We start from the raw sequence: 288358 nt of genomic DNA on the forward strand, positions 1-288358 counted from the left end.
TGTCATAACATACTCTATTTAATTTAATGAAGACGCAAGGAGCAGAATTATTGAAACCATATTGACGATTGGGCGAGCAAGGGCCCCAGTTGTTCACCTCAACTGCGCAAACGTGTCCTGGTTTAACCGGTGTGTTATAATTACAAATTTGTTGATTTCTACCACCGTTTGGTAACAACGATGAATTAATATATTCTAGAAAAAAAACAGATAACATTGACACGTAAAGACACTTTTTCTTCAACCAATGTTTAATTCATAAATACATATCATAACAATTTACCTTCTAAAAATGTATCCAACAAGCCTGTCCATTTTTGTACAGAGCTGGGATCCGATGAACTGTACCAAATTAACGATCGTTCATCGGCATTATTGGATATAGGTCGAAATCCTAAACCTATTGAGCAAACAAAAAAATATTCCGTTGATTAATAATTGTCATTCACCGATCACGTGCTATTTTATTTTTTATATTAGCAAAATAAATGATTTATTATCACTATCTTCAAACATTATTTTTACGAATGTGCTTTTTGCTTAGTTTCATTTATATTTTCATCTATCTTAGATATAAATTATATATACAGTTAATGTCACATTGATAGATGCACATCGATGAATCAATCGATTCATAATCATTCATCATAAAGATCGTGCTTTTGTTTGATCGTTTCTTAAATGAGCAATAATATATTACATTTATTAAATAGATTTAATTCTTATTTCGTTTGTATTCATACTTACTATTTTCGCTTATATTCTGAAGTCAGGTTTTCATTTGGTTTTCATGAGCAGCATGATTTAAGAGTTAATTTTCGTTTCGTATAAATTAAATTGTTCGTTTAATTTATTTTATTTTATTTTTTTAATATAATTTGTCACATTAATGCAAGTTTACCTGGATTGGTTCCTATTAAACTTTCTTCAAGAATCCATCTTGGTTTTTCGTAATTTAGCGTAGCTAACAATCCTTTCATGCAAACAGCAAAGAGCAAGGCCAACGCGCTGAAGAAGCAAGTATAGAATGCTCCAGTGATGGCTGGAATAAAAGTAAAAAAAAAAAAAAAAAAAAATACAAAAAATTAAATCTATTTAATTAATAAAATGATCGTTTTTTTATACCATTACAATCGAGGATAAAGAAATTTTATCCGCTTCGAGTTTACATTTTATAAAATAAATTCGCTATAATTTAATGCGTCTGTGATGACGTGTGAGCGACACGATTGGTGTAACTCGTACAAAATGGAAAAATAATTTTAATTTTCCATTTTGTATAATTTTACGTAAAACGGGCCTTAATTCGCATATGCTAATTATAAAATCATATACGGCCTCGAAAATTTTCTCCATTTCAACGATTGAAAGGAAAATATTTAAAGCGTGGGCATTATGCCAAAGTCCGATCTAAATATAGTTCCTTTTTTAAGAGTGGTATACGCTACGATTCTGCTTCTGCTTCTTGATCGCGATCAATTTTTCGACCGATATTCATTTTTCACGTAACGCGACGGAAAGTTTTCCAACTTTTCCTTCCAATCCAATAACGTAACAATTTGCTAATAATAATTGTTACGATGAAATGTTTAATCAATATATTAATCGTGATAATTCAAAATTACGTGTTACAAATATTTTAGAATTTTTGTTTCAAGAGAAAAATTTTCAATCAAAATATAACGAGATTAATTCATGTATTATTGTGCAATATATATATATATATATACTTGAGAATTTCATATTTATCGCAGTGGTTTAACCTGTTCTACAGGAAACTATACGGATTATACGATGTACGTTATACGTGTAACGAAACATTTATGTACAATTCGAAACATATCTGTGTCTTAGTGTTAAGTGAAACGAAATAAGTAAAATCTGATAGCAACAATTTATTAATCGTTAAAAATATTTATATATGTAAAATATACTTCGTGTTTAATATTCTATATTTCAATATTGCGTTAATATTGATAATAAATTTTATACAGTACCAATCTTATATCGCAGTCACAAGTAATATTATCTAGTTTCGAAATCGAAATCCCTCTCGAATAGGCAATTTTTAATTTTTCTTTTTTTTTTTTTTTTTTTTGAACGAGAAAGAATAAAAAAATTTCTCCATTAATATATTCGATTAGCAATATTAGTTACATAGATTTATAGCAATTTAAACTTAATTAAAATGACTTTTTTTTTTTTTGCTTTTCATAAACTCGTTTTATTATTATTCATCGACCGAATTTAGCGACATCGACACTCGTGCGACCATTTACACATTCAGTATTGTAAATGTGCTAATGTGTAAATTATATACGTTCAAGAAATACAAAATTTTCCTTATCTTTTATATATTCTCATTTATTTACGTATACATGTTAAATTGTAAAAATGTAAGTAAAGAATCTTTTCTTCAAAGTAATTCATGTAATTGTTGTAATTACAAAATCTTCTTTCTTTTTCGCGTTTTGAAAAAACCTTTGAATGTATACATTTTTTCTTATCATATCATATTTATAAATATATATATATAATAATCTAATAATAGAAAAATGCATAAATGGTATGATAATATTTATGATATAATATTTTAAATGGACTTCACAAGTGTGTCACAAACTCTTACTATTATTAGAAGACATTAGAAGCATTAATATCAATAAATCCTAAGAGAAGATACTTCCGTTCTAATCTTATTCTTTCTCTTTCTTGCATCCTTATTCGTTCACTTTCTCTCTCTCTCTCTCTCTCTCTCTCTCTCTCTTCTTCGCTTTCTTTTTTATTCACAAAAAAAATTTGATCAAAGTGAAATGTTTTAAACATCGTTTTCAAGGCTAAGATTGTTTCGTCATTGAAAGTTAAAGAAATAGAAAGTGTATATTTTGTAATGTATTACATTTTCTATAGATTTCGTGTATAGGTTAAGGAATACATCGTTAATATAATATAAAAGGTAAAGAAAATAAAGACAAAAATTAATAATCAAAATAGAGATAATTATTTACGTGTTCACGTGAATCTATATAATTGAAACAATGATAATATTAAACATTCAAATATTTATGGAATGTATGTTGTCTTATTTCGCATATCTCTCGATGAAATAACACATGAAACGATACGATTTGATTTCGTATCGTTATTTCCTGTACAAAAATAGAAACAAATAAATCGTATGCATATCATTTATAAACGTAACGAGTAAACGGTCTTAATTCGATTTTAATACATCAATATTTTTCTTTTGTATTTTCCTTACGAGTGTATCGTATCATTATTAATTTTTTTCCTCTAATTCCTTAAAAGCAATTTTTTCGTTTCAAATTTTATTTATACAAAATGTTTTGTGAATTTTATTACAAAATTGATTAATTATGTAATACGAGATATTGATCGTTGATCGATTGAAAATTTTTTTAGAATTTTCCTCAAAATTACGCACAAATAATACGAAAGAATGATTTTAGGATCACTGTTTGATATGAATGATATGATCTTTTCGTTAATTCTCGCGAGATTCGGGATGCATTTTCTTAAATCAACGAAACTTTGTAAAATTATCATTATTAAAGATTTATTGCGCGAATTGTCGCTCGGATCAAAATTCTCGAGAATAAATTTTTCTAATTTTAACACGTATATTTGCTTATCGTATTACTATCAAATTATTTACACGTTGAACGAATAAATTCCATCTTGGCTGTCGAGTGATAAATAATACAGCTACTTTTGTTATGGTACGGGCTTCTACGATATATTTTAAGCAATCCTTCACTTCCTGCGATTCTTATACATCTGCATTCATAATATTTACTTCATTTTCTTAATTCTCATATAACATAACATGATTATCATTCCGCGAATAAAATAAAATAAAATAAAATACGTTGTTATTATTCTTATAATTATATTCGTTTCAATGATTGTATTACATTTTATTAAAACAGAATTAAAGTGAAACATAAAAAAAAAAAACAAAAGCAAAAATTCTTTACGAAAATATTTTTTGCGTCGCTATATTTGAATTTGCCATTATTCGAATATCAATTGAAATTTATAAAATGTAAATACCAGGAAAAATTAAACACTGTAAACATTCAATTATTTTGAACGTGTGCCAATATTTATCTTCAATTTCATTGACTATTAAACTGCAGACCGTGATATCAACAATATATAACAACTATATATTCACATAGTTTAGATATTTACAATATCGTTATAAATAGTTTGAATCTTTCAGATTTCTCGAAACTATATAAATATATACAGAAGTTCGGTTAATGTAATTCCTAATTTCTTATCGTAACTTATATAGAACACTCGACGGTTTCAATGCCATTGATAACAATTAAACACTGCTAGAAACAGACTGTGTCTTTCAATTTTTCATGCAACATATCCCATCTCGATCTTTATTTAATCATTTTTATCGTTATCAAACCATGATCCTTGGATGTAAATTTATAATTGTCACATACATATTATCTGTATATATATATATATATTTATATTTCAGATAATAATATGAGATCGGAAATATTTCGGACAATAATTCAATTTTTCAGATAAACATAAAAAAGACAAAAGGAAATTGCAATTCTCGATCCTTGATCTGCGCATTCAATTCGATTGCATCAATGACAAGGAGGGCAGAAATTTGAAAAATTGTTCGTAATTCGAGTTGAAATTAAAAAACGCGGGTATTGCAGGCCGAAGCACATGCTATCCATGCGCCTATACAAACAATATCATTCGTAGAATGGCCACTTAATTATTCAATTATAAGGAAATATAATTACCCCATTTCTTTCCCGTGTGACCGCAGTAAGTGCCTTCGACTGGATCGTGAATAAAATCTCGCAGAACTTTCCAATGCGTCTTTTTCTCGGGTACTCGCTTGTAATCGAACTCGTAAGTACCATTCTGCAATTGCTTGCCCGGCACGCTCATTTCTCTCCGACTATATCTCACAACACTCGTGAAACTCTCTCGTTCGACCTTTGGACAACAATTTCCCGACTTCCAACTTGACTTTTCGTCCAAACCGAAACTGTCTCTGTGTGAGAAAAACAAATCGGTCGAGCGGCCGTTCGAGCAGCGAAGTAATTGTACGCCGCTCGAGCTGAATCAGCTCACTGCTCTCTGTCTCTGGAAGAGAGACTAAGCGATACTTGGGCCGCTCGAAGTTCTACGTCTACCGATCGAGTAGTAGTAGTGGGAAACGCCAAGATATGTCAGACACTCGTCGCCTTATGGCGCACTGACTCACAGCTAACTATCAACTAAAACTCATTCCCACGGATATTGTTTCGTATCAATCGATTAGTTAGAACACCACGTGTCGATCGTATCTTATCTAAATTACGTTAGATCTGATACTCTTTAAGTGCGAATAAAGCATCGATATCTCGTTCTTCTTTTCTTTTTTACCGTGACAATCAAATTCTAAAGTTTTCCTAAACTTTAAAACGAGCGTATACACGCGTATTTAAATGTGGATCGGGCATTGAAAGTCGTAACGAAGAGAATTATCGACGCACATTCATATCGATTCAACATGTCCTCGTTTTATGGAAAACGAAAAATACCGTTTGAAAATTCTTTATAGACGTATTTATATTTTCTTCGTGTCACGCATATCCATCCAATATATTCTTAAATTTATAAGAGATTACCGATTGAACTTATATATCGCTTCGTGTGATTTGTCAATGACGAGATGTTGCCCCGAGTGACAAGATTTTTAAATTTACGTTTCAACTTTTTCTCGATAGACAAAATTGTAATTTTTATCGTCATTTAAAAATTAATATTAATAAATTAATAAAGTATATATAATTTTATCCGATTTCAAGATAAAGTATGTATTTGCAATTTGAGAATATATATATATATAATATATACAATACTTTTGATAATCCATAATACTTTCTCTCTTATTCTCATCTACAAATATTCATAATATATTTTCGAATCATAATTTATTTATTTTAATTTTTACTTAAATAATATAAAATCACGAGATCTTGATATATTTAATCGTAACATGTATAAATCTTAAGATATTAGATTTTATCTATAGGATTATGCAATGATGTATAAATCAGAAGCATTCAAGGTCACATTATTTCGCGCATGTTTCTTGTCATGAAATATATCGTAAATCGCGTTTTACTGTAAATTGAATTTCACACACATCGAGGAAAGATTCTTGTCAAAAGGCCACGAGAGGAAAAAGGTGGCCTGAATTAGATTCGAATTAAATGATAAAAATTAAATTATTTCTTCTATATACAATAATTCAGTAATAAATCTCAATTATCCTTCCATAATTTTCGAAACGATTATTATTTTCTTCTTCGTAACAATGGCTCGTTATATAAGAATACACAACAACAAAAGAGATTTATTCTTGATGTTCTTGTCATTTTATTTATTTATTTTTTATATTTAAATTAAATTAATCTCCTGTTTAAAATCAATCTTAATCAATGTTTCTCCTCAAGTGACGAGTGATCTTTGATACTCTATTAAAAAAAAAAACTACAGAAACAAACTGTTTAAAAATAATTATTTCACGTACCTATTATTATTTGAAAATCCAACGAGTATTGAGATTGCTGCTCGATATTCTGAGCCCACAAGTAGCACTCCACTGTCACTAATCTATTTACTGGAATGAATTCACAGGCGTAATTATTTTTCACATACTTCGATCGACCAAAAGAAAAATAAAGTCAACTTACGTGTTAAACTATTGAATTTCAACGCGACAATAGGAGACATGTAATCTAGTTGTCCGGTAAATGGAAAATATTCAACTGGAAATCCAGGAGTCGGAATGTATTCTATTTCTCCGATATGGTCTTTATCGACGTTATTCGCTCCGTTGCACGACAACCAAATGTAAGGCTGAAACGAGATATATATTTTAAATATGTTTTTCGAAAATGTGTTACTTATCGATTGTTCAATACGAAAACGTTACAGCATATTGCTGTTTTTTCTTTTTTTTTTTTTTTTTTTTTTTTTTTTTTACAGAAATTTTACCACAAAATGTACAAAATTAAACCTTGTGAGATTTTTGCACTACTTTCTTCAATTTGGCTGGCATATTCTGCGGTAAATGCGACGAATAATTATAATATTCTGGGATCCAATCGAACCTCTGCAACAATGTGCGCGTTTATCTTATGATAACGATTATTAAAATTCAAATCAAATGTAAAGATATACCTTATTAAATTTAATAAGGACACAAGGTTTTAAAGGTTTCGTATAACCATATGGAGGCGTGCTACATATTCCAAGATTGTGTATGTTGAAAAAGCAAGATTTTCTATGATGGCTTGATATCGAATGTTTTTTATAACAGTCTAAATCATAGTTTGATTTATTTTTATAATATTCTAAAATATAACAAGTGTTCTATCAGTAATGTTATATTATATGTTATAAATATATTAGAAATAGGATTATTTTGTAAAATACCTTGTAAAAAATCATTTATCGCTTGAACGTATCTTTCCGATTTGGTATTGTCAGTTAAGTTACTCACCGAAATAATAGGTGATGCAGTTGACACGCTGTTTGGTTTAAAAACTATTCCTTTAGAAAAATTTTACTTAATATTTGCGTCCATATCAATTACATTATTATTAATTAATGCGATATTGATTTTGCGACACATCTTATGATATAAAGTTATAAGAATAAGACAAGAATTACTTAATTTGAAAATTTTTGTACAAGGATTAGCAATGAAGATTACCTGGACTGCCGAAAGTTGATCGGCTAAAACGTGAAGCTTTCCCAGATTTTGGAAGGTATTGAAAAAATGGTTTATCCAGTTGAGAAACGTAATCTATACTGACCTTCATTTGTACCGCAAATATTGTTCCCAAAATAGTAAAAAAGCACAAATAAAATAATCCTAGTTGACCTAAATTTCAAATACATATATACATATACATTTTGTATTAACAAATTATAACGATGGAAGACCATATTTCTCTACGTAGAGTAGAGTAACAAAGTATACGAAAAACAGGATGCAGTTAAATTAATACAATGCATCAACCATTTCATTAATTTTCAGGGTCATTTCATCAAGTTTTATCTTTTCCATTTTATTGAATATCTTTTAGGAATAATGATATTTGCAGAGACTATTGTATACAACTATTTAACTATTACATAGAACAAAAATGAAATAGTGAATATTAAATTTAATCACATTAATGTTGCCATTAATTATTTGAATATTAAATTTAATATATGTATTGTGAAACATTACCCCAATCTTTTGCCGTTCTGTCGAGAAATGCTTTTCTTTCTTTATCCCAAAGAAACCGCAAAAAATTTCTAAAAGGTCCTAAATCGGGTTGCGGTATTCGACTTTTATAATATGCTTCATCATGTAATATGATTACCATATTAAGAATTGATCTTGATATTTTCAATCCCAACTTAGAAAAAAGAAATGAATAAAGGTATTCTAGTTCTTGAAGCTAGTTATTTCTTGATTATCTTTATTGTGCATTTATTTTTTCTTTTTTTTTTTTTTTTTTTTAACCAACTTCAATAAGTTAATCACTATTGATGATAATAATAATTTTAATGATTATAAAATTATTTTTTAATTTATATTTTGATATAAAATAATATAATAATTTTTTTCAAAATACTTTCAGTTTTTTGATTAAATGTTTCTTAAATATGTTCGATTTTAATCCGATTGAATTTATTGAGAAAAGTAGTTATATTAATAGATGCGTAAATTTAGATAATTAAAATATATTCGACGTATCTTATAGAATAAGTAGAGTAATATTGAGGAAAAAATATTATAACTCTTAAAAGTCTCGTGTAAATCTTTGATTATTAAAAAATGAGACTTTTTGTTAACAAAAATTTGGTAAAAATATTTTGAGATACATTTAAGTCTATATTTTTCTAAATTGGAAACTAATAATAAATTAAGTAATAAAATTATATGAATAAAAAGTTTTAAATACAATTCAATATCATAATATCATAATATAATTTAATATGATAATAAATATAAATTATGAAGATATAAAACTGTTTATTGGGTTATTGATCACGTTTATGTGATTGATCGCAAATTGTTTTTAGAAAAAGTTTGGATTTTATATTGTGTGATCTTATTAAAAATTTTTAAATATTAAATTAATTTAAATATTTTAAAAAATTGGTAACGATGTTTCGCTTATTTGTTTTATACGTATTATATATACACGCATATTATTAAATATCATTTTTTAACAGTTAAAATTGTGAATTAATAATGAATTATATTGCATTCTTGAATAATTTTTTTAAAAATATTTAGCGTATCCTTTCCTTAATTTTAATAATATTAATATATTTATATAATACAAAATGAATACAAATTATAATAAAGAAGATATGATATACATATATAGTAATATATATACATAGTAAATGTATAGTTGTGTCAAATATAATAATTTCATGGAAATATGCCTTTAAGTGCAAAGTGGCTTATATTTTCGGTTTCATGAATCGCGTCAGTTTCGGGTAGTTACATTGTTACGGTATGGCTGATGTGGGCCTAAGTTTAGATGACATAATTAAAAAATCAAAATCATCAGGAATGAGAAGCAGAGGTGGAGGGTAAGAAAATTTAAACAATCAGTGATAAATTTAACTATACTGTGATTGTCGTGTTATTGATTTCTTTATAACCTTAAAAAAATAAGATCTCCAATTATCAAAAAGAACATTTCTTTTTTTTTTTTTTATATCATCTACCAATATTTTTAAACATTTTTCATTTCATTCGAAAGATAAACGACATTCTTTTTATAAATTATTTTATTATTATATCAATTCGATGATTTTATCTCATAATCTCAGATTAATAAAAAAATTTGTTTTAAATTGCAAGTTGTTCTTAACAGTGTTAAGTTATTATGAATAATTTGAAATTTTGAATTTTTTTTCTTAGAAATATTTTTTATACCATTATGAATCATTATTTATATGTATTTTTTTATTATTTTATTTCAAATATATATTTTATTTGCAATAGAAAAGAATGATTATGATCCAATTGGTATATGTTTAGTGATATTTAACTGTAATCTGTATAATTGTTAGTATTTCGATTATATATAATATTATATTTCATTAAGTCAAAATTAATAAAAAAATATAAAAAATAATAATATAAATAATAAAAATATAAAATAAATTATAATACTCTTTATTACTTCTTATATAGCGTTCGAAGAGGTATTAATAGAGGTGCAAGAGCTAATGGTTCGCTAGCTCGAGGACGTGGTTCACAAGTAATTACTGATGCAAGATTTAAAATTATACAAAAAAATCGAGAAAAACTCACAGATGCAAGAGATAAACTTGCTGAAATTGCTAAACAAAGCGATGCTAGATTAAAATTAGATAAGATTCGTGCATCACAGTTTAAAAAAATAGAGACACAGATACCTGGAATATCTCAGAAAACAGGTCGTAATGGAAGACTATCTTTATCTACTAATAAAATGCCACCAATCATGCCACATAACGTTCCACCAAGTATTTCAAACAATTATATGCCACCACCTTCAAGAGCAGTAGGTTATAGGCCACCTCCACTCGCAGAATCTCATTACATGGGAAACATGAATATGGATTTTATCGATGGTACATAAAAAATTGATTTGATAAATACAATCTATCTATCTCTATAAAATTATTTAATATCTTTATACGTTTCAGATTATATGATGGAAACAGCACCTTTAAGAAGAACTGTGAGTAACGAATATGCTCCTACACCACCTCCTCCACCCCCAGCTTTCAGTATTAAACCTGCATCATCTTATACATGGGTAAAACCAACAAGCAGTAATGTAATAAGAATCGTACCCTCTCACAAACCTGATGATGATAGAGAACGCGAGAGAGCAAGAGATTATAAAGTTATTGCACGTTTTCCAATGGCAAGTGTTAGATATATCGTATAATTTGTTATTATATAGTTTCTTCAATTTTCAACTTTCAGATTATTCGTAATTAATGATTTCAGACAAAATCTGCATCTCCCTCGTATAAAGAAGATTGGAGTTTTGGCACGAAATCACGGTACTTAAGTTTTTTATCGATTTTTATAAAAATTTATTATTTATTTTATTATATAAATTTTATCATATGTAATATTTAAATTTAATATTATTTTTATAGGACTATATTAGCAGAAGACACGGTAGATTCCAAATATTACGATTCAAGAAGTCATAGAGACATTGGAGTGAAGTCAAGATTAGATTCAGTTCCAAGTAAATCGCGAACTATGGATGTTTTATCTCGATCTAAAACAAGTTCCAGTTCATCGTCACAATCTACTGGTTATCGAATTGTCGTATCAAATTTACAAGCAAATGTTACTCAAGAAGATATCAAGGTAAAATGGTGTAATAAAGTATTATAATGCATATGTAGTTTATCGGTCTTAACAATTTGTATATTGTAGGAATTATTCGAGGATGTAGGAGAATTGTTAGTATCTCGCTTAGTACGGCCGGGTACAGCGGAAGTAATTTATAAAACGTTAAAGGATGCTACTAAAGCTGTTGAAACTTATCACAATAGACAATTAGATGGACATCCTATGAAATGTCTCCTTGTAAATCCACGACCAAAAAATAATCCAACTGGACCAGCTGTCAGATCTCTTACGGAGTATGATTTTTATTTTTTAATTATAATACATTATCTTATCGCATTTTTCTTTTATTAATTATGATTATTCTTCACTTTATTGCTTAATAATTATGAAATTTAAATATATCATTTACAGATCAAGGAGAAGTGTTAATTCAAGTTATGTACAACCAAGTTTAGGAGCAGTACATCGTGCGTTATTCGATGATTCTTAATCAAATATATCAATTTTGATGAAATTGCCATATACACTGGCAAAATTTTATTCCAAATATTTTTAAAACTGAAATAAGAAAAATAGAAAAAAAAAAAGGATTAAGAGATGATCAAATGACAGTAATGCATTAAAGAAAAGAAGTTTTGAATGGAATTTGTATTTATGGAACATCACATGTATCTTATTTTTAATTTATATATTGCAATTGAATGGAATTAACGTAATAGCAAGTGAATTGAATGTTATTATGAATAGCAGATACAAGAATGCTTAAATGTACATTTAAATGTAGTCAATAAAAGAAAAAGCATTTAGGAATTTGTATAACATTTCGTTGTTTTGGATTCGCGCTTATGCGAAGTTTTAAAAATTACAAAAAAAAGGAGAAAAAAAAAATGTGTATATTACACTACACTGTTGTTACACTGCAAATGTAAAAAATATATGCCAATTCTTTAAAGTCTTTTATAGTGTAATGTTCAATAAATAAAAAAGAGTTATATGGCTTTTTATAGGATACCGAATAGAAAGGAATTAAGTGTTACTACGAGATAGAATGTACCGACTAAGATAAAGATATTTTATTTACTCGACATAAGATGATCATAATATTATCGTAATTTATAATTATGAGATATAAAAGCTAATATACTGTACATGTTATTAATGAAATGCACTAATCGTGAGTTCTCCTTGGAAATAGGTATTACGTATGTCATGGAAGGAAATTCGAGTAAGTATTTGGAATAGTTGACGATTATAATTCGACATAATAAATGGCACATAAATAATTTTATTTCTGATCACAACTACAATTTCTAAAGAAAAACAAACTCGCGAGGCACGACTCGATTTATACCGTTCATAAATCTCCGGTAGATGCTATTAATAATATATGTATATTAACGTTGTATACCTTTGTTGCCCACGCACATTCACATGAAAAAACCTATACAATTAAGATATACAAAATACAATAAAAAAATTAATTTCAAATAATTTAGTATCTAGTAGACATTACACGCAATCGCTTCCCTTAAAAAATATTCACAAAATTTGTTCAATTAGCACTGATCATCAATACTGTGAATCTTACTTCTGTGAAATAATTTAATTCCGTCCTAAGTATTTCGTTTTACGAGGTTAAACTTAACAAATTTTGAACTTAACCTTTCACTTGACTATATCTTACGTATAAAAGTCTCCTTTTTTTTTTTCCTCCTTCAAGGTATCGTGATAATATATCAAAGAAGATTTTAGCTTCTACGATGATTGTTCATTTTAGATTTATTTGGCAACCGAAGAACTTCCGCGTAAGACATTTCTAAACGTTTTAGCCGGGCTACTTCTACCGACGCTGTGCTCGGTTTATAGTCTCTATACTCGAAACTGTTGTTGTGTTGAGCGTTGTTGTTCGAGCCTGCGTTATTCGAAGATTTTGCGGTCGAATTAGGCGATTCCTTCGTTTTGTTTGGATAAGCGTACCCGTTGCACGTGCTACCATTTTGATCGGCGATCGTGAAAGGTCTGAATTTCTTCTTCCCCCCGCTGTTCGATTTCGGCGGAACGAACTTTGGATTCGTGGTTGGAATCACATCGGGTGTCGTTGGTCTATCGTTATACGTTAATTTTTTACTAGCGGAGGAATGTTTTTTCGACTTCTTTTTACTGTTAAGCATTAAATAATCCGATCGATTTACGTTTCGAATGATATTCTTCCCATTCTTCGCGACACTCACTTCACCGTTTTGTTGTTCGTTCACTCCATTCGGCGAGATTTGTACTATGTACGGTGGTTCGGATACGGCGGATGAAAATATAGAAGAGGAAACGCTTTGATTATCGTCGGTTGTCTCGCTAGGAACATCATCTTGAAGCGCGGATTGTTGCTGAGAATTGATCGTGCTCGTGGAATCGTCCAACAAGGGTAATTTTTCACCTTCGTCCTTGGCTTCCGCGGCTCGTTTCAAGACTCGGAATATTTCACTGAACAATTGTCTGTACTCGGGCGTTTTCCTGAATCTACTCTCGAACGGGCTATTGTCGTCGTAAATGCTGAACTTGCAATCCTCGCCGTCCGCAAACGAGAATAGGAACGAGCCGGGCCTTCCCTCGGTTTGCGTCGCTTTGTTACTCGTCTCGTCCAAAAAACCGGACGATGAAGTCTCCGCCTCGGAGAAATCTGTCGGAGTGGCGGAAAACACTTTTTTACCGCACATCTCCGTTTTGGCACGTGTCGCGTTACCAACCGCCGATTTAGCCGGCTCCTGTTGGATCTCCGCCTCCAACGTCGGGCTCTGAAAACTGTTGAACTCCCCCGACATCTCTAACTCTTCTTGCAACGACATAGGCGTTGGCACGCTATCTTTCCGCCTAAGCGCGGATCGTCTTTGAACTTCTAACAACGCTTGATATTTCTCCACTAGCACTCTATAAGGATTCTTCATGTCGTTCGACACTTCGTTTTGATCGTTCGATTCCTGAAAATATTTATACACGATAATTCTCTCTATTTTTTTAAAGCCAATAAAAGAATAAAAGAAATTAGAAATAAAAAAAAAAATTAAAGAAATATAGAACAGAAGATAAAATAACTTAATGTTATTATATAGTTTTCGTCGTGTTATATTATATCGTGAAAAAAAACATCGGTTTTATATATTTTTTATACAAATAAAGAATTAATTAATTAAAATTTAATTCCGATCTGTCGGCGAACACGAGCGTCGATTTTAACGATTTTTTAAATAATAATTCGTCTTTTTGAAAAATAATTTCTGACAAATCTGGAAATTTAATTCGCTAAGAAAGAATCGACCAATTGTTTCTCGTCAATGTTTAGAAATCAAGGGTTAACGGATGAAAGGTAAAGGCCAGATTTATAGGATATTAAATAAAAAAAAGCAATATTTGTTGTATAAAAATATATTTTATTTAAAATCATATAAATCTGGCACTTACATTGTACAACAATTTTAACAAATACTTCGACTAGATATACTAACAATATTCCATCATGCTGAAAATGAAACGAAACAAAGTTCGACTATCGACGAAGAAAACTTAATTCTAAAAAAAAAAAAAAAAAAAAAAAAAATCAGCATCACCAAAAATCCAATTATCTATTAAAATTTTATACATACATGAATAATTAATTATTTATATATGAAAATAACTTATTCGTCAATTCGTTAATTTAAAACAGTCTTTTTGTTCTTTGGAAATCAAACTTTTCTTCTCTATTTCCTTTTTTTTTTTTTTTTCAACGACACACAATATCTACAAGATCACTATTCATTCTATCCTATTAAATTACTCAGAAAATTAATTGCGGTGTTTGACAGACTTTTTTTTTTTTTTATAGTCCCAATAATTTTTTTCAATTTATCTGTGTGGATATTCGATTCAAGGTTTCTTCGTATTAATGTTTGGAAGAAAATTTGTTTCATTTTCATTGGATTAAATGAAAAGAATAAAAGGATATTAAACGGTAGTGCAAATCTACGTATAATAAGCATGAATCGAAATTCTCAACGTGTAAATTTCCGCAATTTATTTAAGGAGTAATTTAATATTAATATAAACATGCAAACAAGATTTTATTGCACGCGAATTTGTGCACGGCATTTTTCTGGCATACGAACGATATATTTATATCGAATAATTATTTGAAGAATCGATTTTATATTTATATGTTCTCGTTAATAATCGAATTTCTTACGATTACGCTCCTAATAATGTAAGTGCTCAGTTATAATTTTCGTTGTGCTTTACCTACACCATTTTTTTTTTTTTTTTTTAAATTTATCAGCTTTATCAAGAATCTTCGACAACGCGCGTCTTTTAATTTTCTGCCACTTGCAAATTTTTCTATAATAATGTAATAACCTCCCTTTGATAACTTTCTAAAAAAAAATCTGTTAAATTAAACTAATTATAGAAATTGTAATTTGTAATCGTAAGCCCAGAATGCCAGAACGAAAATAAATCTAACAAAATAATATGTATAAGGATGAAAAAAATATATATATATATATATAATATTGGAATTAAACGAAATTTGATCAAAATTTTTCATTCGTTCGCTTCTCATTACGCGACGAAATTTTTCTTTTTATCAAAGACTTTTCCAATTACTTATTTCGTAAAGATAAAGTTAAAAAATATTCAGTCTTTATACGTCAAGTGAATTTCAAAAACAGATATTTCTCGATAATATATAATAAGCGAATACATTATGCTCGATTAATTCGACTATTCGCTCGATTAAATAATTTCTAATTTAAAAAGAGAACTAGTTCGATTTATTTTTCTTACGCGTTAAAGATTAAAGCAATTTCTGACTATTCTTCACCGGTAGAACTCTTTTCAATATAAAAATTGGTATTCGAAATGGTTTCAGCAACAATGGTACGACACATTCGTTTTTTATATACCATATCGTATGAAAGAAAATGAATATCAACGATGGCGATTTCAATATACACGTAAAAGTTGTCCATAACAGGGATCGAAATTCTCTATTCTCTTTTTTTGCCTTGGATTTCTTAATCTTTGTTGCGAATATCTCCTAAAGCAAAGAAAATTAAATTATTTTTATCTATCTACTACAACTTTAATGCCCTTATAAATATATAAATGCACGAAATAATACATATTCATCGTTGTTTATCACAAATAAATATTGTGTACGACAAACGCAAAAAAAAAAAAAAAAAAAAAAAAAAATATAGGAAACAAACATCGATCGAAGAATAATAAAACGTTATGTAAATAATTGAGTGAAAAGTGAAAGAGTAAAAAGAGGAAACGCTTCATGCATATAACAATATTGCCCGATAGAACGAACGTTGCAGAGAAGAATATAATAAAAAAATAATTACCTGAGTAAGAGACTCAGTGTCACGTTGACTATCGTTTATGAGCGATTCAGCCATGCTAATATCATCGTATTCCTCTTGATTCAACATTACAGAGAGTTCGTCGTGCGTTTTAGAGTCCAGTCCTCGTAAACATCGTCCGCATAATTGACCCCGTCTATAAAAATTTCAATGTCTCGTTATCGAAAAAGTGTCATCGGCCGATTAAATTAACACAAAGTCAGCAAAAATTTTCCTAAATAAACAACTTTTAAACGACTGTATTTTTATACACTTTTATATATATATATATAAAGAAATATCATAAAAGATCTCGTAATAATACTCGAGAAGATATTATTCTCTGAATTGTTATTACATTTCGAATAAATTGAAAAAAAAAGTAAATATCTGTTTGACACGATATCTACCTTACTTCTTCCAAAGTGTTTATCTCCTCTTGAAGATTTTTCACGTCTTGTGCTTTATTACGCCAAACGTTCAACTGTTCTTCCAACGCGTTGTTTTCTTGCAACAAAGATGCCAATTGTTGTCGAAGCTCGGCAACCTTTTGCTGCTCTCTTGCCCTCTGGCTTCGCGCTTCCTGCAATTGTCTCAACAATTCGGTAACTTCTTCGTCGTTCGTTGGAATTGTCGGTAATTGCCGTACGTTCGTATCCGCGTTTGCCTCTTGGAAAGATTTCTGACCAGACGGAGCAGCGTTCTGAAACATTATTTTCCGCGTTTCGGAATAATAATAATAATAATAATAATAATAATACGATCGATCGTTTTACATTAACGTTAAAAAAGCACCTATTCGAAGTATCGTAAATATTATCAAGTCTCAATCGTAAAGAAAAAAGAAAAAAAAAAAAACTGGGAGCGAAAACGAATGCACGAACTGTATGCGAGAGACACAGGTAATAAAAATGGTTACGACGACCGCATTGTTGGACAAGAAGCCGTACAAGATAACTCCATTTATCTATCGAAATTTTGTTAGTGCCGGAATTCTTGCGAGTAAATTCGCTTATCTGAAAGTAAACTTGTATATAACGCACTTGTGTATTCCTTATTACTTATTTCTTACTAGTCGAGAAAAATGAAAGAATATTATCGAGAGTTTATTCAGTTAAATGGTAATAGAAATTTTCTAAGGAAAATTTGTACGATGAGATTTTTTTTTACCTTATTAGAGTTTAATAGCAAAACGGAATAATTATCGAAGTTGGAAAACGAATTCTATGAATATTAATTACCTGTTGTGTGCTGCTACCCTGCGTGACCGATACTTTCCAATGAATGGTGTGTGTTTGTGTGATATTGTTCGCCGATTGACTCGTAGATTGTTGCCGGAGCAGACTTTCATGCTGTTCGTTTATCTCGTCGATTTTCTTCTGAAGTTCCTCGCACCTCGCTTCTAGACTCTCGATCGTTAAACATTGACTGTCAACAAATTACGAAGAATTACGTATGTCAATTTAATTTTCCCTCCTCCTCCTCCTCCCCCCCCCGCCCCTCTTTTTTTGGCGTTAAATGGCCAATTTAAAAACCGAGTTTCGATTCGATCGATTCTCGTAACATTGATCGATGGATGGAGAAATTTTTTTATCCAAGTTTGCGTTTACAATGAATTTGCGATAAAATTGAATAACAGTACCACAGATGATCAATCCTCATACATACCTCTTGATCAGTTTTTTGTCGCTGGTGTTCTCAATTACCAGACGATGATTCGCACGTTCCAAATCTTGAATACTGACTTCGAGTTGCTCGTAAATTTTCAACCGCGAATCGTTCACTTCTCTAAGGGCAGCGGTTTGTTTTTTCATATACTGGAAAAAAAAAAAATATTATTACTTCAATCAAAAACAGACGCGAATATGTTTCAAAACGTTCAAAAAATCACCTCTATTTCTTGTGCTTGTTCCTCCACGGTCGATTGATGCGCTTTAATAATGTTCTCCAATTCCTTGTTCCGTTCCAAAAGCGTTTTTCCAAGTTCTGCCGCTAATTGTAAATCTGAAATAAAAAAATTTCCAATTTTAAAATTCTCTAATTTTCGCACTTCCTTCGTAAGAAAACGAAGTTAAGAGTGAGACGTAATTAAAAAACATCATTTATTCTTTCTCCCTCTATTCTCATTTCGAGATGGGATAAATAAATATTTTAATCTCTGTCTCGTTAAACAAATTTCCCATCATTGAATGATAATAATACGAGGGAAAGAAAAAAGGAAACGAGATATGTAAACAGAGTCAGAGAGAATGATACGCAATACAGGTATCCGCGGTGGTTAATTTGCGCGTGGTTTGATTATTCTTAGGACTAAACGAGATCCGATCTATGGTCAACGTCCGATGCTTTCTCTCTCTCTCTCTCTCTCTCGTTAACGACGACGAGACAGAACGAGCGATTCGAAACGATGTACGGTAAGCGGTTGTTTGTTTGGTTCGTTGTATTTCCTCGTGCGTCCGAAATCGACCTTTCCACCTTGAGACGCGAGGATGAGGCGTGGATCTAGGGCCAAGGACCTTGGGAGTCGCGAGGAAACGACCCAACTACCGTTTTCTCCTTCCCATCCCCCGCTCTCATTAATGCTTCCCGACTCGCTTCATAGCGCCACCACGAATCCCACTCTCTTTCTCTTCTCCTGATTCGCACAATATTCGCATTTCTCATACATCAAAATATCTCACCACGATTATAATTTTCACCACGCGACATGCATGCACTTGTATTTCATCCTGCCTTCTCACCCTTCCTCCCTGTCTCTCCACGTTTTCCCATGTTTCGTAAAAAAAATATAATTGCATAGGAACTAGATTAAGATTTACATACGATTCGAATATCTCGTAAAAATTCACGTCACGCTTCGAGCTCTTGTTTTAGAATAAATTGCACACATATTTTGCGAATGCAACATAATAGTGGGATCACGTTTTTGCAAAAAGATACGCGTTTTCTTGCATTCTTCTCGCGTTGTCACGTTCAATCGAGATATCTTATATGCTCTTTCCTATATTGTTATTTACACGTAACGTTTGCAATTTGGAAACGTTATATAAATAAGAAATTGGCATCTCTGCGAAGATCAAGTTAACACTTGTCCGAAAATACGACGAAATCACTGGAAATCTCTCGTGTATACATATTTTATCCGTCGACCGCACATTTTCAAGCGCACCGAATCACCGTTCGCCACCGTTCGAACGAAAGAGATCGCGTATATACCTTCCGGGCCTTGAAGACAAGAGAGCTCGATCGAGTAATCCCAACAATCCAAGGAATTCATCTGAGCCTGCGGGTCCCAGACCACGTCCACGCTAGGACCGCTCATCTTTCCAAGATCCGCAATTCCAACTCGATCGACTCGAACTCGCGCTTTTTCTTCGTTTCCCGGTTCTTCCGTGAACACGAGCGTGTATGTATGCGTGTGTGTGTGTGTCTCTCTCTCTCTCTCTCTCTCTCTACACTTGATATCGTTTTTCACTTTCGAAGGGACGAATCTCCTCTCTCTCTCTCCACCGATCGATCAACCGCTTCGAATGAAAATAAAATTGGTCCATCCAGATGATATTCAGATTCGAGGGTTACTCTCGGATTTATCTCGAGCACAACCGGTTCCAACGAAGGTAGCCGGTCTTCTGTGAATCGGTTACAGGTTACTTAGGTACCCGTGGAACGTGCTTAGCCAAGGCCCAAACGTCCAATGCCCATCCACCGCTAACCCACGACCACCGTCGCTCGTTCCCTCTCTTCGCGCCAAGCCTTCCACTCCCCCCTTCCCCATCCCTTCCCCGCCGACCGTTCTCCCCCCCTCCCCTCCCTCGCCCCCCTCCCCTACCTGTGTCCACGCTCCGCGTCTCGGTGTAATTCCCTTCTGGCGACCACACTGACCATCTTTCCTCGGCTCTACTCTCACTCCCAGCGTGCCCACCTCTTTTTCCTTTCCCTTCTTCCAATTCCGTATCTCTTTCTTTACACCGGGTATACACACGTGCAAAACTTGTCGTCCCACTTGTGCTACTTTTATTTCAAAATCGGAATCTTTGATTAAACCAGCATGGGAAAACGCGCTAATCACCTTGATTACGCGTGACAAACGATCGAATTTACGGGGAGGAACGGTGCGATTTTTTTTTTTCTTTTAAATTAATCGATCTTTAAAAAAAAAAAACAGTCTCGTTCAAATCAATATTTAAAGACTTTTGCCTTTTGCAAAGTAACAACGTTCGAATAAAGCCATCAATTGTCACGTCTGGTAATTTTCCGTTAATTTTCTCTTTTGCTTGTTGTCCGTTGATTTGTAATGTAAAGTGGGATACCTATATGAGATATTGAATATTTATAGACTCGACTTACGCAGTAACTGTATAGCACTCGGTATTTTCATACGCATAATAATAATAATAATAATAATAATAATAATAATAATAATAATATTCATCGAAGTTGGTTAAAACTTTTCCAACGAATGTTTATTCGTTTGCATTGTATTAATTTTATCGATACGATATTTTTGCGATAAATGGAATCGAATCGTATTATAATAAATAATACACTCATCGAACGAAAACGAATTAACTATCGGTTATTTTTACGCGACGGATCGATCGAACGATTATATCGACGACGTACAGAAATATTGGAAAACGAGGCGATGATCGGAGGGGCTCTCGTCGATCGCGAAAGAGAAGCGAGATCTCGTTCTCGGGAATCGCGATAAACGACTTCCTCGTGGTATTTTCGATCGAAATAACCTCTGGCGACCTCGAGTCCTTTGGCGAATCGAATACTTTCTCCTGGGAATGGCTCGCGAAACGTTATTAATCTCTCGATCGGTCGAAATAAAAGAGAGAAGGCTATTGTTGGCGTGGACCGAGAGCGCGCACAGCCGCATACCCTCTCCTCCTCCTCCCCACCCGGCCACCGCCACAGGTGCACCTATACGCGAGAACGCCGACCTTTCCAGACCACCAAACGCCACCATGCGGTGTGAAACCTACCTCATCTAACTGGACCATTATCGCGCCAACACCACACCCTTCATCCATTATTATCTTTTACAAACTAACTGAATTTCACGCTTTGCTTTTGCGCCGTATCGATCGCATTCGATTTATTGCCGCCGGATGCGGCTCCCAATCCTATCTCCATACTTTCTACCCTTCTTGCCCAAGATCTCCTCCAAGATTTTCACCTCTAATAATCGATTTTTTCTTCCGTCCCGAGCTTTCGGAATCGATATCGCCTCAACATCCACACTTATCCCGTAACAACCTAAGGAAATTGGCCGTGAAATTTTTTTTTACGTGCCGTAAAAAAAGAAACGCAAAAACAGTGGAACGAACGCGTATCTGTTTTAACAAGTGGTTGCGCGTGTTCGCAAACCTTTCTATTCCTTAAATAAGGCGACGCGCAAAAAGTTTGCCATTGACTCGAACTCGAATCCGATCCTACGTAGAATAAATACGTGGTTCTCATCATTGTACCATCATTGTACGAGGCGCACGCGACATTCTACGAGTTTATTTCTCTTCCAAAGATGTTCGCGCCATAAATTTCACGGATCTAGAATCTCTTCTCTTGCTGTTTATTTTTCAAATACATACATGCGTTACGCACGTAACGAGTCAATGTGAAAAAGCGAGGAAAACGCTCTTCTTCGTAGCGGAATTTCTTCGAGCATTTCGTGAGCATCCTTGCCTATATTTCCTTTCCTCTAATTTTATTTCGAACAGAGAATATTACGATAGAGACCATTTTATTTCGTAATCGTGATTTTTGTTACCGATATTTTATTAAAAAAAAAAAAAAAATAAGCGAAGAGTATCTACCGAAATAATATCAATGAAACGACAGGAATTCGAAATCCTGTTTCGAATATTTACTTTACAATGGGAGACTAAGGAGAGAAGGTAGGCTTGGTTCATAAACGAGGCGCGAGAGCATTGTACCTTAAACCCCGAGAAATCTGCTCTTTCTCACGAGCCAGAAATTATAAAAACAATACGTAATAACGCTTCATCTTATCCGATCCGATCCGTTCCTTGAAAATTCAACGGAATGGATAGGTATCGTGGAGGAAGAAAGCACGGTCGAAGGGAAAGGATGAAAGCCAAGAGAGGAGTTTGGTCCTTCCCCCTCCACGCGACGCGCGACAATTCTTCGAGTCGCGTGTTAATCGCGTTCGTTTCTAAATTGTGGATTCGGCAACACGGCAATGCGACTCGAGCGCTACTTGGATCGATACGACGACGCGAACAACCATGCCTCGTTGGCATAGGACAAACGCGTGTTAATCGAAATCGATTGCAAGACACTGTGTTGAAACACGATGCGTAAATTTATAAGAGTATTTCGAGATGATTTCGTCCACGTTTCTAATCGTTATTTGACGTTAATATCGTCCAACGTTTTCGAAGTGGTAAAAAATGATGGATAACGCGCAATATAACGGATGGTGCAACAGCGAAGATGTCGTTGGAAAAAATGTCGTTCCATTTACTGTTTAGAAATATATTCGAATTCGATATCGCCTTGTTCCAATTACCTTATAGGGAAAGCAAACAAAAAAAAAAAATCATTTTATCGAGGATATTTCACGGATTAGTCGTATAAGGATATAATCGTGATATCTTGAAATGATGATCGACATACCGTAGTTACCTAACTTAATATCGGTGGAGGGACGAGGCAAATGGTAAAAAGATTGTTTTCTAATGGTTTACGACGATGTAATTACACCTTCGAAAGTACACGTTCGACGTTCACACGCGGTTGATAATTTAGGAAGAAGCCGTGTCCGTGCACCCAACGAACGTTACGTGAAAATTACCGTGTTGACGATAAATACCGAATCGCTAGTTTCACATCCTTAGGGCTCGGCTGTCGCGAAACGGGCATCTTCCTCGTCAATATGGATATTAAGCGAATTCAATTAAAGCGAATTTCTATCGAATTCCACTTACCAACTGTCGATCGTAACTGTATTATTTTATCACAAATGTTTAACAGTTTGGCGAAGAGATACGTGTAAAAAGAAAAAGAAAAAAAAAACGCACTTTCACCGTGGCAACGTTTAACGTTAACGTTTCGAACGCGAAACATCGAATCCATATTAGGCGTGGGTCTTTGTTACTGACGTTTAAGGAGATGGAGCAAGAAGGAGAACCGCGTTCGAAAACAACAGGATGGAACAATGCGATCCGGGGGAAAATACTCGCGTTGTTTTAGAAAAGGAAATAAATAAATAATTATACGAAACGATTCTTGCTTTAGCGGTTTCGTTAATTGAACGAGTATTTCTTTTCGAGCGAAGGGGAACGGATGTCGCGATTTTCCACCATTTCTTTCCATTTACTTCTTTCCACCGCAACTCACGCCAACGATTTCAACAATTTTTTTTTTCTTTTACAAACAAAGATGGCGTAGTATACGTATCCATGTAAGTAGCGTGGAAAGAAGGATCAGAGAAGAAGAAACGTTTCGAGAATATTTCGATGTTTCACATTCGTTTTACATCGATAGATGTAAGTGCGTTGTACTATGCGTCGGTGAGCGGAATACGAGACGAACTTGTCGTCTTATTCGGCGCGCGTAACGAATTTTTAACGTCGTGCTTATCCTAATAAGAAAGAATGTCCGTTTACTTTCAATCAAATTTACTTTTTCATCAAATTTTGAAATATCATCGGAACGGTTTAATTGATTATAAATCGCGCGCGTCATTTCCTGTAAAGTGAAGCGTTGCAAAACGGTGTGCACACGAATCGGGAAAACAAATATAAAGGAACGAAATAAATCCAAGGCCTCGGAAGTGACTTTCCCAATAACAATCCGGAAACACGGGGGAATAATTATTATAAAACTGTTTTGGAATTTTGTTGCGAGCGTGAAGAAATCGGCCAAAAATTCCAAACGCCTCGTGCTGCGTGACAAATCGTTTCATAGACGTCTTTTATTGGCCAATACCCGATGCTATAGCGTGACGCGTTGTAAATCTATTTAACGTAAACCGTGTAACAGATGGTAAAGATTATAAAATACAAATACTTTTGCCATCTTTCGATAGGTGTTTTCGTTGTCGAATTGCTTCCAACCAATTCCCAATCCTTATCGAATACGAGAAAGGGAGATAATGACTTGTTTTCGATTATACAATTACGATCATCCCACCATAATAATTGCAAATTTTCTTTGCACGATTTTCACTCGTTTCCTCTCTCCTTCGAAAGATTTTAATCCCGTTATCATCGCGGTTAATCGATCGAAGAGACGAACGTTGCATCGAGATGGACATTTCTCGCCGCGATGAAATGGACTCGGATTCCGATACACGTTGGAAACACATTACAGCGTCGCAAAATCGAGGGCAAGCGTGATCGTTGACTGGTTAAAGTTATTCGCGCAGCCTATTAGAACGTCGTGACGACAGTGACCTCGAAGCAAAGAAATTGAGAATTATGGGTATCAACGTGGTTGGAACCCGTGTCCTTTCCTTCGCTCGCTCCGTTTCATCGCCGTGAAGACACGCCGCTATTAATTAGAAAACGAACAACGCGCCGATTAATCTTTCCTTTGTCTCTCTCTCTCTCTCTCTCTCTCTCTCTCTCTCTCTCTCTCTCTCTCTCTCCCTCTCCCTCTCTCTCTCCCCCCCCCCCTCTCTCTCTGTTGACAAGCGCGTTTAACTACACGCATCGTTATAGCGATATTTATCCTTATCGTTTCGTTCACACCTAAATCCTTCAAACGGCGATATGAATCGGGGAGGAGGCGATAATTTATTCGGTTTCAGGGATTGGCCGTCCGTTTGAAAGGAAAGTGTAAACGATCGGAAACAGCAAAGTTGAAGATATAGATTTAGAAGATTTGGACGTTTTAAAATGGTAACGTTTTATTTTAAAAATGGTATTGCGTTCGAAGAAAAAAGATTGATAATATTTTTTTTTTTTTGCTTTCCATCTTGTCGTTGTATTACACGCGAATAATATCGTTTATACATTTGGAATTCTACGATATAAGTGAAAGTATAAATCGCGCATGGAGTTGACGCGATAATTAACACACAGACCGTTACACTCGTAAACGATGGTTAAACGCGATAAGAATGACGAGCGATCGATTTGCTCGACGAGGCCTATCCGACCATTTTATTATAACAAGATATTATTATACAACCTTGACGCGAATCGTTAATAAGTCGAGGGCCTCTTCTCTTTCTTCGATTCGATTTAATTTTAATCGCCCCGTTTTACTCGCCTCTTTTCTTCTTTCTCCTCTCGTTCGCGCTTGTTGTTCGTCTACTTTGCAACAACGTACATCTCTAACAAACGAGTATATATATATATATATATATATATATATATATACTTCTTGATACACGTGTCCTCCCTGCGGCGAGAATAATCGTTCGAAACGGAGAAATGGTTAAGAATAATGGTTAAACTTGACTCGTCATAAATACAATAAATAAAAACCGTGGATTCGAAGGCGTCGAAACTGCTCCGTCGATAACATTTTATCGATTCGTAGACGCGCTACATTTTATCTTATCGATCGGGCAGACCGTACAACTTGACGAAAAATAAAAATTCAATTTGCATCGAATAATCGCGTTCAACGAGTGCGAAAGAGGTATCGATATCTCATGGTTTCCCTTCCACATCGCCAGTTTACCATCCGGATCGTTTCGAAACGATCGATGATGATTGATTTTATTTCAATTTTTCCTCCCTTTCTCTCTTTTTTCCCCGCTCGCTCGCCCGCAATATCAAAGTCGGTCGGCAACCCTACCCACACGCGAGAAGGTGGATGACTCACGGCTCTTGTTCAGAAGTCAAGAGAGCGCCTTGCTCACTTCCGTCACACCAATTTATTGCATCACCGCTGCTGTTTGATAGAAAATTGTCCTCCCCGACGACGAGTATCTGGACGAGCGGCTCTCCCACTCCTTCCCCCGTCCCCCGTAAAAGTCGACGAGGCGAGTTATTCCTCGTCGAGGACGAAACGCAAGCTCGAAACGAATACCGCAACTGCACGAGCACGATTGGTCGAAGGAAACGGAAGTTGGAAGAGAGCCGGGGAACCGTCTGCGTTCGAACGAGGAGGAAACTCTATCGGCGAGAGTTTATCCATCGGTTGCCTTTTAACCACAACACTTTCCACCCCCCACTCCCTCCACTACTTGTATTTCAGACAAAACAAATCGATCGTCGACCACGCGAAAATTCTTCCATCGGGTATTCTCCACTTTAAAATGGATACGAAAGGAAGAAAGGAGATGATTATTCGGCAAAGAAACTGATGGAGAACGCGTTTCATCTGTTGAGGGAGAATGGTTTATTTGCTTCCCGAATAAATTTATGTTGTAATTATTCCCCCCCCCCTCCCCGATCCCCTCTCGACGATGATTCGATGATTTTTTATGATCCTCCGTTTCTTAAATAAAAACAAACAAATGAAATAATTGCAACAAAACTATCGAGTGCAAACTCTTTGCAACTCGCGTGGATAAACATCGAACGTTGTTATATATTGAAAAGGAAAAAAGGATCAAAAAAAGGAAACGCGACCTTAACTTTCTCGCGAATTCTAGGGAAGGAAAGGTCGCCGTGGAGATCGTTTCAAACTTTCCTCCGTATTCTAATTAGGGAAAAGTTGCGAACGCTCGATTATCTTTTCTATGGAGAGGAGAGGAAAAGGCGACAAAAAAGGCGATATTCGGCGCGACATTCCGGTTTAGGTATCCGGCTCTGGCTCGTCTATCCGTGTCTAGAGATAAAAAAAAAAAAAAAAGGAAAGAAAAAAAGAAAAAACAGGATTAAGACGAGCGATGGTGGTATAATTAGCGAGAGAATCCTATCCATTATCCCGTGAGAACTATAAGTTTCGTTCTAAATTTATGAATAAATCGGTTGCCACGGTTGGAACACCGGTTACACACGCTGGAAATTGTTACACGCTTCACACGCGTGTCTTCGCTAATATGACACGGAAATATCTTCCGTTCCAATTTTCAAACCGAGCATATCGCGAAAAGATACACACGGTAGAGATTTTCAATTGTATTTCGTATTTATCATAATCGGCATGTGAATGGAAGTACAGTTATCCTTTCATAAATAAGATATTTCGAATATATTTGTATTATTTTTCCTATTTCCTATTCGTTGAAATTTATCCGTATCGTATTATTGCACGTGTTAACACGTTTCCAACATATTTGCACGTTTCGATTCTTTCCCTATTTTCTATTTCCTTGATATTTATCTATATTAGGGGATCCGCGACATTCGATAATGGTGAACTAATTTTTTGAAAGGTGAAAGGTCTTTCACGCGTTACGTAAAATTTGTTGCGTAAAACATTGCGATCCGATATCAACTTTACTATAGTTTCGATGAAATTTTTCTTCCTTGACTCGTGTCGACTCGGTCGGTATCGATGGTTCAATTTTTAACCAAAAAGAAGAGAAATATACCACGTCAATATCCGTAACAATATTCTTTCAGAGAAAGAAGATACCGCTGCGCATCCGTTGCGTGAATTTCCACTTGAATTTCCAAACGTAACACGCAGAATTCGAACGCGTGTTGTTATTACGATAGACGAAGAAAAATTTCACGTTGTTATATCGCACGCGATGAACGATCAACACGCGTAGGAGAGGAGAAAGGCTTTCGTTCCCTCGATTTCGACACATATTCGACCGTGGAATTATCGCCCAGCTCTTCCTGTTCCCTCGACCGTAATAATTTATCGCAATTCCGAGAGATAACGCTTCGCTCGCTCTTTATCTCTCCCCCCTCCTCCTCCTCCTCCGTTCGAAAACAATTTTACTCCTTCGACTAGCTGAAAATTACAAATAATAAAAAACGTTTATTCGTTTCGTCGGGACAAGAAACACGAGTACCAACCTAATCGCAGCGTTTAAGGCATTATCGATTTTTACTGGACGAACGTTGCGTTAAGCATCCATCGTGCCGTGAATCTTATCGTTTCGAGAGCAGCTCGATTTTTGCTTATTTTCGCTACGATCGAAGAAAGGATTTCCCGACACCGGGTCGCGTTGATGCCATTATTGCGCGTAAAACCGAGTGTGCCAAACGCGTTTTCCACGCGTGCCAACTTCTAACCGTTTCCCATTTGAAAATCCTTACGATTTCGATTTCGACGAGAAACGAAATCTAAATGTTTTCGTCTACGTAACATCTTTACCGATGTGATAACGCGAATGGTGCAAAAATGAAAAAAAAAAAAAAAAAAAAGTACAAATACAGGAAAAACTTGGGAATGGAGAAAAAACGGACACGAGGCTATGAATCCAAGGCAGTGTGTCGAATACATTTTCGCAAGCCGTTCTTCTCTCACGATCGACTACGGAATCGATAAAATATAGGATAGCAAGCGGTGCGAAGAGATATTCAATTCGCACGAAACCGATGAAATTTCGGATGAATTTGGCCGACGAAACGAATCGAAATTATTATGAATTATTATTATTATTATTATTATTATTATTATTCGCGAGCTCTGACCTTTTATGCTCCTTGCTTTCCAACAATTTTCACGGGCAAAACGTTTAATAGTTGAAGCTACGAATGAAGTTATAATTTATCGTTTCAAAACCGTAATAATAATCGGAAATAACTGTAATGGCAAACTAAGGAAATTACACGAAAAGCGGACTATAATAGATACGAATGAACGTTACTCGAGCATGTTAACGAGTAATTACTTCAAGTAACTTTATTCGAAATTTTTTAACTAGTTATTTTTTTTTTCAACCGATTAATTCCCTAATCCTGGTTACGGATAATTATCGAGCAGGAAAATTAATAACTCATTTTCTTCGTACAATTATTATTAAAAAGTGATTTCAAATATCATCAAATGATAATTCATTGCATCAAATTTGTCCAACAGCGACGGGCAAAATTTAATAGTCCAAGTTTCTTCGATAATTTTCAAAACGTAACAATAATTATTACGAATAAACGTTGTTCAAGCATTTTCAATTGCTTTGTTCGAAATTTTTGACTAGTTACTTTTTTACAACGGATTAATTCCCTAACCCTGATGGATAATTATCGAGTAGGAAAAAATTTCGTGAAAATTAATAATCCATGTTCTTCGTATGACATAACCTATTAAGATTTAATAGCCAAAGTTACTTCGATAATTTATCGTTCAAAACGTAACAATAATTATTTTACGAATAAACATTGTTCAACGAGTAATTTTGCTTTTCAAATCGAAACTCGCGATTCGAATTGATGGACGTTGCACATATCGTGGATTCAATCCTTAAATATTTATATTTTAGACGATTTCCACGAAAATCTATCTATCAAGCGGTTTCATGTTACGCGTGTAACATCGATTTCATACGAACGAAGGAAAAGAAATTTAAATATTCGCATAACGCGTACCTATATATATATACACCTATATATTTACATCATATCCTATATATAGCAGAAAATGAGTTTAAACCAATACCGTACTGTTTTCTTTTTTTTTTTCATCTTGCTCTCTCTTTGTCACAGAGACAAGTAATTTCCATCCTCGTGTCGCGATAATTGACGCGTACGAATGTGCTAAACGAGCGTTAAACAATGCATTTAGGTCATAATCTTGCTTACAAAGCGTCTCCAACATATATTTCCATCGTGTGTTTATCCTTTTTTCGAAAACGAAAAAAAAGAAAACGTGTCGATCGAATTTGGTCGAGGAGAGATCGAGGAGATGTAAATAAGCGTTATGAGAATGTAATTTCCCATTTCCCAGTGTAGAGATAATAGCGTACATTATACACGTATCCACATCAACGTAATACTTTTGATGAAAACGTCATAATAATAAATTTATTGACTCGTACATCATCGTGACTCGAGAATATCGTGGAAATGCTAATTTGAACGCGCATCGTCCATTGCCTATATTTTCTTTCACCGAATTGAATCCACGTTTCTAATTCTTATTAGAATCGCATTTTCTCTTTCCTTTTTTTTCTTCTTTTTTTTTTTTCGAGCTCAAGAACGAGTATCTCTTCTTCCGTCCATCTTTCATTTTCAATCGCGTAAATATGGTAATCGAAACGGGTTCCCGTTTAACAGTACTCGTTTCTTTTTTCCTTTTATCCTCATTCCTTAATAGCGGAATAAAGACACCGATTTCGATATTTACTAGGTATCTAAATATACCTAGCTATATTTCCATTAAAACGCGTTTTAAAATCGTTTCGACTTTCTTCGGTCTTCTCGCAAAAAAAAAAAAAAAAATTTAATCGAACGTTTGTTCGAGATTAAAGTTGAAAGAAGAAAGATGTTAAAAACGGTCGGTGAAAGAAAGGCTATGGATTTGTTCGACGATACGAATCGTCTGGTAATACAGTTTTATTCTCACGATAATGATCACCATTGAAGCATCTACGGGAAACCGAAAAACGAGGACGCTCGATTCGTTCGACCGAGTTGTGCTCTCCGCTTCATGGTACGCGTCGCGAACACGCCAAAACTTCATCCGCACGAAATTCAATGCCTATCTTTATCCTCGAACAACGACAACGAGAAAGAAAAATTCCCTATTTTTCACGATTAGATTCGTAGTCAATTCGATCGAACAAAGTCGAAGAAGAAGAAGAAAGCTTTACTTCTCTCTAAATTTTAATCAAATTATTTTCTTATCTCGCTCGAAATCTTCGTATCTGGCGTGGTGAATTTTTTTTGCAGTTGAAACGGGTTGAGTTTAAAAATTTAACTCAACGTGAGATTGCAAACGTGTCAAAAGTGAAATATAAAGAAGCTTGGTGCGAGGAATTTGCATTCGTATAGGAGCGCGCGTACGTAGGAAGGAATACGGTATAAACACGGTACGAGGATATTTTTCGAGTGACAGGTGAGCGAATGGGGTGCGTTGTATCCTCCCGGCCGCGCGCTTTGCATTCCCGCTTTGCGAAAAAACGCAGAGGATAAGGATGCGCATCAACGCGTAATTTACAACGTCGTACGACCCATATCCTTCTCGGGAATTTCGAGAAAAATTCTCAAAACGACTTATCGCGTTACCGTGCTCGACGATATTTGTACTTCAACCGTTCAATTATATTTTAAATTCTATCTGTAAAAAGCTATCTAATCAATTACGATGGATACCTTTTGGTTTTTCGAGGAACGGACGGATGAAATATAGGGAAGGATGGAAATAAATTCTGTTTAAATATCAAGAGGCGAGTTTAATTTTTTAATTTTCGCGCGATTTATCGACCAACATTGTTATTTTAAACGTCGAGAGGCGAGAATTTTTTAGCTTTCGCGTGATTTGCCGACAATCTATTTGACTATCGTGTCACGATACTCGTAAGTAGTCGATATGACAGGTTCACGGGAGTGACCGATAAAAATGGAAATGCAACGCGTTCGTATTCTACGTGCCGTATACACGAGCCGCTCCACCCTAAACGCATACCAGGCTCATTATACGCGATCAAGTGGGTTTCGAACACGGAAGTGTTTGCCTTTGCCTCTTAGGCGTGTGCGACTAAGAGCGTTGCGTGTAACTCGCGTAATATTTTTTCCTAACGAGAAGAAAGAAAAAGAGGGGGGAGGAAGATTCGAATGGAAGTCGATAGAAGGAAAATAAAAGAGCGACGTAAGAGGTTATACCCTTTCTGCGTGTGAGCATACCGCTCTTATTACCGCTCTATTCGAGTAACCGAGACGAACGTGAACGTACACCATAGACGACGCCTTCCTTCCACCAATTTTTCTTCTTCCTCTGTAATCTCATCTACCGTGCACTCGAATACATTCTTACGTCTCTACGTCGCGATGAGAATTCCTTCGCATCCTAATATCGATATATTCGTACGAATCTTATATTCCTCTACTTTTCAAATCTAATCCAAGAGTCAACGAACTCGATCGTTGGAATTATTCGAATAAACGGATGACACGATCTCGTCGAAAGCATGGAATGGAAATGGGATGCGCTCTTCCGTTGAAAAATGAAATTTCCCCACAATCGGTAAATTGGCCGGCGCTCCGGTGTCCAGTGTCGTGACACGGCGCAACAGCGAGGCGCAGATAGATACGCATGTGCACACGTAGTAGGTAGACACAAGAGCGACGTGTCGTTCCGTTCCAGGTCGCATAGTCTCGGCTCTATCTCCACTTGGATAGCCATCTACGAAGCCACTGCTACGCCATAGCCGCGCGCTTGCTTATCGTAAATGCACCATGCGCGCATTGCACTTTGTACCGTTATTGGGCATATAATCGTTCGTTGCCGAGCTTAGCGAGAAAGCTTCGGGGACGACCAGTGATCGAATTCGTCCTGGTTTAACCATCGGATTAACGGTATATACGTGTACTATATATACATACACACTCACACATACGCGCGTGCGCATTATGATTTCACGAAATCATCGCGAATTTTATTCCTGCTTCTTCGTATAGTATGCGAAATAATCTTCGAATATACGATAAAACTTTTAAGGATCGCCGTTATCCGGCAAAAACAATGGCCTTGTACATCCGCCGGAAACGTGCGTCGCCAACGGTGAAATAGAGAGTCGAGGATATCAAAAGACACGATTGCGGAATATCGTTTCCTCCTGTATCCGAGCAGTGCAACAACCTACTTTGCGTAGCGGTAACGTAAAGATTCGTATTAATTCGAAATTATTACGATTTTCTTTTTTTTTTTTTTTTTTTTAAACGATCGCGATCTCACGATTCGTTTAGAGAGAGAGAGAGAGAGAGAGAGAGAATAAAGGATAATAAAGGATCGATTCTTTTCGCGATAAATCGGAACGTAATTCCACATCTCGAACAAACAGCTATAAATAATCGTAGTGACGGATCAAACAGCGTTTCGATATTTCCTGTTTTACATTCACACGAGAGAAATATCGTATAATGGGATAAAACGGATGAAAAAAAAAATCATCATATAGCACGCGCGCGTATAAATAAATTTTACGATAAATTGAAATTATATCGAAAGTAACGTTCGATAAATTGTGGACGATGTATATGTATATATTGAAAATTTTCGATTTCCTTGAAATTATTAAATAAATTACACGAGTAAACTGATCAAGTAGAAATTAATCTATATACGTGTATACACACATATATATATATATGTCGAAAAATAAAGCATAGGCCGATAATTTTAATTGACGTTCGATACATGGTTAATCGATAAAGAGCGTTTGCACGTGGGCCGATGAATCGATGCTTCTTAAGGTAAGAGTTAAATCAAGCTAAAAAACTTTTGAATCATGCTTGAAAGGTTGTCCATTCTAATTACTATCCTGCGTACAACGAGGGAGACACGAACTTGGAAAGTTAGTGATCCATTTGCCGAAGGTGATACACGGTGGATATACGCGTTAAATATACTGGAAGCGATCGCTTTTCGAAATGGAACTCTCTCTGATTTTATTAACATACCGCGCATCGGTATTCCGGTTCGACTAGTTTCGTATTTTCACTCACAATTAATTAATCGATCAAACGTTCGTTCATTTTTCAAATAAACATGTCCATATACACGAGAGATTTTTACATCTTTTTATAAATATAAATTTATCCACGATTCTTAAAGTTGAAACTTTTCTTGCTGAAAATAATATTTAAAAATAAATATTGTCTCGATGATTGTATGTATACGATCTTCGCGTTAAATGAATAAGCAAATTTATCTTCCAACGTTCTCTTCTCGTTAGAATACGTAACGTTTCGTGTGTCTATTTTTTGCGATAATATTCACGACCTCGACTTATGAACCTCTGGTCTTACCATGTACTTACGGTTTTCGTTATTCAACAGCATTTTGTCCTCTTCTATCTTTTTTTTTTTTTTTTTATATCACGAAATACTTGAATAACGCAAAGAAAAAACTAAGCTGATTGATGATTAGCGACACGAAACCGTAAAAAAAAAAAAAAAAAAGGAAAAAAAAGAAACTGTTCATTGCGATTTACGATCTTTTTCTCCTTCGAATTTGTATTTTACGCGTGTATTTTTTAAAAATTCAAATTTTATCGTTATACACGGTATATTTATCCAAGTTAAGAAAAATTAAAACGGTTATAATTATAACCCGATAATGTGTCACATTTATATATAGATATATAAATATAATATGTTGTTCTGCAAAAGAAAGAAAAAACAACAGGATACGAGAAACGAGTTAAGCAAGGTTAATTACCTTGTACAAATGATAAAAAAAATTAATTGAAAATAAAGCGATGATGGCGTCCCATTCGAAAATTCTAATTCGCCAATTAAAAGATTCTCACATTTTCGTTCGAGTAGTGGTGGCATAACTACCTAGCTGAATTACGAGATTGTTACGCAACGCGCAACACTAAAAGGCAAGTGAGAAAAAGCGCACAATACCATGTTCACGTTGCATCTTCTCATGCTTCCAAAGCGAATTTCCATAATTTATTGCGCGTACATGACCAATGATGATTTTTGCCCGTCGTCACGAGATAAACGCGTTACTAATCCTTGTTATATTGCTACGTTAATTGATCGATAATATATAATTAAAATATACAATTAAATGACATATATATATATATAATAGATTTTTCTATTCGAAAAACGTTCAATTCTCGTAATATTTAAAATCAATATAAATATAATTATCTATACGTTATTTTATTATTAACTGGTATCTATATCTTTCTTCTCTCTCTCTCTCTCTCTCCCTCTCCCTCTTTTTTCCGTTAATAACTTTCAAATACTTTTCGTATAATGACAAATAATCGCGCGCGTTTTACGGCATCGTATAAAAAAAAAAAAAAAAAAAGAAAAAAACCAGTAAATATCTAAATACGGAAACAAATTATCGCGGGTTAACTTTCTAAGAGAATAAATCTTTTTCAAATTGATTAAATTCGCATTGATTCGTCGAATTAAAACGATTCGAGGATATCTAAGACGTTTTTTTTCAATAAACGCGATGGAAAAATATCCTTTCCCCTTTCCTAACGCTTGCTCATCCCCGTGTAAAAACTGGTTGTAACTATGTAATTCGCAGTAGTATCGTGTAACAAAAGCCCCTGGAACACGACTCGTGCAGAAAATGCTTTTAAGCCGGCTCTACTATCGCCCCGACTACAATGAGACGCTGCTATTCAGCGAAACCGTGATGCGTTCAACTAAAACCTCGTCCGAGTATGGAAAATGAGATACGTTATATATATATACGCGTTTAGAAGACGTCCGTGTTGGCAAGCGGGTAAAACGTAGCTAGATGTCGATACACGGAGGGATTGCGTTACTGGTGCATTGCGGTTGGAAACGAGCATGTATAATATTTTGATTATACGTCGTGTTCTCTCGAGAAAGTTTCATTTCCTTTCTCCCTTCCGAAACAACCATTTGGGCCGAGCAACCACTTTTTCCGATCTTCTAATATGATAAATCTTAATATTAATTTTGAAGAAAAATATTTAAAACTTTGTTAAGCACAACGTGTTATTATAAGTGTAATTGTTATAACAAGTTTTTGCGCGGAGAATGGATGAACAAACCGAGCGCTGTCACTTTAACGAACGGTTTGAAACGCTTATCGATCTTAAGGTGTAATTGTACTTTCTTATTACGTGAAAACAATTGTTTATTTAATTTACGATAGAAATTATTTATTTACGCTTAAAATCGAACGAATAATGCGCGTCTGGTTTTTCATTTTACGCGAATGAACACAGAATTGAATTAATCTGTCAAATATAAAATGAAATAACGTCACATCGATATCGAAACGGTAATCGATCAAAGATAATTTGTTTTCAAGGATTAATAAGATAAATGTATATTATGTACTGTTTCGATTATTATGGTTGTTAATTTTTCTTCGAGATTCTATTATTATCTATCATTATTTCTATCGATTTGGAATAAATAACCGTACAAACTTGTTTTTCCCAAGTATTTAAATGGATAGAATGTATCCATTATTTCGCATACTTTCATTTTTCTAATAAAAATTGTCTACAGGTATGCCAACAGCCTGAAGGAAAAATCATAAATATGCACAGCCACTTCCCTTGAACGCGAAGTGACGTTAGGTATGCCACATCTTAAAAGGAAACAGCGAAACGTGACCGGTAATGGTACGATTTATTTGCATAAACCACGCAATGCTTTTATTTATTTTCCCGTACTTGTTGTGTATTCTACGTGCTACAACGAGACAGTTATATATCGAAAGAATAAAAAAAATAAATAAATTTAAGAAAAAAACGAGTCAAATTCGAACGGTAATTAAATTTCAGATTGCATTGTAAAAATTCTCTTCTATAAAAATATAACGAAAATAATACAACGATATCGTAAATTATTTTAAACCATTTAATGATATAAAAAAATTACGAAAACTTTGTTACGAAATAATATTTTAAATCGATATTATAAAAAATATCGTATAATGGAAAAAAATATTGTTTTTATTAGTTATACAATTAATAACTAATTAATGAATGATTAATTCGATTGCTCTAATATTTTTCGTTTTATTTTATTTTGTATATTAAATTTCTGTTTCATTAATAATAAGAAAAACTGTGTATTTTATCAAACACATAACATAATTTTAATATTAAGTATAATAAATAATAATTTTGATATTACATTCGATTAAAAAGATCAATGTTCGCTACTGATATTTTTTAACGTGCAGACTTTTGACCTGTCTTGGTCAAAATATTTTATTCCATTAATTCGCAAATGCGAGAAAAAAACTAATCCTTTTCATTCGTAGAAACCGCATCTTTGCGATAACGACATTGGATTCTTCGTTAAAAATGAGCTTATTATCATCCATGAACGAATATATCGCGCAAGTCTGTAAACAATTTATACTACGCAACCGTTCAAAGGTTGAACAGCCAATTATAAGTAGTTGATATACGATATTTACTTTGTATCGTGCGTGACGTATTAAAAACATTTCAAAAAAAAAAAATTGAATTTTTTTAAAAATTGTTGAATTTTACTTTGAATTTTCCCACGGATAATCGAAAGATTGCGATATTAGTTGTATTAATATTAAAAAAAAAGACACGTAGCATAATATGCAACACTTAAGGTTCCGATGCAGCTGCAGTAACTATTAGATTCATGCCGTGTCGATGAGTCATCACTTTGGAGCGTCAAAGTCGTTCGTAAGGTATTGGTTAAAAAGAATAGGAATCGCTTGTTTCGAAAGATCGATTTATATTTTGCTTCCAAACGAAAACAAACAAAACGGAAGCTTGATACGATATAAATATACATAGAACACGATGTGATCGATCGCGTCTCGAACGTTAGCCAATGCGATAATTGCGAGAACAAATCCGCGATTGTAGCTGCACCGACCTTGAGCGTGAACCTGAAATTAATCTATCGAGAAAAATGCCATAGCGACATTTACCCTGAAGCATATTGTGATCGGCCTCCTCGTCCGCGAGGCAGCGAACGTTGCCGATGGAAGAAGACAGCAGACTCATGTTTCCTTGTTAGAGACGTCGTCCTCAAGTTTCACGAGCGGCTCACGGCTCGCCGTAACGAAATCGATCGGCGCCGGAATCGCGGAAAAGCCGCCTAGTCCGTACGCGTACGCGATTGGTCGAACTGTGGTAGAAGCTCGCGTTCGAACCAATCGTTATAGAGTATCGGTTGCTCGGTACACCGAGCGAGCCTCTACGAACGCACCTGTCGGCCAAGCATCCGGCCAACTCCTCGAGAACGCTTCACCGCCGATCACTTTCACTCGACGTAGAAAGGACGATCGCGATATCGTTCGAGAACCACCTGCCAACGGTGGAAACTTTCCGATTCTCGATACGTTTTCGCCGACAGGGGACAAGGAATCCCGTTTTCCAGCGGCTGGACCAGGCGGCAGTTTAATTCACGTTAGAATCGCCGCGTTTCTCGATCGCATCTTGTTAATCGTTGCGATCTATAAACCCATCCAACGAACTACGCGCACTACCAAATCGAAAATACACACGTCTGCTGTCACTGGCACCGTTTTTTATCGGCTACCTCGAACTGGACGAGACGGAACACGAGTATAACTTACTGCCCGGCACCGTCGCTACGTCGCGAAAGACGACGACGCATGACGCGTGCAGGGACACCGAGCACCACAGAGCCACGATCAATAAGCGTTGCCACGGCGTCTGCGCCGACAATGCGATGCTTCGACGGACGAGAGGAAAGAGACAGGGATTACGTGCATGTATTAACGTGTCTGTGTGCTCGCGCTATCGACGCGACCAGTATCGACGATTTATAGTGCACCTCCGTTTACACGCTTCTATCTCCATACTCTTTGCATTAATTGCTTCTTCGATTTTAACATTTTATTTTCTCTCTAATCGAAATCTAAACTAAATTTTTATTTTCACAAATTAAAATTCCTATTCTAATAGCTATTTGATATTTAATTAAACTAACTATTTGTACTTAATTATCCTGTAATTGATTAACTTGAAAGTAAATAAACAAATAGAAATTTATGCATATCTTTATAATTCTTTAATTAATATATAAATTTCCTTAATTTATATGTAAATTATTTAAAATATTTCATACAATTAATGAAAAAAATTTACATCATCGATAGTTATTAAACTATCGATAAATAGTTATTAAATGTTATTAGACAAAAATTAACTACGCATATATTTATAATTCTTTGCATAAAATATATGTTATTGTTTGCTTAATACATATACATTCTCTTTCTCCTTCTCGCACTTTAAGAAAAAGTTTTAATTACATAGCATATACGATTTGCAATTTAATCTCACTCAAAATAGTCATCACTTTCGCGTCTAAAGTAGCTCATTCGGCAAATTTTAATATGAAGTGAGTTTGATCGATTTTGTAAAATATACAAAATGTTATATTAAATATTCGATTTTTGCTAGTTTGTTAAAAATTTAACTTTATCAACGTTCGAATTAATAGGGAAATATGATCGTTTGAATTTTTAAATATTTTAACATTTTTGAATAATTTTTGTCTTTTATCGTTGTATTGTCATGAAACATATTATAAAAAATATTATACGAACATTTTAAATAAATTTCTAATAATTCGTCTTTGTAAACGATTTGTAAAAATTTATCGATTCATAAAAAAAAAATGAAAGAAAGTTACATTTTATTTACATATATATTTCCATTTTATTAATGTATTGTAAATTGATTAAGATATCATTAACAACGTTAAATATATGTTATGGTATTAAATAATCAACGTGTTAGATCGAAGATAAGATTCGGTTGCACAAACGTTAAATGTCTACCGCAAATATACAATATTACCTTCATTGGTTAGAACGGAAATTTTAATAAAACGTGGCTATCCAATAATATATATTATGACATGATGTCTTAGAAAACGAGATAAATTTATTTTAAAATATGTACCACATCTCATGATTTTTTATATTTATTTATTTATTTTTTTAAATTCTTTCTTCCTATAATAACTTAGAAGAAGAGGAAGTTAGATAGAAAAAAATGTATGACGTTTCCACCAGGTGTCATCGCACAAGTTGTCTTTACTTTTTACAACGCATTTAATATATGCAAGGAGGAAAGAAGGAAAGAAAGCCATATAAGAGACTCTTCCTTCCTGCGGACAGCATATACAACATATTGATCATATCTTAAAAACGTCCTTTTTTTTTTTATTTATGCTTTTGAAAAAAGAATCGATAGAATCAATTTTTTTTTTTTTTTATATATATTGATTGCGTATGTAATGAAAGAAGAATCGAAGAATTCCTTGTAACTTGAAAACAAGATTAAATTGTATTATCGACTTTCCTTTTTTTTTTTTTTTTTTTTTAATATCATTAGTACATATGAAAAATACATGTCGTTTGAAATGAATTGATCTTTTTCTTCATCATATCCGAATGTATACTTGATTTCCACGCAAATATGAGTGCGGATAGGAATGCAGAGGAGCAGCGTGAAAGTAGGTGACACATGAGATCACCTCACGAATTATCATACGTAATTTCCTCGATCTGATTATATCTTTCGCGTATAATCACATTAAGTTTTAAATGGAGCGAAAGTACACGGCATCAGATACTTTCGTCGTATCGTCAATAACTTCTTCATGTATCATAGTTTACAAATAGAATCGAAAGGTTTTCATTCCTTCCACAGCCTACTACGGTGAAGTTCCGTAAATTTTGCGTGGTCGTTCAATAAATCTTCCGCAGACGTGACTCCACGGATCATGCTTGAAGAGTTTTCTCATCTCGATCGATGGTTTGTCCCGTTTACAAAAGATTTACCACAACAACTAGTAGCGCTGGTAAAACTTGCTTTTCCTTTTTTTCTCTTTCTTTATTCGAAAAAACATAACGGGTCCGATGAATGGAAAATATCAAACGATTGTTATATTTAAATTAACTACGCGGTAACAAAGTAGACCGCGAAGATCCATAGCCAAGAAAAGAAATGAAATATTCGTCGATTATAATGGAATTTTTCAATTTAACGTCACTAATCACAATATGTGCAATATCCCGTAATACGACTGTATTATTTAAATAGAAAATTAATATCTATAATACGTTGTACAGTATCAACGTTCTTTTTCCTTTTTGCCTTCTTCCTTGGATATATGTCATTTTACCAAACGCGTTTCTATGTTTCGTCGAGCGAAATACACGTTTCCTAACAGTGAATTTCTAGAAACTAGGTTATTAGTAAAAAGAATCGCGTCATTAGTAAAAGAAAATCAATTTCTTTGGGCTACTTTCGCATGTACATTTTCTATGTTGTAGGTGACCATAAATACGTTAATGTATTGTATTTATGCATATTTTAGTATACGCAATATATTTAACTCAATTAGATATACTTTTTAAACTTGATTTTTACGTTATTAATGACGAACTAATGGTGGTATTTTAATTTCTCATTTTCAATTTCCAAGAAATTGTAATATAAAATAGTAATATTTAATATTCTAAATATTGATATAAAAACATCTTTATAGATAAATTCAAATAAAAAAGAAAAATGTAGCAATATTCGTGGAATATAATACATGGAATTATCGCATATTAAATTAATAATATTTAGATATTAGAACGTTCGATTAAAGTTTCGATTGTAAAATAAATCGTTTATAACTTTTAAGATGCGAGAAAGTTAAAAAAGTGATCGAATAAGATGAAAGGTGGGATGAAAGGTCAGCCTGAGATGAGTTTGCGCGACCTCAAAGGTAAAAGTTTAATAAGTATTAGATGATAGATCGAATCGGTTGCAGCGTGAAATCGAGGCAATTGATGTTCGTAGAAACGGAAGAGGCAATCAGTTTTGCAACTCTCCCCAGCTGTATTTATTAATTTTTTTTCTTTTTATCGTACTTTACAATGAAATCAGTGTACACCCTAATGAACAACGAAATACATTGAAATACATTTAAATGTTATCAAATAAGAAATAAATCGCTCGTGCGCTTGTTTCATTTCAAATATTCCCAATATTCATCTTTTCTTAACTTTTTAAATAATATTTTAATTAAATATTTAACAAATATATAATTGACGAATTTATTTTAAATATTTTAAATACAAGAATAAGAAATTTTAAGAAAATCGATGCATTTAATAATCGAAGAAACATATCGAATATAATATCAAATATAATTTTTCGTTAAAGGTAACAATAACGTCCCATATCATTCGTTACGATGTACTACTTGATTTATCGTCGATTTATCGTCAAATGGAAAAAGAAAATGCTAAGAAGCTCACAACTAATTTCTTCTCCAATTAAAGACAGCCTCGAGAAAATCACAACAACGCTACACATTGGATATGGTGTACTTAGTTGGATCAAATCGTATGGATCGTATCGATTCAAGGATCGACTTAAAAGAGAGAGCAAGCTTCTAGTGCTGAACGCGTAATTGAATAAATATACGAAACGTTATGTCGATCAAATTCTTTTCTTTTTTTTTTTTTTGCAATTATCGGTTGCAATCGAATACATCAATGTAAGTCACGCGTGTACGCCCAGAGCAATTGGATTAAATGCTTTAAATCTAGAAAATGTGAGAAAGAATTAAAACAAAAAAAACATTTGTCCAACAATCTTGATAATAACATGAGCATTGCTTTTATATTAAATAAAAAAAAAATATATATAATTGTATAATAATATTATATTTTAAAAATTATTATTATTAAAAAAATGAATTCTCGATGCAAAAATTAAATTGTTGATAATATATTTATTTGAACAACAATTAGAATTATATATGTATGTTAAACGTTCTATTTTTTTACAAATCTCTTACACGTTCCTGATAAATTTACCGTAGAAACCGTGCAAATCTTCTATCATTTATAATTGGCAGGTTTTACAATTTGTAATTGGCAGTGGTCTGAAATATCGAATCGCGATTGTGCTTCGTCGATGTATCATTAATGACGCGGGAATAGTGGCGTGAAACTGTTACATCGTAACTTAATCAAAATGGGCATTTAATTGATACTTTTTAATCAACTAGTATCACCTTTTACGAATTGATACCATTGATCATAGAAACATTGTTTCGTTGAAATTGATCCTTGGCTTTCGAAAGGATTGTTCTACTTATTGTTAGAAAGGTTGTACGAGATACGAGACAGATCTTGTGTAAAAGTAATTCTTGACTCTTGAAGAAAAAATAATTCCATATTGTAATGTGTCATCGATAATTCAGAGAATTGAGAATATATATGTATGTTCATATTATTCTTATATATAATGTACTTATTTAACAATGGAAAACGAATACGAATCTTAAGAATTCATGATTTAACCAAAATTTATATGATTCTAGATTTTTCTAATACTCAAATTTAAATTTTAAATTTTAAATTGTTGCATTATTCATTTTAATTACATCAATAAGTTTCGCATACTATTATCTGAACAAAACATAACCTGTAAATGAGAAATAGAGAAAGTCGTAACGTACCATTTTTTTTTAAACTATTTTTATAGGTTTTCTATGAATAATGCATAATATTATATGTAATGTTTTATTTCACTTTTAATTAAATATATTAGTATGTATAATTGTTGCTAATATTATAAAATATATGCTCAATTATTGTCTGCTTCAATTTATAGTTTTTGCTTTATTCAATTATAATTTTTCTTCTCTTATTATTTATAATATATAGATAGTGCAATATTTGTAAATGATATTTAATAAATCATATAAATCGATACGAAAAATTTGTGTAATGTTATTGAGGATTTCTTGTCTATTATTACGTCACAAGTAAGTAATATGTGCACATATATTTGTATTTATTCGATCAAATTAATTCGTTTGATAAAATATTGTAACACAACGATTACATTTAAAAATATCTTGATTTACTCGCATAATATCATACCTCGATATTCTATTATTTAATTTATCACTAATGTTCCTGTTGAAATTGAATTTTCGAAAATGAAAACTAGGTTAGGTTAGACAATTTAATTAAAATATCGCTTAAAGTTGAATTTTAATTTAATGAACGATTTTTCAAAATATCATGTTTAAATAAGAAATCGACTGAGAATAATCACAAATGATTATAATTTTTAGTGCGTAAAATAAAAACTGCCTGTCATGTTGATAAGAAATTCTTTCGTAACACGAAAATTTATGCGATATTCCCACGTAGCACGTAGTCGAAATAACTCAAGATATTATAAATTATTATTTATATGAATTATAATTCAAATATAAAAATTCAGAATTTTTTTTCATCTTTAAAGAAATGCACCAAGAAATCTCAATTTTTTTTCATAAAAAAGCTAAATGCAAATATTTTTAATATATTATTCTTAAATAAATTTAGGTTAAATTTTTTTCATAACCTGTATCGAAACTTGGCTATCACTTAGAAAAAGTCACTTCAAAAAAAAAAAAATTTAATTTTCTTAAATGGGAAAAGAATTTTTTAAACTAAAAATCTATTAGTAAAAATCAGACATATTGAATGATTAGGAATGTAGATTGATAAAATTTCATTCGATCGATCAAATTTTATTAGAGAACGCGTTAATGATAGTTATGCATATATATATACGCATGCGCATACGTAACGTGACATACGAAATTTCACTCGTTACATGAATTCGCACATCCGTGAATTTTTTTCAAATGGTTTTTACTATACACATATATAAACATATTCCATGGATTTTTGTCTCAATCTCCTTAATTGATCGTTTACTTTTCAACTTTCGATTTTTAAATTAAATTAATCATTATATGATTAATTTATATGTAATAATATTGGTTTTATATATGTAAAGAGAAATATAATCCGCGTTTCAAAAATTCCGCGTCAATAACAATAAGTCGATGAGACTTAAAATAAAAAATTGTATAAAATTATTGTTCTTTTATATGGACATCATTAATAAAACAACTTAAATAAATATCATTTTTAGTCAGACTTTCACTCGCGTGAAAATTTTCTTGACAGAACAATTTTGTTAATCGAAAACTTGCAGGGAGGAAAAAACTGTGCTCTTTACCGCGGGAAGCGGTATCTCATCGCTTTCTCGTATAATGTTGCATAGAATTGCGAATTGCTGATGCGAGAAAGTATTCGCATAACTAATACACCTTATTTTGTTACATAATCACGCGTTAGACAGCAACATAAAATACAAAATACTTGTGAACTCTACGTATTGAACATAGTTCAAGTTTCATTACTTCATCGAAATTAAATACCATTGCATCATGCTATGATTTAATACTATTTCAAATAAAAGATAAAAACTCTATTATTAAAAAATTAAGCATTTATTCTTATGTTTCATTTAATTGTTTTCATTTCGATATGTTATAACATACAATAAATAGGAAGATAAATATTAATTATTAATCTTTTTCTGTTGCAGTTATATACATTAAAAGAATTATCAAACAATCTTTATATCATTTTTTTTATAGTTATTTTATATGTCTTCTGAATATCATCGAAAGAATATAGTATTACACTAATATTCAAATGTTTGCGAATTTTTATTTATAATGTACTTCAGCTGAATTATTATTTATATTGAAATTACGAATTAGAAAAATAGATATTACGAAATAAAAATTTGTGAAATATATTTGTACAATGAATTTAGAGTTTAATTGAAAACTTATCATAATTTTCATTGATAATAATCATGGAATATTATATTAGATTAGAAATGTAATATAAGATTGTATACATTACCGCTACTTAACCAATTAATTGCAGATTGTAGTTGATATAGAAAATATTTAACCGCGAATATTTATCTATAGATAAGTATTTCATGATTTTATTATGTATTGATATCTCATATAAATTGTGTAGAAAAATTTTATGTGAGAATTAATGAATAATCAATAGAGTAATATTCATATATTATTTTTACACTATTAATCGAAATAATATAAAATCATAGATTCTAATAGTATATCTATGTGCACATGTATGTATGTATGTATGTATATATATATATATATTTTTATCGAAATTTTTATTTATAAAAAAAACATATTATTTATGAAATATCTTTTACATGAAATAAATTAAAAAATTTAATTAAATAAATTAAAAAATTTAAGATAACTTTCATTTTCTTTTTTTCTTAACTTTATGATGTATATATATATATATATATATATATATAAATCATGTAAAGATAAATATAACAACATTTTATTACTCAAACTTTAAATTAGATCAAAGAAAAGAATTTCTATGTAAAAAATATATTCAATCGGAAATGTAAAAATATTTAAAAATTGAAAAATATTTGAACATTTTGATAATGTTAATCATGGTAAATAATATCGGTAATATTTGCTTATATTAATTATCGTTTTTATAATAATTCCATTAATATGAAATAAATTTTGCCAGTCAAGGTCAAATTGAAAACTTTTGTAAATATTTTGGAAACGATTTCCTTTTTGTTATTTATTTTAAAGTTATTCGAGATATATTTTTAATTCGAAATTAATAATCATGATAAATTTAAAAAAAAGTAGACTTACCGGAAGGTGTCCAGCAATCAGTACAATCCTGACATAATGTCAACCAATCATCCTTTAAATCTTTAAAACTCGCCATAATGATTGGCAGGACCTATGCCTTCGTCGGCGGTTATTTTGATAGATCCACAACAAAAATATAGATTCACTTTGTCACAATATTTTTTTATGTTTTCCTTATCACGATAAAAACACAATCACATTTCCCGCGTAACGTTGAGTGAAACACATGATCAACGTGGAACTTCGCATAATATATGCATTCTTGAGAGAAGATGAGAACCGAAGTCAGAACACACACGAATACTCAAAGCATTCAACGATTACCTTACGACACCCAGTTCTGGTTTGCCGTTCGTTCCACCCGGTGTTCTCTCTATCCTTGTCTTATCTTTTGCTACCACGAGCATATCTCTCGCTCTCCCATGCGTCTCACATGTGTATAGCTATCTTTCTTTCTCTAAGTTTCTTACACGACAACGTTACCTTTTCACTTCAGTTACCACGTCTTTCGCACTGTTTATTTTTATGATCAGTTCACTACCAGGTCGTCTGTCATCTATCATATTTGTAACTTGTCTGCGTATATAGACATAAACTTACGATGACATACTTGTTTTCGGTTACACTCTTATTAAGCAACATATCTTTACTACATATTTTTATTATAAATATTCATTCAATTCTTGATTAACGGATATTGTTGCAATATTGTTAACATCAATTAAACTATTTTTTTTTGATGACTAATAATTTTTACAAAAGATTGAAAAAAATTGTAAATGTGTTAATTACGCTTTAAAAAAGTTATCCACATAGTAATATGAAGTTTTTCTAATCACATTATGCTTGGATAAATATAGTCAGTTTTATTTTTAATATTAAAAGCAGAGAAATATATATATATATATATATATATATATATATATATATATATTTTATAATTTTTTAAAATATTTTTTATTACATTAAAAAAATTAATTTGTAATAGAGTTAATACTAATGCATATTATAATAATTATAATTTCATTATTATTTCAATGATATAAGAATACATTAATATATATAAATAAAACGTGTATAACTTTTATAAAAGCAAATATATATATATATAGTTAAAATTTACTTAATTAATGATATATTATACTTTACATTATGTACAATTTTATCATGTTTTTTTCACTTTTAAGAATCCAGCTGTATTTGAAAAATATTTAGCATTAGCTTCATTTACTTTCTTTTCTGCTGCTTGTGGATTTACAATTTCTAAGCCCTATAAGATAAGAAAAAAGAAAATATGTATAAATATAAATATGTATTTCATTTAATGTCAAAAATCTATTAATTGCGACAATTTCATTATATTACAATTAATTTTTTTACCTGTAATGGAGTGAATGCAACACTTGATGCTGTACCAGAAACTTGTTTTTTAACTGTTGTACTACCACCCCATTGTTGCTGTTTTTGTAAATTTTTTTGAAGTGTTTTTGATATTCGTACTTTTGTTTTTTCATCAATTTGCGGTAATCGGATACGACCCGTTCCTGCTTTGCCAATTGTTCCTCGCGAATAACCAAGATCTTCTTGATAGGCATCATTTTCAATCTAAAAAACCATTAGAATCTCAATAGATATTATATATATAAATATGAAATGCGATTAACAAAAAAATTAAAGTGCTTACATCAGCAAAATTCATTCTATTTGCATGTTTTCTAAATTCAGTAATAGCATAACGTTCTTTCATTTTTCTTACACGTTTACCACCACGTTTCTTACGTCCTGGATCGATAGGTTTTGGTAAAGGTTTCACAAATTTTACAGGAGGTGGTTCTTGAAGCTTATCAAGCTTTTTTTCAATCTCTTCGCGGAACATTTGACCGATATGGCCGTCTGTACTTTCATGACACGCATCAACTCGAGCAGCTAACATACTTTTCGCTGCTACAAGTCTTGCCGCCTTTCTTCGTAAATCCTAAAAGAATAAATATACAACAATAAAAAATATTTTAAAAATTTTTAATAAATAATTTATTATTATTTTTAATATCAACTTACTGGTGGTGTTTCTTGTACGATATCAGAATAGTATATAAATCCAGTATGAGGAAGAGTTGCTACTTGAGAAAATCCAGATAATGTGGTTTTTTGAGATCCCAAAACTAGAACGTTGCAAGCTGGCATTTTTGAAAGTTTCGTTAATCCTCCTGCAACACCTAGAATAAAAGATAATATTAATACAAGTTTAATGCAATTTTTCACTACTGAAAAAAGTATATTTATTCAATAATATAATACCCATAATTTTTGCCGCTGTAGATGCACCCACTATTATTGAAAGATTTGGTGCAATAAATGCCATTCTACTTTCAACATATTCAAATATTTTTAATTTGCAATTATTCAATTCTACTGCCATATCACAAGCCTCACAAATAGCCTCCTTTTCTTCTTCTGTTAATAATTGTCTAAAGTAAAATAATTTTGTAATTTAAAATATTGGAAACTTTTATTCAGTTACTTATATCATTTATATATTATATTAAATTTATCATATTCCTCTTATATAAATCTTACCCCTGTGTTGTTGAAGCAGTAACTGAAACAACCATAATTGTTGCTTGAGTAAGAAATTGTTGTAATGTTTCATTGTTCTTTGCTCTATCTAAATCATTTCCCAGTTCTCTAACTGTCATTACATATTCCAATGGACCAACAACTAAAGATTCCAATTCTGGAAATCTTTTAGAATATTTATCTCTTGTAAATCGATGTATAGTAGCTAAAAAATATAAATTTTATATATATATATATATTATATTACATTAAATAATCATAAAAAAATTACTTTTATTATACCTATTTCATCATCAATATCTACAGCCATATTATTAGCTTCAACAATAAGTTGATATTCTGGATCGGATTCAACAGGTCCAATGATATCTGCTGATTTTCTAGGAATTTTGCTGTATTTTTCTATTTGAGACATTACTTTTTGTAATTGAATAGAATCACGAAGTTTTGCTAATTCTCTTACAGATGCTACTTTTATTTCTGCAATTGAATTAAAAAATAATAAAAATAAATAATGTTTAACATTTAACTATTTTTATTAGTTAACTATATTATTATAGAAAATAATAAATAACTGTATTATTGTAAAATATAGTTATTGAAAAAGATTAACCTTCTTCGATAGTTTTAGAAACAGAAGTCGGAATAAAATCCGGTTCTGGTTCTTCTGCAATACGGTCGCTATCATTTTCTTCAAGATCTGCTAGTAATTCATCTGCTAATGACATGTTTATTTCATAAACATTTACTTAAAGTTTAAAATAAGTATATATCTTTTGTACTGTTTAATAACTTTGATTATCTACTATTACGCCATCTGCATATGACAACAGTTTGAATATATTTACAAAATATACATATATATATTTGTAAAGTCAAAAATGTAATATTTATATTTTTTAAAAATTAAGATAATCTTAAAAAAAGGATGAAAATGTATTTAATTGGAATTCCGTATCTCATCTGTAATCATGTGAGCAATTATAAAAGTGTGAGAAGAATAGGAATAGGAAAAAAATTATTGTCATTTTAGAAATATCATCAAAGACATTTTAAAATTGTTCGAAAAATGAAGCTGATTTACAATTCTTATTCTATGTCTATTCTTTTTCCAGGACAGAAATAGGAAATATTGAAATAAGAATATTGAAATCCGCACTATCTCCAGAATACTGAAAATGAAATATATAAAGAAAAGACAAAAATAGTAAGAGAATACAATAAGAATTGATCACTAGTGCCATCTTTTGAGATATCTTTCGTACCAAAGACATTCTTTAAAAAATAATGGAGTAAGAATTGAAGATCAATGTCATCTCTTGAATGTTTTGGAAAAGATATCTTTGTAGCAAAATTAATTCTAATTCTATTTCTATCTTTGTTCTATTATTTTATATCTTTGAAGATGGCACTAAATATTTTTATTTTATCTTCGTTCTTTTATTTTTCATATTTATACTTATTCTATTAATCAAATTTTTTTTTTAAAAATGATTATTTGATTAACAATCGAAAGTTGATAAAAAAAAATAAATATTTACAATTTGCAATATTATGATTTTAATATTAAAGTGATTTTAATCAATTTTTAATTCATTAATAATTTATTTATATATGAATTTATTATTCATAGTGGTTAAAAGATCTATGAATATAATTTAATATATGTACATATACATATATATTTAAAATCTTTGATTTTATCAATTTTTTATGATTTTAAATTAAATATAATTTTTACATTTATAAGTCGACATATCAAATATTCTGATTTTTTGCACGATCGGTATTTCAGAACATAGGACACAAAGTCTCATTAAATATTAAATCTATTCTATACCTCATCTGTGCTCAAACATAAATTGCTGGGATTGGTTAGTAATTTATATCGATATTTATCATATTCATTAATCTATCACCTTATTATCATTTCCTACATTATTGAAAAACCGGCTTACAGTAACAGAAGATAAAACTTAGTAATACAAGGTAAAAAGATTTGTTAACTGACGATAGTAAGGATAAATGAAAAAAATGAATACTTTCTTGATCATCACATAACCAAAACTGTGTAATCCTTGACGCACGATGTTCAAGAGGAATCGTCATCGTAGTGCATTACAGTATCGACAAGAATAAAGAAAAAAAGGAAAGCCTTCCGACGAATGACAGCGCGCAAAACCGATCACGCGGTCGAACCGGGAGGTGTGCTTTCGGTCGGTGTCAGAAACCGTGTGTATACCGTATATGTGTATGTGTGAGGCAGTATCTCTCTCTCACAACAAATATGTCGTGGTGGGGAGTACATTTTCCCGTTCGCTGTTTCGCATATTTCTTCCCCCGCATTATTATTATGTAGTTTGGCATAGGTGAACCCTTGCACATTTGTCTTGATATTAAAGAATACAAGTGTGTGTATGTGGTGATATAATTATTAATAAAAAAGAAAGTTTACATGAAAGGTGACAAGGGTCGCCTCGTAGTCAAGAATAAAGCGCGATGAGAATGATACGCCAGTTAGCTCTTTTACTCGGTAATTAGAACGATTATTTAATCATGTTCAATCCGCAAGGAACCAGAGACGATCGTAGGCAGGCAGCGGTGTGAGTCTCGTGATTAACGGTAGGTGTGGAGTATCGTGTAGAGTTGAACAACGAGGTGTATTGACGTTGATTTGGTGGTTGCGTTCCCCGGCTACGCCTAGGTGAAAAATGCGGTTCTGAATCGCGACGTGCGCCGATCCCGTGCAATTACGAACAGGTTGTTCACGGGTGGCTCGTTTAATACGCACATTACGTTACGATACTTCTTCGCGAATACAGACTCGTGTACGGGTCTGTGACTTGCGTGTGTATGTGTGGTGTTTGGACAATCAAGGATATATTCCTTCGGAAGGACAGCCTGACACGGAAGAAACGCCGGAAGGAAGGAAGAGGAGGGTAGCAGGGTAGCAAGATGGCGGGATCCTTAACGTGGTCGTGTACTTGTTGCCTACGGTTCAAGTTCAGCCCCGAGGAGATTGAGCAGCGTTACAAAAGTCAAGAAATCGATCGAATGCTGGAGAAAGATCGTCAAACTTTTCGACGACAAGTTAAGCTGCTGCTCCTCGGGGCAGGCGAGAGCGGAAAATCAACATTCCTCAAACAGATGCGAATTATTCACGGAATTAAATTCGAGGTAAGACATTCTTGATTTCGTTGCAAGACAATTTCGTTTCCAATTTCACTTTTTCCTAAAATATCAGATTGTATGTTTTCATTCGTTTCTTTAATCTTTTTACATTGGATTGTATATAATTTATTTATTAAAAAAACAAATTTTCTAAACTTCTTTCAATGTTATTGTAGTTATTTAAATATCTATAATTATAAATTATTATTTTTTAAAATATGTAATTTAGATAATTAAATTTGAATAAAGAAATTAAATTTAAAATAAAAATAAATATATATTTATATTTTTCTTTAAAATCTAATTATTGAATATGAAGATTTAGTTGTTTTTGTTATCATGTTTTCATTAACAAAGATATTTAATAAATTTGTACTTCTGTTTATTTATTTACATTGTTCAATAATTATAAATTTATTTACAAATATTATTAAAATTTATTAAATATAGACAATTAAATTCATATCATTTTGTTTATTTTATTATTTATAGCAATTTTAATCATTGAACTTAGTTATTATAGTATATGAAATGAAAATAATTATTTATAAAAGATAAGCTTGAAAATATAACTTTTTTTAGATTATTTTTCATACTTTTGAATGAGTGATAAATACAAACAAAAAATTTATTTAAATTTAACATTTATTATAATCATTTGTTTCAGCCTGAATTAATTAAGGAATATCAACATGTAATTTATCAAAATATAATTAAAGGAATGAAGGTATTAGTAGATGCTCGTGATAAATTGAATATTCCATGGGAAAATGCTAAAAATTATGATATTGGTTATCAATTATTGAAATTTGAAAATACTATGGTATTGGATGCTAGATTATTTCTCCATTATGTACCAGCTTTACAAAGTTTGTGGAAAGATGCATCAATCAAGAAAGCTTTTGATAGGAGAAGAGAATTTCAATTAGTAAGATATATTTTTCTGATAACTAATAAATATATTTTTATATTATGATAATGGTTATTTTAATATTTATTGTAATGCATAATAATTAAATATATAAATTTAAATTCATTAAATAAAAAATGATGAAATTATAAAAAATTTACTTTTATATTTTATTATATTATTTATTCTAAAGAGAATCTTTCTTTTTCTTTTTCAGAGTGATTCAGTTCAATATTTCTTAGATAATCTTGACAGAATTGCAAGAGTGGTAATGTTATTTACTCTTATTATTTAACTTTTTTTTTAATTTATTAAATTATTATTATATAAATGATTTATTCATTATAAATATTTTTTGTAGGATTATGTACCTACCCATCAAGATATTTTACATTGTAGAAAAGCTACTAAAGGAATTTCAGAATTTGTCATACAAATTAATAATATTCCATTTCTGTTTGTTGATGTTGGAGGACAACGATCTCAAAGACAGAAGTGGTATCAATGTTTTGATTGTGTTACTTCTATACTTTTCCTTGTTTCATCATCTGAATTTGATCAAGTATTGTTAGAAGATAGGTATGTTTAGTTGAAATATATCATTTAGAAAATGAGAATGATAAGAAAATCAAATCATTATATAATATATTTATTAATGTTATAGAAGAACTAATCGACTGGAAGAATCAAGAAATATATTTGATACAATAGTAAATAATATGATATTTTGTGGAGTATCTATCATTTTATTTTTAAATAAAACTGATTTGTTAGACAAAAAAGTAAGATCACCTGATACAAATGTTCGTTGGTACTTTCCACAATTCACAGGAGATTCACATTCCATGAAGGATGTGCAGAATTTTATACTTGAAATGTTTATATCAGTTAAAAGGGATCCAAGAAAACCACTTTTTCATCACTTTACCACTGCTGTAGATACAGAAAACATAAAAGTTGTATTTAATGCTGTTAAAGATACAATTTTACATAGAAATTTGGAATCATTAATGCTCCAATAATGATAAATGTATATAAAAAAAGTGAAATGACTTTTGATTCAAAAATATACATTCAACATTTAGTGTTTGATACATAGTGAAGTGAAATTGTAATCAAAGAAGTATTAAAGTGTCGATTACGAAAGAATATTCTGGTAAGACAATATATACTATATATATATTGTATTAATGTAAATCTTATAGTTATTTCCGTTTATAACGGCAAATTAAACAGTTTCGTATAGTTTCGTAATAGTTTTATACAACAGAAAAAGTAAAAACTGCCTAATGAAAACATGTATCGAAAATTTTTTAATGTTCTATACATTATATATATATATATATACATACGCATATAAATATTGATAATATATTTCCATCTTTTTGATAAATATTGATTACTAAAGGGTTGTAAGAAGACTATTATATACAATATATTGTACATAGTATCTTGTATTCTATACATTGTCGATAATAATGGTTTTACATGTTTGTATAAAAAAGATCAGTTTGCTAATAGTTTAGCTAAGATTTTTCTATTTTGTACAGATATTTAATCCAGTGCTTCTTTTTTATATTAAATCATATAATATTAATACTGGTTAAATAACCAGTATTTATAAACATAAAAGTAATTTATTATATACTTAGGATTAATTATTAATTAATTATTAATTAATCTATCTTTGAAAATATATCTTTGTTAACACTGAACATTAATAACAAGAAAACCAAATACTAGATCCAAGCCATATAAACCAAATGAAACTAACCAGTTTGTGTTCAAATTACTGTTTGCAAAATTTGTTAATATTTTTATATATTTTTTTTCTTTTAATTTGATTAAAAAATTATATACAGTATTCTAACATTTCAATAACTTTTTGTACTTTTATATTTTTGATTTTTTATCTTGTATTTTGCAAAATTAAAGTTTTGTTCTGTTATCACAAATTGAGAAAAAAAAAAACAAAGAGCAATCATATAAATTAATGTAGTTCTATTCGTTCATTATTTTTTTGTATAAATTTTTCAATTTGTATTGTAAACTTTCAGTATTTTCTATAATAAATTGTGTACAAATTTTACACAGAAAAATCATAATAATTGATGTTTTAGTTCTCGTTGAATAATTAAACAATATTTTGTTTTCTTCTTCTTTGGTTCTAATAGTGATGATATTCAATATTTTCTTTTCAAGAAAAAATTATTCTAATCAGTATTATTTTTCACGTATAAAGATTGAAATAAAATTGATTTTTTAATTGGATGACAAATTTCAAGAATTATGTTTAATAAATTTATGTTTAATAACATATAGCTTAATATTATGCCTTTTTCTTTCGTAAAAACAAATACTTGATTCTTGATATATTTTGTAAATTATATGACATTGTATTAGTATTATTTAAAATAATTAGAAAGAAATAATTAAACCAAAAATGAAGATAAACAATTGATTAAAATGTTCCATTATAAAAATTAGGTAATTAAAATATTTCTAATAATAGAGAATAACATTTTCAATTGGAAAAACAATTACAAGCAGTACTATAACCAAGGATTTTATGTAATAATTATTATAGTGAAACCAAAGAGTTTTAAAACTAATTAATGTCTATATAATTTATTTTCACTAGTTTAATATAACATCTAACTTTATATATCCATTTTTAAAAACATACATATGTATACAATTATTTCATATTTTTTTTTTATTACATAAAATCTTTGTTTTGATCATTTTTTATAAAAAGAAAAAAAAACTGGAAGTTCAAGATATTAAGAAGATTACATGAATCATTTATTTCTGAAGTTAGTCAAAATTAATATTTTGTTATGTTTGTATATATATATAAAAAAAAAAAAAAGAATTTAGATGTAGTATAGCAATACAAATTATTAAGAAATGAAATTATCGTATAATTTGTATTATGCGAAATTAATATAAAATTTGATTGGTATATTTTCGTAACTAACAATTTTACATTCCTATAAAGATAATCAGGTGTTTTAATTAATATTAGAGTATTTTTAAATTATATTACATTTTTATAATATAGAAATATAATTATTGCTCGATTACAAATGAGCATTGTTTTAACAAATTTAAAATATGGTTTTACACAGGTTAATTGTCTCTTTGTATGTAGAACTTATCGATTGATATTCATTGAGAGCAATTATTTATAGAAATATTTTATAGGAGAATATACTCTTGATACTTCATCAATTAAAAATTTATCTGTGAATCTATATAATTATGATATATAAAATTTTATGGAAAATTTTCATGATACTTGAACTTCTCATAATATGCACAATTTGCAATAATATACATTTAATTAAATAATAAAAACTTTAATATATTTCTTTATAAATTCATTTGAAATATAAAAATAATATTAACAACAAATTTTGTATTTTATATCAATTATTTTGCATTTATGTATCATGTAAGTTTTCTTCTAAATTATTGTATAATAATAAAAAAAAAATGACAAAATACCGCGAATCATACATGTATGTGACATGTTTAATAAAACATAATGCGGACTGAGAAAAATATAATAATTAACTTTGTGATAGAATTTCGTAAGAACTAAATAGAAAATGATTTTTATAATCTTAGAAATGCAGAGATATTATTTTAATCTATTCAAATGAATTAATTTTATACATTTCAATTTATATGAAAAAAATGAAATTTACATTTTCTATAATTTTTATATTGTTAATAATAATACAATAATGTTTTACACATGCGCGCGTGTATAAAACAATCTATTATGATTTATAATTATATTTACATTAGGTACTTTTACATGCATACCTACATTCTCAAATCATGAAAATGCATTCGTATAATAAATAGTAATTACAACGACAAAAAATTATAAGATAACTTTGTGTGTAGTTTATGAAATTATTTGTTTACATATTTATCTTTTTAATTAAATTATTCATAATATTATTCATAATAATACGCTAAAATAATAGCAATCTAATGGAAATTATTAAAATGTTTATTACTAGAAATTACGCTCAAAAAGAAAAAAAGCATTTAATCGCATTTTCAACTATGATGATTTATAAAGAAACGGTATGCATAAATTTTATCGTAGATAAAAAATTTATTTAAATAGAAATTGCAGGTATATATCATAAATGTTGATTAAAGTAGAACAATTTTTAATAAATTGATAAAGTAAACATGTATGTTGCAAAATATTTGCCGATGATATTTAAATTACTTTATATACGAAGCGCAATATTTCTGAAAAATTAAAATTTTATTTTTACTTTATAATGAACGACAATGGAACTGTTTTATTGTTATTGATAATTATTTGTATATTAAAATTTTATTTGTATTTTTTGTACATGATCTAAAGAATGTAGATATATTGTGCCTTTTGTATATTGTATATTTGTATATAAACATATTTTACATAAAATATTGTAATAATGTAGTCTATTAATATAAACAATAAATAAAACTTCAGAGAGTGTTTATTTTATTTAATAAATTTTTCACACCTCGTTATTTCTTTTGACATTGTTTAAATTATTTTAATATTTTAGTATTAATAAAATTATATTGTTTTTTACAAATAAAAATTTTATGTAGTATTAATTAAGCAAAATGGCACATAAATATGAAAAAAAATTGTATCTATATATACATATATGCGTATTTATATAATACATTGGTATATTTATTTGTAATATAAATTTTATACAAAGTAAAGCACAATGCACATACCTATTTCGTATAACTTACTTAATAAAATGCACAGTATTTACATTTTTGCAAAAAAATATATAAGATAAATTTTTCTTATTGCAAATGTTTGAAATTTTGCAGTTCAGTGTAATAAATGATACATTACGATATTTATAACACATAAATGTTACACTTATTTAAACATCACATTGGAAATTTACCTATTAATTATATTTTTTATAACTATTATATTTAAATTACATTTCTTTATAACTATTAGCATACTTCATATATTACAGTAATATTTACATATATTTTTCATTGATAATGTATAATATCAAAAACGTACAAAAGTGAAAATATAATTATATATTTTTCAAAAAACTTGAGATATGTAATCACCCAAACGAAGGGGCATAGAAAATTTCTATATAATTTTTACCAAAATTTTGTATCAAATACATCGAAATATCAATTCGAAAAATAAATTACATAACTAGTTAGTTTTATATCTATTTTGCTTTTGTATTGCATGGCAATAATACAAAGTGAAAAATCGCTTTTACAGTCGAATCAACTATAACGCATTATTAATTTTATTGTAATCAAGAATTTACATTAATATTATAATGATATACATATAATAATCATAGTAGATATTTAATACTCTAATTTTTTGAAATTTTATATTGAATTAATAAATATATTATATATATTTTTTATTAACTAAATGTTCAATTTATATTTTTAATTATTTTTTTATACGTCATGAATATTAAATTATATATGCGTTATAGTAAAAACGATTGTATTAAACGATACTAAATATTTATTTGTAATATTGAGCGCATTTTGGGATTTTGGCGGAATGTAACAAGTTGTTTTACTTGTAGATATTATGCATAATAGAATAAAATATTTTCTCAGAATATATATATATATATATACATATATATATATATATATATATATATATATATATATATATATATAAACCATTGTGCGCGCTTGCTACTTATGTTTTTAATGATCAAAAAATTGACCATCAGACTTTAAGAAAAATATATTGTAATATTTATATTTAAAAAATTTCTAAATGTATTATTTTCATAATTATCTCAAAATAGTTGTTGTTATTCTTGAAAACTTAATTAAAATTTTTTGGATCTTTACATCCATGGAATGTTATAGTTTAATTGGAAACTGTACCTTGCCAAAAATCTTAAAAAATATTCAAAAGTATACTTAAATTTTTTATATGAATTTATATTGACATTATTACTATTATTGAATCTATATCATTTTTTATCTTCTTATTTTCTTAAAAACTTTTTCAAATAAACAGCTAACATATATGAATTAAATTGGAATTATAAATATTTCAAATGCATATAACAATCAACAATAATTAATTAAATGGAAACAATTTTTTTTAATTAGTTAAAAATAGTATTTATAAAAAAACAATGAAAAAATAATCATACAATTTGTGCACACAAACGCATTTCTTTACTATAATATTCTTTAGTAAACGTATCTCATAGTTACATTTACTAAATTTGTACAACACAAAGAATACGTATTCAACAAACAGAAGAATATTAATGTATTGCTACTGTTTGTTAATAATGTGAAAATAATTGATATTTTAAATTTAATTTTGGTTTGGATCTTGATATTATATCTTGAATTTATAGCACCGTATAAATGACTTATATGTAAAAATTTAATCCAATTCAATATTTGTTTTAAATTATCATCATTTATCTACATTTCTATCGTGCTACAGTAATATCCTGTTAATATCAATTTTATCATAATGTCTTCTAATTGTTCCTAGAAATCCAAGAAAATTTTATAAATACATATTTAAGAAAAACAAAGATATCGCTACTTAAAACAAACAGGCGATAAATCATTTCAGTAAAAAATCAATAATTTTTTTTTTTCAATATTGACAGGATATTATTGTATATCTATTATTTATAAATTTGGCTCAATACGACTCTTTCATTTTTAGTAATTTATAATAATTTATCACATGAAATTTCAATTTTTGAATATTTTAAATAATTTTTTAAATATTGTGATATATGAACATTTTTTCGAACGTTCAAGTCACATTATGTTTTAACTTTAGTGTATAAAGTTATAAATATTGAATTAAAATAAACAAAAAATGTTTCTTTCTGAAAGAGTTTTACGAATATTGCGTATATTAACGCGAAAATGCAGTAAAATTTATTTCTTCAAAAAAAAAAAATAAATAAATAAACAAAACTGCTTTTCCTTTTAAAATAAAAAACACTGAGTAGAAACATAATTTAGAGTTCTAGTTCTTCGGCAGTGCGAGAAAGTCTATGATTATCAATACGTCTGCGTTGACTGCGTCTAACTGCATCTGCTCGTCGGTATGGTTCCGATCTAAGCCCAAGAAGAATATCTTCTAGAGCACCATTATAAACTTCATCCTGCTGCAGCAATTTCTTCTCTTGAACCAGTCTTGTTTTATTTTTCAATTCATTTATCACAGCGTCCTATTGTCAAATTAGCAATTATTCATTAGATTTGTTGATCAATAATATATTTCACTAAAAGATAAAGATGAATTATCTTATGTTTAAAACATTTATATATTAAATCTCCTTTTTCTGTTATTATCCAATATTTTTATTATGTCTTAAATAATTTTATACCTGAAAATCTTTGTTCAATAATATTATAATTCAAAAAACATATTATATATATTTAATTTAAAATTTATTCTTATGTTATTTATATATTTTATGTTGTATGATTTTTTCACTAATGTAATTTTATATATTCAAATATTATAAATTATTATTCATATTATTCCTTTAAAATGTATTTTAATAATACAAAGATATACATACAATTTCCATTAAAATATTTAAAAAGATATTTGTTATATGTATAATTTTTTATGTAAAAAATTGTATAATTAAATATTTAAATTTTAAATCTGTAACTGAGTATAAAATAGATTAGAATAATTAGAAAAAAATTATAGTTCTTAATTCTCTCTTTAAAAATTTTAAATTGCTGAAATGAAAAATTTTTTAAATTAATAAACATTTCACAATTATGATTGATATTTAAATTTTTTCTACAAATATTAAAATTTAATGTTTTGTTACATCATTAATTTGTATATTTAATCCGAAACTCTCTTAGCAGTAGCATAGGAAAGTGATAACAGAGGATTTCTCTCTCAAGCAACATCAATGCAAGCTAGAATACATGCCAATGCATTTTTTAATTTTTTGTTAATGATATGAATCGAGTAAACGTACCACGAGATTTGAAAGACAGTTCTTTAACAATATAATGATATAAAAAAATAAGAGTTAATTATAATTTTATATTGTTCATTTAATTATAATTTTAATTGTTTTATATAAAATTTGTATTTAATAATATTAATGAAAATAATATTAGTAATTTAAATAAAATAATGATAAAAAAATAGAAATTAAATTAAATATAACTTTTAATAGATAAAAATAAAAAAGGAAAATTAAAATAAAGCGGATAAGAAGATTTTTAATTATTTAATTAAAAAACATAAAAAACTGTTCTCAAATTGTGGTTTTATGATGTTTCAATATGTGTATTTCGAATGAAAAGCTAAACTTACATGTGTGTTGTTTAACAATAAGCAATTGGTGTTTGTGCAAATGCGATAGATTAAAGTATGTCATTAGAAGGAAGTGAGTAAGGAGAGAGACTTACATGTTGTGAATTGTTTCTATATTGTTACGTTCTGAGCTCCAGTTCATTAAGATGCCGATGTAACAGACTCTTGTTTGTGTTACAGCAAAATTTCGGTGACTTTAAATCCAAATAAATATGTAACAAATAAGAAAAATAGACTTTCGTGAGATACCTTAATAGATATCATGTCTGTTCTTAAAACGGAAAAATATGCTAAAAGAGCACTCTCGAAATAATTAAAATTATTATGCTCATCTGATAATCCCTGAAAAATATCATGCTATTTCACAACATGCAGCAAAAAGAAATGGCTTGTAAATTCATTTTCGCTCGAGCATTATAATTTACAAAAATTTTCAAAAAATAATCTTTTTTTCTTAATTGATACATAATAAAATTGAATAGTATCTCCATACAAAATTTATTTTGAAATTTGTTGTTTGTTTAACTTAGAATATTACTTTGAAAGATCTAACAATAAGACAAATGAATATTGAAAAGTATTGTATTGTGATAGTGGGTGATTTTAGATTAAATTGTATTGGATTGAATGAAAAAAATGAAATTTTAAATACGTATAAAGTGTCATAAGTAAGTTTCTTTTAGAATATGAATAATCATGCCTACTTATTAAAAATATTAATATGAAGAATAAAGAAGCAATTAGAAAGCAAAAGCATTAAAAATCTTATGAAATTAATTATGAAACATTGCACACATATTCCGTTTGAATAAGAAGCTTTTAACAAAAAAACAAATATAAAAAAAGACTTTCAATAACATCGTAAATTTTACGATTTTAACATTATATTAGAATTTGAAAAGAAAATATTTATTTGTAAATAAGTAATTTGTAAGTAAAAATTTATTTAATACTTTCTCTTTCTCTATCTTTCATATATAAAATATTTTTCAATTAATAAAACAATATTATTTTTTTTTAAATAAAATATATTAATATTAGTATGTATATACACATGCGTGTTTAATATTCATTTATAAAAAATATTAATAATTAAAGATGAAAATAATTAAATCTTGCAATATTGATGTTGAGAGAGAGAGAGAGAGAGAGAGAGAGAGAGAGAGAGAGAGAGAGAGAGAGAGAGAGAGAGAGAGAGAGAGAGAGAGAGAGAGAGAGAGAGAGAGAGAGAGAATTTAATTGAAGATATAAATATTTATTTAATTTGTAAAACTTTATATATATAACTATTATAATTTTTAATCTTTTTTAGAATTTTATTTAAAAAAAAAAAATAAGCCAAAATTTAACTTATAAATTTAAATAATATAAAATAAAATTTTAAGAAGATAATATGAAGCATTCATATTTATATGTATATAATATTTTATATTTTTTATAATTTAAAAAAAAAATAAATAGATTATAAGCTGTCAAGTATATAACGTGCAACATGATAAGGAATACAACTTTCTGTGGTATATATTTTGAAATAAATAATAGAAAAAATAACAATAGATAATTAATAAAATGTACCTGTTGCTTTTTTTGATTTAATTTGTTACGTTTAATAACATCTTCTGAGGCGTTTAAAGCTTCTGCAGCAGCAGCTTCTAATCGACGACGCTGTTCATTTTCTTGATCCGCAGCCTGTAAAAAATATTTTACTTATTATTTTAATATTTATTTTGCTGTTTTTTTTATTAAATATTCTACTGTTCTATTTTCTATAACTTTTTAATTAAGAATAAGAACTTTTTTTTATAAATCTATATATAACAATACCTTAAATGCCCTTGCGAATCTAACAAGGAGAGAGAAGAATGTATTAGCATCAGCTTGTCTAGGACTTTCTCCAAAAAATTCAACGCATTCACGGAATGCTTCACCGGCAGCACGAGCATCAGATTTTAAACGACGCAATTTTTCTTCGGAATTATTTAAGAAATCTCGCAAGACAGTGTTATGTTTTTCTTTACCACGAAGTTCGAATTCTTTTCTTACAAGATCCATTCCTTTTTCTAATTCGTGTACATCGGTAGTTATATTTTCCAATGAAACTAAAAGAATAAAATAAAGAAAATATTTAGAAATATAATATGAAAATGTTATACAACAAAAAATTATTTAAATTAATTAAAATATTAATGTCGCATACCGGTCGCAGCTTTATCAATGTACATAAGTTCCGATTCGAAATTAATTAATTCTGGAAACTTGACTCGTATTGTTGCTACAATATAATGTAAAAGGCACATTCTCTTGTCCGTTGATTTCGTATCGAGTAATGTGTCTAAACTTTGAAGTTTAAACCCGTACGCTGGGCCTCGTTTGCTACTATTTAAATAATTTCCAAAAGCAAGAATAATTTCTAATACTGCTCTTAGTTTCTTTGAACTTTTAACTGAACTTGAAGCAGATATCACAGCATGTATTTGTGGTGTAATAAGATGTAAATTGTCAAAAAAGTTTCCAATATAATTCATAATAGATAATTTCGTTGATATCCTTTCTACTTTACCGAGTTGCATCAAAAACTTATCTTCTTCAGTTAGAAGATTAACATTTTTCTTTTCTATAATATATTCCCTGTATGCTTTTATCTGTAATACGATAAATTTTTATTTTATTATAATTATCAATATTTCTATATATTATTTTTTATAAATAGAATAAACAAAAAGTTGTAGAATAAATCATACTTCTTGATCTGTAGGCACCATACGTTGTAATAATTCTACGTTTTCCAATGAAAGTACTTTTAAATCCAAAGCATTTACTGCCATAATAACTTTTTCTACTGGCATTTCCATTTTTCTTCGCGATATAGCTAAAAATATGTAAAAATAAAAATACATTTTTATTTTGTTTAAAATCTTTAAAAATTTTTAAAATTTAATTTGAAATTTTCATTACACATACCGATATTTCGCAATCTGGTATGTTCTAAAAGCGATACATTTTCTGGTTTCTTAAATCTTTTACTAGGAAAACTTTGAAGACCATCGATTTCATTATTGCCATTAGCAACATGACTTCCCATTCCAATTTTAAATCTTTCTTCGAAATCGGAAAAATCTATATAATTGTGTAGTCGATCATCATCCAGTTCATTAAAAATAGTACCTCGTACTTGATTAGGTTTCAATGCAATCCAATTAAGCGTGGGAAGTTTATATTTTGTTTGAACCTGCAATTTAAGAATCAATTTAAGAATATTAGCGAGCAAAAGATTTTTTTTATTCAAATATTGCTTTATTGATATAAAATATGTACATTTAATAAAGTTTAATTATGCAATAAATGTATATTAAAAATTTTTATATAAAAAAGAAAGAAAGAAAGAAAGAAAGAAAACATACCTTTCGTTTAATAGTCATTGCTCCATCTGGTGCTTGCATCATTCCAGCAGGTGGTGGAGGTATAGGCGCAGGTGGCGGTAATTTTTGATCTCCGGGAGAAAGAGGTGCCATAGGAGGTGGTGGTGGACACGGAGGAGGAGGTGGTGGAGGTGGTGCTGGAGCGGATGGTGGAGATTCTTCTAATGTCGGAGACGGAGTCGAATTAAGCGTAGAGCATGTAACATTATCTGAATTACTGACAGGACTCGTAGCACATCCATTCCGAAGATTGGCTGCTTAAATTTCAAAATAAAGTACATTACGTTAGATGGTAAAAATTTTTTGTTAAGCTATTTAAGATACAGAAAAATCTTTGACATACTTGATGAACCCTTCGTGAGGGTTCCAGTAAGTGTTTCCAATTCGATTATTTTGTTCTCTAAAACGCTTTGTCTTCGAGCAGAATCTTGTTTTTGCCTTTTCAAAGCTGTCAATTCTTCTTCGGCCAATCGACGAGCTTCTATAGCATCAGCGTATTCTACTTTTAACGCACCTAATTCAGTCTCTAATTCCGCTAATTTTGCAAGCGATTCTCTTTCTAATTCTGTCATCCTATCATGTGCCTATTTTTGAAACGTTCAACAAATAATTGTTTGTGTAAAAAAAAAAAAATAATACAAAAAATAGATAGAAATTTTTAAATTTAACTAACATGACCAAGCTCATCTTCTAATTCAGCTACTTTTTCTAACGCAGCAGTCTTGGTTTCACTGTCTTCCATTAAGGCAGCTACATCAAATACATTATCTAGATACGCAGAGATTTGAACCTGGAAAAAAATTAAAATAACATGTTGAATATTGCTTTAGAGATTAGAGTAAGCAAAAAAATGATATCATCAAAATATCATCAAAATGTAAAAATATCAACTACATCGAATACAATTTTTCATTAAAAAATATTTAAAATTCTATGTATTACACGAAAATGAAAATATAAAGAAAATTGTAATTATAAATATAAGAATAAAACTTTTACAAATATAAACACGGATAAAATGATTTTAATATATGTATATATTTAGATAAAACTTTATCTTTATTTATATATCTTTATCTCTTTTTTGCAAAGCAAATTTGAAACTTTCTACCAAAAGTTTTTTTATAAATAAAAGTTTCGTATACGAGGCCTCGATCGAAGTTTAAATTTAACACGACAATATTTAAAATATTAAAAAAAAATCTACCAACCTGCAAATCCTCGCTCTCGGTATGCCTCAGTTTCTCAAGATACTCGTCCAAACCAAGTTTGGTAAATTCATATTGCAAATGAACCCTGAAATTCATATCTTCTACCGAATGAACAACGATATTCACGAATTGCATACAGGCAACCATGAATTCTATGTGGAAACTATCATATTGGGTGAAGTATGCCATAAGCGTAGTAAATCGTCGTCTCTCCGAGCAAACTTCCTTGAAGTTGTCGAACGCGGAGAGAATAATTTCATGACCACCCTTTACCAAACAGATAGCAGCAAGAAGTTCCAAAACTAGAGCTTTTGTTCTGAAAACAAAATTTCAGTTTTTTCCAATTTTACAACGAAATTTAATTAATACTATTTATATATTAAATTGGGGGAGGGGCGAAAAAATATTTTTACCTCAAACTCTTGTGCATCAAACTGAGCGCGATGCAGTTGATTGCTTCACGATGCTGAATGACCATGTTGAAACCATACTGTAAAATATTCATTACAAATCTGAGATCTGATTCAAACTTAATACGTGCTTATACGTGCTTCTTTTTTAGCAAAAATTTTCAACAAGATATTTTACAATTATAAACTTAAAATATTTGCGTTATTTAGGTAAAAAAAAAAAAAAGTTTGCACGATCGAACGTAATTTTTTGTACCTTGTTATTCATGATAGCACGCATGCATAATATGCAAACGTGAATGTCATCTTTCGCTTCGCCCATGTTCAATCGTGCCACGTGTCGAGATCTTCTTTTAACGCCGGGACTATCTTTAAGTTCGTGGAGCGGCGGTCTAAGACAACCGTTATTTAAGGGCGAAGTATCCCCGGAACCAACTGAAAAATATCGTCCATTGTTTACGTTTACCAATTTAACCTCTTTCAGGATGTCGTTACAATAAAGACAAACGATGATGGCGTGCATGTGAAACTCTTACCGGTTTGTAATTTTTCTTCAGAACTCGCATGAGATTCCAAGAGACGTTGTTCGTGCCTCATCATGAGCAGTCTGAAGCTGAGGTAGTCTATAAGGGCGTCTAAACCCTGGTTTTCTTCGTCTAGGAACTCCCTCACCCATCTAAACCAATCAAATTAGAGTATTTATAACTATTTATTATTGTTAAGCCACTGAAAAATTATTTTTACACCTTCTAGAAAGAACTTTTATTTCAATCCAATCTTGGTCAATACATTTTTTATCGCAATATTGTTGCTTCACTTTAACGATACTCTAATAATAATAAATAATTTTGTTTCATAATGAACAAAATTAACTTGCAATATAAAATATAATACGTGCATGTAATGTTAAGATAGCTTACTCTATATGATTCGTGCGCAAGGAAATTTCCAAATCCCGTAATACTTGAGTCGACGTTGACTCTCCAACCATTTTCCTCTTCTGGAAGAATGCGAGAAAACGATACGACTGTATAATCATTAGTATCCGTCGTTCAAGTTTTTTTGGACGCGAAAAACGAACAAAAAATAAACGATCTTTTTGTACACGAAAACTAAACGTGTGTCAGACGAATACGTATACCAAGTACGTATACATCAGGATGGCAAATATTATAATTCACGAAGAGATAATGTCAATGTGCAATAGGAAAGCCTTCAATATTACTATCTCTCAATTGATAAAAAATCCAATTAGCACAATTTTTATCATCACTTTGCAATCACTTATTCGATTGGAACAAATTACAGTTCATTTAAAAAAATGAACAAATAGATTACGATCAAATCGATCGATTAAATTTATATTAAAGATATTAATCACTTGTAACATCCTAATGTATAGTACAAGCTGATCAAATTAAGAGAATCACCACTTCTTTACTTTTATACAATGATCGATTAAATTTTTTTGAAATTGAATTCCAAAATGTGATTCTCCCGTTGTTTAACATCCCGAAATAGGTTAGGTTATATTTTAATTCGCGCCGCAACATAAAAAGGACGAAAACACGAAAAAAAAATATATAACACAAGAAAAATAAATAAAATGGAACATACTCGATGGCTTCGCGAAGCTTTTGGATCCAGATAGGTACGTAATTTTGCTAAATAATGGGATGGTGGATCCTTAGCTTGCACTCTTTCCTGAAAATATCATTTATGCGTTATTCAAATTTCGTGACAATTTCGTAAAACTTTTTTTACAATCGCTTCATTCCATTCTATCTAATCGCGACATTATTTTTAAAAATATTCCAACATCTATCTATTGTATAAAGAACGACATAAAATTCCAAATATAAATGAGATATCAGAGTCATAATATGACAATTATTCGAATTTTTTCTTTTTATATCTCGATACTCGTTTCGACTTATTCGATTCTATTTTCGAGAAAGTTTAGCATTTTTGGAATTTGATTCGAGGCGTTGTATTTTCAAAAATGCATCGGTCGAAGAGAAGTTTACAGACTGTTGTTAAGTATCAGGAGACGAGCGCGCACGTGTGTACATCGAACGCCGATGAAACGAGGGATGCTGTACACTTTTTTGCAGCCCGCTTTCTTGTATCGTATAATAGCACGGCTTGCATTACATCCGTGTCGTGTTACCCACATGCCCTACAGGCCCGTTAAAAAATTGAGACGGGCCATCGATGACCCCGAACAGCCAACTCTGTCGCCCTAAAAGAATATTTCATCAAACAGATTCTATGCAACATCTTATCACATATCGTATCACATAATGCTCTACTCGTTTTCTCTGCTTAATTTTTCTTTATTTTTTTCTTTTTTTTTTCCCCCCCAAGATAAAGATAACTGATACAATGTTCGTTCAATGCCAATGTTTCATCAGGATAGATAAATTTAATGCTCGAACTACTTATATGTCATTATTTATTTATCTATCACCACTCAATAATTCATCGAAACGTGTACAAGTTGGCCTTGCTTTATTTAACGCTGCAGGAAAAATTGTCATTCAATTCTTTCTTACTTACAAAAACGAAAGAAAGAAACGGAAATAAATAGCAGAGTGGGAAAAGTGGGAAATGATTATATCTGAAAATTGATTTGAATTTAAAGGGTGTTTTAACCTCGTCTCGTGCACCTCTTCGATCCAGACGAGTCGTGAAATCCATTTTGTGTTTTCTACTGTGCTCTAGCAGAGCTCACGATGAGAAAAGGGAGTAATTTCCACTCGAGACGAGTTCCACCCTACTCTGCTAACTGCTTGCCTCTTCTCGGTTTAACGAGGCAAGTAGTCAACCTAAACCGCAAAAACCTTCCCTCAACTCTTTACAGAAATCCTTTGTAACTTTTTTTTTCCCCTCCCCGCTTTTTTTCGAAACCAATGTATTCCTTAAAATTTCGTTACACGTTGCTCCTTTCGCGTAACGAAACATTTTTGCAACAATTTTTGTTAAACGCTTTTTAAATTTTGTTATTGATTAAAATATCTTGAGAATAAATTTACCAAGTGTTCAACTTGCCTATCATAATCCACGCCCTTCTCTGGATCAGAAGAGGTGTCTCGTTCGACGACACTTTTGCCCACCCTCGATTAAACTCGAGATTAAACCCACTTAAGCATAGCCTCACAGAGAAGAGACGTACAAGCAACAAGATTACATACACACGCCTGCCCGACGATACGTCGCGTATTCGCTTATTAAACATGTCTGCTCTCCTCTCTGTATATATAGAGAATCGTAAAACGAGTTACTTAATTTTTACAAAAATTTAAACATTTGTATATAATTTGGTATCGAGATATCAGAAAAAATAAATTTCGAGACGAACAATTTTCCAATTATCTTTTCATAATATTTATTCCCAATAATTATTTATCAGAATCGAAGGAATCCCGTTTTCGATACTTGATTTTTCTATTTTTAAAATATCCGTCTAATAATTGAACGAAGAAGAAGAAATAAATAAAAGGAAAGAAGATCGTGGGACAATACACGAAGCAAGGGTCGTGGACCCGCATTCATTGGCCAATGTGGAATTAAACGAGTACGAAGCGGGCAAAGATCTCGGAGCGCGTTGATTAACAATAAGTTCGTCAACTTAAAGATTGATTACGTCATTTCTCATAACGGCAGCAGCGTGACGATATCAGTTTCGCCAACGGCATTTATCGTGAATTCGACAATTCAAAAATTCGATACACTTGTCGAGCGTATTCGTAAACGACATAAAATGTACAGATAGAAAATATTTCTTTCTTGTAACAATGTAATGAAATTTTAACAAAATCGATGCCCGATTCAATCGTAAACTGATTCATTCATCCTTGTTACTCACTTGATCGCATATGATGTCCCATTTTTTCTCGTTGTCGTACTGCTTTAAAAGCTTCGCTTTGTCCGGAGGCAAATCCATCGAAGCCTAAAACAGAAGAAGAAAAAAAAAAAAAACGAAATTTCAATGTTTCACTTCAACGGCCGATACTCAAAGAGTTGTGGCTTTCCATCTTTTCTTTTTTTCTTTATGTCACGCAAAGAAAAAAAAAAAAAAAAGAAAAAACGAAATCACAACGACTCAATAATTCATGCGAAGAAATAATTTACTTCGGTTACGCAACGTTGAAAACAATGAAAACTATCTATACAATTATCTGGTCAGAATTATTATATATGCTTGTTAGCATAAAAGTATGACTTATACGATGCAAATTTTTTTTTTTTTACGTTGAAAATATAATTCAAGTTACGTAAGCTACCTTGAAATAATTTTCAGATAAGAATTAAATGGTACGTAATTATTAAGACATTTCGTTTCTACGTTGTATTTTTATGGATGACGACAATTCCAACGATATTATTTTAACTATAAAAGAAAAAAAAAAAATGTTTTATCTCACATTTTAATTAAGTAAATTTATTCGAAAACATACTATACATATATCTCATATAACATTATCGATTAATCAACTTATTCAAATGTTCCCTAAGATTTTAATTAAGAATCATACCAGCTAAACGTTCAAACATTTATATACAGTCTCCCCTTATGTTTGAATTGCTCTCGTTAAGGTAATGAAGTTGCCTAATTATTAGGGAAAAGAAGGGAGAAACCAACTAAGACAACATCGAGTATCCTTTCAAATTACACGAATATAAAACGACGGTGAAATCTCTACGAAATTTTTAAATTTTATCCTCAATACGAAAAGATAAAAATGAATAAAGAAACGTTTGAATTAATATTAGGATATACGCGTATAAAAACGTGTAAGTATGTAAGTTATATACGTACACTATATACAGTAAGCGTAAAGCGTACGTCATCGTGGCTAGCGACGAACATAGTCGGCGAATAATTATCGAAGAGCGGATGCGGAAGCCACGAGTGCATGACATCACTATTCGCGATACATATACGTTGCATATATGGTGGTTCTTCAACGTTAGATCGTGCGATAACGCGTTCCAGGCCACGAATTGCCATAAATCGTGTAAGGCTAGCGTAAGTACGCGATCGTCATCTTTCTTGCGAGCAAACTAGATACAATAGTATAATCTTATTTCCGATTGTTCACGATCAATTTAAAATATACAACGCGTAACAAATGACTAACAAATTTTTGTTTTCTATATGAATTGATAGAAAATGTAGAATTCACGAATAAACGGAAGAAAATTGTGACGATGAGACGCGAGTGAAAATATATCGCGTTTCGCAACAGACGTTTTATTCGATACGGAATAGGGAAAAGCTATAATTTCCCGCGGCCAAGACGATATTTGTACAGTTATGGTTGTTGCTCATTTGGAGCAACTCTACTTTCGATTCGGTTTCCGGAACCGTTGCTTTATTCCGCGTTAAAAAAAGAAAAAAAAAAAAACTTTTACCCGCTCGTTTGCCCGTGTTTCCCTCTAAAAACAGTTTATTCCTATCTATTTATTTTTTTTACGCGGAAAAGATTTTTTATCGCTTTATTCTCTTCGGCGAATATGTATTTTCGCTCGAGAAATAATATTTTTCTTCCCATAAAAAAAAAAAAAAAAAAAGAAAATAATTTCCAAGATTTATTTTTAGAAAAGAAACGAACCATTACATATAATATTCAATTACCTTAGAAGGATAAATTTTAATTTCGTATTTAATAAAATACCAGAGGCAAAATAACCAGTCCCAGTCCCAGTGTTCCTGGTATTACACGCAATGCTGCGTCGGAATAATGAAGCGCGTGTTTTCAGGCCAAGGGTCACCGGAAATGGAGATTAGAAAGGGTTGATTTTTTTTACTCGAAAAATAGTATTCCAACCTTGCTCGCAGCATCGCAGCATCAAATTGTTTCGATCAACTCAATTTTCTTCTTCTTCTTCTTTTTCTTTGTATCCGTTTATTCTATCTTTTTCTTAATAAACAAACAATATTTTTCACGCGAGATTTAACAGAGCACGATAAAATGTAAATAATTCAATTGAAACAACAAGTATTTGAACAAGTATTATTTATACATACAACTTGAATCCTATCATCACGGTGGAGCAATATATTCGGAGAGTAAGACGGTGATCGAGAAACGAAAGAACAATCGAAAATCGAGGGAATGGTTGGAAACGTTGCACGAGTTAGCGTCGACATCGATGGGTCGAGGATAGATGCCGCGATCGATTAAGGTCGAGAGCGTAAAAAAGGATTCGATCAATCGCGGAAAGTCCCCTTGAAAAGACTCATACGATTACTCGGGGTTCCATGTTTCTCTCTCGTCGGTTGTTCCCATCCAACAATCGATACCAGCTAGGAGCGTAGAGAGGGTTTCAGTCTCCCTTTCGTGAACTTTATATATATTCCAGCATGTGCAAATGCAACATCGCGATTTCGAATCGGTTAGAGCACTTGGACCAATTATAGAAACTCCGTAGAGTTTCTAAGCGGACGGCCCACTCTCTACTTCTCGTCTCGATTCTACCCTCCCTTCGTCTTTCTTTTCTCCTCCGCCAATCGAAGCGATAACGCGCGATCGTAAATATTTTTAAACGATCTAGACGATCAATGGCGCCTAATTATCGACACGTTTCCTCTCCTTCTTATCGAAACGTGTTATATTATATATTTATTTCGTTTTTTTTTTTTTCTAAACACGACGTTTCCAAGCGAAATGAAATTTGAACGACGCGTAAGAAAAATAATTGAATTGATTCGAGGTAATGAACGAGTAAAATAAAAATTTATTTTGTTTCTTCTGGAATGGAACGAGGATTCGATTAATTCAACGAAAAAAATTTTATTTTTAAGAGGTACGAACGTTTCTTCGAAAAATGTTTCTGCATTTCTTTGATTTCCAAAGAAATATCGGGCGATAATTTCGTCTGAAAGGAAAAATTCATTTTTTTTTAGAAATCGTGATAAATTTATCACGATTTATTTATTTTATTTTAAATTTCTTTAAAATGATTTCAGGAATACATTTTTTTTTTTTTAACAAATCGGACGAAATCTTAAATCTTCGTTCTTATCTTTATATTTAATCGCGATATAAATATATATATATATATATATATATATATATATATATTTAATATTAATGATTTATCTCTGTTTCGATGTAGATAAAATGTTTCATATCAAATATCTGTTTTAATATGTACAGTGTGAATCATTAATATCGAATAGTATAAATCTATTTGATCAAATAGTTAGATAGCATAATATTCGAATTATAATCCGCTAATAATTCCGAGTTATTCTTACATTATATATCCATTATAACATTGTTATAATGTTATAAATTTGCGTTGGCGCGACTGTTCCGACCGAGCTTTGCGGACAATGCACACACGTTTAACTATACGCGCGAATTATAAGACACTTTCGCGCTCGTGTCAGATTTCCTTGTTACCAACAAGATGACGTAAAAAATCCCACACGTTCATGAATCTATTCTTCTGCATTTTCATAGTACACCTTATATCTTTTATAAACTTTATATTTTTCTCGTTCAAATTACGTTAAAATTAGAACGTTATATCAACACGAACATTGTTAATTTATTTATACATGATTATTAAACGATATTACAAAATTAAGGAAATTAATGATGCTATCGTTAAATACAATATTAAAATCGATCGGAATATTAATAAAATCGTGTTTATATTTTCTTTATTCTCCGTTTCTTTTTAATCGTTTCAAATTTATACATTTCCTGTGAACGGTAAACGATAAAATATATATAATATAAACAAAAGAAAGACAAAAATAAAACAATTTAATTTATTTAAGTAAAACAAAATGAAAAAAAAAAAAAAAAAAAAAAGATAATTTACGCGTATATTCATTTTCGTCACTTTCACCCGACTCTCTCTTATTTCAACGTATAGATATATAGCTATCAACTTCTCTCACTGCGTAAATCAACATTACAAAATTGAAAGTGGAAACAAGAACATTTTGAATGTATTTTCGTTCAACACTTTTCATCGATTACGTTATTATTACCAATTGAAGTAAATTATAACGAATTCATCCCGCTATATCATATTTCTTGTTGGAAAATAAATAAAAATCGATATTTTATACGGATACGATTATACTTACGATACGATAATTTTCGACGCAACATTAAAATTATGACTCGTATTACGGTATAACGAAATCGCATGAACGGTATTAGTTACTATACGAAACGTGATCCGTATTGGCAACTAACGGAGGAAAACTAAGAATGAAATAATTCCACGACAAATTATTCTTGGAAGTTGGATCACTATTAAGGAAATGCCGCTTCCGTACATTCCGGATGCACGTTTTCACCAAGAATAGAAATGTTCCTTTCATCCTTCGTCGATGGTCCTTCCGGAACAATACCAAATATTCTCCGCACGAAAATTTTAACAATCTTTAGCGTCCTTTCAATTCTCTATTATCCACGATAATTGTTATAAATTTGTATACAACGGTACAAAGATAAACGTCGTAAAACGTAGATATTTTATAAAATAAAAACGTTAACTATAATTAATTTTAAATAATACGCGAGAGAAAAGTTTCGTTTTGACATGGATCAAATAATGTTGATAAAATAATCAATCGACGCGAGGTTATGAATCCAACGAACGTCCATTTTAAAATGTTCCACCAACGGGTGAACAGACATACCAATACAACGAAACTTTCCAAATGAAATTTATATTTTGAACGAAAATATATTATATAAATTTGCGAATCTAATTTTCAAAGAAAAAGTTTTTTCAATAAAAATAATAATAATCCAGTAGAACGCGCTCGAACGTATATACGAAATTATTAGAAAATTTTCGCGAAGCGATACTTGACGCGAACTGACATCTGATTCCTAGGATCAGATAAGATTCTCACGAGGCAGAAAGATTGGAGAAAGTTGGTTGGCAGCCATGCTAAAGCAAGCCGGATTGCAATCCGACGATCAACAACAATAAATATATATGTATTAGAATAAATAGGGCAATGTTTATACGAGTATATACGAGTTGGGTAATGTAAAACGAAAAGTCGTTACGTTAGAGGTAACCACGCAACTTAATTAACTCTTTTAAGGCGGGAATGTTAATTCAGAGGGCGGTAACGATCTTAACTTTTGACGAGTACGCGTGTATGATATTTTTGCAAACGGTGAGAGATTTAAAATGAATTTCGTTCGACAAAATTAATAATACGAATAATTCGAATAATAAATACGTATTTAGAATAGAGATTAATAATTACAAATAGCAATATTTAATGAGAGAGAGAGAGAGAGAGAGAGAGAGAGAGAGAAAATGGATTATATATTTCAATGTAAAAGCGTGCAAAATATTAAAGTAAAATTAAACGAGAGAGCATTGTCTAAAATTAAGCGATAACGTCACATGCGGTCGTGCCGAAGGCATATACTCAATGACATCATCTTGCGAATTTACGCGTGATTACGTGTTTCTTTTCTTCTTATTCGCTGTTAACCCTTCTTACTTCATCCGCTCTTCTCTCTCTCTCTCTCTCTCTCTCTCTCTCTCTCTCTCTCTCTCTCTCTCTCTCTCTCTCATTTTCTTCGTCACTTTTATTTTTATTTCCATTTATCAGCTAATATTTTCCCCTGTAATCAATGAAATAAAACTTCAATTTTACAACGATTAACGCGATAATAATTGATTAATCGTAATAAAATAAAATAAAAAAAGATATTAAAAATTATATATATATGCAAATATATTATTTATTACATCGTTTGAGAAATGCTCGTTCATTTATTAATTTTAATCATCTTTCCGATCAAATTTTTCGTCCCTTTTATCGATACAACAATGTTAATGTTAATTCGATCAATGAAATTAATTCCTGTTTTTCTCATTTAAACGAAACGTATAAAACTTTATATTTATACGGTGCGCGTACAAGTGTGCGCGCGTTGCGTTAAAAGCATAAAAGTACGCGATGATAGCCGACTTTCACGGGACTAATGATCCGGTCAGATGCGATAATTAGAGACTTAACGCGTGTTAACCGACCATTGCAGAAACACTCAGCTGAGTCATTGCAACTTAGTACGAAAGACGTGCCAACAGATTTGTCAATTCGCGCTTATTCTCGATCGATTTCGCGGTAAAAATAAATGTCTATTCTTTTCTCCGCTAAATTTAAACCAAAGAAAAAAAAAAAATGCGAAAAACCACTTGTCCTCCTGTATTTTTTTATGATAATTTGAAACAGGTCCCGGAAACGCGAGAAGATTGACGAGTATAAAATGGACGGATTTTGAACATCGCCTGTTGGAATCGCTGAACTTGAAAGAGAGTCGAAAGTTAGGGGAGGTTATGGCCCTTGACGACGACGACCGATAGATAGAAGGGAAGGAACATGGAAACGCATATGCGCAGCCGAACATGGCCAGACAAGGGTGAAACGAGGGTAAAAGAAGGGTGCATAGACTGTGTGGAGCCTCGTTACTAGGGATGCACCCTTGGATACAAAACATTGCCTTCGTTCTGGTCCATGAGCCGTGAAAATGATTCAATCTTTTTCTAACCAAAATATACCATATTATTATACCATTTTCTTTTTCTTTTCCCCTTAAATTTACCTTCGTCATGTTTATTCTCGATCCTCGTACATCTTGAATTTTCTCTCCAGCCCAACAACATCATCCAACGACACTCGATTCGAAAGAAAAGTAATAAAGGAAAAGAAAAGTTGTATTTAAAAACGAAAGGGCAATAACGCGGCCCATAAAAAGCGACGCGTAACGCCACGCGGCGAACGAGGAAAATACATAGGACGCGTGTATTAGTAGTCATAATTTATAGGTCTAGAACCAGTTTCGAGCACGCGGAGAATCGATAAAGGGATAACGTTTCAATGATTATGAAGCGTTTTGTTGAACTCTCGTGGATACGTTAGAGAGTTAATCGATTATTCTCTTATTATTTTGTCGAAATGTAACGTGAAAAAGGATCGCGCGAATACATTCTTTGAACGCAAAACTAGCGAACGGAACGATAAATATATACGTGAGACAATACGCGATAGTAGGATTGCGTCGCGCACACCAGTTAGCGACACACCTAGGATTCTCTGTTGTGGCAGTCATCCAACTACCAACCCGACACCCTCACCCACCGCGTTTACCGTTGAATAAACCTATATATATACATATATACGTGTATGTACACATCGTACGTATATGGCTGGATGAAGAAGCTAGAGAAAGATGGAAAACGACGATAAAGGGAAGGGTGGAGGAGACGAAGGGAAAAAGTGAAAGGGGACTTCGAACGAGGAAAAAAGGGAGACGGCAAGCAGGAGAGGCTTTATGTAGAAAAGATGAGCCTACTGACAGTTCGGCAAACGAGTAAATTACGAAGGAAACGCTTCGTTGGAGGAAAAATAAAGGAACAGGTTGAAAAAGATTGCTTGTATAATTACGTGTACAAGGATGTATATGTTGTACATCTCATTCGATTTCGATGATTTTTAAACATGTCGTAAAAATCAACATTTCGAGTAACTTTTTCTCACGCGAGTGTACAAGATAAACAATTTATTGCTCGGCTTCGGTTTTCGAGATATTCGCGAAAGAACATTGTTGTTACTTATTACGTAGAATATTTGTGTCCGTGGCAGTGGTGGTAGTGTGCCAGTAGTAGGTAAGCATGTGATCGCTACTTATCTTTTGTTAATATAAACACATTATGGCAGACAGATAACTAATACGGGTGTAACGGGTGAATCGTTCGAAAAGTTATTTCCTCGCGAATCGTAATAGGCTCGCAATATCTCAACCCCAATCGATATCGAGCTTGGGCATTTCGCAGAAATCATGATGCAGTATCGTTCTTGCTACGAAAGTTCATTATTATTACTTCGATGAATTATTACGTATTATACGAATCTAATATATATATATAGATTAATATTAACCAATATAATATATACGTAGAAATATTTCTAACTTCATTTTCCTCTTTTTCTTTACGTAATATCTTACATTATATTATCGAGTTATTTGTAACATTTATTTGAGTAATGAATGCCATCATCGCTATCGCTATACACGATGAATCATAGAAGATTCAAGAGAGAAATAATCGAACGAATTGGATGCAAAAATATATTAGAACCTATTACCTACGCGCGAAACACGTGCATCTTTCGATTATACGTTACGATTTTCTTCTATCTTCTTCTGTTTCCATATATACTCTTCTCTATTTGATTTTTTTTTTTCTTACTTTCAATAAATAATTTTTTAAACTATCAAATTGTTAACGCAATGACATTAAAACAGTGTCAGAAAAGATAAGCGCGCTTACACGACGTTTCTAGGGTTCAAAGAGGGATTCAAAGAGCAATTGTTCTTCGTCAAGATCGCAAATGCACAGAGCACGTTTCTAGCAACGGACGATCGTCTTCCTGCGATTACCATGCACATCTGCCGTTTTGCCATATTCTTTATATCATCCCGTACCGAGCTCGCAATAATAACATCTACATGTGTTGACCAATCGACCGGGTCATCTCGATAAAATTTGTTTTCATAGTAAATATTTTCAGACATCGCTGGACGTAGAAGATTGAAAATCTTCTGTTATCTCTTCGAACAATTTAATTTATCGAGATTAATAAATATTTTCCGTTTCATCAATTTTTTTCTTTTCCTCAACTCGAACAAACTCGCTTTTCACACATTCGACAAAACGTGGAAAAGGATGGTGGAAAGGAGAAACGAAAACGTGACCCTTTTTCGAATTGATAACTGGTAAGTTCACGGTCACAAACGAGAGAGCGTTTAGGCGCCACCGAGAGCGACGTGTCTCATATACGTGCGTAGGTGCGGAGGCTTTATTTATGCTGCAGAAATAGCTCTATTCGCACGTGCACGCCATTTGGCCATGGGCCATTTCATGCTGCGTGCTACCCCGTTACTCTCTCTCCTTTGTCAACTTTGGCAACGATGCTAAATGAAGAACACCCATCACTCTTGTCCGACAATCGGTACGGGTCATCTTATGTGCAACGATACTTCGCACGTTACTTCGCATTTTCCATTTATTTTCCACTCGAGTTGTTTGTTCGAAAATCGAACGATGGACAAATAGAAGAATAAAGGAAAAAAGTGAACGGTATCGTTGGAACATCCTGTTTTCGTAGTCGGAATCACGATTCGAAGGACATTTGGTCCGCTATGCGAGACACGGTAGCGGGTGTCACGGAACAGGCGCGAACGTTTCCATTCCCGTGACTAGAGACCCCTATATAACAGTATACGTGCGCATAACGCGGCGCACGGACACGAGCGGCGCACACCGCCGACCAGCAGTCGGCTTAATTCACCCGTACAAATTGCACAAAGCTGTCTGCCGACGATTCCTGTTAAAAATACGTCGTTGCGTTTACCACAGTCTGTCGATAGGGAAAAACATCTCTACGTTGCCTTTGTATCTTCCGACATGACCCGACGAAATGTTGAAAACGTTTCTCTCTCCATTAAATACGATCCACCATTTTATCTACTATTTTAATATTCATCGCGTTTTAAACTTTATCGCCGCAAGTGAGTCACTCTTGCACTTTTTTTTTTTTTTACAATTTTTCTTACAAATCTATATATGCGCGCTATAATGATATGCTATATAATAACACTGATAACCGATAACCATTGAAGAAAACACTTGGTAAAAAAAAAAAAAAAAAAAAAAATGACGGTAAAAAGACAAAGTTGAATTTGTGGGTGATGATTCCAATTTATCGTCGAAAATGAATCCACATGAGAAGCACTGCTCCAAGACCCCTCTATATATAGAAACGCCGGTTTTATCTTTTCCTGTGGATATTTTCAGACAGACCACGGCCCTTGGACAGTATTGTTTGGCTCCAGAGAATCGTAGTAGTATCGATACTACTGCTTTTTTTCACTCTCTTCATTCGATTCTTTGGCAATCACGTTTAAAGCGTGATTAGAAGCGTATTACAAGATTATCGATACCAAAGACGAACCAGAACCGCATCATCGCATCTCACGAAATAGCATCAAATTATCTATTCGTCGTAATTAAACGAGACGTGGCTCGATAATTTTCTCGTATAATTTTATTCTCTTTTATATCTTTGGTTTAAATTTAATAAATCGCCACGTTTAACCTTCAATCTTACGTTTCTACAAGTTTTAATAAATTCGTGCTTCAACGCGAAACAAAACGTTCGAAAAATCATGGATAATCGATCGAACGAATAATCTAACTCGCTTGTCTTAAATTAATCGATCGATTTTGATGAATAACAATGCGACAAAAAGATCTCGATCGTATCTCTCGAAACATTTTTACATTTCGATCTGAACTGTGTCGGAAGGAAGAAAATATTGGGTTCGCGCAATTGTCCATTTTGTTTGGCAAAGTTCCAGACATACTGTCACAGAGAGACGTAGAAAGGAAAAGAAAAAGAGAGAGAGAGAGATATGCTGCAGTTGCGAACAGCGTAAAAGGAAGAAAAAGATGGGAAAAGAGTGGGCGTCGGTCAGCGAGGTTTCAACTTGGTTGTGCTAATGTTGAAGATTCTCGTGTTCAGAAACAACTTCTCAAGATCGTGATTCTGTTATTAAACGAGCAGGTACGACTACGTATCTTTTTTTATAATTCAATTGTCTATCGAACCATTTTTTCCACAAAGTTTTTATGCAGAATTGCGAAATACATACTTGAAATTTAAACTGATAAGTTGATAAATTATTCGAAGAATCATCTTTTCGTCGTAATATCGAGTTTATACTTTTCACTTTTTAAATTTTCAGAAATAAAAATTTCTTTCTGTCGATCGATCGAAATAGAAAATATATTTTGTTCGATTGATGCACGTAATCGCACGGATTGATTCCGTCCATTATTTTGATCATTGACAGGCATTGGATAAACACGAATAAAAATATCCCCGCGATTTGTACATTATGATACTTAAATTTCCCTTTCACTTTACAGCTGGTTCCCAACTCTAAACGTCCGATAGATCGATATTATCGAAATGACTTTGAAATATCTAACGGGAATATACACACAGTAACGTGCATTTATCGCGTTAATCTTTTAGATATTTTTATTTTCGCGTTTCGTCGCGTTTGTCCGCTCCTAGAACGAGAGAGACCTCGAATAGGCCAAAGAAAACTTTCGCATGGCCCTGGAACGATTCTCCATGAGTCAAACCGCGGTTTCTACACGATGCACGACCAACTATCGATGAGTCATGAACAAGCATCTATGATGGAACGAAATCCTACGATTATTGCGAGCAACCGTATCAAATGATCAAAAGATCGTTAACAAATCGCTAGACTGGATTAGAAATATGTTTTATGTTTTATACGAAATCAGAGTTGAAACACGTGTTATTCCGAATAAAATTATATAACGCGTTTTAAATTTATCGTCTCGTTAAAAAAATAGATTTAAAGAGAAATAACGCTATTCCAGAAATAACCTTAATTTAATTTTAATCGCAAACTTTATTCCGCACGATAATCGATGTTTTTCCGGTTGGGTGAAGGGACCACAATTACGTGTCGATTCGTTATAAATAAAGATAGAATAAAAATAAAGTAAGAAAATTTTTGTTTGAAAAAATAAAATGTAGCGTATGAATTTGCTTCTACTATTCTGAGAATTATCACAATTCGAATTAAAACAACTTATAGCAATTATTATATTTAAAAAAAAAAAATAAATAAATAATGCGAAGAAACATAAGAGGAGGAAGGGAGAGGATAATAGAGAAAAAATAATTGCAACTAAACACGTTATTAAACATATACGTACGTATCATTGGCTAACGATAATTAGACGAGTATAAGAAGATGCGTTTATAATACCAAACTCTTGGAAATTATCGATGCTAAGAAGTAAAATCTCGGAGGTTAAATGCCAAATGACGAGAAAGATAGTAAGTTGGATGATCGCGAGCCATAAAGGGGCCTCTTTGTTTATGGTATGTTCGTAGTCGTTTCGATGCACAATCGAATCTTATTTGGAGAGAGCCGCCTCTACGTAGGCGTGCATCCTTCTCATTTGTGGATCTCTCTTTCACGTCGTATAAACTCGCGCGCCTTCGTTTTAAGAAAGAAAGGAAAAGAGAAGAAAAAAATCAACAACATCGAGTAAACGTTAAATCGACGACGATTACCGATCAAAGTTTAAAATTGCGGCAATCGAATTTTTGTTAAAACAAAATTAACGAAAAATAAAATTTCGTAATATCTCGACTTGACAACAATGCAGATAAATCTTGATAGCTGAAAGAACTTATTATCACTATTGTAAGTTTACTCGAGTTCAAATATATATTATTAATTGCATAATAGCTACACATACGCATCGCTATCCGATACTGATCGCAGTTTGTTATGTTTTACCTGGAAGATATTATAGATAATCTTATATCAACATTTTATCAACAGTTTCAACATGACATCGCAAACAAACTCATTATTGCAAATTACGCGTATATATATTTTGTCAAATTTGTCGAATCTCGTGTCTTTACGAGACAAATTTCAAAACTTGTATTATCATAAACTGAATTGTTCTATCTAGATGAACCATATGATTTACAGTCGATCGAAGTAATTCGATTAATATCCTATTACTCTTAGCGTTCACGCACGTCGGCGCAAATGGAACCTGTGCAGCGTTCAAAAGATAGCTGTGCAAGCATCGTTTGTATGCACATCGATGCATATTTCTCTGAATTATCGTACACATTAGTGCATTTTAACGAAGTCACATAATAGTAGAAATAAACCTATATCGCATTTAATTTTTATAAATTAAAAAAAGCCGTGTTTTTTATATAAATAGCATAATTAATTTAAGAAAAATATATCGTAAGAAGTTAGAAATTAAAATTAAAATTAAATTCTATTTGTGTTTGCGTCGATAGAAATTTATTTTCGTCGATAGTATTTTATTTTTTATCACGGAATGATTTTTCTTGAGTAAACTTTTGAATTTAATTCACAGAATATATGGAATATACGAATTAAGAGCTCTAAGCATATTCAAGAAACCTCGAGTACAGTCAGTTACAAAAAAAAAAAAACATTTGGATATCGGAATAGATTTGATTGTTATGTCAATTACAAAAATTTAGAAGCGCAGAAAACAGATATTATTATATTAAAATATAATTTGGAAATAACAAATTTATAAAAATTATTATATTACACAGTTTATTATAAAATTGTTAGTAATTAATTTTTATGTTACGAAAATATTTAGATTTCTTTCCTATTTTGATCCAAATTGGTCATTCGTTCTATCTTTTCAATACGTTATAAACTAGAAAATTATGATATATTGGTATTTCTAAAACATATGTCCATCGATACAACGAAGATTCTTGCAATCTTTATTATTTATTTCTATTATGAATATCATCGGCTGTTTTATTCTATGACTCGAAATTGCATATTCATATTGTCGCCGATCTACTATTATGTTAAATGAAAATACATGTTTTGGATTTAAATAATATGATGAATTTGCGTTTTAATATTTAGTATTATTATGAACATTAAAACACTTATTCGTATTTCTTTCTTAATATTTGTAATAATATCACGTTTATCTTTAATGCTAAAAATCTAGAGAATCAAGTATCAATCATAATTTAAAATTACTTATCGGCATTCGTATATTTCTATATGATTCTACTTTTATATATTTTACATAAATTTGAAATACAATTAATGAATGCTTGATCATTAACATCTATTACGTTTTATTTTTTTTTTTATGAATTTCTAAAAATAAGAAAGCTATGACATTTAATAAAATATCACAATAACGGTATAAGAATTAGCTATTTTTTTTTATCCTTTATTTATATATACATACGTAATAAATAATTATTTTCGCAGTTCTATTATTTGAAAATTATATCCCAAAACAACACGATGTATTTTTATCCTTTTATCGTATTTACGATAAAATATAAAGTTATAAAAATGAAATCTATGCCGGTGTTGAAATAATTTTGTGATCGACTGTATATGTAGATATATCGAGTATTTCACTCACCAACACTTTGGTGAAGCGCCTTTCGAGTTCCACAGCGTCGGGCATTGGTTGCCTTGGCGCGCCACGGACGCTGCCACTCCGTGCGTGTGGTCCACCCAAACTTCCCATGCCAAGGCTAGGTTGATAGGATTGAAGAGGCGTGCCGCCCTTGATACCACCAATGAATACTTCACGCACACCGCCATCGCTTTCGCCGGCACGGCTCTGCACGATCCCCATTGTTTCAATCGTGGCAAATATATCCTGCGCTGTATTTGCACACGAAAATCGTGACGCACGGCAACGATGGTAGCCTGTACTGTCACACCACGAGAAACGTCAACAATGATGATCACGACAATTCATCGTCACTGGAATATAAATCACTCTTCTATCTACGACAAACGTCGATACGTGAATGACTCGAACCGGTCCGCGCCGGGTCGTGCAACAGGTATCAAGCCGTCCATTGCGGACATAAACTCTGACGAACGTGCGCGAACCAAAGCACGATCTACACTCCTCTACCTACACTAGACGAAGCATTCGCTGCATCTGTAGCAATCTCGCTACTCCCTGACCAGCATCAGCGCCATTACACATGCGTCGTATTTCGCATTAGCGCCATCTACATCGTCGCGATAATTACGTTGTATAGTTGGTAACCATGCAATTCTTAATTATTTTCTCATAGATGGAAGCACATACTACATGATGCTGAAATGAAATGATAATTTAAAATTTTTCAATTTTAAAATATATATTTTTTTTTACACAATATTTATTATTAACAATAACACATTTTATACGTAATTTTATATCAAATTGTAATTATTACTATTATGACTACATGCTTATATCGTGATTAATCGAATTAAAGAAAAGAAATTATTTATATGCATAAAGTTTAAAAAATTAATTTTTCATTAAAAAATATTAACGATAAAACGATAAAACATTAATATCGTAATGTATAAAACTTAAAAGAATATATCAAAAAAATTTGTATTTAAAATTATCGATAGATCGACATTTAAAGTACGATGTGCTTTATATCGAGATATCGATTGATCATTTAGCGTCTCGTAACATAAATAATATGGCGTCGTTTTAATACATCGTTTTGTAGAAAATATTATTTGTAAATATTTGTAGACTCTATGAAACAGCAGTATAGCGTAAATAACAATTTCAAAATGAAAAAGTCTCCTTTAAGTACACCAAGTGGTAGTAAAGGAAAAAAAAGTTACAATTGGAAGTCGCACGAGCATAAAAATAGAACAGGTTATAGTTATGTTAAAAGTGATAGTTATCAGTGTACTTCACCAAATGGTGGTCAAAGACAGTCTGGAAATGACTTTATTCCTTTAAATATTAGTACACCAATGCCAGAACAGAATAGAAGACACAGTAGTAATTGGCATGGTTCTGGAGGTCGTAATCATCGTAATTCAGGTAGTGGTGGATTTAACCATTACAGGAACAATTATCATGCAAGCCCAAAATCAAATTTCAATAATTTATACTCTCCTTACAAGCTCCTCAGCAAGCAATTTTATAATCACAAAAAGGTAATTTTAAAATAAAATATCATCGATATTTATATAAATATTTGGCTGTTAATGCAAGAGAATACTGAATATCTTTTTATATTATATAGGGATACCAAAAGGATTCGCGTAAACAGATTGACATATCATGCTATTTAGATATGAAATCTTTTTTAGAAGATCCTTGGGCAGAATTAACGAAAAAGTTAAACGAATCGACAGAAACGAATGAAGATGAATTCCCTAAACTTGAACAGTTTTCACCACAATCGATTTATGTAGATTCAGAACCAAATTCTGAATGTAAATCTGTAACAAATGTTGATAATTCTTGTTTTAGCCCGGAATCCAAAACTGAATCTTCCGTAGATGTAAATTTGGGATTGAACGATACAAATATTAGTAATGTATCGAGAACAGAGAGCTCGATAGATATAAAATTTGAAAATGTAAGATTTAGCGAAGAATCCAAAAATAATAGTATTTGCAATAACAATGATAATAGTAGTGAAAATATTCGAGATGAAAATAATGTTAATAACATTTGTATTTCAAAGACAGATATGGTTCAGAATTTTACATAACAGTAACAAAAGATAAAGTGCACTTTTAAGGAGAATAATTACTCTTTAATTTAGTGCAAGATAATATTAAATTTTGTATATACGAATATCCATTGTATATAGATATTGCAAAATCTATGAAACAATTGTTTCAGATTTTTGAAATAATATTCTAGCATATGGATAAAAAAAATGAAGAATTTTTTTTAGTAATGTAAATTTTTTTTTCTCTCTCTATTATAAAGTAGTTGTATGACAAAAGCATATCTAATATATATGCTAAATATGATGTATTAAAATTACATTTTAAATTATATTTTCACAAGAAGGCTGTGAAAAAGATGAATGTAGTTTACAAAAATGAAAAAATAATACATGTGCAATTCTTTAGTATGTACTAAAAAAAAGAAGTACATATGGAATATGAGGGAACATTGAACACCAATTTCTTAATAATAGATTAAGTCTTTAAAAACAGTTGAAAATATAGCTCAAATGCTATGATATAAATTCAATTCATAATCAATTCTATTTTCTATTTGCTTAAGCTATCGATTTTTTGAACGAAAATTTATAAACTTATAAAACTAAAATCCGTTGAATATCGATTATTAATTTTAATTTAATCTAATCTATATATCTCTATATGTACTCTTTTTCATAATAATACAAAAATATATAAAGAATTGACAGTGTATATTGTAACATGCATGTAGCAAATGCAATGCATTATACACAGATGTAGAATTAAGTAATCATAAATCATGTGCAAACTTATGCGAGATTAACTTTAAATCTTTTGTTAACAGTACCATTATTATGCAGGATGAGTCACAAGAATATCTAAATATCTTATTTATTTGTCATTGTGCCAAAAAATTCGGAATAATGTTGTATCGTTTGGAGGTATACATGGAATGATGAAAAAAATTCTTCTCAATTCTCATAAACGTTTTCTTGCGTTTAAACTTTCATAAAAAAAAAAGGTAGTATGCTTATTACACATACCTTCAAATATTGTAACATTGTTTTTAGAACTTCTTTAGTACAATAATAAATGGAAGAGATATTTATGTTTTCTTTCTAATAATGTCTCATCCTGTATACATGTAATTTTTTATTTATAAATCATGACATAAAATTTGTCGTAAAATATATTTTATTTGTACATATTGAAAATAACATAAAAGCATGAAATATAAAATATTAAATTTATAAAATTAATAATAAAAATTAGAATATTAGATTTATATGATCGTTAATGTAGATAAAGTAATACGTGAAAAAATTGTTTATTTCTGAACTTTACACACTTTTATAGTATGTCTAAATGAGTGATGGACTATAGAAAGTGATAAAAATGTCCAATATGTTCGATTAATATGCTAACTTAATGTACAAAATGATCTGGTACAAAATTTACATAATTTAAGATATTCCAGTTTATTTCAAAATTGTGATTTTACATGATTGTGCAAAAGATGTAATTGATGTCTAAAACATTAATTGTATAAATAATGTGTACAAGAAAAAATAGTAAAAATATATCTAAAAAAAATATATATATATATACATATATATATATATATATATATATATATATACCATATATATGTATGTATATGATAGTATTAATTTCAATATCCTTTTAAATAATATATACGAATAATCCATCATTTTTTTATATATATATTTTTATCGATTGTTAAAATTTGAAGAATTAATTTTCCAATAGTAAAAAATAAAAAGAATCGAATTGCTTAGTTTATGGGCTAAATTTTTTAACATATCGAATTAAAAAAGTTTAAATTCTTAGAAATAATTTAAGACTAATTTTTCTCGAATATTTTCTTTCGTCTATAATAGTTACAAACATTATTTTGAGAAAAATAATTATGTATATATACGCTACATCGTCTATTTAAATAAACGGGAATATTATTTGTTCAAAAATATTAGTCTCAAATTATTTATAAGAATCTAAATTAAAATTTAAATCGTTAAATTTAAAAAAAAAAAAGAAACGAAAATGTGCTCAATTGACATCCCGTACCTCGTCTGTTGTCACGCTACAGGAAATTATAGACAAGGAAACGAGATTGTGAGACAAGGACGGAAATAAGGTAAAAATATTGAAGTCAACGCCATCTTCAGAGTGCCGCAAATGAAACATAAAAAAAAAGGATAGAACAATTGACTATGAATCATTAGCACCATCTCGCGTATACTTTTAAAAAGATGATTGAAGAAATGCTTTTGATACTCGAGAGATGGCGCCTATGATTAATTCTTACCTTATCTCTATCCTTCTCTTATTATTTTCGGTCTTTACTTTTTGCGTTTTATTTGTGGCATTCACAAGATGGCGCTGACTTCAATATTTTTACCCAATCTCTGTTTTTCTCCCATTATTCGTTCTTGTTCGTTCGTTGATCATTCTATAAAATTTATGCGTTCAAAAAGTAATTTCAACGTTTAATTAATTTTATGCCTCTTTGATTCATATAGAGAATTATTTCTTAAAATTGTGCATTAATTTTAAGTATAACGTACAGCTATATTTGCATATATACGTCTTATTCACTGATCAAAGTTACATCGCTCGATTGCTATATCGAGCGAATTGCATTTGAAATCGATATTCTGATACCAATTGACAATTTGTAGCATGAAACTTAAGAATCGATACATATTTGATCATTTTAGTATCAATGTGTAAACTTGTACGTACTTGATGTTATTTCTTGCATTTGTAGTACATAACCTTACATAGGACAAATATACAAGTTTATATCGTATAATTTGTAAAAATCAAACATGATGAAATTTCACAAATCCGAAAATTGTATATTTTTCCTTTTTCTTCGATTAATATTTAGAACGATAATATAATCTATGAAAAAATAAACGTATATAACAAAATAAACATTTATTATAACATGTTGTCTACATTTCAAGTACGTTATTTATAATTCAGATATGGTAGAGAGATTTAAAGGGCATTAAAATAATATCGAGCATAATAAATATCTATAAATATTGTATTTTACTTTTCAGTTTGATTGAAATAAAATCGATACAGTATGAATAACGGAATTAATCCGATGAAAAAAGTAGTCTCGCACGTTTATCTAGAAGGAGGGAAATTGATTACAAAAGTTTAAGGATAGGATCTATTTTTCCATTTTTTTCATTTACATTTAGTATTCCATTGATATTCCATTGATGGTATTTCTTCATCTATTTATCGAATATTTCGTATCGACAATATAATAATGATATTGTCAAGAAAAAGGAGAACGGAATTGATGACCGTTAAAAGACGGTATAATTATTCGATATACGATATGAAAAATATTGAAATTGGAGTGATATATATATATATGTAGCGAAAAGGATTTAGTATATTTGAATTTAGTTAGGATCAACAGATCATGTTTCTCGTTCGCGTATTTATACGCTATAAATTATATAACTTGCGTGATTCTTAGATGTACTATACAAAATTATCGATATAAAAAAAATATCAACGTTAATAGTATTTTAATACAAATTACATTTTTTTATCGGATATGCTCGTTTCAGAGATCATATAAAAATCACGATTTCTATTTTATTTATCGTTTAAATAAATAAAGACTTATTTATTAACGTAATTAAATAAAAGTATCGTTCTTTCTTTCCTTCCTTGTTTAAAATTAACATTTAATCTATAAATTTTGTTAATTATATTGTAACCGAACGTAACGATATAATATATAATGTCTTTTTTTATATTTTTATTACAAATCTAACTTTTAGAATTATTTATCAAAAAATGAAAAATCGTCGAATCAAATTTAATCGTATCTTTTTCGTTTTGTGATATTTTAATAATAATAAGTGATAACAAATGATATATTTTCATGCAGTTTTTATATATATATATATATATATGTTAAACTAATAAACTGGAAACTTTATTGGCGATAAATATTAATATTGGTCATCGTCGTAGACACGAACTTTTTCGTTAGATAACAATTTTTATACAATTATTTTCATTCTCACTCATTTCCCATATCAATTTGCAATAACAATAAATAGGAAAGTTGCGTCAAAGCTTCAAGTCGATCAAATGATCGTTCAATATAGCACTGATCCGCTTTAGATCAACATGATCAGAATTCTAACCTAAGTAAGTACATACATATATGTATATATATATACAGAGATACTACATTCGCTTGAAAACACGCGTCTGCTACTGATATTTTCTTTTTCTTTCTTTCTTTCTTTCTTTTTTTTTTTCCTTTTTTTTTTCTCAAAAATTGCTTAATTCGGGAATTTCTTAAAACTTCCTACCTTCGTAAGAGAATATTTTAACTTTTCTTCACATATTTGGTCTCTTTTTTTAAAGCTATAGTTTTATTAAACATCGGAGGTAATCGATTCTTCTTTCTTTCCTTCTTTCTTTCTTTTCTTTTCTCGAAACAGGTCTCATGCCCGTTACGTAACCTTATTTTTACGAATACTCGAATAATAATCCATCGTTATTTCGTATATCCAATATTTTCTCCTATATATACACGTATATATTTTTCGTTGTATATGTCATTCTCGATATTTTCCCCCTTTACATTTCGAGAACGATCAATTTTCGAATAAATATCTTTATATAGCGGGAAAATAATTCAGGATCGAAGAAATATCAACGCGTTGCGTAACGTATGTATGTATGTTGTGTGTGTGTATGTGTGTGTGTGTGTGTGTGTGCATTATTCGTTCGTTGTCTCTACACGCGTACAGCTCGGATAATTAAATCAATTTTTTAATCGATAAATGAATTTCAGCATGAGTCCCCCCCCCCACTTATACGTATATATACACGATTCGTATATTAAAACAATTTTTGTTTACGGCAAAAGTGGCGCGTTCTTCTTCTCGCGCGTACTTACTTCGCAATAAAAATAATATCATCACCTATTAAACCATCGATTATATCTTTCGCTACAAGGTACGTACGATTATAAGAGATATTTATAGATACATACAATATATATATATATATATATATATATATATATATACACATATATAAATCTTCGTTCGTTATATCATATAGAATTCGGTGATTCTGAAATTTTCTTATATCTATGTATATATATATATATATATATCGCTTGATTCTTCGTTCGATCTCAATTCATCTTCTTCGTTTCGTACAAAATAATAATTGTTATTATTATTATTATTATTTTTTTATCATTCGTCGGCCAATCTTTCCTCGTCGAACGAAGAATCAAGAAATTATAATTATCCTATTCAATGTAAACGAGTTAAAAATATCGTATCATTATATCCGATTGTGTGAAAAAAACACGATTATATTTACACAGAATATTTTTGAAGAAGAAGAAGGAAGGTGGATAGGTAGGTAGGTAGGTAGGTAGGTAGACGAGGGTGGTACTCGATCGCGATTGAATAAAAAAAAAAAGAGAAAAATTAGAAGGTAGGAGAATCGTGTCGATCGTAAGAGTTAAGGTTGCACTATCGATTCGCTTTTATAACTGGTATATAATAATATTATCTATATGTGACACGCGACACATCGCGTATTTAGTCGTCCACACACAGGTTGGATTGATACGTGCGACAGTATTCACAGTTGGTCACACTCGCGACCAAATCCTTCTTTATCCTCTGTTCTATCGAAAATAGATGAATATAGATGAAATTACAAACGAAACGATCATTCCAATTATCCAATGTATAGTAATATATTCAATTTCAATTTTCACGAATTGCGGATTTTTTTTTTCAAAAAAAAAAAAAAAAAAAAAAAAAAAAAGAATAAAACATTTCTCTACGATATATATCACATATTATTTTTTTTTTTTTTTTTTCATCTTTCTACATTTGTATGTATAAATATATACACACGTGTTCAACTTTATACAGTAGGTAATTGTCCGTTTAAAATTGATTCGCAATTCGATTGGTCGGTTTTTATCTTCATCGTTGGAGGATACTTAACCTCGCACGACAGACAATACATGATATGCAATTTATGAAAGAGACGTTGTTAGGTTGGTTGGAAAAAAATTCCGAGATTTTTGAGATGATATTTTATCTCATCATTCGCGCTCGGCAAAACTGCTTTATTTATTTTTCGATTCAAAGAATATTACACGCTCGCGTGAGAAATGAAAAGAAAAAAAAAAAAAAAAAAAAGAAAGAAAAGAAAGATGTTGGAAATTGAAACTAAGCCGCGATTCGTCGTTTTTTCCCATCAACCTTGATTCAATATTCTCCTTTCGTCCTCGTCCGATTCGATGCGTATTTCGAACGATAAATTAAATTAGAAATGCAAAATAGAAACGTAAATAGCGACGTGGAAAGAAAGGGAGAATATAAAGATAAGAAAAAGAAAAATTAATTGATTCGTCGGTATTACGTTTACAACTATTTATTTGGTCCCCGAATTTGACGATATTCTACCTCGGTCGTCTCCTACCGGTATGATTCAAACAAAGCAAAGCGATTACGATCTCTTTCCAAACGAAAATTTTCCCTTTTCCCAAGTGTGCGATCGCAAAACGTAACACGGAAACAGGAAATTATGGCCCCCTTTGTATCGCACCGATTGGTCCGAGTTTAAACAGGCGATAAAAATACTCGAATTAAAATTTCGATCTAATCGATAAGCTCTCATCGATGATTCGATGTTCAAGATGCGCGCGATATACGAATAAAAGTAAGCGTAATTGAACTCTGTCGCACATATTTTTAATCTAATCGCAAGTGACGGATAAATTTCAAACTTTCGACGATAAAAGGAAAATTTGAGAAGAAAAGAAGAAACGCAGGGTATAATATCGTTCGTTCTCGCCTATATATATATATAATATGTATATATAAGATCGTAAGTTGGACGTAAAATTCTCGAAGCTCTTGTAGAACAATTATCATTGATCGTTCATAAAAATTATTTAAAATTTTATTTACTCGTTTATACACCCCATTGTTTAAAATAGCGCTATACCCTCCATAATAGGATAGCTCGCGACAACGATCGATACTATTGCTCGATTATCGTATCGATGAAAGGAGAGAAAAGCAAAGGAGAGAAATCGAAATATATCACCGAGTTGGACACGATTAATACGATTCTCGCTTCGTTATTTAAATATCTATCGGAATTTCGAGCTTTTTTATCACGATGATCGTGCCGTGTTATATATTATCGGATATGTGGACATTCGTCAACGCTTGATACATCGCATCTTGATACTCGATCGAATATTCAAAAAAATTAATCGAATTCAAATTTTCCTTTCTTTCTTTCGAAACCAGAGGACACGCTATTGACACGAGCGTGAAGACACGAGGGGCGGTCGAAACGAAGATAGTAGAGTCACACGAAACATCTATTACGCGATATCTTGGAAACGAATATCGATCTATCACACGGCGAATCGAGGAAAAAAAAAATATATATATATGTATATCATCGAAATTGACATTGTACGATCATCTGGAATCGGAATAACACTCTCGATTGTGTCGGGCGCGAATTCGAATTGGAAATATCCAACTTCTTCCTCTCTTTATTTTTCACGGTTGGAATTTTCGCGAGGAAGGAGTGGTGGGGGACTCGGGGAGATTAGGGGACGGTCATACGAGGAGCTCCTTGAGGAAGTCCTCGGCAAGCAAGTCCTACAAATAATCGTCGACGCGGTCGTTCTCGTCCGGCGGGCTGGGCTCGCTCACGCTCAGTATAGGAAGGCCGAAGTGCTGAACCTCGATGCTCGATTCGGCCGTCGTTCGTTTCGTCGCGTAGTCGCAGCTCTTCGAGTGTCGCTCGATCCCTCCCCTCCGATGATAATGATGATAGCGGCCGATCGTCGGCCGACCCTCCGTTTCCCCGGAACGCCGACAATACCTGCCGATTTTATCCTCCCCTTTCATTCATCCATCTCGAGGAGATCTTTCTCCATCGTTGTCACCTCCATATATATATATATCGATCGAAGAGTTGTCGACGAAGGAGATATCTCTCTTCTCTTACCTCTCGTCCATGGAAGCCGGTTGTCGCACGGGACATCGAACGTACTCGTGACTCCCGCCTGCTCGCCATCCACCGAAACGTCGGCCGACCAACGACGACGAACACGTGATCGGGGAATCCCTGAAACGTTCGCGCCAAATTCTTCTTTTTTTTCTTTTTTTTTTTTACATCCTCGTTTCGCGATCGAAATAATATAAAACGAAGGGGCGGTACGCCTTTTACGTTGCAACGTTTTATCCTTGTTGTTATTATTACGTATCGATCGCGAAAAGAATATTGCGTAAGTAAGATCGCAACGTTTTACGTAATCATCGAACAGATACACGTAACCGTGTATCGTTTTTTTGGGTTTAATACGCTTACGTAAGTTGAAAAAAAAAAAAAAAAAAAAAAAGAATTCGTAAGAAAAGTGGAACGCATCATCGATAACGATGGATCTATCCCGCTTCTTATCGTTAGTCGGGAAATTCGTATTATTCGATTAGCACGATTCGCGCGCCATCTGTGCACAGTTTCGTTCGAGAAGCAACACGTTCGTGTTTTATTCCCTTTCGCGAATATTCGCACGTTTCTTTCCGCGCGGAAAGGAATTGGAAAGAAGGGACTTCGAAGAGAAAAAGGAATACGAAAGATTTATACGAGCGATGCGTCTACGATGGAGAGAAATTTTTGCGACGAGAAAAATTCTACAAGCTTCGTTATTCTTAATAACAAGCTCGTTATAAAATTATCAATCGTTTCGATAATCTTGGATAACCGGGGAGAGAGAGAGAGAGAGATTTAAAAGATTCTCGTTAACTCTATTAATTATCCGATATCTAATTAACTTTCGGTCGGATATTAAGATAGTCGAAAGAGAAATTTTCCCCGTGAATTTTCCAACTTGAACTTTTCCACCTCCCAGATTTAAAAGTTTCACTCGATGGAAAATAAACTTTGATGCGTAATTCAACTTGCGAAAATTCTTATTTACAAAAAAAAAAAAAATAATAATCTTTCAAGAAAGACAACAACGATTCTTCCCCCTCCCCTTTTCGTTTTCCACGCTGAAGCTACTGCAAGATGTAAAACTTTATCGATTTACATCCCCGTGAACTGCGTGATAATCGTGATTACAAAAACTCTATACCGATCGAGCGTTCGTTCGATCGATAAGATCGCAGAAGAACACTTTTCCCTTCCCGCTCGCGAACCTGAAAATTACCTGGAAGATTGTTGTTGATGATTGGGATCGAGCAACGAGATGTCCGGATTGTCCTTCGGACAACTCTCCAAACTGCTGTGCCTCTTCGATTCCAAATCCTCGGATTTCTCCTCTTGGGTCGATCTCAGGAAAGACTCTTTGTCTCCGTCCATCCCCTCCTCCTTCGAATTCCGTTGATCTTGTCGATTCGAGGACGCCAGGGGTAAATTATCCGCACTGCGAACCTTCCGGCACAATTTCGACGTGGAACCGTGTCGTCTTAAAAATTCCTGAAAATTCCAGCGAAACCGCATTGCGGGCAGAGTCGGTAACGTCGTTCCCCGTGCGTTCGTAAAACCGTTATTTCGAACCCGATCGGAACGGAAGAACGCCCTTCTTCTCTTTTTTTTTTTTTCCTTTTCTCACTCGCGAAAATAAAAAATTGGAGTTCGATACTCGAAGAAAAACGTAAATTTTCTTTCTTCTTTTTCCCCGTTTCGTTCCTTTCTTCCTTCCTTCCTTCCTTCCTTCCTCCTCTCGTTCGCTCTCGACGAAAGAGACGAATTTATCACGCCGAATGCGTATTTATCGACCGATACGGATCCAACGAGCGAGTGCATGCGGGCACGTCGCGCGTGAAAAATTCGCGGTTATAAAAACGGAAAAATTGCGCGTGGCGATTATCGCGAGGGGAAAAAACGAATTCGAAGCATCGGTACGTTCGGTACGTAGAAGCGAAACGAACAGGCTTATCGATCAACCCGTGAACTACACCTCGCCTCCGACTACCTTGAACTTTAACGTTTCTGACGTGTCTATCTATTTTGTACACCGCTCTCTTTCGCGCTTCGCGCTTACATATTTCAATATCTTGACTCGCATGCTCCCAAACGCCTCGAATATCGTCCTCGAAATTTCCAAAGATTCGAGATCTCCGTTCTTTCATCCCGAACGAAAGAAAATCGAAAATACCTTTTCCATCGATTCTATCCTATTTCGAATAGGTTTGAAAATTTTTCCAAGAATCCCTGGTTCGCGACTGTGGGTACGCGAAAGGGAAGGTGGAACGGTTGGAAGTTCGAGCCTCGGATCGAATACCTGGGATAGGAAGCCGGCTACGTCGATGGCGCTGTTCACCCGCGGCCTCGATGTTCTCGCCCATCCGAAACCGCCTCCGCTGTCCAACGAGTCCACGTGATGGCTCGACCAGTGCAGATGCTGCAAAACAACGCCACCCTTCATCACCCTTCGTCACCCTTTTTTCGTCCCCCACCACCGGATCCAAATAATAATAATTGCATTTTCAACATTTGTGACTTTCATTTTTCACAAGCGTGATCTCGACCGAGACAAGGCAGACAAGGGACGAACCATGTACATCTACCCGCTAAGAATAGAATCTCGATCCTCCTCTTCTACGATATCGCGTATGCTAATTTCATTTTAAAATTTGTATTATATTTCCGTGACATGTCTTTCTTTATAAATAAATAATAACAAATTGCCCGTCATATTTACGACGTGGAACGACGAGAAACAATTCTCTACCTTTTCCTATATTCCTGTCGAGGACATGCAAGCAAATCTCACGAATAAAGATATACTATTTTTAGCGGGTAAGAGTGAAAATATTAGGAGAATATCAACGATTTTTCCAGAAACCTGATTTCTATCCATCTCCGGACTGGAGGATCCGTTTCTCAAACTTTTTCGTGTATTTCTTTTACATTTAACGCTCGTCGATTATTCCTTATATTTCTTTACGCTTTACACAACATTCTTCTCCTCTTTTACATAGTAAAACAAACAAACGATCGTAAACGTGATTTGCAACGCGAAAATTACGGTGCATTACACACATTTCCTCGGATGAAAAGCGTAATATTTTTTTTCCCTTCCTTTTCAAAATTCGAAACAATCCGCGGAATTCGATGATACAAATTTATCATCGAATAATTATTTCACAGCAAGAGATCGACACGCGTAATTTCATCCGAGTAGAAAATATTTCGTATCATCGCTTACATACGAGTTACATAACATCGTGCTTCATTCGGTGTGTCGATCGTGATTTCATTCTCCAAACTTAACCCTTCGCGCTCGTTACATTTATATTCGATCTGCCCCCTCTCAACTCACGCACAACTGATATACACACGTATAATAAAATAATAAATAATAAAACGTAGGATGGCACGAGTGCAAAGGGTTAAATTGTACATAAATCTATACCTATAATTAATTGCACCAAGGATTGTAGAGTAAGAAGCGTTCTCAAGCGTTTTTTTTCCCCCCTCACAGTGTGTCAAAAAAGCTGCGGTGTGTCAAAACCGTTGCGCGTGCGTTTTCCTTTTCGATTCGTTCGATCCGTGTCCACACGTTGTGATGTACCTGCGTGCGGAAGGATCGGTTTGCCAAACGTGCCAAAGTGCTCGTCCCTCGATTGCGATTGAACGATACGTGGAATCGAAGCATCGTGCACAGATTAATTCCAAGCGGATCAAAAACGTGTATTATTTGCGATAAAAGAACGATCGAAGGTAGGGAGAGTAGAAACAATATCCTGCAATTATTCTTTTGACAAACTTACGATTATTAGCATTGTTAGAACTTTTTAAAACTCCTCGGTAAACTTTCTAATAAAACTTCTTACGAACGAAGAAACGAGATCGACGATGAGTCGAAGCGTTTCAAGTTGAAAGATTCGAGATAATTTTTATGTGTTGTCAAACGATACGAATCGAAGGAGATTCGAGAGAGAGAGAGAGAGAGACGATAATTGGTCGTGTTATTTATTTAATCGTTATTTTATTCGGTACATCCCGATCTCCTCTCTACCAGAGATTTGGGTCAGGAAGCTATTACCCTCCCCTCTGCGCTAACTTCGAGACGAGATATATTTAGCCGTCGTTCTTCCAATCTTCTTTCGTATAAACGTCGCATCACCAACACACGTACGCGAACTTTTCATCACCTAACCTCCCTCTTGACATCTCTCCCCTCGTATCGAAACGCTACATCCACGAGCGGACAACATCGATACGAACGGGCTCGAAACTTTCTCTCGTTCGTCTCGTATTCGATTAATTCGAAACAAAAGAGATGAAAAATTCGGGAATAAAAAAAAAAACGAACGAAGGAATCGGTCGAAATGATATCATCGAAGCGGTATCAAGCGATATTACGAAGGTGGCGCTACTTGTCGTGGCGAGTGCGATCGAACTGGAGGATCGGTCGAAATAAGTCGAGCGTGGTCTCGTGCCGAGTGGACATTTCTCCATTTCCTTTGCACGTAACGAACCGACTGTTCCCCACTTTCCAAAACCTTTTTTACTCGTAATAAACGTGTACACGTACGACGAATCGACACGTATCGATCGATCGATCGAAGGAAATAAAGGGGAGAGGTGATGGATCGTTGAGGTTCTCTTCTCTCTCTTTTAAAGGAATTTTTAAAGGAGATGGATAAAAGGACGGGGCGTTTTTGTATCAAACGATCGTCGACGAGCGCAAATCAAGGTTGAGAGGAGCGAGCGCGAAAGCAAGAACCTTTTTCTGTATATGCACAACATACACGAAAGATTTCGCGTCACGTTCGAATTTTAGATGAGAATTTTAGGAAGAGAATCGAGAGACGCGACGTTCCTCCAAATTGTCCCGCGAATATTTTCTTCCGGTTGAAAAGAGTAATAGTTGGTAAAATTTGAGAAAGTTTGAGAAAGAAAATTTTCCCCCGTATCGTGAAATTTGACTCTACATCTCTCTTATACTGTTTCTCGAAACGATATTTTTACGAACGCTATGAATAAAAGAGAGAGAGAGAGAGAGAGAGAAAATATTTTTAAGAGTCGGAAATCCATTTATACGTACGAAGAAAGGATGGAAACGAGATGGAAAGGAGATGAAGAATTAATGAAAATTCACGGAAGCGTAAGTAAGTAAATTTGTAACGATAACGACTTTTTCCTCCATTCGCGATAAACTTTTAATCTTTTCCCTCGAGTCGAAGAACATTTGCTTTCTTTCTGCGTTCGACAATTTTATTTCTATTCTTTTCTCTCTCTCTCTTTTCTTCTGCAAGAATTCGCGTTTTAATCGAAAATAATTTTTTTTTTAAAATTGCTTCATAGCAATGGAAAAATATCGGAAAAATAATATTTCGGCTTGCCAACCTCAAAGCGAATGCAAATTTTTCTATATTGGACGATGTACGAGATATCGTACGTGTAAATTATTACAAGCCGTTCCCTTCGAAATCGCCGCGGTTATATATTCGGAATCATTTTTCATCGCGAGAAGAATCGAATCGGAAAAACCGTCAAAGCGAATTTACATTCGATGAAAAATAATATACGTGCACTGGCGAAGAAAGAAATCATTTATATATAAAAAGGTAACGAGAGTAGCGTTTAGGCGGTTACAAATTGCATGCATCGCAAAAAGCGTTTGATCCAAAAGCGTTTCTACGTTCGTACGTGAGATATGCGCGCGAAATAATACTCGAAAGCTGACCGCAAAACACAAACTTTTACCACGTATCCAACCATGTATCGAAATGTAATCCTGCGACAAACTATTCTTTCAACGAACCGTCGTAATTTTCTATTTTACTTCTCTTCTTCCACTTACCTGATCTTTCTCATCAATTACATCGAAACGATATCTCGATAACGCGATTCGTTAGAAATTTCAGACACGCCATTTCTCCCCCATATCGCCCATGTTTACTTTAATTCGTTTGGATTCGTTTCTTCCCTTACAAACAATCGTGAAAGCGATGAAAGTTGGCAAGCCTGAAAAATTTCCCCGATCACCTCGATTCTTGGTTTCCGCTCTTTTCTTATCTCGAGGAGAATCGTTGTCGTGTATATATATATACATACAATTTTTACGTATCGATTTTCGTCGTACTTGGTCCGTGAAAGGTATTCGCGTCGTCTCGATCGAAAATCAACGAATAAGAATTTCGATACGATCGCTGCAAATCCGAATCACCTCGTCGGTCGATTCTTAATCGGAGACAAAAACTCGATTATACTCGATGTATCCTCGTGTTCGAAGATCGCGAAAAGTGGAGTCAGTCGGGCGGAATAAAGAGGCGCGTGAAGCACACATCGTAAAAGCAGAACACGAAAGGCATATCGTGACAGTAGTTGAGAAGAGAAAACGAGAAAGAGAGAGACAGCTGAATAAGGATACGTGAAGAAGATGAAGAAGAAGAAGAAGAAGAAGAAGAAGTGGAAAGAGGATGTAACGGTAGTAATAGTAGTGGTAATGGTAGAATAAGAAGAGGAGGAGGAAGAAGAAGAAGAAGAAGAAGAAGAAAAAGAAGAAGAGGCAATAGTAGAAATAGAGATTGTTAGCAAGTACCGATGGTCACGCGATGTCGGCCCTGTGGAGTAGAGCGAATTGGCAGCCGCAGTCCCGGGGCTCTCGAGCTCTCCTCGGGTACTGAAAGCACTGCTCCAACACGCAACAGCCCCCGCCCCCACACTGCATCACCATATCCGACAATGTGGTCATTACCTTCGAGATTTTATGCGGGCGATACGTTCGGTGGCCCGTCATTTTTCGATTATTCGTTACCGGAACGCAACAGACACGACCACACGGTTGGCAGAGGCACAAACAGATCGATTCCATTAGAATTCGTGCTCCGACCATCGATCCACCAATTACGCTAGAGACTCCAGTATCCTCCCAGTATTATATACCCAATAATACCTAATACACCTTCTATTATCCCTATGTTTTCTCACCCGCGCACAACGTTTCGCGTAGCAATGTTTGCGTATATACGACTTGGATATTTACAACGCAAATACAACGTAAATACGACGTATTTAGATGTAATAAATGGCGAGCAAACGAAAACGCGTTTAGTTTCAACCAGTTTGAAGAGAGATACAAAAAGTAGTTAAAGATCTCCAAGGTGAAACGAACGTAGCAAAAAATTAGCGATTCTACGCAGCTGCCTGCGTAATAAAAAAATTTACGCGACTTAGCGGCAATAAAGATACGGGACGGGCTTGGACGTGGAAAGAAACTGTCGATTTTGTTCGTTTCTTCTCGAGTAAACGAAGTTCAACGCGAAAAAAGTAATCGTTCTACTCGTTCGAAAATTTCCGTTATCCGTTAGCTCGGATACGGGAGTCTCTACTGTAACGTTTGTCTACAACGTCTATCGCCGCCGATAAAAATCCGAAATTTTCACGCGCGATTCCTTTCGATCGATCTCGACAAAAAAATAGAAATAACGATAAATTTTCCATCGAATTTCGGATTTTGTTATCGCGAAAAAGTGGATCTTTCGCGTTCGATGGATTGATTCTTCTCGTTGCGATACAAAAATTCTTTCCTCCACGTTTTTAATTCCACGAGTTTCAAATTCACATTGACAATTTCGTATCCTGTCCTTCCACGCCGTGTCGATTACATCCTTTCTCGGACACCAACCATTCCGTCTATCCGAATTTCCACCGACCTAAATTTCCACCGTGGCCAGATACCACCGATGACCATTGGACCCGATAGCGGAAATTGCCGTGGCCGCTGCTGTTCCGCCAAAATCTATATATCGATCGATAATAATTTTCCATCCGAGAATTTACGATTAGATTCGATTTTTCTTTCCCATTTATCAACGGATCGAAAAATTACGTAAAATTTTTCCCCTCGATCGCGTAAGCGTTTGCTCGCTCGTGACACGCGACGCGTTATATATCGGATATATAAATTATGAATTTAATCGATCAATCGAGGGGGGGCAAAGCAGCCTCGAGTTTTCGATATTTACATTTACATAGAAAAACTAGTCGAAACGAACGTAGGACGTATGGAAAATTTACGAGATCGTATCCCTCGTAGCCCGAAATGAAAGTTTTAGACGTAGACAAATGGGCCACCCCGTTCGATATACGTCTTTTTTGATATACGTATAGCCTTCGGTGACGATCCTTCCGTTGCTACGTACGCCCGGATTAAACTCCACCGGAATCTGATTAAATCGATATCTTTCGCCCGATGTCGAATACGAATATTTCACACCGCATTTACATTTCCTCGAACCAACGAAATAATATTTCATTCCCCCGATATTTTATCCTTCTCGTAATTATTATTTCTCGAAAATTGCTCGAAAATTGAAATGCGCGTCGAGGAAAGAGAGATTTCACCCCAATTTTGATTCCATAAAGTTTATATTTTTGTCTCTCTCGATTATCGTTGGTCGCGTTCGAACGGTATCTACGATCGAAATATATAAATCGTTCGGAGGCGATTAGAAAGAGATTCGGAAAAAAAAAAAAAAAAAAAATGGAAAACGGAGGATTACGAATAAATCGAATCGCGCCAAGTTAGCCGGTGTGAAATCGTAATAACGTTGCGTCGCTCGTCAGGCTGCATCACAGGCTCGAGAGAATACCTCGCGTGACGTTTATTATTAATTTAACTTCCATGAAATGTCAAATGGTGATACAAGTAAATTTAGTATACTTTTTTTTTTTTTTCCTATATATTTCATTTTCGTGGAAATTACGCGTTTCGCCCCCACCCACCCGATAATTTAAACACACGGCAAAAATATATAAAATTTATAATACCAATTTCAATTATTCGATCGTCGCTCTTACAAAACGATACTTCCTTCCCTCCGACCAAAGATAAAAAATTCGCTCAAACGGAAATCCTTTAAACGCCCTTTTATAATTACATTTAATAACCAATTTTCGAAAATTCCAGAAATTTTCAACCAGATATTCTCTTGGCGAGTCGCTCGAACGGATCGAATAATTGAATCGAGACGCGAGCGAGCGTACGAAACGAGACATTCGTGACGGGGATGATGTCGTGACAGTGTTCTATAAACAATCGGAAAGAAATCGATCGGCTGTTTTTCTTCTCCTGGAAAAGTAAGCTCGCAACTCCATTTCCGATAGATCGAATCGCGTATCGAAAATTATTATTATTATTATTATTATCATTATTATTATCATCATCATCATCATCATCATTATCATCATCGGAAGGATAAAACGATGGAAAACGGTGGAAAAGATAAAAAGACGTATACAATTGTGCGTATTACCTGAGAACAGGTGTGCTGAGTGGGATGTTGCGTGTACGCGGCGTTCGCCGCTGCGCACACCCCAGTCCCAGGAACTTTCAATTGTTCCTTGTAATCGGGTTGATACGGCAACAACATACGAATCTTGCCCCAACGATTGAAGAACAACGCTATCGCGCCCGCCCAAAAGATCAACACCAACACGACTATCCCCACTTCCACGCCACGGACCTGCAACAAAGAAACGAAGGAGAGAAAAGAAGAAAAAAAAAGGAAGAGAAGAAGAAGAAGAAGAAGAAGAAGAAGAAGAAGAAGAAGAAGAAGAAGAAGAAGAAGAAGAAGAAGAAGATTCGTGGAGAACGAGGAGGCTCGTCGTACTCGTGTACTACCTGTATGTAAGCTTGGGGTTGCTGAGAAGAGGGTGGAGGGGGCGGAAGAGGGCCACCGGTTACCGCTGCGTCCTGTTGCGGGGATGTTCGCGGCGGTTCTAAACATTCGAGCGTCAAATAGTTGGACAGATTTGGAGAGAATGGTTAACGGAAAACTTACCAAGCGTACGGAAGACGATCGGCCGGCTTCGAAATTTTTTCCCACCTCTGACGGCGGTGACGACCAGCTGGTATTGCGTGTCGGCCCTCAGACCGCTCAACGTGACCGCCTCGCTATTTCCCGCGACCACCGCCACCACCCTGTAACTAACCACCTTGCTGTTGTGTCTTCCTTCCTTCATCTATCTTTTTTTCTTTTTTTTTCCTCTATCTCTTCTAAACGCGTCGACTTTTTTTCTTCGATAAACTACGTTTTGCGAAGGTCCCCCTCCTCCTCCCCCCCCAAAGAATTGCGAGCAAATTATCGTAACGATTATCGTACGACGGGCACTCAAGGTTTTCTCCTTCCTTTTCATTATTCTCACGGCATTAACGGTAACTTTTAATCATCGTCGTAAAAAATCGATAGACGGAGAGGAGAGAAATTATTATCTATCTTTTTTTCGAGGGGAAAAAAAAGGCTGAGTTGATAAATTCTTCTTATTAATTCGGTAATTATTGTTTACTTGATGCAATTTTCGAGTCGCGTTACAAATAGTTTGTTACGCGCCACCATTGCCATTCAACGTCTCGCTATCGTCTCCCTTCGATAAATTATCCTCGTGAAATTACGTGATCGATTTCGCTCGGGGGAAAAGGCTTCGTCGTATTTTCCGCTGCCTTCCGCGTATTTGATTCGCGTATCGAAAATCGTTTTCGCCCTGAATAAAACTACGGTTAATTTTTAAAAAAGTTAAAAAGTTTCGTCAAAAATATACCAATTTTTCGAACGTTTAAACAACTTCCTCGACACGAGTTATTTTTAATGGAAAATGTGAACACGAAGCGAATTAAATCTACGGGGAGATGTTTTTCTCAGGATCATTAAAGATAACGAGGAAACTTCTTTTTCGTAAGTTCTTTCGAAACTTCTTAGAACAGATAAGATAACGTGCTCGGTCGAGAAATAAAGATAGAGAGAGAGAGAGAGACAGACTCTGGTTTTAAATTTCTTTCCACCGTGTTTCTTCCATAATTAGACTTTTCTAATTCTCCTGGCAAAATTTTTAATAATAATTACGTTTCATTTCGAAGAAGTAGGATATTTTTCCAAAATTCTTTTATAAATTATCATTCTCGACCAGCGGAATGTAAACCGCGTTGACGAAAATATTGTTAAAAGAATACGTTACGTTTCTATGCTCGCAATTCTCTCTAGGAACACCTTAAAAGAGGTATGTACCTGTCATTGTATTTCCTGTGCCGCAGTAGAAGTAAAAGCATCAATTAATATCGAGTCCCTTTCTTCTAAACAATTTCACATCGAAAGACTGATACCAATTGATAAATGAATTCGTCTTCGAGATATTGTAAAATATGTACATTGTGAAATCTAAATCCTTTTTTCATCGCGCTACGTGTGTGAAAAAATAATTCCATATTAGATGGAGTTGTGAGAAAAAAATTACTATATTACTGCACGTATTTGCGTGCGAGCTTCATTTTCTCACGGTAATCGATGGATGCGATGTCGTCGAAATGTTTAGAATTACAGAGCACCGCTGTGAAACGAATAATAGGCGTATCTAAAAGTGTGAAATAAACGAGGGTGCCAGAGTGATTGATTCCAGATAATTTCCAGAAATCGTAACCAGGTGCGTCTTGGACGATCGTCTACGATATGATAGAGTACAATAGGCCACGAAATAATTTTCTATTTTCTATCATACGAGTAATCGACGATTTTTAACGATGGATATTTATATATATATATGGATATAGTCGTCTTTTAGATTCAAAAGGAACGTCGATACGATAAAAAAGAAAAAAAAATACGATGATGCAAATTAATAGGATAATAAGAAAAGTAACGAGAGTAAGTTGTCAACAAATTCCTTCCAACTATAGCTATGGATTATAAATTAAAAATACAGCGAAAATAAAAAGTTTAAACAAAGATGATTCGAAACTACAATTTTAAAACTTCGTTACATTCATTCTCTTACTTGCGAATTCAAGTTGGATAGATGTACTACGTAAAAGAACGTGTCGATTTAACGTGTGGATAGATGATTTTGTTAGATACATTGTACATGCAAAGAAAAGAAAGAAAGAAAAAAAGTTAAAAGTGGAACATGTGGAACATCGAAATCTCCAGAACGCACCTGGCATCCGTTGGCTTGTACGTGACGTCGTATTTTTCAACTTGTTCGACCTGACTGGTGCTCCAAGATACGCGCACAGAGGTTGGATTCAGGAACATCACCGTTATATTTTCCGGAACACCAGGAATACCTGTTACCGAGCCTGCACAAAGGAAACGCGTGTCTGTGAGTAAAAAAGAATTATCGATCAAGTCGAAGGATAAGGTGAATACGCGACACGTGATAAACGAATCCGTTGATTAATTAATTTTTAAAAAGTTTAGAGTTAAAGAATATTGAGATACAGAATCGCTAAAAATCAGATCTAAAAAGTGGAATGCACGAGTGTGATAATATCGAGCAAGTTGTAAATAAGTAAGTTGTTACCGATAGAGCACCAATTTCTTCGTCGAACATCTATATACTATTTTCTCACCGCGTTGAATCGGTCGCAGCGGTGTCGTAAACCGGCCATCTTGACCCCGATCCTCGCTCTTAATAATATTTTTTCACTCGCATCGAAAGAAGTTTACAAGGTTTACGCAAACGTTACAAGTAGAGCGCGGATTTTTCCGATTAAAAGCAACGTTTTTACACGAACGAATACACGCTTATTTTCGTCCATAACTGTTCAAAGAGATTAATCGTAATAATTGACTCGATTCCGAATAGTCCGAACCGATCGATCGAGGAATTTACCTTGAAATCAGAATTGAATTCTATGCCTATTAAAATTAGGAAAATTTTAAATCGCTACAACTCCGAAGATAATGATTTTTGACCGACGAACGAGGGATCGTTAGAAGCGCGGAACCTTGCCCTTTAAAACGGTTTTTCATTTATCCCGATACGACTTCCGGTTGCCGAGATATCGTCGCGTAAAGAAAAGGATAATTTTTTAATCGTCGACTTACCCTCAAACTCGAGACTTGTTTCCCAATCTCTGCGCGATAACGTTTTTCGAATATTTCGAATCTCGATCGAGATATATCGGCGTAAAAAAACGAAAAAGAATTTCAACGATCAACAGTTTTGCTCTTTTTCCATTTCCTGAATTTCCCGATAAAATTTTTCCTTTTCTTCAATCACACTTTTCGCACGAGGAGTTTTCGTACGTGACTTTGCGCGAACCTAATGGTTTATTGTCGCGATATAATGTATTATACGATTTAGCATATGTTTAGCGTGTGTTACGTAGCAACGTGACATACCTACGTAAAAATCCGCAGTCTAGTTATAAGATATGCACGCCGATGAATTTACGTCTAACTGTAACGCGAGAATCGTAGCTCGTAAATTTTTATCGATCGAGCAATTTATCGACGATAAATTCCGAACGAAACGAATTTTTCGTCGTTGCTGGTTAATAACAATTGCGTGAATGAAAAAAAACTTACCTACGAAACCAGCTCCTTGTAGGAATAGTATAGTGGCCCAAAGGACCATGCCGCCCAAATGGCGGGCCAGGTATGGACCGCGTATTCTTTCGCACACGTGTTTATCGCTTTTCTTTCCTTGCACAGACGCGCCCTCTTGTTTTTTGGCTACACTCGTGGACGTTGTTTCGCGTATGATACACCTCTCTGAAAATTCGTGCTCATCTAGCCTCCTCTACAAGGTGCTGCATTCTTTTTCTTTCATTCCACCACACTCGCTACAACAAAAAACATACGCATGCACGTAATGCTAATTAACTAGAAAGAGAAAGAAACCTACGAATCCATTTATTATTCCATTCAAAATTATTTATCAATATTTTTTCTTCATATCTTTCTACGAGAAATCTTTTTTTTTTTTTTTACATGTATATTGAAAAAACAAAAAAAAAAAAACAAGGAAGAACAAAGAACGATAAAAGTTTGGACACGATAATATTTCGATTATGTCGTATCGAGATAATACGAAAATAATAAATTCGAATAATAAATTCGATACCGTTATTGCGGGGCCACTTCTTCGAAGAACTTCTTCCACACGAAACATACTTGCATCTCTCCGCCGACGGGGTAACGCGTCGACGAATTCATTCGAATCGTGATCTACAACACAATCGATGGAACTTTGTGCATTATCGCATCGCGTCGATCGAGCAACATTTCGACTCGATGATACAATTGGAATTTCTTCTTTTTTTCCTTTTTTTCTCTTTCTTTCTTTTTTTTTTTTTTTTTTCTCTCCGCGGAAAAAGGGAATCAAGGTGGCCCGAGTTGAATGGAATTTTTTTTCTCGTATCAACGGTTATTGACGCGTAAAAAAAGAAAAACGATATGGACGGTAAATAAAGAGGGTTATAATACGAGAGCGGTAAGTAGGTGGTGACCTTTCCGGATTGTTCGGTGCGGCGCACGGTTGCGAACACAGCACCGGTCGGTGGCAACGAAAATACTGCGAGTGGACTGGTCGGTGTTAGCTTGCCTGCCTGCCTGCCAGCCAGCCAGCCGCAAGCGTTCGAGCAACAAATGAAGCTTGCGGTTTATATTGGCACGCCTTTATACGCAGTCTCCTAGAACTTGTACACCGAGTACCCGCAACTTTCCTCGTTTATCGTTCTCGTAACCAAGTTTCCCAAACATTTGATCGGCCGTATTCGCATTTATTAATAAGCGGTCGCGAACCATTGCCACATATTCTCACTGTTTCGTAACCACGCTTCTCCCCTCCTCTCCCTTTCGATCCTCCTTTGTCTTTCGCCAAGCGTTCGTTCCAAATTTTTCGTTCGAATTTAGATTTCAATTTGTTGAGAATAGAAGATATCGACGAGACCCGCTTGCCTAAAATCATTTACAAATCTAAACGATCGTGATCGTGATAGAGAAATGGATCGATTTGCTCTTCGAAATCTCGATAATTTAAACGTGGGATTAAAACGTGGAATGGAAAATATATATCCGACCCGAAACAAAGTTCGATTTATAAAAATAACTTTCCGATTCGACGTGGTCCACGTCAATGAACCTTGCGGGTCGTGAGTCATCCGTGAAATTAGCTAACGTATGGAAATGTAAAAATATCATTGTTATCGAAAGTAAATCGAGATTATCTTTCACCAACAATCGATCCTTCTTTCGCGATTATTCTTGCACGTATTTTCGAAAAATAATATATTTTTATTTAATTTAATTTTGGAATAATCGAAATTATAATACGATTATGTCATATTCTCGTGAATTAGGAATCTTTATAACACGATTAATCGTTCAATAATTATCTCGTAAGATTATTCGTATATAAATAAAGAGAAAGATAAAGATCGAAACGGTATTTTTAACTTTCGAACAAACGAAGCGTGTGAGCAAGCATAAATAAAATTCTTAAATAAAAGAATCGAACGATTTGTTCGCGCGAGCATAAGTGATACACGCTGCGAACAACGAAAACAGTTACGGATTCTCCGCATTGCGGTGAAGTTCCGATTCATCTATCTTTCCGATCTGAGAAATTCAATTATCGAGAGAGATTCAGCTATTATTAAAACCATCGTCCGTTAAATATTTCGTTAATAACCGTGTATCAATTGTGATATAAAACCGTCTAAAACTCTCGTTATATTTAAATTATTTTCTAAAACGAAAAATCATCGAAACGATTAACGACTCGTTAATTGAGTAATAAGCGTGTTTTAAACTTAGAGGACGAAACACGTGCCAAGAGACTACTTAATAAGTAGTCACCGGTCACTGGAAGGAAGTGGAGTGTTAAGATTTTTTTTCAAGATTTTGAAAAAGATTTCGATCGATTAATGGATTTTACGAGATACCCGTCTGATAAATTAAAACAGCGCAAAGAAATTTGCCATTTTCGTCTTCGTTTCAACGATTAGTTGGACAACAACAACGACATCTATAACGCGTAACGATACCCATCGCACGACTCGACTCGATTCAACTTCGTAAGATTTAAATTTGCGATATTTCTTATCCAGATTCCTATTTCTAAAGTTTATTCTTTTCAAAATTAATCAGGATGATGATCGATTCGTCAAATTTCGTTATTTCATACAGTGTTTTCCAACGTGTCGATATTCGCGAGGAACGACACTTTCTTTCACAGTTCATAAATCGAAGAGGAATTTTATGGATGTGTTATAATCTCGATTGATTACGCTTTCGACATTTATCTCTGGATGGATCTCTCATCGAACAAATTTCTACATATTTCTAGACCTTTCTCTTTTATTTACCGTACAACAGATTTTCCCTTATATACGTATCTTTACATCCTACGAAAATATATAGCGGCAACACGATAACGAGATGATTAATCTTTCGGAATACGGATCGAAAATACGCGAGGTTTTTACCTTTGATATACGATGCATTTGAAATCGATCGACACGGATAATGGTGGTCACAGATGGTTGGCGATACAGATGGTATAAGAAATCGTTCCAAATAAAGTAACCGTACACAGGGAATAATTTATAATATCCAAGTCTTCTCTTTTCTTTACTTTTCTTTTTTTCCACGTCGATCGTGTTTCTCATCTCGGCCAACGATCGTGTGCCGTTTTTATATCTCGCGATTAGCCACTATTACCGGAAACGGGAACAAAGTTCAAGGCTGAAATCTCTTTAACGTTAAATTTTCTGTCCAACTAAATCGACCACAGATTGAATGATGAAAAAAAAAAAAAAAAAAAAAAAAAGAAAAGAAAAAAGTAAGACAAAGAGAATGCATCGAAAGTAAAAACAGGATGTGTTTTCCAGTTGGCTTGAAACCGCTTCGACTTCACTTTCTACGCCAAGTTGTCCAGGATTTCGTTGAAATTTCCGTTTCTGTTTCCTTTTCTTTTCTTTTTTTTTCTTTTTTTTTTTTTTTTTTTTCCGATAAAACCAAGCGAAACTAGCAGCAAACGGTCGACTTTCGCTTTTTCGTCCAACGAGTACGATCACGAATAAATAGCCACAGTCACGAAAACTCAGGATACGCGTTGTTTCGTTGCGGACCAATGTTCTCCGCAAAGTAAATTCCACTGGATACACAGGATAAACAGGATGGATCGAAATTAATACTCGGCGAGTTACGATCAATTTTTCTAAAGATAAAAAAAGAATCGTCCCGCGATTTAAATTTTGGGTAAAAAATCGGAAGCGATTCGACGGGTTTCCGAATTTCGGTAGCACCCTGTGTACCGGCCGAGCCTCGAAATTTTCAGTCGCCAAGGAGATGGCACGCGCCGCCACTTATCCACGATACACGCGGTAGGAAAGCCTCGTTTCGTCATCGCGATGAAGATTAATTTTCAACCAGCGCGAACATATTCTCGTCTCGAACGATGCACAAGTATATAATTGTTTCGACACTTCATCGTACACTTGCACCACTTACGCGTGCCACGACCGATACGAGATCGGGAACGTGCCCGTGTACGAAAGACGAACGAATGATATCTCGCGTGGTTACATCGCGTAGGAAGAATTAGACACGGCACACACAACACACGTTCGCTAGGCCCGCCTCTCTCACTTTCCCCCTCCCTTTACGCTCACTTTTTTTCACTCGACAGAGAAGAAAGTGCTATTTCTGCTGCGGGGAAAACCTCTTCCCCGCAGCAAATATGCAGACGAATGGTAATGGAAGCTCGCGCGTCCCAAAAGCGGGCCTAGGAAATAATAACCTAGGAAACCTTTTAACTTTTTTACCTAGGAAATAATATGAGAAAAAAGTAACTAAATTACTAGGGAAAATTACTAGCAACTAGCAATATATGTTACACAGAATTAATTCAAATTGTATCTTTGTCGCGTTAAATAATAATAAACGATGTTATCAAGTCAAGTTTAAAATTGAGAAGGAAGAAAAAGTGAGCTCGTTTCGTGATAAAATTGGAAAATTTCGAGAGAATTATCGGCACGACCTTTCAACTTCTTTTCTCGTTTCGGATATTCCCTTCTAACGTTGGGAAACGTTATCTCTAAGACAGTAATGATAGTTATTCTTCGAACATGAGAACGAAATTTTCGTGTTTCGAGAGATGAATAAAATTGTTGCAAGAGCGTAAATATGGATGGAAGAAAGAGAAAATGATAAGAAAAAAATTTAGAGCGATTCGTCGATATATCGATCGATACGTAACGATATATAAAACGATTATCGAGAATGTAGACGAGAATTAACGAGATCCCACTCCCCGTTTCGATTCTTCGATGTTTCGTACGTCTTTATCTCGTTTAACGCAATTATGCTGATGCGTGCAATAATATTAGCATAATTGACCGTAACTCGACTAGTCGCTCCGTAAACGACTGTAGCTCTATCTAAATTTAACACCACGTTAGCCGGCAGGGATTGAATTAATTATGGTAAAGCTCGACAAACGATGAAACGATATAGATTTTCACCATCGATTAAGAATATCATCGCGTAACGTAATTATCATCTTTTTTCGATCTTTTCTCGTTCTAAAAAAGATGGAACGATTGGATTAAATTTATTTTCTCTCCTTTACTTTCGCAAAATTAAAATCATTCAATAAAAATTATAAAAATTCTATATGATTTTTTTTTTCAGGTAAAAAAAAGAAAAAAAACAAATTTCGAGAAATCCCTCTCGAAATTCGGAACGAAAATCGCTCTAGATTTCAATTGAAAGAAAGAAAGTAAAACGAAACAAAAAACAAATCGAAAGATAACGAACAACGAAGAACAAAGAATCCCTTTGGGATTTCGATTTTTTCCCCCCTCCCTCCCTTTACCCACGGATACGGTCTTGGAAAGGGAAGAGACGTGGAAAGAAAGAAAATAGGTATTGGAAACGCGAAAAAAGAAGGAAAAAACGTAGTTAACGAATTTCGGGTCGAGACGCAAAAGGGACGGAGGGTGTTCGATCCAGGTCGTTTCGAGGCGCGTCTATATCGTATATTCAGCTTTTGTTTCCGGTCGGATAAGCTCGATATTCGGGAAGAGAAGAAAGATTTTCGCAGACACGGAGGGGTTCGGTATCGATCGTGAGCGGGCCAAGCCGGAAAATGGCGCGATGTAGAGGCGATGTTCCAGAAACGATCGCACGGCTATTAATAATTGAAGAGGAAGAAGGAAGGAAGGAAGGAAGAAGGATGAAGGAATTTGCAAACGCGTTTCCATGACACGGATTGCCGCTCGTTCGGAACGGTCGATAATATCGATCGAGGTAAAGGGAAACAAGCGGCCGCTAATGCCGCCGCACTGCTGCCTACATGCGCGCGTTCACACACGTATCGAAAGTGCACGGCTTCGAACCCCCCTCCCACCTCTCCCGCCCATTACGCGTTGGATAACGCGTGTCCCACGCGACAACTAGGCCGATTGTCTCCACGCCGGATTCCCATTTCCAACGTTGCCGAACGAGTAAACGTGGAAACGAGGCTATCTTCCGATTTCCCTCTTCCCCGTCCCATCCATTCGAACGCGTATTCTCTATTCCGCACGAGACAAAGAAATATCGCCGAATTAACGCGATGGCACGATGAAACGATGAAGACGAAAGAAGAATTTGAAACGAACGTTCGTCTTTCGAAAGCCACTTGCGCGCGTACAGGCAAGAGATCCCCCTTTGAATAGAGCGCAAGGTCTCACGTGCTCGACCTATCGTACGTACGCTACGGATTATATTTATATCCGCGTAATAAGGACGGAATAGCGAGTTTCTTCGATATATCGATTTCGAATTTTCGTTTTACCAAGCGATGAACAGGAAGAAGAAGAAAGAAGAGAAATTTGTATCGGATGGGGTTGACCGAAATCGAGCCGGAGGAGCTCGATAAATGAAATACAGGCCGGTTATACGTGCAAATTACAGGAACAACGCGCGACTCGAACGCTTATTCGTCAATTATCCGTGAAAAAAGTGAATCGAATATTCGTTCGTTTAAAAAGCGAATAAAAGCGATAACTAAAAACAAAGAAAGAAAGAAAGGAAGAAAAAGAAAACGTTATTTCGATAATCCGATAGAATCTTCTTTCTTTAGGAATCTTTTTTTTTTTTTTTTTTTAATTTTTGTCGCGTCAAAATACACGAAGAATATTTTCGAGTTAATTTAAATATCGACGCCAATCGAACGATACGAATTGTATCGAACAAATTAATTTACTTTGTCCGCATGAACTATTCAAATTACCATCGTCACGCTTTCCTACTAATCGTTATACAAGTTTGATAACTGCATCAACTAAAAGCGATACTTTTTTTTTTTTTTTAATAAATGAACTATTCGTTAAACTATTTCAATTTTATTTTGCAGTTTAATTGTTTCTTTTCTTTTCTTTTTTAATGAAAAGAACGATGTATTTTTTGATATCGTATATTCTTTGAAATAAATATACAAGTAGATAAACTTTTATCAGAAAACTTTCTTTCGTTCGCGTTACTTTTTTCATTATCAATCCGACGAAAATAACTTTATCATTATTATGGAAGTTATATAGTAAAATAATTCGTATGGAAAAGAAATGCGAAATATCATTTTTACGATACGTCCGTTCTTCGATACGAAACATTTTTCACAAAAGAAGGAAAAAAAGGAAGGAAAGAAGGAAGGAAGAATTTCTTCACAATTATCGTAAGAAAACTTACCATGGATGAACGAAGATAGATACCTCTTCTCGTGTAATATTTGTCGTAAAAATCCAAGAAACGAAGAGAATAAAAGTTTCGACGAGTCGAGATTTATTCCGTTGCGTTGCGTCGCCTTGCGTTCACGATATTCCCCTATTCTAGCTAGAAACTGTATCTCGTTACGAGGGCGACGAGTCCGTTAAAACGATCGAATTCTAGCGGAGAAGGGGCTGGAATAAGAGGAAATTTTTCGATAAATACCTTCGCCCATAATTTGAAACGAAATTTGCGAGGGAGCAATAATTGGGAATAAACGCGAATAATAATCCAAGTTAAACGATAAAGCGTTAAACGTTGGCGCGACGAACGAACGACGAATCCGTTTCCCAATTTTCCGTTCGAATTCGCGCGTTCGTTCGGGAAACGTTCGAAGAGTATATATAATATATATATAGAGCGAGTAAAGCGAAACGGATAAAGATCGAACCGCCTATTTTCTCTTCGATCCATCCATCCGCGTTTCGTACGTACGCGATCTCGCTCCTTCTCGGATAAATCCCAAAGGAAGAATGACAGCCCTTTCGAGGAAGAAAAATTGATCTATCGCTCGTAGACGAGAGGAACGAGAGGGCATAGATATCGTTCGACGATCCGACGAAACGCATTGCACCAACGATCTCCGAGACGGATTCGCGGAGAGCGATACGGTGCGTGGACACGATCAACTCGGCTCGCCAACATCTCTCATGTTTCACGAAGGTCGAAACGGTCGATTCGCGTCAACAACAAACGTGGAACGAGAAATAACCGCGAGAGAGGAGGAGGGAGGTGGGGGGAAGGAGGGAGGGGGGGACGAAAAACGGACGAAACGTTGACGGAGAACGGAATAGCGAACGGTTGGGCGAACAATCGAGAGAGAAAGAGAAAGAGAGAGAGAGAGGAAGAGAGAAGGAAACGGAGAGATGAGATAGCGACGAGGGAACGAAATTCAGAGGAGGATCGAGGATAAAAGATTAGACTTTCTTTTTTGGGAAGATAGAAAAGTATACGATGAAAATTCTCGGACGGAATGCAAAGGTACGCGCGCGCGTAACGCCTGCTACGAAGGAAGCGGTACCACTGAACGACGAGGGGTTGCCGCTTCGTAGGCGCTTTCCACTCGCTAGGGGCTAGCCAGGGTTCGTAGGGTGGTGGTGGAACCAAGTGTCGAGAAATCACACCGCGCGGAGCCACTTGTCGACCTCTGACGTTCCCCAAATTTTCCTCCCCTCCCGCCTTTCAAAGAATATTCTCTCTTTAAAAATTCCTATTCCGTAAAATTGAATCGTCCAAAGCCCGAGCAAAGATCGAACGAACGGATTTGGAGCATCGATCGTGTATTCGATGTATATCGTTGCTCTATCCTCTCTATCAGAATCGTGCGCGAAATAATTTTTTTTTTAAATAGAAAACAAAATTTCGAACCGAATCTTTCTTTTTTTTTTTTTTTTTCTCTTTTTTGGAAAAATCTTTTAAAAACCGTGCGTCGATCATCGCGTTTCCGATATTAAACATCTATTCTCCCTTACGTTTTGGAAGATGTGATCGACGAAGAAGAAAATCGTTCGATAACGATCGAAAAAGTTGGCATCGATTATTTAGAAAATAAATAATTATAATCTCGCGTTCCGTTAACACGTTATAAGAGATAGGTAAAGGCGAATCGTACTCATGAGATTTTGTCTAAACGATTACCGAGCATAAAGTCCCTTTGGCGCAGAGGATAGCGCGTTGGACTTCTAATCCAAAGGTCGCGGGTTCGATCCCCGCAAGGGATGATGTGTTTTGCATTCAGCGATGTCTGTCTTTCTCCACCGTGCGGAACCGTTATTATTTTTGAAAAAAGTAATTACGCGCAATATTGTAAAGGAAACGAGAAAAACATCTCTACTTTTTCTTTCTTTTATCGTTGTCGAGAAATATCATCGGTTTGAAAATATTAATCGATAATATCCATTCCATACATTTCGACGTTCAAGTTTCTCTTTTTTTCCTCCTTCTTTTTTCTTCTTTACGAAAAATTCATTTTATCGGAGAAGAAATATCACGTTTGTACAATATTCGTATCGTATTTCCTTCGAATAATTACGATTCGCAATAGAGAAAATTTGTATCGTATCTGTCTCGTAGCTAAAAGGACTGGGACTGGGAGAAAGAAAGGAATTTAGGACACAGAATCTTTTCTATCTTCTCGTATTCTTTGTACATCGGCATTGAGCAGAATCGAAAGGGAAAATGTATGGATGGAAGAACTGGAGTAGAGAGGTTTTCAGGTCAGGTTAAGAAGCACTCGGTATTGGACCGAAATACGTAAACGTGTACAAGAAAGGAGTCGCATTTTATTCTCTCGAATAGCTCTAGTAGATCGATCCTTGTTATTATTAAAACTCGAACGTTTATTATCATTTATTGTCTCTTAATACGAACTCGAACTCTATCTATAAGCAATTAAAATAATTATATAAATCTTTATCTCAAAAATTTTAACGTAATTAACATCGGTAGAGAGAGAATTTCTTTCCAATTTTAAGAAATAATTATATATCTATGAAAAATTCGATTTCGAACAACCGTCAATTATATTCGTTTCTCCTCTACAGGTTTCTGTGGAGGAACACCTGTTCCTTCCAAACATCTTGAAATTCGCCTACTCCAGATGCTCCCGCAAATTGCGGGAACCTACGAAATGAAAATCAAGCTTAAAACGTTTAACGAAAATATTCTTGCGGAATTGAAAACGGAAATGAATCGTGCACGTAAACAAATTTAGCCAAAAAAAAAAAAAGAGAGAGAAAAAAAATAAAACGACAAATACTTCGAGCAAGTTACGTTACGAAACGTTACGAATAATTGAGACGTAATTCGAACGACCGGGTGGTGTGAGAATTTGCGCGCGTGGTGAAAGCGTTTCCTCGTTGGAGGGAAAGAAAAAGGAAAGGAAAGAGAAAGAAAGAAAAAAAAAGGAAGAAAAGAGAAAAAAAGGACGCGACGTTACACACGTACGGTTTTATTTGGGAAAGGCGGCGTGGATGATGGTACGCGGCGGCGAGTGTGTACGCGGTTGGAAGGCAGGGTCGTAGGAAGTTACCTGGTGGGTTCGAGCACGAGCCTATCGGAGGGATGGGTTTAAAGAGGCCGCGCAGCCGAGCCTCGTAGCTTCGGCTAGCGTGTGCCTCGGAAAGCCGGTTAGTCGGTCTCGATCCTGCGTGTCGTTCGTGCGCCTGTCCCGAACGTTTGTTTGTTTCTTTCTTTCTTTCTTTCTTTCCTCCCATCTAATTTCGTTTCGTTTCGTTTCGCGATCCAAATTCCATCCATCTCGCGTTACATTTTTCGTCCAACTGAAGGAGAATACCGCGCAATACTCTTTCCACCAATTGTGAATTTTTCTCCACGAAATTTTCAGTGTGCACGCACGTGGATAGGATTTATAACCTTCCGGTTCGAGTCTGTCTGTCAAAGGGTATGTCTTTCAATGCGAATTATAACGCGCACGCATTTTACGTATCTCACTCGTTCAATCCAAAACGTGCAACTCGTCCAATTTCGATAAACGAATTTTTACTTTACTTTGCGCGAAATAAAGTGTGTGTGTGTATGGGTGGATGTGTGCAAGGTTAATGGAAATAAATCGAAGTGGAAAAATCAACGTGTACGAATCGGCGCGAATCGAACGCCAACCGTAACGTGACTCTGGATCGTGTTATCCTTCGCGTTCTCAACAACGCCGTGTATACGTACGCCGTTATACGCGCGTAAAAGACGTCGATAATGCGAATATTGAAAGGATAACGAGCGTAACGAATGGAGAAAGGAAGTAAGGAAGGAAGAAAGGAAATTCGAGGGAATTTCGCTTAATGTCTCGTCTTGTGCGCAATCGTCGAGTCCCTAATTGCGAAACGTACATACACACAGTCGATCGTTTCTAAACGATAATATTATTATACGATACGGATAAAGGTTGTTCGAAGGAAAGAGCGTGTTTTCGATCGATTCGTGTTATATCGACGAAAACATCTTCGAAATTTCTTCGATGCGAATTTATTTTTCCCATGGTGCGCAGATACACACACACACACATGCGCGCGTGCGCGCTGTTAATACGGTAACAACACGAGCTCGTTTATCTTTACACCCGTATCTTGGGAATTTTGATATTTCGATCGAACAACATAGCAACGCTATGTCAGATAGAATTTCCGTATCGATAACGAAGATAGAAGGAGAGATAGAGCGGGATGGAGAGAGAGAGAGAAAGAGAGAGAGAATAGAATCGATTTACCACGAGAAGTGTAGCCGGGTCGCGCGAATAAATTTAAACTGACCCAAATTATCCGTGCGAAGATTCCCAAAGTGTAATCAAGTCCCGTAAGGAAAAGCGAATGAAATATACCGTTAATTCGAGAGATTTTAATTTTATCCCGTGCTCGCTCGCGAGCGTTTAACGTTAAAATGCAAATGTCAGCTTTCTCGCATAGCTGAATTAGCTTAGAATTTTTTGTTACAGAATTCACTAGACGTTACTCTATGCGACATTATCCGTAACATCGTAAATCGAATCGATCGCTTCGACTCGATCGGAAGGAACGGTTGTCCGATTATCGTTGAAAGTACACACATATATATATATACAAACTCTAATCTCGTCTCGCGTTCGACACGTCACATCATTTCTCTCCGAGAAATAATTTAACAGTGCGTGGTTCGTATCGCGGTGAAACATCTTTATACTACTATATAAAATATAATATCCAAGTTGAAAGAGGCTGTGCGAGAAGAATTTGAAGATTATTATCAGAGATTATTATCAGCGATGGAGAAGACGGAAGCGGAGGCGAGAAGGTGCGTGGCGAGATTGAGACGAAGCGGTCGAAATCGGGAGTCGTACGACGAGGTGATGGAGTTGGAGGCGAGATTGCGGGCGGCGTACGTGGCCAAGGAGTTGGAGGTGCAACTGTTGGAAAGGGAGACGGAGCGTTACGTCGCCGAGACGAGGGAACGACGACGAGCCGCGGAATCGATCCGATCCGAGCAAAGGGCTATTCTGGAGGACGAGGCGCGGAAAAGGTGGAAGGACACGAAGGATCGGGAACGTTACAGGGAAGAGTTGATGGATCAGATGGGTGGGAAGGAGGTGGAGAGGAGGGAGAGGATGGAGGAAGCGAGGCGAGAGAGGGAGGTTTTGAGGGAGGTGGACAGGGCGAGGGAGGAGCGCGAGAGGTCGGAGCGGTTGGGGAGGAGGGGCGAGATGGGGGAGATCGCGAGCCGGCAGCGCTTCGTGTTTTCGGAGATGAAGCGGCTGCGGGGGGAGGAGGAGAGGGAGGCGGAGGCGGGGAGGCGTAGGGAGGAGGACGAGTATTGGAGGGAGGTGGGGGAGAGGAGGAGGGCGGGGGAGGAGGGGCGGGCGAGGGAGGCGCGCGAGAGGGAGGACAGGTGGAGGAGAATCGCGGGCGCGTTGATGGATAGGGAGGGGGAGAGGAGGGAGAGGGAGAGGTTGCTGGCCGAGCTGATAACCGAGGACGTGAGGTCGGAGTTGGCGACGAAGGTGGAGGAGGAGGAGGTGGAGAGGGTGAGGAGGAGGGAGGAGTTGGCGGCCGATTTGAAGGAGCAAATGGTTTTCACGGAGCGGTGCAAATTACGATTCGTGGAGCGGGAAAGGGAATTGGCGGAAGGATTGATGAGGAGGATGAAGGAGGACGAGAGGATCGGGAGGTTGAGCGCGGAGGCCAGGCGAAGGGCGGAACTGCGTCATCGAGAAGAGTTGGATCGATTGATCGAGATTCGGCGGCAAATTCGAGAGGAGGAAATTGGGAGGAGGGAGCGAGCCGTGGAGGAGGAGAAGGAGCGTGAAAAGATGAGATCGGATCGCGATAAGGAAGAGAGGAGACGATTGTTGGAGGAACACGCGTCCAACGTCGCTAATTTTATCGATAAAATCCCCCTTTCCGAGGAGGAACGAGAGACGGTCGAACGAATGCGAAGGAACGCATCACCCGCATGTCAATAAATACGCATGTAATAAACGCGAATATTTTCGCAAACTTTTTGCAAAACTTTTTATTCCCGTACTAATTCTCGTATTACGCGTGCCTATGCGAAAAGAGCATCGCGATCATCCTTGGAATTTTCCCTCGATTCGCTCGAAAAAAAATAAATAAACAACGAATCTTTTACGAACGTCCGTACGACGTTCCTCGCTATCTACTATCTCTATCCTTCTTCGAAAGGTTCGATTCCGATTCGATCGATAACGAAACGCAACGACTCGAGTAACGACAGAAGCCGAGACGCGTTCTCTCCGTTCTCTCGATTAATTCCCTCCGATAAATCCGAGACACGAGTGTAACTCGTCAAACTCCACGTCCAGAGAGGAAGCCGGTTTAATACACGGTTTTATCTAATTCTATCGATCGTGGTATTTTCTTCTTATTTTCTTCGAAACTCGATTCCCCATCGATCGAATCTTATTAATCTTGTTAATCTTGTTAATCGCCCACGTGCGATTTTCGACTCTTGCTCGAATTCCAATTTTCACGATACCAAAAATTGAAAGAAAAGGATCGCGCTCGATCGAATGGTCGCAACTCGTCCCTCGTATCATCCGCTCGATCGATTCACCACAAATTATAATACGTAGCGCTCATCCATCGTAACGCGTCTCGGCGTTATCTCGTTTCATCTAGCTGTGAAATACTCGAGAACTGCTACCGTGTAACCTACGCACAGTTATTCGTTACACACGGCACGAAACACCGGTGTTTCGATACCGTAAGTCGCTTGCTCCCGTGTTTTTTCGACTTTTTTCTCTCGTCTATTTATATTAACCATTTTAAACGCGTCATCTCGCATTCGAGAATCGTCCCATTATTCTTCCCTAAACGTACAACGCGAGGCGAAAACACGCTCGAGATCACAAAAGACGAAATAGGGTAAGAATAACGATGCACACCTGACAACCATCTGTGCTCGTCATCCTTTGGGGAGGGGAGACGTTACACCGTACCGTATCAACCCATGCGTATCGTTCGCAGAGGTTCAAATTCAACCGACACCACTGTTGAAAGCGCCCTCTTCGATTTCAAACTCATATATATACGTACGTACGTACGTACGTGTGTATACATCGTTCGGAATGAAAATGAAATGAATGAAAATAGCGAGTTGCGCATCGCGCGTAGGCGAGTAGCGTATCGAGATAGATTGATCTGAAAAATATATTATATATATATATATATATATATATATATATATATATACGTATTAATTGCATCATGGTTGGATTTCTTCCATCTTATCGATCTATTCCTCCGCCTAGACGTACGTACACTTACGCTCCCCGCTATCTCAGTAGGCGAAGGAATGAACTTTCTCGCGCATAATATATACGGAGATCGAGCAACCATTACGGAACGTTACTTAACACATTTACGAATATTACTCGCGTCGCGTTTCTTCGATCGATCGCGACGCGTGGGTTCGTCGAAACCGGCCTGGCGCCTCTCCATTCATATCCACTCGTGTAACTTGCGATTTCTTCTTTTTCCTTTTTTTTTTTTTTTTTTTTTTTCATTCCCGACTAATGAGCGATAATAAAAAAAACAAATCCACTTTCGTGATTATTATCCACGCTTTCCGTTATTTATATCGCGACGAGTGGATCACTGACACGATGAATAATTGACTCGCGCAATAAAACTAGGAGATATTCGCATCTTTTTTTCTTTTTTTTTTTTTTCTCATAACGATCGACCGGTGATACGCGCGCGATTTTTGAAATAAACGTCGACGAGTTATCGAGGTTCCGTGGTGTAGTGGTTATCACGTCTGCTTTACACGCAGAAGATCACCGGTTCGATTCCGGTCGGAACCATATTTAACTTTTACTTATTTTTCCATACGAAACTCGTCTACGTGCAAATATTTTTCGTGCATAGTTGAAAAGTGGGGAGAGAGAGAGAGAGAGAGAGAGAGAGAGAAAACGAAAGAGATAATAAGAAAAACAACGAGAGACATTGTTTCCTCTTTTTGTTTCAGATGTCAACGCAGCGAGGAAATTAACGTAGGTTGAAATGTTGGTGTTGACATCGCTATGAACGAGAGCCGGTGCTACGTCGATTCGGCCGTGCTCGCTGAACATCAACCGTTCAACCGGAATGGGAAGGCGCTCAGGTGTGATTATCCTAAACGCGCCCTATACCATATCCTGCTTACATTGTACGCGTTTAATCGCTCCGCGCGACAACGTTTCTTATTCCTCGACATCTTTTGCGACGATTTCTTCTATATTCGGATTCAAAATATGTATAGAAAAACGAATTTCGATTTTTCACTTTTTTTCGTTTCTCTAAAATAACGAAATAACGACGAGAAAAGGAGGCAGGTGTAGCGGAACGTACAACTCGGGACAAAATTGCGTTATCGCGATGCGAATCACCCTCCTCTTTCCTTCCTGTACACGCTTCGTCGTTTTTCGCTCGCGCTAAAAATCTCCCCCCGTTTCCTAAAATTACGAAAATATAAACGATATCCTGTTCCTTTCTACTAAAAAAAAAAAAAAAATTAGGGGGGGAGGGGAAATTTCGAGAGATTAATCGGAGTTTTTCGTTCCGTTCAAGGGGATCGAAGAAGAGCGTATTGTTCTACACGACCGATTGCGGAGACGGGAAGGAAGATCTCGGAGTGAAGCTTCAGCAACGATCCGTCTCTCTGGTAAGTGGAATGAAAAGGATCCGCGAGCACACCCTCGATCGACGAACGCGAGCTTCGAAATTCGAGAAACGAGAGGGGGAAGGGAGAGCGAACGACGAAGCGAGAAGAATTCGATGTAGCGAGGCGTTGTAGCGGCGAGAATCGGCGAGCAAACCGTGAAATAGTAATTCTCGCGAGTCCTACGATCGACCCTTTCGCGTCGTTTCTCGGCTTGGGTCGTTAGACGCGCATGCGCACGTGCACACACACGCGCGACACCTAGCGCGTTCGCCTGGGGGCCCCTCGGCCGACTAGAAAACCGTCGGACACGCGTCTCTTTCTAAATTTGTTATATTTGAAATCGCTTCGTTCCTCTTCTCGGCATCGAATACGCGTTAACCACGCTTTCGTAACTTTCTATCGTGTTTCGACGTTTCTTCTCGACCCGAGAGAACCGCTCGCTTACCCGTCATCCCGTAATATCTGTATCGACCCGCAATACACACGTTTTGTACCGACCGATAATCGTCGCGAAACCCAAACGCTTGTTACTACGTATGGGGCGAGGAGGGGGAAAAGAAGGACAATTGAACGAACGAAGAAGAATATACGTTGTTGACGAGAGACAACTATTGGCCGTGTTGCGCATAGCGGTGAGAACTCGTCGTGCGTAAAAAAATGTGCCGAGTACCACGGGTATTATTTTACCGCGAAGACTCACGAAGGACACACGAATGCCGAACAGGAAAACCACGATCCCCTATATACGCGATACCTGACGAATCGACGACGACTCGTCTCGCGAAAACGTTCGAAAAATAATAACGAATTTTACTTGGTTTTCTAGACTGCTCTGCACACGGGAAATGGGACGCAACAGCAATTTCTAGAGCCAAGAATGGCGCAATTGGAGACGTTGGAGGCGAAGGTAAATCCGTATATAATAAAAATTACGAATTAATCGCGTAATGAACGCGCGTTAATTTCCGAAATCTTTTTAAAACGGATTTTTATTTCGCCCGTTCGATGGTTGGTTTAGAATTCGATTGTACGGCCGCGATTATTCTTCTCTCTCGGGAAGGTTTTGTTTTCGAAGGGTTCGTGTAAAAAGATACGGTGTAGTTTCAACCGTAGCATCCCGACACGACGGAAGAAACCAAAGTCGATGTTTCGCGGTTATTGGCGGGTTCGCAATAGCCCCCCAGCTTTTTAAGCCTGTCCAACCAGTGATTTATATGCAGATGCATGAACCGAACTGTGTTTCGTTCAGGGCCCTTCACTCGCCAGTTTCGGCCCCGGAGAGACCGTGCGCGCGTGCGCCTCCCATTAAAACTGCCCCAAGTCCGCACACAGACACACACGCAGTGGCGCAGCATTCTCCAAAATTACTTTTTTCTTCCTTCGTCGTCCACCATCCGGTAGCAGTGGTGATTACACCGATTCGAAAAATATCAACGTAAAATAATAAAGGCGCGTTTTTAATCGCTACGTTTTTTTCTTTCATCTCGCATCGAACGAAATGGTAGGCATTTTCGCGCACCTTTTCATCGTCCTCTCGTCTCTCAACAGCTATATTTTCTTAATCCCGTCTCGACGATTCGCGCGGTGTCAGTCTCATCGACTTTCTCGACCATTCGGGTGTTTACGCCCGAGCGGGCCAGCGGCCGAGTCCTGTTTTGCCATTCGACTCGAAGGGAAAAGCAAAACTAAAGAAAGAAAGAAAGGAAAAAAGAAGAAGGAGCGCGCTACACGAACGAATCTACCTATCTCTCGTCTCGACGCACTTCGAAAAGAAAATAATGACTCGAAATAGAAATAGAATTTTCCATTTTTATAAACACGAATAACGGTTAAAAATCGGTTTTTTGGTATTTTCGCCTTCTCACCGTGAGATTATTCCAATCGAAAACGTAGCTGCTCGAAAAGGTAGAGTACGGTACGCCCTTGGCTCGAAACGCTCGCAGACAGATCTGGTCAGCGAGATTGCGGATCCAGGAGTCAGTGCCCTTTACGCCGCCGATACTCCAACGAGATTTCGTCCTCTCAACATTCCGCGACATCGCGAACTTCCCGTTTTTTTAAAAAACAGAAGAATAATAATCCTTTTGACGGATATAGAAAAAGGTGAAAAATCTGAAACGTGCGAGTAAGCAAAATGAATGGAAACACGAAGGAAGAGGGTGGCCAGGATCTTCTTCGCGCAAATTCGCGCGATAAGCTCGAAAAAAATTGACGTTGTGGAACGTAGGAGACGGGGATCGCCATCCACGCTTTTAAAGGAGGTAAGAGGAGGAGGGGAGAGGAAAGTGTTTGCGGCGTTCCCTTCTTATTTCACCCCCTCTTGCGCGCGTGTCCGCCTCGAGTTCCATTTTTTTTCTCCCTCCATCGAGAGATAAAAATAACCCCTTCTTTTGCCAATATTATCCTTCCATTATCGTTACGCGGATAACCGTTCTAATTATTTTCACGCTCCTCCTTCTCCTTCTTCTTCCTTTTATATATTTTATATAATTATATATATATATATAATTCAAATAAAAAGAACAAACAGGTTGGTCGATATACATAAGATTTCGTGTTAAACGTATCGTTTGAAACTGTGCCGTTGTCGGAAAGTCACGCGTTCATGGAAAAAAAGGTGTTTCACGGTACTCGAACCGAAAGCCTTGAACTCGGATTGCCTTTTGTTTTCTATTACCGTGTATATACGTACGCGTACGTGCAACAATAAAACCCGTACTTTCCACGATTTTGCTTAAACTTTGCTTGGAGAAATTTCATCCTCGGCGATCAAATCAAATTTTATTTATATCGTCGAATAATTATTCCTACCTACGTTTAATTACGTCCGTAATTACGAACGATTCGAACAAGATTTCGATGACCCCCGCGAGAAATTTCGTTTATTATTATTTTCCACTTCTTTTATCCACAATTTTATCCTTTCTCCCGAGAAAATGATTTTTAATCTCGATACCGCTCGTTCCTCTGCAGACAATGAGACGAGAGAACCAAGGTATCGTAGTTGTCAAAGTTAATCCGCTCTTCTCGAAAGCGCATATTATATACGTACGTTCGAGTTTTTTGGAGAGAAAAAAAGGGAAAAAACAAAAACGAAAAGAATTGTTTTCAATTCCTGTTCGTGGAAGCTTGGATTCTCGAACGAAATAATAGGAGTTTCGTACGTTTCGTCGGGATCCTTAATAACCTCGGTTCGAAGATAATCGGTTTCGGTGCGAAAAAAGGCGAGACGTGGAAAGAAGGAAGACGTTAAACGCGGATGAAAACGAATCCAAATTAAGCCTTTTCTTTTTTTCTCGAATATTTCTCGAGGAGGCTATTTTGAATTTAATCACGGAGAAGGATAGGCGAGAGGGAATGGAAAGAAAGATCGGTTTGGGAGGATATATATTTCGTGGTGGGTCGGTGGGACACACTGCAGCGAGGTCTCTCGCATCCTTCTTTCCACCGCGCAGTCAAGGCCGACATTGACCTTCTCCGCGTCGTGTGCACGACGAGGGAGCAAGCGCTGCTTTCTCAAGGACCATCGAGTGGCCCCTCCCCCCCCCCCCCCCCCGAGTCGTGTGCACTACCGATGCGCCACTCCATTAAGATCCGCGCATTCCTTCCACTATCGTCCGATATCCATTTTTTTCGTATTTTTCTTTTGTCTCTGTACTCCAGATGGCCAGTATAGAAGTATCGTTATCGACCACGCCGAGAAGGAAGAAAGGTGGAAGTATTTCCGGCGGGTTAACGTCCCCGCCCGGTCCCCATCGGAACACCAGGGACCATTACAAGGAATTGGATGCCCTTAGAATAGCGTTGCGGGACAAGGAGAATATCATTCAAACGTGAGAAAAAACCGTTTTGTAGAAAGGAGGTCGCGGGTCGAGATCGAGATGACGGATAACGAGGTTTCAGGTTGAAAGGGCAACTGTGCAACACGCTGACCAACAGATTGGCGTTGCGAAACGGTGGCCCGCCTCTGACCGAAGCGGACAGAAAAGCGACCGAGGAACGGCTTCAAAGGTTGCGCCGGGACGCGGACAACAAACGATTGGCGATCAAAAATTTGAAATTGGCCCTCGAACGATTGGACATCACCGAGTAAGTGACCGACGTACCGAACAACGAGATCGAGACATGTCGAAATTTCTCTTCTTCTTTTTTGCCCTTCCTTTTATCCGCAGCAATATCGACGTACGGATTCAACAAGCCGAGTTGGAGTACAGACTTGGACGGGAGGAACTCGAACTTTTGACGCTTCGAGAGGAGAGCAGAGCTCTCCAAGCCGCTTTGGAATTGGCGGAGACCCAGGAAAAGCAGAAAAACGACACGATATTCAGGTACTATATCGTAACGCTTATCCGGTTAAACGGTTAAGTTTCTCTTAAGTTATACGCGATATATGTTACGTTCTCTGATCGCAGTTGCATCTCTGGCTCCGCTCAAGTGACGATCCACGCGGTGGAAGTGAGCGCTGATCCGAAAAGTCCCCGTTTCGGAGCCGGGCCGAGGGAGGACACGCCTGGCTTGTACGTCGATTGGGCGGTCGAGGATTCCGGATTGTGCAAGGGGGATAGGTTTCGTATACGCCATCTATTTCCTCCTCGAGTGAAAAAAAAAAAAACGTTCAAAAAAAAAAAAAAATTAACGGCGAAACGACAAAACGTTACTCGTCCCCGCTTTTCCGTAACGGTACGTCATCTCCCGAACCGAGACTCTTTCTCCGCCGATAAACTCCTCCCTCTCTCCCTTCTCCTTCCCTCCGTACGACCGTAAGCGAACGAAACGATTATCGCGGAGAAAAAAAAGGGATCGTGTTTCTTTCTCTGGCGCGGAGAGGAGGAGGAGGAGGAGGAGGAGAAGGATTTTACGACGAGGAGGAAAAGAAGGAGCGTTTCTCCTCGAAACGAGGAGGAAACGAGGAGGAAACGAGGAGGAAATTTGTTTGCCTCGGGGAAGAACAAAGACGGGAAGGAAGAGAGCGGAGACAGGGAAATAGAAATGGGAAGGAAGGCGAAGGAAGAGGCGCGTTTGCGCGCGTCGCAACGCTGCGTAACATGGCTAGCTATCGGTGTAGAACAATAGCGCGATCTTGGCATTTGGTTCCCAACGGGTCATCGTAGCGTGAACGAGGGCCGGAAGTCCGCCGAGTACCCTCGCTAATTGCACCTACGACTTCGCATGACCCTCCCCACGCTCCTCCCTTCCACCTTTCATCCGCCGCGATTTCATATTCCTCCTTTTATTTTTCCATCTTGACTGCGCGTAACTTAAAAATATACAACATAACGCACAGTATGCAAGCGTGAGTTTTACTCTTTTCTTTTCAGTCTGCAATTGGAAGAGCAAACGTTTTCTTATTTCCGAGAAATAATATAAACTTGAGTTGCTTAAAGTTGCTCGGCCTTAACGTGCGAAACGATTGTGTTTAGAATCTTGGAAGTGAACGGAAAACTTGTGGTGGGAGCGGGGAGAAGCGATTTGGCAAGGCTGTTGGCGGTTGCACCCGACGCGGCGCAAATCGTCGTCCTTCGAAAAGGCGAATCCCTCACGGCGCTTCGCACACTTCGATCCGATAATCTTAGACTGACCCATAGGATCGGTTATCTGGAGGAGCAGGTCAGGGATCTTCTCGCGCCGAGCAGATCCGAAGTCCCCGCCGATCCTCCGCCGACCCGTCAAGAACAAGTTCAGGTAGGTCGTATCGGGGATAAGAGAAGAAAAATTATTAAAATCGCGACATAACAACAACAAAGTTGATCTCTCTCTCTCTCTCATTTTCACGTTTATTCTTTTTTTCGTTTAGGTTTTTCAAAAAGGGCCACAGGTAACTGCGCTAGTCGCAAATCTACCTGGTCTCAATATAAGAAATTCGATGGAATTGCGGCAGAGTTTACCAACGGTAAGAAATAGGCATAGCGATCATTCGAAACGTTCGATAGACGTGAAAATTTCGAACGAACTTGTTGATTCCTCGTTGGTTAGCGTTTCCAACGGTCATCACAAATCGCGAACTAAACAAAAACATCAAGGATCTTCGGTAACTGGATCAACGGCGAGTTTAGATTGCAAGGAGGCGCAAATTTCGTCGCAACTGCAACGCAGGAGACCACCGCGCGTCGAATCAGCTATGGAACATTTGTCCAACAATCGGAAAAATTCGTCTCGAGTGCAACCGTTGGACTTTGATTCCGAACCGACCTATTATCGATTGCAGGTATTCCCTTCGTAATTTTCGATCCGTTTGATCGAAAATGTATTTCTCTTTTTTCCCATCAACGTTGCCCAACGTTCGTTCATTCGTTGCGGAATTAAATTATCCCCTCTTCTTCTTTAACATCTCGTTTCGTTTTCGTTTCAGGATTCTCAATCGCGAACGTCGGAGAATTCTGACGTATCGACGCCGTATAATTCTCAAGAATCGAAATCTCGTCCGGCACCACCGAAAAAACCGCTTCGATTATCGTTACATCGTGCAGCTAGTCTTCAATCTGTAGAAAGTGCGCCGCCAGCTACGCTTCATGACGTGGTGAAAAAATCGATGAAGAGAAATCACAAAAGTGACCCATCACCGTTGGAAAAAAGTATTCGAGCGGAATCGAACGGAGATGCGAATAATCAAACGGGAGAATCGTTCTCTAACGCGTCTCAACCCCCACCGAGGACACCTTCCAGAGCGGAATCTTGTCAGAGCGCGTTACGATGGCCTTCCCCCAAGCCGAGGCCTCATTTAACATCTGTCACCATGGAAAAGTGGTGTTAGACGAGAAGATAAAAAACGATCGATCTTTTTTCATCAACGTCATCTTCGATCTTATTCGATGATGGATTACGACAATTTTTACGATACGACGTGTAAATAATATTTTTAAACTTTTTTCTAACGCGACTTTTTAACGAAAAGACTGAACTTACATTTTGAATTTACCATTGTTCGTACGTTTTTTTTTTTTTTTTTTTTTTTATATAATATTTCCTTTTTTTTTTTTAAATTTCACGTTTTTAACTACTAATTGAACGATAATTCAACGCCTAAAGTATTTCATTGTACATCTCATTATTATTATCAAAATACGTTTAAATCGATCGATTAATGTTGAACAAACGTATTTCGTACAAAATACGCGAAGCGTAAACTTATATAACTTCGTTCGATTTAATAGATTGTTTTTTCTAGAATTCTAGAATTTTTTTCTTATTTCTAATATATTTCTTTCTCGATTGTAATAGCTCTAGCTCTTACATACACATACACACACACACACATACACATATATATATACGTGTATTAACAATATCAAATCTATAATATCTTTTTTCAATTGCTAGTCCAAATATGTATTTTATAATTATTAATTCAAATATGATGAAATGATCGTTGTTTCTGAAAAAAAAAAAAAAAACAAAGGCATTTTAAAATAAAAAATTATGTAATACAAACGTATAAATAAATTTTTTTCTCTAAATTATCGATTTCTACATCTTGTTATTGTACATTTCTTTTTTTCTTTTTTTTCTTCTTTTTTTTTTCACTGCAATGCTCTTTTACAAAGTCTGGCAAGAAGACTGTTCATTTGTAACAAGCTGTTAACTCCATCCACTATTCCCAAATGAGTTATCCCAATTTCCTGAAACGAAAAAAATTTTAAATTTATACCATCTTGTATATGAATATTTATTATAATATAAACATCATTGCATACAAAGTTGATGTAAATTTTTAAACTCACTTTTACGAAATCTAATTTTAACGTTTCATCGATGAGTAGATTTTTTGCAACTTTGAATATATTATTAATTATATCTTCCGCTGAATAACCCATTTTCCATAAATGTTCCATTACCTGTATTAATATAACATTACGAAAAATCGTTTTATATTCATGTATCGGATTAGATAGATATTTTAGATGGTAAGATAGTAAAATATCACACCCCGTATGCCTTGGAAATATTGCCCTCTTTACAAAATTCAAGCATTTCTTTAACGAGTAATGGATGTGGTTCGTCGCAAACTTTAAAAACATTTTCACTATTTACGTGATTAAAACCATTATGCGTCGATTGTAAATTATTTAGGGCTTGTCTCATATCACCTTGCGCGGTAAACACTATTGCTTCCAATCCATCATCCGTATGCGAAACCTGGTTAAATATAATAAAATAAAAAATTAAAAAATATATCACGATAACATTTTTCCACGCAAATAGAGAGATAATAGAATAAAAAATTTAAGAAAATATATACCTACATCTTCCTTCTTACAAATATCGATAATCTTTGCTAAAATTTGTGCATCCGATAATTTTCCATATCTTAACATAGCACAGCGTGATTGTATTGGTTCGATAATTTTATCGCTAGAATTACAAGCTAACGCAAATCTAGTCGTGTTGCTGTATATTTCCATCGTTCTCCTTAATGCTTGTTGAGCACCGCTAGTCATGCTATCAGCTTCGTCTAGAATTATTATCTTGTGTTTTCCTTTTGGCAGATTTACCTTTAAAAATTTGAATCGATACAATTAACTAACTTAAAAAAATGGAGTGAGCATAGAAGTAGAGTAGAGTGGAAGAAATAAAAGAAAAAAGATTTTTACCCTCTTTTGAGCAAACATTTTAATTTTATTCCTTACTACGTCTATTCCTCGATCGTTCGAAGCGTTTAACTCTAATACTGCCTCTTTAAATATTGGTCCTAATAAAATACGAGCTAAACACAATATAGTCGTAGTTTTACCAACTCCTGGTGGACCAGCAATGATGATATTGGGACAATTGCCTTGTTGAGCAAAAACCGATAATCTGGAAACCGTATCCTCGTTACCAACGATGTCGGAAAATATTTGCGGTCGATATTTTTCGATCCTTAAAACAAAAATTTATTTTAATTCTTTATCCTTTTCTTTTCTTTTATCTTATATAAATACATATTAAATTAACGAACGAATATAACCTAAAAAAGAAAATATTCGATTTAACGACGAGAAAACGAATATTCCACGAATATTATGAAAAACATACCATGGCAAGTGATCCAACTTTCCATCTTTCTGCTTGTTATTTTTTACGTTATAACCACTCGTTGACGGTAAAATTTCAATATCCATAGATTCATCGATATCATTCTCACCTCCCATCTTTGAACATTCAATTTAAAACGCGGGAAAAACTCACTACCACTTCCAGATGTCCAATACATTGTTGAAACATAGATTACGTAGTAATAAAGAAGAGAAACCAGTCTTCGTTTACTCGTCGTTCTTGCTTACGATTTAATATGTCAATAAGCAAACATAAATTGCATTACCGATTAATAATAATTTTTCACGAAAGATACAATATCGTTAAAAATAAATTCTTGAAAAATTAATATTCAAAATATTTTATTATACACGTTTTTACTATACAAATAAGTCTCATAATTAAAAAGTTGTAAAGTACATAGATGAAATAAAAAAAAAAAGAAGGAGAATAATGAATATTTATCTCGTGATAACGTGAAATAAATAATAATTAATGTTTATTAACATAAATAATTTTATATTTATTTTATCATTTTTGTTATTTAAACCGTTAAGACATAGATAAAACTAATACAATTAATTCATAATTATAAATTATATATCAAATTTTTATCATTATTGCTATTATTTATAAGATATTATATATTTGCAAAAAAATTGTATTTAATATTAATTAAAATAAAAAATTATATAAAAATTATATCATCGTTATTGTATTGATTATTTTTTAAATTTTACCAGATCAGATAAAATAATTTTATCGATACAAAAATACAAGATATAATTATCATATATTTGATAGCGAGTACATATATATATATATATATATATTTTTTTTTTATTTTAAATTCAATATTATTTAACTAAATAAATAAATAACGGTTGATGATTTATATTATTTCTTAAGGGGTCGCCGGTATCGATTAAATTTTTCGCATCTAGTAAAATCTTGCGAGATCGTCTCTCTTTTATAAGCATTGCGTTGGTGGCTTATGGAATGAGATTTCAATATGGCAGCCGTCGTGATATCTGCACAAGTCGGTATCGCGGAAATGTTTTGAAGTCGTTGAGTAATCGCGACAACCGGTTGACGTACAACGCATAGGTTAGTAAGACGAAATGACGTTTCGTTTTTGTATTAGCTTCTCTGATTGAATCGATCAGTTTGTGTCAGGAAACCGGGTTTTCGTGAAAATTATTTTCCTCATCACGGTTGAGCCGCTAAAGTATATAGTTGAAGCCGCAGTATTGTTCGAATGCAGACATAGGTTACCTTGATTTTTCATTCTTAAATCATGCTCAAAAGCGTATCACGTTAAATGGGAATCCGACGCTCGTTTCGTTCAATCGACCAATGTATATGCATGTGACATCACGTATGTTTTGCGATTGTATGTATGCTTGATGTGTGTACGTTTTTCTCAGCTAGGCTATACGTGTGCGTGTACGTGTCAGGTGTGTGGATGCTGTATCGATGCGTGTATATTCATAAAATGTTTAGAATCGTCGCTTATCTTTTATTTTCGAACGGAACATTGTTCGAGTGTCGCGCGTGTTCAAACGTCAAGAAAGAAGAAGACACGTCGTCGTGTATGTTTTTGACACATCTCGCCATGCCGAATGAACAGCATGGCCCGCTACATACCGAACGATACATTTGGGAACAACGTTTGGTAAGTTGATGATATTTCTTCTTTACGATTCTTTTATTCTTTATCCGACTAATTAATTCGATCGTCACAATTTTCACAATACAAATATTTTTTCCGTTACTTTATCCTTCAATATCATTTAAAAATTCCACTTTGAATATTTTGAATATCAATGCCGCGCAAACTTTCGATTATTTTATTCGCGGATGAACGTGTCATTCTAATTACGTTATAGATTAGCTAATTATGTAAAGTGCCTGTTGCTATAAATACATATAGTTATGCTTATCATTTTGGCTTATATTAATAATTACTTCCGGTTGTTCTTGATATTCGAGATACACATACGAGAAGGAAAGAAAGGACACGATTCATTAATTTCTGCTTAGTTTGCACTTTTCTTCTAAATACATTTTGTTTCCGATTTTATTTGAAACTTTTACATTTTGTACGCAACTCGATATTCCATATAACCGATAACTATTGATTTTATATAAAATAGATAAGATTGTTTATATAAATATATCGACCAGGTTATTTAAATTATGCGTTAATAAATTGTTACGAGTGAATAAAGTCTGCTATATATTATATTATATAGATATTAGACATCTAATTTCTATTTTCAATTAATATTTACATTCAATTTATGATTAATATTTAAATCGTAGTAGTCGATTGTAACAATAACATCGTTTAACACGTTTAAATTTTTATCACGATTCATGTTTCACGAATAAAAGAATATCAAGCGTTATTTAATCATTTCAATGATTCTTCTCGACGAAAAAATATTTTAGAAATGTTTAGAACAAATTTCAATAGTTATTTATATAAATAAAAAAATTATATTTTTCGTAATACGCGAAAGTACAATTACCGATTGATTTTATATTATTATCATTAAAATATGGTTCAAAGTATACGATGTATATCTTGAAAATATCTATTTTCTTCTTTTTCCCCTCATATATTTATAATTCGTTAAATTTATATCGAATAATTGTAAAATTCTCAAGAGTCTATAGTTTCTGATTTGAATACACTACTACTTCTCTTCGAATCCGTAAGAAACCGTAGAAATGTGACGGTAACACTTTGACATCTAAAATCACATTCAAAACACTAAGTTCTCGTTCTAGTTTGGCCCATCAAATGGCCCATCTGCAAACCAATCGAATCATCCGATTCACGTATAAGACATTACATTATCGTTTTATCGTTAGATACACTATAACGGCAGATGGATTGGAACACTTTTCAACTCGTGTGAATTATTATCGCTATAATTGTCGAAAAATGATACACCATATCTCTATTATGTTTCTAGATGCTTACTGTAGCAGATTGACGATATCGGTTCGTAGAAACTAACGACTGTGAGCACTGACGAGTGCGCTTGGGAAAACATCAATTGTAATCGGATCATTTTAAATGTTCGAGTAGTGTAATAACAAGATAGCGTAATTCTAACAAGGAAAATGATCGAAGTAAAAAAATTGATAGGTTGATTCTATTCGTTTATCGAATTATGATTTTAAAAAATTACGAAATTATTAGTACATTTTGAACGAATTATTTTCTAAAAAGCAATCTTGGCGCAAAAAAAAAAAAAAAAAAAAATCACTTTTCAAACAAATATAATTTTTTCGCGATATATTCATATGATCGCGCAAATAATATTAGAAATTGAATATTAAATAATAAAAATCCACACGACTCGGATAAAACTGACTCGAGATGAAACGATTGATGCGTAGGTGTATCGTCGTGTGTATTTCTTTTCTGTCCAAATTTATTTATCCGTTGTTCCTCGTTTGAAAACGAGAATATTCCACGAATTAAAGTGAATATACATATTTATCCATTCCGTTTCGGTAATTATAAAATATATTATAAAACGATGTTATAAAAGATTATTCGAACGAAGCGAGAAGTAAATAATAATTGACGAAAGGAAACAGCGAACGATCAATTTTAATGATTGACCGTACGATACGTATATACTTTTTAACAGAATTTTATCGAGTTTATTGGAAATTGTAATTATTCGATGTTAAAATTTCGGAAAGATGCATTAGAATAGCCACAGAAACGAAGAATTTCTTCGGTCTATAAATAACAATTTATTGCGATTGCACTGTCTTTAGCGTGTCTAGACCTGTATCTAAAAGAGGAAGCATGTGTTGTACGCTGTTCTAAGAAGGGAGAATATTCAATAAATTTGGATCTCTTTGTATGCTAATTTTGCGAGTCGAATATTAAGCATTTATTATTATATCCACACAAGTCACATTTCAAAGTCACTTTATACTGTTTATTAATTTCACATATGTTTATATTATTCTATTCTATATTATATTCATATATATATATATATATTTTCTATATTGAAAATATTTGACGTATTTATTCTAATTTAACGAAGAAGTGATATTGAAATAATATAATAATTTTCGATCAAAAAAAGGAAAAAAAAAAGAGGTAATAGAAATAAAAGAATAAAATAAGAGCGTGACCTAATCTAACCTAACCTAACCGAAAACAACGAAATAGTCGAAATAAGCGTTTTCGCGAGAACTGTTGACAAGAAGGCTAGTAATTAACAGGAAAGCTTTTCAAGGATCGCTCCTCTAGATCTGACGCATTTTAAAAGCGCAAGGAATGAAAAGATGGTAACGAGCCAAGTGACGATATACATCGTATGATTACTAGTTACACAATCCCCTCGAAATCTATGGATCAAGCACTATTTCGCACTATTTCGCACTGCACCCTGTCTTTATATCTAATCCTTATTCTCATTGTTCTATCGTTTTAAAATTCAACATTTTTCATCTCGTCCATATCTTTTTTTTTTTAAATATATTATAATTCAAACACGTGTAAGCTTATCTTTTTTTCTTTCCTGAAAACTTTCCTAATTCACCTAAACTTCCCTTCGTTTTTCAATTTTTTATTTCTCAAAATCTATTAGTTCCAACTTTCGAGATCGATATTTTTCATCAAAATGCCATCAACTAAAAAAAAAAAAAAAATGACGAATAATCGTTTCATCGTTCAAAACCAATATACGTATAATTTCAAGGATATTTCGAATAATTTGTCGCGCGATTAAAAAATTGATACGGAACGATTCTTTATTTCCGTTAATTTTTGCAAAAAAAGAAAAAAAAAAGAAAAGATCGAAAGCATATATCGTGGGATAGGATAATATTAAACTCGATGAACGAATGAATCTTTGCATCTAGTCTGGTAAAAAAAATGTAGCGTAGAAAAAAAAAAGAAATGTCAGAACACACTCTTCTGGAGAAGAAGAGAATCTATTCGTTCTCATTAATTAAAGAATCGTAAAGTGAGTATATGTATGTATAACAAACTCTCCAATTAAGAACGGATAATTTTAGGTGGTGTGCGAATCTAAAGAAAGTGTGCTGCGGTTGCACGTGAATACCGATATCCTCCACCCATCTGAAATCCCTATCTTCTCTTATGATTTTGCTCAAAGCCAAATTAGAAAATGTCGTGGAATTAAATGACGAGTGAACGATTTTTTTTTTTTTTTTTCAATAGAATCCGTCGAATTAATTTCACTATTCCTCGATATGATAATGAAAACATGTTGGCATGATGTTGTTATCGATTATATAGCTACAGATGAGTAGAGAATCAAAGCGATCTACGTAACAGGTTTGTAAGGGGAAAAGGAGAGAATAGATGGAGGAAAAGATGGAAGATAGAAAAGAAAGGGGGAAAGGAGGAAAGAAGTAAGTTTGATTTCAAGTAACGGATTATATTATAATTATAATCGGTTATGGGGAAAACATGTTCTGCACGTGTTCCGTTAAAATAGGTAGCTTGCAATAAATTATTTTTATAATTATTTATATCTACCACCTTGACCTTTTTCTTCAATGGGAAAACGATATGGTGGAGGAAGACTGCTTTATCTCTTGTATTACAAGGCTGTTTATTGGGTAAACATGCAATGTATATGCGAACTTGCACGTATATCATCGTAAAATTTTCAAACACGTTCGTATAATATGATAAAAACTCATTCGTTTAATTAGAAAAGTAAATATATATATATATATATATGGATCATATGTATAGTTATCTTTGTCACACAACACGCTCGTTCTTCCATTCAATTTTTTTTCGATTTATTCGAAATTTGAATTTGAGACGTAACACGGGGATAGAAAGGATCCGTGGCTTCAACCACTTAGAATTTTAATTTTCGTTTATTGAATTTACTTAACGAATATTTAAGAAAACTAATTAAAATCTCGAGCGGAATAGGTTTTTTAATCGTTTTTATTTTCGACACGAATCCGTGAAAAATTTAGCGAGGAAATTAGATAATAATTTCGTGGATCGATCGACGATGAATCGTGGTACAATACGATTTTATATTGTGTATTTGTTCATGAAAAAAATATTACGTTTTTAATCGCATGACGTAAAAGTAATGCGACGATAGTAAAGAAACGCGATAATAAACACCGTAAATATTCCGGGGTGTGTCTAAACTCGTACACGAAACTCTTTCGTCAACAATTCGCAAGAGAATAATTATCTCTTCGAAGAGAAAATGATACGAATTTCTTGGAAATTTCGAGTAAACGGTAATTTAATTTGCGAAAAACATGCCGGTCTCTTTAAAAATAAATATTTATCGAACGATCAATTTGATCCGAATCGATACGAATCGATATTTTTATATTATCAGATCAATTTAAGTTACTTTTATAACAACGAAAATGTAGAAACGTTTAGGAACGTTTTGTTTTCATTTTCAAGAACGCAACCGGTAAAAGGTGAATTCAGGCTGCTTTGTCGCAGGTGGAAACGGCAAATGATTATGCTTCACCTTGTACTTCTTCCGTGTATCTATATTCAGCCTATCCGGCCACTGTGTTCACCACTATTGATCCATTACAGCTATGTACAATACTGAAACCAACTTTTACACGAGGGTAAAACTAAACTTGATCCTTTTTTTTTTTTTTTCTTCTATTATTCTTCTCCTTGTTACGCCGTATTGGAAGAACATCGTCGAATATTCTTATTTCCGCAAACACGTAAAAGATATCGCTAAACCTTTTCATCATCTATCGGAGAAAACGGTTTCAACATATATTCAACAGAAACAGTAATCTTTATCTTTTTTTTTTTGTTGAAGAGTAAGGAAGATCAAGGGATTAAAGTTTTCATTAAATTATCGTACGTAAGACGTTTTCTTCAACAAATATTTATTTTGTTTTTTATTTTTTTTCCTGAACGTGTTTATCCACGACGATATATTTTTCATTTCTATCGTAACTGTACGGTGCCAAATGTTACTTTCATCATAGGAAATTAATCATAGATACGTTTCTCTTTCGTTCGTATTAATCGATTATTTCGACTCGAGTCGTACAATAAGCGGAAAAGTTACTTAAAAATATTCGTTTGTTTAAAAATAGTTTGTTGCGAATAGATTAATGATAATCAATATCGAATCAAGTGATAGAAAATGATGAAAGGAGCGATGAATCGATAAGTGAAAATAAGTGAAAAGGATACCGGTTTCAAGCATAGGCAGATTTTAATTTGTCGGTTAAGATATATTTTCCACATAGGCCATTATGGTCCTGTACACTGACCATATTTTTTTACAAAGTAACGTATTTAGCGTTAGGTTGGTCACAGTTACGCGACTGACTTCACGATTTCCGGCACACGCGATGACGCACAGAAACTGATTTGTAGTTCGGACAGTATACGCCACCGATCTGCCAGTTGAGACGGTGTATATGTAATTTTAAACAGTTTTCTTTGACTACACTTTGTACCAAACGCTAAATCTAGTTAATGCTATTTAAATAATGCCTACTTATCTTATTTCGTTTCTCAAGTCGATCACGATCTCCTACTTACAATTAGGTTAAATAAACTCTCTGATCTCTCTTCTGACCGATTATTTATCAAATTACCATGAATTATTCGAATAATTCATTATATTTTACTTTTTAATTAATGTTTATTGTATTTTCTTATATTTCGACATATTCTTTATTTTTCTTATCGTTTCTTAATCTTGGGATTAATTCGAAATGAAATTAATGAAATTAACAAATACTTTCATGAGTGAGTTTATCTTGAGTTTATCGTATTGAAACAAATTGATCTTTTTTACGAGAAATATATAAATCGTGTATAAAAAAATAACGCAAAATGAGGAGATGGATTTTGTTTTTTAATCTCGCTTATAGCTAATCAATTCGTAGATTCGTATATTTTGTATTTTCAATAACGAAAATGTTTTTATTTCGTATATTGATTGCATTATATATGTATATAAATCATACCATATAAATTCATAATGATTATACATGTTAAAAAGACTGTGATCAAACGATCAAATGATTTTATCTTCTCCTTAATTAATCCTTGTCTTTTAAACGTAATTCCTTGAAAGCTCGTCTGAATGTGAGAAATTCAAGCGAGGATCATTTCCCCGATCTTTATACGTACATTTTTCGCATATCTATGAAAACTTGAAAAAAAATTTTATTTTAAAACGCCAAGATGCGATAAGTAATCGATTAAGATATTCTCCATTTTCATATTATACAGCGCCATCATGACTCGAATAGCATTAGATGTTTATCAAATACCCGGGACAGTGGATAAAGCAGATAACTGTAATGCCGTTGCAAAGATGCATGTTATATATTTATTTCCAATTGAAATTTTAATCGTTTCTAGATGGCGCCACCGATCCAAATTTAGTATATAAGCATACACTCTCGTTACACTCTCAATTTTCCCTTTTTATTATTAAGATACATGTATTTGTTGTGTTTGATTTTTGCCAAAAAATATCTCGAGAAAATATACCATCAAACATTTCATTCGCGACATTAATGAAAATTAATATTTGTTAAATATTTTTATTTTTTATACGAGAATTTTATTTCTAAGTGGAAAAAAGAAGGAAAAAAAAAGAAAAGTAATATCGATGAAATCGTAGAAAAAGAAAGACGAATTTATAATAATTATTAATTTATATTCTTTGCCATTCAGGTATTCATTTCAGAATTAACTTATAAAAAGTATTTTTCGCAAAAATGATATTGATTGAGATAACGTTTTTTGCATTGGTATTTTTTTCAGTTTACTTTAACGTATACGTACGAATGCAACGTAAATAAGTAGAAAATTGGCAAATACGACGCTGCAGATATAACCTTATTGATTCTGGAAAGCATTAGCTATCCAAGAAATGGAAATAAGGGGAAGAAGTTTCGAGACGTGTAAAATTTTGGCTGTACATATATCATTTTATTAATCGGAATTTTATTATCGGGGATGCGATTATACAAAGGAAAATACAATTATTCGTTCGATGCATGATAATGCGATTATTACAAATCAAGTTGAATTAATCATTTTATCGCACTATTGAGATAAATCTCGTTCTACTTATACTACTTTGTCATTTTTCTTTTGAAAAAGATTTATTTAAAAAAAAATTTCAGAAGAATTTCGTTCCGTTTATTTACAGTCACAGTTTTAAATTAATCGCAATTTTTATTCGTGCTGCGTAATACATGCCACGCGTAAACCATACAAATAAGTCATCAACTTCGTCATCGGAATAGAATATATAGAATATAAAGTGATTAGTATGATGAGCATTAACATCTCCAACATACTTATTCCTTAATAAGCTTCCAAAAAATCTATATAAATATATACGCAAGTAAATACGTGCATCAGCCCATAAGATATTTGAACAGCTTGATTAATTAGTTGTTTAAAAAAAAATATCAATTTAAAAGTAAGTTTAAATATATTTTGTAAGATATAAAAATTTCATTTTTCTTCTTAAATATAATTTAACACTTACTTTTAAATAAATTATTAGTTCTCTTATATTCCATATTGAGTGTTACATATTATAACGATTTAATATTTATTCTTATCTGAAATCAAAAAATTCAAAGAAATATTTAGATATTTGTGTGTATTTGTCTACGTATACAAATCATTTCGTTCAAATGTAATAAAATCCAAATCCACAGAAGTTGTTAAACAACACAGCTTAAAATAAGCAAAGGTTAATTCAAAATACAAAGTATTTTAAATAATTATTATTATCATTTTTAGAGAATATTGGAATAAGATTCCAGATTCTAAATATCATTCATTATGAATGAATATTTTACTACAAAAAGTTAATCCTTTTTTAAATATAGATTTTGTTGCATCTATTTTTATCATAGATATCTTTTAAATAAGAACTAAACTGAATAATCGAGTTATGTTCAATTGTCGGAATTCAGATTTAACATCAGTTTTGTCAAATATAAATTCTTTGAATACCTTATGCGGAAATATATAATTTGTTAAAATATACGCATAATAATATTGCGTTAAATTAAAATATAAGAATTTATTATGCAATATGAATTGCAAAAAAAATAGATAACGTGTATAAATAGTAGAAAAAAAAAAGCATTCAAATATCATACGAAATCGAAAACATTTCGTACGAATCGATTCAATAATAATTTATAAAATTATCAAAAAGGAGAGAATTTTATTCCTTAGATGATATATTTTGTAAAAAAATTTCTGAAAAAGTGGAATCACCTCTTCAACGTATCAAGCGATGAAAATTAAAGACATAGTTGCGACATCGTAGAAAAAAAGGTGATAGCGTTTAAAATTTAAACGAGTCACCCCTTTTTTTTTATATATATATATATATATAAATAAAGTTTGAGAAATTATTAATTAGAAATTGATAGATCGATAAAGAAAAATACACGGTACATCGAAGAGTTGATTCTTGATTGCTGGTTTTCATCGCGCTGCCCGCATTGCGTCGGACTGCCCTCACGCCGGCGCTTTGCACCCCTGTGCTTTTCGCCCTTCTCTTCACCCCTCTTCGCCCTCCCTCCCTTCCCTGTCTTTCCCCATCTTTTTCCTCGACAACGCCCCTTCCACCACGATCTCTACGCAACCAAGATGTTCGTTAAGCGTTTCGTCCCTGTACCTACTTTCATATCCCAATTCCCCATCTATTTCTTTTTCTTCTTTTCGTTTTTCTTATATTTAATATCACTTGTTACACTCTTTTAACATCATCGAAATTTTTATCATCGATTACACAGTTTCGTCCATGTTAAAAAACGCATCGATTTAAAAATTAAAAATATAAGAGGAAGACGCGTTCATCATCATCAGACCGTATGATTTTTCGAATTCCAAACGATTTCCACTCGTTCGATGATTATATTAGTTAGTGTATTACTAATTTCAATTTCAAAGCGTGCCCGCGTGTTTGATCCGTATAATCTTTGGTATATATTTGTAAAAAATAACGTAACGTTATTTTACGATATACTCGATACTCGATCTTTTCACAACAATAAGTGTTTACTTCTATTTTACTTCACGGTCGAACACTCGAGATTCTTCGGTTGAATGGAAAATTTGCAAAGTAAGGCAATTCGAAGTACTCTCCAAGAGTATCATTCCCAATCGATGAAAATTAATTATTATATAAACGCCAATAATTAAATTTACAATTTTATATACATTATCTGTCGATAAAACGGTTTTTCTCCCGTCAACGTTAAATATAATTGAAAAGAAAACACAGATTAAAAGGTTAGGTTTTTTTATATTATTTATCACTGTATATCAATGCTACGAGAAAGATGATAATTATTACGTACACAGATATAGATATTTTCTATCTTCTATCTTCCGCGAATTCTATTTTTTTAATAACGAGAAACGACGACAAGTTCCACATGAATTATCGATAAAAAGACGATTTTATCCGATATAGCGTTTCAAACGCGATTAAATTTACGCGCACAATCGCGATTTCATTATTCAGTGCGCGTGCGCCGGTAACAGGCTGCCCGCGTGGTATAAATAGCGGTGCACTAGCGCAACCCGGAGCATTCGTAGCATCCCGCTCTTAGGTTCGTATCAGGGGTTCGACAACATTAGCCGGACAAATCGCTAACGGTTAACCTATATTCGTACACAAAATTCGTTTCAAGTTTTCTCATCGATTCAACCGAGGATCGATCCTTAGGCACATGCAACCACAAGATTTAAAATTCACTCTTGACATTTTCACTCTATTTCCATTTAACGACTAAGCAGAATTCCGCTAAACGCTATATCTAAATAAAATGGTCGAAACGTACAATCTAGAATCGCATTATCTTCATTATACCACTCGTTTCGTCGAATAACATTCGTTATATCGTTACGTATCATTATAATTTTTTTATAACGACTTTTTTCTCAATTACTCCACGTAGCAATAAAAAGGAAAGTTTGTATCATTTATCGATAAAAAAAAAAAAAAAAAAAACTCACTACTCCATTTGTGAGCAACACAAATTCGTTATAAAACTCGTTATAGTAACTCGAAATAGTAGCGAAAAATATTTTCTCATCACGGTGAAATCATTGATAAATTTTCGTACAACTAGTTTCTCGAAGTTTAAACGAAAAAAGTTTGAACGAGTTACGTGAAGATCGCTCGCGAGAAAGAACCGTATTATGGTCGTTTCAACAACGTTTCAACAATAGGCAACTAACTGGCAAGTACCGACATCGGGATACTCGCGTATCGATTTTCTCGGGAAGATTTCGGGTAATCGAATGGAAGCAGAATAATCAGCAGAGTCGCGCGTAAACGGAACGAAACGGAATGCGAAAAATTCGGTAGGCTCGTTAATAGGTGGACCTTTAAACGTTTCACGTTCGGTGAGCGAAAACGAGGAGGATCTTATATTTCACATCCGAGCGAAGAATGTTTTTATCTTGTTTTTTAGCTCCCTCTTTCTTTTTCTCTATAAAATTGTCGCAAAAATTGCGGGAAAAGTGCTGGAATCCTACCGATCGACTTATCGATAAGAGTTTTTACCAGGATTATGCTTTAGCCGAGAATAGCACAATAGCGGAAGCCGGTTAGCGGCGGATATGTTTGTAAGAAGCGAACGTGATCCTCTTAGCGGCGAGCATAGGATTATGACAAGTCTTCGCGGTATCGAGGCAATTTTTCCAATCTATCTAGTCGCTCTTAAATTCCAATCGATCCGAATAATTAAATCGCGCGTAATACGAAATGGGCGACCTGTAAGGCGCCATCTTACACCATCGCAAAGAATCGAGGAACGAAAAGAGGAACAGAGCCACAGTATGAGAGTGAATAGCGTTACCTGTGTTGTACATTTTTTACGAAAAACCGTGTTAAGCTTCGTTTCGTTTTTGTCAAGTAAAAAAAAATATATCGTTGGTATACACGTACACAGTCAAAATCGCAACTTACTTTTTTACACGCTTTTTTCATGCCATCCAGTCACATCCAGTTGGTATATTTCCAACGTATCGACGAAGTTAAGTTTAACAAAAATTGACCGAAAATATCGAATACGAGAAAATGGATGATCGGAACGAGAGTATTTCATTCGAGAATTTAAATCAAAAAAAAAAAAAAAAAGATATCACGATGTATCTTTCATTCACGTACGAATAATAATACTTTTTAACGAACCTTTTCTCCACTTCATCGATAATTCGCCATGATATTTTTCTTTTCAATTTCAGGCGTGTGGTGGTACGACATTTACGCGATATGAACGATATAAAATATCGAACAAGGTAAGTGGTATTATTTAAGACATTCTCGTTAGTTTTAAAATTTACATCGTACGTGAAAATGTCGAAATCGTAAAATTTTAAAGAAATGATAATTTTTAAAAGAGGAAAGAGAAAAATTCGAAATATCGTAGAATCGCGGATTTAAAAAGTAAAGGAGCAAATGCATGTTAGAAAGGAAGCTCGCGTCTCTCGCGTTCGTGGCAGACGTTTGTTGGGGTGCGAGGTCAAGCGGCGCAATTTTTCGATTAATCGCTCTCACCGATCTAATTTATAGGTCCTTAGTAGTTACCTTGGTAGCAAGTACGTCATAACTTGGCTACGTGTAGACACGTCGTTGAGACGTAAAAGGATATTGATTTCTTAAGTCTTCGTAACCGAACCGCACCGAAATCCAAACGTTACGATAAATTAAATTCTCTCGTCGTTTCGAATAACGCAATATAAAATTGTAGATTGAAACGAAAGCAGGAGAAAGAATCGGTTCGTTCGAAAAAAAAAAAAAAAAAATAAATTTTTCGTCCGTTTAGAAAAAGGAAAGTTTTGCAAGTTGCACGGATGGACATCCATTATCCACCCTCTTTTCCTAGAATCCATTAGAAGGATAACGGCGAAACTGGTGCGCGTCGAGCGATCGTTGATTCGCGTGGAAATTAGCGACAATTGAGGCGAGAGAAAATTCGAATCGTTGCTATTCCCGCGGACGTAAAGAAAAAAGTTGGATAGCGTTGTACAGAATAGCGAGGAGTCATCAAGTTTGCCATCTCGTTTCGCCCCGTTTTTTTTTTTTGCCATTGTATTCGCGTCACTTTCCTCGACTTTTCAGAAGGAAACGCTCATTGTTGTCCGTGCTTTTTCCCCTAACCTTTGTGGAGGCCTGCACAACCATCTCCCCATACCTATAATAATACGCGCAATCTTTCTGTTCCGTCTTCTCCTTTTATACCCTGTCACCTTTCCCTCCCTCCTCCCCTCTATCCTCCTTTTTTAGGCTCGACACGTTCATCCTGTAAACCATCGAGAGAAGTAGAGATAGAGGAGCGAGCGAGGTCTCCAGGTGGGCGGCGGAGATCGATAGAACCGCGACCCAGCTTTACCCGACCAACCTGGGCAACTCGTTGCTACTGCTGCTACTATTACTACTACTACTACTACTACTACTACTACTATTAGCGGTAGTAGTAGTAGTAGTAGTACTATTACTGTGCTAATTACTATCGCTAGTTTTTCCTTCTCTCCGTTATCCACACAAGCCTGCATTGCAAAAAGTAATCACGCGTTTCTTACGCTACACACCTAACCATTCTTCCTCTACATTAGACCCTATTGTTTCCCCCAATTGTCATCTTTTATCACCGACGCCAGTTTTTCTTTCCATCTTTGTTCGCTACTTACCGCGCCTCCGTTTCTCTTTATCGTTCCATCCTCCTTCCTTTCGTCTCGATGTTTCCACTTTTTTTTTATCTTTCGCGGGACAAAAAGGAAGAAAGGGGGGGGAGAATCGTTTTCTCGATAAAGAATTCGGCAAAATTCGGTCAGAATCAACGATTTATCTTAAAATTGTATTTTAAAATAATATATCGAGAAGTTGGAGGAATAAAGGAGGAAAGAAAGAAAGAAAGAAAGAAAGAAACGTCAACTCGTGTATTCTACTTTTGAGACTTTTCTCGTTAAAATATTTACAACTGCGCGCAATTGTAACGCTGTTTCGTTTCAAAACGTGAAACGGGATATTTGTATCGGAAATATATAAAAAATATATTTCCATTAATTTTAATTATTCGTTGCAATTATCTTTTTCCTCTCTAAGTGAAAAGATTATTCGCGTTAATGTTCCTTTCGTCTCGATCCTTTCTTTCAAATTCGATCAAGAATCTACACCTTTACGAATTTAATTTTAAACCACGCATCGATTCGATGTTTCTCATTTTCCTAAGCGATACTCGCCTATACGCGTAACCGAATTACATGGAAAATAGGAAAATGAAAAATACGATTATGGACGCGTTAACGGAGATCGAGGCAACGTATTAAGAAAGAAATTTTCGAAAATTGGATAGAACGGGAGCGACGGGAATGGTCGTGTTACGAATTTACATCGTCATCGCGGGATACGCGCGAAAGCGTGTATCAACGTTTTACGTCGAAACTGTAGTGTAACGCGGTTGGTTGTAAAAATCGATAATCCTGGGTTTCGAGCCGTGTCGCGTGAGCTACACTCGTGTTCCACTATTACTATCATCAATCTCTCTTTTTTTCAATCTCTCTTTCTCTCGCTCAACTCCCCCCCCCCCCCCCCCTCCACCGTCTAAGGCTAAACCGCACGACGTTTCCTTTTCTTTTTAGAATCGTCGTCCGATAAATACGATACGATTTGTAAAACCGATTATCAAAAAAAAAAAAAAAAAAGAAAAAGGAAAAAAGTAAGAAGACGTTCGTCTCGCGTAAGAGAGTAATAAGAAGAAATCAATTTGCCAGAGCGTCGCTACAAACTTTATTTAATCGACCAATATCCATTACTCTCTATTCGTTGCTTTACTTTATATTTACTCCCGGTGAAATCTCATTTTTCACCGCGACACAAATTTATTTTATTCTCGAGCCTTGACGCGCGATTTATCGCGTCCTTCGGTTTTTCACCAATTATCAGGCCGAAATTAATTCGGATGAAAAACTGGACGAGAGCGAAGTGCGAAGCAACGGACGAGAGTCGTCCGTTCGTTATCCGAAACGTTGCGGTAATACGCGAAAGACGCGAGACGATAACACTCGATCCACTCGGAAGGTAAAGTAGAGAGAGAAACGATGAAAATTGCACGCAAGATAATCTAGAAACCGATTATATTTTGCCGATTCGCGTTCCCGATAGAAAAAAAAAGGTATTTCATCGTCTCGTTAAAAATGGGTTGAAATATCGAGAGCAGCTCGAAAATCGAGAATCGCGAGAAAGATCGACGCATGCATACCGGGTTATCAAGAGGTTAAAAAAAAGACTTTCGAAACGAGTATTTTTCCACGCTTCTACGTTTCTCTTCGTAGAAAAAAGTAAACGACATCATTTACGGGTCGTTCACAACTGACTCGAAAGAATTTTGATCTCTTTATCTTTCGAGATATATATACAAGACCTCGATCGTCTTATTTTCGTGGTGGATCGAGAACGAAATGGGATCGATCTCTCTTCTTTCGAAATTCGCGTGTAAAATTTTTTACCAAAGATATCTAGATCGAAACGATCGAAACTTAATTTACGCTAATTTAAATCGTGTATCGCCGCTACTCGAGACGACGCGAGCCAAACGACGACGACGACGAGAAAAGCGTATTTCGATGAGATGCATAAATTTATTAACCAAGTTCGCTTCGATCGGTAAATAAAAATTGCGCATTGCGTCTTTCTTCGAAAAGAAAAAACGAAATCTCACCGATCGACCGATCGATCCCAAAAATTCGACGAACGAGTTCTTTTTCGCGATCATTGCCAAGTTTTGGCAAATACGTCGTACGGCGAATATCCCTCGATATTCGTCGATTTAAATCGAGAATCTAAGATTTATCGCGTTTTCCTTTCCCTTTCGTCACGAATCCTACCCGTAAAATATAAAACTATCGATTTTATCTCGTTCGTTCCACTTTCACGGCCTTTTGTTTGGAAACAAATAATTTTTTAGACAATTATTTACAACGTACGATTACTCTCGCGTGCATATGCAAAACGGATATGCGTATTTTACAACGTTTAATGATATTTATCTTATCATCGAAGCGACGACCACGACAACGACGACGACGAATCGGAAGACAAATCGAAACGCTGAAAACGAAATTTATCTTCGATCGTTAATCGTTGCCACGAGCGACGTGAATCTGGAAAAAAGAGAGGAAGCTTCGATCGATAGATTCGAAATTTATCGATCGATCGAATCCGTTACCAACGTTTTCTTAAAACGGAAAATAGAGAGAGAAGGAGGATGGTCGAAGTTGGGATCCGCGCAAACATTGGACGCGAACAATTTTCACCAGTAGTGCGCCCTTTGAAATGGCGAGGGTCGGAACGGACGTTATCCAACTCGCCGATCTTAATTTCTTCTTACGACCATCGCGTCAAGGCTTCCACCAACCATTCTACCTATATATTTATTTTCCAATTTTGCGCGACACGCGATCCAAACTCGCCTTTTTACCTCTCTATAAACACGCGAAAATAACCGTGCACCGAGGATAATACTTTCTTCCATACTTTCCACTACTTACTCTTGCCGATCTCGAGCTATATATTTTCAACGAAGAGCGAAAAAGTTTCCAACGAGATAATTTTCATCCATCGATAGCTAGCTTGCCTCGGTAAAACGTATTTTAAACGTAGCGATGAAAAAGTGGAAACGCAAAATCAAAAAGTGGATAGCTTTATAACCGTATTTCCGTCTTATCTAATCGAGCTAATCTTTAATCGTTCGCGCGTTTACTTTTTACGCGAATTTTTCCCATGAAAAATCTGCTCGCGGACGAAACAACGAAATTCGGATAATTACGAAATTCTTGGGAAACGCGCGTTGAACGGATCGCTTTTAAAACCGCGCTCACGCGCGATCTTCTTCTCTTCTTCTTCTTTTTTTTTTTTTTTCTCTCTCCAAAGAGAATACAAACGAGAGCGAAACAAACGGCGACCCTGTGCTCCCTCCTGTCGATTTCAGTATCCGTGACCCGATTACTTCACGCGGTATCGGTGTTACCTACCTTCTCCACCTCGGCTTCTCCACCACGTCGCGATCGATCGTCGATCGTTTCATCGTATTTTATCATTCCTCCGAGACGACGATTTTTCTCGAAGTTATCTTTCGTTTATCTACTCTTCCCCCTCCCTTCCATTCGTCCACTCCACGGATATCCGCCGAAATCCACGCTCCGAAGATTCGCGAAACCGGAAGAAATATCGCGGTAGAATTTACGCGTTTATTTTAACGAAACGGATTATTATTCGACGCAATAGAATTCTCGATCACGCCCGTTTAACCGAATCTCGCTCGACCGTATCGATGCAGCTTTTTCTTTTGCGAGGATTTTACACCAAAAAAATAATCAATTTAAAGCGCGATAGCGCTTTATTCGACGACGCTCGCCCGATCCGATAACGTGACAATTTTTCCATCGATGAGCGATTCGTTTATTATTTTCCCGCCAAGAGAGACGGGATGGAACGGTGACGGCTCGTAATAATAACGCGTGTAGAGAAAAGAAGGAGAAAAGAAGGAAGAAAAAAGAATATACATATATATATATATACTTACTTACTTACTTACTTACTTACTTACTTACGTATAACGACGCGTCGGTTTGGCGGTGGATGGATGCGGCGGAGGTTGGAATCAGCTAGGATGGTGGGGGATGGGCGAAAGGTGGGGGAGCGAGAGCGGAGGCGGCTCGTTCACCACGCAGGATCAGCTACGAGGAGAAGCTCGCTTCGTCTCTTTTACCTCGCGCTAGATAGTAGCTCCGCCGCCGCCGCATTTCTACCTTCTACCACGACCGAACGCACGCGTTCGATAGAGTCGCGTTCGAGATTCCTTTTTATCAATCGTGTTTGTGCGTCTGTTTTTCCTGCCTACGTACTTTCTCTCTCTCTCTCTCTCTATCTATCTATCTCTCAACCCCTCTTCCCGTCCGTCCTGCCCCATTCATTATTTTCTCACCCCTTTCGCTCTCCCTCCTCCCTCCCCCTCCTCCCTCTCCCTCTCTCTCTCTCTCTCTCTCCGTCATTCTCTCCCCCTTTCTCTCATTCTCTTACCCCTATACGCATAATCGCGTTCGTTGTTAGAAGAACGCGAAGTTGTATTTGGTAGAGGTGAATCGTAAGGGAGAGAAAAAAAGGAAAATGATTGAAACAGGGAAGCGGAAGCGAGTGTGCATCCTCGAGAATGATCGTGGTCGTGATCCGGGGAATCGAGTACGCACGCTCGTTGACAGAGAGAGAGAGAGAGAGAGAGAGAGAAACGAGGCGCGTCAGGACGTGTTCGAGGGATCATCGTTGAAGAGTCGTCGTCGTCGTCGTCGTCGTCGTTCGCGTTCCCTTTACGACGGGACGGGAACGGGAAAGGGGCGAAAGAGGGGGAGCGGTGCATCGCACCATTTCGAACGTTTACCACCGATCGTCGCGTTTCGAACCCGAGATCCTTTCCTTCCGCCGCACGATTCCCGTCGTGATCGTTCTCGAGCCGGGGTGGGGGAGGAAAAGATGGAAAAAGGAAGATAGAGTGGGGGAGGGAGAGGGGGAGAGAGAGAGAGAGAGGGATATAAGAGTTTTATCGCGGTACGAAATATCCGTGCGGCGAAAAATTTCGAAAGAATCGAAATTATTCTTACTTTCTCCTCCTTCCTTTCTTCTCTCCCCCGTCGTGGAATCGGTGGCACTGCCTACTCGGAGAATCGTCGCGTATCCTCGTTCATATCCCTATTTGTCATCGACGTCGTGGACAACGGTATCGTCGAAACAACGACGTGTTTTTTGGTTGATCGTTCGCAGGATGTTTCGCGTTGCCCCGCGATAAATTATGCGTGTACATAGAGGATAGCGAGAGGGGGAGATCGAGGAGTGTCGTGGTGGAGACTCTACGATTCGGCCGTGTGTGTGTGTGTGTGTGTGTGTTGTGAAAAAAGAGAAGAAAGGTGGGTGCTCGTTTCTGAAAAGTTTCTGAAAAAAAAAAAAAAAAAAAAAATCTACCCCTTCCTCCCGTTCATTTCGATCCACTCCTCGTGCTCTTTCTCGTCATTTTTATCGCCGTGTTGTTGCGTCTCCACTCGAGGTCCACGAACCGATTCAAGCCTGGGAAGAAGCCTGGAATTCCTACCGCGAAAAAACTGCAAGCGTCCTAAAACGTTCCACGTAGATCGTAAGCCGGTAAGATGATTCTTTCACGCGTCAAATTCCTCCATCGAGCCGAAATGGATCGTTTATATCTCTTATCCATGCTTAACCTTTTGCAATTTTTTTATATATATGTATAGATCAGATTCGTGAAAAATATTATCACTGCCATGATTGCCGGCCATTCTTTCGATATATGGTCGATAAAATTTTCATTTAATCGGTTATGATACGATTGACGAGAATTCCAAGAGATGATTTTTATCCTAAACGTGAATCAGAAATAAATTTCTTATCCTCCCTCGCTCGTACGTATGATAGTCGGTTCGAACTCGCGTATCATTTTCCAATCATCTATTTCTGTACCGTGCAAAATTGTTTCGCGTAATTAGTACGTTTTCGTTTATAAGAAGAACGAGAACGAGGCAAAAATGTATATTTGCCTTTACAGTTGTCGCTAGATCGTTTATATCGTTTCGATTTTTTCGAAGGAAATCGCCATCTTTCAATTTCATGATTGTTACATGGATTACGATTTATTTTTCGAATTTGCACGCAACGAGGAGAGGGGAAAAAACTTTTTGGGAAACTTTCTTCTTCTTCTTCTTCTTCTTCTTCTTCTTCTTCGATGAAATAATTATATCGTTCGCGTAGTTTTAGTTCGATCTAAAAGATAATTCGCGCGATTTTTATCCTTGACATTCCACTCGTTTATTCCTTCCAAGCTATGAACTCTCGATACAGATCGCTATTTCGTCGCAATTCGATCTTGAATAATTCATCGCTGTGGCGAAGGCAGAAACCGAATATCTCTGAAATTACTGCTATCGTTGAAGGATACTTGAAAAAGTAACGTGACGTATATTCGAACGAATGAATTTTACATCATTTCATATATATATATATATTTTCTTTTTTTTCGCGAAAATTTACCATATAAATCGATATCTTAGCCAGTAATGGAACCAGTACGAACAAATACGAGGAATAGAAAATATACCGAGAAACAAATTCTTCTTCTTTTACGCGCATTACATTCCGTCTTTCCCTGCCCCTAGTTGACCGCCGATTATCGAAATATTTCCCTTCTTCTCCTTCTTTCGACAAATCGATAATGGAACCAATTCGTAAACGATCGCACGGCTCGATCTTGAAAACCGAAATAAATCTTGGATCGAGAGAATCGTTTCCACCAGATCCTAGATTCTACGTTACTACGATTGTCCGAGAAAACCGCGTGTCGTCCAAAACCGCGTACCGATCGCCTGAAATTTCGTAGCGTTTCGTGAAAGTACATTTTATAAGATATTCAACGCAATCGTAGAGAGAGAGAGAAAATGAGCGATTACGCAACACGTATTTTCCAGAATAGAGAAACGGCACGAGCAGTTTTACTCCTTGTTCGTCCGACGATTACGTGTAAATGCCGTCTTCTCCCGTTCCAAATCACGCGTTTCGATGTTGTATCGTCATCCGTGTCAACCTTGAACGACACCTGAACACCGCGCGCGCTCTTCCATTCCGAGTCGAAGTGTTTACGGGTGGAATACAAAGAGGAGGACGCGCGATAGGGGGGGATGATAGAAAAAGTGTGGTGCGAATAATTGGATCGTTCGATATTTACGCGTTTAACAAGCCGATAACAAGCATAGAAATGTATATTTTTATACTCCGGCGAAAATTCTTTTTGCATTATCCGAATGCGAGTTCTAAAGTTAGAACCGTGTTTTCGAAGGCGAACCTTGTAAGTTGCTTTCGCAAAAATAGGTCGAATATAAGGGAGGATAATAGCACGGGCACGGCTACTCGTCGGTGAAAAGAGCGCCGCAGCATCATCGCGACACCACGATTCCACTCCTCTTCCAACTCGTTTTCCACCAAAATTTATTATCGTATTATCATCGAAAATTATATTCGATCTGAAAACGATTACCGTTAAATTATTACTTCCTCCGGTATTACTCTGACTTTTTATTTTTATTTTCATTGCACATCACGCTTCAAAATTACAGCTTACATTTCCTCTTTATATATATATATATATATATATATATATATATCTTCTATAGGAGAGAGACCATCCGTTATCCGAAAATTCTTCTACTATTTTTTTTTTTTTTTTTCCCTTTTTTTATTCCTCGAATCGAGTCGACGGATTTTTGTCTAGTTGTTGTTCTTTGTCACGAAGAAGATACGATCGGCACGTACATACTTGAAACGAAAAATGTACGATATATACGTATTGTAATTATATCATAGGATAGGACGGTTTCATCATCGTACTCGGCCACGTTTGTTCGAAGAACGGACGATAGAACCGATACGTAGCGTACATATTTAATAAACGTGCCTTGAGCCATCGCGTCATATACGTGCATAGACGTGTAACGGTCTACTATAGAAAGTAGAAAGCCGTTACGCAAACGGTGTATCAACAGGTGTATCATTACCTGCACTCGATTGATCTTTAAACTCTATTTTTTTAATTGCTAAATACTTGTTATCGATCGTTGATCTCGAGCGAATCCTCTTACAAACAGTCGCTCCAACTTTTCGCGATTTCGACTTTATGCCTCGAACCTTGGTTCGTTTATGCGCGCTTCTCGAAACGAGGGGGTGAAAAATTCACCATTCATAAATCGTGGTAAATCGTTACACGTCACGATGCCGGTTGAGAAGAGAAAACTTTTAAACTTTCCCGATGATTATATCGTATCGTTTTTCGTTCGACATATATGCAACGAAACCCATTGTTGCAACGCGCGTTAAGATAATGTTATTCGGTTTGCGATCGAGTTGTTTTTAATCGAAGAACGCGAAAAATATTCGATACTTTTGTGATTAAATTCGCGATACGAATGAAAAGAGATTCATCTCGATTCCTAACGGTTGTTGCATTGTCGCGAGTACGTGTTTATGGCGTTCCGATTTTAATCGATGCACTACATAGCAGAATTGTGAAAGAAAGATTCGCAGAATCGTTCGAACGACGCAACCCAAATATTTCGTATACGTTGCTTTTTCCGATAAAACTTTTGAAAAACTTTGACCGTTTCCGCGTCGACCACACGGCAAAATTTATTCGAAATCGAAACAGCGGAATATTTCGAGTGGCAATTTCCCCCACGAAATTCTCCTTTTCGATCCTTTTTGATCCGCGTTGCGTGGAACAAAAAAAAAAAAAAAAAAATTCGATCCAAACATTTTCGTAAACTTTTAACTCGCGCGATAAATAAAGTTGGACACGTCCCATTTTTTCCATCTCGCGTATCGATCTGCTCGCGACGTATCGATGGCAAACTAACGAGTTTATTTTTAACGCGGCCGAAGAAAACAAGTTGGCGAGTTGACCGCCAACCGATAAATTACGCTTCTGATTCCGATCGCTCTTAATTGGCCGAGACGAATCCGATTTTGCGCACGATCTTATCGATATTTCGATATCCTCCTCCCTTTTTTCCCATCGAATCTCGCCTCCTTTCTCCCTCTCCTTTTTTACAGGTCGTTTAGCATCTAGAAAATGGCAAATTTTTCCACCCCGAAGAACGAACAATGACAAAGCGACGAGTACGCAGACGAGTACTGCTTTTCTCTTTTCAAATATGTCTCTCACCCTTAGTTACTCTTCCCTTATTGTATCGGCAAACTTTTCGAATCGCGGACGACAAAGTTGGTTCGATCGAAACGACGATTCAACGACGTATCTTTAAAAATTGGTTTCTTTTTTTTTTTTTTTTTCTTTTTTCCGAAAAACGGATCGAAAACAAAAATTACGCATACTTTCCCCGCATACGACGGTTCGTATGCCTAAGAATAAAGCGAAACTCTTCGTTTCTCTCGTTTATTCGCGGAAAGATGAACATTTGCAAACGTCCGATTCGAAACGATATCGCGCCCCGTGTGTCATTTTAATCCATAGGAATCGTGTTAAATTTTCAATCGAGTAATTGCTCGCGTAATCGTATCACGCGGCAAAAGTGACACAACCTCGAGTCAACCGCGGTTGGTATGTCGAAAGGGTCGAGAAAGTTGTCCGATCGACAAGTTGGAGGGAAAGCGGCGGAAGGAGGGTGGTGAGGCGGAGGATAGAATCGAGCGTTCCTTTTCGAACGTTATTCCCGTTATTAAACTCAACTTACTTTTTCGAATTATTCTTCGTTATGCTTCGTGCTCCCTCCCTATTTTCTATTCCCTCTATTTTTAGAAACGCGGCGAGAAACGATATCTCTATACTGTTTCTCTGTCCGTCTCGAGGGAGGAAAAAGCGAAGGAAGTTGGCGAGATGAGAATTCTTCGGAATTTATTCGGATTAAGTCACGGTCGGTGAGTTGTCGGTGAGATTGAATAAGGCGACTGGGAGGCGTCGCGTCGGAAACGATAGAAAAACAAAGGGATTCTCTTCTCTTCGACGAGAAACCGATTCGTTCGTTTTTCTTCCTCCTCGATCGTGACGCGGAAAACTGTGTCACACTTTCTCTTCCACGCCACGATATCGATATTACACAGGGAAGGGACAATGCGCTTCGTATTATAAGCCCGATATATAATACAGCGTTAAACAGCGTGAATGTAATCGTCGTTCTGAACGGTGACACGACGCTCATTATTGACAACTCCTTTTCCTTTTCACCGCTGATCGACCAACGATGATGATACCTTATTAAACCAAACTCGAACAATGCCTCTTTGTCGTCTTTTCCAACAACCAACTCGATTTATAACGCGATTTTATATACGCTTTTCTCCACCTTTTACGTTTTCTTTTCCTCCCGAACAATAACGGACGGAATCGAATGCAAAATCGTCTTCTTCAATTCGCGAAAATATCGCGAAATTATTACACGAATTTTTTTATACGATGATCTATATATATATAGGCGGTGATGGATGCGATTGGTGGAATCTCTCCGGGGAGTAGGGATTTTTAATCCGGTAAATAGGCGAGGAAACAGGCCTAGATTCCGGATCGTTACGTCTGTCTATCCCTCGTCTTTGGGGGGAGGGGGGGACCAACTCCTCCCCCCCCCCCTCTTTCTCGATGTGCGCTCCGCCCGTGTTAATTACGTCCTACATTTACTTTGCGTTTCGACGTTGCGTTGGTCATCGTCACCAACTCTGCCTCGCGTTGCCATTCTATCGAATCCTGCTTAGACCAGAGCTATTAGACCTCTACTTACGTACGTCTCTCCGTAGATTCGCGCGTATTATCCGATCGATCCACGTTATTCCCGTTACAAATAAGAGGATAGATCTTGAATCTATCTTTCGTATCTTTGATTTGGTCATTCCGTAACCATCGACGATCGTGGTTTTTCCCAAAAAGAAAAGAAGGAAGGGAAACGAGCAAACTCGATTTATCCTTCCGTTCCGTATTTTATATGTCTAAGTTTTTTCGGGATAATTTCGGGGGCTAATCGTTAAACGAGTCACGAACTTCTCCTCCTTCCTTCCTTCCTTCCTTCCAACACCGCCGCGCCTCCTTTCTCTAAACTTTTTATTCGAATCGTGCGTCGTTATTTTACGTCTGTCTCTCTCGGATCCACGACTTTTCTTCCTCCATCTTTGTCTCATCGTTTCGAGCCCCTCGGATCGAGAATTCGTTCGATTTTCGTCGTTCCTCGCTCGTGACGTGAAAAAACATTTGAGATCGAAAACAAAGTTTGACGCGGCTGCGTTAAAAAAGAAAAAGAAGAGAAAAGAAAGAAAGAAAGAAAGAAAGAAAGAAAGAAAAATGGGACAATTAGAAAAATGAGACTGTCGAGTGGGACAGCGGGATAAGAGTCCGAGCCCTCGAGCGCGAAGAGTTAACACGTTCGCTGTTACCAGAAAATGTCATGTACATTCTCGTCCACTTAGCGTAAATAACGTGTAATATAACCTACGCGTATATCTTCTTATCGCGATCGTCATCGTTCTCCCTTTCTCTCTCTCTCTCTATTCCTCTATTCTTGTTCACCCCCTGCTCCGTGGAATATCTCGCCTATTCTACATTCTACATTTAATTATCGACGTACACGATAATTATAATACCGCGTTGTTGTTTCTTTCTGTTGTAGATCGCAAAATGGGTTGTTTCGGCAGCAAAGATAAGTTGAGCAAAGAAGACATGGATTTTCTCAAATCGCACACCAGATACGACGAAGCAACTATAAAAGAATGGTACAAAGGGTTTAAAGTAAGTGGAAATTTATTCGTTTCGTTATTGATTCAATTTTTTTTTTTTTTTTATCATTTCCTCTCCAAGTAAGAAAAAGTAGGATATAATATAATATCTCGCGCCAGGGACGCTCGTTCGACACGAAGGGATAATCGTTCGTACGATTAATCGTATAATCGTATAATATCACAGTCAGCCTCGGTTCCGATGTTTTTTTTCACGATTTCGTTTCAAAGAAATTTTGCCAATTTCTTATTTCGATAACGAATTTTATATATACGGATTAATTGAAAATGTGAAAATGAAAAAGAAACGGGAGATATTTAGAAATGTCGCGTTCTTTGTGTTGTAGCAAGATTGTCCGAACGGTAGACTAACGCCGGCAAAATTTGTCGACATGTATAAAATGTTCTTCCCATCTGGCAACGCGGAAGAATTTTGCGATCACGTTTTCCGTACATTCGACATGGACAAAAATGGCTACATCGATTTCAAGGTAAGAACACCAGATTCTTCCAATCGATTTTCCTATATACCCTACATACCATCACGACCGAAAAAATGGACGACAAATCTACGTACGTGTGTAATATATATTCGTATATCTTTCTTATCGAACGAAAGTAACACGTAAATTCGCGTGTACAACATAATAAGGAATAGAAGTTTCGAGCGTTTGAATTAAATCGTTTTAAAACGAATTTCGAAACGAGGGCACGAATTACGTTTAATCGGGGGGGGAAGGAAAGGAAAACGAATAAACGTGGTGGTAAAAAACCATCGTTGTTATTTATCATTTAAACGAGCATCATGATTTTATCGAGGCAAAGTTACATTGCATTAGAAATCGTATGATGAATCGTTAAATATCGATGTATCGATTGGGTAATCGTTCGTGGAAACGAACTCGTTCTCGTTCTTCTGTTCGCGCGCGCGCGCGCAAAAAAAAAAAGGATAAACGATGGGAGAAAAATGCGGATAAGTAAGAATACGCGAAGAAAAGACGGGAGGAAAAAGTAGTAGGGCGGATGATATATAGAAATCTAGCCGATGGCAGAAATTGGCTAGAGGGGTTGGCTAGCACGTCGATGGGGTCAATACGAGAAGTGGAGACACTTCGGAGGTCATGAAGAGCAAAGAGCCGACTCGCCCTCGACTTCGTTCTTCTTTCTTTAAAACCCTTGCCGTTTGTCTACCTCAGGCGTAGGATGACCTAGTTCGACCTCTTGCCGTATCTACATCAACGCGAATACTCGAAATTCTTCGACTCGAGCGTCGAAACACGTCGAGACGTGTTTAATAATATCCGAATCGATCGGATCGGATCGAAAATTTTCGTTACGATTTTACCTTGAAACTTTGACGTAAAAAAAAAAAAAAAAAAAAAAACTTGAAACTTCGGCGATTTCCTCGATCTTTTTTTTTCTTTCTTTCTTTTTTTTTTTTTTTTTTTAACACCATTCCAAACACCGAGAAGCAAGAGCGTTCAATTTTGTTCGTTACAGGAATTTTTGTTGGCTATCGATGTAACGTCTAGCGGGACGCCAGAAGAAAAACTGAAATGGGCTTTCCGTATGTACGATGTCGATGGAAATGGTGTCATTGACATTCAAGAAATGACCAAGATCGTTCAGGTATTATATGCGTAATTCTCTCTTTTTCTCTCTCTCTCTCTCTCTCTTTCTCTCATACGAATCTCATACGAAAGTATTCTTCTCCTTTTCACGCCGATTTTTAACTTGCTTACCTTAAAAAAAAAAAAAAAGTTTAAAAAGGAAAGAAATCATCGATTTCATCCCTCTTCTTCTCCCTCGTCCCACTTCTTTTAACGAACTTGTAACGAACTTGTTTCTCACTCTCAACGAAGGAGAGTGATGAACGACCGAATCGGATCTTCGAGCGTACGAATTGCGAGCGATATTTCACGCGTTTCCATTGAAATTTCATACGACGCGACGAGTAGAATTACGGGCCATGTTTTTTTTCTTTTTTTTTTTTTAAATAAATTCAATAGAACGGAGATTATTGATACGTATTATTATAATCTGGTGGTAAATTAACGGATGCGAAAATGAACGACGAGGGATGATTACGTTGGTAATATGGTCGATTCGAGCAAAATTTGTCATTTCTTCTCTTCGATTTCGAAAATCATGGTCATTTTTGGTTACAATGTTTGGAGAAATGGCTAGTTGAGCCATGATCGAATTAACAATTGATCAAAGTCACAATTATCCACGCGCATCCAGACGTTTAGACGTCCGCATCCCCAAGGATGCACGTCGATCGATCGTTACGTAAGATAGGGTCCAAGTTTCATTAAAGTTGGAAGAATAATCGATACTTACAAACGATAAAGATCAGATTGAAAATGAAATTGTCGCGGAATATTTAGAAAAGTCGTACACTGGACTGGAAGAAATTAATAATTGGACGATGGAATTACGTTCGATCGTTATCGAGGCGTAATTCGAAATCGTAATTGTAAATCGTTAAACACCGATTGTTGAATATCGGTGAACGACAACAAAGAGGAAAAGATTTTACAAAAATATTCAAAGCGTTCGTTAAACGAAAAGCATTTATATCGTTATAAAATTAAAATGATAAAAACTAGATCCAAACAACGTTCCGTCAAGAAAAAAAGAGAAGGGAAAAGTTATCGCACGGAATTAAACGTAAATATTTTTGTAGATTATATATATTACGAAGCAAACGAGCAATGAAAAAAGAACAAGATGATGATCCTTGAAACGCGAGTAAACGATATGAATTTTGACGGAAGAAAAATACGAAAAAGATGGAATAGCGAAAGATTCGAGTTAACAAGGATGATTTTCGTATTGCGATCCTCGAGGGAATAAAGAAATGGTTGTGAAGAAACGATATGAAAATCCACGTTGCTCCAAGGGAACAACGATAACGACAGATCGTTGGAAAGGATGACTCGGAAAAACAAGGTTTCATCCACTTTACTACAATTAACCTTCGATATAACTCGATCGATCGAGAAACAGGCTGCAAATACTCGATTGAATGGAAAGTAAGCGGAGAGCACTCGGAATGCGATTACAACGTGACGACGGAATCCGAGAAGAAAAATGGATGGAAGAAACAAAAGAAAGATTCGTTTCGCTCGACTTCTTCTCTACGCGATTCCAATATCCTACGAATTTTAATATTTTTTTACGCGAGTAAACAAATCCACCACTTTTTGTATCTTATTCGCGAAAGCTTTCATTTCCATTCAAAAAGACCATCTTCAACTATTTTTCATTTTAAAACTTTATTTTCATTTCCGTGAAAAATGGCCATGATTTTTTTCCAGCTTTATAAAAATCGCCAAAGTTCGAACGAAAAATTTTGCTCGAACGATACCGTGCTCGAACGATACAACCACGACGAATTAACGTATTAACAATTTTTTTTTCGTTCTCATATCGATACTACTCCGAGACTACTCTCCTTTTTTTTTTTCTCTCCAAATTTTGTCGCGAAATTTTTATTTATCGTAAAATAACAGAAATTAATCAAGTTTTAAAAATTTTCTCTCTCTCTCTCTCTCTCTCTTTTAATAATTAATATTTTACATTAAAATTCTATAGATAGAAAAAAAATATAAAATCCTTATAGAAGTCGCGTAACTTTTCGCTGTAACGTGTAAAAAAAAAAAGAAATATAAAAATGTAGATATAGGTAAATTAATATAGCGTTAAAGCGAGTAAAATTTCGATGGAAAAAAAAAATGGAATGAAAAAATTGAGCGAAGAAGAAAATGGAAATGTTGATCGGAAATGGAATCTATAAGCCGCGAAATAATAACGAATACGATATCGTTTCTCGATTATTTTATCTTTCCTCGAATCGGCAATTTCACCGAGATACGATAGGTTATGGGGAAAAAAAAAAAAAAAAAAAAGGTGAAAAGTTTAAGTGTACGCGAATTATCTACCGTCGATTCGAAAATCGAGTTCGCTTCGTCTCGTCTAACGTGCATATTCGATCGAAATATTCGATATTTTTTCGTACGTCGTAAATTAAAGATGAATGATCGAGCGGGAAGAGTTGTAAAATCGATCGGGAAATCGGAACGGGAAAATAAAATAACGAGGATGAAAAAGGATGATGATGGATCGCGTCACGTGGAAACGATTCTTATTAAATAGACGATGTTGTTTTCTGTTTGTAGGCAATATACGACATGCTCGGAGCATGCTCGAGCAACAGACCGGCAGATAGCGCGGAAGAAAGAGCGAAGAACATCTTCGCGAGAATGGACGAAAATAATGACGGTCAACTTACCGAGGAGGAATTTTTGAAAGGTTGCCTTCAAGACGAGGAACTTTCAAAAATGCTGGCCCCTTAATTTCCGTGTATTGTCTCGGATCCGATGATCGATGATGATACAACCGCCGAATCGAAACGAATTTCAATCGCATCTATCTTCCGTATCGATCCTTCTATATATATATATATATATATATTATATTCCATATAATATTTACATTAATCGAACGCGATAATCGATGCGATTGCCGACAAATTGTCGAAAAGGAAAATCTTCGTGTCTTTCCACGGTCTAACTTCAATTTCGACTCGAATCGACAAATTTCCCCTTCCTCCACCCCCCCCAACGACAATCCATCCGATTTCGATTAAACGACCCGACACGAACGAACTCGTTCACGTTCCACCATTAAATCGGGTAAAGTATCAATTCGGTTATTATATTATAAACGGCGAGAAAAAAAGAAAAGAAAAACAAATGATTGAAGTAGACAAGAAGAAGAAGAAGAAGAAGAAGAAGAAGACAAGTTCGTATCGTTTTTTTTTTTTGTCAAGCAACGATTCGATAGAGTCGCGATAATTGTTCTTGTTCTTGGATGAGATCGCATCGAGTTTGAAGTTTGACCGATGCTTTCACAGCAAGTACCTAAAAATTGACGTTCAAAGGTGAAACGTTAATTATTAGATTTAATAATTTGACAGGTTTCTCTCTCTCTCTCTCTCTCTCTTTCCCCCTCTCTCTCCCCCTCTCTCCAAAAGTTTCGAGATCGAAACAGAAGTCGGACAGTTTGCTCTCCCTTTATTAAATTCGAACAACGACGAAAAAAGTGCTAGGACATTTGGCGAGAGTGATGGTAACACAACGAATCGCGAGAGAGTATCGTCGAGTAGATAGGACAAAGATTTTCGATCGAGGAAAATGCAGTTTTTATATTGCACGATATACTTGGAACGATACGTTGAAAAAGGAAAAGAAAAAAAAAAGAAAAAAAGAAAGAAAGAAAGAAAGAAAGGTACGTCATATTAACGTCATATATTAGTTAATCGATCAATTATTCGTTTTCGTTCGGAAATATCCGTTCCCATTCATTCCCGATACACGATAACGACGTATCCCGTATATACGAAGATTGATATTGCGACGAGTGATTACAAAATGAGTTGGATGGTAATATCGAATAAAGAAATTCGCATTCGTAGCTTCGCTTTTTACTTATATGTATAGCCGTTCGATAGACGGACCAAAAGTGCCTAAAGTTCGGCATTTCGACAAACGTGCGAATGAACGTAAAGGCAGGTCGATATACACGACGGACGGATTCGTATTAAATAGCAATCACCTAATTAATATAATCGAACGATCGAAACAAATTCCATGCATACGCATTCGTTGGTTGCCCGTAATATAAAAATTCAAATACGATACGACGTCTTTTTTTTTTTTTTTTTTTTTTACGTCTGTTTTACTCGTGGAAAAATTCAATCGCGTTCCCATGAACGCGCGCGTATCAGACCTGCAACATACAGGGCCTGCACACCGAACTCGTTCAAAATACGCGGCAGATAAATCATCCCATACGGTATAAGGAAATTTCAAATTCACGTCTATAACTTATAATTTTTGAAACCGTTCGTTCTTTCATTTTCCAATCTTTCTATCCACCGGTGTAAATATCACGGTACTACGGTATCGTCTCTTATCTCTATCTATGAACCGAGCTTAAAATTATATATTTTTACTCGCGCGAATCGTGTCATTCGCACGATTTTATCGTCACGAAACATCATCAAACGCTTTGCTCGCTTTCGATAGAATTTTTCAACTTTCGCAATTAATTATCGTACGATAATTAAATTAAAAGCTTTTCGATCGACAACGCATTATCGCAACGTAAAATCATCATTTGTTCCCTTTCATCCCGCAATTATGCCGAATAATTTTTGTATTTCGAGAAATTTCGTCTTTTGTATCCAATTATAACCTGTTATAGCCATTTAATATAATATATAATATATATTTTTAATTTTTCTGAAACTTTAAATTCATACGCTATTCGCAATTTTCATTAACGTATAATTTCCCATATTACATGTATATAGCGTGATGAACGTGCATGGACGTGTGTAACACTCGTAACTACGTACATCTACGTACAAGTAAGGATAAACGAGAAAACCTAAAACTAGAACTCGAAACTTTTTTCCTTTGTTTTTAGCGATAAAAAAAAGAGGAAAGTATATCGATCCATTCGTACACGATTTGAAACGAATTAAAAATTATATTTACGTAATATTTACACGAATGGAACGAAAAAAAAATTATAAATCGTATCGAAAATTAAATTCATTATCAGAAGAATTCTATAAATCTCTTCGTATATCCTATATTCGCATAATATATATATATTATATATTAACGATACTCGAATAGCATCTACGATATAATATTTACGTATTTCTACAATTCCCATCCTTTTTTCTCCTTAAAAAAAAAAAAAAAAAAAGAAAAAAATTATGGTTCAAAACGTTATGGTTTAAAGAAGTGAAAAAAATGCTTGGGAGAGAAATTGACAGAACGAAAATATTATTTACCTTTGTGTTAAAATGGATTATTTTAAAATGGATTTTCTCTTCAAAGAAATATTGGGTTCTAGTCTTGGGTGATCCAATGTATACATACCGTAGCCAACGGTATGGAACGATTCGCGGTATACGTACAACTGAGAAGATAAACGGTAGTACGAAGAATTGACTGGTAGAATGTCCTTTTATCTGTTGTTGGCTCGAACATCAACAGTACGTATCGATACGATAATTTATAGAAAATTTTTCAACGGTGTGAAAATACAATCAAATACTCGACTTTGTGGTGTCGTTTCACCATCACCACGTTGATCCATAACTCCACAACGACACTTACTTATAATATATGGATTTCACGCAACAATTAAGCTAGCAATGTATATGCGTGCAATATATAATGTATCTATACTACGAAGAATATTTAGCGTTAACGCGTAATATGCATCAAACATCACGCTCCTTAAATTAGGATGGTAACGATTATATTTCAAATCCATAGTTTAACAAGGTATCGAATAAACGGGGGCAAAAAAAAGAAAAAAAAAAAAAAAAAAAAATAAATGAAAAGTAGGGCAACCGTGTTGTCCCTGTTAAAACTCGTATTAATTATAATTTAAGCTCAGAGCGTATCTGTGTGTGTGTAGTGATATATTAATCCGAAGCTGGTGAAAAAGTGATGCGTAGAAAATTCTAGAGTTTGTAATATGTCTCTCTCTCTCTCTCTCTCTCCTCTCTCTCTCTCTATCTCTATCTCTATCTCTCTCTCTCTCCCCGTAATAAAGAAACATAAAAGCAAGATAATCAATTTTAAAAATTTCTGAATACAGGTAGCTGATCGACACGCATGCGATTCACCGCTTTTCTTTCTCTTTTTAAGATCGTACGTATAATAATAATAATAATAAAAAAAAAAAAAAAAAAAAAAAGGAAAATCGCACAAGACGATAATATATTGGGTCGATCGTTTAACGAACGTATGAAAAACCTCGTTATTTCCAATGGAATGAAAAACGTATATACATATATATATATATATATATCGTCGATTTATAACGGATGTTTTATTTGTTCTCTCTCTCTCTCTCTCTCTGTTGTTTTTTTTTCCTCGATATCAGCAGCACGGTTAATAGGTTGGTTATTGGTAAAAATTAGTAATAAGATGATTAAAAATTTTTCATCCGAATCTACGATAACGTTTACATACCCTAATCTTTTAATCCTTTCAACCCGATCACCGTAATAATTAGTATTTAAAATTTATATTTATTTAATCATTCTCATTGTTTATATTTATTTAATCGTTATCGACTTAAGAGACTCGAATTCGCAAGATTAGATATATATATATATATATGATATTTACATATGAGATAAACGTATTATTCGACGATCGCGATCGAAAGGGGTTAAAGTATTTTTTTAGCTCGATTCATTTCGCTTTTTACGCGTCTATCTATCTATCTATTTTTTTTAGTTTGATGATTTTCGATTTTTCGCTCAATATACATATATATATATATACGTAACACGCGTTAATTCGATAGATAAAATGGCAAAATAACAACGATAGAAAGAACAATAATAATATTTTATAACGAAACATATTTTCTGAGAGAATTATCGAGCGTTATCGATATAAAAGATAAAACGAAGGAAAAAGAAAAAGTAAAGCAATTGGAAGGAAAAGTATAACGATTTCGATCATCTTCTAAATAAATGCAATTTTGTATCGTTGTTCGTTTTATTCGATGTATTAGTTTCTATTCCTTCTTCTTTTCTTTCCCCTCTCCCAGGGGGAGATTATTTATAAATTTTTAAAAAAAAATTTATAAATATCATGCGTATGTTCCATAGAAAGGAAAAGATTCTATATATATATATATATATATGTATTCTCTCCCGAGAGAAAAATTGCCGATAAGATACTTGGAATTCTACGAATTTATATAAGTCACGGATAAGAAGATATATCGTTTCGATTATTAAGAATTGGCGAGGAAATTTGCAAAGAGAATATTAGTAATATTAGTATATATGTACTAATGTGCAGTTCGTGCAATTAATGTAAAAGAAAATTATTGTTATATCGCTCGCGTATATTTATGCGTATATAGTTATTTATTATACATAATAGTAGGCTAAGTACATATCATTGCCTTTTCTCGAATTATTCAAAATCGATTCGTAGGCGCGAAGTTTTCTTCGTGTTTTTCCGTTCCGTATACTTCGTGCTTCGTTCGTATACGTGCACCGCAATTTCGAACACGAATTTGAAAACGCAGTTTCTCGATTAATTTCTCGATTGATACGATGATGGAAAAATGTGCGCGCCTTCTCGTTCGTGTGCGAGCATATTCCCCCCAAAATCTCTTCTATATTTAATCGAAATGAAAAATCTATATATATATTATTCACTTTCGATACGATATAAAAAAAAAAAAAAAGGAAACAATCTCGTTTAATTACAACAATTCGAAATATCAATGGAAACGATATCGATTCCCCTTTTTTCCATCTTTTCTTCGATCGTATCGTAACGATAAGCTGTATTCCATTTTGTTTCGTAATAAATCGTAATAATTATTCGTTCCGATGATTCGTGATAAATCATCTGAAAGAAAAAAAGAAAAAGAAAAAAAAAAGAGAAAAAGAAGGAAACAAGAAAGAAAAGGATTTTCTTGCTACGATTAATTTCGACAGAAACGTACCCATGGTTCGGATATTTTTCGTGTCTCTCCGTTCGTTCCACAACAAATCGAAAGATAGTACGAATGGAAACATCGCGATCCTCTTCAAATCGAAAGTGCAGCATTGACAATCGAAATATCAAGTTTCTTCTTCTATTTAAAAAGAGTCAATGAATATAGAGAGAACAATTTTATAATGCTTAAGAACACAAACCCAAAGTGCATTATATATTACAAATATTACATTGTTACGTCTCAGTTTCCAATTTTTCCAAAAAATCTCGCAGCGTTGAAAAATTCGAAAATTGTTATCCTCGTAAAAAAAAAAAAGAGGGAAAAAAAAGTAAATAAAAAGTAAAAAATAAATAAATAAATAAAAAGTAAAAAATAAAAAAAAAAAGAAAAAGAATAAGAACCATCCGAAATAATAATAATAATCCGTTTTTTTTTTTTTTTTTTTTTCCGATAAACAAATATCTCGCGTATTCTTTTCGTATTCTTTTTCTTGTACATATGAAAATACAAATTACGTATTTACGTATACACGTTGTGTATATACGAAAAATATATATTTTTCATAGGTGTTATTCAGAATCTTTGAATCTCGTCGCGATCGAGATAAAAATTGAAAAATTGAGAGAAGAATTTCTTTGAACGAGACATATTTGAAACGATAATAAATATTCGGTATTTTATTTTCAATAAACATTGTCGATACGTTGTAAACCGATGATGTAAAACGGCACATCGATCGATCCACTTTGACCACGAAATCAATCTACCGTGAAATCTTGCTAAGCAAGCTCAAAGATAAAAGATTAATGTGCGAGCGAAATATCGAATTATCTACGCTACTTTGAAAATCTATTTTATATTTTTCTACGCCATTCATTCTATCCTCCCTGCACGCCTTCATGCACTCATGCTTTCAACCTCTTCTTTAAATTAATCTCTCTCTCTCTCTCTCTCTCTCTCTCTCTCTCTCTCTCTCTCTCTTTTCCTTTCATCGATCGATTATTCCCTATTTCCCCGAAAAGATGCATCGCAAAGCATTAGTTAGTAAATTTACGATTGTTACAGCGAATAAGACGAATTCGTTTATTTCCTCCTGCGCTTAATCTCGAGCACTTCTTACACTTCTTCTATCGTATTTAATCTCTTCTAATCTATTTATTCGCACTCTATTCTATTTGTATATCGTGTATAACGCATCATTTGTTGCTCTTCAAACTATCGTAAAAATGTGTTGGATGAAAATTTATTAAGTCGAGAAAGGAACGTATTACAATTATGATTTGTAAAGTATTTTTTTTTTTTTTTTTTCCTTTTTTCAAATTTTATTCCTCCCCATGTGTCGCGATTAATTTCCTTCCATAATAGAATTTATTATTAGACGATATGGCATAACAAATTTTTTGGCAATATCTTTATACTTACATTCTTACATTTTTTACGAAACGCTTTCGTATGTGATCCATCGTTTAATCCCCCCTCGTATATGGAGATACGTAAAGATACGAATACGATTATAGAGACGATCCAATAAGGATATAATACGTGTAACAATACGAAAAACTCGGTGAAAGACGAATTCGTTATATATTATTTAAAGCATATAGTATAAAAATAATTTTTATGAAATTAGATTAACTTTTGTTTTGTTTCAAGAACAAAACAATTGTTTGAAATTTCTCATAAATTTTTCCGTAATAAATATACGAACGTTTTATTTTTATTCTTATGTGATATAATATAATAATCGATAAAAAAATACTTTTCTACGCGATAAATGCTTTATACGATCAACGAATATTATTTCACGCTAACTTTCGATCGCGCTTTTACGCGTGACCAAAATTACCAATCGTAAAATTTATAGAATTTTTATCAATTAAATTGCAATTACAAAAGAAAGGAATTATTGTATTTCTGTTTTCGGTATTTTCATCGGTATTTTAATTGTACCGAGTTGCACATAGTACTGTAATCTAGAAAATCAAATTACCGATAATAATTTTTTATAAAAGAAATATATAAATTTTGTCTTTTAAATTATTATTATTTATATTATCCTAATAACAATTAAGCAAAATGTCAATATTCGAAAGTATTTTATCTACGTACACGTACATACGTCAAAAAGGTATAAATTAAATTTTGACATTGCCATTGCGATTAATTTTATTCGTAATCTGATACTGATTATTAAATAATTATCAGATTGCAGATTTCTGGAACACAATTTTTATTTTCTATCTCAAAAAAATATTCTTCGTTTCTTTTTCTTTTTTTTTCTTTTTTTCTCTCTCTCTCTCTCTCTCTCTTTAACATTAAATTATCGATATCGTAAAAAATATCAGATTGCAAAAACTTATCGTTAAGTATGATATATCTTTTTCAGACATTTACGATCGTTTGATAAATTGTATTTCGTTGTAATTATATATATATGTGGATCCGTTTATTCTTAATAATATGAACAATATCAAATAAAATATGCAATTTAAAGTAAAATAAAAATAAAGAAAAAAAAAAAATAAATAAATAAATAGATAGATAAAAAAAAACGAGAAGAACAAAAGGAAAGAACAAAAGAAAGTTCGATTAAAAAACAAATACGTGTAATATTAAACAATATTAAATAATAATTTCGCAATTTCATTGTATATTTCGTTCCAATCGTGCAATGGTACGTGTATCATTAGCAAGTTAGTTAGAAAAACATTATTGTATTCGTATGCTTCGATGATAGATATAAAAAAGGATATGAAGATACAAAAGAAGAGGTAATAATTATACATCTATTCGTATATTTTTATTTGTAACGATTCGTAATGATCGTTTTTTTTTCTCTCTCTCTCGTTATCGTATTATGCATACGAAATTTTATCAAAAGAAAGGGGAAAAAAAGAGGAAAAAAAGAAAAAAAAAGAAAAAGGGAAAAAAAATATATGGAAATCATTTTATCAAAAATGATCAAAATCTTATATTATAGTTTTGAAATTTGCGCAGTTTTCAAAAAGTATTATAACATATAAATATTTATCAAAGACGTAATAAATAATATATACGTACTTATATGTATGTACTCGTGACGGAATATACTGCCGATTGATTATTGATTATCTCTGATTTTGAAAACAACACTTGGAAACACTCGTTTCGACGTTTTAGCAAAAACTATTTAGCGCATAGGATCGATCTCTAGGACCATTAGTCTTGTAAAAAAAAAAATATATATATATATATATAAAGAGTGTTTATATATATATATATATATACATGTATAGAAACCTGAAATTAATAGATCGATAATAAGATCGAGTATAATTTGTGTGTGAATATAGAAACGTAAAAAAAAAAAAAAAAAAAAAAAAAAAAAAAAGAAAAGAAAAGAAAAAAAAAATCTTTTTCTTATTCTTTCTCTACTTCTGATCTGGTGCTAATGCTGATAGTACACCTTAATGCTACTTTTGTATCTACTTTCCCTTATTCAAATCTTCAACTTAATATGATTAAGAAACGATATGTAAAAATATCTTATGTGTCGTATTATATATAAATTATTAGTTTGTAAAACGATTAGTTTAATGTTATTCTACAAATAAAATTGTTTAGAATAATAATTTTTCAAATTTCCCAGACTATATTTAACCAACAATCAAAAACTTAATCTAACCGCATATATATATATATATATTTACTTGATTACGTAATAATTTAAGTAATAATCAAGTCGTGAAATTACACGCAATAATTGTCTATATAATTGTCTAATATTTTCCGTATTTTCTTCTTTTTCTTTAATTTTCGATAAAAAAAAAAAGCATGACGATTAAAAAAAAAAAAAAAAAAATGAACAAAAATATTTCGATGAAGAAAAATTCACGAAATATATTATAAATAAAAAACACGCGTGTAAGTAATAGCGCGTCGATCAAAGAATAATCGATCATTCGTATCGATCGTTGAACGAATTTCATTCGAAATCAACCATTTCGATTCGACACGTTACGAATACTCGTTTACAGCCTCTCTTGTTGTCTCGTGGACGAGAAAAATATAAGATTAACTTTCTCAAATAAAATCAGCACGTTTGCGCACACGAGTTAAGTTTTCTCAAAAATTTTCTCATATTTTAATTCGCTTTTCGCGCATACAGAAATCTCTCTCTGTCTCTTAACAATAATCATGCGTGGTTAAAAATATGGTTATAAAACGTACAAAAGAAAGTAAGATATGCGAAAAAATATGAATCTGTCGTAACAATTTAATCAATTCCCTCGATATGTAACGTTCAATCTTCGTCTTATTTTAACGAGAGAATATAACTTTAATAAACATGTTCGATTTTCGAAAACACATTGTAGCGCACACTTACTCACATTATTCAATAATGCGCCATGTTATTCGTTCATTTATGAATTTTTCAATTTTTCATTATATATTAAGAAGAATAACGTATTCGATTCAATGAATTGTAAATATATCATAAATTAAGTATATGTATTAAAAGTACGATTTAAACGAATCGAATTTTTCTCTTATGTACGTACGTTTACATTGTTCTTAATCATTCCATCCTTGTTATTCGATTTACAATATCGCAAAATTATTAGCGTTATGATCTTAGTTGCGTTTAATTTAATTAAAAAAAAAAAAGGTATAAAAAAAGGAAAAGAAAAAAAAAGTATATACCACTTTTCTATATGTATTATATGTAACATTTCTCAATGTATAATATTATTAATGAATTTTTACGTAAAGAGAAGAAACGTTTAGTCGTAAGTCGTATGGTAGCGGATGTAATTAACATCAATAATGATTAATTGAACGATTTGAAAGAAAAGTGGGACGGATCGGGATATGAGACACGGAATAAAACGTAAAAGATAAAATTGATAATATTTTTCTTAATAGTTTGTTAAAACGTTGTTATTCGTCGTTTTTTTTTTTTGTTAATAATTAATATTATTTCCTTTTAGTTAAATCAAGATTTCATTTGAAGTAACTGGAATATTATAATCGAGAGAGTTTTACGTTTAAACGAAGTGTTATTCAAGATTGATCGATCCATTTTTCTTTGAAATCTCGAATATCGAAAGAGATATAAAAAGAATATCTTGTATATATCTCGTTATATAGTTTTTCAAAGTTTGTTTTTAATTGCCTTAACATATGATCGCGTAAACGAGCTTGTTCACTCTCACCCTTGACTACAAACCTTCGATCAAGCATGGATCACGGAATCACTTTCATCTTTTTTCCAATGTCAACTTACAACTTCGCGTTACAACGATAATAAATTCCGATTTCGAAATCACGATCGTGACCCAATGATCGGAAACACGCATCACTGATCAACGTAAAAATAAAATTACGTTCTTTCTCGATATTCCATTCCATTAATTATCTTTAAAATGCGAATTTAAACCGATTAATTAATTTATATTAAAATTAAATATTACGTGTTTCGTAAACACACACATATAGAGATGCTATGTAATACGTAGCAATATACGTATTAAAAGTTAATACTCACTCGCATCACGCGATCCACCGTCATAAGAAACTATTTGTTTAGTGGATTATCGATGATGTACGAATTATTTTCTAGCTGCTGTTTCGCTCTGCCCGGCCTATTTTTAATTCATTGAACAGTCTATGATAATACATTTCCTCGAATAAACCGATTTATCGACTTTTTATTTTTCGTGGAAAAAGTATCGAACAATAATCGAACAATAAAAGAAAATGTAACGATGATAGATTTTTTATTACAAACAGAATTTTGATAATAATTTGCAACAATTGACACGTTTCTTTGATTATATATATATATATTTTTTTTTCCAATTCTTCCAAGATTCGTTTCTTTTTCGAGTTTTTTTTTAAATTGAATTGAATAGATTTCGACACGATCACGAAAACTATTTTTCTTTTTTTTTTTTTTTTTCTTTTTTTCAATATTTTATCCGTTTATATCACGTGCATGATTTAATGATAATTATCAATATAATATGTGCTTGCTTGTTACATTAGCATGATATTTATTAATATACCGTTTAAGCGACAAATTATAGGTAATGCGAATGATATGCACCACGAAATGAAAAAAAAAATATTCTTATCATTAATACTAATAGATAATATTACGATAATAAATCACACTCTGCTCTAAATGTATTATCAATGTTGTTGTTCTTGCTGTTATTATTATTATTATTATTATTATTATTATTATTGTAATCATAATCGTGATAGTCGTCTTCATCGTTGTTATTGTTACTGTTATCATCATCATCATCATCATCATCATCTTCAATCATCATTACTATTATTATTATATTATATTATTATCTCGTTACACGTTGTCATAATTATTCGTTTCATCTATGATTTTTTCCATCATTATCGAAATCATATTATTAATATTTCGTTCGCTTTGTAACAATGTGTGTGAATGAAATGCGAAAAATTGTATTTGTAATGTTAACGATTCGAAAGAAGCGCACGCATTTGCATAATTGCTTCAATTTGCGCGAATTTATTCATCTTTTAGATCGATAAATGATCGATCTAAGTAGAAACTAGCGTTCTCACTTTCTCTTTCTTTTTCTCTCTTTCGCTCCTATGCGTGAATGCGTGCGTCATGTAAGAGCGTGCGAGCGTGTGTCACGAACTGCTTTCATCTCGACGTTTTTATTCCTCCGGATGAAGAAGAGGAAAAAAAAAAAAAAAAAAAAAAGCACGAAAAGACCGGTTTCCGCTAAAAAAAAAAAAAATCATTTAATTTGACAAGTTTGTAAAAGCAAATAAATACAAAGATTTACATAAATTTTCTCGTTACAGGGGTGTCTGGTGGAAATTGCCAGCCACCAAGTGCTGTATTAAACGGCACCATTAGAATAGTAAACTAGTTAGTGCTTATTTATCTACTAATTGAATACTGTCCGAGAGCCTCGCCGGATTTTATAAAAGGGGGAACTTGGAACGACCATGGGGAAACAAAATAGCAAGCTGAAACCGGAAGTGTTAGAGGATCTCAAGCAGAATACGGAATTTTCAGGTAAATTTCCGATCAATTTTATAATAAATTCGTATCGAATAGTATAATAGTAGCTCGAACGATACGCATACTTTATTCGTCGAATAAATTATTCGACAGATGAAATTTCTTCTTTTTTATTCGATAGCTAATAAATTTTTTTCTCATTCTTCCCCCTCTCCCCCTCCCTCCTCCCCTTTTCCAAATTTCTTCGAGATCGCGTTTTATAATTTAATAAAATGTTTGTTTAAAGATGCCGAAATTCAAGAATGGTACAAAGGCTTCTTAAAGGATTGTCCGAGCGGTCATCTGAGCGTGGAAGAGTTTAAAAAGATATACGGAAATTTCTTCCCTTACGGTGATGCTTCCAAGGTAAATCAAATTAATTGTTCGTTTTCGTAGAAGATGTATCGAAAGTAAAATTTATCAAGTAATATCGATCAAAATAATTTCATTCTCCGTTAACGTTTCATTTCCACGTTTCATTCCATCAATTGAAAACTGAATTGAGTTCCGATGCAGCGAAGTGATTTTCAATCAAATCCTTGTTATCTAATAAAACTTTTGATAAAGATTATACAAGATCGATAATATCATTTGTAAATAATAAATAATCCTTGATCGATAACGAAATTTCAGATTTATTCGAATTCGATCGTATTATTGATGGATGCGTATAATATAATAGTTTGCAGAACACGTGTTCAGAACGTTCGATGCGAATGGGGATGGAACAATCGACTTTCGAGAATTTTTATGCGCTCTCAGTGTAACATCTCGCGGTAAACTGGAACAAAAATTGAAATGGGCCTTCAGCATGTACGATCTCGACGGTAATGGTTATATCTCGCGGCAAGAAATGCTGGAAATAGTGACGGTAAGAATAATCAAGATTAAGGATTATTCTACTAATAATGGTAATTATAGAAAAATGATAAAAAGTGAAAATAAAAAAAAAAAAATATTACAATATCGATGTATAAAACATCGAAACACTTTTTATTCTTTTTTAATAGATAATATCCCGATATTACAAATTTGGGAAAAAAAAAAATGAAAAAGAACGTTTGATATAAATATAAATATTAAGTTAATATAATCATCTAATATTTAAATTTCATTAATATAAATCAGTATCTAAATTTGAATTTTTTTTTTTCTTTTCTTTTTTTTTTTTTTTTTTTTTCACTATAATAAATCTTCAATAATAAATTCAATTTCTGAGTTTCGTGCGATAGAACGAATGCAAATATTTTATTATTATATTTATTATATTTGAGTAAAAGTATCCATATTCTTCGAATATTAATTTTTCGAATGGAAACGTTATCTTCTTTCTCTTTTAATAAAATCATCTTATCTATCTTATAATTACCATCGAAATGAATGTTTTTAAATAAATGTTTGTAACGAGTGTGAAAACACTCGATTTATTTATCAGGCAATCTATAAAATGGTGGGTTCCGTGATGAAAATGCCCGAAGACGAGTCGACGCCGGAAAAAAGAACCGATAAGATATTTCGACAAATGGATAAAAACAAGGATGGGAAATTATCACTCGACGAATTTATAGAAGGAGCAAAAAGTGATCCGTCTATCGTGCGACTGTTGCAGTGCGATCCTAGTGCACAAGCTCAGTGAGGCCCTGGGCTGTTATTACGCAAGTATTACTGTGTCATCTATATACATGTGTATAACTATATAATCGGGACCCGGTCCGATAATCATCGATAGAAACGATTAAAAATTTATTACGATATATATATATATATACCAAGAAAACTTTCTTTTCCGTTTTCTTTTCTTTTCTTCTTTCCAATATATATATATATATATATATATATATACACACCTCTATGTATGGTGGACGGATTTTTATGCGAAGAAAAAAAAAAATATCTTTATGAACGTTTAATCGTTTCTGAAAAATATAGATATGAGACAGAAGAATAATTTGTAAATTGGGCCGGTACCCGAATAAGTCCAGGGTCTCTGGGCCCATGGCGCTTGCGCATACCGCAAGCTAGTCTAAAAGACTAGTCCAGTCGCTCCGTCTCATAAACGGATCGGTTTTAACATAAATTTTCATATATCTCGATAGTATCTCACCCTTCTCTCTGCTGCGTACGAACGAATGACTGAAAATCGAAATTACACGATGTATGGATATGACACCGCTCGATACACGCTGTGTACATCGTAACAATTATTAAATTCTCTAAAATTCTATTGCTCTAGATCTTATATATATGTATGTATGTATGTATGTATGTATGTATATTTTTTCGAAACTTCAATTATCGTGACTTTGGTCGTTAATTTCTTTAATTTTTGTTCGATCGAATTAAAATTTCGTTTACGATTTTAAATCAATCTTACTTTATCGAGCATGCTTTTCGAGCAGTCGTCCTTACCATCATCAGTCTCCGTCATATGCAGCTCAAGGGTAAATTAATTTTTAAACGTGTTATATCATCTTTATAAACTATTTGCAAAAATATATTTTATATCTAACACGTACGATAATAACGTTCATCATTTTAGCGAATACATCGTTTTTAATTTTTCAGTACACGTATGTTGTATCAAACTATTCATTATGGAAAAGACTTATTTGCGAGGTACCGTAATATTGTATTAGCAACGAATAATAAACAGTTAATGGTCATCGAAATAACAAAGGTCATTGGATAAAATACTGCTACTTTAATCTAACAAATCATCCGATTAAAAGTTCTATTGAATCTTAGCAAATTTTCTTTATCTATATATATATATATATAGATATTAAAAAATAACAAAAATACGATACGATAAAAGACTGTAAAAATATTAATATAATATTGATATGTTATTGTTATTCGATACTCGTGTAATATATTCGAAATCTTCAACAATGTTGAATAAAAATTTTCAGTTTCTCCTCCAAAGTTGTATTCCTATGACCTTTGTTGCTATTGCTTTATCGATATATGTTCATTTTTGATAGAACATAAATTCAGCTAAGAAAAATAAAAGTAAAATTGTTAACTATCTTCTCGTAAAAGAAGGAAGAAATATCAAGTTCGTCATTGCCTACTCAAAAGTAACTGAATCCATCGTACGATTTTCAGTTACTTTCGACAAGCTACCGAAAACCTATCAAGATTTCGAGCCGAAAGGATTTTTTCGAAGGGGAAAAATATAATAAGAGAAGAAAATGAAGGGAAATGAAGAAGAAGAAAAAAGAATAACACGAATAAAATAAAAATGGGGGGAGGGGTGGGGAGGGGACCTGGGAAGGAAAAGCCGAAAGAATAACGCTCATAACGTCGTGCATCAACCGTTTTAGAGATTTATTTTTGCGAAAGCGTATGTCGCGTATCTAAGTACGTGTGCGAACATGCTATGTATGCGACTAAATATTTTCATGTATATTTGCGCGTATGCATACGAGTAGAGAGAAAACGGAAAATAGCAAAAAAAAAAAAATATAATAATAATAATAATAATAATAAAGAATAAGAGAAAGAATAATGATTAGTTAATTCAGAAATTTATATAAAAGCGACATGAAATGACATAGATTTAAAGATGCAGAAAAGAAATTAGCGAAATAATTAAATAAAATCTCCCACTAGCTATTGTTCAATTAGGATTAATTATATTAATACACGTTACATATGCATATATGTGTACGCGATATTACAACTCTGTTCATTTTTAATATGATACGTATAATATAACAGGACAATTTTCTAGTTCCTTAATTGTAATATGATCAATTGGTCGTATATTCGTATATCGAACGGAACATTTTTTAATCGAATAAATTTGTGCGTGCAAAAAAATATGATTATTTATAGAAAAATATGTGGGGAGAAAAATTCATCGCGTTGTATTCCATGCTCTTCGTGCTCTTCTTTCCTTTTTATATAATACATAGATTAAAAATGATCCAAGATTTTGATTCTTTCGTTTTTCTCTCTTCTTTTCGATTCGTGTATCATGATGATTTCGCACTTCGGTCGTTCGCACTGGCAGTATTGTTTTACGGAAGAGCAACGTATTATTAAGATATAAATATGTATATATATATATATACACATACATATGCATATACATATTTAATATATATATATATATATATATATATATATATATTACACACACACGTGTATATGTATATGTGTATATTCGTATCTATACATATACCTGTTATACTTTCTAAGATGTACATTCATCTTGTGCTCATTAATAATTAAGGATAAAGACTATATAGATATATCTTTTATTCGTATATAATCACGCTGTATAAATTAAATAACCTCATTAAAAAATTAATATATAAGATTCTAAAATAAATTTTGAATTTTTCTCGCTATTCGGTAGGATAAAAAATAGCATAACATGAAAGAAAAGTAATTATAAATATAACGTAACTTTTTGCCTTCTGAAATATACAAAAAAAAAAAAAATAAAAAAAAAATAAAAAAAAAAAAAATTAAAAAAAAAAGAAAAAAAAGAAAGAGAAGGGAAACGAAGAAAATTCTATTTAGATAAAATAGCATCGATATTTTACATTCGATACTTGTTGACGCAAAATATAATTATTATATCTTAAAACAGGAGAAGCAATAAGCAAAAAGATGACAGTAAATATCGCGGTTAAATTAGAACTGTTCTAAAAAAAAACCCGATTATATCGTATAATTTTTATAATTTCAAAATCGCCCAGTATTCAATCCGTTTTTAAATAATTTTTTTTATGAGGAAAACACGGATAAGACGGATATTATAAATCGTGTCAATTTATTATTGAAAACACGAATACTATTAGTCAGTTAATATACCTAATGAATTGAAAAATGGAAGGAAGAAACATTTTACGATGATAGAATTAAGAACGATATGTAGTAATTATATGTAGTAATTAAAAATTTCTCTAAACTTTGTATCATTGTATATAATTAATATTTTCTTCCTTTAATTTAATTCAAAAATAATATTCTTTTATATCTTATATTTTATAACGATTTTAATTTATCGTCAAAATCGTTTTCGATATATAGTATTTATATTATTTTATATCGATTAAATATAGAAATCAATTTATGTATAATCAATAACATAAATAATTTTTCTCTTAATTTATTCTTAATTTAAATCATAGTTTTTATTAATTACAATACATAATATTAATAAATATTTGAATAACGTTTTGCTCGTGATGATATTTATTAAACTTATCCAACAGTAAACTATTTCTTTTTTTTTTTCTTTTTCTTTTTTCTTTCAATTTTATATTTTATCATTAAATAATTAATGATTAATTTGATATTATTGATATCAAACAATAAATAAATATGCACAAAGTTACTTCAACAAATGTAAAATGTACGTATTTAAATACACAAATGTCAGAAATGTAATAACGAATGTACATAAATTATATTATACTTATATATATATATATATATATTATAGACATAAAATATCGAAAAACGAAATGTAACAAAAATAATATTTCAGGTTGATATTCTTTCCATTGTTAAATAAATTATCAAATTTATCCAATTTATTATTTCAATTATTATATTTCTCGATGTTAAAAGAAAAAAGATTTTTTTATAATTATTGAGAGAATCGTCACATACAAAGAAAATTCATTATATTTCTTCAAAATCAAATGTTCATCTCTAGATAATATTTGCTTATTATAATTTCAACCTAACTTATAATATTTAATAAACAACATATACAATAAATTTGACATTATGCACGATATTATAGACATAAAGAGATAATATTGTAATAACTTTGTTCACATCTGTTTCTCACATTTTACAAATTTCTAAATTATACATATACAAATATCCTTGAAACCCTTAATGGTACCCAACAATTATTTGAAATTATATAATAATTTTTACATTATATAATAATATTTTACAAAAAATTTTGATTTATCAAAATCTGGATAAAAAGTTCATAATATATTAATATTTAATAAGAAAATGAAAAAGTAATATAAAAGGCTACTACTATGAAAAAAATATAAAAAAGGATAAAAAAGAAATGGAAGGGTAAAACAAATATTATGTCGCGAAAAATGAGATATGAAAGATAAGTTAAAAATGATGAAATTAAAAATATAAATTCTAAAAATTTAGTAATTCTTACAAATTCGTGCTATTATATTTTTTCATTTTTTATATTGAATATTAAATATGAAATAGCATAAACTTTGTACAAATTATGTTAAAAAATAGAAGAATAAAAAATAAAGAAATAACAATAGTGTAAAAAAAATTATAACCGTTAAGGGTTTCTTTAATAGAATTAAAGAAAATTAAAGAAAAATGTATTTTACAACATCATTTATCGATGTAATAAATTTTGTTGAATTTATTGCCAAAAATTTTACTATACTTATCTGATTTATCACAACTTGAAAAATTACATGTTTCGTCCTATTTTTTTAAGTATATTATACATCGTTATCGTTAAAAAAAGGATAAATTTCTATAATGAAATGATAATTGCAGCTAGTAAAATTGAAATAATATTTACTCATTATGTGCTTCTGATTATCGTGATATATTTCTTCCTAAACTCTATAATTTCTTCCTAAAGATATATATATAATATATAAAATTTCGAGACTAATTCAATGATTTTATCTTTTATGAATAATATTTATGATTTAAACGATTTGTGCCATAAATTTTATGTCAAAACAATATAATAATTATAATAGCATGTATACAATGTGAAAACAAATAATATTTTTCTTTCTAAAAAAAGTTTTAATAAATGTCAACATTTGTTGTATATTAAAAATTTATCTATACTATTATTATTATGATTTTTACTTAAGATTTTAATATTCTTAATAAATTTATTCTTAGATTAACAGTCTCTAATTAACAGTCTATAACAGATTATCAATATTTCTTGTACTAAAAATGTATCACAAAAAATTTAGTAATATTTCCAATATATATTTCTCTCTTTACTATATTATAGTTATATAGTTGGTCTTAACAATAACAATAACATGCCTTGAAAACTTTCTGCACTTATCAAAATCTTAAATATTAATATGTACGTATACGTATGTCGATAATAATCGTAATAGAGTCGTATAGTTTATAAAATAATTTTGCATATTTTTCGATTTTATACATACATACATACATACATAATATTTATATAATTTTATTTCGAATAATCCTTTTTAATTTATAATAGTTTAAAAATTCATTTAATCGATGTATTCATGACTATTACATAAAATCTCTTTATTTTTTGTAATTCGACTTTGATTAATAATTATTTGAGAGCATATATAATTTTATAACCACATAATAGTATAATTTTATAAACACACAATATATATATATATATATATATATATATATATATATAAAGTTTTTCATATATTCAATCCTATACGAAAATTTCGTTATTTTTATTTTTATAAAATATAAAACTCTTTATTAACATTCATTTTCAGAAATATCAAATATTAATATTTATTTATTAATTGATAAGTAATTTTACATTTTATGATTAATATCTTAATAGCTAATTGTTGTGTTGATTAAAAAAAAAAAAAAAAAAAAAAAAAAAAGACATAGATACTCTCTCTTTTTGTTTCTTCGTGTAACAAATCTTTTTCGTTTCAATATAAAAAATGCAATTTCATATTGAAATCATATAAATTTTTTTTCAGCTAATATTTCAGATGCTCAGAAATATTAAAATAGATGATATATTTATCAAATAATAATTTTCAATTAATAATTGAAAAATATTTACTCTACTTATCTCTGTTCATCTTGCTGTTTCGATCTATTTTATTTTATTTTATTTTATTTTTTTCTAAAATAAGGATTGAAAATGATGAAAAAACTATACGGCTCAAATTTTAATAAACAATAAAGGTAACGAATGAAATGATAATTTATTCTATTGATATCAATGTTGTATTTTTCTTCTTTTAATAATTTATTATCTATTCTTAATAAATTTTATAATTTTTTATAATTCTTAACATCTTTGAACACTAAATATCTTTAAGCTCTTTTATCTATTTTTATCTTAAGCTAAGTTAAAAATTTGCATTATTTTTTTAATTATTTCTGAATATTTTATATCATCAACAAATTCTAGTTTATATTTATATATATTTATTGATATTAAATGTACGTGTGTGTATATATATATATATATACATATAAGTACAAAATTTACATTATATTGTTATTATATTTATATTATATTATATTTACTAAAATCATTTTTTTTTTTTTTTTTTTTATTAAAACTTTTGCCCAACTACTTCTATACTAAGATCTTTAGAAAAAAATTTAAAAAGAAATGAAGATTTAAATAACAAAAGTCGAGTCAAATATAATGAAATAACCAATATATATTACCGATATATATTATATTGGATACTGAAGTGGCTTGTGCAAAAGTAGAATATTAGATTTTTATATATTATAATATTATTAATTATTTAAATCTAATAATTAATTAATTAATTCAATATATAGATTTTGTGTGTGTGTGTGTGTGTGTGTGTGTGTGTGTGTGTGTGTGTGTGTGTGTGTGTGTGCGTGCGTGCGTGCGTGCGTGCGTGTGTGTGCATGTGTATGTGTAACAATATAGTATAAAATACTAATATTGTACAAAATAAAGGATTAAAAATCAAAGCACAATTCATCATTTTATCAAATTATATTAAGACTAATATACATGTAAAATATTTAAGTACAATATTGGTTACAAAACATGATATATTAATTAATTTGCTTTTATGTTTTAGGCATATTTACTATTAATTAAAAGTATTAAATTTGTTATAAATAATGGTTAACGATATAGTAGTTTATTATTATAAATAAGATTGAAATAATTTGTGTATCAAATAATTAATATATTAAAGTGTTGATATTATACTCGTTCAACTTGAGTTTTAATATATTTTAAATAAATTTTCTAATTTTCTAATTGCATGATAAAATGAACATTTGTGAAGAACATATTAAAGAAAAAGTTGATGTGTAAACTATAAAATTGTATATATATTTTATTCTATACAGCAATGTAATTTTAATTTATCATTTATTATATTAAAAGAAAAATATTCCAGAATTCGATGTTACCGCATCATATATAAAGGTATTATGAACTGGTTTATATTGATTTGTGACAAATTTTATAACTTCCTGAGCTGCAAGACCACCTAAAAATGCTGATACCGAATGCAATTCTGCTCCACCAAATCGACAAAATTCATGGACATAATCATCTTTTACCAATGGTCCACATCCCCATTCGTTTAATAATTTTGTTATGCATGCCTAAGAGTAAGAGTTAATTAATTATATTAATTATATGATAATTTTTATTTTCGTTATATCGTCTCTTCCACCCCTTCTGATATCATTATTTTATGTAAAAACATACTTTAAGCTTAACAATGTCAGGTTCTACTTGATCATCAAATTCTCCAGGATACGAGTTATATTCTGCTTGAAATTTTTCAACCCCCCTAAGAACAACGTAATAAATCATCATACTTTCTGGATTTTCTAAACTTTGCACTGGAAAAAATAATATGTATATATATATATATATATGTATGTATATATTCTTATGATATATAATATTCTGTATATAATACTCTTTTATTTATCAATCTATCTTTTTTTTATATATATATAAAATTCTTTTATACTACAATATAATAAAAAAAAAAGTTTTCGATAGCAATTTAATAATACTTTATCTATAGACATTTTACCTATATCGCTTGTATCAAAAGTTTTAGAATCATATTCATCCGCGATACACGTTCCTTTTTCTACGTGTATATTCGAAGCATGCCTGCAAAACAATTTAACATCTCTTTCGGAAATAGAATCAGATGATTTTCCCAATTGTCGTAATAATTGTAATGTACGTCGCCATACTGATTCTGCATCAGCTATCGCTTGTTTGTAATAACTAAAATGGACAAATATGTTTAAAAAATATATATATATATATATATATTATATAGAATTAAAAAAAAATATCTTTTTAATAAACTTTTTGTAACAAAAAAAATCTCACATTTGCTGAAGTGTTATATATTTCTCTGTATCTGCAGTCATATCTGGCAAAGTACCTTTTAATGGTAATAATCCAGCTCCTTCATTTTCAACAAAATCCCTTACCGCTTTTGCTATAATCCAGAATGAACTGCTCTGAAAATATTTTAAATCAGTTTAAAGTTATATTATCGACTAATTTAATCGACACTTTCTTTCTTCTACCTTAGCTGTTAGATTAATACATTGATCATCATTAAGAATATTCATCACATTATCTGGAATCTCAGTATGTCCTACACATGTGTTAACAGCTTTAATAGCTTCTTCAAAATTTTCTTCGCTATTCGCAGTGTCATTCTCATCTCTTCTCATTGCCTCTTTTATCATTTCTTTTAATTGATGTTTTTCTTTATAAGTTTTAGGTAAATCCTTTTTATGTAAAGTCCATTTTTCTAGAAATTTATATAATATAACTAAGTATGGTATATGAGAATGATTTTTAAAACTCAGTTCATCTAAGTTTATGGAATCAAAATGTTTTTTTAATATCTCAAATGGCTTGTCTAAACGTAAATCTGGAATTTCATTATCTGGATGTGTTTCTATAACTGTATGTTCTTTTACTTGAATTCTCATATATGCGATAAATCCTATACTTCTACATACTATTAAAGGTATATTTAATTCCCAAAGTCTTTGCGACAGAAGAATTAAAGATCTGAAAATTTTTCCTTTTGAAATGCGCAATTTAGAATAATATTGAAAATTTTTGCCACATTATTATTGGTTGCAATGATTCTTACTTCTCTGATAAGGAAGTGGCTACGACAACAGTAAAATTGTTAAAAAAATCTGGACTATTACATAAAATTTGTTCAGGTTCCTCGTCTATATAATCACCTCTAACATCTGAATTCAGCTCTAAAAGCATTTGCGTTGCTACTTGTGCCCTCGATTTTCCTACACTATCTGCTTCTAGAAAAAAACTGTTAAGATATAATATTAAGACATATGATAAATGAAATAAAAATATTTTCAATATATGTTATTAAAACAAGATCAGTGTAATTAATATAATTAATATATACATACTTTGCACCGATATCTTCATTAGTAATTTTCTTGCCATCTACAATTGTAAATGCTCCAATACCTGGTAAGACTACAGATTTCAAAATTTCTGTACCAAGGCCTGTAGCATTTATTACACAAATATGTGCTCCTTCTAATGCAGCTTGACCATGATCACCCCATAACCTATATTTTATTGACATTATATATATTATTTTTCTTATATATATATAATTTGGTTAAATTATAAAAAGGAATTTATAAAAAGAAAATTTTCTTACTTATTTCGTATAAACTTAACTCTGATATAAAACAATTTAAAATTCCAACTTATTTAATTAACTTCAATTAAATTTATCATTCCGTGATAGGTTAGACATTATATCTACATACCTCAATTGTCTATCATATTTTCTATTTCTTTCAGATTGCTCTGGCGATTTTGGTGCTGGTGATGCCATAAGGATAGACTAATAAGAATGAAATAATGATATATAATATTTTACTTTGGACAATGTAAAATATTACTTTCGAGTCAAAGTTATATTCACAACAATGCTTACTCTTATACTTATAAACTTCACGAATCAACACAAATGAATCAGTTTAACATAAAATAAATTAAAATATTTTCGATCGATCAAAATTAAAAAGTTTCTAAAATTATATAATAAAATTAAAAATTAATAAAAATTAATAAAAAAAAAGAAAATAAGATTTTTGATATTAATTGAAAATGAAAGAAAATCAATAAATATATAAATCTCTAAAATAATTTCTTATAATTTATATCTTAATTTGCAACTCGTAAAATTTAAAAGTTTAAAAGAGTAAAAATCCATACATAATTCGGATCTTTTTACCATCAATCTATTAATTCAATTCATTCATTCATCGCTATATAATTTTAACAATATAAATAAGTATGTAATTGATCTGCTATTGAAGTGATCATTTTTTCATCTTTCTCTCCACCGGCTCTATTTTATTAACATATATATATATTTTTCCATTTTGGCGGGCATTTTTTCTTACTTCATTTGTAATTAAATACAAGTATGTACTAAATAGAAGTAAACTTCAATTTGTATAATTTCTAATAAATATACAGACATCCGTCTATTTTTCGAATTAAGTTATTTTCTCTATGAATCCTGCGAAATGTACCGTTTTGATTATAAATTAAAAAATAGATTAAAAAATTAAAAATTTTAGAGTATCAACGCCATCTTGCTTGAAATTTTATAAATATTCTAAGTTTTGATTCATTAACAGAAATATAAAATATATATGATTTAGGAATATTTAATAAGATTACAAACATTACGAAAGAATGGATTTGAAAAAATCTTTGATAACATCTTTTTTTGATAAAATATCTTAATATTTTTTTCTTCTTTTATTGCCAATTCAAACTTTCATTTGTTTAAAATTTAAACTTTAAATCCCACTGCTAATTAGAATAGAAAAAGATTAAGAATTGATTGTAACGCCATCTCTTGAATATCAAAAACATCACTTCAAATTATTCGAAAGATGACGATAATTCTTATTCTATTTTACTTTTGAAACAGTGTTTAGAAGATGGCACTGATAATCAATTCTTATCTTATCTGTATTTTTTATATTATTTATCCTTCTTATGTACGTTTAATCTACGGTATTTCTAGAGATAGCATTGATTTTCAAATTTTTACATCTATCTCTATCTTTTTATTTGTTATTTTTGTCTATATTATCTTTACTTTATAAGAAATATATAGAAATATATATATTTATGTGCTTAAAAAGACGGCTTCGATATCTGATCAATTTTTTTTTTATCTTTTAATGATTAAAAATGTTAATACTAAAATCTTAAGATAATATTATAACTTATCATATTATAATGTTATGAATATATATATATATATAATATAAGTTCAATAATTTTTAAAAATCTTAATAAAACTAATATCATTTTTAAAATTTCGTTTGTAAATTATCATATATATTATATCATAGTAAAATTAAGTTTATATGTATGGATATATGTGTGTACAATCTATCTTTTGTACAATCAATTCATATGACAAGCATAAACAATTTTCTATTTGAAATTTTGAACTTCGTTTCTTATATGGCAAACCAACCTTACACGATGTTTTTAAACGAAAAGTTTAAAGTTATTTTCACTGTACTATAAGAATTTTCAATTTTTACAAAAATGGTAGGTAATTAAAATATGTTAAAATGCAATCACAAAAGTATCTTCAGTTAACTTTGGCAATAATTAAACCACATATTGTTAAATCTCCTTTTGTGCTTCAGGTAAGAGGATATAACCTAAATTTTACGCAATTTTATGCGATATAAATAAGTACTACATACTTACATAAGTAGTACTTAAATTACTTACATAATAACTTTAAATGGCAGCAAAAAAAAAAAAAAAATGGGGTTGACAGAACTGTTGGTTTTCTTTCCTTTGAATAAAAATACGGTAATATTTAAGTAATATTGTAATTTTCAGAAAATTCGAGATTTAATAATTGACAATAATTTAAAAATTGTCAGATCACGCAGGACAATAATTACACAGAAAGAGGCGGAATTATTTTATGAAGAACATAAAGAAAAATTTTTTTACAATCGTCTTTTAACATTTATGTGTAGTGGTCCATCAGATATTCATATTTTAGCAGATCATAATGCTATTGTTAAATGGAGAAATTTAATGGGTCCTACAAAAGTATACGAGGCACAATACATTGCCCCTAATACAATTCGAGGAATGTTTGGTTTATCAGATACAAGAAATGCCACACATGGTTCTGGTATAATTCATTCATTTTACAAAAATTTTGCTTAATATTAACTATATATTATATAAATAAAAATTATTCTTCTAGATTCTGTGAAATCTGCTGAGAGAGAAATAAGAATATTCTTTAAAAACTTTGATTTACAAAAATGGTATGAATATGAGGAAAAATATTATAATTTAGGTCAAGTTCATTTTGATCCAATAGCATTTTTACATACTATTGATCAAAAATTTATAAATAGTAATAAAGGACAAATTATAAAGTGAATATTGCAAATAGAGTACCTGACTTTTATAATTTAATAGATATTTAAAAATATAGACAAAAAAATTGTGTATGTTGTATTATACAATATAATTAAATATAAATAGATGTATATACATATATACAAACATATATCTTAATATAAATAGTGCAATTCAATATCTATCAAATATTTCAAAAATAAATTCAGCATTTCAGTTGAAAAACAATGAAATAAGTTTATATAAATACTATTTATTATTTTTTTATCTTATATGTAATCTTATTTTTCACTTGTCCTATAGTTAAGATTCAAAATAGTATTGTTATTAAGATTAATCTTATTTAAATTTAATCAATGAACTAAATTATAAATAACCAAATGAAACAAATATCTTTTTTTTTTTTCTATAAATGCACACATATATATTTAGTTCCTTCAATTTTTTAGCTATATGTACTATTACATATGTGAGCATTTCAATTGAAAAACGATTAAATCAGTTCCACATAATCAGTTCCATTTATATAAACTTATTTTAAACTCGCTTTCAAGCATAATCGCGGCGTATCATCTTATAATACTTTTTACTTTTAGATAAAACTTAATTTTATAAATAAAATATTTTATATCTAAAATTTTTATATCACATGTTAAATAAAGCTTAAAAAGAAAAAACATAACTATATATATATATATATATATATATATATATACATATATATATATACGCGCGCACGCGCGCGCGTGTGTGTGTGTGTGTGTGTGTCAGAATTAAAAACATAATCCAAAAAAAGAAAAGGAAATCATTGTTATCTATCAACAACTTTACCATTTTGTTAACATCATTATTCTATGATTGTATTTATATTTAACAATATAAGATGTCCTTCAATTATAATTGTTAATAAATTGAAATTATATAATAAATTATATATTATATAATAAATTCAAAAAGTAAAAGTCTTTTCTTTATTTTTTTTTTAATAAAAAAAAAAAAAAAAAAAAAGCATTGTTTATATTGCATCGAATTATAGTTTTTAAAGTCTTGTCATATATTATATAGAATAATCAATTTTTATTAAACTTCCTCTGGAAATAGTGATAAATCAAAAATATGTGCTTTATTTTTTTCAATATTTGATGATCTATTTAAATAATTTAAAAAAGATGAAATATAAACAATTAATGTATTATAAAATGTATGGAAAGAAAAAAATTGAATTAAAAGAGCATGAAAAAAATAATTACATTCGAAAAAAGAAGCCAAAAACATATGAAGTGTAATAGAATTAAGTAGGAATGTATAAAAAAGATGATATATGTTTGTATCATGTAAATAATATTAAAATCCTAATATTCTCAAATATTCTTTTACTTTTTGACTTTCAGAATATAAATATATATATATATACTCAATTTGACGAAATAGTAAAGCTCCATTGAAAAATGAGGGAAACACTTGTGGAGCTTTTTTGTTATTTCTTATAGATTATGGTTACACCCTCTGTAACCTTATTTAAGAAAATAATAATTTAAGCATTCATTTTTACATAAACTTTTGGTCTTGAGAAAACTTTTATTCCTTCTTCTAATTTATTCAATTGCTTTTCTATTTCTATTTTTCGTCGCTGCGCCCTAAGTGTATCTACTTTTATAGGCATCATATTTAATTCGGTTACATAATCTTGATAATCTGTAATAATAATAAAATGTTAGTTTGTATGATTTTAAATGATTTTACATTAAAAAGACAAATTTTAAATTACATACTCTTTTTTAACATTTGCAATGTTTCTTTACGTTCACAATCAGGCAATGGAACATGTCCATTTGGACAATTAGGATCTAATTCTTCTATTTTAGCTTTCTGTACCTGAATTTCTTTTCTATTTTTAATATACCTAATAAAAAAAAATTGTCTTGCAATCAAAATTTTTTTATCATTGCATTTAAAACATAGAAAATAAAATTAGAAGTACTATTTACACATTATGAATGATTATTTTAATTATTACTTTAATGCTTGTAATGATATTATTATAATATATTGAAGCATAATATAAAATATATGAAAAATAAATAAATAAATATATAATTTTTTACATATGTATATATTTATTTATTATTATTAATCTGTTTTATTTTTTTTTATTCAAATTAATTAATTAATTATTTTGATGTATTAAATATTAAAGTAATTATTAAAATAATCATTTACAATTGTATATAAATATATCACTGTATCACATACTTTGGAATTACACCCATACGATAATTATTAGGAAGAGTATTATTGGTATTGTTATTCATTTGCATTATTTTATTAGTCATAGAAGTATGTTCTTTGTTTAATTTAATAAAATCTATCTCTTCTTTAGGTGATACAAATTTGGAATTTTTTATACCATTTTTGTTATGTACATTTTTTTCAAGAACTTGGACATCTCCTTGATCTAAAGGTGAATTTTTTATACTCCTTGAAGATACATCAATTTGTTCACTTGTATTATTATTAGTTGATGCTTCATTATAATTTAAATATTTTTTTGAAGGATACCTATGGGACAAATTATTATTATATAACAAATAATTAAATATAAAATATTTTGAAATAAACTACGAGAATATACTACAATGAGTTATAAAGTTTTATTTTATATCTTTTCTTATAAAGTTATAAGTAAATATTTAACATATTATGAAATAGATATTTACTAATGGATTTTGTATTGATATGTAGATCAATATCAATGTTTGATTGTATTTACTTTATTTATATGATATTTATATAATATAATTTATACAAAATATACAAAATAATAAAATAATTTATTATTTTACTTATGATAAAACATTTAAATCATTAATATAAGCTTAATATAATATGAAATTTATTGTATTCCATATTTTTTTAACATTTTGTTCAATATCAACATTTAACATTATTAATTTTTAATTACATTTATTCTTTAAGCATAATTTCTTGTACATTATAAGTTGTAAAATATAAATATTTATATTATATATATTTCATTATAATTTTGCAAATTAATATTTTAATATAATATTATTTTTTTTTTCACTTGTAAATTTTATTTTTAAAATTGGAAATTATATTTTTGATTGGAATTTGATGTAAATTTTATTTTTAAAATTGAAAATTATATTATTTTTGATTGGAAAAATTAAAAATATTTTATATGTTTTATATTAATTATATTATATTTTATTACTTCATACATTATTATAATTTTTATGCAAAAGTGAAAAGATAGATTAAATAATCAAAAAATAATATTGTTTCTAAAATAATGTTTTAAAAATTGTTTTTATAATTCAATTATACATACTTAATTACTCCCTCTGAATATAAATCCTCAATTTCCTTCATATTCAAAGTTTGAATAGCTTGACTTTTAACTTCAACTTGAACTTTCATATTATTATCAATATCTCCGACTGATTTACATGAAAAATTAGGATCCGATGAAATTTTCTCATGTAATTTTTGTATAGTTTTATGTAATTCTTTATGTTCTTTCTTTTTTTCCTTAGTTATTAAATTTTTATTTGATGAATATATTGCCTTTTTTGTAGAAATATTATTTTTATTTAAAGCTGAAGTACTGAGTTTCTTATATAATTCTCGAGACTCTAGTTTATTATTTACACTATTTGAATTCACATTAGTGTCGTCATTTCTTTTTATACGAAAATTTGAATTAATTTTTGATAAAACATTATCATTATTGTTATTGTTACCGTTGCTGTTATTGGTGTTATTATTACCAATAATTTTTTTTTTGTTACATTGTGATTTTTCTTCTATTCTTTTATTAATATGTAAATGTTCTATACGACGAAGATTTTTTACATTTTCATGTATGAAATTTTTTCCTTTTATCGATTCTATATGAAATACAATATGAAATATAATATTAATTACTGAAGAATTTCAAATAAAAATAATAATTATAAGTGAGAAACTATTATAGTCTCTTTTAATAATAAATAGCATGTAAATGACATACTTGAATCAGGAAAAATGCCTTTTAACGTTGTCATCTCAAAGTATTATTTAATATTATTTAATACTGTCTAGAAGTGTGCTTTTTTCTTCTTTTCATTCATCCATAAAATAAATAATATAATATTACAATTGTAATATTTTTAACTGAATAATTTTTAATGCATAATTTCAATTATTTCATTGAGCGTAACTAAATAAACAATGTTGTTTATGAATCGAAATACATATATATTTATATATATAGTATGAACATATTTATATGTATATATATGTATATTCAACTCATTCTACGCATCAAGTTAACGGTAATAAACGAATAAACAAATTATTGGCTGTCAAAATGTCAAATGCAGTATTAGAATCAACTTGCATCTTTACACGTAATATTTCTATAAATATATTGATATGACAACAAACAGCAAATACAATTGTATTTGAAAAACTGAAATGATGAAAGTACTGATATATCTTATATCAGTACTTTATTTTATATTTTTATTTAAATTTATAGTATTTTAAAAAATGTTTAACAATAAATAAATAAATAATAAATAATAATAAAATAAAAAAATTAACTCCTTTTATTAAAAAATAGATATTTTAAAGTATATAATAACATTCTTTTTATTATTATATCTATAACTTATTTAAATATGTGTTTCTTTAATGTGTGTGTGTGTGTATATATATATATATATATATATATCTTTCATTATAACAATTATTTATTCTATATTTAAATAAATAAATAAATAAATAAATACAATATTTTTATTATTTCATGAAACTTACAAATTATAACTTTGCAAATTTTAATTGTTTAATCGATTATAAATGATAATAAAAATGCTTTGCGTTAAGTTTTGATTGTCTTTTGGAACGGCGTCTGTAGCGTGAAAGTGACTTTAGCCGTTTGGAAATGGATAGTTTACCGTATAGACATCAATATACCGTACAAGCTTCAGACAAAGCGTAGGGTAAAAATAATATTTTTTGTGCAAGATCGATCACTCAATTGCCTAGTGAACAAAAAAAAATAACATAAAAGATATTCTATTCAAGAATTGATTAAGTTTAGTCATTTATTGACTGTGGTATTAGTTTATAGTTTTAATCTCAAAAGATAGAGATTTTATACTTGTATAAATTTCTGTTGCCGATACAACTTTGTATTTTTAGTAGAATTTTATTACAGGTAAATCATAAAAACAATTTTTAATATAACGACATTCCAAAAATTATTTTTTACTTTCAAAAAGTTTTTAAATTTTTATATATTATTTTCAAAAAAAGAAATCATACGTCAAATTAACGTCTTTTACTATGCTAGCCAATTACACAGAAAATGTTTTCCCGCCATATTAGTAAAATTTATTTCGGGTATGAAACTTTTAATTAAATACTAATTTTAATTTTAATTTTAATTTTAATTTTTTTTACAAATTATATATAATGTCTTAAGTATATTTATATTATATTTTTTTTAGTTGTTTATTTTTATATATTATCTAATTTTGTGTTTATCTAATTTTAATACAATTGTATTCCATGTTTTGAATATATAAATTATAAAAATTTGAACTAAAATTAAATTAAATTAAATTTTATATCACTTATTTTATATCATATGTTTAATTTTATTACCATTTTGTAATTATATTAATAAAATTTATTTTATTAAATATTAATAATACAAATAATGATATACTGATATTGTACAATATGGTTATATGATAATTTTAATGTTTACAAATAAAGAATGTTATACGTGAAATTATTTTTTTCATACATTGGGAATATTATAATATAATAAATAATTTATATATATTTTTATAGAAAAATATAATAATATTATAAATGTAATCTTAATAAAAAAAAAATAAAAAATTTCAATTATACAATGTGAAAAATGAATAATGTATCATAATATAAATAACAATCATTTCGAAAAATGTTCTATGTTAATTATTAAAATAATTATTATAATAATAATTAATAAACATATGAATAATTTTAATAATTAATTTTATGATTCATATATTATTTTTTTTAATATTGATATATAAATGTTACTTATTAGTTATTTATATATAAATTAATATTTTCATATTTTATAGTTATACAAAAAAATATTACATCAGAATGAGTACAGCAATAGAAAATGGAAGTAATGATAATTCGGCAAAGAAAAAAACTATTGAAGGCATATATCAAAAAAAATCTCAATTAGAACATATTTTATTGCGTCCTGATACTTATATTGGTTCTGTTGAACCAGTAACAGAAACTATGTGGATTTATGACAAAGAAAAAGAATCAATGATACAAAAAGAAATAAAATATGTTCCTGGATTATATAAAATATTTGATGAAATTTTAGTAAACGCAGCAGATAATAAACAAAGAGATCCTAAAATGGATACAATTAAAATTGAAATTAATGCGTAAGAGATCTATATTATTTATGTTATTTAATCATAATATATAAAATATTAAAATTAGCGTTTAATAGTGATTATATAATTAATAAATAATAAACTTAATTTATATATATAGAGAAAACAATATTATATCTGTATGGAACAATGGTAAAGGCATTCCAGTGGTAATTCACAAAGAAGAAAATATGTATGTTCCTACAATGATATTTGGTCATTTGTTAACATCATCTAATTATGATGATGAAGAAGAAAAAGTAACAGGTGGCAGAAATGGCTATGGTGCCAAATTGTGTAATATTTTCAGTCATCGTTTTACTGTGGAAACTGCATCTAAGGAATACAAAAAATGTTTAAAACAAGTAATAGTCTCATAAAAATATATTTAAAGAAGATGTTTGTATTTCTTATATTCCTTATAATAATATATATGTGTAATTTGATTATATCTATAGACATGGAGTAATAACATGGGAAGTGCAAGTGAACCTAGAATTAAAGACTTTTCTGGCGAAGATTTTACAAAAGTTATATTTTCACCAGATTTATCAAAATTTAAAATGCAATCTTTAGATGACGACATAATTGCTCTTATGTCTAGAAGAGCTTATGACATAGCAGCTTCTACAAGAGGTGTTAAAGTTTTTTTGAATGGTACAAAGATTCCTGTCAAAAATTTCAAGGATTATGTTGATTTTTATATTAAGGGTAGAGAAGATGATGTTGGCAATCCTTTAAAAATTGTATATGAAAATTGTGGACCTCGTTGGGAAGTAGCTATTACTTTATCTGATAAGGGTTTCCAACAGATGTCTTTTGTAAACAGTATTGCAACAACAAAGGTAATATATATATAATAAAATAAAAAATAAATTTTGTAAAAAAAAAATTTATAAATAGGGTGGACGGCACGTGGACCATGTTACAGAATTAATAGTAAAACAATTGACAGAAACATTGAAAAAGAAAAATAAAGCTGGAGTAACAATTAAACCATTCCAAATAAAAAATCATTTATGGATTTTTATTAATTGTCTTATTAATAATCCCACATTTGATTCACAAACTAAGGAGAATATGACATTACAAGCTAAAAGTTTTGGATCAAAATGCACACTTAGTGAAAAATTTATTACATCTGTAAATATTGAAATTGTAATTTTATGATATTTTTCTATATGTGTAATAAATTTTAATTTATATATAGGTAACGAAAATTGGAATTGTAGAAGCAGTTTTAACATGGGCAAAATTTAAAGCTGATAGTCAATTACAAAAGTTGGGACCCAAATCAAAACAAAGAAAATTGCAAGGTAAATTATATATATATATGATAAATTAAAATATATAATACAAATAAATTAAATTATTTATCATATTTCAGGTATACCAAAATTAGAGGATGCTAATGATGCTGGAACTAATAAATCATTAGAATGTACACTTATATTAACAGAAGGAGATTCAGCTAAAACTATGGCTGTATCTGGACTTGCGGCAATAGGTAGAGATAAATATGGTATATTTCCTTTAAGAGGTAAATAATATAATGTATATAATATAAATTATAAAAATAATAATATAAATAATTATTCATAAATTAAACTATTTATATTGTTTTTAAATATTTTTAATTTTAGGTAAAATTTTAAATGTAAGAGAGGCAACACATAAACAAATCTTAGAAAATGCAGAAATTAATAATTTAATAAAAATTCTTGGTCTTCAATATAAGAAGAAATACGAAACTCGAGAAGATCTAAAAACATTACGTTATGGAAAAATGATGATAATGACTGATCAAGATCAGGTTAAATTTTTAATAAATTTTTGTATTTATATTTTAATTGTATCAAAAAATAATTATATCATTCCTATTGTATATTTTGATAGGATGGTTCTCATATCAAAGGCTTGTTAATTAATTTTATTCATCACAATTGGCCATCATTATTGAAATTAAATTTCGTAGAAGAATTCATCACGCCTATTGTTAAAGCTACAAAAGGAAATCAAGTATTAAGTTTTTTTTCAATGCCAGAATTCAATAAATGGAAGTCGGAAACGGAAAATTTTCACACTTACAAAATCAAATATTACAAAGGTGTATTTATAATTTTAATTTTTATTTAATTTTATTTATTATCATATTTGATGTATATAAAAATATTTTTTTTCTTATAGGTTTGGGTACTTCCACTGCCAAAGAAGCAAAAGAATATTTTGAAAATATGACTAGACATAGAATTCGATTTAGATATGATGGAGATCAAGATGATCAGAATATCATCATGGCTTTTAGTAAAAAATGTGTTGATCAACGAAAAGATTGGTTAATGAACCATATGGATGAAACAAAAAGAAGAAAAGAAATTGGTCTTGGAGAACGTTATTTATACGAAAAGGATACACGTACTGTATCTTTTTCTGACTTCATTAATGTAGAATTAGTTTTATATAGCAATTATGACAATGTTCGATCTATACCTAATATGATCGATGGTTTTAAACCTGGACAAAGAAAAGTATTGTATACATGTTTAAAACGTAATGATAAGCGCGAGGTAAAAGTTGCACAATTGGCTGGTTCTGTAGCTGAACATTCAGCATATCATCATGGAGAAGTTTCTCTTATGTCAACTATTATTAATCTTGCACAAAATTTCGTAGGAAGTAATAACATAAATTTACTTCAACCAATTGGTCAATTTGGTACAAGACTTGCAGGAGGAAAAGATGCAGCGAGTCCTCGATATATTTTTACCATGCTTAGGTATATATTTATATATATATATATATATATAGATATTCGCACGGAATATTTATTTGTATATGATATAAGAATATTTATTTTTTTATTAATAATAAAGTGGAATATCTTATGAGGAATTGAAAGTATTAACAATATATTATTATAAAAGTTAGTGTAGATAGTATAATATATTATATAAGTAGTTTTTTTGTAAATGAAATAGTAACTTTATATAAACTGAAAACTTCCTAGATTTAACGATAATTTTTTGACCAATGAATTATAAATAATGAAATATTGAAAATGATCTTCTTAGGAGCATAAGTTAAATTATCCCTTAATGTTTTATAATATAATTTATTCATCAGTTACTCCATTTGATTCGCAGAAAAAAAATTATTTTAACAGTTGAAAAAAAAATAATTTTTATTAATTAACATAATCAATTTAGGATTTAGCTTAAACATATATAATATATAATTTTTGATTTTTTATTGATTTTGGTTCTTTCAATTTGATAATCTATTAAAATAAAAGAAAGTTTATTGTATAATATTGTTGAATTTTCTTTAACTTTTATAACAACATTTTTTTTCATATATTCAGTTTTTTTTTCCAAATATTTCAATATTTCTAAATAAAATAGATATCATATACAGAAAAGAATTTTAATATGTATAAGAATAAAAGAATTTTAATATATAATTTATTATCTATTATCTACAGTCCATTAGCAAGATATATATTTCACAAACATGATGATGCTTTATTAAAACACGAATATGATGATAATCAAAAAATCGAACCTGTTTTTTACATACCAACTATACCAATGGTATTAGTGAATGGTGCTGATGGTATTGGTACTGGATGGATGACGAAGATACCAAATTATAATCCTAGAGAAATAATTGAAAATTTATATAGAATGATGGATGGTGCTGATCCAAAACCTATGGTAATATCTGTTTAATATTTATTGTATATGTATTTTATTACATTTTTTTCTATATCTAGGTACCATATTATAAAAACTTTAAAGGTGTCATAGAGAGTTGTGGAGATTTTAGATACATTATTAATGGCGAAATTTCAGTAATAGGACCAGATAAAGTTGAAATTACTGAACTTCCAATCGGCACTTGGACTCAAACATATAAAGAAACAGTATTAGAACCAATGTTACATGGAACTGATAAAACCCCTGCTACTATTACGTAAACATAATTATTATTATTAGTATCATTGGAATTTTTCGCAATTTTAAACAATTAAGATATTTTTTTTTTTTATATTATTGTAGAGATTATAAGGAGTATAATACAGATACAGCAGTTCATTTTATAATAATGTTAAATCGCGATAAGTTATTAGAGTTAGAAAGAGATGGTCTTCACAAAGCATTTAAATTACAAACAACAATGACAGTTACATCTATGGTAAGAAATAATATATATATTATTTAATTAAAACATAAATTTAATAATATATTATAAATAAATTTATTTTTTCTAGTGTGCATTTGATGAGAATCAATGTCTTCAAAAATATGATAGTGTCCTCCAAATTTTAAAAGGTTTTTACAAAGTCAGATTAGAAATGTATCACAAAAGAAAAGAATATTTAGAAGGAATCCTACAAGCAGAAGCGTCTAAACTTTCAAATCAAGCACGATTTATTGTAGAAAAATGTGATGGTACAATAGTAATAGAAAATAAAAAAAGAAAAGATATGATTGCAGAATTAATTAGGCGAGAATATGAATCTGATCCAGTTCTGGCTTGGAAATTATCACAAAACAGAGAAGAAGTTTTAGTAAGTATTACATTTTATTTTAAAGTGCACGTATTTGAAATTTATTATTTAAAATTTAATTGTTATGCTACATTAGGAAGCTCAAGTAAGTGATTAAAAAAAAAGTCGTACAAAAACAATATTTATTATAAATATATTTTTTATTTCAATTTAAATATTTAATATGTTATTTTCTATAATAGGAAGAAGTAGCTGAGAATGTGGATGATGAAACAGTATCATCTACTGTTATTACAAAAGAGAATTTTGATTATCTATTAGGAATGACATTGTGGTCTTTAACAAAAGAAAAAAAAGATGAGCTATTACGTCAAAAAGACGATAAATTAGCAGAATTAAAAAGATTACAAGCTCGAACACCTATTTCTTTATGGAAAGAAGATTTAGATAACTTGTTGAATGAATTAAACAGAGTAAGCAATTTTCTTCTTTTATTCGTAATAATATAATTTTTAGTTTTTTTATACATACAATATTTTTTTTTTTTTTATTATAGTTAGAAGAAAAAGAACGGAAGGAAGAACAAAAATCAAAACAATGTATTAAGAAACCACCATCCAAATATTATACTTCCGATGACATTCGTCGAATAGTACCTATAATTGATACCGAATTAAAAAGAAAAATTGAAAAAGCAGATATTGTATCTAAAGATAAAAAAGAAGGCATAAAAAAACAGAGGGTATTATGATATTATTAAAATTCTTCTTTATTTTTCATTTATGTGAAACTTTTCATAGGAGTATATAACTTAATAAATTTTATGTAAAAAAAAATTAGGTAAAGAAAGAACCAGTGGAAGATAAAGATGAATTTGATGTATTAATTGAAGCTAATGCCAAATCTTTAGATGATAGATTGGGCAATTCTCCAGAAAAGATAGAAAAGAAAGCTGCTGGTAGAAAAAGTATGTATATACATAGTTTAAATATGATAAAAAAAATTTCTACAGTAATATATTATTTTATTATTTTAATTAGGACTAAAACAGACAACATTACCATTTAAATCAAAAGTGAAAAAAGAAAAAGATGATAAAAAAAAAGATAAAGATTCGGATAGTAATGATGATATTGACTTTGGTAGCATTTCTCCTCCTCCAGCTCCTCGTACATCCCGTAGAACAGCAGGTATATTAATTTGTTTTGATACATTTTTTTGGCATTTTTAATTTTTTAATTTTATTTTTAATATTACAGCTAAAAAGAATTACAATTTTAGTAGTGAAGAATCTTCTTCTAGTGATGAAGTTGTTAGTATTTCTTCAGATATTGAGCAGTAAGTATTATATACTTTTACAAATATATCACATTACATAAATATGAATATCATATTCTTATTAAATTTATTTTTAGAAAAACGAAACCTGTTACAATTGTCAATAGTGATTCTGATGATACTTATAAAATACATAAAAAACGTAAGTAAATATTTAAATATATTTAAATATAAATTATATAAAAAATATAAATTATATAATGTAAAATATATATAATATATAAATTTACATTTATTTATTATTAATTGTATGTTGTTATTAATTGTATGAAAAATATCACTATTTATTTTTGTAATTTTTGTATCCATAACAGCTAGTTCGGAAGAACTTTTTGACTCTTTAATTGGTAGCTCTCCAGAAAAACAACCAAAAGCTATTGTAGCATTTAGTGAAGAATCGTCTTCAACAATCTCACCTCAAACAAAAGGTAAAATGTTTAATATTTTTAATAATTATAGTCGTAAAATATTATATTTGATATTATCAATTAATATTAAAATTTAATTGATCATTTTTAATATTTCGTATAATGTTGTTATATAATTTTTTATTTTTGTAATACAATTTTTTGTTTTAGCTCCCGCTAAGAAAAAAACTGAAAATGGAGGAAAAGGAACGAAAAGACAGATTAAGAAAAAAGTTATTTCTTCCGATTCAGACTCAGAAGAAATGTTCTCAAGTAAACAAACTCCTGTAAGTAAAATTTATACATTGCATAAAAATATAAAAAATAAAAGTTATTAATTGAAATATAATAATTATAAGAAAAATACATTTTAATATATTATATATTTTAATATTTTAATATATATAAATTAATAATATCAATTTTTTTTATAAATATTTTTAAATGTTTTAAATCCATTTGTAATTTAATTGTACAAGATTTATTTGACTATATAGGTAAAAAAAAGAAAGAAGAAGTCCGAAGAGTCAGAGGAAGACAATATTGTTAATGTAGTAGAAAGTTCTCCATTACCACCTCGTAAAACTGCCGGTCGTACTCGTAAACCTGTTTCGTATGCTGTTCAATCAGATGATGATGAAGATTCTAATTGATCGATTTTGTATAATATTTTAAAAATATAAACAAATAAATGACACGTGTTTCACGAAATATAAATTCTAAAAACACGGTCTTAAGTTGAATAAGACCTAAATCTGGATAATAACAAATTTTGTGATCACATTTGATATAATAATAATTTTAACTCTTTGCACTCAAAAAACGATTTTTACTTGTCATTCAAATTAATGTATGAAACCGAACAGTGATTTGAATGAAGAAAATTAACAAATATTATAGTGCAATAAATTTATTATTTGACACTTAAATTATAACAATTAATGACCTTTTAAAACTAATATTCTTTAAATTTGTAGAACTATAAATATCTATTCAAATTTATACACTTTTTTTAATTTTTAGAATCATAATACTGTTCATTTTTCTCTTTGTATTTTATTTTTCATTTTCTAATTATTCATGGATTAAAGATCTATGGATTAAAAGATCCATTATTTGATGTAAGAAAGCTAAGCTTCTTTTCACACAGAATCGTAACATATCTCCGACATTTATAAAAAAATTAAAATTATATTGAAATCAGACAGTTATATGTATATATTTTAATTTTAATTTTTTATATATATATATATATATATATATATATATATATATATATATATATATATATGTATATATTAATTTTTATATATTAGTTTTAAAAAAGAAAGAAAAAAATAATTTACTAATTTTTATAATATAAACATGCTTTGAAAGATTAGTTTTTTATAACGAAAAAATGTTTGTGATGCAAATGAGTGCAAAGAGTTAATAAATTTTGCCTTGATCTTTATCAGGGCATTAGTAATTTTATATAATATTGTACATATATGTACTAGAATATATGAATTAGACTATTTTGAAAGAAATCAAATTTTACAATAATAATTAAATAATTTGCATAATATTGCAATATGATAATATTTGAGTTATAGTATATATATATACATATATATATATATATATATATATGTATGTATATATATATATACATATACATATATTTAAATTATATTGAAAATTAAAAATATCTGTTAATTTTTCATGTTAATTTGCTAAAAAAAATTGTAGATATTCATTATTTTGTAAAAAAAAAAAAGAAAAAAAAATTAATCCATTTTTGCATACAACATAATACCAGCTTCTTAAATTTGTTTATATTATTGAAAAAAAAATCAAATGTATAATATCTTATGAAACTTAATAGCAATTAAGAAAATTTTTGTTATTGTATTGAAAAATGCATAAAATGAAAAGTTCACTTCATTTTCATAAAATACTTATTGAATATATTAAACATATTAACTAATGATAATTATTAATAGTATTAATATTGAATGAACAATATAATTGATGTTCTGCGTATGTTTAATAACTACAAAAATTGTATAGATTTTCAAAAATGTGATTGTAACGAAATTTTTGTATTTATAATATAATAGAATATTAATTTAAATATTAAGTCGCGTTATATTAACTTAAACTTGTTTTTATTTATTTTTTTTCTCTAAATAATAGATTAATTTTGTAATAAAATGTATTCTTTACAGACTGACATATCATTAATAAATAATGTACTTATCGTAATATGTGAAAATAATTTTATCAATTATAATTTTAATGATATAATGATGTTCAGCATGTTAAAATTCATATCAATTCAATGTAAATAATATATATATATAATGCTTTATAATCCATTCATTAGAAATATAATAATGTTGTTTAATATAAATCTAAAATAATTGCTAAATGTTAATAATATTAAAAATGTCAATGACATTAAATATATTAATTTATAAAATAATTAATTATAACTCATGCTATATCTCTGCAAAAAATATAATTAATTAAATATCATAAAATTTTTTAGAAAAAAATATTATGAAAGTATGTATGTATAATTTTTATTATAAGAATCATTTAAATTATAGCATTTTAATTTTTGTCACACATTATATATTTTAATATTAAAATTCATTAATTTTTTTTTTTCAAATTAGAATATTATTTTTTTATTTTTTAAGTTTTCAATTTATACAATTATATTGTATAATATCAATAATAATAATTGAAGCAAAAATTATTTTTTACTTATTTTCATTGTTTTGTAAATAAACAATGAATAAAGATTAATATAATATGAAGATGTTTGTAAAAATGTTTGTAATATATTTTATCTTTTATATGTACAATAAAAAATTTATGAATATAAGTTTTATTATTTAAAATTAATTAATTTATTTTATTTTCTTAAATTATTATTATTTTTTTTTTAATTGCATTAGTACTTTTTCATTGGGAATAAAAGATATATATATATATATATATATATATATATATTATTAGTATATGCAAAATATATGTAATTATTCCATTTAAAGAAATATAATGAAAATTTTTGAAATCTTGAAAAATCATTTTCAGAGTATCTAAATATTTACGTTTATTATAAATTATATCATTCAGAACCATTTTTTTTAATAAATTTGTTATCATATTATTCAACGAATTATTCACTAAATGTAAACAAAACGACGGAATCTAGAGAAATCAAGATTAATTTTATAATTTTGAAATGTGAAATAAAAAAATATTTTCTATTTCATTCAGAGCTAAAAAATTATTCATATTCATTTATTCATTATTAATATAAACATAAATAAAATAATAAATATAAATTATTTCAAATCCTTTTTATGAAAACAAGTTATTTATATGGCAAAAGTTGAACATTAATAAATATTAATATTTTATGCATCGATATGAATCGATCTTAATATTAATATTTTTATATCAGATATAATACAGTTTATTCATTTCTAGTAGTTTGATTCGTTACATATACCTAACTTTTTTAGAAATATACTCCATCCGATATAAAAAACATTATATATACGGGAGAAATCCGTATAAATAGAAATATTTTCTAATTATATATTTAATTTCTAATATATACTGAAAGAAAATTAATATAAAAGTTTTAAATAGGAAACTTTATATTAAAACAAATATTATCTATTGGATTGGTTAGAACAATTTGATTCATATTTTTTCACTTTTTTACCCGCATTTTTTCACTTACAATTATTTTTTACACTTTAATTAGATACTACTTGTTAATTAACCTTAGTTTAACTGATGATTCGAATATTAGTTAATTGTTAGTTAATAAAATTTTTGCGGTTGTAAGAAAGTAACATAAATTTATATCTATCTTATAAATGATTACAAATGTCAGTATTGACATAAAGATTTTACTAGACATTAAATTGATTTAGGGTTTTTTTAATATAAATATATTTTTAAAGAAGAAGAGAAAATTATACCAGAACAAAATCTTAAAAAACATTAAAATTTATTAAAATATGAAACTAATTCCATTCTTCCATAATACAATGATTTGGTGAAAACATATGTATATGTCAATGGATGATATTTCATAATTCTTGACTAATCAAACTTTTTCATAATATTAAATTGCATTACGTATAAATTTTATTTATGTTGAACATTTTACTTCTGTGAAAAAAATGTTTAAGATTCGTTAATCTATGAAATTGATTATCATTATGTAAGAATTACAACTTTTCTCATAATATACCAAAATTAGATTTAAATAATTTATTAAGATTTTAATAAATTAATTAATATTAGATACCGCAATAATTATATAAATAGATATATTTTAATAATTATATTAATAATACTGATTATCAATCAATTATTGTCTTCTTTAAGTATTTCTTAATCTTTTTCTATGATATAATTTTAAAATAAATGAGAGTATTGGTATCCATTTTTATAACATTGTCATGTTAATCTCATCATTAATTAATTATCGATTCAATAAAGTGACAAAACAAGCGCTGTTTTTAATCGGCATAATTGTTAATTAAAAATTTAACCAATAAAAATTGTTAAATAAACATGAAGAAATTGAATATCAATTTGCCAGATTTTTACTAATTGATTTTTTTTTATAATATTATACTAAAAATAAAATTTTTTATTTAAAAATAAAATTAAAAAAAAAAAGAAAAAATAATAAAATAAAAAACATCAATATATAGTGAAAAAAAAAGTATCATATATGACTTCTTAAAATATTGTCTTGTAGAAATATGTTAAATGTTGTTTTAAAAATAAATAAGTTAATTTATATATTAATAATTATTCAAATTGAGGAAGATTTTTTTCCTATATTTTAAATTTTTATATTAATCTGAATATTTCATTATTTATAAGAGATACGTAGAAATCAATTTTTACATATATACTTACATATATATATATTATATTTATATTCTATATATATATATATATATATAGAGAGAGAGAGAGAGAGAGAGAGAATAAATATTTTAATTTGAGTTTTAAAATTCAATTTTAAAAATTTGATATTTTTAAATATTTCCTCAGAAAAATTATTAAAAATAATTCAATATTTTTGTTTATCAAGGTATTTTTATATTATAAAAAAATATTTTTGTTTGCATAATATACATATTATATACGTATATAAAAACAATATATATACTGATATAAAAATAAAGATTTTTATTACTTTTCTCTCTCAAATTCAAAAAAAAAAAATTTTTGGAGAAATTAAATATTTTTGCAAAATTTTAAAAATCGGATAAATAATTTTTGAGTATTTTGAATACAAGACCCGAAAAATATGGTTTCGAGATAAATATATTAGAAGCGAATACTCAGAATGTAACGATATAGTGTGTTGTATTTTACAAACATTTATAGCTTTCTTAATTTTTTAAATTTTATAACAAATTTTCCAGAACATTATTCTATATACTTAAATCTATTAATTAATAAAAAGGAAAATGTTTATTTGATTCCTTAAAATTCATTAAATCCTTTTAAAACTTTTTCTTCTATAAAATGTAAGAACAGAATGATTAAAATTTTTTTATATATTTGGACCATCCAATATGAAAATTTATATACTTTTTTAAATTTATAAAATTTACTCGATAACGTAACGTTATAATCTTTTATTATAAATGAAATTAAATATAAATGAAAAATGATATTTTGTTACTTATATACGAATATTCTAATCAAATTCAGTGAAAATCTTTTATAATTATTGACTTTATATTATTTTTCTATTCAAATATTTACCCGATAAAAGAAAAATTTTGTGCATACATATATATTATAGGAGAAATATACACTGTTATATATGTGATTCATATTTAATTAGTAAGTTTACTAACTTTAAATTTTTTTTTACACAAATACGTAAATTTATTGCTATAACGTTTCATACACCATCCTCGACGCAATTCCTGTTGTTTGTAAGGAAGATCGTGACTATGTTGACACGCAAGGACGATAAAAAAAAATTTCTTGTTTATTAAAGAGAATTATTTTTTTCTTCTTTTAAAATGCATAATAATACTCCAAACTCTAATATGCATAATTATAAAAGCATATAGAGTTGAAAATATTATTATGTAATACTTTTATCTTCTGAAGTAGACCCGTAGTTTACCCATAGTTTAAACAATATATCTGATCAGACAATATTCGAATATTTGTGCAATGAATTTTCTATGAAAAGAATCTTATTCCTTGAATAAAAATTTGTTTTCGATACATGCATTTAATAGTTTTTATTTTTATTAATTAACGATGCATTTTTAAGGAGTTTTCACTATATACAAATGCAAAATTGCTTCTAACGCAAAACATATAAACACTGCTTGGTGTAGATTCGTTTCTTTTTTTATCGTTACAAATAATCCCAAATAATATTTCATAGAATAAATGCTCGTTAAATGATTTTTTGTCATTCTCATTAAATGATTTAATATTTTGTAGCAAATGATATTCTTTCTTTTTTTAAAGTGTTTCTCGTAAATTTTACTGGCCAAAGTATGCTACATTTTGCCCAAGAATAGTATGCACTAATTGTCATGTTAAACTACAATAAATATAAGAGAACATTATATAAATCTAATGGCGATTATTTTGACTATTATGTTCAAGCAAAATTTCTAAACTAGAGAATTTTTGCTCGATTACAATTAATTTTTCAAGTACATGAAAATGATGATTATAAATATATCTAAAATTGAAATTTTTCAATTTTGACAATTATGCATACATGTCCTCAGAAAAAAAATTAAATAAATTTATTCATTTTCTGACTAGTTTGTTTTCTTCCAACTTATATTAAAAAAGCACTTCCTTCTAGAGGAATTTCAAAAGTATGTGCTTTTTTTATTTAATTATAAATTTGAAAAATCGCAAAAGAAATAGGATAGGGAAGCAGGAACGGTTGGCTTTTAGAATAGAAGCGATGGATCTAGTAGTAGACTCTGTTCAGACTTGTAATGTATTCTCCTCTGACCATTCTTTGCCAATCACGTTGGTATTGAATTATCAATACCGTGCCCACATTGTACCAACAACTTACAACATTTTAACAACTTTCTAGTACTCCCAAAGCTGCAGGTTGTCGACAGACGCGACTATAATACAAAGCAAGGGCACTTGATAAAATAACTTAATCTTCTATTTCATAATTATCTATATATATATAACGTACATATATAAAACAAATTATGAATAAAGAAATAGCAACCAGGGTCGGTACAGTATCATGAATCTTACTTTAAAAATTTTTTAATGCCTGATTATACGAATTGTTATATATCACGAAAATGTAAGATCATAATTATCGCGCCGAAGTCCACTCTTGAAAAAATGAATCACTCTATTAGAAAATTATGGATTAAAAATGTACATGTGCATGGAGCATATAAACTGTGGACTACGATTCTATATGTTTTTTTATTTGGGAGCATCGCGATTCTTTTACTTTCTTTGCATTCGAACCTTAGACCAATCAATCCGGTGTAGATAAAGCCCACTCATTTCAGAATAGGAACAACCAACCAAATCTCCTCGTGTGTGTATGTTAATCATTATTAGTCATGATATAAGTAATAATGTTAATATTTGAATAAAGTAACATGATGTACAGTCAAATATTCATGGAATACTTGGCTGCACGGAGGTCATGCGAGGATCCACCACAGTTGTCTTTCCACTGTCAATGCTGTTCTGTTCTTTACACCATATATATATATTATATCGGATTTATTAGTATATATATATATATAGTATAAATATATACACGCACACTAGTTTTAACAATCTTTCTTCACACTCATTCATGCATACGTAACTTCAGAAGAGAGGAACGTCTCCGTAAAAGCAAAGTCTCTTTACGCTGCTTTGACGCGCTTTGCTTCGGACATTTTATCTTCCGTTGCTCTCTTTATTCACCGAGTAATTTTCACTTGCAATGATTTTCGTCGCTGTACTTCTTTGTTTCCTTTTCTTCTTAATTTGAACTTCACTTTAATTCACAATGACTTATCACAAGTTTATCTGTTTCTCTCATTTCTTTTTAAACACTATTATCAAGTCAACCCACTGTTTGATACAAGGAACGATAATACAATTGAATATTTACGAACACAACATTTTTGTCATGCTGAATAATGTAGCTTGTATTGTAGAAAGACGCAAGCTTCTGGACTTGCGACGACCAGTCTCGCATCTCTCTTGCAATGTCCTATGTAATCGGCCTGTAAGTATAGTTGTAAAGGTGTGGTGGAAGTGGTAGTGATGACGGTAGTGGTAGTGGAGTGGTAGTGGTAGTGGTAATCGTGGCATTGGTGACGGTGATATTATCCGGTTTTTAATATTTACAATTCGTTATAGCAATTGCTATGTTCCTAAGATGAGATGATGTGCAATTCAATGTTCAAGATTTGGCATGTATTAGCATTGAAGATTTTGTCTTTAGTTCTTTTCCACTACGAACTGCTTGATGCGTTCATACCACTAAACATGCCAATACTAAATGAAGTTTGTTGCTGCTGTTGAATTTGTTGTTGCTGCTGTTGTTGTTGTTGATTATTCGCTTGACGGCCATGTTTTGGCACTGGAGGTTGTAGATATTCATGTCTAGCTAATGTCAACACATCTATACGCTCTTCTTTCCTATATGCTAGGCAACTTCTTATGAAACTCTGCAAAAATAAAATATTTATAAATACATGTGGAATTTGGTTTTCATATCGTTAGTTAATTGAATTTTTTTTATTCAAATCAATTGAATTAATTATTAAATTAATACCTTCGCTTCGTTGCTAACAGTTGGTTTATTTGCAAATTGAACTTCAGTAGCTTTCAATATTGTATTTTCTTCTAAAATTGTTGCTTGAGATTGATTATGCCCAAAAGGCTGAAAATAATTTTTATAATGTAAATCGTCAATGAAATCAATTTTATACAAAAATTAAAAATATTAAAAAAAAATTACTTTAATAACCAATTATACCTTTTTGCCATATAGACATTGATAAAATATAACTCCTACACTCCAAACATCAACTTTTGATGATATTTTTGGAGGATTTTTACCAATAACAAAACACTCTGGTGGAAGATACCTAAATTATATAAAATATAATTAATAATATGAAAACATTATATAACATGAAAAAAACTTAGGATTTTTTCAATATTAAAATATTATTTGCGAATTAATTATTTTTAAAATAAAGAATATACATACCAATAGGTACCAGCTCCTTGAGATGTTAAATCCATTCCATGATCTGGATTATAATTTTCTTCATCCATTACTTTACTTAATCCGAAGTCTGTAATCTTTATTTCTCCACAAACATTACCTTCAGTTAATAATATATTACCTACAATAATTACATTAATGATATAGAATTATGTTTTTACTTTATAGTATAATAAAAATAATATAATTTGTATACAACAGAAGTTTACCTGGTTTTAAATCATAATGTATGACTGGAGGTTTTATTTCATTGAGGTACTTTAATGCAGATACAACTTGCATAACGATAGATCTTGCTTCTCTTTCAGGTATAGTCTTATGCTGAAAATATTTAATAAAATGTGTTACACATATTAAATACTATATAAAACAATATTTTAACATATATACCTGTTTAAGGTAAAAATCTAAATCATGGCCATCACAATATTCCAAGACAGTACAAAAAGAATTGGCGTCGATTTCAAACACATCATACAATTTCACAACACGAGGATGATCAAGAGCTTTATGTATATTATATTCTCGTAACGCATGCCTGCATAAAAAAGATATATATATATATATATATATTTATATATATATGTATATAAAATAATATAAAAATATATTTTTGTATTAAAATAATGTCACAATATAATATATAATTAACATAAATTATATATTATATAATAGGACATATATATTTTTTATTGCGAAATTGTAATTATTATTTTTTTCTTTATTAATTTAATATTTTCCAAAAAATTTAATTAATAAATAAAAATACTTACTTAATATAATTAGCTTTTTTATCTTCTTTCCAGTCTTTATTCAGTTGATGCACTTTACAAGCGACATATCGTTGCTCTTTTAAGTCAAATGCCTATAAAAAAGCAATTTAAGAAAATTATTTGATTAATTTTTTATCATACAGTATTTTAAAATTAAAGAATTTCTTTTCATACCTTATGCACTTCACTGAAGCCACCTTTTCCCAACAACATTAGTAAAAGGTAACGATCACTCAATACAGGATGAGAATTGAATCTCGATTGGTCCTCGTTGTGAATACGTTTTAGTTCTCTAATATGCAAATTTCGTTCTCTTTCGAGTTTTTCCATTTCTAGTTGAAGATCGGCGTCTTCTTTTTTCAAAGCACTTTGTCTTAACTAAAAATCGGATATATATAGATGTTACATTCATGGGATATCATTGGACAGTCAATTTTAGAAGTCAGAAGTTGATATACAAAAATTCGAGATTTTGAGATTTCTGTATTAAAATATAAGTATTTGAAGTTCGCATTAAATATAATGAGACAGAAATAGAGAGATCTCTCTTTACTTCCTTTACATTATCATCACATTCTGTTCTCATATTGTTTCATCTAATAAAAACTTCAACTACTTATGGTTTAATAATTAAATCTTAATCGATATTTTTCTATATCAACTTTTGAAGTTTTGTATTGACTTATAGAATATCTTACGAATATATTAACATTCTACACACACACACACACGCGCGCGCGCTCGCACATATATTTATCAAAATAATGTTTAAAAAAATTTCTGAACTATTAATATAAACTATTGAAAGATTATTAAAACAATAATTTAGAAAATTCAATACCTTGAGTATTTCATCAGCTTCATAATACTCTTGCCACGTATAAGATCCAGGTACTGCATCTGGTTTTAAAAATGTAGCTTCTGTACCATTATGCAAAGAAGGTTGAGGCTGACTACGTTTTCTACCAGTTTCACTGTTTGATGGCCTTTTTTTGAGTAATAACTTTTTTTGTTTATCAATTTCTTCTCGTTCAGTTGCAATTTCTTCTTGCCGTCGTGCTAATTCTTGAAACGCATAACCATCTGTCCAATTTTCTTGAAATGTTGCACCCACCCTTTGAGTTACAAATTGACCCAACCTCAGTCTATTTTGCATACATTTTTGCCTAGCCTCCTTTTTTTCTATATTTGATTTTTCTTTTAATAGCTTCTTTACAACGTCTATACACTTATTTATATGGGATTTGTGCTGTTCAATTACTTTTTGTTGATTAGCCATTTGATGCCTCAGTTCATCAGTTGTCTAAAAAAGAAAATGTAAATAATTATATATTTATACCTAGTAATTATATAAAATGTAAATAATTATATACTTATACTTAATAATTATATAAAAAGGATTAAATTTCATTACACAATAATATCATATTAACAATATTATTAATATTAATAATATTATTAATATGATAATATATTTAATGTATTAAATAATAATAATAATTAAAATAAATTTTTTTATTTCTAAAATATTTTCTTTTTTAGAAAAAAAAAAAAAAAAAAAAAGAAGAAGAAGAAACTAAATATTCTCTTTTTTATAATTTTGTCACTAATATGTAATTATACACATAAAATATATATATAGAATTTGTTTTATAAATCAACATACTTACTCTATTTAATTCATCAATTTTATTGTTACGTAATTCTAAGTCTGAAGTGGCCTGAGTTTCAAATTCTTGTATCCTCTGGCAAGTAAGTTCTGTCTGAAATATAAATAATACATTTTATGATAAATAAAAATAAATTACTGTAACATCTGATGCATTTGTCAACATAGTTCATAAATACCAGATACCTTGTTGCACCCAAATGGACGTAACATGCAGATTAAGTTTTGTGCAACATTTTGATAAATTCATCTAGAAGATCAGCTTACATCCTTGATAGATGTTTTTGATAAAATTAGTTCTACATTTTATATAATTTAATGTGCTAGCCCTTTTGCTATTAAAAGTAAAACTGCAGAGCAAAACCCAAACATATAGATAGAACAGAACTACCATACAGGCAGCAAGGAAAACACCAAAAATGTATGCATGTATGCATGTACGATGAAAAATTGTAGGACACTGTATACTCCATACACATTTTGTTTCTTCTCTATAATACTTCATACTTGTATATTGAAAAATAAATTTTTTCAAATCGAAATAATTTTGAAATATAATAATACTATAGCCAAATACATATCAAAAATGGCAAACATGCACACCTATTTTTAATTTAGAAATTGAAATAAATGGAAATAAAATAATTTTAATGATTTAAAAGCGAAATAAGATTTTTCAAATAAGGAGTACATTACAAGGTAGCCTGCACTCCTATGATAACAAATGGATACAGTGCTACAGTTCAGTCAGAAGTTAGCTGCAAATTTACTGCAAACATCTGACAAGAAATGCCCATTAGAGAACTAATTTTAAGAAATTAAAAAATATGTAATATACAAAATATATTTTTAATTTTACAAAAGATCGAAATAGAAATAAAACATAGTAAAAAAAATCAAATAAAAGAAAATAAGACAAATATTTATAAATATATTCCCCAATCAAAAAAAAGAGAGAGAAAAAAAAGTACAAGAAACCAATATTTATCCTTTACAAGATAAATTTATTTTGAAAATATGCATTTTCTGCATATAAAATTAATTACATAGACATTAAAAATAGTCTTAAAATCATTATTTATATAGCCATTAGTAGAAAATTAAATTTTCAGTTTAAATTATTTAAATCATTTCTAGAAGAAATAAACATAAGATTTTAATATATGTTATGATTAAATTTTTATGGGTCGTTTCTTATAAAATGCTTGCAGGAATTACCGAATTTTGCTTACATTTGGGGTGTTAGTCTTCGCTTGCCTGACCTGGCTTGTCCTACTGAGGTTGGTAGGCCTTACCTGCACCTGCTTGCTGACCATTGAGCCTGCAGGTTGTGTTGAGGCTGGTGGAGGAGGAGGTGGAGGTTGAGGATGAGGTCTTGGCGGCTGCATTAGTGAAGAAAATTCTGCCACTGAAGAATTGGGTGTTGTTACTTGCGGTGAAAGGAGTTGTTGAGGCGATGGTGGATACTATTGAAAAATAATAAAATAAAATATTAGAATAAATATTTTACGGAAAAAGTTATAGATATTATAATTATATTATAAAAATTAAATATTTTATGTCATATATTTATATATGATATAAGTTTTATGTTTGCATATATGTGTATACTTTTTATATTTACCATAGGATACCCCTGTTGAGGTGAAGGACTTTTAGCACCTCCATGCCGAATGGGGCTGTTACCCAAATGATGTTTTGGAAAATACTCATTTATTTTTTTATTTTCAAGAGCAGCAACAGATCTAGACCCCTTACTTCCTACAGGTCCTCCGGTAACTCCTCCACCTCCATCATCAGCTTTACGTTTCCTTTTTCTTTCTGAAGGAGTTCTAGGTATTTTCTCTGGAGTATTTGGATCTACCTCCTTATCACTATGTGATGAGCCTGCAATTATATCAAAATAATTATAATTATAAAATAACATTTTAGCAATTCTTAGGTTAATTATTAAATGAAAATTTTTTGTTATTAAATAAAATGTAAATATATTAACTTACCAGTGCTCATGTTCGAGTCTTGACTATGAACTGACTGACCAGAGTTTACAGTTGATTGAGGTGCCATCTGAATTTGTGACCCAGCAGACATCTGAAATAAAAAAAAGAGAAAAAAATGTTGATATAAAATAATTACAATATATCTTTTTGTAAATATTTTAACAAAATAGAAAAGAGATCATTATGATACTAAATTAAACTAACACTTATTAAAATGTTATAATACAGAGAATAAATATTATGTCGCACAATTATTTATATCACAAAATTTAATACAAGCTTGATAGAAGAAACAACATGGAGAAAAATATCGCAACGCGAATCAAGACTCGTTACTTTTGGTAGAGGTTACACTTCGAAAATGATACCGGCGTACAATATACTAGGTAATAAAAATCGCATGTTATTAAGACACAATTTATTATACAGAAGGAAACTTAGAATAGAGAAAGACTAATAAGAAAAAAAGAAAAACAAAGGACGTGCAAGGGAGAAAGAAGTAGGTTCAATAGGAAATGAAAAGAGAAAGAATGAGAATGAAAAAGACAGTACAGGAGAGAAAGAGAGAGAAGTGACACCTTCCAGGATAGCCTATGGTGGAGCCCCATAGTCGTATTTGCTATTTGAGCTAATAGACAGTATGTCAACCATAGGCACGGTTTCGCGCACAATTTGTATGTAAATGTCAATAGCACAGTATGAACAAAATGTGCAATATATGTTTAGAGCTAGAGGAATCACGACAAAATGGAGGACCCTAACAGAGGGGAACGACGGAAGGGCAGGGAGTTACGGAGCTATAGAAGAGGTAAGAGGAAAGGCGATGGAAAATGGAGAGGGGGTGGAAGTAGAGAAACAGAGAGAATGGGAGATAGAGAAGGGGGGTAGGACGTAAGAACTCGATGGCAGAGGAGTGGTTAGATTGGGAACCACGGACGCGCTCCGCAAGGGGGCAGTTTTACTCACTGTTTCACATCTGAACTCTGGTCAGGTCGGATAGTTAACTGGCTTTCCTATCGTACATAGTTTTCTATATACGCACCAAATGCAGCCGCTGTGCAAACTGCTTTCAATGAACAACAAAGATAATCACAACGACACACTACGTCATTCGATTTGTGACGTCGATTCTTCGATAAATTACGCACTCTTATTATTATTATCAGCGGCGTGTCAGCCACGTTTACTCCGCGCGCGGTTAAGAACCCGGATTAATGGTAAGTTCTCATGGACGCGGTCACGCGTTTGCGCGTTTGCCAGGCGGAACGCACACGTTCGAATTCCACGCTCTGTCACTGACATGCACACGTTATTATGATTAAAAGTATCGCTACTATAAAAGTATTATAAATATAGATGAATCGTTATAATGTTGCATTCCTGTCATCTTCATTTTTTTTGTGTATAAGTTTGTATTTCACATTTCATTGAAGTTTCAATTGTATTAATAGATATTCATATATTATTCAATTTTATTACATTCATGATAATTTTACATGAAGATTTGAATATATATTTATTCCATTTATAATATATCAGCAAAATGATTATAAAATGATATTAATATTATATATATATATATATATATATATATATATATATATATATTGTGTGTGTGTGTGTGTACGCGCATGTATTTAATGATATAAAGAAAATATAGTAAAACAAGAGAAGCATTTTATTTTTATTATTTTAAATTTAATGAAAGTGAAAAAAAGAACACATTTCAAAAACATAAACAGAACAATAATAACAAAACATTTGATTAATCTTAAACATTTGGATTAAATGAAATATATTGATTCTGATATATTATATATAGTCATTAAATTATATGTATATGAAAAATTTAAAAATGAATTTATGATATAAAATATTATGATATCAAATTAAGCATTATCATATAAAATTAAGATAAAAATAACACAGAAACAATAATTCTAACACAGAATTTATGAGAATAACGTCTATTTTTGAAATTTATATATATTATTTTTCAAACTTATATACAAACACAAATATACATTTAAATTATTAATAAATAAATGAAAATATAATAATTAATAAGTCATTTTTAAATAACAGTGAAAGTTTGTAAATTTATGTTCATCATATACTTTTATTTCCTCTACGTCATAAATTTTAAAAAATAGAAATGAAAAAAAATAGAATGAAAATTCAATTTATAAATCATAGATTAAAAATACAAAAATCTACATCTATTGTATTATAGAAAATTGATATATTTAAATCAGAATGAATAATGAATTATAAAAGCAAGAGGATTTTGTGGCTTACGAATGATTCGTTTCACTTTCTTGCATTTTACTGAACATGTCAGCAATTCAACAAAGAATAGGAAACTTCCTTATCGATGGATCAATGTCTGTGCCCGGAACTGGGCTAGAGGGCCGGGGAATCGTTTCTCCGGCAGCGATTTGCTTTAAGTAAGCTTTGCTATGTGCGCTTGCGTTAGTGTGCGTAGGCAAGGAGGTTACATGGGAAGTAGTAACATATACGAACCCAGTGAATCGGGACATGCGGATTTTACAGAACACTCCTCTATTCCTCACGACTTGATCCTTTTATGACCATAATCATAAAGTGATATTACACGATCCAAACGGCATACGTAAGCTATCCTTTTGAACACTCACGAACTTGGTTCACTTCGTATCTTCTTCAACTATGCAGTTCCACTTGTAAAAGCGGCGTGCAGTTAGCGCGCCGGGTAAACAGCAACAGCACCAGCAGCATCGAGTGCCGTCAATGGCCACGATAAACGGCATTACGCGTACGTTACACGGGCCACGAGCGAGCCAAAAACCCGGCGTAGTCTCGCCTAATCGAAACGGAACTGGAACTGTCCGACTACCGTACTGTTCGCATACTACTACCTAGCGAAGGTTTTCTTTCTCTCTTTCTTAGGTGCTCTCACACTCCCTCTTTCCTTGCCTCTCTTCTCCTCTTCTATGTACGGCAAATGAGCAACGCGCGAGATTCCGAGATGCGGCAAAAGGTGCAACCTCCACCTCCCCGCGACGGCGCTACTGCCCAACGATCACAACAGACAGTAAAGAGAGAAAGAGAGAAATTGTGAAAGTGTGAGAGAGAAATCAAGAGAGATCGAGAGACCTATGAGAGGAAGCACTGAGGGGAAGGAGAAGAGGAGGAGGAGGAGGAGAGGGCAAGCAGAAGTTGGCGAGCTTGATAGAAAGAGATAGAAGATAAGTTTTTAGAAAGAGAGCTAACTGAGTGACAGAGAGGTTTGTAGGAGTAGGGTTAGGAGAAGTAAAGGGGAGGAAAAGGGAGTCGGAGGGAGGCATATGAGACATTCCTTCAGTGAACGGGTCGACCGAGTGTGAGTGCAAGCGAGCCGGTAAAATCGATGTGGCGAAGTGTAGCTGTGCCACTACGGCGTGCAAAGGGTGTGCTGTACTTTATACGTGGATCAGTAATTTGCCTTGTGACATTATGTCATAGAGTCAAATGCTACAATAATTAATTAAATTTTATATATCAATAAATGTAAAGATAAATGTATGTAATAAATGCCTAATATATACACAATAAAAATGGAATAAAATCTTTTTCTAGAATAATATATTTACGTTTTAATTTTTAAATAAAATATTAAAATTAACTAAAGCATATTATACTATACACATTACCTATAATTATTAGGATATCATTTTAATGTATATTAACAATATTCTTATTTATAAAAGTACATATATATACTCATTTACATATATATTATTCATTTATTCCTTTTCTTTGTTTATTTAATTATAGATATTTATTTTTATGATAGATATATATAATAAGAATTATAGAATTTATAGAATTATTTTTTCAGGAAAATATTTTATATTTATAATTATAAATATTTATAATTTATAAATTTATAAATTTTTCGGAGTATCATATAAACAATTAATTTCTAATAATAAACAAAATATAGGCATATAATAACGAAATATTGATCTAATTAACAATAACATTAATAAAAGTACATACCCAGTATGTATATATAAACTTGTCGATGTATGAAGTTAATTGCAGCATTGTTTTATTTTGTAGAATTTTATATTGACTTGCATAGTCGTGTATCGTATATCGAGAGTGGCACCTGTCTTGAAATTGAAAGACAGAGCGCCCTCACGATTCCACTAGTTACGCTCCTGGAATACGCCGTGCCGACGTGTGTTCCAGCCAGTGCGAGGGCGTATTACCGAGATGTAGTCCTAGTGGAGGGGATTGAAAGACCAAGCGTACGTATGAAACGATGACTCGACGAACATAACTGGTCAGACCGGCGGGCTGGCAAGAGCATCATCGTTTCTCGCTAGTCGCGTTTTAATAGTGTTAATAGTGTAATTATATATTTTTATCAGTGTTTATTCTCAGTGTTTAAGTTTTTTACTTTATTTCCATTTTGATCAATTAATTAGCCACATTTAAATATATTGTTAGTATAATTCGTTAATTAAAAATTGTTGAAATCTCATTTCTTGTAAAGAAATGTTTTTAAACAATTTTATATTTACACATTTGTGATTATATTCTGTGAACATAGTTTTTCTTCCTCAATATATATTTTCTTTAATAATTTGATATATAATTAGTTACTATTATATGTATTATTATTACTAGATATATATATTAAATATTTTACATACTTGATATTGTGATTGATTTATATTACTTTTATTAGATTCCCAAATTTTAATTACGGAATATTGAAGTGTAGAAAAAATTATTAAATAGTGTTAGCTATCATACGTGCTTTCAATTTTTGACGGGATAAGTGAACAAAATGACGGAATAGTAGTAAGTATGTATGTACATTTTATACTATCGATGCGATATTCAAGTAAGGGGCAACGTTGCAATATGTATTTCGGATGCTGTGACAACATCGCATTACCAGTTTTTTCGATTTTTTAACGAAACTATATATCGAATATATAATTTCAGTATATTCTCTTAATATAATGCGAATATATATTTAAAAATAGAATTTATTAAAATTTAAAATATAGAAATAAATATAGAATAAAATATAGAATTCATCATGATAAAATTTATGCTAGAGATTTTTTTTTAATAAATATAAATTAATTTAGATTTAATTAATAAATTTTATAATGAAAATGTTAAAAATTTATTAGAGAATTCATAGAATTCATATTTCGATACAATGATAATGAAAAAGTGTTATATTTTTTAAATATGCTTCGATCCATTTTCCATCATTTTATCATATTATTATTTATAAGATACAAAATATTTGTTAAAAATATAAGGAAAATTTGTGTATATTAAGTAATTCTTTGTTAAAGATCTTTTTAATAATATATATCTTTAATCTTAATGTGTGTACGCGCGCGCGTGTGAATGTGTGGTGTGTAAGCGTATAATAAATGTGTTAAAATAAATATAAACGTGAAAAGTGGGAAAGAGATCAAGAACACATTAAGATAAAAAAATAAAGTGAAGGTGAATATGTACACGTTTAGCTCCTAGACCTTGCAATGCCATTCGATTGTAGAGAACAGTGGCGACAACAGCCACCAACGTTCGACGTGACGGCAACACAGCAATCACTACCCCTACTCCTTTCATGGAAGGGATCACTGTTTCCCCTCCATGTGTTGCCTTATCCCCCTCCAATGAACTCCCAATAGGTCGCACGCTCATTAGCCCAGTCGCGCACGATTCTCCCCCTCTGCCCCGTGCAGTCGCATGTCTCCGACCGATCAGCTGGTCGGCCACGCGGCGTTGCCTCGTTGCCTTGGCTTGCGCTCTGCTCACTGTTCATAGCCACGCGGTTTTCTGTGTACACCGTTTCAGGAAAAGTTAGGTACGATCCGGTACTCCGTGTAAACGGCGTGTGCGCACTGCACATTGTATTACGAATTCTCTTCATTTTGCCCAAGTTAAGATATTCTTATAAATATAGCGTTATCATATCATCTCAAAAATTTTAATTAATTTTCTTTTTTGTATAGGTTGATTCTTTTAATTTAAAAAATTTTTTAAAACTTATTTTTCATATCATTTATTCTAGAAGTATACGTATATGTATGTCATTATTAAGTTTATATACGAATATGTTACGTTTTTTATTATGTTTTCTGTAAGTTTTGTTCATTTATTTTATATATAATCAAAAATCAATGTTTTATTGCTAGATATAGAAATATATCTATTTTTTTATATGACAGTTCAAAAAATTATATATTTGAGCTGTTTTTGGTTAACTGGTATAATTACAATATTTTTCAATTATAATAAATTTCACTTTAATCAGTCACAATTTCATTAATCCTGCAATGACATTTTTGAATTATTAAATACATAACACTAAGGTTTTTAATTAATTAGATAATAACGATCATTTTAGTTGCAATAAATTTGATTGAAAGAATTTTTAGAAGAATAATTAAAACCCGAATTAATTTTTGTTTTTTAAAGATTCATAACTTATTAACTTTATTGTTATTTAAATGACTATTAGATGGCTAAGTTTAATAATATCTATATATATATATATCTATATATATAAAGTTATTATTTTTTTTTTTTTTGAGAAATTTATAGATATTGAAATATTTATATTTATTATAAATACTTTTTTATAAGAAAGTAAAAAATAGGAAAGTAATAATTAATTAAACAATTAATAATATAAATTATATTATTAAATTTAAGCTAAAGCAACTTGTCGATAAATGAACAATTATATTATGTCAATAAATTAAATGAATATAAAAATAATTATATGGCTATTTTTTAATTTTTATGATGGATCAACATGACAAACAATATGATAGGTAAGTTAATAAATCTTTTTTTCAAGTTTGAAATTATACCAGTTCTAGATATAAAAGCATTATAGATTATTTTAGAAAGATTTCCTATATATTATTTTGATAATTAAGATGAATAATAATATATTGTGATAATTGAAATAAGAACATAACAATGAGAGAAAAAAATTAAAAAAAAAAAACTTTTCACGAAAGTTTATAGAGTTCATATGAATATATGTATGAATGTGTATATACAAAACAACTGTTCTAAATGTGAGAATTATCAATATTCACTGAAAATATTAAACTGTAATAAATAATATAATAAATAAAAAATAATCATACTTGATAATGAAAATTAATATATTCTTAACACATACACATATTCGATCTCTTTTTTCTTGATTCATTTGAAATATCTCTTGTATTTTGCAAATATCTATTATAAAACAAAATTTATAAATTACTTATTAATTTTTTTCAGTATTATCATATAATATCGACTTTATCGAAAATTTAAAATCTAAAAAACGGAAGTTACTAAAATTTTATTGATATGATATATATATTTAAAAAAAAAAAATAATATTAATTATTTTTGATTTATCTGTTTTTCTTTTTAATACAATTTCTTCTTTCTTAATATCATTCGTTTGATGTTTTAGATATAAATGTAAAAGATGCTAAATATAATAATAATAATAATATCAATAAAAATTTAATAGTTATTAAACTTGACATAGTTTAGTTAAGTCATTGTAAATGTAAGCAATTCAATTATATATAAAACAATGTATATGAAAAAACATATACATTTAATGAGAAAAAGACATAAGTATCAAATCTCCTGAATATAAGATTGATATCTTTATATCACATGTATTTTATTTATATTATTTATATTATCAGAGATTTTATTATAGATTTTATTAAGATGAGAAAAATATTGATATTTAGCATTATTTGATATATTATTAGTATATATAGTGTTTTACGTTTTTCATTTATAAACTTGATTGGGATAAAGCTATATATTTTCAAAGAATATAGTCAACTAGATGCAGTTAGTTACTTGGCGCTACGTATCACGCATCTCAATGTCCTAAGCATCGACGCGCAAGACGACATTTATTGGCATATTGCGACATTAATTGTTTGAGTGGTTTAGTCGCAGAAATCTGATCGAAAAGTGCGACGCGTTTTTCTTTTGTTAATATCTATAGTATATATTTCTATAGGTATATATGTTGATTTGGTTGTAACTTAATTTGCACACTAATTATAAAGTTTAAGAAAATAATTTTATAATTTTAAATTATAAAGTTTAAGAAATTTTATAATTTAAAATTCTTATTAGATCATCATCATCATAAATTTATATATTGAATTGCTATCGAATAAATAGTTCGGCAGTTCATCTAATCAAGATGAAATATTTTTAGTTGTAACGAGGAAAAAAAAAATATATCCAAAATACATTTTTATTTTGATAATTCAAGTATTTTAAAAAAATATTACGTTATAGAAAATTATTATAATTTTGATGATTTATTTTTATATATTTTTTGAAAATATATTATATATTTCCAATTATATTTTCTATCACAATGAGATCAATATAATGCATATACAAGTATATACGATGACGTGTGTGTGTGTGTATATATATATATATACAAATATTACTGATATCCTATGCGTTATATTAAATACAAATATTTGATTTATATTTGTTATTTCTCTTTTTCTTTCGATCATTTATCAAGGTTCATATATTCCGAATTTTATAAATTATCAAGTCTGAATTTTTATATATTATATAATATATTTTTTTTTGTTGCACATTTATCAAATCAAATTTTATTTTGATCATTTAGAGTATCATTTAAATATATATATATATATATATATATATATATATATATATATATATATATAGAATATTATAGAAATTATTCTAATACAAGAAAAAAATTTCAGTAACAAATAATTGTATTTCTTGCATAAGTTGCGTTAGCTTGCGATACTTTTTGATAATAAAATATGAGTAATATAATTTATTATATGCCATTCAAACAAATATTTAAATTTTAATATTAATATTTAAATGATTGAACGTGATGAATCGTATGTTATTTAAGTATGTGAATATATACATATGTATATAATTGGAATAGGAACAGAATGGAACTATTCTAACATATTTTTTCAATATTATATACATCTTTTATTTAGCATTTGAATAAAAACTAAAAATTCTATTTATAATTTTTGAATAATAAAAATCTAACTACGATAAAAAATATCATGATTCATGTATCTATAATAGATAAATAAACATTCTATCATATAATTTTATAAATAGATATTCTTTATATAAATTTATTTAATGTACTTTAATGTACTTACTTTTGTTAAAACACTATTTAATTAGAATTAACAGCTAACATTAACTTGTATATTGGTTTGAAAAGTAATAATTTCGTATCAAATTTTTTTTAAATGGCTTATTTTCATTACCTGCAGAGAGAGATATAAAATATAATATGATATCATATAGTTAAAACGATTCTATTTCGCAAAATGACAAGAAATTCAGATTTATATTTTTTATACTATCTCTAAAGTTAAACTAAACTCCCGACGAACACGTAATCTAATTGTAAGTCGCATCGATTACTTATTGGCCTATACCAAGAAAATGCATAGATATGAAGTATATATAGATATATAAGCATAACAGCATGAAAATATTATTTGTATTATAATTTCATTGATATAGTATTTGTACTATAAATATATATTATATGTGTTTTAATACTTGTTATATACTTTATAAATGGTTTTAATTATCATTTACCATGATAAACATTAATAAAATTTACTAAATTGAAAAATAATTCAATTGACAAATCAATATATATATATATTGATACAAGATTTATTATTCTATGTTAACAATCGTAATAAAAAAACAGTATTTCTCAATTTTTTTAGGAATAATTATTTCAATAGTTATGCATAAAATTTATGTTATCATGAAATTTTTAAAATTAATAATTATTATAATACAAAAATTTTATAAAATATATATATATGTGTGTGTGTAAGATTTGAGATAAATTTTAGGGTGGGGCTCAAGTATATGAACCTGAACCAAACACTAAACTAGGAAGATCAGTAACGATCGAATGCTCTAGTTCTTCTACGTGGCACTAGATGGTTGTTGGTAGCGACCTCTTTATTACAATGAAAAAACTATTCATTCCATCAATGCTAATTTTTTAACAAAATATTTATTATACAACATAAAAAAACAAAATTGCATTTTTAACATTCTCTTATCACTTATTTCTATTTATCGATCTAATTATTTGATCTAACAATTCGATAGTTGACTTTTTTCCCCTTACAAATACATTATCAGTCTAATATGAAAACAAACAATTATTTATGTTTTTATTATTATTTGAAAATTGCTTTCTTTGCCAAATATTTTGGTTATTTTTTTTTTATTTTTCGTTTAAATTTTTTTTATATTTTTTCCCGATATTATTAAAGCTACATAGAAATTTTATTATATATATATTTTTTTAATTTTATTATTATATATCCGACAGTATTAATTAATTTAATAACTAGTAACTTTAGGTTATTTTTAAAATGTTTTCCAAATGTTAAGTAATTTCGTAATTATGTTTAATAATTATCAATTGCATATATTATATATGTATATATACAATCCATTACAATTTCAAACATTAATACATAAACATTCGTTCAATGTGAACTTATTAAGAATTTGTTCAGTAAAAAATAAATTTCTAAAAGTTTATTTGGCTTTCTATAGTTATCCAAGCAATCGAACGATTCGTCACTTTCATCAACGAGGAAATTTGAAGAAAGTTAGAGATCTACCTATGCGATAAACGAAGAAGTTTTTCGACAAATTATTCTTCTGAAAATATTGCCATGGCTGAAAGTGTGGCTGAGATTTAAAAATGAGAGTTCCACACCATTTACAGCCTCTATAGGCATTGCCAACAATAAAGTCACAACATGATGAATTTTTTAAGTAAAGATTTGATTCTACAAACTTACACAATACAATCGATATAGAAATTTAAATCAGTATACGATTTGTAACACAATTTATTTGTTGATTGATTGCATATTTGAAAAGGAGAAATAATTAATAATATTTGTAGGAAAACTATTTTCAGCAACGAAGCGATTTTAAAGGAAATAAAACATACTCATCATATATAACAGGTATCGTAAAATTGTCGCATTTCGAATATTACAAACCCTCAATAAGAATCTCCAAGAAAAGCCAATGCATTCATTATATATCACTGTTTAGTGCTGTTTAATTGGGCCCGAGAGAGGTGATTGAGTCGGATATCCTTTTGAGAATGAAGACGATTATGCACTTACAGTTAACGGAGAATGCTACCGCGAGATGTTAAGTAACTTTTTGTGGTCAGAATTGAATCGCATTGACTTGGAAGATTTGTGGTTCCAACAAGATGGTGCCGCATGCCATATACAGTCACCCACGAAAGTCTTCGTACACCCTATAAAAAGGCCACTTTTATTAAAATAGACGGTTGTGTGATAAAATTTATTTCTTAATGTATAAAATAATAATAGTTATAATAATCATAAAATATTTTTTGTTAGGGAAAATCTATTTATCGTTATGGTGAAAAAATTTCCGTAAATGCATAGAGGATAAATATATAATTATATCAAATCTTTTGGTTTTTGATAATAGAAGGAGGAGAGTGGAAGGAAGAGAAGGGAACGAACGAACGAACGAACGAACGAACGAGCGAGCGAGCGAGCGAGAGCGAGAGCGAGAGAGAGAGAGAAGAGAGAGAGAGAGAGAGAGAGAGAGAGAGAGAGAGAGAGAGAGAAATTTAAAATGTTTTGTGGAAAGAAGAAGAAAAATATTGCGGTTAAAAAAAATCTGTGCGTTCTCAGATACTTGTGATATGATGATTTGGAATTTGTATTTATAAAAATTAAGAAGCATTTGTAAGAAAATAGAACAGTTGAGATATATGGAGCAATCATTACAGGTTTGTTTAGATATATATATATATATTAAAATTTGAAGATTGGTAAATGCCTATTTCAGATATTTAAAGATAAATACATAATATTAGTCTTATATTGGTTTTAATATAGAATTTACGATAAAATTTCATATCATTTTGTTTTTAATAAATATCACCTTCTTATAGCATGTACGAAAAGTTTTACGAGTGACTGCAATTAATAATATCGATTAATTCTTATTAAAACTTGAAAAAATTGATTAATATTAAGAAAAATATATATTAATTAACTTTAAAGATTATATTGATTTAATGATGTTGAAAAGAGATGTAAATATTAGCATCATTTTCTGTAAAATGCACAAATTATAAAATCAATTATGATCGAATATTTAATTCTGAAATTGAATCACAGTTGCGCAAATATATATATTGTATCAGAAATTTTAAAACAAAAATGACTTGCTATCTTGTTAAAATAAATATAGCTATTTGACTCCTATATTGATTTTTATCTTTTCTGTATTTACACGTATAGAATACAAAGAGTTGATGGAAGAAGAGGAACTTTATAAGTAAATTATAAAAAGACAATATGTTTGATTAGAATTTTTTTTTTATTTTTTATTATGGAACCCACACACACACACACACACACACACACAAATGTTTTTGCATCAGAAATTGGTCATATACAATTGTCATTAGATTTTTCATGTATGTATAGTAATACATGTCAATGCATAATGCTTTCTTACTATGTTTTTTCTTATATTTTTGCATTTTCATTTTAAAACTGAAACAAGAAAATTTTGACCATTCAATTTGATCTTTCTTTTTATTAACTAAGGAAAAGATAAAATATGTAAAAAATAATTTTTTATTATCTGAAATGATGAATTATCGATTTATTAAAAATCTAGTAAACATAGCAATGATGATGTCTCTTATTCATTCACATTATTTATTTTATTGGTTTAACCAAACTAGAATAACTATATTTCTTTGTCTGGATTATATATTTCAAAGAATCGATATTAATTTCATTGATTTATTTTTAATAAATTCAGAGAATCTATCATGAAAAAAATAAGAATTTTCGTATAACTCATAAAAAAATGGTGTACACATATATATCTTTTAGATAAAAAAGAAGATATAAAAATTTAATATAATATTAATTTAATATAATATTCTCATAAATTTCTAAAAAAAAATAATATATCGTTTTTCGTTACATATATTATATATATAGAGTGTGTAAAAATTCAATAAATTTAATATAAATTTTTTTTATGTTAAAATATATGAAAAATAACTTTAATGTAAATAACTTTATTTCTAATTTGTAAATTTATTTCAAAGATTTAATAATAATTTAATAAATCAAATTCTTTTTTGATTTGATAAAATCTGCAGCATATGTTCAATATATTTTTTTAAAATTTTATGATTTTGCAATAATCAATTTAAATTATTCTAAACTAAAAATTAAATGTTAAAAATTAAAAATTAAATAACATAATGTCACATAGGATTTGTCGAACATCTTCCAATTTGTTGTTGCGATCAGTAATTTACTAATAGAAAGATTATAAAATTTAACGATGAAAATACTATTCGTTTAAGAAAAATTTATTTTTATGTTATTCATTTGTTCAGGATTATACTATAATTGTTATTATTGTGACATAGCATACAGAAAAAATTAAAAGAAAAAGAAGCAAAAGAAAGCATTTTGTCTGAATTTAAAAAACATTTGTCCTGAATTTAGTGGAAGGATTTATCAATAATCTAGCTAGCTAGATCTGTACTCTAGACATCACGAGAGTAATGGTAACAATAGAGACCAGATTAAAGGATAAATATATACATGTATAGGAAACGAGCAATTGGCGAGAATCACGTTCGACATGCGTCCCTCTGGTGACGAAAACAGGAAGGGCTGCCACAATTAATTTTTACCGACAAATTTTCACTTGTATCACTTGTATGTAAAGTTAATAAAATCGTTAAAGTATTTGCTTTCAAATTTAAAAAAGGATAATATATCTGTATTATAAGCATAAAAAAGATATACATATTCATAAATATTTGCATATTATGAATACATTAATTAATAAGTATATACATATATGTGACTTAAATATGTGGTACATATTATAGTTAACACGTTCGATCATGTTATATAATAATTGTTTTACAATAAATGATAGATAATATTTTATAATTTCTAATAAATGATATTGAATATTTGGAATATTTATAAAAAATCAAGATATCACAATTTATACGAATCACAAATCACTGAAATTTGGATTCAAACAAAATTTAGATAAATATATAATCTCTTAAATAATAATTCTGCTATTTATATTCGATAAGCCGATTTACGAATTTATCATCGAATTTATAATTTCATTGCTAATAATTTTCATGATAATATTCTAAAAAAAAATTATGCATTAATAAGATAAACAAAATACAGAGATTAAATTTGGTACAGGATGATAATTTTAATAAAGATCATATCTTGGAAGATATACATTATATTTTCCAAGAGAAAAATAAATTTGATATTTATAAGTCGAATTCAATAATTACATATAGAAAATACTGAGATAGTAATCGGAAAATACTATAAAAATAAAGGATTTATATTTTGTAAGATTATATAATCATCGATATTAATAAAAATTTAATATTCATTAACAAAATTTTAAACAAAAGATTAGAAATATTGGTATAATAAAAAAAGAAAAATTTTATAATAAATTAAAAAGAAAGAAAATAAAAATAAAAAATAAAAAATTAGATATTTTATTATATTTTTACACTTAATAAAATAATATATAATATAATCATTTAAGATATACATTTTGAATCATGAGAAAGAAATGAAGTATCATAAAATGAATTCTAACTTGATTGATATAAATATCATAAAAAAATTAGTTAACAATAGACTTATTATTACTATATATTATTTTTAAAAACGAATCGGTTGCATATTAATATAATAATAATAATAATAAATAATATAATAAATATAATAAAAAGTAGTAAATAATAATGCATGCGTTCGAATATTTTCATGGCACATAATTTTTTCTTAAGAATAACTTCTGGTGAACAATTAAGAAAAAATGAAATAATAATATGAATATGTGTTTCTTTTTTTTTTCATTTCGATATGGAAAAATAATTAACAATATTAAGTTAAAAAATACTTCAAAAATAAATAAAAAGATATATTTTATATTGATACGTTATAAAAATACATTTGCTTCAATTTGTTCGTACAACTTATAAAATTTTAATGATAAAATTAATAAAATTGGGAAATTAAGAAAAGAAAGAAACAGTAGATATGTTAAAATATAAAATTGATACACGTGTTAAAAAAAATAATGCAAATAATATTTATTAAAAAAGTTTTTAATATTTAAAATTATATCTATTTATAATTTAAATAATTATTAAAGATAAAATAATCAATTCAATTGAAACGATTAGATAAATAGAAGATTTATATATAAATAATAACGATTTTAAATGGTTTCAAAAACTTTAAACTTGAATAATAAATTTTAAATATTCGAAAAAAGTGTTTTCTTCTATAACTTATTGTAATAATAAAAATAAAAAAAAAAAATATCATTCGAAAATTATCTACGTTCTACGTTCGAAGATAAAATTATAATCGTGAAAATGAATCATAAGATAAAAAGACTTCGCGACGATCATTTTGACTTCTCAGTTTAAGTATATAATATTTTAAAAAGCATTTGATGAAAATCAATGAACAATCATTTCACTCGCAATATTATTCTCTTCTTCTTTTTCGATATCATATCTAATATGTTTCATTATAACAATAAAAGAAAAAATTATACTATCATAGAATATTTTATTCTTCTTCCAATACGAAATATCATAGTTTGATAAAATTTGAAATCTAAAATAGCAAAATCAAAAATATAAAACCAATTATGGTTAATGATAAAACTCGTAATTCTATTTAAGATATTTTTTCCATAAATGCTACAAATGATTGTACATTTAGATTATTTAGTTATTATTTAAGTTAACCATTGTGCATAATATTTGACATAAAAATAAATAATAGCATTTTTTACTTTACGGATAAGAGATTACTATTGTCCGAATGATAATACTTTTCCAAATATTATAGAGATATATATATTTTCTCAACTTTCTGGTTAAAATGAAATTTTTTTAGATTTATATTATGCGATTCCCATGAAATATATATTTTATCATTTCATATAATAATAATTTCATATTGTAATAAAAAGACAACGTTTTTTATATTTATGCAATTCTCCTTCATCTTTGTACGTATAATTTAATAGATATATTTGTGATATTTGTTTTTAAACGCGCACTCGCAAAAAAAAAAGGAAAAAAGAAAAAAATACGAGACTTATATATACATATAGAAAGAAAATGATTCGGAAAACACAAACAAAATAAAAAGAAAGAGAAAAAGTAAACGCGAAAAATAGCTTACCCTTGCTCCGAGAAAGCGGGCCTCCAATAACTCCTGCTTCCTTGGATCCAGGGTGGCCTGAAAGTGCTCCATCTTGACGCCAGCGCCTAAAAAAAATGATTATTATGTTACTGATGAAATTGTGTTGATGTTTAAATATAATACGTTAAAATAAATATATGTTGCGTCAAAAAGATTTTGCGGCCCGAAATAATGTCAAAGACGAACATGAATACATCAGAGAAAAATTTTACATCAGTTAACATTAAAATTAAATTTATTTTTTTAAACATATCTATATATATTTAATCATTTATATTTATATATATTTAACATATTATAACGTCAAGAAATACAATTTAAAAAAATGTATCATCATATTTTCCATTATATTTCATTATATTTTTATTTTTTTGATTTATAGTAGATAATTGTAGAAAATTTTTTAAGATCAGAAAATATATTCTAAAATATAATGTGACAAGAATTATTTCGTTTCTTTTTTTATTTCTAAACAATTAAAAATATCTAAAAAATATCTTATGTCTCTTATGTCTCATTCAAGAGATATAAATTTATATTAAGAAAGCGACGAGTAAGTTTTCGAGCAATTAAAAAAATATTTTATAACAATAAAATAAAAAAACAAATAACAGAAAATTTCGAAAAGCTTATAAAAGTAGATAATAACGATACATATCGTAATGATTATGTTTCTCCAAAAATATAAATATAAAAATATATAAAAAATAAATTAAATTCTTTAAAAATTATTAGAAATAAGAAGACTCGAATGAGTTTTTTTTATTATCAATTCTTTTCCTGGATCCTGATGGACAAGATCAAAGATATGAAACTTTTAACAAAGTTAAAAAAGTTAAAAGTTACTGAAATCTGAAATCTTTACAAGCAAATGAAACGAAATTTTTGAGAAATAAAAGAAAAATTATGATGATAGGAGCAATGAATATTCGATATAATTACATTATATGATTTTCATTTTTAAATATGTGAAATTTCAATTAAACAAATTTAATGAAAATATAGAATAACACATAAGAGATTAATAAAATATTTATATACATATAAATGAATCTCTTTCGAAAATATTGTATGTATTATAGCCAATACATCGATTCAAATACGAATCCTTTATATATATTATATATATCATTGATAATAATAGAATGTGATCAATCAAATATGAAAAAACAATTCAAGCTAATCGTTAAACATTATAATACATGTGTATAATTTATAACATTTGCATAGAATATTTTACATTATTGGAAAAATTTCTTCCCTTAGATTTTCTTATGTTTGCAATATTATCATAAAATTATTTTTAAACAGGAATAAACATTTTAATAGAGAACTTTTCCACACGAATCTATCCTTTTTTAAACTTTAAATACGTTTTATTCATAATTGGTTATTTAATTCTATAATTATGATTATGATTGTTCTACCACCAATGTATTGTTAATATATTGGTAATATTGTTAATAATAATTAATATAATTGTCCCAAACACATCCTGATTTTCTAAAATGATCTCTTCGAATTCTTTTTTTAATAAATATATATATTAAATATTATTTTTAAATAATTATATTAGTTTATTTGAACGAAAAAATATTTTTTTTCAATTTAATTAAAATAATTTATTATTATTATAATAATATTTCTTATTTTATTTTGCGTTTAAATATATATTTATTTATTATTATTAGAAATATGTTTTATTATAATTTTTTTTATATTTTTTTTATCTAATTATAAAATAAAATCTTTGTTTTTTATATATATGAAAAAAATTATTATTTGTTATCGTATCTTTTATATTATTTTTTTTAAATAATAAAAAATTTGGAAATAATTTATTTCTGAAATAAGATTTTCGAATTTGTTAGTAAACGTTTTCATTTTCAAATAATCTTATTTGTAGCTTTATTATATTACATATTAGAATGATTTTATTTGTATATCAATAGAATAAGTTGCCTATCTCATTAATCAACATTTAAAAAATGATAAAAAAATTATATTATATCATAAGTATAAAATTTTATAAATATTGAAGTTATTATAAATATAAAATAATGGATTAAAGTAATTTTTATCCGTGATTTACGGTTATTTTTTTCAGGATAATAAGATATTGTCAATTCTAGAAAAGAATAAAAGCATTAAAAGAAAAGAGAAAGAAAGGAAGAAAGAAAAAAAAGGAAGGAAGGAAGGAAGGAAGGAAGGAAGGAAGGAAGGAAGGAAAAAAAGCAAGAAAGAAAGAAGAAAGAACGAAAAAATAAATAAAGAAAAGAAGAAACGAAAAAAAATATTTTATTAAGAATATCAAATTAATCTATTTTTACTATTCGACATCATTAATTCAATAATTATATATTCAAATCCTTATATTTATTCTTTATTTTATCTATAGTACTATTATCTATAGTATCATCCTATAATATGTTTCTTTTTCGCAAATTCATCGGTATATGTTACCTATTTTAAACATAGGCACATGTATGTATTTCTTTTAGGTAATACTATACGATAATTTTTATTTAGATTGATTCTTTATTATATTATTCAAAGAAATATAACATAATATTTCAAATATGTTTGTGTTTAATAAATAAATCAATATGTTATTACAAACGAATACTTTATATAAAATCTATATCAATTTTTTAAAATAATTTTTTAGAAAATACTAAATGACTATATAAATATATATATATATATATATATATATATATATATATATATAGTCATTACGAACTCACGAATATATACTGATATTCAATATTTTTTCATGTATGTGCATTATTTATATATGTATACTTCTATATATATTCGAAAATATTAATACAATTTATATTTGCGTGTATAAAATTGTAATATACAAATTTTTAAGTAATAAATAATAATATTTTAATTTTTATTAATTTTTTTTATTTAATTAAATTAAAAAAAGATAAAATTTTCTCATAAAGAGAAGTTTAATAAATATTCATGAATAAAAAAAACGTTTTCTTTTTATTTAATCATTTTTTTTTAATTGCAATCTTGTCCTTGTATGTGTTTTACTTTGTTTATTACTGTATTTTTAAAAAATAATAATATATAATTTAATTTTGAATTTAAAAAAAATTTTGACTGAGACCTTTAACATCATATCTCAGTTAATCAAGTTTATACAGAATATTTTTAATAATTTAATTTTATCATGCTAAAAATAAAAATAATATTAATTGAAACTAAATCAAATAAACTAAATAAGGTTTGATTAATTTAAACGAGCAAAAGATTATATAACTGTAATTCTTATTTATAAAAATTTATAGTTAAATATCAATTATAGTCATAAATATATATTTTTAGTTTGATTAATATGTATTATAATTTGATAATATAATTATCAATATTTAATTATCAATATAAATAAATCATAATGTTAAAGTTTATTAATTCTAATTTTCAATATTTCTATACCTATATAATTTTAATTTTATTAACTAAACTAACATTAAACTAAACTAAAATATTAAATACTTGATGTATTTATAAAAAATATATACATAAGAATTAGAATAAGATTTTTTGTACATTAGAGGTTAATAATTTTTATATATATGACATTATTTTATATATATTAATAAATCCTTAATTTTCTATTACATTTCATATATATGTGTATATATATATATATATTTTTTTTTATATATATATAAAAAAATAAATATAGTTTATATCATTTTATCTATGATACTATTTAAAAAATATAAATTGTAAAATTTTATTTGTTGTATCTTATCTGATTATTAAAAGTAATATTTCTAAAAAAATAATATTAATTGTTAAAATTATAATATTCCTGTTATGAATAATATTTATATAATTTATAATACAATTTAATTATATTTGCAATTTTTATCTTTAAGATTTATTTTTAGTTATATAAAAGCAAAATTGTTAATCATGTTTCTTTAATATTTTCTTACTAATCAATTTAAATAAAATAATGTTCATTTTTTATATTTTTTGATTTTAATATTGCTTACAAATGTCATGCAATTTATTAATCTTATTTAAGTGGAATAATATAGATACGATACATAAAATTTATAAAACTTACCACCACCAGAATTCCAACAATTATCAGTCATCCCTGTTTATCCATCTGTAAAGTTTGGCACTACATTATTACACTGACATCTAATTTTTCTTATCATATCACATCACAAATATATTTGTCAAATTCATGCACTCTCGATGCACTTTTGTCAGCTTTTTGCCACTGGTAAATAAACTCCTAACTTTGTTGAATCTTATTACACCAATGAGAGCACAACACTCTTTAAATATAGCATTAAATATGTTCAAATAAATTTAATAATGTTAAAATTTTAATCACATTTATAAGATTTATTTTTATGACATATACTAACAATAATTATTTTATATAAAATTCTAAAGAAAATGTTAATAATTATCAAATTCAATATTTTTTATCTATTTCATTTTATTTGTTCTAATAAAAGGTATTTTTAAAAAGAGAATATATTTTCAATATAGATATACGAGGTATTTTTATTTTTTCTACATTTAAATCTAATATTATTTATTTTCCTAACATTACAGTATACTTTTTATTTTATTGAAAAAAGTAAAATTAGTAAAAGATAAATTTATACGTTGATGAGATATATATAAAAATAATGTCATTTAAAAAAATTTAAACATTATTATTAATGAGGATTTAATAACAATAAAAATTCAAAAGTAAAGATTTTAGAATAAAATAATTTTCTAATTCTAATATATTAATAAATATTTCAAATATGAATTTAATATAAAATTTTAGTGTAAACATATGTACCTGCATGAAATAATACTATATCTTCCCAAAATATTAAAATTACGATTTAAATATAATCTTTTCTTTTAAATAAAGAGATTCATATTTCTTTTCTTTCTTTACAATGATAAATTTCTTCCTAAAATCTATTTTACTTAATAATAGTATGTATTTAGAAAAATGACTGCCATATTAACCCAAAGGATATGGACACAAACAAGAACACATCTGAAAGAGGGATGATTGGTCAAACGGTGTAATAAAGTATAAAATAATTGGTCAAAATTTACTTCTAATTGTATTTTAAAATAATTGCGATTCATATAAATAGAAAAACTTATTAAATATTAAGGAGAGGTTATGAAACGTTGTAAATATATGAAATCATACAGAAAAGTCAGAATAATATTATGGAATAGATAGATATTATTCATTCGAATTAAATAGATATTCAATCACTCGAAACAGGATGTTCTACCTGTTGTATTTGTAGTGAAATGCTGTATCATAAACACAACAATTAATTTAAAACTTGAAATGAAGTATAAAGTCTGGTTTTTGTTGCTTTACGAGATCTACAACCCATCCCTATTTTTTTTCAACGACATTTTAAGAATGTTCGTTTAACGATTTTAATTTTGTCATAATATATATATATATATATATATATATATATATATATATATATATATATATTTGTGTATGTGTGTGTGTGTGTGTGTGTGTGTGTGTGTATATAATCGATAAGATTTTTTATTGTATAAAGATCATGAAATATTATTTCATCGATAAAAAAATTTCGAAGGAATTTGGAAGCTACTTGGAAACTCGTCTTGACATCATGATGATTGTTACGAAAGCACAGAAACGATCGTGATTCTTGATTATGAACAACCAAATGTACAACAGAGGGTTCCTGCATTGTCCGTATTACACCGTTTCCGCTCTTCTCTCCTCTCCTTCTCCACTTCTTTACCAACTCCCCCCTTCCACCTATCCATCATTCTTTGCATCACTATTTCCTCAGATAATTCTATCTTTTTTATATTGACCAACAAGGTTAAATGCTCATCAATGTGAAACTGTATATGCGACGTGTTCATGAATTTTAGTGGTCAGTTAACAAATGCCCTGTTTCTTTAACATACCTTATTAAACATAATAAAATACCGTTTCTTCCTCCTACTTCTTAGTTTCTGTCTTTCTTTTTTATTCTACTCAAACTATTTCTTTCTTTTTCATGGCATAGCGCACTTTGCTTATCGAAAGAAAGGGGAAAATTCATCTGGAAAATGGCTGCCACCAGCCAGTTACCGATTTATCCCTTTCTTGCATAGCTAGTTTTAACGTGAATAGTAACAAGTAAGCAAACATAAACTTCGCTAATACTTTTTGTACGCAACACAACAGATCGTTGTTATGATCGAAACACCAATTACTCGATAACACAAATGTATATTTTAGACGCCGGCACATACACGTAATAATCGCACTTGCTACTCCGAGAGAGTATACGTACTAGATTTTTCCTCTAGAAATCTTACGACAAGATTTTCTTTTGTCACCTACACATACGGAATTATCGTTGCACTTATAAACATTGCGATTTATCACAAAAAAATCACTGTACGATAACCGAATAATGATCATCAATGTCTTAAAATCAATCTAATTTTCTTTTGCACGTATTTCAACGACAGTGACGTCGCTTCACCATAGCACTCGCATGAGTTTCTCCGTCTCGCTCGCATCAATAGTCTCTTTCGCCACCTTACGACTTCGGGTATTATCGGTGAACTACGATGTTTATTCGGCACATCGGCTGACCAGTCACTGTTCGCACTGAGATCGTCTCTGCTCTCTTCGTTTACCTATTACATTGCTACTTTCGGATAGTAGATACACTGTTGCCGCTAACTAGTTTTTTGATTAATGAATATATATATATATATATATATATATACATATATGTAAATCAATTATTTTAAACAATAATAGTTTGTTATTCTTAAAATTTATTATCATATTTAAAAAAAAAAATGAATAATTTTCTTTGATAACTGAAAGATGAAGAAAGAAAAAAAAAATATTAAATCTTTTTTTTTTATAAAATTTATATTGTGAGTATTAATCTAATTAGATATACGCAATACGATGCTGTGCACGTGTTAAATGTATTATTTACATATGAGCATGTTATATATATATGTATTTATATATCATATTATATATAAAATGAAATTGTTTAATTATGTTATGTATGTATGTATATATATATATATATATATATATATATATATATATATGTATATAAATTTATTCTCATTTCAAATTATCATTTATATTCTAATCTTACAATATTATCGCAATAAACAAAATAATATTATTTGAATAAATATTTTGATATTAAGAATTTCATCGATTCATTGATTCATTGATTCATTATTTGAATTGTATAAATTTAATTATATCTTAATATAATAGAGTTTTGTTCGTGTTTATTTATTATTATTAGAAAAGAAGTGAAAGAAAGTAACATTTTAATTAAAAATTTTATGTTGGCAATGATCATAAAATGATTATAATTTGAAAAAAATATACGAAAAATTTCAATAATGAATATTTAATTTAAAATTACTTGAAATATAAATGTATAAAACATATTGTAATTTTGTGCAAATTAATGTTAAAAATATAAAACACAATTAAGTTTATATTATAATACTAATAGATATTAAATTGTTGTTTAATGTTAAAAGTAAATATTCTTACATGATTCTTTATGATTAGTTTTTCGTTTCATTAATCATTAATTAAACAAGATCTTTAAATTTTATATAATAATTACTTATTAAATTTAGTGTATTTATTTTCAAAATTCTTATTTTCTTAGATATTATACATTTCTTAGATTACTTATACATAGCTATTTATATTTATTTAAAATTGTTTTTATCTAAATATTTATTATATAATGATAGTATTTATTAAATAAAACTAATTTGAATTATATATTATAAAATTGAATCATATATTAATACAGTATAATAAAAATTAATATACTAATATAATATAGTTATATAATATCATCAAGTTGATTTTATATTATTGATTTTAAATTGATTTTATAAACGAATAAAATAAAAGAAATTATACGTTAAGAAAAATTCTAATAAGTAAGTAAATTTAAATCTGATAGATATAATTATATATAATTTGTAATAATTATAAAGATTAGTCGTATCGATATTAATTTTAAAATTCGTGATCTGCCCTTTATTAATTATTGTTTTAATATTTACAATTTTTAATAACAATATGCATGCATAACTGTTTATCGCAAATTTAAATAATTTCTTACATTATATTTCATCAAGAATATTTTGTAATGGAATATAAGTTTTATAAAATAAAATAAGTTTAACCACACATTCCATTTAAGTCAAATATGCTTTCTATTCGAAATATAAATTTTAAGATACATTGAAACTTAAATGGAAAATTTATCAATATATTTGTTATTGAAGAATCTTCATACATATCATTTTTTCAATTTTGAACAGATTTAATTAATAGTAGAAGAATCTAACTTGATTTTTAAAAAGAATTATTTTTAATTACTAATAATTTTGTTATTATTTTATAAAAATTAAAATTATGAATATTTCGTGAATAATTTATTTTATCATTTTTTTGAAATACTTTGTAATATGGTTAACCAAATTTATTTTAAATTTTTAAGATATTTAATATTTCGCGAATAATTTATTTTATCATTTTTTTGAAATACTTTGTAATATGGTTAACCAAATTTATTTAAAATTTTTAAGATATGTAATATATGAAGAATTGCTATGTGCAAAAATTATATGAAGCGAAGAAATATATTTTATAATAAACATTTTTTAAAATTTAAATGTAAAAATTAACTATATTTATACTATATTATTATTATTTATTATAATATTTTTACATTATATGCAAAATTTATATAAATATATCAGTTATTATTTTGATAAGTATATACACATTTAACAATTTGAATAATTTCATTTTAATATCATTATCTTTCTGGTCATCATTCAGTATTAAAGATATTATTATTATTAATCTTTATATACTTATTATAAAAAGAAAAGTCATAATGAAATATATCGAAGAAATAGATATTTTTTTTTAATTTCTAGCGAATAAATTGATAATATAATAAAAATTATTGATAAGCTTTTAAAAATATTTTCTGAAAAATATTCTGAACGAAATCTGTACCATCTTAATAAATGTTCCACTTGCTATATTATTATAAGAAAATAAGTTTCAATTACAACAAATATAAATATATTATAAGAAAATTTGCATATATTTATACTCTATTACAAATAAAAATATAAATATAAATAAATAATTACAAATGTTTGGTTTTGCTTTGATTTTGAAGCGAATATTTTGAAAAAAGCAAGGAAATATATAATAATAAATATAAATATTAATATTAATAGCGAAAATTAATAATTTTTTAATTAAAAGAATAATATAATATTAAATAAAAAAATAATGTTATTTTAAAATAGTTTTACTTATAAAGAAAATATGTATATTATTTATATTTTATATATATATATATATATATATATATATATATATATATATATATATATATATATATATATATATGAATATTACATACATATACGTAAAAATTTGTCAAAGTATGTGACTTGGATAGATCACTTTATTTTTTATTACATATTACTTTTCAATAAAATTGAAAATTCACATAAAATTGAATAATAAATTTGCAATAGTTTTATTTTACATTAACGAGGCAATCTTATCAAATTAAATCTTCATATTTGAAAAACTTCCGTTAGTTTTACTATTTAATCATTTGTTATTTTGTATATTTTTTACACAAAATTTGCGTAAATGATATGTAATACAAATATGTTTGACCATTTCTTATCATTATGTATAACAAAATGACAATTTGATTGCAATATATATTTATAAATTTATATAATACATAAAAATTTTTTAGTAATTTTTTCGCTTCGTTTATCCTAAGAATATTTTCATACATTTTGAAATAGATATACATACAGATTATTTTAAGAGATTTAAATTAATTATTAATCTTATTCAAACGTATAAAAGAAATAAAAAGAAAATCTATATAAATTCAAGCTTGGAAATTTTTTATTAGATATTATAAAATATTATACATAATTCATTGACATTTAAGAAAAATTGTACATTAGACTTATAGAATTGCTAGAATTTTATAATCATTATTAATTATTATTCGTACATCTTTACGAATCGTTAAATTTAATGTATAATAATCTAATTTCGTTCTAATCTAATTTTGTTTTTCGTAATAATATCAAGTTCCATTTATCAAATTAACAATTTTTTTTGCATAGATAAGTATATATTGTAGTACGATTATAAATATATTTTTAATATATTATTAAAATTTCTATCAACTATTTATTATAAGTATATTATAAATTAGATTATGATTTCATAGAAAAATGTCGTAAAGCAAAAAAATATATTTAAATTCAGTGATAATAATCTATAAGAAAACATAATTCGATCATTACAATCAGTTTAATGTTGTAAAAATTTATTTCTATAAAAAATTTTCTGTAAATAAATTTGTTATAGCATTGACTATATTTATTATCTACAATACGAGTGATCAATAATAATTTCTGTTTGAATTGATATGAAATATAAAAAAATTACAAAACAAGATATTATTATTTATCATGTTTAAATGATAAAAATATTAATAAAAGATGTTCGAAATTTAAAAACTTTATAGATAAATAAGAAGAAATTATATCATATCTTTTTCCGAAAATAAGTTTCGCGTATATGTATACGTATTTATATGTGAATTTTTATTTATGAATTATCTTCAATCAAATGTAACATAATTGCATTTTTCAATATCAGACATTTGATTTTTACATAATAATGTTTCGTACAATACAAATATATTTAGCAATTATTAGAATAAATATTATAAATTGATAAATTTTATTATGTATGTATACACAAGCATACATACTTATACATTCTCTTTCCCATTTATCCTAACATTTATACAGTATAGATTATTTCGAATTAGTATCAAATAATGTATGTATAGCCTCTTCTTACTCTCTTTAAAATTAAAATTAATAATAATGTTCAACAAATTTAAATATGTATAAGACAAAATAATAAACTTATGGCACATATAATACGCTGAAATTAAATATAAATATAAATTTTATATTAAAAAGAAAATATACATTATCACATTTCGAAAACCCTGTTTTATAAATAAATAATAAAATTAATAAAATTCTTTTACTTTACATATACTTATAAATATCTATATACAAACAAAACATTATTTATAATTTGAGCAAAATATAACAAAATTTGTTATATTATGTATACAATATATAATACGTACATACATACATACATACGTACATAAATACATGTAATGACTAGTACAATACAATTTTATAAAAGCCAAAACATATGTGCGCGCGCGCGAAAATTTTTTATAATAATAAATATTTTTCATATTGTAAATTATAAGTTTGTGCCAGCATATATATATATATATATATATATATATATATATATATATATATATATATATATATGTATGTATATGGCACATATGAACAAAAATATTTACTTATAATTTATTAATAAATATCAAATCTTCGAATTATATGGTATTTTTAAAAATAAAATCTAATAATTATGTATATTTCATAATTACTGATTTATCTATTATTCAAATAGAAATAAAATCCATACATTTTATAAATACTATTATTTTATTTGAATTTTTTCCAATTTCTTTAATAAAATTTTTTTATTGTGCAATACATATTTTTGTAACTATGCAAAGTTCACTAATAATTATCACTTTTACATTGTGTTATAAACATAAGAATAATTATTTTATATATTTCTATTTTATTTAAACATTTTCATATATTGTTAATTGCATATTAAGATTTATTATATATATTTAATATAATGTAAATAACTACTTTCTTATATCTCATATATAATTGATCCAAATATAAAAAAATATATTATAAACAAAAATTTATTGCTTTTTGAAATTTTGAAATTATAAAAATCATTGAAATTATAAAAGTTCAAATGCTTCTTTATATATATATATATATATATATAATTTTTATCTTGAATATTTTGATTTTTCCATTATTATTATAACGAGGTATATAGTATATAATATATAATATAATATAATATATCTATAATTATAAGAATACTGGAAGAATTAAGATATTCAAGATAAAAATATTATTATTTCTAAATTTTGTAATTTGTTTTTTTTTATAGTATATAATAGTATATATTATTTTATAATATATAATATAAGCTCAAAGTTTATATTTTTGATAGTTAATAAATTCTAATGATTTATATCATGGTCTAATTAATTTTTTTTATGGTATTTATATAAAAAATACTGCAAATAAATAAAACACGTAAATGCTACAAATGTGCTTTATTTACAAAACATATTATTATTATTTTAATTTTTTTAATTTTCTCCGAAAATATATATTTGCCAATACATAAAATATTTCTTTTGTTGAATAATTTATTACTATTGTTAAATTATTAAATAATTTTTGTTTTTTACTTTTTCTACTACGATATTTAAAAAGAATTCATCAATATAATCTTTTTCACAAAAACTTTCGAATTAGAGTTTATATAAGAAAAAGAGGAATGATCATTACTGAATGTTCTTTTTGAAATTTTACATAAAATATTTTTTTCCGATGATTAATAATTATGAATATAATTTAGAAAATTTAAATAGAAATATCACATTTACAATAAATTTTACAACATAATTTATTTTATATGCAGTATTTCTTATACCTAAAAAACTTTTGAAATTAAATCTGGGAAATTCTGATTTTAAAATATATATTCTAAAATATAATATTATTGAAATATTACTGAAATAATACTGCATTATTATAAATAGATTAAATGTTTTTAATTAATCATTTAAATATTTTTTGCCATATACGTACAAAATATATTTAAATATATACATAAGAAATAGATCTAATTATATTATCAATAAAAAATATTTTATACTACATAAATAAGTATAAATATTGTTGCATAATAAGTTATATTTGCTTAATAAGATCACCTTTTTCGATTAGAAAGATCAGTAATTATGAAAAGAAAATAATTATTAATTAAATAATAGAAAAAATATTAATATTTTATATTAATATACTTTATACTATCTTTCATCATATTACAGGTTGATATATTTTAGTATTCAAAATTTTATTACAAGAACAACTTTTCTATACTATTTGCTGTTTTTATAATTAATTATTGAACTATTTCTCAGAAATAATTAAATTTTTTGTTTTACATACCTGTTATTGTTATGAATATGTGTTATGAATATGTATAGTAAATATACTATCACTTTTATAGGATCCAGAAAAAATGAGGGTCCAGGCAGCAGCAAATGTACGAAATTCAAGTTTTTTGGCTAGGTAACTGTGACCTAAGCAATTCCGCTAAGGCACCCTCGATAATCCTTCGTATTTCTTCTGTTTATTGGGTACGGATGTTCAAATTTCAGACTTTTACATCTAGGATTCATCCCGAAGTGACGAATATTGCTAATATTGATGAAAAATAATTTAGTATTAAAATGTTTATATTAATTTTGTTTTATGTAATATTAAAAAAAAAAAATATTGGATATTTTTAACGTCAATTATCCACATTGAAGGCGAAAATCATTATTAATGTTAATTGGTCCAATATCTTGGGCGTCGACAAAAAAAAATGATACTAATAGACGAATCTTATAATTTTAAATTATTAATTTTTAATTGAATGATAAGATTTGAAAATAATTTTTTTTTTTATAAATTATATACGAAAAATTAGATTTTTTAAATGTTAGATGAATATATATTGTGTGTATGAATATTGATGTACATAAACTATATATGAAAGTATAAAATATAAATTAATTTTTTTTACTTTCTTGCAAATTAAAAAAAAATTATTATATTATTATATTTGATATTGCACATATAAAATGTTTTATTATAAAAAAATAGTAATGATATTTAATTTAGATTATAATTAGATAGAAAATGTCATATAAAATCTAATATTATTTAAAATCTAATAAATTATTTTTCATCGATTTCGATATGTTTTCATATCTTAAAAAAAATTTTTTTCTTTGAACTTCTATTAATTATTATTTTATATACCAACATTACAGCGTGTTATTAAAGATTAAAAATCTGATATTTTATAGAAATAATTTTATATGTATACAAAGGTATATTAAATTATTAAAAAAAAAAAAGAGTACCTAAATATTATTATTGTTATTTATTTATCTAGAGATAATTGCCGTTAAAAGAAAAAAATAAATATCCAATATTTTTGTGAATTACTATATATATTAAAATTTCATCAAAATTGGTACTAATCACTTCGGGATTTTTTCCCTTGTAGATTTAAAAAAAAAAAAAATTAGTTTTATAGTTATTCTAAAAAATAATTGGAATTGATATAAGTCTTTGTATTAATTTGTATCAATCATTCCTCTAAACCTGTATTGTTAGTAGTCATATTAATTTCGTCATCTTCCACAGCAGTTTTGTTAACCATATTTGAAAGCGTTTGATGTATAGTCGAAGTTTGATTGTCCGTGGTCTTTCCTTCCTCTACAGGTTGAACTGTTGTTAATGTACTCCACCAGTTAGAAAAAGCTCCTTTAGCTTGTGATAATGCACCACCTAACAAATAAGAAAATAAATATTTTTCTTTTTATTTTTAAATTTTATTAATTTATAGAAATATCAAGAAAAATTGTTTAAAATATAATTAATTATTGAAAGAAATAAAAAAAATAATAAAAAAGAAATTTTTTTCGATGCTATTCTCCACAAAATTTCTTTTTTTTATTTTATTCCATTTTATTTTATAGAAATTCTATTTCTTTTTGTTAAAATCTTATAATTCTGACAATATAAATATTCTGTTTCAATTGTTTAAATTGATGTTTTTTAAAAGTGTGTATAATACATAAATTCAATTGATATTCCATCCAAATGTACACATTTTTTTATATTTTAATATACTTATTTTTTAGTTTTTTTAAATATATTTTTTCTTATTTCCTTTATTTATTGGAATATGCATTAGTCTCATTATGGACTTTTACATATCATATAATTATTTTTTTTGAAACAATAATCATTTTGCACGCACGCGCATAGATATTTTTTTTCTCTCGTTATCACTTGCATCGGGGCGAGAACTTTTTATAATTGTCTTTTAAAATGTATTCTGTATAATTTTCTTATTTATATAATTCATTTTATACGCATTTTAAATATATCACGTACATTATATAAATAATTAAAGTTTTAAAATTTCGGAATATGTATTGTTTACTTCCAGTATATCCAGTAAAAAATACATATTTCAAAATTTTAAAGCTAGATGTATCTAACATATATATATATATATATATATATAAATATTAAACTTACCAACTGCTTTTCCAGTTGTCGCAACCGCTCGTCCAGTTGATGCCATTGCTTGATTCAATTTTCTACCACTTTCTGTATTTTGCATTGTACTAGAAGAAACGCGTTTCTTTTTTTTTTTTTACACATTCATTCTCTATTTTTATTATCGAGATTATTAAATACTTACTGCGATAATCGTAATTTCATATCTTGAACAGATAGTTGTCCAGCAAATGGATGACCTGGTTCTATATTATTAATTTCTGGTTTATTAGAACTATTCCATATCTTATAATTATTCGTTAAGCGCCAAGCAGCTATAAATGCAGAATTATAATGATCAGATTGTCTACTATCTTGTTGCATCGATGTTCTTAACATGCTCAATAAATAAACCCGAAATTGAGTTCTAATCCATTCGTCTCCTCCTTCCCATCCTACACCATCCAAAAAAATATCTTTGCGTGGCTCCGAGACATGTCTTACTATATAATCAGCAAATCTTAGATCTTCAGTTGTAAGATGCAATTGTCTTCTTAATTCCGGGTCACTTGTTTCTATTCGAGTATTTTCAACCTTGTTATAAAATAAGTTGTTGCTAGTATAATATTTTTTGTTCAAATATTTTTATTTCATTTTTTTTTATTCTATTTGAAACTTACCTCTACTAATACATCAATAAGTTGTTTTTTCTGTTTAAATAAAACATTCGTTGCACCTACTATGTATCCTCTAACATTAATATCTGCCAAAAGATCCAGATATGGTAAAGATAAGTATGGTAAACATAAATATCCCTTAAAAATATAAATAATTAATTAATAATTTAATATATATTATACATTGATAATATTATTAATTTCCATACCTTTGTAAATATATTTAAAGGTAAACCACATAATTCAGGATTTATATGTGCAATTTGGGTAATATTATTTGTTAAACGTGCATCAGAAAGTGCGTCGTTACTTGTATCACGTGGTAATGTATTATCAGTATCTGTTGTACTTAATGTAATTGTATGTATACTCTGCACTCTATGCATATTATCATTTGATTTTGAAGAATATACAGAATTATTTTCTTCCACATTGGAACATTCTTGTGCTGAATTAACTTCAATGACTTTCATATTTAAATTTTCATTTTCATTATTATTCTTTTGTACTGTTACATTTTTTAATTCATCCATACATTTACCTTCCATAGTTTCAATAGCTTTATTATCATTTATACATAATGAATTTCTATCAGAATTACCATTAATATGTGTTACTCTATCAGATATACCATCTTTGATACAATTTGTAGAAGATAAATTATTATCGATAGTAGTATTTATCGATATTTCTTCTTCATCAAATGTAGGAATAGGAGACATGGGTCTAGATGTTCTTAAAAAAAAAAAAAAAAAAAGAAAGAAAACAATAAAGTATAAGTAATAAAAATAATATAATTATAGAAAAAATATATTTTTTTAGAATATATAATACCTAACACAAGCAGCTTGTTGCAAACCATGTTCTATCATACCAGGATACAATGAAAGTAATGTTAATATTGCAGCGCATAATGGTTGAACCGGTGATTGATAAAAAACTATTCTTTTTTCTAACAAAAGTAGTTTAAACAATAAAAGAACTTTGTGACGAAATTGTAATATGAAATCTCTAGCAGACAATCCTATAAATATTAAATTCTTTTATATAAAGGATGTTTATTTAAACTATTTTTATTTACATGATTCATTTAAAAATGTCCAATAATTCATAATTACCAACAAATATTTGTGGTGGTATTTGACTCTCACAACTCATACAAGAATTGAGATGATGATAAGTATCTTCTAATAATGATACTTTACTAAAGTCACCTTCTTCAAAATATGCATGCGTTATCAAAGCCATTTTTACTTGAATATGACCATATAATGGTAAAGTACTTAAAACACAAACAGATTTTTGAACAGTACCTCTTGTTATGTCGGATGTACGATTTTTTAATTTCTGAAAATAAATAATATGTTTTACATTTATTCAGAAAATATTTAAATAATATATTTTTCATAAAACTGTGATTATAGAAGATGAATTTTTAATTCGCATAGTTTCCAAGGAAAAAAAAACTTTTTTTATAAATATACATATACAAATGTCATCATGGAAAAGTTATAGCATACATATAGGATTATATTCCATTATTTCCTTCAATTTTTTTAAAATAGAAAAAAAATTATTTTTCATATAAAAATGTGTTCATTTTTCAAATGTAAATAAAATTTGTTCTCAAAATAAAATTTTTATAGATATTTTATACAATTAATTTTGATATTTGATTAATATTGAATTAAAAAAAAAAAAAAAATACAAACAAATTTCTAAAATTAAAAAAAAAAGAAGAAAAAGAAAGATGTTAATAAAATTTAGAATATATTTTTAAATAGAATATATTTGATCAGTTATCATTTTATTATATAATTTATCTTTCCTACTTCTCGAATATCTTATCAAATAAATCATTAGATATGATATTAAATTTAAAAAATATTAATTACATATTTATTACATATTTATAAATGAAACATAATTGATTTTATTACAATAATAGAGTTTAATCTTATTTAATATCATATTTTCTTAAATTTAACAATATTTAATATAACTATTTAATAATATTCTCTTTAATGCGCATCATTTATAATATTATTATGATTTATTATAATAATTATTGTTTTTCATTTTTGTACTTATTATTTTTTGTTATTGTTTGTATTTATTATTTAATAAAATTTAATTTCATTAAGAATATTTAATATTAATATCATTGAACAAAATTAATATACATAAAAATACAGATATTATTTTAAAATTTCAATAGATTTTATAATATGACATGATGTTATTTATATATATTTATATAATAAATATGATATGACATAATAATCTATGATTTATAAAAATCAAATCTTTAATGATAAAATTAGATTCATCTTATTAAAAATTTTATAAGTATCATTAACCTATTTAATTTGGAATGTTTTTTTTTATGTCTTATGTTTACAAAATAATTTATAATATTTTATTAAATGATGAAAATAAAATATAAAATTTTAATTACCTCAACAGGAATTTGTCTAAAGCATGAAATGCCATATATTGTACATTTTGGATTATTCAGACTAGGCAAATGAAAATAAACTGTATCTTCATCATAATTATGAGATCCATCTGGCAGAGCAAGAGTTGGTAAATATTTCCATCCTAATGGACATTCGTTTGGAGCTCCAGGTACCAAAGGAGGAAACGAGTACTCTACCTAATATCAATATAAGTATAGTTAACATTTATAAATATTATAAATAAAATACATTATACTTAATTTTAAAATATCGTTAAATAATATAATCATAATTATGGTTATTTAAATAAATATTTATAAATTTATATAAACGCTATTAGAACTATTTTTTATATAAATGTTATAAAGTTGAAATTTTTGAATTTATAAAATTTAAATAATATGATATATCAAATAGTATCTTTTATTATGAAAAATATATAATGTAATATGTTTCTTAAAAATTATAATTAATGAATATTTTTAATCAAAATAGTAAGTAATATATTTACTTGACATCCTTTTTTGTGATGAAATCCGACGACAATCACATGAAGTATTGGTCCAATTGATTCTGCCATATTTTAAGAATGTATTACATTAAACTAATTATATATCTTACACAATTTTTCGTCGTTTAATTTAATTTATTTCGTTATTTTAGAGAAGAAAAAAATATATATATATATATTTTTTTTTATTACCAGTTAAACTACACAAACTTATACTTAGCACGCGCTCTTAACCACCATGTTACTTTCATGTATACCAACTACACGATTTATCGTATTTATGGCATATTATTAAATTTTCAATAATAAATGTATGTTAATATAAAAAATATAAAGCATTCATTTTATAAAATAAATATATTTCATAAAACAATATTTTTCATCATTTTTTATAATGTATTAAAATACTTTAATTATATCGAATGTATACAATTTAATAATAAAACAAATCATGGACCAAAAAAAATTTTTTGATAATTTTTTTATTTACGACACAACATAAATTTGACATATCGAGAAATATTAATTAAAATTATATAAATAATTATTTTTAAAATTGTTGGATATTTTTTTTTAAATAAGATTTTATCGTAAGATTTATTAGAAGATAAATTTATTCATTAATATCAATTTTATTAGATAGAAAAATATTTTCAATCGATAATTATTATATAAATGTAAATATAATATTCGTTTAATAGAAATATATATTTAAAAATTAAAAAATTATACGTATTTGTAAAATCACATTTTTCTGCTTATAATATAATAACACTTACTCTATTTATAAAATGCGGAAAAATAAAATTAATAAGAAAACAATTAATTATTCAAATATAACGAACAGATATAAAGAGAAATTTTTTATTATACAATCTGTTTCAATAACTTGAAAAACATATACAGTTATAGAAAATAAATTAATTTATATCATATTGCAATTATGAAAAAGTTGTAGATTTTACGATAGTTGTAGATTTTAATTATTTTAATTAAAAATTTCTGTTAAACATAATATATATTAACAAAATGGACAATATTTCACCAGTGAGAAACATTACCACATCTATGACTTAACTTCGCCAATTTATAGTCTTGATCTTTTTATATTATCGTGTCTGTTTAGCAATATTCCACAGCATAGTTTATATTAGGCTCCATTCAAAATAGTAGGAGCACTATGCTTATATTCGGTCAGAAATATTATTCTTGTTTTCTGCCATCAGCCTCATAGCTGCCTCTCTTCCCTGTGTTAAGAAGAAGGAAGAGGAGGAAAAGGATGGGTGGAAAGAGTTGATCCCTGGAAGACGCGCTACCTGCGTACATTAAATCCCCGTGTTCCATCTGGTCCAATAGGCATACGAAGAATATTACTTGGTAATCCACTACTACTCGGAATCGTCGATTTTGGTTGAATTTTATTTATTTCTTGCATTAACTTTTCCTCCGGACTTTTTTCTTCACCTAAAATTCTTTTTCTCGCTTCCGCATATTCTTGTTCCCTCTATAAATAATTTTAATTATTTATATTATAATTTTTTTTTACATAAATATCATTTCAAAATATTAAAAATATACCTGTTTCAAAGATTTAATAGGATGTTTTGGCTTATCTCCATTCACTAATGGTCCATCACCACTACCTTGCGAATCTCTCGAAGGTCTTTTCAAAATTTTTACCGTCGGTTTTGGAGGTACATATTGAGATCTCATACCATCTTCCCCTAACATTATCATTCTGGTACTCGAATTGTGACTGGTTTTGAAGCTAAGGCATTATAATCACAAAATGTTACGATTATAAAAAAAAAAAAAGATGCGAAAAATACGTAGACATAACATCTTACAATAATACTTTTATACCATTAATATTTCTTTATTTTTAATATTTAGTATAAATTATAATTGTAAATTTCTTAAAATTGCGCTTTTTTAATATCTTTATATTAATGTTTTCAGATTTATTTATAAAATTATATATTATATTAATATATTGGGTTGAGTAAAAAGTTTTTACTCTTTTTTTTCTTTATTACATATCATTATATTACTTTTATATAAAATGAATTGTTCAATCAATAATATTATTTTTTCATTCTTTTCCAACTCATCAATATTTCAGGTTTTTTATTTCTTTCTTTATTTAAACTTTATATACATTTTTTTCATTTGGATGATTTTGCAAGCAATTCGAATAAACGATAATATTATTTTCAATAAATATGGAATACTTTTCATAATTTCCTATTTTATTTCATAAATAGTATATTTATCATTAATAGAATATATACATAATCTTAATAAAATACGATTCCTTTTCGATGCGATATTTCCGTAAATTTTATGAAATTATAATCTTTTGTTAGATATAAAATTTTCTTTTTCTTTGATTTGCTATTTATTTCAAGTTCATTATCTACATTTAATTAATATTTATTTAAAAAATGTTTTCCGTTGTACGTAGATTTCTCAAAGAAGTTCTTTGTTATATATAATCCAATATATTCATATAACAAATGATAAAACTCACAATCATTGCAAAATAATAGAAGATTTCAACAATACACATTTGGAAAATATTGAAATTAAATTCTTTAATAATGATTTACAACATATTACCGACAAATCATTCTTTTTTTGGTCTCTCAGAGTATGGTGGTCCATATATCAAAATCTCTTGATCGATACTTTTGAAAAAATTTTATTATTTTCAAATCTTAATAAGACATTCTCCATATATTTCACAAACATTCTTTACTGTTTGTAAGATTGTGATTGATTCTCTGAAACTTATAAAGGAATAAGAATCAAATATGCACTTTATTAATTAACATTTTGTAATAATTTTTATAACAAAAAAAAAAAATTAAATAAAAATTATACGATAAAATATCATAATATCCTACAATTCATTCAATAATTCAATAACTTTTCATTCAACCCAATACTTAATACATTATAGTAATTCTTAAAAATTTCATTTTATTCTTTTTTTAAATTTATGAATGAAAATATGAATTATTTTATAATTAATAATTAAATAAACTAATCTCACCTAGAAGATTCTATTTCCTCTAATGCTTCTACTGTATTTAACTGAAGAGCATCCAATCTTTTGTTGAGTACCTAAAACTCATCAAATTTTAAATTTATAATAATATAATAATATTTAACAAATTGTATATAACATATATATATATATATATTCACACATACAAATATTACATTTAAACTAAAATATTATATGTATAATAATGTTATTTGATTAAATTAAACAATGCTGAAAAAATTTATAAATAAATGTATGAACATACGTAATTATCTAAAAAAATTTTTTCATCATTATCATTGAATTGTTTTCTTGAAATAATTCTTGCATAATTGTATAAATAAATGACATAACATATATCGTGTGCTGTATTATTATATGTTACATATGTTATATATTATGCATGTTGCATTAAATTGTATAAAAACCAAATTGATTTTTATATAATATAAAAATTGTGCATTTTAATATTTCCTTTAATCTATTTGAAAAATAGATAGATAATATTTCATTGATTTTGTTCCATTTTTTAAAAATAGATAATAAAATAATTATTTAAATTTTATATTTTATATATAATGTTCAGAAATTTTTTCTTAAATCTATGAGGTTTAGATTCAAATTTTGCAACCTATTATTGAATAATAAATAATAATTATTGTTATTGCTTTATCAAATATAAAAGTTAAATAATAAATTTAACTTTTCTACAATTTTAAAATTTTATACAAATTTTGTAATTATTTTATTTATATTTATTATTTCCGAATTTTGAATTACATAAACTATTTTCTCATTTTCTCTTTTTAATAATATAAATAATCTATCATTTTATAATTATTTTAGATGTTTAATTAAAAAATATTTATAGAATAAAGTTAAGAGTAAAAAATGATTTTTTTGATCTTTTTAATCATTAAATTATGTTCTTATATTTTTTTGTAAATAATATATAATTAATATGTAAATAAAGTTTCATATTTATATGCCAATGTTTTCATTCAATCATAATATGAGAGATATTAAAAAAAAAAAATTTTTATTGGCAATTTTATATTTTTATATATAAACGAATAAGAACACAAGAAGAAAGAAATATAAATTTTAACTTTTTCAACAGTTATAAATTCTTATATATCAAATCACATATTGTATCAATACTTCTGTTCATTACGTTAAGTAATTTAATATTAGCTTTAAAATACCTTGTATTTCATGTTCCATATTATTTTCACATACGTGTACGCATACATATATCAAAAGTGTAACAACATATTATAATTAATATAAGTTTAAACAAATCAAAATGTAGATTTTCAAATAAAATATATTTTTGTTTTATCAATAAATATCATTGACCATATGGATACATTTATTCAATAGCAATTAATTTATATATAAACGTAATTAAAAAATAATCTGATTTTATGACTATAATATTTAAAATTATATCATCAAAGTGTTAAATTTAAAATTAATCCTTCAAAACAAAAATGTTATTCATTGTAGAGGTTAAGGTAATTATTTCATTATCAAATCAACTTCAAAGAATATCGTCTCAAATATAACGTAAAAAATAATTTACCTCTGATTCTTCAATTTCTTCCCAACTTTCAAGAACATCATCCATAGTTGACATTTTTTGAATTATGCACTTATTTTTAACTTTTACAAATCACCTTGAAAAACTTAATAGCATTCGCATGAATCAAGGAACGTATACATACATCTATAAGATTGGCATATGTATATGAAGATATTTTTTGGTAAGAGAGATATTAAAATAGTTATATTATGTATCATATTAGCCAAATAAAAGGATCGAATATTTCCTAGATAAATTTCTTTTTAGCGCCACATTCAAATTATATTTTACACTAATATACGTGTAGTGGGCTAAAATTTATACACTTAAAATTAGTATATCTATAATATAATATATAATATATATATTATATTGGTAAATAATATACGAATTATACATAAATTGTGTTTTTACTTTAACTTTAATTTTATTATAATTTATTCCAATTATTTTTGCATATTTTCATTTTCTTTCGTTATTTAATTGTTTGTTTTTATAATATTTTGATATGGATATCTATATATCTTTGTTTCCTTTTTTTCCGTGAGATAAATAAATCGCAAATTTGACGATTCTTAACAAAGAAAAACTTAGAAAAAAATAGCAATTAAGAATTTTATAATTTAATTAAGTTTTTAATTAATATAACGATCGCATTAATAATAATAAATGAAAGAATTCATCTGAAAATATGTCCATACCATCTTGAACATATTGCTGCCACGTTGGCTGCTTATAATATAGCATTGTACATAAAGATTAGGATACGAAATATATATTTCAATGTACGCGTAAACAAGTATGTGTAATTTATTAGATTTCTTATTGTCTTCTAACATACATACAAAGATTTGTAATAATACTATAATATACATATCTTTCATAATGGATTAATCTTTTAATCTTATTTACATTTATCGATGTATTTTCGATCCAATAATCGATTCGAATTACTTTAAAATTTTCACAAATAACGAAAGTCATCGAAGTATTTGGAATATTTCAAGCGCTTCCAAAATTTATCCTATCGATCAATGGATCAAACATACGATTAGTTTCGTTTTAAATAATCGACTAGAAGAATTATTTTTATATTTCATAAGACAAATTTTATATAACGAAAATATTAAATTAAGTAAAATCATTTTTCAAAATTTTTACAATATTAGTGTCCTGCGAATTTTTATTTTTAAAAAGAAAATACAAATAGAAATTCTCGGGAAGTTATGGTTCGATAAATTCCATAAATACAAATATTATTTTTAGAATATAGTATAATATAATATTAGAATATATATAACTTTTAAAACAGCCATCGAGGATTAAGATAATTTTCAACCGGATTAATATAAATCACTTACGTTTATAATTATATTTATAATATAATATTGTTTATAAAAACATACTATCTATCATAATAATTTATGTAAATAATGACAAGTTTAATCGATAAAATGTAGAAAATCAAAATGAAAGATACGATACGTTAATGCAAAAAAATAAAGCAAAAGTGGCAGGAAAAATATTAAAAGAGAATAAGTGATCGCATATAAATTGAAAAAGAAAATCAGTTTTATACATAACGAACGACACAACGAATGATAAATAAATATTATTTATCTATTTAATTTATCTATTTACTCATTGATATATCAAATTAAATTTATAGTAAATTATAGTAATTTATAATAAATTATTTAGAAAAAGAATCAAAGAGTACGAATATGTGTAAACACAACAATCAACAGCATCGTAATTATTCAGATTATTCGAAACATTCGAAATTCAAAGAATCTAACGATCATTTATAAATATTGCGATAAATTGAATTCTTATATACAGAAGAGAAGAATAATACGGAGATGCGGAAGAAGATACGGACAGAAGAAGATGATAAAAACAGCGATTAATGATGGATAGTATAGCGATTATTTTATCGATCGGTATGTAAAATATACATACCAAGAAAAGAGAAAGAAGAGTAAAAGCGCGTGGTTCCGACGATCAATCTCGATTCTATGAAGACGAAGCGAAAGTAAAGAAGAAATGTAGTGGGGTAGAAGGTATAGACTATGACGAGTCGTTAAGGAGCTGCAGTGTTTCGCGAAGGAGACACAATTCGAAAGAAGATCAAAATATATCGTTTATTTCTCAGTGATCAGTGTTTGGAATAATCGTCGATTTGATAAATCGCGCGAATCACTTTTATCAAATTATAGAAAAAGAAGAAGATAAATATGATTAACGTATATTTTGTAACGATATTGGCTGTGGTTGCTGTAACACGTAAGTATCATATTTTAATAATCTTTCGCGTAAAGTTTAAAATAAAATACTTGATATAATAAATAATTTATATTAATAATAAAATTAATAATAAAATTTAAAAGATCGCGTTAAAATTATAAATATATTAAAAATATTTTTGTCGAACTTTTTATTATCCCTTTCGCTATTAAAGCGTACATGTATCTATCGTGTTAATTTTATATTTATCGTATTCAATATTTCATTATGTAATTCAAATTAATATATTTAATTTCGATTAATTAATTCAGATACGACATTATAACTACACGATTTTTTTCTTTTTTTCAAATATCTATTATTTATTATATTATTTTTGTAGTAAACGTGTATTTTCTTTTTTTTTAATTTTAATTTATCCATAAAAACAAGCAATTTCCTTTTCAATATAAAAATTATTATCATACGTAAATATCGCAAGAAGCAAAAAAAAAAAAAAAAAAATAAAACCATTAGAATCGTATTGTATATATTTTTCAAGTAAAAGTAAAAACAGCGTAACATTAATTACCGAGAACGAAAGGAATGATTTCACCGAAACAGATCTCAAACTTTCTCTTCAATTCGGAATAACAATTTGTCACACTTTTAAGTAAGCAACTACTTTTGAATGTCCGATATTTATAATTATCATTTAACTATTAACTATTTAAATATAATCTAAAATTCATCGTTCATTCCACGTGCAAAATAAACGTTCGTGTCTCTAGTAAGTAAGTTCCAGATGTATTCATTTTGCTTGAGAGGAGAGTGTGTAAGAAACATTCAAACTTTCTAAAGCGTAAATGTCAAATCTACTACATATTATATCGATGATGTTGCATAAGTACCTATAAATGGTTACATATATACGAAGATGTGTGTGTGTGTGTGTGTGTATATATATATATAAAACCGATAAATTATATAAAAAGAAATAAAACAATACCAACAAGAAATTTATGGAAGAGACGATTAGACCACTTCGATCGTCTTTCACGTTACCACAATATAAAATATAAAATATAAATTTTCGCTCACGTATTTATTCCTTATTTATTCGTTTCTCGAAGCGTTCCGATTTTCGTTATTACGCGTAAATATTATAAAACAACGTAGAGAAATTTAAGAAATTTTTTTTTTCCCTTTTCCTTCTCTCGTTGCATTTCTAATATTTAAACGAGTTGTATCGTAATTTTTCTTTTTTTATTATTATAGGATAATATGAATAATCATACGATAAAATCAAAAAAGTTTTAAGAAGAAACGAATGTAAAGAAAGAAGAAGAAACTAAAAAAAATTATATCGCTGTATAAAACGAATAATATAAGAGAAAGTTTATTCATTTGTGAAATTGTGTTACAGATGGTGCGTTCAATTGCCCGAGTAAAGATGGCCAGTACGAAGATTCGAAACAGTGCGACAAATATTACGAATGCATCGATGGCATCGCCACGGAGAAACTTTGTCCAGATGGACTCGTTTTCGATCCCTTGAATCGAAAAGTAAACAAATGCGATCACGTATTCAACGTTGATTGTGGAGATCGTCTTGAATTGCGTAAGATCGTTAGATATAATTTTTACACTTTATACGTTTCGAATAACCCGTTAAAGATAATGCGATAAATTATAAGAATAGAATAATTAATTAAGTAGAAGAACAGGTATAAAAATAAGAAAAAATCTTTGATTATTTTTTACATTTTTGTAACAAGTACAAATACAAATATCAAGTATCGAAAATTATACATTCGTCGGGATAAAACAGAGTTACTCGAGTAGAAGTTACAGGTTACGCGTGTCATTGGCTCTTGCGGTTAATGTCCTTGACATACAGGATACGATAACGATAAGTAACAAAAGTGCTTTAAATTCCCGTTATATTTTTTTACGTTCGCAGAACCACCTCAACCGACCAAGAAATGTCCTCGAAGGAACGGTTTTTTCGCTCATCCAGATGCATCCGTTTGTAATATTTTTTATAATTGCATCGATGGCGAAGCTATCGAAATTACATGTACCACTGGATTACATTTCGACGAGTATAGCGGAACATGCGTTTGGCCCGACAGCGCTGGTCGAGAAGTAAAATAGTTTTCTTATATTTTACTTTATATACGTTCTATTTTTACTATTTTTTCAGCCCGTAATATCGTAACCAATTCGACGGTAATTAATTCGCATTACTTATAATCGTGGTATATTATTTCAAATCGACAATCGAACGTCTTTAAACGTGGAATTTATCACTCGCATGATTATTTACAAGAGCAATCATTTATCGTTAATAATTATAATTTAATATAGTTAATAATTATAATTATATTTAATATAATTTAATATATATATATATATACAGAAATTAACGGAACAAAATATGGACGATACATTCGCATTAAATTCCATTTCTTCTTCGACAGGGATGCGGAGTAGTAGACAAAAAGTTGAAAGACGGGTTCGAATGTCCAAGAGAAAGTCAAGTGGACACAAGAGGAATGGTCGTTGATCATCCGAAATTCGCTCATCCGGATGACTGTCAGAAGTTTTATGTCTGTTTGAACGGAGTAACACCACGAGAACAAGGTTGTAGCGATGGGACCGTTTATAACGAGGAACAGCAAAGATGCGATGCACCGGAAAATGTTCCCGGCTGGTATATATATAGAGAGAAAATAAAATAAAAATAAATAAAAATTAAAAATAAATAAAGGAAATAATTACGAATATTTATATTTTTATAGCGAGGATTGGTACAAAGACGACGATAAGAAACCATAAAAAATGTATCATATTTATATGTCCCGCATCGGGATCTCTGCATCGTTTTAAAATCATATCATCTTCGTTCAACGTATAATCACGAATGTTAGGACAATCGACATTGTTCATAAATAAAAAATTTTATTTTATCTTATTCACATCTTGCTGGATTTGTCTTCCAATACCTATCTCGACTCGAAACGAAAAACGATGATACGAGAATAAATTCATATTATTACGAATAATTATTCGCTACGAGAGATACGAACGGGAAACGAGTTTATATCAAGATAGAAACAATGACATTTTTTCATATTTTTCTTTCAAAACGATACTTTGGAAATTTTTCTTAGCAAACGATATATCGCGTCGATATCATTCGTATACGAGGACAGGAATGTGAAAGTACGTACGAAATGTTTTTGATATTTGTTTTCTTTTCTGGTAACCAACGAAGCGTATCGACAGTAACTTTCTTCCGTAATAATTTATTATTTCTCGTCAAATTGATCGCATTATCAAAAAAGATTTAATACGTTAAAAACGTATCGCGTTAAAAAAAAGAAGAATACAAGAAAATATTGGATGAAATTATTTAATTTTTATAAAAAAAAATTATCATCATCAACAGATCAATATAACAAATTCGTCGAATATTGGAAAATTTTCTCGATATTAAATTTCGCAATTATTTCATTACATTTATCGTTCAACGTAACGTTAAATTAATAAATAAAATTTGATCAACTACGAGTTTCAATATATTAAAAGAGAAAATCAATTCAATTAAATCACAATAAATAAATAAATAATTTCTCGCAAATCGCGTTTAGATATTAGAGATAAAACATATATGACAAATATAGAGGGTATAAATAAAACAAACGAAAACTATATAAGTAAAAAATAAGTAAGCAAATAGTTGAATAGTTGCTTACAGTAACGCGTATACAATCCGCGATGCTTAAAATTAAAAGGTGGTAATATTATTTCAAATTAAACCTCGAACGAATATCGAAAGTATCGACTAGTATTTTATCGCGAATTTTTTATTCAGTTCGTATCAAAGATATATGTACGTATACAGATCATTTTGGTTTTTTTATTTTTAATTTTTTAAATGAAATTTTAATCCATTCTAATTATACGAATTAATATTATATTACAACACTCGAGACTAAAGACGAAAAAAAATTTTTAATTTTTTTTTCTTTTCTTTTCTTTTTTTTTTTTTTTTTTCAAATTCTAAATTATCGTTTACGGATGAACGTTATATCATTATTTCATCGTTTTAAATAAAAAGAAAGGAAGGAAAAACGATAACGATACAATTACGCGATCGGATCATTTCTTTACTCTTTTTTTTTTTTATTCTTCTTTATCGTTTATCGTATTTCTTTTTCTTTCTTTCTCGAAAACGTATTTATACGTTATTTACGATTATTTTCCGTACGATTATTCAAGTTAGTTTTATACGTTTTTTCTAATTTTTATTATTTTAGATTCGATTTATGACTTATACGATTAATACGGTTAATTACGATTAAACGGTATTTTAATTCGGTAATTTAATTTTAACGATACTTTAATATTGGAAATGTAAGAGAAAAAGAAAAAGAAAAAAAATATATATATCGAAAATGAAATTAAAAAAAGAAGTCGGATGATTCGAAATTTATATTTCATTTATCGATTTTAATTATTATATATATTATTTTCTTTTTCTTTTTTAGATGTCATTTATCACTCGGAAGATTATTATTAATATTATTTTTTTTATATATTTAAATTTTACTCGTTTCATTCTTTATTTTCGTATCCTTGTATTCGGCAAACATTTAATCGTTGATTTTCTCAATTCACGTATTTATAATTTACTCGTATTTTCACTCTTCGATATCATCTCATTTATTTAACACTCATTTACATTTTAATATTTTTTTTATCGAATATATCGTATATCGATAAAACGCTTATTCGGAAAAGAGAAAAGAACACGTCTGTCCCGTTTCGTGTACGGAAATCGACTGAGTTCAATCGATACACGTACAATAACAATCGACGCAATGTCTTGCCGCGAATTACGTTCGCTATAATATTCGTAAAATTATTAATCGCAATTTCATTTTATTAATTTACGAAACGTTTCTTTTTATTTTATGCTATATTTAAAGATTTTTTTAATTTGAATATTTTTCGAAAAGTTAAATTTTTTTTAAAGGTATCTTTTAGTACATTTTTAAAAAATTTATCGTTTTTTTTTATTTTTTGGTGCGTTTTTATAGTTTGAACGATAACACGAAATAATTTTAATTACTATAATTTTTTCTCGATATTTTGGTTGGTATTTTTGATTTTTATTTTACAATATATAAATACATAAATGTTCATCATTTATCATTGGATTATATCAAGTTTAGAAGAAATAGAGAAATATAATTTTTTTTTGAATAGAGTGAAGATGAATAAATGGTGTAATCTATTTAAATGCGGAGGAATTAATTGGGATTATGAAGGCGATAAATGGCATTGATTGCATATTCTGGTTAATTTGTTTAATATTTGAAACATAATTATGAATAGATGAAGCGTCGAAAAAATATAACCAGAGCTTGATACTAAAGTATTAATTTGATTATTTCTACTTTTTACAATATCCTCTCCTAAAAAATTTTGCAATTCTACATTAAACGATCGTTATTCAATTCGTCCTCAGATGGTCATTTATCAATTCCTTTTCAACGGGTCGTTTATCAATTCCCCTTCGCACGGTAGTTTATCAATTTCTCTTCACACGATCATTTATCAATTCCTCCTCACACGGTCATTCATCAATTCCTCCACACATGCTCATTTATCAATTTCTCTTCACACGGTCATTTATCAATTCCTCCTCACACGATCGTTTTTCAATTCCTCCTCACATGCTCGTTTATTAATTCCTCCACACACGGTCATTTATCAATTCCTCTTCACACGGTCATTCATCAATTTCACTACACACGGTCATTTATCAATTCCTACTCACACGATCGTTTATCAATTCCTCTTCACACGGTCATTTATCAATTCCTCTTCACACGGTCATTTATCAATTCCTCTTCACTCGGTAATTTATCAATTCCTACTCACACGATCGTTTATCAATTCCTCTTCACACGATCATTTATCAATTCCACTTCACACGGTCATTTATCAATTCCTCCTCACACGATCGTTTTTCAATTCCTCCTCACATGCTCATATATTAATTTCTCTTCACACGGTCATTCATCAATACCTCCTCAAACGGTCATTCATCAATTCATCTTCACACGATCATTCATCAATTCCTCTTCACACGGCCATTCATATTCCATTTCTCACGGTCATACATCAATTCCAACTCACATGCTCATTTATCAATTTTTTTTTACACGGTCATTTATCAGTTCCTCCTCACACGGTCATTTATCAATTCCTCTTCACACGGTCATTCATCAATTCCTCCTCACACGGTCATTCATCAATTCCTCCTCACACGGTCATTCATCAATTCCTCTTCACACGATCATTCATCAATTCCTCCTCACACGGTCAATCATCAATTCCTCCTCACATGCTCATTTATCAATTTTTCTTTACACGGTCATTTATCAATTACTCCTCACACGTTCATTTATCAATTCTTCTTCACACGGTCATTCATCAATTCCTCCTCACATGCTCATTTATCAATTTTTTTTTACACGGTCATTTATCAGTTCCTCCTCACACGGTCATTTATCAATTACTCCTCACAAGGTCATTTATCAATTCTTCTTCACACGGTCATTCATCAATTCCTCCTCACATGCTCATTTATCAATTTTTTTTTACACGGTCATTTATCAGTTCCTCCTCACACGGTCATTTATCAATTCCACTTCACACGGTCATTCATCAATTCCTCCTCACACGGTCATTCATCAATTCCTCCTCACACGGTCATTCATCAATTCCTCTTCACACGATCATTCATCAATTCCTCTTCACACGGTCATTCATCAATTCCTCCTCACATGCTCATTTATCAATTTCTCTTCACACGGTCATTTATCAATTACTCCTCACAAGGTCATTTATCAATTCTTCTTCACACGGTCATTCATCAATTCCTCCTCACATGCTCATTTATCAATTTCTTTTTACACGGTCATTTATCAATTCCTCTTCACACGGTCATTCATCAATTCCTCCTCACACGGTCATTCATCAATTCCTCCTCACACGGTCATTCATCAATACCTCTTTACACGGTCATTTATCAATTACTCCTCACACGGTCATTTATCAATTACTCCTCACACGGTCATTTATCAATTCCTCTTCACACGGTCATTTATCAATTCCTCTTCACACGGTAATTTATCAATTCCTACTCACACGATCGTTAATCAATTCCTCCTCACATGCACATTTATCAAATTTTTTTTACACGGTCATTCATCAATTCCTCCTCACACGGTCATTCATCAATTCCTCCTCACATGCTCATTTATCAATTTTTATTTACACGGTCATTTATCAATTACTCCTCACACGGTCATTTATCAATTCCTCCTCACACGGTCATTTATCAATTCCTCTTCACACGGTCATTCATCAATTCCACCTCACACGGTCATTTATCAATTTTTCTTTACACGGTCATTTATCAATTACTCCTCACACGGTCATTTATCAATTCTTCTTCACACGGTCATTCATCAATTCCTCCTCACATGCTCATTTATCAATTTTTCTTTACACGGTCATTTATCAATTACTCCTCACACGGTCATTTATCAATTCCTCTTCACACGGTCATTCATCAATTTTTCTTTACACGGTCATTTATCAATTACTCCTCACACGGTCATTTATCAATTCCTCTTCACACGGTCATTTATCAATTCCTCTTCACACGGTCATTCATCAATTCCACCTCACACGGTCATTTATCAATTCTTCTTCACACGGTCATTCATCAATTCCTCCTCACATGCTCATTTATCAATTTTTTTTTACACGGTCATTTATCAGTTCCTCCTCACACGGTCATTTATCAATTCCTCCTCACAAGGTCATTTATCAATTCTTCTTCACACGGTCATTCATCAATTCCTCCTCACATGCTCATTTATCAATTTTTTTTTACACGGTCATTTATCAGTTCCTCCTCACACGGTCATTTATCAATTCCACTTCACACGGACATTCATCAATTCCTCTTCACACGATCATTCATCAATTCCTCTTCACACGGTCATTCATCAATTCCTCCTCACATGCTCATTTATCAATTTCTCTTCACACGGTCATTTATCAATTACTCCTCACAAGGTCATTTATCAATTCTTCTTCACACGGTCATTCATCAATTCCTCCTCACATGCTCATTTATCAATTTTTTTTTACACGGTCATTTATCAGTTCCTCCTCACACGGTCATTTATCAATTCCTCTTCACACGGTCATTCATCAATTCCTCCTCACACGGTCATTCATCAATTCCTCCTCACACGGTCATTCATCAATTCCTCCTCACACGGTCATTCATCAATTCCTCTTTACACGGTCATTCATCAATTCCTCCTCACATGCTCATTTATCAATTTTTCTTTACACGGTCATTTATCAATTACTCCTCACACGGTCATTTATCAATTCCTCTTCACACGGTCATTCATCAATTCCTCCTCACACGGTCATTCATCAATTCCTCCTCACACGGTCATTCATCAATTCCTCCTCACACGGTCAATCATCAATTCCTCCTCACATGCTCATTTATCAATTTTTCTTTACACGGTCATTTATCAATTACTCCTCACACGTTCATTTATCAATTCTTCTTCACACGGTCATTCATCAATTCCTCCTCACATGCTCATTTATCAATTTTTTTTTACACGGTCATTTATCAGTTCCTCCTCACACGGTCATTTATCAATTACTCCTCACAAGGTCATTTATCAATTCTTCTTCACACGGTCATTCATCAATTCCTCCTCACATGCTCATTTATCAATTTTTTTTTACACGGTCATTTATCAGTTCCTCCTCACACGGTCATTTATCAATTCCACTTCACACGGTCATTCATCAATTCCTCCTCACACGGTCATTCATCAATTCCTCCTCACACGGTCATTCATCAATTCCTCTTCACACGATCATTCATCAATTCCTCTTCACACGGTCATTCATCAATTCCTCCTCACATGCTCATTTATCAATTTCTCTTCACACGGTCATTTATCAATTACTCCTCACAAGGTCATTTATCAATTCTTCTTCACACGGTCATTCATCAATTCCTCCTCACATGCTCATTTATCAATTTCTTTTTACACGGTCATTTATCAATTCCTCTTCACACGGTCATTCATCAATTCCTCCTCACACGGTCATTCATCAATTCCTCCTCACACGGTCATTCATCAATACCTCTTTACACGGTCATTTATCAATTACTCCTCACACGGTCATTTATCAATTACTCCTCACACGGTCATTTATCAATTCCTCTTCACACGGTCATTTATCAATTCCTCTTCACACGGTAATTTATCAATTCCTACTCACACGATCGTTAATCAATTCCTCCTCACATGCACATTTATCAAATTTTTTTTACACGGTCATTCATCAATTCCTCCTCACACGGTCATTCATCAATTCCTCCTCACATGCTCATTTATCAATTTTTATTTACACGGTCATTTATCAATTACTCCTCACACGGTCATTTATCAATTCCTCCTCACACGGTCATTTATCAATTCCTCTTCACACGGTCATTCATCAATTCCACCTCACACGGTCATTTATCAATTTTTCTTTACACGGTCATTTATCAATTACTCCTCACACGGTCATTTATCAATTCTTCTTCACACGGTCATTCATCAATTCCTCCTCACATGCTCATTTATCAATTTTTCTTTACACGGTCATTTATCAATTACTCCTCACACGGTCATTTATCAATTCCTCTTCACACGGTCATTCATCAATTTTTCTTTACACGGTCATTTATCAATTACTCCTCACACGGTCATTTATCAATTCCTCTTCACACGGTCATTTATCAATTCCTCTTCACACGGTCATTCATCAATTCCACCTCACACGGTCATTTATCAATTCTTCTTCACACGGTCATTCATCAATTCCTCCTCACATGCTCATTTATCAATTTTTTTTTACACGGTCATTTATCAGTTCCTCCTCACACGGTCATTTATCAATTCCTCCTCACAAGGTCATTTATCAATTCTTCTTCACACGGTCATTCATCAATTCCTCCTCACATGCTCATTTATCAATTTTTTTTTACACGGTCATTTATCAGTTCCTCCTCACACGGTCATTTATCAATTCCACTTCACACGGACATTCATCAATTCCTCTTCACACGATCATTCATCAATTCCTCTTCACACGGTCATTCATCAATTCCTCCTCACATGCTCATTTATCAATTTCTCTTCACACGGTCATTCATCAATTCCACCTCACACGGTCATTTATCAATTTTTCTTTACACGGTCATTTATCAATTACTCCTCACACGGTCATTTATCAATTCCTCTTCACACGGTCATTTATCAATTCCTCTTCACTCGGTAATTTATCAATTCCTACTCACACGATCGTTTATCAATTCCTCCTCACATGCTCATTTATCAATTTTTTTTTACACGGTCATTTATCAGTTCCTCCTCACACGATCATTTATCAATTCCACCTCACACGCTCATTTATCAATTCCTCCTCACACGGTCATTCATCAATTCCTCCTCACACGGTCATTCATCAATTCCTCCTCACACGGTCATTCATCAATTCCTCTTCACACGGTCATTCATCAATTCCTCCTCACATCCTCCTTTATCAATTTCTCTTCACACGGTCATTTATCAATTCCTCCTCACACGGTCATTTATCATTTCCTTTTCACACGGTCATATATCCATTATTGCTCACATCCGCCATTATCAATTCCTCTTCACATGGTCATTTATCAATTCCTCTTCACACGGTCATTCATCAATTCCTCCTCACATGCTCATTTATCAATTTTTATTTACACGGTCATTAATCAATTACTCCTCACACGGTCATTTATCAATTCCTCCTCACACGGTCATTTATCAATTCCTCTTCACACGGTCATTCATCAATTCCACCTCACACGGTCATTTATCAATTTTTCTTTACACGGTCATTTATCAATTACTCCTCACACGGTCATTTATCAATTCCTCTTCACACGGTCATTTATCAATTCCTCTTCACTCGGTAATTTATCAATTCCTACTCACACGATCGTTTATCAATTCCTCCTCACATGCTCATTTATCAATTTTTTTTTACACGGTCATTTATCAGTTCCTCCTCACACGATCATTTATCAATTCCTCTTCACACGGTCATTCATCAATTCCTCCTCACACGGTCATTCATCAATTCCTCCTCACACGGTCATTCATCAATTCCTCTTTATACAGTCATTCATCAATTCCTCCTCACATGCTCATTTATCAATTTTTCTTCACACGGTCATATATCAATTCCTCCTCACACGGTCATTCATCAATTCCTCTTTACACGTTCATTCATCAATTCCTCCTCACATGCTCATTTATCAATTCCTCCTCACACGGTCATTCATCAATTCCTCCTCACACGGTCATTCATCAATTCCTCTTTACACGGTCATTCATCAATTCCTCCTCACATGCTCATTTATCAATTTTTCTTCACACGGTCATTTATCAATTCCTCCTCCCACGGTCATTTATCATTTCCTTTTCACACGGTCATATTCTAATCTAACCCAACCTAACCTAACCTAATCTAACCTAACCTAACCTAACCTAACCTAACCTAACCTAACCTAACCTAACCTAACCTAACCTAACCTAACTTAATCTTACCTCACATATCCTAGAAAACATAACCTAACCTAACCTAACCTAACCTCACCTAAAAAATCTCTCCTAACCTACCTTATCCTCACATAACCTAAAGAACATAACCTATCCTAACCTCACATGACCTAGTAAACATAACCTAACCTAACATAACCTAACCTAACCTAACCTAACCTAAAAAATCTAATCTAACCTACCTTATCTTCACATAACCTAAAGAACATAACCTATCCTAAACTCACATAACCTAGAAAACCTAACCTAACCTAACCTAACCTAACCTAACCTAAAAAATCTAACCTAACCTACCTTATCTTCACATAACCTAAAGAACATAACCTATCCTAACCTCACATAACCTAGAATACATAACCTAACCTAACCTCTCATAACCTAGAAAACATAACCTAACCTAACCTAACCTAACCTAACCTAACCTAAAAAATCTAACCTAACCTATCTTATCCTCTCATAACCTAAAGGACATAACCTATCTTAACTTCACATAACCTAGAAAACATAACCTAACCTAACCTAACCTAACTTATCCTAACTTCACCTAACCTAACCTAACCTAAAAAATCTAACTTAACCTACCTTATCTTCACATTACCTAAAGAACATAACTTATCCTAACCTCACATAACCTAGAAAACATAACCTAACCTAAACTAACCTAACCTAACCTAACCTAACCTAAAAAATCTAACCTAACCTGCCTTATCCTCACATAACCTAAAGAACATATCTTATCCTAACCTCACATAACCTAGAGAACATAACGTAACCTAACCTAACCTAACCTAACCTAACCTAACATAACCTACCTTGTCCGCACATAACCTAAAGAACATAACCTATCCTAACCTCACTTAAGCTAGAAAACATTACCAAACCTAACCTAACCTAATCTAACCTAACCTAAAAAATCTAACCTAACCTACCTTATCCTCTCATAACCTAAAGAACATAACCTATCCTAACTTTACATAAACTAGAAAACATAACCTAACCTAACCTAACCTAATCTAACCTCCCCTAACCTCACATAACCTAGAAAACATAACCTAACCTAACCTTACCTAACCTAACCTAACCTAAAAATTCTAACCTAACCTACCTTATCCTCACATAATCTAGAAAACATAACCTAACCTAACCTAACCTAACTTAACCTAACCTCACCTAACCTAACCTAACCTAAAAAATCTAACTTAACCTACCTTATCTTCACATTACCTAAAGAACATAACTTATCCTAACCTCACATAACCTAGAAAACATAACCTAACCTAAACTAACCTAACCTAACCTAACCTAACCTATCCTAAATATCTAACCTAACCTACCTTATCCTCACATAACCTAAAGAACATAAACTCTCCTAACCTCACATAACCTAGAAAACATAACCTAACCTTACCTAACCTAACCTAACCTGACCTAACCTAACCTAACTTAACCTAACCTCACATAACCTAGAAAAAATAACCTAACCTAACCTAACCTAACCTAACCTAAAAAATCTCACCTAACCTACCTTATCCTCAAATAACCTAAAGAACATAACCTATCCTAACCTCACATAACCTAGAAAACCTAACCTAACCTAACCTAACCTAACCTAACCTAAAAAATCTAATCTAACCTACCTTATCTTCACATAACCTAAAGAACATAACCTATCCTAACCTCACATAATCTAGAAAACCTAACCTATCCTAACCTAACCTAACCTAACCTAAACTAAAAAATCTAACCTAACCTACCTTATCCTGTCATAACCTAAAGAACATAACCTATCCTAACTTCACATAACCTAGAGAACATAACCGAACCTAACCTAACCTAACCTAACCTCCCCTAACCTCACATAACCAGAAAACATAACCTAACCTAACCTAACCTAACCTAACCTAAAAAATCTAACATAAGCTACATTATCCTCACATAACGTAAAGAACATAACCTATCCTAACCTCACATAACCTAGAAAACATAACCTAACCAAACCTAACCTAACCTAACCTAACCTAACCTAACCTAACCTAACCTAACCTAACCTAACCTAACCTAACCTAACCTAACCTAACCTTACCTAACCTAACCTAACCTAACCTAACCTAACCTAACCTAAAAAATCTAACCTAACCTACCTTATCTTCACATAACCTAGAAAACATAACCTAACCTAACCTCACATAACCTAGAAAACATAACCTTACCTAACCTAACCTAACCTAACCTATCCTAAAAAATCTAACCTAACCTACCTTATCCTCTCATAACCTAAAGAACATAACCTATCCTAACTTCACATAACCTAGAAAACATAACCTAACCTAACCTAACCTAACCTAACATTCCCTAACCTCACATAACCAGAAAACATAACCTAACCTAACCTAACCTAACCTAAAAAATCTCACATAACCTACCTTATCCTCACATAACCTAAAGAACATAACCAATCCTAACCTCACATAACCTAGAAAACATAACCTAACCTAACCTAACCTAACCTAACCTAACCTAAAAAATCTAACATAACCTACCTTGACCTCACACAACCTAAAGAACATAACCTATCCTAACCTCACATAACCTAGAAAACATAACCTAACCTAACCTAACCTAACCTAACCTAACTTAAAAAATCTAACATAACCTACCTTATCTTCACATAACCTAAAGAACATAACCTATCCTAACCTCACATAACCTAGAAAACATAAACTAACCTAACCTCACATAACCTAGAAAACATAACCTAACCTAACCTAACCTAACCTAAAAAATCTGACCTAACATACCTTTTCCTCACATAACCTAAAGAACATAACCTATCCTAACCTTACATAACCTAGAAAACATAACCTAACCTAACCTAGCCTAACCTAACCTAACCTAAAAAATCTAACCTAACCTACCTTATCTTCACTTAACCTAAGGAACATAACCTATCCTAACCTCACATAACCTAGAAAACATAACCTAACCTAACCTTACATAACCTAAAAAACATAACCTAACCTAACCTAACCTAACCTAACCTAACCTAAAAAACCTAACCTAACCTTCCTTATCCTCACATAACCTAAAGAACATAACATATCCTAACCTCACATATCCTAGAAAACATAACCTAATTTAACCTAACCTAACCTACCTTATCTTCACATAACCTAAAGAATATAACCTATCCTAACCTCACAAAACCTAGAAAACCTAACCTAACCTAACCTAACCTAACCTAACCTAACCTAACCTAATATAAAGATATAACCTAACCTACCTTATCTTCACATAACCTAAAGAACATAACCTATCCTAACCTCACATAACCTAGAAAACATAACCTAACCTAACCTTACATAACCTAAAAAACATAACCTAACCTAACCTAACCTAACCTAACCTAACCTAAAAAATCTAACCTAACCTACCTTATCTTCACATAACCTGAAGAACATGACCTATCCCAACCTCACATAACCTAGAAGACATAACCTAACCTAACCTCACATAACCTAGAAAACATAGCCTAACCTAACCTAACCTAACCTAACCTATCCTAAAAAATCTAACCTAACCTACCTTATCCTCTCATAACCTAAAGAACATAACCTATCCTAACTTCACATAACCTAGAAAACATAACCTAACCTAACCTAACCTAACCTAACATTCCCTAACCTCGCATAACCAGAAAACATAACCTAACCTAACCTAACCTAACCTAACTTAAAAAATTTCACATAACCTACCTTATCCTCACATAACCTAAAGAACATAACCTATCCTAACCTCACATAACCTAGAAAACATAACCTAACCTAACCTAACCTAACCTAACCTAACCTAAAAAATCTAACATAACCTACCTTAACCTCACACAACCTAAAGAACATAACCTATCCTAACCTCACATTACCTAGAAAACATAACCTAACCTAACCTAACCTAACCTAACCTAACCTAAAAAACCTAACATAACCTACCTTATCTTCACATAACCTAAAGGACATAACCTATCCTAACCTCACATAACCTAGAAAACATAAACTAACCTAACTTCACATAACCTAGAAAACATAACCTAACCTAACCTAACCTAACCTAACCTAAAAAATCTAACCTAACATACCTTATCCTCACATAACCTAAAGAACATAACCTATCCTAACCTCACATAACCTAGAAAACATAACCTAACCTAACCTAGCCTAACCTAACCTAACCTAAAAAATCTAACCTAACCTACCTTATCTTCACTTAACCTAAGGAACATAACCTATCCTAACCTCACATAACCTAAAAAACATAACCTAACCTAACCTAACCTAACCACACCTAACCTAACCTAACCTAAAAAATCTAACCTAACCTACATTATCTTCACATAACCTAAAGAACATAACATATCCTAACCTCACATAACCTAGAAAACATAACCTAGCCTAACCTCACATAACCTAGAAAACATATCCTAACCTAACCTAACCTAACCTAACCTATCCTAAAAAATCTAACCTAACCTACCTTATCCTCTCATAACCTAAAGAACATAACCTATCCTAACTTCACGTAACCTAGAAAACATAACCTAACCTAACCTAACCTAACCTCACCTTCCCTAACCTCACATAACCAGAAAACATAACCTAACCTAACCTAACCTAACCTAACCTAAAAAATCTAACATAACCTACCTTATTCTCACATAACCTAAAGAACATAACCTATCCTTACCTCACATAACCTAGAAAACCTAACCTAACCTAACCTAACCTAACCTAACCTAACCTAACCTAACCTAACCTAACCTAACCTAACCTAGAAAATCTAACCTAACCTACCTTATCTTCACATAACCTAAAGAACATAACCTATCCTAACCTCACATAACCTAGAAAACATAACCTAACCTAACCTTACATAACCTAGAAAACATAACCGAACCTAACCTAACCTAACCTAACCTCCCCTAACCTCACATAACCAGAAAACATAACCTAACCTAACCTAACCTAACCTAACCTAAAAAATCTAACATAAGCTACATTATCCTCACATAACGTAAAGAACATAACCTATCCTAACCTCACATAACCTAGAAAACATAACCTAACCAAACCTAACCTAACCTAACCTAACCTAACCTAACCTAACCTAACCTAACCTAACCTAACCTAACCTAACCCAACCTAACCTAACCTAACCTAACCTAACCTAAAAAATCTAACCTAACCTACCTTATCCTCTCATAACCTAAAGAACATAACCTATCCTAACTTCACATAACCTAGAAAACATAACCTAACCTAAGCTAACCTAATCTAACCTCCCCTAACCTCACATAACCAGAAAACATAACCTAACCAAACCTAACCTAATCTAACCTCCCCTAACCTCACATAACCAGAAAACATAACCTAACCTAACCTTACCTAACCTAACCTAACCTAAAAAATCTAACTTAACCTACCTTATCTTCACATAACCTAAAGGACATAACCTATCCTAACCTCACATAACCTTGAAAACATAACCTAACCTAACCTCACATAACCTAGAAAACATAACCTAACCTAACCTAACCTAACATAACCTAACCTAACCTAAAAAATCTAACCTAACCTACCTTATCCTCACATAATCTAGTAAACATAACCTAACCTAACCTAACCTAACTTAACCTAACCTAACCTAACCTAACCTAACCTAAAAAATCTAACTTAACCTACCTTATCTTCATATTACCTAAAGAACATAACCTATCCTAAACTCATATAACCTAGAAAACATAACCTAACCTAAACTAACCTAACCTAACCTAACCAAAAGTAACCTAAGAAATCTAACCAAACCTACCTTATACTCACATAACCTAAAGAATATAACCTATCCTAACCTCACATATCCTAGAAAACATAACCTAACCTAGCCTAACCTAACATAACCTATCCTAACCTTAACTAAAAAATCTAATCTAACCAACCTTATCTTCACATAACCTAAAGAACATAACCTATCCTAACCTTACATAACCTTGAAAACATAACCTAACCTAACCTAACCTAACCAAACCTAACCCAACCTAACCTAACCTAACCTAACCTAAAAAATCTAACCTAACCTACCTTATCCTCACATAACCTAAAGAACATATCTTATCCTAACTTCACATAACCTAGAAAACGTAACCAAACCTAATCTAACCTAACCTAACCTACACTAACCTCACATAAACTAGAAAACATAACCTAACCTAACCTAACCTAACCTAACCTAACCTAATTTAACCTAACCTAAAAAATCCAACCTAACCCACCTTTTCCTCACATAACCTAGAAAGCATAACCTAACCTAACCTAACCTAACCTAACCTAAAAAATCTAACCTAACCTGCCTTATCCTCACATAACCTAAAGGACATATCTTATCCTACCCTCACATAACCTAGAGAACATAACCTAACCTAACCTAACCTAACCTAACCTACCTTATCCTCACATAACCTAAAGAAAATAACATATCCTAACCTCACTTAAGTTAGAAAACCTAACCTAACCTAACCTAACCTAATCTAACCTAACCTAAAGAATCTAACCTAACCTACCTTATCCTCTCATAACCTAAAGAACATAACCTATCCCAACTTCACATAACCTAGAAAACATAACCTAACCTAACCTAACCTAATATAACCTCCCCTAACCTCACATAACCAGAAAACATAACCTAACCTAACCTTACCTAACCTAACCTAACCTAAAAAATCTAACCTAACCTACCTTATCTTCACATAACCTATCCTAACCTCACATAACCTTGAAAACATAACCTAACCTAACCTCACATAACCTAGAAAACATAACCTAACCTAACCTAACCTAATCTTACCTAACCTAAAAAATCTAACCTAACCTACCTTATCCTCACATAATCTAGTAAACATAACCTAACCTAACCTAACCTAACTTAACCTAACCTAACCTAACCTAACCTAACCTAAAAAATCTAACTTAACCTACCTTATCTTCAAATTACCTAAAGAACATAACATATCCTAAACTCATATAACCTAGAAAACAACCTAACCTAAACTAACCTAACCTAACATAACCTAAAGTAACATAAATAATTTAACCTAATCTACCTTATCCTCACATAACCTAAAGAATATAACCTATCCTAACCTCACATAACCTAGAAAACATAACCTAACCTAGTCCAACCTAACATAACCTATCCAAACCTTAACTAAAAAATCTAATCTAACCAACCTTATCTTCACATAACCTAAAGAACATAACCTATCCTAACCTTACATAACCTTGAAAACATAACCTAACCTAACCTAACCTAACCAAACCTAACCCAACCTAACCTAACCTAACCTAACCTAAAAAATCTAACCTAACCTACCTTATCCTCACATAACCTAAAGAACATATCTTATCCTAACTTCACATAACCTAGAAAACGTAACCAAACCTAATCTAACCTAACCTAACCTACACTAACCTCACATAAACTAGAAAACATAACCTAACCTAACCTAACCTAACCTAACCTAACCTAATTTAACCTAACCTAAAAAATCCAACCTAACCCACCTTTTCCTCACATAACCTAGAAAGCATAACCTAACCTAACCTAACCTAACCTAACCTAAAAAATCTAACCTAACCTGCCTTATCCTCACATAACCTAAAGGACATATCTTATCCTACCCTCACATAACCTAGAGAACATAACCTAACCTAACCTAACCTAACCTAACCTACCTTATCCTCACATAACCTAAAGAAAATAACATATCCTAACCTCACTTAAGTTAGAAAACCTAACCTAACCTAACCTAACCTAATCTAACCTAACCTAAAGAATCTAACCTAACCTACCTTATCCTCTCATAACCTAAAGAACATAACCTATCCCAACTTCACATAACCTAGAAAACATAACCTAACCTAACCTAACCTAATATAACCTCCCCTAACCTCACATAACCAGAAAACATAACCTAACCTAACCTTACCTAACCTAACCTAACCTAAAAAATCTAACCTAACCTACCTTATCTTCACATAACCTATCCTAACCTCACATAACCTTGAAAACATAACCTAACCTAACCTCACATAACCTAGAAAACATAACCTAACCTAACCTAACCTAATCTTACCTAACCTAAAAAATCTAACCTAACCTACCTTATCCTCACATAATCTAGTAAACATAACCTAACCTAACCTAACCTAACTTAACCTAACCTAACCTAACCTAACCTAACCTAAAAAATCTAACTTAACCTACCTTATCTTCAAATTACCTAAAGAACATAACATATCCTAAACTCATATAACCTAGAAAACAACCTAACCTAAACTAACCTAACCTAACATAACCTAAAGTAACATAAATAATTTAACCTAATCTACCTTATCCTCACATAACCTAAAGAATATAACCTATCCTAACCTCACATAACCTAGAAAACATAACCTAACCTAGTCCAACCTAACATAACCTATCCAAACCTTAACTAAAAAATCTAATCTAACCAACCTTATCTTCACATAACCTAAAGAACATAACCTATCCTAACCTCACATATCCTTGAAAACATAACCTAACCTAACCTAACCTAACCTAACATAACCTAACCTAACCTAACCTAACCTAACCTAACCTAACCTAAACTAAGCTAACCTAACCTAACATAACCTAACCTAAAAAATCTAACCTAACCTAACTTATCCTCACATAACCTAAATAAGATAACCTATCCTAACCTCACATAACCTAGAAAACATAACCTAACCTAACCTAACCTAACCTAACCTAACCTAACCTAAAAAATCTAACCTAACCTGCCTTATCCTCACATAACCTAAAGAACATATCTTATCCTACCCTCACATAACCTAGAGAACATAACCTAACCTAACCTAACCTAACCTAACCTAACCTACCTTATCCGCACATAACCTAAAGAAAATAACCTATCCTAACCTCACTTAAGCTAGAAAACCTAACCTAACCTAACCTAAAAAATCTAACCTAACCTGCCTTATCCTCACATAACCTAAAGAACATAACCTATACTAACTTCACATAACCTAGAAAACATAACCTAACCTTACCTAACCTAACCTAACCTAACCTAACTTAACCTAACCTCACATAAACTAGAAAACATAACCTAACCTAACCTAACCTAACCTAACCTAACCTAACCTAACCTAACCTAACCTAACCTAACATAACCTAACCTAACCTATCCTAACCTAAAAAATCTAATCAAACCTACCTTATCTTCACATAACCTAAAGAACATAACCTATCCTCACCTCACATAACCTAGAAAACCTAACCTAACCTAACCTAACCTAACCTAACCTAACCTAACCTAACCTAACCTAACCTAACCTAACCTAACCTAACCTAAACTAACCTAACCTAACCTAACCTAACCTAACCTAACCTAACCTAACCTAACCTAACCTAACCTAACCTAACCTAACCTAACCTAACCTACCTTATCCTCACTTAACCTAAAAAACATAACCTACACCTAACCTAACCTAACCTAACCTAACCTAACCTAACCTAACCTAACCTAACCTAACCTAACCTAACCTAACCTAACCTAACCTAACCTAACCTAACCTAACCTAACCTAACCTAACAAAATCTAACGTAACCTACCTTATCCTCACTTAACCTAAAAAACATAACCTAACCTAACCTAACCTAACCTAACCTAACCTAACCTAACCTAACCTAACCTAACCTAACCTAACACTAACCTAACCTAACCTAACCTAACCTAACCTAACATAACCTAACCTAACCTATCCTAACCTAAAAAATCTAATCTAACCTACCTTATCTTCACATAACCTAAAGAACATAACCTATCCTCACCTCACATAACCTAGAAAACATAACCTAACCTAAACTAACCTAACCTAACCTAACCAAAAGTAACCTAAAAAATCTAACCAAACCTACCTTATACTCACATAACCTAAAGAATATAACCTATCCTAACCTAACCTAACCTAACCTAACCTAACCTAACCTAACCTAACCTAAAAACCTAACCTAACCTAACCTAACCTAACCTAACCTAACCTAACCTAACCTAACCTAACCTAACCTAACCTAACCTAACCTAACCTAACCTAACCTAACCTAACCTACCTTATCCTCACTTAACCTAAAAAACATAACCTACCCTGACCTAACCTAACCTAACCTAACCTAACCTAAAAAATCTAACGTAACCTACCTTATCCTCACTTAACCTAAAAAACATAACCTACCCTAACCTAACCTAACCTAACCTAACCTAACCTAACCTAAAAAATCTAACCTAACCTACCTTATCCTCACATAACCTAAAGAAAATAACCTATCCTAACCTCACATAACCTAGAAAACATAACCTAACATAACCTAACCCAACCTAACCTAACCTAACCTGAAAAATCTAACCTAACCTACCTTATCTTCACATAACCTAAAGAACATAACCTATCCTAACCTCACATAACCTAGAAACCTAACCTAACTTAACCTAACCTAAAATAACCTAACCTAACCTAACCCAACCTAACCTAACCTAACCTAACCTAATCTAAAAAATCTAATCTAACCTACCTTATCCTCACATAAGCTAAAGAACATGACCCATCCTAACCTCACATAACCTAGAAAACATAACCTAACCTATCCTAACCTAACCTAACCTAACCTAACCTAAAAAATCTAACCTAACCTACCTTATCCTCACATAACCTAAAGAACATAACCTATCCTAACCTCACATAACCTAGAAAACATAACCTAACCAAACCTAACCTAACCTAACCTAACCTAACCTAACCTAACCTAACCTAACCTAACCTAACCTAACCTAACCTAACCTAACCTAACCTAACCTAACCTAACCTAACCTAACCTAAAAAATCTAACCTAACCTACCTTATCCTCACATAACCTAAAGAAAATAACCTATCCTAACCTCACATAACCTAGAAAACATAACCTAACATAACCTAACCCAACCTAACCTAACCTAACCTGAAAAATCTAACCTAACCTACCTTATCTTCACATAACCTAAAGAACATAACCTATCCTAACCTCACATAACCTAGAAAACCTAACCTAACTTAACCTAACCTAAAATAACCTAACCTAACCTAAAATAACCTAACCTAACCTAACCCAACCTAACCTAACCTAACCTAACCTAACCTAATCTAAAAAATCTAACCTAACCTACCTTATCCTCACATAATCTAAAGAACATAACCCATCCTAACCTCACATAACCTAGGAAACATAACCTAACCTATCCTAACCTAACCTAACCTAACCTAACCTAAAAAATCTAACCTAACCTACCTTATCCTCACATAACCTAAAGAACATAACCTATCCTAACCTCACATAACCTAGAAAACATAACCTAACCAAACCTAACCTAACCTAAACTAACCTAACCTAACCTAACCTAACCTAACCTAACCTAACCTAACCTAACCTAACCTAACCTAACCTAACCTAACCTAACCTAACCTAACCTAACCTAACCTAAAAAATCTAACCTAACCTACCTTATCCTCACATAACCTAAAGAACATAACCCATCCTAACCTCACATAACCTAGAAAACATAACCTAACCTATCCTAACCTAACCTAACCTAACCTAACCTAAAAAATCTAACCTAACCTACCTTATCCTCACATAACCTAAACAACATTACCAATCCTAACCTCACATAACCTAGAAAACATAACCTAACCAAACCTAACCTAACCTAACCTAACTTAACCTAACCTAACTTAACCTAACCTAACCTAACCTAACCTAAAAAATCTAACCTAACCTACCTTATCTTCACATAACCTAAAGAACATAACCTATCCTAACCTAACCTAACCTAAAAAATCTAACCTAACCTACCTTATTTTCACATAGCCTAAAGAACATAACCTATCCTAACCTCACATAACCTAGAAAACATAATCTAACCTAACCTAACCTAACCTAACCTAACCTAACCTAAAAAATCTAACCTAACCTGCCTTATCCTCACATAACCTAAAGAACATAACCTATACTAACTTCACATAACCTAGAAAACATAACCTAACCTTACCTAACCTAACTTAACCTAACCTCACATAAACTAGAAAACATAACCTAACCTAACCTAACCTAACCTAACCTAACCTAACCTAACCTAACATAACCTAACCTAAACTAACCTAACCTAACCTAACATAACCTAACCTAACCTATCCTAACCTAAAAAATCTAATCTAACCTACCTTATCTTCACATAACCTAAAGAACATAACCTATCCTCACCTCACATAACCTAGAAAACCTAACCTAACCTAACCTAACCTAACCTAACTTAAAAAATCTAACCTAACCTACATTATCTTCACATAAGCTAAAGAACATAACCTATCCTAACCTCACATAACCTAGAAAACATAACCTAACCTATCCTAACCTAACCTAACCTAACCTAACCTAACCTAACCTAACCTAACTTAACCTAACCTAACCTAACTTAACCTAACCTAACCTAACCTAACCTAACCTAACCTAACCTAACCTAACCTAACCTAACCTAACCTAACCTAACCTAACCTAACCTAACCTAACCTAACCTAACCTAACCTAACCTACCCTAACCTAACCTAACCTAACCTAACCTAACCTAAAAAATCTAACGTAGCCTACCTTATCCTCACTTAACCTAAAAAACATAACCTACCCTAACCTAACCTAACCTAACCTAACCTAACCTAACCTAAAAAATCTAACCTAACCTACCTTATCCTCACATAACCTAAAGAAAATAACCTATCCTAACCTCACATAACCTAGAAAACATAACCTAACCAAACCTAACCTAACCTAACCTAACCTAAACAAACCTAACCTAACCTAACCTAACTTAACCTAACCTAACTTAACCTAACCTAACCTAACCTAACCTAACCTAACCTAACCTAACTTAACCTAAAAAATCTAACCTAACCTACTTTATCCTCATATAACCTAAAGAACATAACCTATACTAACTTCACATAACCTAGAAAACATAACCTAACCTTACCTAACCTAACCTAACCTAACCTAACTTAACCTAACCTCACATAAACTAGAAAACATAACCTAACCTAACCTAACCTAACCTAACCTAACATAACCTAACCTAACCTAACCTAACCTAACCTAACATAACCTAACCTAACCTATCCTAACCTAAAAAATCTAATCTAACCTACCTTATCTTCACATAACCTAAAGAACATAACCTATCCTCACCTCACATAACCTAGAAAACCTAACCTAACCTAACCTAACCTAACCTAACTTAACCTAACCTCACATAAACTAGAAAACATAACCTAACCTAACCTAACCTAACATAACCTAACCTAACCTAACCTAACCTAACCTAACATAACCTAACCTAACCTATCCTAACCTAAAAAATCTAATCTAACCTACCTTATCTTCACATAACCTAAAGAACATAACCTATCCTCACCTCACATAACCTAGAAAACCTAACCTAACCTAACCTAACCTAACCTAACTTAAAAAATCTAACCTAACCTACATTATCTTCACATAAGCTAAAGAACATAACCTATCCTAACCTCACATAACCTAGAAAACATAACCTAACCTATCCTAACCTAACCTAACCTAACCTAACCTAACCTAACCTAACCTAACCTAACCTAACCTAACCTAACCTAACCTAACCTAACCTAACCTAACCTAACCTAACCTAACCTAACCTAACCTAACCTAACCTAACCTAACCTAACCTAACCTAACCTAAAAAATCTAACCTAACCTACCTTATCCTCACTTAACCTAAAAAACATAACCTACCCTAACCTAACCTAACCTAACCTAACCTAACCTAAAAAATCTAACGTAGCCTACCTTATCCTCACTTAACCTAAAAAACATAACCTACCCTAACCTAACCTAACCTAACCTAACCTAACCTAACCTAAAAAATCTAACCTAACCTACATTATCCTCACATAACCTAAAGAACATAACCCATCCTAACCTCACATAACCTAGAAAACATAACCTAACCTATCCTAACCTAACCTAACCTAACCTAACCTAAAAAATCTAACCTAACCTACCTTATCCTCACATAACCTAAAGAACATTACCAATCCTAACCTCACATAACCTAGAAAACATAACCTAACCAAACCTAACCTAACCTAACCTAACTTAACCTAACCTAACTTAACCTAACCTAACCTAACCTAACCTAAAAAATCTAACCTAACCTACCTTATCTTCACATAACCTAAAGAACATAACCTATCCTAACCTAACCTAACCTAAAAAATCTAACCTAACCTACCTTATCTTCACATAGTCTAAAGAACATAACCTATCCTAACCTCACATAACCTAGAAAACATAATCTAACCTAACCTAACCTAACCTAACCTAACCTAACCTAAAAAATCTAACCTAACCTGCCTTATGCTCACATAACCTAAAGAACATAACCTATACTAACTTCACATAACCTAGAAAACATAACCTAACCTTACCTAACCTAACCTAACCTAACCTAACTTAACCTAACCTCACATAAACTAGAAAACATAACCTAACCTAACCTAACCTAACCTAACCTATCCTAACCTAAAAAATCTAATCAAACCTACCTTATCTTCACATAACCTAAAGAACATAACCTATCCTCACCTCACATAACCTAGAAAACCTAACCTAACCTAACCTAACCTAACCTAACCTAACCTAACCTAACCTAACCTAACCTAACCTAACCTAACCTAACCTAAACTAACCTAACCTAACCTAACCTAACCTAACCTAACCTAACCTAACCTAACCTAACCTAACCTAACCTAACCTAACCTAACCTACCTTATCCTCACTTAACCTAAAAAACATAACCTACCCTGACCTAACCTAACCTAACCTAACCTAACCTAACCTAACCTAACCTAACCTAACCTAACCTAACCTAACCTAACCTAACCTAACCTAACCTAACCTAACCTAACCTAAAAAATCTAACGTAACCTACCTTATCCTCACTTAACCTAAAAAACATAACCTAACCTAACCTAACCTAACCTAACCTAACCTAACCTAACCTAACCTAACCTAACCTAACCTAACATAACCTAACCTAACCTAACCTAACCTAACCTAACATAACCTAACCTAACCTATCCTAACCTAAAAAATCTAATCTAACCTACCTTATCTTCACATAACCTAAAGAACATAACCTATCCTCACCTCACATAACCTAGAAAACATAACCTAACCTAAACTAACCTAACCTAACCTAACCAAAAGTAACCTAAAAAATCTAACCAAACCTACCTTATACTCACATAACCTAAAGAATATAACCTATCCTAACCTAACCTAACCTAACCTAACCTAACCTAACCTAACCTAACCTAAACTAACCTAACCTAACCTAACCTAACCTAACCTAACCTAACCTAACCTAACCTAACCTAACCTAACCTAACCTAACCTAACCTAACCTAACCTAACCTAACCTAACCTACCTTATCCTCACTTAACCTAAAAAACATAACCTACCCTGACCTAACCTAACCTAACCTAACCTAACCTAAAAAATCTAACGTAACCTACCTTATCCTCACTTAACCTAAAAAACATAACCTACCCTAACCTAACCTAACCTAACCTAACCTAACCTAACCTAAAAAATCTAACCTAACCTACCTTATCCTCACATAACCTAAAGAAAATAACCTATCCTAACCTCACATAACCTAGAAAACATAACCTAACATAACCTAACCCAACCTAACCTAACCTAACCTGAAAAATCTAACCTAACCTACCTTATCTTCACATAACCTAAAGAACATAACCTATCCTAACCTCACATAACCTAGAAACCTAACCTAACTTAACCTAACCTAAAATAACCTAACCTAACCTAACCCAACCTAACCTAACCTAACCTAACCTAATCTAAAAAATCTAATCTAACCTACCTTATCCTCACATAAGCTAAAGAACATGACCCATCCTAACCTCACATAACCTAGAAAACATAACCTAACCTATCCTAACCTAACCTAACCTAACCTAACCTAAAAAATCTAACCTAACCTACCTTATCCTCACATAACCTAAAGAACATAACCTATCCTAATCTCACATAACCTAGAAAACATAACCTAACCAAACCTAACCTAACCTAACCTAACCTAACCTAACCTAACCTAACCTAACCTAACCTAACCTAACCTAACCTAACCTAACCTAACCTAACCTAACCTAACCTAACCTAACCTAAAAAATCTAACCTAACCTACCTTATCCTCACATAACCTAAAGAAAATAACCTATCCTAACCTCACATAACCTAGAAAACATAACCTAACATAACCTAACCCAACCTAACCTAACCTAACCTGAAAAATCTAACCTAACCTACCTTATCTTCACATAACCTAAAGAACATAACCTATCCTAACCTCACATAACCTAGAAAACCTAACCTAACTTAACCTAACCTAAAATAACCTAACCTAACCTAAAATAACCTAACCTAACCTAACCCAACCTAACCTAACCTAACCTAACCTAATCTAAAAAATCTAACCTAACCTACCTTATCCTCACATAATCTAAAGAACATAACCCATCCTAACCTCACATAACCTAGGAAACATAACCTAACCTATCCTAACCTAACCTAACCTAACCTAACCTAAAAAATCTAACCTAACCTACCTTATCCTCACATAACCTAAAGAACATAACCTATCCTAACCTCACATAACCTAGAAAACATAACCTAACCAAACCTAACCTAACCTAAACTAACCTAAACAAACCTAACCTAACCTAACCTAACTTAACCTAACCTAACTTAACCTAACCTAACCTAACCTAACCTAACCTAACCTAACCTAACCTAACCTAAAAAATCTAACCTAACCTACCTTATCCTCACATAACCTAAAGAACATAACCCATCCTAACCTCACATAACCTAGAAAACATAACCTAACCTATCCTAACCTAACCTAACCTAACCTAACCTAAAAAATCTAACCTAACCTACCTTATCCTCAC

General features: G+C 30.9%; 22 protein-coding genes, 6 long non-coding RNA genes and 2 other non-coding genes across 98 annotated transcripts in view; 17 read left to right on the forward strand and 13 right to left on the reverse strand.

Moving 5' to 3' along the window:
* Window positions 1–5196, reverse strand: part of LOC100866621 (sodium/potassium-transporting ATPase subunit beta-2-like) — a 7742-nt gene extending 2546 nt beyond the window's left edge. For 2 of the 4 annotated variants that reach the window (XR_015292103.1, XM_086908223.1), the window contains exons 1-4: window positions 4806–5196; window positions 902–1042; window positions 284–400; window positions 14–195 (exon numbers count right to left, since the gene is read on the reverse strand). Coding sequence is in view for 2 of the 4 variants with exons in the window: in XM_086908223.1 (XP_086764349.1) it covers window positions 14–195; window positions 284–400; window positions 902–1042; window positions 4806–4956 (591 nt within the window). In the remaining 2 variants the exon portion in view is untranslated. The remainder of the gene's footprint in view (window positions 1–13; window positions 196–283; window positions 401–901; window positions 1043–4805) is intronic. The other 2 variants (XR_015292104.1, XM_086908224.1) reach the window with 2 other exon arrangements.
* Window positions 5197–6581: 1385 nt separating this feature from the next.
* LOC100869290 (sodium/potassium-transporting ATPase subunit beta-1-like) lies at window positions 6582–8479 on the reverse strand. The gene is made up of 7 exons (XM_086908225.1): window positions 8303–8479; window positions 7778–7948; window positions 7498–7614; window positions 7243–7415; window positions 7079–7174; window positions 6753–6918; window positions 6582–6679 (listed from the first exon to the last, which is right to left on the reverse strand). Exons 1-7 carry the CDS (start codon window positions 8439–8441, stop codon window positions 6582–6584), a joined length of 960 nt encoding a protein of 319 aa, XP_086764351.1. The 5' UTR covers window positions 8442–8479.
* Window positions 8480–9500: 1021 nt separating this feature from the next.
* On the forward strand, window positions 9501–12401 carry LOC100869814 (uncharacterized). Its single transcript, XM_003690908.4, has 7 exons — window positions 9501–9666; window positions 10277–10698; window positions 10774–10997; window positions 11084–11139; window positions 11239–11458; window positions 11528–11736; window positions 11855–12401. The coding sequence occupies exons 1-7, from the start codon at window positions 9590–9592 to the stop codon at window positions 11931–11933; spliced, it is 1287 nt and encodes a 428-aa protein (XP_003690956.1). The 5' UTR covers window positions 9501–9589; the 3' UTR covers window positions 11934–12401.
* Window positions 12402–12708: 307 nt separating this feature from the next.
* centrocortin (cerebellar degeneration-related protein 2-like) lies at window positions 12709–47237 on the reverse strand. Of its 3 annotated transcripts, none has more exons than XM_086908230.1 (7): window positions 46893–47237; window positions 18707–18819; window positions 18484–18632; window positions 18057–18243; window positions 17226–17518; window positions 16819–16972; window positions 12709–14415 (listed from the first exon to the last, which is right to left on the reverse strand). In XM_086908230.1, the coding sequence occupies exons 1-7, from the start codon at window positions 46966–46968 to the stop codon at window positions 13192–13194; spliced, it is 2196 nt and encodes a 731-aa protein (XP_086764356.1). In that variant the 5' UTR covers window positions 46969–47237; the 3' UTR covers window positions 12709–13191. The 3 variants fall into 3 exon arrangements, with proteins under 3 accessions (XP_086764356.1, XP_012350539.1, XP_012350536.1); XM_012495085.3 differs by lacking the exon at window positions 46893–47237 and adding an exon at window positions 38245–39010; XM_012495082.3 differs by lacking the exon at window positions 46893–47237 and adding an exon at window positions 20032–20516.
* LOC147657624 (uncharacterized) lies at window positions 32924–37391 on the forward strand. The gene is made up of 2 exons (XR_015292106.1): window positions 32924–33161; window positions 36828–37391. It is a non-coding gene; the product is annotated as an uncharacterized LOC147657624 (long non-coding RNA).
* Window positions 43069–44542, reverse strand: LOC147657625 (uncharacterized). Its single transcript, XR_015292107.1, has 2 exons — window positions 44248–44542; window positions 43069–43786 (listed from the first exon to the last, which is right to left on the reverse strand). It is a non-coding gene; the product is annotated as an uncharacterized LOC147657625 (long non-coding RNA).
* A 661-nt stretch (window positions 47238–47898) lies between the features above and the next one.
* Window positions 47899–51593, reverse strand: Prp31 (pre-mRNA processing factor 31). Of its 3 annotated transcripts, none has more exons than XM_086908231.1 (9): window positions 51512–51593; window positions 50083–50184; window positions 49752–49949; window positions 49470–49674; window positions 49191–49360; window positions 48951–49108; window positions 48577–48867; window positions 48273–48497; window positions 47899–48162 (listed from the first exon to the last, which is right to left on the reverse strand). In XM_086908231.1, the coding sequence occupies exons 1-9, from the start codon at window positions 51576–51578 to the stop codon at window positions 48058–48060; spliced, it is 1521 nt and encodes a 506-aa protein (XP_086764357.1). In that variant the 5' UTR covers window positions 51579–51593; the 3' UTR covers window positions 47899–48057. The 3 variants fall into 3 exon arrangements, with proteins under 3 accessions (XP_086764357.1, XP_086764358.1, XP_003690957.1); XM_086908232.1 differs by having other exon boundaries at window positions 51389–51570; XM_003690909.3 differs by lacking the exon at window positions 51512–51593 and having other exon boundaries at window positions 50083–50658.
* A 112-nt stretch (window positions 51594–51705) lies between these two features.
* On the forward strand, window positions 51706–55265 carry cta (Guanine nucleotide-binding protein subunit alpha cta). Its single transcript, XM_003690910.4, has 5 exons — window positions 51706–52646; window positions 53308–53568; window positions 53768–53818; window positions 53912–54129; window positions 54215–55265. Exons 1-5 carry the CDS (start codon window positions 52425–52427, stop codon window positions 54570–54572), a joined length of 1110 nt encoding a protein of 369 aa, XP_003690958.1. The 5' UTR covers window positions 51706–52424; the 3' UTR covers window positions 54573–55265.
* A 4425-nt stretch (window positions 55266–59690) lies between these two features.
* Frl (formin-like protein) lies at window positions 59691–85602 on the reverse strand. Of its 4 annotated transcripts, none has more exons than XM_086908228.1 (17): window positions 85067–85602; window positions 70845–70928; window positions 68594–68680; window positions 67897–67976; window positions 67513–67652; window positions 67233–67411; window positions 66980–67056; window positions 66567–66882; window positions 66029–66145; window positions 65699–65939; window positions 65338–65612; window positions 64898–65165; window positions 64678–64805; window positions 64134–64578; window positions 63761–64035; window positions 63512–63625; window positions 59691–60815 (listed from the first exon to the last, which is right to left on the reverse strand). In XM_086908228.1, exons 1-17 carry the CDS (start codon window positions 85283–85285, stop codon window positions 60603–60605), a joined length of 3258 nt encoding a protein of 1085 aa, XP_086764354.1. In that variant the 5' UTR covers window positions 85286–85602; the 3' UTR covers window positions 59691–60602. The 4 variants fall into 4 exon arrangements, with proteins under 4 accessions (XP_086764354.1, XP_086764353.1, XP_086764352.1 ...); XM_086908227.1 differs by having other exon boundaries at window positions 65338–65609; window positions 67897–68003; window positions 85067–85424; XM_086908226.1 differs by having other exon boundaries at window positions 67897–68003; window positions 85067–85424.
* Window positions 85603–86118: 516 nt separating this feature from the next.
* On the forward strand, window positions 86119–88779 carry LOC100870299 (uncharacterized). Its single transcript, XM_003690912.4, has 2 exons — window positions 86119–86616; window positions 86706–88779. The coding sequence occupies exons 1-2, from the start codon at window positions 86206–86208 to the stop codon at window positions 87177–87179; spliced, it is 885 nt and encodes a 294-aa protein (XP_003690960.2). The 5' UTR covers window positions 86119–86205; the 3' UTR covers window positions 87180–88779.
* Window positions 88780–89428: 649 nt separating this feature from the next.
* Window positions 89429–90824, forward strand: LOC147657626 (uncharacterized). Its single transcript, XR_015292109.1, has 2 exons — window positions 89429–90115; window positions 90216–90824. It is a non-coding gene; the product is annotated as an uncharacterized LOC147657626 (long non-coding RNA).
* On the reverse strand, window positions 90182–116765 carry LOC100869536 (uncharacterized). 10 transcript variants are annotated; one of them, XM_086908237.1, is made up of 13 exons: window positions 116190–116765; window positions 115677–115888; window positions 109063–109166; window positions 108525–108781; window positions 107149–107290; window positions 106227–106241; window positions 105006–105145; window positions 104846–104943; window positions 104478–104687; window positions 97490–97609; window positions 96413–96681; window positions 95209–95328; window positions 90182–95082 (listed from the first exon to the last, which is right to left on the reverse strand). In XM_086908237.1, exons 4-13 carry the CDS (start codon window positions 108571–108573, stop codon window positions 94857–94859), a joined length of 1389 nt encoding a protein of 462 aa, XP_086764363.1. In that variant the 5' UTR covers window positions 108574–108781; window positions 109063–109166; window positions 115677–115888; window positions 116190–116765; the 3' UTR covers window positions 90182–94856. The 10 variants fall into 10 exon arrangements, with proteins under 10 accessions (XP_086764363.1, XP_012350549.2, XP_086764359.1 ...); XM_012495095.3 differs by having other exon boundaries at window positions 105006–105151; XM_086908233.1 differs by having other exon boundaries at window positions 105006–105151; window positions 116146–116765.
* Window positions 116766–117402: 637 nt separating this feature from the next.
* On the forward strand, window positions 117403–117475 carry TRNAR-UCU (transfer RNA arginine (anticodon UCU)). Its single transcript has one exon. It is a non-coding gene; the product is annotated as a tRNA-Arg (tRNA).
* Window positions 117476–119017: 1542 nt separating this feature from the next.
* On the forward strand, window positions 119018–123830 carry LOC105737363 (uncharacterized). 2 transcript variants are annotated; one of them, XM_086908288.1, is made up of 3 exons: window positions 119018–119157; window positions 120202–121709; window positions 123729–123830. In XM_086908288.1, exon 2 carries the CDS (start codon window positions 120508–120510, stop codon window positions 121699–121701), a length of 1194 nt encoding a protein of 397 aa, XP_086764414.1. In that variant the 5' UTR covers window positions 119018–119157; window positions 120202–120507; the 3' UTR covers window positions 121702–121709; window positions 123729–123830. The 2 variants fall into 2 exon arrangements, with proteins under 2 accessions (XP_086764414.1, XP_086764413.1); XM_086908287.1 differs by lacking the exon at window positions 123729–123830 and having other exon boundaries at window positions 120202–121735.
* On the forward strand, window positions 123492–123564 carry TRNAV-UAC (transfer RNA valine (anticodon UAC)). Its single transcript has one exon. It is a non-coding gene; the product is annotated as a tRNA-Val (tRNA).
* sprt (PDZ domain-containing protein sprite) lies at window positions 123728–131857 on the forward strand. Of its 2 annotated transcripts, XM_086908285.1 has the most exons (10): window positions 123728–123863; window positions 124310–124403; window positions 125230–125310; window positions 128067–128236; window positions 128307–128492; window positions 128576–128731; window positions 128816–128968; window positions 129824–130085; window positions 130198–130608; window positions 130753–131857. In XM_086908285.1, exons 1-10 carry the CDS (start codon window positions 123784–123786, stop codon window positions 131152–131154), a joined length of 1995 nt encoding a protein of 664 aa, XP_086764411.1. In that variant the 5' UTR covers window positions 123728–123783; the 3' UTR covers window positions 131155–131857. The 2 variants fall into 2 exon arrangements, with proteins under 2 accessions (XP_086764411.1, XP_086764412.1); XM_086908286.1 differs by lacking the exons at window positions 123728–123863; window positions 124310–124403 and adding an exon at window positions 126501–126664 and having other exon boundaries at window positions 125252–125310.
* Window positions 131680–133613, reverse strand: RfC4 (replication factor C subunit RfC4). Its single transcript, XM_003690913.4, has 6 exons — window positions 133416–133613; window positions 132992–133259; window positions 132644–132892; window positions 132327–132536; window positions 132122–132235; window positions 131680–132019 (listed from the first exon to the last, which is right to left on the reverse strand). Exons 1-6 carry the CDS (start codon window positions 133529–133531, stop codon window positions 131921–131923), a joined length of 1056 nt encoding a protein of 351 aa, XP_003690961.3. The 5' UTR covers window positions 133532–133613; the 3' UTR covers window positions 131680–131920.
* A 767-nt stretch (window positions 133614–134380) lies between these two features.
* On the forward strand, window positions 134381–188673 carry Nca (neurocalcin homolog). 4 transcript variants are annotated; one of them, XM_086908298.1, is made up of 6 exons: window positions 134381–134522; window positions 176183–176399; window positions 176632–176750; window positions 177067–177255; window positions 177820–178043; window positions 187966–188673. In XM_086908298.1, exons 2-5 carry the CDS (start codon window positions 176330–176332, stop codon window positions 178018–178020), a joined length of 579 nt encoding a protein of 192 aa, XP_086764424.1. In that variant the 5' UTR covers window positions 134381–134522; window positions 176183–176329; the 3' UTR covers window positions 178021–178043; window positions 187966–188673. The 4 variants fall into 4 exon arrangements, with proteins under 4 accessions (XP_086764424.1, XP_086764422.1, XP_086764423.1 ...); XM_086908296.1 differs by having other exon boundaries at window positions 177820–178039; XM_086908297.1 differs by lacking the exon at window positions 187966–188673 and adding an exon at window positions 179493–179599.
* LOC105737185 (neuronal calcium sensor 2) lies at window positions 134919–166102 on the forward strand. 8 transcript variants are annotated; one of them, XM_086908299.1, is made up of 7 exons: window positions 152241–152337; window positions 153275–153417; window positions 153555–153649; window positions 159673–159791; window positions 160126–160269; window positions 161279–161407; window positions 163963–166102. In XM_086908299.1, exons 4-7 carry the CDS (start codon window positions 159681–159683, stop codon window positions 164137–164139), a joined length of 561 nt encoding a protein of 186 aa, XP_086764425.1. In that variant the 5' UTR covers window positions 152241–152337; window positions 153275–153417; window positions 153555–153649; window positions 159673–159680; the 3' UTR covers window positions 164140–166102. The 8 variants fall into 8 exon arrangements, with proteins under 8 accessions (XP_086764428.1, XP_086764431.1, XP_086764429.1 ...); XM_086908302.1 differs by lacking the exons at window positions 152241–152337; window positions 153275–153417; window positions 153555–153649 and adding exons at window positions 134919–135090; window positions 146704–146757; XM_086908301.1 differs by lacking the exon at window positions 153555–153649.
* LOC147657627 (uncharacterized) lies at window positions 141833–142603 on the forward strand. Its single transcript, XR_015292151.1, has 2 exons — window positions 141833–142143; window positions 142234–142603. It is a non-coding gene; the product is annotated as an uncharacterized LOC147657627 (long non-coding RNA).
* On the reverse strand, window positions 185088–189865 carry APP-BP1 (Nedd8-activating enzyme E1 regulatory subunit APP-BP1). 7 transcript variants are annotated; one of them, XM_086908291.1, is made up of 9 exons: window positions 189671–189865; window positions 187932–188008; window positions 187560–187724; window positions 187271–187453; window positions 186690–187185; window positions 186487–186620; window positions 186176–186378; window positions 185839–185975; window positions 185088–185732 (listed from the first exon to the last, which is right to left on the reverse strand). In XM_086908291.1, the coding sequence occupies exons 2-9, from the start codon at window positions 187997–187999 to the stop codon at window positions 185502–185504; spliced, it is 1617 nt and encodes a 538-aa protein (XP_086764417.1). In that variant the 5' UTR covers window positions 188000–188008; window positions 189671–189865; the 3' UTR covers window positions 185088–185501. The 7 variants fall into 7 exon arrangements, with proteins under 7 accessions (XP_086764417.1, XP_086764418.1, XP_012350542.1 ...); XM_086908292.1 differs by having other exon boundaries at window positions 187271–187442; window positions 189671–189809; XM_012495088.3 differs by lacking the exon at window positions 189671–189865 and adding an exon at window positions 188402–188576.
* On the forward strand, window positions 189494–190749 carry LOC100871015 (nucleoside diphosphate kinase 6, mitochondrial). Of its 2 annotated transcripts, none has more exons than XM_031920508.2 (3): window positions 189494–189747; window positions 190051–190354; window positions 190430–190749. In XM_031920508.2, the coding sequence occupies exons 1-3, from the start codon at window positions 189745–189747 to the stop codon at window positions 190609–190611; spliced, it is 489 nt and encodes a 162-aa protein (XP_031776368.1). In that variant the 5' UTR covers window positions 189494–189744; the 3' UTR covers window positions 190612–190749. The 2 variants fall into 2 exon arrangements, with proteins under 2 accessions (XP_031776368.1, XP_003690966.1); XM_003690918.4 differs by having other exon boundaries at window positions 189580–189848.
* A 1197-nt stretch (window positions 190750–191946) lies between these two features.
* On the reverse strand, window positions 191947–195523 carry LOC100867409 (uncharacterized). Of its 2 annotated transcripts, XM_086908295.1 has the most exons (6): window positions 195415–195523; window positions 194624–194711; window positions 193943–194501; window positions 192844–193149; window positions 192363–192493; window positions 191947–192285 (listed from the first exon to the last, which is right to left on the reverse strand). In XM_086908295.1, exons 2-6 carry the CDS (start codon window positions 194655–194657, stop codon window positions 192125–192127), a joined length of 1191 nt encoding a protein of 396 aa, XP_086764421.1. In that variant the 5' UTR covers window positions 194658–194711; window positions 195415–195523; the 3' UTR covers window positions 191947–192124. The 2 variants fall into 2 exon arrangements, with proteins under 2 accessions (XP_086764421.1, XP_003694735.3); XM_003694687.4 differs by lacking the exon at window positions 195415–195523 and having other exon boundaries at window positions 194624–195296.
* LOC147657628 (uncharacterized) lies at window positions 192919–193616 on the forward strand. The gene is made up of 2 exons (XR_015292144.1): window positions 192919–193051; window positions 193145–193616. It is a non-coding gene; the product is annotated as an uncharacterized LOC147657628 (long non-coding RNA).
* Window positions 195524–195541: 18 nt separating the features above from the next.
* Window positions 195542–204038, forward strand: Top2 (DNA topoisomerase 2). Of its 2 annotated transcripts, none has more exons than XM_086908290.1 (23): window positions 195542–195817; window positions 196740–197066; window positions 197179–197422; window positions 197516–197902; window positions 197961–198200; window positions 198268–198373; window positions 198445–198597; window positions 198701–198870; window positions 198954–199164; window positions 199245–199833; window positions 200539–200770; window positions 200830–201029; window positions 201116–201251; window positions 201328–201627; window positions 201810–202040; window positions 202124–202309; window positions 202408–202534; window positions 202608–202757; window positions 202827–202905; window positions 202983–203047; window positions 203220–203333; window positions 203484–203599; window positions 203810–204038. In XM_086908290.1, exons 2-23 carry the CDS (start codon window positions 196765–196767, stop codon window positions 203963–203965), a joined length of 4494 nt encoding a protein of 1497 aa, XP_086764416.1. In that variant the 5' UTR covers window positions 195542–195817; window positions 196740–196764; the 3' UTR covers window positions 203966–204038. The 2 variants fall into 2 exon arrangements, with proteins under 2 accessions (XP_086764416.1, XP_086764415.1); XM_086908289.1 differs by lacking the exon at window positions 195542–195817 and adding an exon at window positions 195863–196002.
* A 5137-nt stretch (window positions 204039–209175) lies between these two features.
* Window positions 209176–240048, reverse strand: Tlk (Tousled-like kinase). Of its 24 annotated transcripts, none has more exons than XR_015292147.1 (18): window positions 239459–240039; window positions 237588–237807; window positions 233468–233553; window positions 228308–228447; window positions 222567–222890; window positions 217053–217143; window positions 216677–216939; window positions 216285–216518; window positions 215054–215146; window positions 214225–214686; window positions 213558–213761; window positions 213384–213475; window positions 213001–213148; window positions 212820–212931; window positions 212593–212731; window positions 212338–212467; window positions 212152–212259; window positions 209176–212044 (listed from the first exon to the last, which is right to left on the reverse strand). XR_015292147.1 is itself a non-coding variant. In XM_086908308.1 (18 exons), the coding sequence occupies exons 5-18, from the start codon at window positions 222753–222755 to the stop codon at window positions 211829–211831; spliced, it is 2463 nt and encodes an 820-aa protein (XP_086764434.1). In that variant the 5' UTR covers window positions 222756–222890; window positions 228308–228447; window positions 233468–233553; window positions 237588–237779; window positions 239459–240034; the 3' UTR covers window positions 209176–211828. The 24 variants fall into 24 exon arrangements, 23 of the variants coding, with proteins under 23 accessions (XP_086764434.1, XP_086764433.1, XP_086764437.1 ...); XM_086908308.1 differs by having other exon boundaries at window positions 212356–212467; window positions 237588–237779; window positions 239459–240034; XM_086908307.1 differs by having other exon boundaries at window positions 212356–212467; window positions 239459–240034.
* Window positions 218148–221738, forward strand: LOC147657629 (uncharacterized). The gene is made up of 2 exons (XR_015292148.1): window positions 218148–218269; window positions 221136–221738. It is a non-coding gene; the product is annotated as an uncharacterized LOC147657629 (long non-coding RNA).
* Window positions 240049–246640: 6592 nt separating the features above from the next.
* On the reverse strand, window positions 246641–252987 carry LOC100871294 (late secretory pathway protein AVL9 homolog). 6 transcript variants are annotated; one of them, XM_086908327.1, is made up of 11 exons: window positions 252727–252987; window positions 252535–252596; window positions 252023–252220; window positions 250683–250911; window positions 250399–250588; window positions 249774–250299; window positions 249568–249702; window positions 249093–249481; window positions 248927–249015; window positions 247982–248167; window positions 246641–247024 (listed from the first exon to the last, which is right to left on the reverse strand). In XM_086908327.1, exons 4-11 carry the CDS (start codon window positions 250810–250812, stop codon window positions 247002–247004), a joined length of 1668 nt encoding a protein of 555 aa, XP_086764453.1. In that variant the 5' UTR covers window positions 250813–250911; window positions 252023–252220; window positions 252535–252596; window positions 252727–252987; the 3' UTR covers window positions 246641–247001. The 6 variants fall into 6 exon arrangements, 5 of the variants coding, with proteins under 5 accessions (XP_086764453.1, XP_086764452.1, XP_086764450.1 ...); XM_086908326.1 differs by having other exon boundaries at window positions 249774–250290; window positions 252535–252841; XM_086908324.1 differs by having other exon boundaries at window positions 252535–252841.
* Window positions 252988–253130: 143 nt separating this feature from the next.
* LOC100871407 (SUZ RNA-binding domain-containing) lies at window positions 253131–257474 on the reverse strand. Its single transcript, XM_003690920.4, has 4 exons — window positions 257169–257474; window positions 255590–255660; window positions 254113–254302; window positions 253131–254038 (listed from the first exon to the last, which is right to left on the reverse strand). Exons 1-4 carry the CDS (start codon window positions 257220–257222, stop codon window positions 253847–253849), a joined length of 507 nt encoding a protein of 168 aa, XP_003690968.1. The 5' UTR covers window positions 257223–257474; the 3' UTR covers window positions 253131–253846.
* A 1536-nt stretch (window positions 257475–259010) lies between these two features.
* LOC100871525 (protein obstructor-E) lies at window positions 259011–262371 on the forward strand. The gene is made up of 5 exons (XM_003690921.3): window positions 259011–259454; window positions 260821–261015; window positions 261358–261542; window positions 261878–262110; window positions 262199–262371. The coding sequence occupies exons 1-5, from the start codon at window positions 259406–259408 to the stop codon at window positions 262233–262235; spliced, it is 699 nt and encodes a 232-aa protein (XP_003690969.1). The 5' UTR covers window positions 259011–259405; the 3' UTR covers window positions 262236–262371.
* Window positions 262372–288358: the final 25987 nt, after the last annotated feature.

This window comes from Apis florea, unplaced genomic scaffold (genome assembly GCF_048593485.1).
Source record: "Apis florea isolate Af1SG1 unplaced genomic scaffold, ASM4859348v1 contig_3068_pilon, whole genome shotgun sequence".
Classification (NCBI taxonomy): domain Eukaryota; kingdom Metazoa; phylum Arthropoda; class Insecta; order Hymenoptera; family Apidae; genus Apis; species Apis florea.

Bases quoted from the DNA above. Each gene is read 5' to 3' on its own strand.
- cta (XM_003690910.4), top strand. From the start codon at position 52,425: ATGGCGGGATCCTTAACGTGGTCGTGTACTTGTTGCCTACGGTTCAAG. The intron at 52,647-53,307 runs GTAAGACATTCT...CATTTGTTTCAG, and splicing joins TTCACGGAATTAAATTCGAG to CCTGAATTAATTAAGGAATA. The intron at 54,130-54,214 runs GTATGTTTAGTT...TTAATGTTATAG, and splicing joins CAAGTATTGTTAGAAGATAG to AAGAACTAATCGACTGGAAG.
- LOC100867409 (XM_086908295.1), bottom strand. From the start codon at position 194,657: ATGACAACGTTAAAAGGCATTTTTCCTGATTCAA. The intron at 194,502-194,623 runs GTATGTCATTTA...TATTTCATATAG, and splicing joins AGGCATTTTTCCTGATTCAA to AATCGATAAAAGGAAAAAAT. The intron at 192,494-192,843 runs GTATGTGATACA...TTTTTTTATTAG, and splicing joins CGTATGGGTGTAATTCCAAA to GTATATTAAAAATAGAAAAG.
- LOC105737363 (XM_086908288.1), top strand. From the start codon at position 120,508: ATGGAGAAGACGGAAGCGGAGGCGAGAAGGTGCGTGGCGAGATTGAGA.
- Nca (XM_086908298.1), top strand. From the start codon at position 176,330: ATGGGGAAACAAAATAGCAAGCTGAAACCGGAAGTGTTAGAGGATCTC. The intron at 176,400-176,631 runs GTAAATTTCCGA...GTTTGTTTAAAG, and splicing joins GCAGAATACGGAATTTTCAG to ATGCCGAAATTCAAGAATGG. The intron at 176,751-177,066 runs GTAAATCAAATT...ATAATATAATAG, and splicing joins CTTACGGTGATGCTTCCAAG to TTTGCAGAACACGTGTTCAG.
- centrocortin (XM_012495082.3), bottom strand. From the start codon at position 20,137: ATGAGCGGTCCTAGCGTGGACGTGGTCTGGGACCCGCAGGCTCAGATG. The intron at 18,244-18,483 runs GTATGTATGAGG...ATTTGTTGACAG, and splicing joins GACAAAAAACTGATCAAGAG to TCAATGTTTAACGATCGAGA. The intron at 17,519-18,056 runs GTAATTAATATT...ATAATGTTTCAG, and splicing joins AGGGTAGCAGCACACAACAG to AACGCTGCTCCGTCTGGTCA.
- Top2 (XM_086908289.1), top strand. From the start codon at position 195,968: ATGTTTTCCCGCCATATTAGTAAAATTTATTTCGG. The intron at 198,201-198,267 runs GTAAATATTGAA...ATTTATATATAG, and splicing joins GTGAAAAATTTATTACATCT to GTAACGAAAATTGGAATTGT. The intron at 201,030-201,115 runs GTAAACATAATT...ATATTATTGTAG, and splicing joins AAAACCCCTGCTACTATTAC to AGATTATAAGGAGTATAATA.
- sprt (XM_086908285.1), top strand. From the start codon at position 123,784: ATGAACGAGAGCCGGTGCTACGTCGATTCGGCCGTGCTCGCTGAACAT. The intron at 128,493-128,575 runs GTAAGTGACCGA...TTTTATCCGCAG, and splicing joins GAACGATTGGACATCACCGA to CAATATCGACGTACGGATTC. The intron at 128,969-129,823 runs GTTTCGTATACG...GATTGTGTTTAG, and splicing joins GGATTGTGCAAGGGGGATAG to AATCTTGGAAGTGAACGGAA.
- LOC100871294 (XM_086908324.1), bottom strand. From the start codon at position 252,603: ATGGCAGAATCAATTGGACCAATACTTCATGTGATTGTCGTCGGATTT. The intron at 252,221-252,534 runs GTAAATATATTA...TATTGATATTAG, and splicing joins ATCACAAAAAAGGATGTCAA to GTAGAGTACTCGTTTCCTCC. The intron at 249,703-249,773 runs GTATGGAAATTA...TATATTTTTAAG, and splicing joins CTTTAAATATATTTACAAAG to GGATATTTATGTTTACCATA.
- Frl (XM_086908226.1), bottom strand. From the start codon at position 85,285: ATGGGGATCGTGCAGAGCCGTGCCGGCGAAAGCGATGGCGGTGTGCGT. The intron at 66,146-66,566 runs GTTGGTAGATTT...ATTTTTTTCCAG, and splicing joins CCGAGAGCGAGGATTTGCAG to GTTCAAATCTCTGCGTATCT. The intron at 65,166-65,337 runs GTATGTTTTCTT...CTTAAATTGCAG, and splicing joins CAATGACTATTAAACGAAAG to GTTCAAACAAAATATAAACT.
- RfC4 (XM_003690913.4), bottom strand. From the start codon at position 133,531: ATGGGAGGTGAGAATGATATCGATGAATCTATGGATATTGAAATTTTA. The intron at 132,893-132,991 runs GTAAAAATCTTT...AAATTTTTAAAG, and splicing joins AAATGTTTGCTCAAAAGAGG to GTAAATCTGCCAAAAGGAAA. The intron at 132,236-132,326 runs GTGTGATATTTT...ATATTAATACAG, and splicing joins ATATTTCCAAGGCATACGGG to GTAATGGAACATTTATGGAA.
- Tlk (XM_086908309.1), bottom strand. From the start codon at position 222,755: ATGAGCGTGCGACCTATTGGGAGTTCATTGGAGGGGGATAAGGCAACA. The intron at 216,519-216,676 runs GTAAATATAAAA...ATTTTTCAATAG, and splicing joins CTCAACAGGGGTATCCTATG to TATCCACCATCGCCTCAACA. The intron at 213,476-213,557 runs GTATGAAAAGAA...GCTTTTTTATAG, and splicing joins GCTTCAGTGAAGTGCATAAG to GCATTTGACTTAAAAGAGCA.
- LOC100869814 (XM_003690908.4), top strand. From the start codon at position 9,590: ATGGCTGATGTGGGCCTAAGTTTAGATGACATAATTAAAAAATCAAAA. The intron at 9,667-10,276 runs GTAAGAAAATTT...CTTCTTATATAG, and splicing joins ATGAGAAGCAGAGGTGGAGG to CGTTCGAAGAGGTATTAATA. The intron at 10,699-10,773 runs GTACATAAAAAA...TATACGTTTCAG, and splicing joins GAATATGGATTTTATCGATG to ATTATATGATGGAAACAGCA.
- LOC100871525 (XM_003690921.3), top strand. From the start codon at position 259,406: ATGATTAACGTATATTTTGTAACGATATTGGCTGTGGTTGCTGTAACA. The intron at 259,455-260,820 runs GTAAGTATCATA...ATTGTGTTACAG, and splicing joins GGCTGTGGTTGCTGTAACAC to ATGGTGCGTTCAATTGCCCG. The intron at 261,543-261,877 runs GTAAAATAGTTT...CTTCTTCGACAG, and splicing joins CCGACAGCGCTGGTCGAGAA to GGATGCGGAGTAGTAGACAA.
- Prp31 (XM_086908231.1), bottom strand. From the start codon at position 51,578: ATGACGATTCCTCTTGAACATCGTGCGTCAAGGATTACACAGTTTTGG. The intron at 49,361-49,469 runs GTAAGATTTATA...ATTTTACTTTAG, and splicing joins ACTGCTTCAACAACACAGGG to ACAATTATTAACAGAAGAAG. The intron at 48,868-48,950 runs GTAAGTTGATAT...TTATTCTTTTAG, and splicing joins TCGTACAAGAAACACCACCA to GATTTACGAAGAAAGGCGGC.
- APP-BP1 (XM_012495088.3), bottom strand. The intron at 187,186-187,270 runs GTAAGAATCATT...AAAAATTTTCAG, and splicing joins GCCACTTCCTTATCAGAGAA to ATCTTTAATTCTTCTGTCGC. The intron at 185,733-185,838 runs GTATGTTTTTAC...TCTTACTCTTAG, and splicing joins CTGACATTGTTAAGCTTAAA to GCATGCATAACAAAATTATT.
- LOC105737185 (XM_086908302.1), top strand. From the start codon at position 159,681: ATGGGTTGTTTCGGCAGCAAAGATAAGTTGAGCAAAGAAGACATGGAT. The intron at 159,792-160,125 runs GTAAGTGGAAAT...TTTGTGTTGTAG, and splicing joins AATGGTACAAAGGGTTTAAA to CAAGATTGTCCGAACGGTAG. The intron at 160,270-161,278 runs GTAAGAACACCA...TGTTCGTTACAG, and splicing joins ATGGCTACATCGATTTCAAG to GAATTTTTGTTGGCTATCGA.
- LOC100870299 (XM_003690912.4), top strand. From the start codon at position 86,206: ATGAAACAGCAGTATAGCGTAAATAACAATTTCAAAATGAAAAAGTCT. The intron at 86,617-86,705 runs GTAATTTTAAAA...TATATTATATAG, and splicing joins AATTTTATAATCACAAAAAG to GGATACCAAAAGGATTCGCG.
- LOC100871015 (XM_003690918.4), top strand. From the start codon at position 189,771: ATGCAATCACAAAAGTATCTTCAGTTAACTTTGGCAATAATTAAACCA. The intron at 189,849-190,050 runs GTAAGAGGATAT...TGTAATTTTCAG, and splicing joins AATCTCCTTTTGTGCTTCAG to AAAATTCGAGATTTAATAAT. The intron at 190,355-190,429 runs GTATAATTCATT...TTATTCTTCTAG, and splicing joins AAATGCCACACATGGTTCTG to ATTCTGTGAAATCTGCTGAG.
- LOC100869290 (XM_086908225.1), bottom strand. From the start codon at position 8,441: ATGGTAATCATATTACATGATGAAGCATATTATAAAAGTCGAATACCG. The intron at 7,175-7,242 runs GTATATCTTTAC...ACATTGTTGCAG, and splicing joins TCCTTATTAAATTTAATAAG to AGGTTCGATTGGATCCCAGA. The intron at 6,919-7,078 runs GTTTAATTTTGT...ATCTCGTTTCAG, and splicing joins TAGTGCAAAAATCTCACAAG to CCTTACATTTGGTTGTCGTG.
- LOC100869536 (XM_012495095.3), bottom strand. From the start codon at position 108,573: ATGGTCCTTTGGGCCACTATACTATTCCTACAAGGAGCTGGTTTCGTA. The intron at 104,944-105,005 runs GTAAGTTTTCCG...TCGAATGTTTAG, and splicing joins GATCGTCTTCCGTACGCTTG to AACCGCCGCGAACATCCCCG. The intron at 95,083-95,208 runs GTAAGAGAAGAG...TAAAATCGGCAG, and splicing joins CCGGCTTCCATGGACGAGAG to GTATTGTCGGCGTTCCGGGG.
- LOC100871407 (XM_003690920.4), bottom strand. From the start codon at position 257,222: ATGTCAACTATGGATGATGTTCTTGAAAGTTGGGAAGAAATTGAAGAA. The intron at 255,661-257,168 runs GTAAATTATTTT...GATGAGTTTTAG, and splicing joins AAGAAATTGAAGAATCAGAG to GTACTCAACAAAAGATTGGA. The intron at 254,039-254,112 runs GTATATTTTTAA...AATTATTTATAG, and splicing joins CTATTAAATCTTTGAAACAG to AGGGAACAAGAATATGCGGA.